The sequence below is a fragment of the Molothrus aeneus genome, chromosome 4 (genome assembly GCF_037042795.1).
Source record: "Molothrus aeneus isolate 106 chromosome 4, BPBGC_Maene_1.0, whole genome shotgun sequence".
Taxonomy (NCBI): Eukaryota; Metazoa; Chordata; class Aves; order Passeriformes; family Icteridae; genus Molothrus; species Molothrus aeneus.
Window position 1 is genome coordinate 4,645,255 of NC_089649.1, and position 227,556 is coordinate 4,872,810.

The window sequence follows — 227,556 nt, forward strand, 5'->3', positions numbered from 1 at the left end:
TTCTGAGACCAGAAAAATGCCCAATTTATTAGTCTCAGTTCACAGGGTCGTTGACTGCGGCCATCCCCACAGATGGTCACAGGGAATGGACCTCTCACACATTTGATTCTCCTGTGAGAACTGCTCCAGGCTAGCAAAAAACCCACCCGTGGCATTAGAAGGTAGGAAGCCTGCCCTGAAAGGATGCCATAAAATGCAGCCTGTCTGCAATACCGCGTTATCCCAGCACTGTGATATCCCATTATCCCCAGCCGGGTTTGTTGCGCCGCCTCCGGCTCACGGAGCGATGCCGCTCGTGGCTCCGGGCGCTGCCGCGGCGCGGGGAGCAGCCCCGGATCCGCTCGGCCCGGGGGAACCGAAGGGGTGCCCGGTGCCCGGGCCGGAGCGGGCAGCAGCGGGTGACGATCCGGGCGCTCCTGCCCGGCTCCTGAGCTCAGGCTGAGGCAGCTCCCAGCTGCCGCCGCCGGGAAGGAGCAGCTCCCCAAGGATGGCCGCGCTCCCGGGCCATGGCAGCTGCCCCGCCTCTCTCAGGGACAGCGGCAGCTTTGGCAGAGGAAGCGGAGCCCCAGCGGCCGGGGCTCGGCAGCAGCCGGCACCGAGCCCCTTGCACTGAGCGGGAGCAGAGGGACGGGCCCGAGCCCGGGACTCGCATCCCGCCCGGGGACTCGGGGACGCGGGCTCTCTGCTCGGGCTCCGCCAGGAGGAGGAGGCGGATGGGAGTGCCCGGGAGGAGCCGGCCCTGCCGGCCGACAGGGCTGCTCCTGAGGGGAGAACTCGCTCTGTGCTCCTTGGGCGGGATCAAGGCATGGCCAGAAGCTTTCATATTCATTTTACAGACTCTCGCACACCGACCGCTACCAACGTGCACTGTGCAAAGCAGCCACAATGGCTGCAGGCTCCAAAACAAAGATAAACAACGCTGTTCTCCTTTCCTTCTTTACGCAATCACACCTAGCTAAGATTCCTAACACCTGATGCCATTGTCTGTTTAAAACTCTGGCCAATACCATGCCACTGACTAGGTCTCAAAAGCAGAAAGATGACAGCCATCAATTAAAGCTGATGCCAGATCTTTGCCTATTTAGCTTTCCATGACAGAAATCCCTGGATGGATCCACGTGCTCCTCTGCTCCTATCAGCTGAGCTTTTGTCTCACTCTAATCTCATTAGGATGCCCTAAATCCAACCTGTTCTGCTTCTCAGAGCAAAGCCTGCTGCCATCTCTGCTCGTGACCTTTGCATGGCACACATTGTTAGCACACTGATAATGGCAAAACAAATTGCCTCTCCTTCTTTCTGCAGTGAACAGTTCAGCTTCTGGGGAGCTGCGGCTGTGACACTCATGAGCAGCTCTCAACGTGATCTCAGCGTGGAGCTGCTCTTTTCCAAGTCTGCCCCTGTAGAAAATCCACGTTGTTGGAAAATGTCACCAAAGCGGGAATTGCTGCTGGAGCTCTCTTAGCGCACAAGGGCAGAGCCATTCCTGGGGCTACAAGTGCCTCATTCCCACTTTTCACTGCTCTTGGATCAACCTATGTGTTCATTTCCATCTTCCTGAGAAGCCTTGATCTTTTGTAGTGGAATCAAAGCGAAGCAGAGCTGAGCAAAACCCCACCTGTTGCTATGATCCTTCCCACTGCTTTTATTTCTGTTGTTCCAGCTGGATTTATTTCATTATGAAAAGGCAAATTCAAGAGTCTTTTTATCTCCACGGTTTACGTTGTCTTTTGCTGGCTTGGACTTTTGCTTTCTGCACTTTGCCGGTCTGGGCACGTTCACCTTTCAGGATTCCCATCCTCTGCCCTGCCCGGGCTGCCTCTGGCTCAGCTCCCTTGGCAGCCGCTGCTTCCACCTGAGCTCTCGGCCTTTAGCTCGCGTCCCTTTCCATGGGCCACGCCTCCCAGCTGCTCCAGCCCGGGCATTCCCGCCTGGGAACAAGCAGGGATTCCCTGCCCTGGCCCAGGGAAGCCTCCGGCCCTGCAGGCATTGCCGAGGCTCAGGGGCCGCTCCAAACCTTTGGTGTCCCAGAGCTCCCGGATCAGTGCCAGGGCAGAGCTGGGAGCCTGTCCTAAGGAGCGGGACTGACGCACGCGGTGCCTGCAAAGTCCCCCATGGATATTGGATCCAGCTGGCAGGAGCAGGTGCGGCCAAGGCAGCCCATTCCATTTCCTGCCCACCGAGAGATCTCCAGCACTTCAGCCTGCTAAGGCTGGCACACAAATCCCTGCCCTGGGGCACGGCAGCGACTGCAGCGCACCCAGGAGAAGGCAAACGCAACGACCGGGGCTCAGTTCTGAGGCTGGGATCGAGATTCATTCTCAGCCATTTCAAACAAGGATTGCACCCCACTGCTCAGTTCTTTCTGCAGCTGGGACTCCAGGAAGAGGAGAAAGGAGGCAGTTTACTGGAGCCCCTTTCCTGCCAAACACTGAGGGTCATTCAGGTGCTGAGAGAAAGCACAGCCAGGGAGAGCTGCCCCTGCTCTGCTGGGATTGCACCCTGCACTCACGAGGGACAGGTGGCTCTGTGAAATCGGTCTCAGCATTTTTGTGCCTCATAGCTCCCACTGAAATGATTTTGACCAGAACTGAGGCTGCTGAGCATCACTGAGCAGCACAGGAGACATCCAGCAATGCCCATGAGCTGGCAGAGATGATTGCTGGCGCTGGCCTGAGCCCTGGGCTGAGAGTTCCAGTGGCAGCAGCAGTGACAGCCACCCCGGCATTGCCCAGAAACAGGAGAAACCACCCCTGCCCTGCCTTTGGGGAGAATGTCTGCTGTGCATCTCCCAGTTACAGCCCCAGCGCTCCCTGGGCTCCTGCAGACATCAATTCCTTCTGCCTTCCTCACAAGGCATCTCCACTCGTTCCATCGTCTGCCTGCTGGGCAATGCTCCCCTCCTTATTGCACAGGGGAGAGCGAGGAACTCTGCAATTGCCTGCACTGAGCTCCTCTCCCATCATCTCCCACTCCTTTCATGGCCTCACCAGCCAGGAGAAACATTCAAGGGGGAAAAAGTGTGCTGTGCTCTAGGCAAGGCCAGAAAGGGGCCTGAAGAGACAGATTTTGGATTAACTCTGGCTGGAGAAAACCAAAGTCAATCAGGATTGCCTCAAAAAGAAAACAAGAAAGGAGGGGATTGTTAAAGCCATTTATAGAGTCACATTAAGGTCTGTTCCTCAAGGTTTTGGCTTTTGGCACTTCCGTAAGCATCACGACAGACTGTGGGCAACTGCGACAGACTGCACAGAGGAGGGGGGTTTTTATAAAGAATATAAATAATATAAAAATAGATATATAATTTTTATATTGTATATTTCTTATATTTATTTATAATAAATATTTATAGATATCAGTATATATAATATATATTTGTATTTCAATTTTTATATTGTTTATATTATTTATAAAAAAACCCAGCCTATAACCAAATCAAATCCAAAAAACCCCAATTTATTTTAACTATATTTAAATATTTTTATATTTACAATCTATATTTATATATCTTTAGATATATATATAAAATAGACTATCATTTATATATATTATGGTGTGTTACAATAATATACTATATATTATAGTTTTCTATATTTATCTATTTGTTTTCTATATTTGTGTTTACCACTATCATTTTATATTTATTTTTATATTTATATTTATTTCTACTTTAATTAATCTATATATTAGACCATATCAATTAATTAACCCAACGCATCAGAACCACAAAAATCCTGCGCCTTCGTCAGCACCGGTACGCAGCCCACGCTCATCCATCACAGCATATCCAAACAAAACCTATTTCTAGGACTAACAGAACAAAGACCCCACGACATTTAACCCTAAGAAAAACTCAAATCAACCGAACTGTCAAGAAATTTGAAATGCCACTATAACTAGCCCAAAAGCTCCGTACATTCTCATCATAAACTTCCTCCTAAACCAATGGCTCAAAACCCCAAAAAACTCAGATACACATTGAAAATGATGGAACTGCTAGTAAAAACAAACACCCATGAAAAATTAAATCCAGCCAACTCACTAAACTCAAAACCCTACAACTGACCCTAAACATTACTAAAAAAAGCCCCCAAAGCTCTACCTTTATGCTAACTCACAAATAATAACCAATAATCTAGAAAGGTTAGCTTAAAAATTCTAAAAAAACTCATTAAAAGCATGAAAATAAAAAAATCGAAACCATTAAAATACTAAAAAATATCACTAGCCAAATTGAAAGACATATTGCCTATAAAAACCCACCGTACAAATGCCCCTGTCCCCCAAAAGAAAACCAGAAACAAAACAGCAAAGCAGAAAGAAATCGGAACTTAGGAACGCTAAAACCAGAACGTTCAAGAAGTTCCACCATATCCCTGATCATACACCAACTACAAACAACGTGAAACAATACAAACAATTTTTAAAAACCGCCTTAAAACCACTACATTAAAAACCCTTTAACAATTAAAAACCGCATTGAACAAAAGCCATCTAATAAATTAACACCCAAAACTCCAGCAGCCCGGCTGGCCCTACCAAATCTCTCTGTTGATACATGCAGTAAACAAAGCCAAGCTCCGAGCCCTCCCGCCGCACACCGGCGCTCCCCGGGCAGCGGGTGCTTCGCGAGTCCCTGCGCACGGGCAGCCGCTCCTCCCGCCGCCCGGCCTTGCCCGGGACACAGCACCGGCCCCGTGCCCACGGCAGTGCCCGCTGCGGAGCCCCTGGCAGGGCCCTCCCCTGCCCGCCCTCAGCTCTCCCGAGGCTCGGAGCCGCACCGAAAAACCCCAAGGCTGCCGCAAGGATCGACTGCCCGCCCAAAAACGTCTCGGACCGGCACTTGGGCAGGTGCTGTTTAGCCGAAGTCATAATGTTATGAATAAGAAGCTTGACTAGTATCAGGAAGCCAAGCTGTGTCCAATTAATACATGCATTTAGCACAGTCACAGAATCAGGTAAATAAACCAAGCTTTTCAGTTCACCTTTAGAGAGGAAGGAGGGCGAGCAGGTGCAAAATCTCAGCGGATCAAAGTCTAATGGTGCACTGGTACCTCTCCCTTGATAAGAGCATTATGCTGCAGCCATTGTACCTTGCTCCACACATGGGCCTTTCCATTCAGGCACACACACCTGTTGCCTTTTTAGGTCTTCAGCAATCCATAAGAAAACAAAAAAATAGTCACTGCTTAGAATACATCTCCTACAACAATAGTTTATAAAGGGAACAGGTACCTCGTTTACCAAGGTTCCTGGAACCACTTACAGCAACACAGTTCTAAATAAACCACCCATGTTTTATAGACAAATGGTTCCTCCTTCTCATACCTGATGAGCAGGTGTTTAGTGGCTTTTGCTTTGCCATGTTCTCTACCTGCTCACAAATCTACCTTTCATTCTACAGCTGTGACAAAGAAAACATGCTTTCCTGTTCTGTGCTGCAAACATGCAAAGGACAGCTCCAGAAATCAGACTGGGCTTGGGTGGCTCTCAAAAGCAGAAAGCTCTTTGCTATCTGAACTGTTATCTACTTCTTAATGTATTACTAGCATATATAATTCATTACCTTGCCTACCCTGGAGTAATCTAGACAATTTGTTTTCTAAAAATATGCTTGTATTATTAATACAGTATCTCTTCCTTCCCTTTCTCCATTTGCTTACTTAACAATTTACCTCATTTTGTACCAAACCCCCAAATCATTTTGTGTGCAGAATGAATGGTGTGGTGCAAAGCAATCCCAAATCCAACAATAGATGTGTCCAGACACAGGTGTGCTGGAGTCCTAAATCAATGCTGCCTTTATATGCCACTCTTTATACTAACAACAGTAGAACTATGTCCACTTTGGAAATTTTAGACCTCACAAATTGAATATTGCTGCTCTGGCAAGGTTAGCATGACCTTCCTGCGTTTGAATTATGATATGGATGGGTTTATATCTCTGTTTACTAATTACTTTGAATTATAAATGTTATTATTCATTAAAAATGCAGGAGACTGCTAGTAACCTGTGTCAGTATATACATGAACTAAAAATCTCAGTGTGGCTCCATGAATTGCTGTGAAGCCTTGAGCAAGACCTCATTATTCCTGTCCTATTCCATTTCTTAGGAACTTCCCCCAACCTTCTGTTTCTGTGCCATGGAAATATTTTACTGAGAAATCTTCTTTAAGCGACACTTTGGAAATGCATTTATAATTGGCAAATAAGATGCAGTGCAATCACAACACAATCCTCTTCTACTGCCTCCCCATCAGCATTCCCCTCTCCCACTTAATAAACTAAAAGCTCAGGGCACACATTTTGATGGGGGGTCAACGTAGATTTTGGCACATTTGCAGTAAAATAGAGATTAAGAACTAAAAAGAACAAATGAGCATTAAACACCCCCCAAGTAATGAATAAAATATCTTTATTGGTTGGTGTTCTATCTGTAATAAAGCTAAAACGAACATGTAAATGATGTGGTCAAGCAGGAGGGCTGCTGAAGATAAGATTAACAGAAATCTAACACACATTTCATTTTAGCTTATGTTCAGAGCAAGTAAGGGAAAAAAAAAAAGATGAGACCGTGATGTATTTCCAGAAACTAATAACAAAGTGACACAGTGTGGGGGGCAGTCCCTGGAGGCTGCCATTGACTGCATTTTGATGCTGTTTATTAAGGCAGCAGATACAGTTCCTCAGCCATGCTGAGCTGTGGTGATCATTTACTTGATGCTCACTCCATGGACCAGGTCATTAGCTTTCAATGAGGTCGTGCATTAAGTGTTCCTCAAAAAAACAAATCAGAAACCTCATGAGTGAAACTGTCATGAACTTCCACAGCACTTGGACCTACTGGCAAACAGGGTCCCTTATCTGCTTCATGCTTCCACAGTGTCTCCCTCCCAGGGCTCCCTTCATACCTCATTTCACATGCTCAAGAACTGTCTATAACTGGAGTAAGTTGTGCTGGGGCTCTGGGGCTGCCACTTGTTTCAGAGCAGTTTCACCTCCCATCAGCAGCCCTCCTGCATCTCTGCAGATGGATTATCTTTACAAAGACTCTAGAGAAGGACACCTTGCTGAATAACCTGTAACTCTTAACACCAAGCAAGTGATTCAGTGGGCTGGCTCTCCTTAGCTGCAAGAGAGAGCTCCTAAGCTGGTCCTTGTGCTTGGCAAGTGAACGTCTCTTCCTGCTCAGATGATTGCTCCACGTTTTTATACTGTTTTCACACATCCATGTGTAAGCAAGGGTAGATAAAAGAAACATTAAATAAGTATTTGACATTATCCAGGCTTCTGGCTGAGCCAAGCAGTAGATTATTTTCCATGTCCTCCATCTGCAAAGGTACAGGAGCAAAGAATAACCACCAGAAATAACAGGTAATGGCTGCTGCCATGGAAAGTTTTCTGACCAGAGAGAGATCCAGCTGCTGGATATTTGCCCTGCTGGTCACCCAAGAAATGGGACTTAAAAAAGTAAACAGGTTATGATCTTTACTTCAACCAAAATCTCTGTGAAGGTAAGACCTGAAGGCAAATACTGAATACAAGAGGAAGGTGGATTTTTTTTAAGCTACTGCATGGTATTTTTTACTGTCTTAATATAATTTATGAACTGACTGCACATGATCATACAGAAGCATCTTGCATGATTCAAGTGCTAACATTTGTACAAAATCAAAGATGCTTGCTGTCTTGCAATTTACAAAAAGCTGTGAAAAAAAACAGTCAAAAAAGCATGCTATAATATTTTTAAATCATTAATTGGTTACAGATTTTACTTTAAAATACAGATTTCAAGTGAAGAAAACATCAAATAAGCAAAAATAAGTGTAAGACTAAAGCTTGCATCTTTTAAACTCACATTTCAGAAGGGCTTAATTTAAACCAAGACCTTAAAATCTGTCAAGCTTACCTCAACAAATCTAATTATGTCACAGAGAAGTGTTGTGCAATGTTCTGTCAACACCAGATATTCTCCACATCAGTCCTGGAGACTGGAAGCAAAAAGAACTGATAAAACAGTAATCCTGTACTGTGTGTATGTATTCTTACAGTAAATCACAATAGAAAGTGGAACAAATTCCAAAAATTATAGTAAAAGTTACTTTGGTTCTTAACATTCCACACAAAATGTAATTTCTGTTTAAGCATAAATATAATGAAAAATATTCATATTGGTATGAAGCTATTTAATCTCTTAAAAGATCCCATGGAAAGTAAAACCCTTGAATCAGCAGCACAGTTTAATTTTGGTATTAAAAATCAACAAAAGTCTCATCAGCTGGAAATTTCCCTGTGTTATTTGTTGACACCCACACTTTAGGGATGCACCTGCTGGACTTGCTAAAATGTCAGTAGCTCACACTTTAATGAACTCCTCAGTGAAATCCTCGTGTCAGGACCTGGCCACCCCGACATTTCTTCACATGGCTGCAGTTCTTCTGCCTTCCAACACCCAAGGGATGCCCTTCAGCTGCTGGTGTAGCCAGGGCTCCTCTGACAAGGTGGGGTCAGCCCAGCTCTGTTTGAACATCACAGCAGCTGCCCAGCTGTCCCCAGATGGCAGGGACAGCACAATCTTTTCCTCCCTGAGTGTTTGCTCAGAATTGTTCATCTACAAACTAGGTGGGAAAAACTATAGTTTACACCCAGGTCCTGCCATACAGACAAATTTCTTTCCTCTGGTTTCTGTTACCAGTTCTTAGGCACTGGATCTTTAATTTTTTAATTATATGTTTCCTGGGGTTTGGCTACCTTGGAACAACTTATACAGAGGTATAAGTTTTTTTTTTATACTTTTAAACAGAGATAAATACTTTCCAGCTTATTTTCACACAATGCCCCAATGCTTTGAAAGTCAGATTGCATTACAACTAAGCAGTTACATTGCCTCTGAACATGCAACAGGCACCAGCTCTCCTCACAGTTTTGAAGTGTAGGGATAAGACATGCAAACAATTGAAGTTCACATGTCAGTGGCTTCCCCACATGAAACCTTGCACCCCTGTGAGTGCAGAACCCAGAGAGAGGATGCCAAACAAGCTGGTCTGTGCTCTGAAATCCTCTGTGGGACATAGGCCATCAGACCCGCTGTGTGGCTTTTGATTTAGTGTAAAAGTAAGTTCAATTTCCACAGATCAAAAAATGTATCAGAATGCAGTCAAGCAAGTCTGCCAGCTTCCTTACAACACTCCAAATTTTGCATACAATTCAGTGTTCAACCCATGTTTACTGAAACAATAAATTGTAATACAATGGCAGTAGTGACTGAAACTAAATGGAACACTCAGGCTGAACCTTCATTCAGCAAAGGCAAGGCAAGATCCACGGTAACACACTCCTTGAAGTCCTCTAGCCCAACTGTTGCAAGATGTGGAATATGTAAAAATTTTCTTAAGAAAGAATATCCTTTGGTGTTTTGATCTTTATCTACTTTCAAGACTAACCAGCAAGAGGGGAGATTTAAGTCATGAAACAGGGAGCATCCAACAAGCTCTAGGTGATGTCCACGTGTTCTACCAAAAATTATTCGTGGGTGGAATTGTCTTGTTACGGTTTAGGGCTGGACAGGCTTCAATGTTCTCCGAGCCAGGGGAGGTTAACAAAGCTTGGGAAGGAGGAGGCACCGCTGTGGACAAAGTGGGTGCCCCATAGTGCCCACAAGAAATGCAGAATTTAGGGGCCACAGGGACATCTGGCAGAGCTCCCAAGGTAAGGAAGAAACAAATGAAGGTAACTCAGTAATTGTGCTGAAATCGGCTCGCACTGGGTAACAGGGAATTGCGGCAGGGGCAGATCCCGACCGACTCTCAGAGCACCGGCCACACAGGAGAGAGACGGAGCCCGGCGTTAATGAGCACAGAGGTGAAAGGACCATTAACCAGCAGAAGACAGAATACCCATTAGTATTACAAGAACTGTGTAACTTGCAGCCAACGAACAGCAATCCCTTTGTTTGCTAAAATGTATAAGTAGGAAAAAGTTCTGATAGTGGGAGCGCTTGATCTGTGGATTATCTGTGGATGAAGCACCCAGGGTTGTGCAACTCTGAAACGGGCACTCGATGTCTCTCTCACTGTCGGCTCGCTGCGCGCCGGGCGCCCAGCCCGGATCTGCGGGCAGCGGTGACAGCGCTGCCCGGCGCGGCGGGCAGGAGGCGGGCGGGCAGCGGGCGAGGGAGCAGCCGCGCCCGGAGCCGCTGAGGGCCGCGGCGAAAGGGAAGCCTCTTCCCAAGGGAAGCCTCTTCCCAGGCGCCACTTCCGCCGCCCGCCGTGCCCGCGATCGCTTCCAGGTCGGGATCCGGCTTCCGGCGGGACGCGGGCCGCGGCCGGGCCCCGCTCGCTGCCCGCCGCGCTCTGAGGGGCCGCGGCGGCCCGGCCGCGAGGGGGCAGCGCGCGGGGGCCGCGGCCGGGGCCGGGCCGCGCTCGGGCCCCGCCGGCCCCGCGGAAGATGTGGGCGCACGTCTGGGGGTTCCTGTACAGCAGCTACTTTCGGTTCTGGCTCAAGTGGGTCCTGCGGCTGCTGACGGGCAAGTGCGAGCTGCAGCGCCTCCTGGGCGGCGCGGAGGCGGGCGCGCGAAGGACGCTGAGCGTAGGTAATGGAGGGGCCGGGGCCGGGGCCGCGGGAGCGCCTCGGAAGCGGCGGGTGCGGCAGCAATGACGGCATCGTTTAGCCTGGGAAAGACCTCCGTGATCATCGATTCCGGCCATTAACCCGGCACTGCCGAACGAACCCAGCGTTAAACCGTGTCTCCCAGTGCCGCATGCACCCGTGCTTTAAATCTCTCCGGGAGTGGTGGTGACTGAACCACTGCCCCGGGCAGCCTGTTCAGTGCTCGACAACCCTGTCGGTGCTGGCATTTGCCCTCATATCCAACCTGAAGCTCCCCTGGCACCACCCGAGGACGTTCCCTGTCCTCCTGTCAGCCGGGAGAAGGGATCGGCCCCCTCCTGCCCACAGGCTCCTTGGCAGGGGTTGTGGGGAGCGATCCAGCCCCCTGAGCCGCCTGCTTGCGCACCGGTGCCTGGCGTGCAGCCCCAGAACTGTATTGTCACCCTTCCTGCCAGCCCAGCCGGCCTGTGAGAACTCTAAATCAGTGCCAGCACCGGCTTCCTTGTCTCCTTGCTGAGGGAATTCCAGTGCCATCAAAAAGCGAATCAGAAATCATACTTCACTAGAGTCCTCCCATCACTTTGGGTATATGTTTTTACCTTCCTTTACTAAAAAAATTGACATTGTATAGACATAAATGGATTTTCTTGGAGGTGAGGAAGAGTGATTTAACTTACAGTTCTGCTTGATGCAGAATTTTGATCAAAAATAGCAATTGAAGAAACTGCTGAACATTTTTGTGGTTTTACAGTAAACTGCGGAAGTGACCGTGCTTCCTTACTCTTCAGTAATAAACACGAAACAGGAAGATATCAATTGACATATTTCTCTCCTGACACCTCTTCAAATTTGTCTTTGTTTTGTACATGTAATTGATGCTTTAAAAAATCCAAATCTACTTTCAGCATTGTACTGAAGAGTTAGAAAAAAAAAATCTGTGTAAATTAAGACATTCTGTTACCTGATAAACTGTTCATTTTAAGGTTGATTAATTTTTTATAACATGTATAAAAGGGATGCAGAATTTCATAATGGTTACATACTGCAAGAACACTTACTGACAATTATTTAAACCAGTTCAATTTAACAGTGACATCTACTTTTTTCCATATTGCAGAACATTCACTGGAATCATCAAAAAATAAGGTAAGAGATAGCAGAGATGAAAGTGTAATAAAACCTTTTTTCAGAGACAGATCCCAGAAAAATAACACATGCATTCACTTTTTGAGAGGGGCAAACTGAAGATGAGTAAAGGACAGAGAGAAGAGAACTTGGAATTTTGTGTTCTGTGTGCTGGGTTTATTTAAGGTTTCTCAACAATAATCCCATGGCCCTTCCAACATTTGTTTCAGTGAAATCTCAGCTTTGTTAGCTACCTGTCTTCTAATTCAGAAACATTTTCTTGGCTGCACTTGTTTCAGTTGGATTAAGAAAACATAATTCAGCAGTGAAAGCAAACAAGAACCTAGAGCAAGCAACTCTCCAGCTTTGTATTTATTCTTTGTGCAACTCCTATGTAACATTGTTGTTTACAGCCTGACAAAGTACAAATCACACTCTCATGTAATTATTGCAGATCTTTTAGATGCAGTTTGAGGCAGTGCATTGTAAGCAATTGCCTTGAACTGACCCTTCTCCTCTTGGAGCAAATAATACACACAACAGATACAGAGAGGCTGAGCAGTAATAATAAAGTAGTAATTTATTAGACTTGATTATTATAATGAAGTCTTCATTCCTCATGAAGTCCTCTGCTGTGCCAACTGCCCAGGTTTTAAGGAATGCCGTGCACGTTGAAGAAGCTGAGGTGGAGAAGTGTGTCAGAGATGTAATGAAAGAAAAGAAGATTGGACAGAAGGACACAAGGTGTGTTTGGAGACCTTTCTCTGTTCTCACTTGTTTCCATGTTCTTCAGCTGCTTAACCTGGTGCCATGTTTATATTCAACACAAGTATTCAGAATGAAATCTGCAAGTGAAGTGTGATTATGTTCTCATCAGTTCTAGAAAACAAATTGCCAAGTTTAATTCACGTGGGTTTGGCATTACTGTCTGTCTGCTTTGCAAGTCCCTTCTGTTACTCCGTGTTTCTAACTAGGATGATCACTGCATAAGTTGAGTACAAGAACTGTATAATTCCTTAGATATATTTGAGAGAATATAGTGGTGCCTGATTAATGTTTGCATTCATCTGCATAAGTAATTAGTGAGTGACAGGGAATGATCAAAATTTCTTATTTTTCTCGTTTTTTTTGACTTACAAAAAGTTTGGGGGTGAAGGTACAGTGGTCAGGATGATCTATGGAGTTGATTTTAGCTCTTTTCTTTTGCCTTTTTTTTTCTTTTGTTTTCTTCCCCATAATTGAAGGCAATAGTGTCTGACTGCAGCACTGGAATAAGCTAGAGATGTTTAAAGTATGTAAGTGCACTTAACTACAGTATGCTGTAGCGTGTAAAGATGCACATAAAGGCTGTAGTTTGTAAAGGTACACACAAAGCACTTCCTAATTCTGGTGTTTACATAAGAAAGGTCTTATTTTGTAATTCAAGCTAGAATTTATGGCTGAGTAGGCCTATTTAAATCTCTTCTATGGTGTTTTGTCATTGTTTCAGGTTTAAGACAAACTTGCAAATATCCTTGCTACAGATATCAGGTTATAAAAAATTGTATTTGGATGTGGAGAACCTAAGGAAGGTCCCATATGATTCAGAGAATGAAGAACACGAGGAACAGTTAATTGAGGTGAAATCATTTTTAAAATACATGTCCTGTTTGTTTGGTTTTTTCCCCCCTCTAAGTCCAACACCTTGAAAGAACTTATTGGTAGCATTCTTACCAGCTGGCCTGTTTAAAGCTCTTTTCTACTCACAAACTGCAAAGCAGAACTGCAAACTGCAGAAATGACACATTGAAATAAAACCTCAGAGAAAAAAACTAGAGTTACATGCAGTGGAGTTATTTTGTGTGAAATCAGACACAACAATGTATATGTAGAAAAATGAGTTTGTGATGCATCACTGAAGAATCACTACTAAAAAGATTTATAACCTTATGCACACGTCTAACTTTGTAAACCACTAATTACTAAATAAAAAAGACACTAATTTTTTCTTATTACTGCATCCCAGTCAATATCAAGGAATGTAGTTTGGTGCTGGAAGATAAAACTTCATAATTATCTCAGCTTGCTATGGAAGCCCCAGCACTGACATGTTAAATGAGTATTCATTGAGAATTTATATTTCAGTTTATAGCTGTCCTATTACAAAATAATGCATGAGGTCATTTCTGTAGTGAAGCAAGCCTTGTTTCTTTGGTATTCACACAGCATCTTTGTGAAGGGAAAATACCCCACTTAATCTTAAATGCAATAACTTCCATGACTGCTGAAGTGAGCCATTGTAGCAGAGCCCAGATTGCAGCAAGGGAACAAAGCAGCTTGCAGACTGTGCCCTGCTCAGTGCCTGGAGAATGGTTTCAGGCTGCAGCAGCACAGCAAGGGCTCTGCATTCTTCCCTGGGAACACTTGGGCAGCCTGACATGGCAGTGTGTTTGTGCAGCTCTGGAACTTGCTGATGCCCCACGAGAACCTGAGGGCCAGAATCAGCAAACAGTGGTGCGACATCGGCTTCCAGGGCGAGGATCCTAAAACAGACTTCAGAGGAATGGGGCTGCTGGGCTTGGTCAATCTGCTGTAAGTCAAAGAAGGATTTCTTTCTCTTGGTAACTCATTTTCAGCGTCTGTCTTTTCTCTCGTTAATGCTATTTCCAGTAAAAACTGAGCAGAGGCAAATAGAAAGCATCATGTTCAACATCTCTAGGGGCTGCACACTGTAAACATGTGATGGGCTTGGGTAAGGTAAGAAACGAGGGAAGGGACAGAAATCTGCCCAAGACACCTCGTTTTGTTGTTGCCTTATGATAGAGTCGGTAGGTTGTATCTAACTTGTCAAAAGCTTTAAAAATTCCTGCTGTAATGAACAATAGACAAGTTTACAAATCTTTGCTAAGCTGTAATGAAAAATAGACAAGTTTACAAATCTTTGCTAAGCTAACTTTGTGCATGTACTAGGTTGAACTTCATATTTGATGTTCAGATCACAATGATTTTTTTTTTTACAGTATTAGTTCACGCTGAATATAGTTTATTTTGCTGCCTTTTCCGTGGTTTTCATTTTGTGCCATTTTCCAATTCAAAGCTGATTTTCACCTTTAGTTTAAAGGTACAGATTTTAATGTTGACATGAGCACAGTATATTTTTTTTCAAAGAATTTAAAATAGTATTTTACACCTCCAGGTATTTCAGTAAGCATTACACCAATGAAGCTCGTCAGATCCTTTCTCGGTCAAACCACCCAAAGCTGGGGTAAGTCAGTCCAGAATTTTTTCTGGCTGCTTCTATGTAAGAACTTAAGTGAACACTGTTAAACATGTGTCCAGAAGGTAAAGAGGAAAATACATGTGGGCTTTTTCCATTAAAGAATGAAAAAAAGGGTCAAAATAGAAAGGTGTGAGAAACCAAACACAGAAAGCAATTTCTAGCTGGGAACTAAGTACAGCTTTCTTTTTTTCCCCAGAACAGATTTGTTGGGGCAAAAATGTTGCAAAATATCATCTTTATTTAACATAGTAAATGCCTTTAACGTTGTAGTTAGTTTTATTTATAGTGGACTTCGATTAGATTTAGAAATTCATACTTGTTTTTCACCTTCTTACTGATCCTGTGTTGGGATAGTTTAGATTACCTCTTAAGGTCCTTTTTTTCCCTCTAGGCTTCTGCTGTGTAATAAGTGTTTACAAACAGGTGGCTTGTTTGTTTAAATTTGTTTTCAAAAACTTGGCATATTTAAGCATTTAGCTGTTTTTACAGAGAAATATGCTCTCAAACCAGTCAGATATAATAATCTGATCTGTCTAGCTCCTTGTTAACTTGATGACCCACCAAAAAACAGGAGCCCTTCATGACTTTGGTTGTAAATAACATTACCCTGTGCAACTCTGTCATGAACAGCTTATGTGAGACTTTTTGCTCAATTACCTAAGTATATAATTGGTAGAAATGAATTAATTTTTACTTTTTCTTCCTCTACCAACACTTGTTGTTTAAGAATTTCTATTATAATACTTTTTATACCATGCAACAGAAAACCAGATTCTTTCAGCTTGATGAGCAGCAGGTTGAAATAGACATTCCATTTACACTGCAGCAATTTTTCACATCCAATTTTTAATACTCCAGCAGATCTAAGGATTTCAAATGAATAAGTTGAAGTCTGTTGATTAGCTTTGCCATCTCTATCTTGCAGTGACTTTTACAAGTATTACAGGAAAATTGTGGACTGTCAGAGCTATGCTAGAGCAGAGTGTGCCAGGGAACCTTTTAAGTCTCCCAGTCCATAACGCAAACCCACGATTCGTGTTGCAGATACTCCTATGCCATAGTTGGGATCAATCTGACAGAGATGGCATACAGCTTGCTCAAGAATGGTGCTCTGAAGGGTCATCTCTACAACATGGTCTCTGGGCTGCCACAGATGGAGCACTTCCATCAGTTTTACTGTAAGTACCTGTAGCTGCTCTGGCACTCAGGGCTGGCCACAACACGGAGTTTGGGCTCCTTGGAGTGCATTTCCACTCTTTGCTCATTAGCCAGAGCAAGCTGTTTGTCCTCTGTGCTGGAAATGCACCTGTTGCCTAAGCATTGTGCTGCAGCAATGTACATTTAAGGATAATTTCTGTGGCTTCCTATATTTTAGATATTCCAGTCTGAAAACTCAAGTGTTTGCAGATTTATTTTTTTATTTATTATTAAAGCATCCAAAAGCTTGGTGTAGATCAGGATGGGACAGTCCTTGTTTTCAGGGGTTGAAGAGAGTCTAAAGGAGCACGCTAGGACTGGCTGTGTTTTATTTCCTTCACAGGTTATCTAGTTTATGAGTTTGACAAGTTCTGGTTTGAAGAGGAACCAGAAAGCATTATGCACTTCAACCAGTACAGAGAGAAATTCCATGAAAAAATTAAGGGACTTCTACTGGATTACAATGTGGTACTGACCTTACAAGATACAAAGAAACCTTAAATCCTCTGCAGTATATGAGGTTCTGTATTAAAAATTGAGTGATGCATTTGGATGGAAATTTTCTGTGTTTCACCAAAAACTGTCTAACAACAGAACTTTTTTTTTTTACATTAAGAAAAAGAAAATTAGCAAAATTCAGTTAGGGAAGCTTGGACAATCAACCTCTGTTTACAGGTATTTTTATGCTATTCTCCAAAGGGCAGCTTTTTGAAAAGGAAACAAAACCCAACCAACAAACCAACACAAAAAAACAAACCACAAATCTCAAGAACCTCTGGATTGCTTAATTTTACATTTTCTTTTATACTTCTTGGTGCAGAAACTTGAAGCAGATATTTATGCTGCATCCTGTTTTCTATGAATGGGTTTGACTGTTAATGGTCTTTTAAAAGACAGTTTAAGTTGTGCTTTTCAAATTTGAATTTAAATTCCAACCTTCTCATGTAATGGTTGAGGTTCAGCTTTTAGTTGAAATTATTGTGGTTTTACATTTTTTGTGTTCTTGTTCCTTTATATGTCATTGATCATTCCACTCAACAATGTTAAATTGCTTTGTAATTAAGAGGTCCTCAAAGGAGATGTATTATTTGTTTATAATTTTGGAAAAGAGGCTTCATCCATCAGCATATTGTACTTACTTGTATTCTAGTACTTACTAGAAATTACTTCTGGAAAAGGAAATTTATCTATGGATTTGTATCAGCCAATTCCTATGCTTGAGAGAAGTTTAGTTTCCAAACAAAGAAAGAGAACCACGTGTCATCAGCATGAGGATAAGATCCTCAGGCTAAAGCTACTCTTTTAAAAGTATTCCTATTGCAAAAACTTTTGATTCTTTCTAATCTGACTTCAAATGATGACAATGATTGACTCAGAACCTGTTGTCAGCCCTTTCTTTTAGCAGCTAAGGGGGCATTCTTAGTGGGAGGTACAGCAGGTTTACTTTAGCCCTTTGATAATTTAAAAAAAAAACCCTTTATTGCAGCTGCAATCCTTATTTTGTAAAAATAACTTCATATCTGAGTACAAGTCTAAAAAAGATGTATTTTCCATGGAAGGGATGCAACTTAGATGTGCTCCTTAATCTTGCCATCCTCAGACAATCTAATAGATAGAACTTCATGTCTGTATTGTGACTAATTATTGCTCAGAGCAACTTGAAATGGATTTGGTATGACCATCACTTTGTTTTCTAAGACCTTCTATTAAATAAGTGCCTTCTGCTGTTTTCAATCAGCTTTTTATTTTGAGTCTTCTAACTAGATCACAGCCTTAGAAACTTGAGTAATTTGAGAAAGATTTTTTCACCTTATACCTAAATGGTTCACAATGCACAAAATTTGTATGTTATACAAGCTTTCATGTATTTTTTTTCATCATCTCAGGTAAACTAGTTAATTTCTAGTCAATGACTACTCTAGAAGAGACTCCTGAAGAATATAAGCATTGAACACAATGAAAGGAAGCATGAGGAAAAAAAAAACAAAAAAGAAAAGGCAACCTCCTGTTTGTAATGAGTGTTATTACACTAGATAAGTATGAAATATAATATGTAATACTGCATTTCTTGGAGATCATCAAATCCCACCTGGACATAGCCCTAAGCAGCCTCCTTTGAGGGGCCCTGCTTTAGGCAAGGGGTTGGACTTGGTGATCCCCAGAGGTGCCCTCCCACCCCAGTAATCCTGTGAGTCTGTGTTGTGTAAGTAGTGACTCGTTGCACTGCATCCACCCTTGTGCTCCCAGTCCCTTAAATGCAGGCAGCTCTTGCTTGTGGGGAAGCTCCTGACCAGGGTACACAGGACACGTGTATGGGGGACCACAGTTCTCTTGTCTTTTTGTGGTACCTGAGGTACAGACCAGAGTCAGACAAGCTGGGTGTGCTCAGGGTGGGGAAGGGTTCAGTCTCACCTCTGCTGGGTTGATGCTGCTCTACCAATAGAAAAAAACCCCAAAACCAACAACACCAGCACTGTGAAGACGTACACAGGGAGAGTATTTATGGCTTGCCCTGGCTTGTAAACTGAACAGCTGAACTGACCAGATTAGATCCAAACTGACAGTGGGAGACCCAGTTATTTGTTGCTGTTCTATTTCTAGAGGTTCCATACTGCTGTTATCAGATTTTTAAAGTCCCATACCTCCATGGTGTGTTCTCACAGCTGCAGATCTTCACAGCACAGACTCCAGCTTCAGCACGGCGCTCTCTGCCAGTTCAGAGCCCACTCAAGGCTCTCCCTGCCTGGCCAACCCACCCCCTTTTATCCCAGTTATCTTCATTAGCCACAGCTGCAGCCCAATTAAGGACCTCTGGGGCCAAGCCTATACACAGATATTCAGGTACAATACATGCATTTTGCTAGGACTCAAAGGCCATCTCTGCTATAGTTATTTGCTGCTCCCCTGGATGTGGATCTTGGAATATTCACCAATGAAGAGCTGAGCTCCTGTGGAGAGCATTCTGGGATTCAGGTCCTGGGGTGCAGCTCTGTTTCTCTGAGCTTTGCAGACCCTGGACATGCCAAAAATCCAAGGAAGGAAGTGGAAAGTGGCCCAGGTGGTTACTTTCTAGCCCCATCTTCTGTTGAGTTCGTCTGCATTAGTAACTTTCTCTACTGCTTGTAGATCTCCTTTGCAAGCAAAACACAACTGACTTTTTGAATTCCAGAAGTGATCCCAATTGTTTGGCAGCAGCAGCCAAGGAGATGCTATTTGTTATCATCTTCTGCCTGCCAGCTAGTTACAAAATCGTTTGAGCCATCTCTAAAGGCTCCCCTGAGCTACATCTGCAAGCTTTTTTTTTCCTGTTTTCTCCTACAGTTGCAAAATTCATCTACACCCTTGTCTTACCAGCACTGTAACTTTCACTGGGCTCCTGTTCTCTGGGAGACTGACATTTAATTATTGCTGAGGCTTCTAAAGCCCAACCATAGAGTCTCAGGGTTCCTATCACACACCTGAGATGTAGTAGTAGTTCAAGCTTTTAATAAAATGCATCTTTGCTAGTTTTTTTTTTTTTGTTAAATCAATGGGTGATCTGGGAAGTAAACTGTGGCAGTAAACCCAACCATCATCAGGTGAGTGAGACATAAGGGAATGATTAGTTTGCATATAGTAATTAAGGTGAATGTTTAGCTTAGGCTCCAGTGCACCTTCCCAGGAAACAGTTAGAATTTATTTGCATGTGGTTTTGTATGATCAGCTAGCCCAGTAATTCTGTCTAGGAGTCACTCACTGTATGTAGACTAGTACTGGCTGTCCCTGTTTGCACCCCTGGTAGGTTATTAACTGTGTTATGGTGGTAGCTAGAAAATGTATTGAAATTGGTCAAATTGTGTTTAGAGAAGGCAAGGACAAGGCTTTACTAGTCAGTGGTATTTTATGCTAACTCTGTTGTAACGTGACAATCCTAAGGTTATGGAAGACTGGAAATGGAGGTAGGCCACTTTTCTGCAAGTTGGTATAATCTTGAACATCAGAATTTGTTGCTCACAGGTTATTCTAAGAGTCTTAAAAACTCGGTAAATTATTTTTTATTAACCATCATGTTTTAAATACATCTTATTAGAACTTGCAAGTGCTGTTAGTTTTCTAACTTGCTGCCTCTTTAAAACATTCACTATGTGAAAGCTTTTATGCAATAGTAGTAAAAAAAAATTAAAACTGGAGAAAAGGTGGTTTTCTAAATTTGTTGTTGTTCCTGTAGCAAATGTTTTAACAAACTACCTTCACTTTTGTTGTTCAGTGTATGCTTGAAACATGGTGCCACTCTATGAACAAATTAATCTGGAGATAAGCAGAAGTTTACTACAAGCAAATGTAAAACTGAGTCTTTCACTAAGTAAACATACTGTTCCAGAGGTAAGGAACTTGATTGGAAAGCCATGTGAAGACAGTGTTACATAGGAAGAAAGAAAGAATCTTTTTAAACTGGCTGTGCTTCAGTCAGCTGATACAGCCGTGTAAAGAATAGGGCATTTTGTCCTAAAGGGCAATAGTACAAGGGGCCAATTTAAACGCCCCAGGTAAATAGTTTCAGACTTTCAGTCTTTGAAAAACAAAACAAAAATGCAACATTAAACAAAACAATCTTTGCAAAATGCAACAAAAATTAAACACACACGTAGCTCCATTGGTTTTCCAGATTTTCCGTCCTAGTTTAAATAAAATTTCACAGGAGAAATAACAGCCTTTTTTTAGGAATTATGCTGAAAAAGTTTGTGTTTAGTTAGGTGGGAGCTGAGCAATCAGCATCCTTGACAAGACTGCTAGTGATGTGTGGTGAGGGCATAGCCTGTGGTTTCCCCCTGTGGTTCTAGTTTGTGTTGCTGTAGTACCATGGTGACCCATCTTTGGACTGATGTTTCTTGTGCCATTCTAGATACTGTCTTTAGGGAACTGAGAACAACCCAGCCCAAGACAACCTGGGGGCATTTTCTTCTTTTGACACTGTGCTTAGACAGCTGCATACTAATAGGAATTCCTGTTTACCACAATACAAAAGCAATAATGTATACTGTGATGTCTGTGTAATAGAGATGTTTACAATGGTAGCAAATAAAGAATGGGTTAGTCCAAAATATTGTCAGCAGTCGTGTCTTTGGCCTGCTAGAAAATGGAACAATTTTCAGTTTCATGCACCTGCACTGGGAGATGAGTGAAAGCTTTATCCTAGTTTGTTCTTGCCCCCATCCTCCTAACTTGCCTCCAGCTTGCTAAGAGGTTCTTGGTTCTCAATCCTGTTTTGCAGATGGCTGCTCTACTCTGCTGCAAGTGGTAGAGGGTCATTACTGCTTCGTTCCAGTTGCTTTTAAAATCTTCACTTGAAAAGAAGCCCTGTCTCAAGCTTAAAAAAAAATAAATTTAAAACAAATCCACACACAAAGAAAGCCCCTACCAAACACAAACTCCCCCAAAACCCCAAACAAAGACTTTATTTGAAGGACCTGGAAGTTAACTCTCAGAGGCAACTCAAAATCTGAGCATTTTTGCTCAGGAGGAACACAATTTAAAAGCTGGAGAACAGCTCTGGAGATAGAAACCCTCAACTGTTGCTGGTTGGTTGTTTTTTTTTTTCAGACTCCGTATCTTCTGGCATGCCTTCATACAAGCTATGTTAAATAATTTGCTCGGGTTTTTTTTAGTTTATTTGTATCTCTCAGGCAGCCTTTATTTCTCCTCCTGAATTCTGAAGAGCAAATGCTTCTATTAATGTCCTGAAGTTCCATTCCATGAGAGCTACAGGATCTCATCTGTAGTGGTTTTTTATTTCTGCAGAAGCACCGAACAGGCCTTGCCACTACAGCAACATCCCAAGCTCCGAATGTCAGATTGATCAGTTATGCAAATGTGTTCTTTTAGAAAATAGGACAAGCAGGCAGCTATTCAGGAAATGTAAACTGAGATAGTGAGTACCACAGGAAAGAGAAGAACCAAATATTAATTGTCTTCTGAAGTGACGTACTTCTGAGCTATCTGCCACCATTTATGAGGAACATCTTGCACTGCTGCTAAGACATGACTAAGCTGTATTTCACAGCTTGTATTCCCAGCTCTAAGCCACTCTTGCACAGCAATGCTGCTGCTATCAGCACATGTTGCCATGTTCTATTATTAACCATTTTCCAGTGTAATGTTCACTGCCATATTTTTGTTATTATTTTATGTCAGGCCAGTTTCTGGCTTTGTCATTGAATAAATCAACAGTAGAGATACTAACATTTGTCTGTGTAATAAAGCACAACCACCTCATTTTCCCTCTAGCATGACTTTAATAGTTAAAAATCAAATCTGTGCAGAGTGTACTTTATTTGTTCACATTACCTATTCGTGGTTAAAAACCACTTAATCTGACAGTTTAAAAGCATTCTTTTAAAACAAAATAATTGAACATAGCTTGTGCTAAAAAAATCTGCAAGTTACGTGGATGCAGTATTTTACAGGAGTATAAAAATCAACAGTATTCTACAGAAAATATTCTCAAAACAGCAAATGAAGATTAGGCATGTAGGCATGATCCTGAAACAAACAAATATGAATTAAAAAACAGCTAACAAAATCTAAAAAAAAATCCCAAATACCTGTATAAAAAAGCAAGGATTCAAAGTGCAGGTGCTCCAGTTTTCATTTCAACACATTTTTCAGTAAGTCAATACAGGATACTATTCATTTCATATAAAGTGACAGTGTTCTCAGTAAGATTTAAACATTCAGTTACATTATCTTGCAGATTTCGTTTCATTACTGCTGCTTTACACTGTAGTAAATAAAGACTTATGCAATACAGGCTTTTATTTTCTTAATCTAACAAGGATATGATAGGTTGGTGGTAAAGGTTAGTTTTAAGAACTAAGCTATATGTGCTGTAGATCCAGCCTTAGAAGCAGATATATATATATACTTTTTTTTTTTTTCCTAAGCTTTTAAAAACAGACTTCAAATTTTGAAAAGAGACTCTACCAATCTGTTCTGGGACCTGCATACACTGTCTTTGGAGAACACCAGCAAAGCTTCCCAGTGCACTGGTGAGGAATACAGCCCTGGGCAGGCTCATGCTGGAGATCTTCCTTTGGTGGCCCCAGCTGGGAAAGGGCTTTCTCTCTGCTGAACCCAGGGAAAGGCAAATGGCCAGAAACCATCACATTTATCCACATTTGCCTGATTTGGCTGCTAGGTTGGGATGGACTTCTCACTTTCACCTGAGCATACCAGTCTCAGGCACAGGAAGTTAGGAGCCAGGCAGGTGTCACTGAAGTGGTCTTTCATATATTCAGAAAAGTAAAATCAAAGCATTCCTCTTTGGAAAAAACAAAACAAAAAAATACTAAATAAAATTATGATTCAAGAATGTTGCCTGGAACTTATTTTCACCTGAGGTCCTTTTCAGGTTGACAGCGTCCCTTTAAATTTTAGGTTATTCCCATTTTGTTGGGTTTTTTTTCCCCCATCTCTATATATGCCTATTTTAAAAATGCTTATAAATATTGGCATTAAGTTTACATTTAGAAATTAAGAACTAATCTTTACCATTATACACAGACAGCAATATTAATAATACACACACTTCACTGACAAGCATTTTTTTTTCTGTATTTTGAATAAAATTTCCATGTGTAACATTTTCCACAGAAAGAGTGATTATACTTGAAGATAATTATGTCTGCACCCCAACATTTTCACATTAGTGAAAACAATTACGTTTTGAAAATACCAGGGCCTCCGCCAGGTACCAATAAATAGAGAATAAAAAGAAAAAATGAAATAAAAAACCCGACTGCCTTTTATCCCGACATAGTAGAGATTTCATAGTCACTGGCCGAGGTTATTGGCTTACCCCTCATCCTGATGTTTTTAGCATTAGTGATCCTGGCCATCATGGACACAGGCTTGTCAAAGTACCTGACCAGCGCTGGCTCAGTCAAGAGGGAGGCCAGAAACTGTTCGAAGGTGATGGCCCAGTCCCTGTCGATGCTGGTGCTCCTGCGGAGGGCAGGGCTGTGGTGGCTGCGCACCAGCACCGTGTCCTCCCCGATGTCCTCGCAGTGCAGCTTCTCCTCCTCGTGCGAGCCCGCGCTCAGCACCGAGTACGAGGACATGGAACTGTCGTCCTTGGTGTCGTCGTCGGAAATGAGCATGGAAGAGCAGGCCCCGTTGTCCCTGGGAGAAGAGTCTTCCAGCTTAATGTCTTCCATCTGCATGCCCAGGGCGCTGTCGGTGCCAGCGGCCTCCTCCTCGCCGGCCACCAGGCTGCCCCGGAAGGCCTTGTGCTGTTCCAGGGGATACTGCTGGTGCTCCTTCTTCTGGAACAGCTCGCCCTGAACGGCTTTGCTGCAGTTGCTGCTGTCTGTGTCGCTGGGGGGCTGCATGCTGAAGAGCTTGCCAACCTCCCCGATCTCCAGGAGCAAGCTGGTCACGGCAGCTGTAGCGTGGTACAGGTCCTGCTCGTTGGGGTCTTCACTGAACATGTTGTACATGGTCTTGCACAGCTCAATGAACTGCCCCTAAACGCAGGGGGAAGGAGCATTAACAAGAGCAGGAAAAAAATCCTGCTGACATCTTCCAAACCAGTTTTAAAACACTGGGAGTGAGGCAGGACACAAGAGTTTATGTGACTCAAGTGAAATTTTACATAATGCAGGCGCAGTCTAGGAAGCATATTCTATGACTGGGCAGTCACATATGTTGCATATCTAAAAGGTATTTAGAATAAATTATTGGATGTTTTGTCCAACATACCACAAATACACTTCTCTGCAGCCACAGGAGGGCAACAGAGGGTGAGCAGTGAGACATTTTGCATTGATTTTGGTGGATTTTCTTGTAGGAACTATGCTAAGTATAACTAAGGGTTTGCTAAAACTGATGAGAAGTAATGAAAAATGAAGTCCTGCAGCACTTAGCTGACAGGAGTAACTTAGTTGGATACAAGTCTTTGAAATTCAAAACTGATAAATTAGATGGGAAGATTTGCTCAGGGCTACCTTAAGTAAGAATCACTGTTGTACAGGAAATAAACCTTCCCTACATGCTCTGGAGGAAAGAGCTATCTATCCCAATGGGTCTCCTCCTCCTCAGCAGCTGTGGATCTGAGGGGAATGAGACTGGCAGTACAAATTACATAACATAAAATACTACTTTCAGGTTATGCTTATTAGACATTAAGAGCTGGCTGGTGATATTCAGCATCACATCCTTTGTCTAAAGATCAAAATAATATGTTTTACCATTCCTATATGTGTGTATCTCATTTTTGGGATGTTTTGGGAGCTGAATGCCACTTAAAAGTATTTTGTAAACAATAAACTTCTGCAATCAGCTGATGGCTACTCTGGTAAAAAAGCATCTGTTCAAAATAAAACCTCTGTTCAGTGTTAATACATTGAATATTTATAGATACGTGAAGAAAGTTTAAATTTAATGAAAAGTGGCAGTGGAAGTACCTGATTCAGCTTGGGTAAGTCCTTTGTGTTTTTTGCTTTGGATTTATTCTCTTGGCTCCACATTCTCAGGTAATTTCGATTCTCTTGTGAGCTCTTCTTGCCTATTGCCAACAAATTACCCAGAGATGGAGGAAAAAGTCCATCAAGAAACCTCAAATTATTACCTTTATTCCCCATTTTCAAAAGGAGCATCTTTACATGAAATGAAAAGATGTAACTCACAAGGAGAGACCAAGCATACCTTTGTCTGTTTTCAGACTCACTGTAACAAACCCATCATCTACTCCATGTTTGCTCCTGCTGTCTAGGCCAACAACTAGGAAGTGGAGGGGCAGGGGGAGAGAGAGATCAGTGTGGGTTTAGATACACACATTGTTTTCACGTGTACAGTGCAAAATAACAAAATGTTTACAAATATTTACAAGCTCTGCAAAAAAAAAGCAGAGTAAAAATTACAGGTATAAATTATGGCTTTGTTTACCCTTAAACCTGCCCATAAATTCTATTTAATTTATACTATCACTACTTAGGCTGGGACAACCTTAGGTTTTGTCCACATAGTACAATGATTAACCCATGCTAACACAACACACCTCCTAGCATGATACATGTTTGGTGATTATACTGGTGCATCCTCTTTTGCCTCTCAGGACTTGAAATTGCCATTTCTAGACTATTAACTCTTATCTGTACTTTCAAACAACTTTCCTCCCACTTATAACCTGAAGGATGGGTTATCTTTTTCTTGAATCAAAAAGAAACTTCACATCAAGTATAACAAGAAAGTCAATAAAGCAGAAGGGATGAGACCCTGGCTCTCGTTAGGGCACATGAGATTTCCAACTGCTGAACTACATTTTGATCTATCTTTTGCTCTTGGTGTTTTAGAACGTTTTAAGTTCTGATCCAAATACACCTTGAAAGCTAATCTATTTATTCTTGTTCTTCACAAAATTACCTCTACTACAACACACAGAGTTATTCTACAAGAACTTCTGCAATGCACAATTCAGGGGGGCTCTGAGTGTACACATACCTGCACCTCTCAAGATGGCAACACATATACAAATGCTCCATAATACTTTTCACAGAGAATACTTTGCTAACAAAGTTTAATCCCATTAAAAAGTAGCTCCCTAAAAAGACATGCTGATTGAAATGCATCACCTCATCTTCTCATGCCCGAGACAAAAGATGCCTACCATGTGTACAGTCTGGTGTGATGTCCTCAAAAAAGTACTGAGTAGCTTCAAAAGCGGAGTCTGGCTCTTCTTGCTCAGGGGATGGATCTAAGCAACATAGCAAGATTCTTTCATTAAAAATTTCACTCTTTAATCAAAAACTGAAAGATATTTCCATTAATACATTTCGAATGTAGATTTCTAGAAGTACGAGGGTGTGATGTGCTAGGAATCATCTCTTTTCAGCTCATAGGAGATGAACAACTGCACCTGAATTGTCTCCTTCCCAACATCCAATACTGTAGCACAAGGAGCTGTTTGCTTCTAGAGGCTGGCTTACCCATCTTCCCATGCCAACTTCCATTACTTACTGCAGGGTTTGCCCTCTTTCCTACCTTGAAACAACCTGTCATCATTTGGAATGAGCTTGCCAGTCCCCAGATATGAGAAACTGCATTCTTAACACCAGGTATTTTTGGTAATAGTTCAATGTCTTTTTTAATTTTAAGTATTTTTAGAAAGTATTTGAAGTATTTTTTCCCATTTAAATTACTGAATCACTCAGGCCTACCTCCAAGCAAAACCAGCTGGGAGCAATCAGCCATGTTCAAAGTAGACAAATGGGAATGTCCTCTCAAAGTTTTTAGATATGTTTACCACAGCATGTAGATGTGCACATTTATATGTTTGTGGAGGGAGCAATTGAGGGCTGTGAGGGTGCTTTCAGACTTTCCAAATCTGTCTGGTTAGAGTAGAAGCTCCCTTATTTTAGTGCTGCATAAACAGATACAGTAATTCCCACAAATTAATTTTTAATTGGGAAAGCCAGTCATAAACAACTCTGCTCCAAATTCCTGTTCTCAGCTAAACAAGAGCTATTTTAATATGATTTACTTACCAGGCAAAACATGCATTTTATACAGTAGCTTCAGCTTCTCTGTAAGATCTCCATGGCATGCTGCACCTGAAAACATTAGATGCAGTGTGTTACTAGTCAGCATTCCGTGCCATTTTATTTGTTATTGCCACAATAACAGCTGCTACATTCACTCTGGGAAGTACTGTACCCCTTTCAAGCTCCAGATCATAAGGCAGTCACTCGATTTCATACAGTAAAAACAGTAAGAGAACACAGACCAATCTACCCTGAATTTCATACTTGAATCTTGGGTCCTTTTTTAAATGCCTATTTCATAAAACTCTGTCTATGGTTATGGCATTATCACTCAGAAAGGCCTCTAGCTGGAACTTAACAAGACCTTTTTTGTGTTGAATTCAAACTTTCTGATCTGAGGATCTAATAACAACATCACATGTCTCAGAGCAGTAAGATATTTACCAAAAAAAAGAAAAGAGAGAAATTCAAATAAACAGCATTGATCATAGCTTAGCCATGGGCTACATTGATGTTCAGGCAATGCTTTCTAGTGATTTTTCCACATCAACCCCTTACTTGTTTCTGGTCTACACTAGAATTAGCTGTATGAAATCCAAGAGGTCTATTGAAGCCCCTCCTTCCAATTAATTAAATGGACAGTAGTTAATTTTCAAGTAACTAAATAACAGATAATCAGACTTTTCATACATCTTACTTGTTGTGACATGCCATCCATAAATAAATGAACTAACTTCTACTAATTAGATTGTGCAGAGATTTATTTGACCTTATAGGTGACTGTGTCAATGTACCCCTGCTATGCAAACTACAGAGTGTGGTGTGGCAAGTACCAACAATCACAGTCTCTTGTAAAGCTTAACACTCCAATAAATACAGATGTTAGGCCAAAACAAAGTTGAGCACAACTACATTAGCCATTTTGCTTTCAACATGGTCCTTTTTAAGCACAGAACCTCATGATGTTCCCATCTGGTGTATCACACCATGCAGATAATGCATTCTCTTCTGGTAAAGGCAACGTGACATAACCAAAGGACAGAACGGGCTGCACTTCTGCCTCCTCCATCAACAGGGAACTGCAAAATAGGATTCAGGGCACAGGGTGACACGTGTAGGCTTCTTGCTGTCTCTGTCCCCAGATTTGAAGAGAACTGAAAATCTCCACAGCTACAGTTGGAGAAAAATCTGTATGTGCTTCCTGATGCACACTCTTCCTTCCTCCTACATTCATCCCTTTTCCTTTTTGCTCAAAATTAGGAAGAGTATTGCCAGCAGGTCAAGGGAGGTGATCCTGCCTCTGAAAGGCACGGAGGAGTGGTGAGGTTACCACTCTGCTTTTTGAATATCCTCCTGCATTCTGTGGTTGAAAAAATCCTGCTTGCAATAAAGAAAAAAAAATATACACTCAAGTACTCCTTGCAGGACACAGCTTTCAGGGTGCTGACTTGGACAGGAGGCTGTGCCAAGTACTGCAGTCAGCAGCAGCCACTGGGAAATGGGGAGCTGTGTGCTCTGAGAAGGGAGTACTGCAAAAACATGATGGGAGGCAGGAGGCCACTTGGAATCCATGCAGAGATTGCTGTAGCTTACTTGGATGTGCAGTCAACAGCTGTCATGCTGTAATCCAGTGTGTTACAGAAGTGCAGGGGAGCTTTGTCAAGAGTGAATAACTTAAAGAGCTCCTAACCAAGGCTGAAAACCTCTTCTGAGCAGCACAACTCATTGGGCAAACCACTCCTATATTTGGACTATATTATTTTAACAGGGCACGCAGTAAACATAAACAATGCACAAAGTTATTCCATCTTTGCTCAGCTGAGGCCCTAGAGGCACCTGAAGTAGGAGGTTCTTGAGCTATGTTTTGTAGGGACTATGAAAAAGAAATTGAATGATTACAAGTCCTGGGGCATGGTGAAATATGCTCAAACAGGTCCCATTGTTCTTTTGTTGACTGTGTTGTCCTTCTTACCACTCATGTGCTTCTCAACTGAAAAAGGTGTCAGCAGGGTTGATTTACTTTTTAGGGGGAAAAAACCAGAAGGTTTTTAAATTACACCACAGTGGGCTTAGTTTCTGAAAATATAGGAGATTTCAGAATGAGCATATTTGATTGTTTTGCCCATTGAAGATTTTAGTTCAGTCATGTTGGCTTATAGCCACATCTGTGCATTTTACATACATTTCTGTTCACAGTGCTCAATACTGGCCCTTGCTCTTAGTACTCATTATTGGTTCCAAAATTTGCTGTCTCAATCAATAGCTGGTTGACTGCTCCTGACAGCATCCTGTGAACTGGAAGAGTAGTTAATTTCTGGGTCCTCAAAAGGCCCCAGTGTGCTACATGGAACAGCGCCTCAAATACAAATCACTGCATCACAGGAAACACTGGGATTTTTGGGGTAGTGTGAAAGGGAGGTGTGCAGCCAGTTTTATTGTCAGAGCTGTTTTGCACTTACAAGAGAACAAGTGCTACTACTTCTGTGCAGAGGTTTTAATGCAAGGCTGCATTTGGAGCCCTAATGCTTAAATTAACAAAGAGTTGCTGAAAGCCAGACAAGGAAACCTTTTCACCCTCAAAAAGAATCAAAATATAGAGCTGGCAGAAATTCCACATTGCCCTGAAATGACACATGGTAGGTGGTGAGATGTTGGTCACCTACAGCAAACAACTCCTGCTATATTTAAAAAAGGAGGGGCCAGCTCCTGCCTCATCTTGGCTTCCTCACGCTAATCCTGGGGCTCGCAATGTCGGTTTTCATGCCCTGAAATCTTCCTTCTTCAAGACTAAAAACATTCAGCCTCCCTCTCTGACCCGCACCTCCATTTTCTCCTTTTCAGGGGACTTCCAAACTGCTCTCTGCAGTTTCGGTTACTGATTTCAGAAGCAAGAGAGGCAGTGCCTCACACTCTAACTAATGCCTAGGGGAAATACACCTACGTTAAGCACCTGTGTTGCAGTTAGATTTTGTGTTGAGAGTTAGCAGTCGGTGGAATCCTCAGATCCTAATGGATCTGTTCATGTATTGTCCTTTTCCCAGTGTGATATACCACTGCCTAAGGCAGCTTCACCTGCTAAGGTCTGAAGGAACCACTGGCACAGGCACGATAAAAATGAGCTGAACAGAAACAAACTGGTCTGTCACGTTAGTCTGGAAGCGCCGCGGATCCTCCTTACTCAGTCCAGAGACGAATTCACGGAAGTTGATGAGCAGATCTCCATTTTCATCCAGAAGCCTGAACAAGCGGGCAGCCAGCGTGTCTGAGTGAGTGCCACAGGCCCAGGGGAAGAGGAGGGCAAACATGCCCTTGAACTGCTCGAAGTCAATGCGGTACTGCTCCAGGTAAGGCAGGCTGGGGTCGTGCCGCTCCGTGGCATTGCTGTTCCCTCCCCAGTAGCAGCTCGTCAGGTGCTCTGCCTGAACACAAGGTAAACACCACGACACGGTCAGCACCTCTAGACACAACGCATCCCTCTCCATGATAAAAACAATGCCAAACAACTCTTCCACATGCATTCTTAAAACAATGCGAGATAACAGATGCATTTCAGTTTATCCAGCCCTTCTGCTTTTGGAAGGGGTTTCTCCTCTAAACAGCATAAAAAAACATCCCTCTATTTAAAAAAAAAAAAAAGAAAAAAAGAAGATAAAGCAAAACTTTTTCTGCCTTCAGGTAGATGAAACATGAAATACCAGAACTGTTACTTCCCAGGCTTGTTGCGCTTGGTCACCCTCATCATGCGGCTAAGTCAGAAGGCTCATGAAATCTTTATTTAATCTCTACTCATATTAGAATAGCTGTTTATTTGAAATATTTTTTTGTAGATTCTCAAAAACAGTGAATAATGTACTGTTCTTTCAGTCTTAACTGAAGTCAGTGGAGGTTCTGGGGCTGATTTTGCCAGAATCTAATTCAAAACAATTCAGAAGCTTAGAGAAAAAGATGCCAGCACTGCACAGTCATTAACCAGGGAAGACTGTCGGACTTGGTCTCACTGATTTCATGAAGACTGAAAGAAGGCACTGCAGGATTTGGACAATTTGGACTTCTTGTTACAGATGGGAAATTACAGGATATAAATTCTTGATGATATTAAAAAAAAATCTCTAGTTAAAACAGAGGAAGAAAGTAATTTAAGACGTGCATGAAGGTGAAGCTAACACATTTAAATGCTCACCTTTAAATCTGTGGATCTAATGGCACTGCTGTACAACCAACTTAGAAAAACACATCACTTTGTGGCATTAAATTCCCATTTAATGCATTAAAGCATTAACAATGGCAAAAATCAGCTACTGCTATACAAAAGTATGAACTATCTGAGATAACAGAATAATTGTGATAAATTCCAAAACTTGGGTCAGGTAGAGAGACACATATGTTTAGTTTCTAATGACTGATTAAAAGCCTCTATCCAATTTTTCATTTTATTTTTTTACCAGTATATGTTTTTTTCCATGGACAAATCAATTAGTGAACTAAACCTTTCTCAATGTTTTAAAAACTGCTTGAGTTTAGGATTTCTTTGTATATCAGTAATACAGCAGCTAATTCAAATTCGTATCAAGATACCAAATAATAACTGACAGACTTGACTTGGTGCTTAGAAAAGACAGAGTCCCACAGCAAAAATGAACATTTACACTTCCTAGAGGCACATGATCTTATCTTCACTCAGCTTTACCTTGAAAAGCGCATAGAGTTCCTCCAGTTCATCGATAGTAAAAGAAGTCTCTGTCACAATAGTCCGTACCTTTTGAAACACAACATTAACAGTTACAGATATGAAATTCATGTTGCACTGAAAAGCCAAGTTAAGTTCAGAAACTGACTCAACTTATTACGTGCAGAGAACATTATTTCAGTACTGACCACATTGCGCTTTGTCGTATCTTCGAGGGTTTGGATGACTTTCAGTCTTTGTTTGAATCTCATTTGTTCAATTAAATCTGCCCGGATACTTCCAAATTTCTTGAAAGAGAAAAAGTAGTACATGATTGTCTGTGTATTAATATTCAGAATATTCAGCTTGCCTTTAATTTATTAGAAAAATTAATTTAATTATATGATGCACCACAAATGAAACTGCTGTTAATGCATTTTTCAAACACATTACAAAATTACAAAGACTTTAGGAGTATATCACTAGATTTTATTTTTCCCAATAACTTATTTTAATTTGAGAGGTCTTTATTCAATTTCAGACTCTCTCATTTCAAACTGTAATCTCAGTACGTAGAAACTTCTTGCTTGGCAAATCTCTGTGAATAGATTGTTTCATAAGTCCTCCTGCAGAGTTATATTTCAGCTTGTCCTGGAATGTCTCATAATCCCAACAGAAAGAGAATATTAAACTATCTGGGGATCTCTAATGGCTGAGACAGTACAGCAGTCCTTACCCTCTGAGTATCTGAAACAAAGTTGCAAGAATGCAATTTCCACTAGGAAAATATGCTCTTTAATACCCAAGTCTTATTTTCAGAAGTTTTTTCCATAATGCACATAACAGCGTCAGGGAGCTCCTGCACATACTACAAAAGCATCATAGGGGGAAAACCTATTAGGAATAATATTCCATGTTTTCATATGCAGAGGAATGTCTAATCCCTAAGATTCATTTTTGTAGAAGTATTATAAGTAGAAGTTTCTTGCCATCCAAAATCCACACACCTAGGAATGCACAGGTGATCAGCAGGAACAACAATGCCAAACATCAACTACACCACATCTAAAGCATAAAGGGGTGGCAGGACACACTTTCATACAAGATGGATTTATATTTCCAGTCATACAAGATGGATTTATATTTCCAGTGCAAGTGCATCTACATAAGCAGGTCATAATATGCTGGCATATCCTTGTAAAATGAAATTAATGCTAAAGCTGCATTTCTCTATAAAGGTGTTCATCTTTATCATGTACCTAGGGAGTAAAAAAATGCTTTATGTACTTGTGAGCATGTTGCAGATAAAGAAGTCTTCTGACAAAAATAGATTGTAGATAAAGATGTAGAATGTAGATATTCATGAATATCAGGCATCAAAGAGGTATTTCAGGTATTGACAAAACCTTAGAAGGACAGATCTTCTGAGGCCACACCTATTCCAGTAATCAGTTTATTTACTGGACTGGAAGGCCAAATAAGATGGTCTGTCCACATCCATAAAACTAAAACTCACGTAGCCTTCAAAAGAGGAAGGTTGCAGATGATTACCTTCTGGGAATGGTCCTTTGTCCATGCTAAATTTCAAATTGTACAAGGAGTTGTTGGAAAGATGTCACCTGTTCAAGGTCAAAACTGAATCAAACCTTCCCACAGCACAGACCTTCCAGGGTCAGTTCTTTAGTTAGTATGGCCAGATACCACTCTACACACAGCTGAAATGTCGAAGGCCAATTTTTTTTCCTAACTAGCTAACACCCAAATTAAATGAGTTAAACATGTAACTCTGATTATGAGTCTACACTCCACAGACAGCTAGTGAGTTGTGCACAGGCTTTTAAAACTGCAGTTATTATGCATTATTTCAGCCACTTCTACTATAATTGTTATGAAACCAGGATCTATGGCTTCTGAATTACATGCAAATTGAATGAAAGGATAAGAGATTTCTTACTGAAAACTATTTTCAGTAAATTAAGAAATTACTGGGAGTATAAAATGCGCTTGTTATGTATATTCTCTTCTTTAAAGACAATTTCTGCTTTGAAAGTAGAAAGTCTGCTCAATATCATCACAGAGAGGGGGGCTAATCACTTATTACCAAGCAATTCCTCTGCATCCTTTCAACTTTCACTGGAGACCTCTCATAGATGCATCTGACACGATTACCTAAGAGCTGGACAGTGTCAGAGCATGATGTTAATAAAACAACTCATGTATTGTGACTTGGCCAGAGCCATCAAGTTCTCAGACTCATCACATTTCCATGACAAGTATCACACAGGACCATCTGGAAGAGACAAGGTTTTCCCCTCTCCTTGGGGATGGTGTGTGTATGCTTGAGGGAAGGCAAAGGTCTCAAAAAACCCCACGTTTTCTTCAGCTGTAGGTCTTCCTATTATTTTTAAATGATAAATGTCTACAATATTAAGAATAGATGGTCACACCAGCAATAACTCTTAGCAATTTAATTTCTAAAAATTACCAAAAATATGCTCATTTAGTTCATATTATAGAAATCAACTCCATGTCAATGGAAGGGAATAATGGAAATTAAAGAGAAAAAATCGTTACAGTTTTTCCTTGATTTTTATAAAATGTCAGTGTAACCAGACATATATTAACTGATGGCTTTTTTTTTTTTTTAATTTAAGGACAATTAAACCAGTCTGCAGATTTTAGCTGGTTTTGCAGGCTTTGTCCTGCCCTTTAATAGATATTAGTTATTAGCAGCTCCTTTCACTTGGATTTTCTTTCAGCTTTGGTGATAGTAGAGAATATAGTGGCCCATGGTCACAATCAGCACTTTTAAGTAAATGAAAGGCAAAAGAAACAAAGTTTCACTGATAAAAGAAAGGTCTTCTGAAATCATACAGATTTCACTATTATTTCAGTTTGGAAAAGCACAAAAAAGCTTAAATGAGAATGAACTCCTTTCAAATTAAAAGTTGAGCCTTTCGTTTGTAAATCACTTTTTGGTTGTGGGCTGCTCTCCTTTGAGGCCTCGCACTTCTCTGAAAACAGCTCCAATTAAAAGTCTTGGTTAAAAGAAGAAGAAAGTCTAACTCCTCTTCCTTGCTCAATTTCAGGCTTCTCAGATGAGTCTGCATTTCTTTTATGTTCTTTCTGTTTCAAGCAAAGCCAAACTGGAGTATCAAATTCCTCTGTGAAGCAGAAGTTGTGTTAGTTGGTAAGTTCCTGTTAAGAAGTCTTATCCTACCTCATAGGAAGACCTGATTAGCCTGAAGATATCCACCTCAGGATAAGGCTCTACATCATCACTGAGCAGGGAGTGAAGATGAGGAATGGGAGGAAGAGTACTGTCCTTATTAGTTACACTGTCCAAGTATCTGGTGGGGAAAAAAAAAAAAAAAAAGAGAAATGAGAAATTCAAGATAAATTTGTATGCCCTCCCTCCTGAGGGTTAACAGCATACAGGTTACATATTGATTATTACATGTAGAAGTGATAAAGCCATTCTCTAGGAAGAGAATGGCTTTAAGGTTATACTACTGAAATTTATTATGAAAAAATTCCAAAGCTCCAGAAGCATATGGAAAACTAAACACCACTACCAAGCCCAAGAAAATCAGAGGTTACACTCAGCAGCACTAGCTCTGATGAAATGACTCAAGCCACTGAAATCTATTTTTTCAAGATCCTACCTAATTCTTCTGAGTCCAAGTTAGTCTATTCCCAAAACAACTTTCCTTAACACCAAGGCTTTTTCTTAATACTTAAAAGGTAGCAGGCTGAAGTAACAAAACCCATGTAATCCACTAAAATAATGAATCAAGTTGAATTTCTATAACTAGGTTTGGGAAGTTTATTCGAATGTCTTGAAAGAAGAATTTGTATCTTGTTGGTCAGTTAGCATTATTTTAAAATAATATAAGGAGTACCTTACATGGATGAAAGGAGACTACAAGTAGGTAAAAGATTTACATATATGATACTGGTTTAAATTTAGTATTTCAACATAGAATACAAATCAGAAAAGCAGGCAAAAAAACCAAACAAAACCACAAACACGAAGATACTTAATTTTCTGTAATAAATACCTTCCCAAGACTGTCATGGCTTCTCCATCATCTTTACAGTTAAGCAACTTGTCTACATTAGCTTCGAGGACAGCGAGTGCTAACTGAAATATCACCTTTATTCCTTCACAGAAGAAACAATCCACAACTACCACTGCACTTTCAAATGGCATTACACTGAGGAAAAGAGTGAGGAACCAGGACAGGGAGATGGTGGAGATGACACCCAGATCCTGCATGCAGTCATAAAGCTGTGGAATGTAGTCACGAGCCAACTCTTCAAAGACACCCTGATCCACCAATGCTCCTGTTGAAGATAAATAAGGGTGAATTAATTCAGGAGCAACTGATACATGGCCATTGAGGGGAGGAAAAAGACTCCTATATATTTTATGTACATAAATAAAAAAAATCTAAGAATATTTTCCACAGTGCTTATGCACATTTTCTCACTTTCAAATGAGTAACAGACTCCATTACATTACTATACATATAAATTCAACTGTAATAAGTTTTTTTCTGTTTTAATGGTACACTTCATAATAAGTAAGAACAGAGTAATTTGGTCTAGCACTAGCAGAAGTTAAATAGTGGCTTTATATTACCATTCCTAATTGGAGCAAGACCTCAGCATCACCTGTTCAATGAGGCCAGGGTGACTATGAGGGCTCAGATTAACTTCAAGAGAACCCTGTATTATACATTCCCATGCCACAACATCAGTGTTTCAAACAGGCCAGGAAGAAGAATTTCTAAGGCTGAGTATCTCAAGTATTTGTGAGATATGGTAAAAACAGATTCCATGATAAATTGAAGTCACTGTCTTTGACATACACAAGGAAGCTCATCTGACAACAACAGCTTTCTGATACTTGTGCCCTTTCACATCAGAGGTACAGCCACCAAGACTTCTACTGCAAACTCCTGAAGCTCCTGTTTCCACCTTACCTTAATCAGCTACTTGCATCATTTCAAACTCAAATTTTAGCCTCCCATCTTTTCTTAACAATCTACTTTACTTAACCCCAATTCAGAATGTCACCTGATCCTAAGTAGGTGAAAACTATTAACAATAACATTACCTCTTTAGGAAATTGCCTTTATTCTTCTGAGCAAGCTGGCTCCTCACTAGCATGCACAGGTGCAACTACCCATCTATTTGTTTCAGTACAAATAACACCAGTTAATTTGGTTAGGTTTTATACTGTCATTTCAAAAATGTCCCCAAAGCATACCAACAACTCTTGTGTTGTAGTAGTCAGGCAGCATACGCTCACACAGAGCCACCAGCAGCCAGAAAGCTTCCTCCTCTTTTGCATAAAGGAGGAGCACTGAAGTGACAATATTCATAGCCTAAAAGAAAGGGAAATGCAATTATTTAATATCTAGCACTGTACCTGGGCAGAAAAGTGGTTAGGAAATGAGCTACATCTCTCCCTGCAGATCCCAAACTGTTCAAGTACTTCCCTGTAAAAACAGGAGTGTTTCCCCAGTGCTCTTCAGAAAGCTTCAAATCACAGAAAATTGTAAGGCTTTTCTTTCATTTTGTTGTTGTTTCACTGGGGCTTTTTGGTGGGTTTTTTTGGGTTGTTTGTTTTGTGTTGCAGATTTTTTTTTTTTAAGAAGGCTGACCCAGGTCTGCAAGCATCTGTTACACTGCTACTGATATTCTGCCATAGGTGCTCTTGGGGAATCTGGGTCTGGTGCAGACAAAACACCTCCCACAGCACTAGTGAGGTGCCTGAACTCTCACTGTAGCTGAACCAAATCTCAAGGTTATTAATTACTGTGACAGTTTTAGGGACCACAACTGAAATGTCTTTCTACTGCTTCTCTGTTAAATAACCTTTAAAAATGTTGTAGCTATTACTTAGTACCTCATGTGCTATTAAATAATTTATGATGGTATCTTGTTACAACTGCTTGCACTTACTCAAGTTGCATCTGGAAGTCTTAAAAGTTAGATATTAATAAGGCTTCTTAATACTAATAAATCTAAGTTTCTTCTTTGCAAAAGTATGTAGGAATGCAAAAAAAGGCCCCAGTGATAAACCAAAATTATATAGTATGAAAGAATTATTTAGGACCAGAAACTAAAGTGACTTGAATAATGGGCATAAGAACCTCAAAACCATGCACTGGGGTCAGCATTAACTCCACAGATATATGGTTAGGACTCCCAGTGATATGTCCTAGGATACTTTATTTTTTGCAAAGTTTGGGGGTTTTTTCCTTGGTTTTTCAGCTGTTTTCTGGTTTTCTTTCTTTTCATTGTTTTGAACGATGACATGGCATCATTGAAAGAGGAAAGGAGGTTCTGGAGGGTTATAACTAATACATTCAATAACATTTCATTACAAGATGGACAGATAAAAATAGATAAAAATTTAAGGCTGAACACAATGTGTTTTGGTTTTGATGGGATTTTTTGTTAATATGAAAATAACCTTTCTTCAGTTTACATTGTAATTTTCTGTAGACAGCTCTGTTATCATCTTCCCAGTTTCTAGATTTATGAGCAGAAATTATGCTTACAGAAAGTCTCTCAATGTGTGCTGCTAATACTGCTGTTAGAGCAGGTCCTTGTGTGACATCCCTCTGGCCTCAGCATTCCTGCAGCACTGAGCTGTGAGCTCACAGCACCATCCACACCTCAGTGTGCTTCACACAGCCAAACCCTCACGTGCATGACTGAAGGAACAGGACTGCAAAGCAAGATCTGGAATTCCAGAAACTGAAGGAGTGCAGGGTATTTCAATTACCTGACAATAGCCTATGTTTGGATTTCTGAAAGCATAAGCTGTCAAGACTCTCCTTAGAGCAGCAATACCCATCTCATTCTGGAATGCAGGGTGTTCTGGAAGGGAGCGGTGCAGATCCCTCTCTATCTCTTCTGTAGCAAGATTGTATTTTCCCATAGATTTCTCCACTAGGTCCTCATAATAGCCAGGATGAGTGGTCATTTCATTAATGGCTCCTAGGAGTAGGAGAACAGTATTAAAACCAGGGAAAATGGAAGGTTTAGCAGGTACAGTACTTGAACGTGATAATCTGCTCCCCTTCCATTCCGAGTGTCACCAAGAACTTTGAAAGCAAATATGAAAATATTATTTCTTTAAAGGTGATTTAAAAATTTAGAAGTATGTGCTTTGGTGATTATCAGCCCTTCCTGTCTTCTCTACAGGCATTTTTATAAGGAGGTTAAAATCCCTCTCAGCCAGAACAAAACAGGAGGTGTGAAGAACAAACCAACTGTGCAGTCACATGGTATCATGAGCTCCCTCTGCAGCTGCCTGTGGATTTGGTTATCCTAAATAACTCAAAACTTGTCTCTGAGAAAGCTACTTGCCCTGGGAACAGAGTAGATTAATGTCTGGTTGCAGAGGGTATGACATGTCAGCCAGAAGCAAGAGACCAAAACTCAGGAGTTCTATTCCTACTTCTGAAAATGACGCTGTTATCTTGGGCAGGGCACTCAGCCTTAGGGATACCACTACATGCTCACAGAGTTGCTATGAGATTTCCCTACTGACTTGACAACTTCTCTGGAAACAAAATCAAGTGTCAGTAGCACAAAGTAATCCACACAGAAAATATGAGTTATAGATACACAGTGAGCATTAGTCCAAACTAGCTGTTAATAGGACACAAAACAGAGCTCTGCATTGCTGTGTCTATCTTCCAAAAACATTCCTCTAGTGCCCAGCAGCAAAGAGAAAATGCACATGAATGCCTGAAGTAGGATGGATTTCCATATAACTAGTAATAAAATTCTTCAACTTCAAAAAAACCCCAACTTTAAGTGGACACATATGTAGAGAATCCTTTATGGCACAGAATCCCAGACAAATATTTTCATACCATTTTTTCACATAATGGAAGCACCTAATAAAATGTTAGAGTAGCTTTTTTTTTAATATCAACAACAACAACAAAAAAAGATTGTGGTTCCATGCAACAAGCCTAAACTTTAGAACTCCTTGCTAAAATTGCTGTGAAGGCTAAAAGCTTAACTGGATCCAGAAATTATTAAATAAATGGGAATTAGGCTTGCTGGTGGTTGCTGAACATCTAGAAGGTCTCTAAACTACTGGCTTCTGGTTACCAAGCATGTGTTCTGCTTTTCATGTATTCTTCCTTAATTATGTGAGCCTGTTTGAGAAAGGGCATTTGCTAAGAGAAATCTTGTCTAAACTTGTCTGGTACCCTCTAACAATCACAGCCTAACTGAATCCAAATATTTTCACTTATTATGTGCACCTTTAATCACCTTTGAATTCCCTTCTTCCCTCGTGCTTTTGCTTATATCCCACAGACACATTCAAAGGGAAACCTACCTGAAAAGAGCAGCCAAAGTTCCCCTCTCATGCTTTCTGGAATGCCCTTTAGCACAAGGTCTCTTGTTTTCTCTGTACGATACATACAGACCCCTTGGCCATATTCAGCAAAGTGAATCTTCCAGGCCTGCTCCTTCAGGAACTCCTTGGCCTAAAAGCAAAGGAAGGCAGGCAGAAAGATGCAGCTTCTCTTTCTAACACTCTGACCCACTAAAATCTTGAGTGCTAAAAAGCCTGCAATATCCTAGCCTTCCAAGTGAGCAAGAAATAACTTGGCTGCAGTCCAGTTAGCTTCTTAATGGGCTGCCCCCTCCCATTCCTGAGTTTCTATGCCAGTAGACCTTGCTGCTAAGAGAAGCAGTTATACTTAAGAGCAGGAATACAACATCCCCTTGAATTACATCCAAGTTTGCTTTTATGAAGTCAAGTTATTTGTACTGGTAAAACAACAGTATGTTCAAACCTTTAATTCTGTGAAAAATACTGCCCCTTCTTAACTGTCTGGCAGAATGAAACTCTTCTGGGTCAGCAACATGGGTTTTAAGGCAAACACCATTAGACAGCCTTTTCAGTCAGGTGGAGCACTCAGAAGTGTACTTTACCAGCTTAGGGTTGAACTCCTCAGGTGACCTGCGCCGATACATGGTCATTAAAGCTTGAGTTGCTGTTGGAATACCGTTATCATTGAGGTTGAATTGTCGCTCTCCCTCCGACTCAGAGCTCAGGCTTTTGTGAGGGCTGGCAGAAATTAAACTACTTGACCTCGTAAACACCTGTAGAAAGCAGTCACAAGCAGTACAGGCACAAAGATGAGCCAGTATCTGGACTTCTTACTTCACTCTACTTCGAAACGTATACATGCTAACGGTTAACAAAAACATAAGCCAGCAGAAATTAGACCAGTAGAGAGAGAAAAAGGAAATAGCTTCCAGTTTCTCAACAGCTCTCCTGAAGCACAAACAAATTCTAGAACTAGAATGGCTAGGGTAATGTTACCCCTAAGTAGCCCTGGGCAATTGAACCAGCTCCCTTGATCTGTCAACATCATAGCATACTAGATTGTGATTTGGAAGAAAAGTATTTTGAAGAAAAAGGATTTTCTGACTTCTCAAACAGCTTTGAAACTGTATCATAGTAAAATCTCATGGAGCAGTTCACACCAAATGCCTGAAATTGCAAGTCAGTCATGCATATCCAGATATGTAGTCATATTACAAATTGTAGTAAATGCTTACACTTAATTTGTGTTTATAATTCAGTAGGTAGAACACTTAGATCCATTTACAGCAAAAGTTCCAGCACTATACATGCCTACATGCTCTGGTATACAACAACACAGTAATTATACCTCACCCTCAACAAAGCAAGTAGAAAAATTCTTTTCAGACACACATTGCAAACAGGGTAGGGCTCCACAGGACAGTACTAAGGTACGGCTTAGGACAGACTTGGAATGTGAGATACACCAACATAATACCAAAATGATACACCACAAAAGCCTCTTTTACTCTGAGATCTGAATTATTATACTTTGCTGGCTTTAACAGAACTGATGAGGTTGTTATATGATCTGAATTTCATACATAAAAGCTGGAATTCAGCAGAAGGCTTGACATTCAAAGCACCTAAAAAAGTGTATCTAATCATAACTTTTAAGAACTATTTACATGGCAGACACTAAGGAAGTGGTTCAGAATAGGGTCATTTGATGCTCAGGACAGAGCTGGTTTTCTCCTGTTAGGTCAAATGTTCCAAAGTTCACTAGCAGTGCACATACAAACCAGCTCAGCTCAGGCATTGTTTTCAGAACAATCAAAAGATGGGATTTAGCAGCTAAAGTCTTGAATAAAAGGACTTCCATGCCAACTGATAATTTCTTCAAATTATTATAATTCCAGAATTACATTTCAGTTGGATAAGTAAATAGATATTAAAGGTACTATTCAATTAACCAGTTAATTAACTGTGACACTTCTCTTAGGTTAACATGAAAAAGATAGATATCCTAACTGACAAATTTTAACACTTGAGCTCAAAGGCATTAACAAAAAAGAGGTCACATTTCTGTGCCTAAAGGTTTAGCTTTACAAAAAGATAAAGGTGTTTCCTCTCCCCACACCAGTTAAAATCCTCTTCTAGTAAATTATTCATGTTCTTTCACATACCTCATCATCCGAGCTGATATAGCTTCCAGAAATATTTTTATCCAGGTATATTTTTGAAGTGGTTTGTTGCAGAAAGTCTGAGATCCTCTGTACAAGGAAGTCCCTGTCTTTCAAGTTGGCAAAGAGGAACGTCATTCTGTTTTTTGTGCTGATTGACAGTGGGCTGGGCAGCACACTGGAGCTGTCTGCCTTTTCCACTATTGTCACCTAGGAACAAACAGTTGCTACAGTTTTTAAGATCTTTAGTTAAGCAAGCTGCTTGGTTTAAGAAACCACCTTAATACAATAAACCCATGCTCCTTCCACCCTTATATCAAATCCCAATGGACACCCCTTTGCCAGAAAACATGGTTTGCATACAAGGGCTTACAAGCCTGAAAGATAAAGGCTGTAATCCCTCAAACAACTGGTTTCAGTACATTTTCCATCAAAACTCCCCTGCACTACATTTAGCTGATTTTCCTCAGACCGCATTTTAAAAGAATCAGTAAAACAAAATTTCATCTGTGGGATACAAACCTATCAGCTTTTTTTGCAGGACTTCCAAATCCCTCTCCTGCTTCCTAACATCGTCAGCACAGGTCACAGAAACCTTGGCCTACTTTTACTGCCAATACATGTGAATAAACCATTTTTGAGATGATGCTCCTGTACAACTGTGCTATAGCTGCATTCTGTGAAAACAGTTGCATAGTGGTACTTTAAATGCATTTTCACAGTACACAGGAACTTGCAACAAAGGGAAATTAGCCCTATGTCTTCCCTTACAAAGGAAAATATCCAACCCTGTGAGGTGGAGGCTTCTGAATGGCCTTCAGCTGTTAGAGAAACAGTCACTCATCTAACTGAACTCCAACCTGTAAACAGTACTCATACCACAATCTACTGAATACAGGGAATGAGTTCCCTGAGGTTTTGGTAAAGCACATTAACACAAAGAAATCTCAGGGATAAGTCATACATAGACCCTTGATGAATTATGTAACAGTTGTGTGTCCTAAACATTACCAACTATTACCTTATAAACATATCAGTCCATCAAGTTTGTCTAGTTCATACATTGAACAAAACACAAATCACAATTACAAATATTTTTAACTACTGCTTTTATTACTTTAGATGATTTCTTAATGAAAACTGACTTACTGCCTTCAGAATAGAAAGCAGGACATTTACTCTTGCTAGGACTTTGACTCTTGCTCCTTTAACCTTTTTAGAAACAGAAATCAATGGTAAGACATGAGTACTACAATATTAATAGCTCTAGCTAAATGGATAGGGTAACCATTTTTCATGCATTCTCTTTGAAGACTTAAAGACTGCAGTGCACTGCTCAGGGGCTAAACCACTTCTCTGTTCTCCCCACCTCCTTTTATTTTTCTGTTAACTACAAATCTACTAGTTACTTGTTAACTTAAAGGACTTCACTAATAGCATATTGAAGTTAGGTAAAAAGTGTTCCCTATGTTTCCTGTTCCACTTAAAAGCTGTTTGAGTGCAATTAGCACACAATACAGACAAGTTCTAAAGGCACAGGACGGACATTATTAAAGCAAGCCTAATTATAGCTCTGCTATAATGAGAGCTGATATCCACTTATTTCCTATTCAATAGAGACACGCACATATCTGAAGTGCTTTGTCTTGGAGAGGGCACCTGCTGAAGGCGCAGTGAGCAGTGCAATCAAGCAATGAAAAACATCTTTCCCCTTCATAATTTCTGAATCAATGCTTTGCTATTGTCTCGTCTGTCAAAACACCTCCAGGGTATTACAGAACACTGGAATTAACTTACAGTTTAACCCAAAGCTTTCATTAGATAGAAAGGTTTCCTTTAATTACTACGGTACTGATCAGATGTTCTGAGGACTGGCACTACCCCCCTGGTTTACTGCTCTCCTTGCTGGTGCTGAGACTTGAAGCTGTTCAAACAGAAGCATTTATTCCTTCACCTACTTCTGTCTCTCAAAGCTTTAGAGCTGCTCTGAATCCTGTGCTGCTGTGACTGTGGCTATCAAAAGCAGCTGCTGAATCTGCATTCAGGAAAAGAGGACCTGTTAAATGAAGACCTTGACTCCTCCTCCACCACTTTATCTGTAGGACTGCCATTCCCTTCGATTTTCAGACAAACAGTGAAACCATAATTGCATGTCTCATCCCAAACAACCAAAGTTGTTGCAACAAGCTGCTGAGAAGCCATACTTCAAAGTTTCTGAAGATGTACTCGTTTTACTCTGTATGATTTGCAGGGGAAAACAGTGCCTTGAAATATTCCGTGGTTCTTCAGTCAAGCCAAACTGTCCTTGGTTACATCAGCTTTGCTACTACTTCCAAAACTTACTTACCGCAATTTTCCATTAACCCACAAATCGAGTCAACCATAAAAAATTCCCCAACATAATTGTTTTATTGCATCAAACAAACTCTTCTTACTGATGATCTGCTTTAAGTAACCAGCTTTGAAAAGGGAAGCACACCAATTTGAAAAACACAGACAAAATATTTTCCACATACAAGAATAAAAAATTGCCAGTCTGTGTGAAGAGGCAACTCAAAACTTTAGGATTTTATGAATCTTTTTACATCTGACAAAAGTAAATCTTATCTGACAGATTCTTTAACAGAATTTCCACTTATCCACTCTAGGAAGTTTCACCCTCCACTCCTCCCCATGAGGCACAAAAAATGTAAAATTGGGCTGCAAATCAGAATACAAGTTATGAGAGAGGAAGAATTCACAAGGGTTATGAAAACTGATAGAAAAAATTCCATGTGAGCTTCAGTAGCAGGAACCATGAACTAAGATAGACAGTCATTAAATATTACTTAGAACACATCAGTATGGCATGCTCACAAGAGAGAAAAAGGATGAAAAGAGGCTTTTCTCTAAAAAGAATAAAAAAAAATGTAAAAAACCCCCACCAAAATAAAAAAAAATCAAAGCTAGGGTGAAATATCTAATAAGACATTGCTTATTTATATTGCCAAATAAATTAAAAAATACAAGTATTTACCTCTCGAAGAGGGATAATAAGGCTGCACAAGTTCTCTTCTTTACTAGTAAAGCAAATGTAGTTTGTAGAAACAAACATCTGACCCAAAATATGCATTTTGTTGAAAGGAGTCCAAAGAGTACAGTCTGTGTGTCCATCTAATTTCTCATCCTTGGGGAGTCGGAACAATGCACGGTATCTCTCACTCTTTGCTCTGGCATCAAGATCTCTAAAAAAACCCACAGAAAGATTTCCTTGGTTTAGGGAATGTATTCATATATTTTAAGATGTATTCTATGCAAATCATTGCAAGTTACCTGCAACACATAACTCAGCTAAGCAAGGAGTGTACAGCAAAAAGCTGGAAATAATTTGCCTATAGTGGAGATACAGTCTTCACTTTTGGGAGGTTCTAAAACTACTTGAAAAAAAGTCTGCCATGAATGACTCAGACATTCATTCTCACTTCTCAGAGAGGAAAGTCTGAGTGAGCTTTCCATATTCAGCCGCACTTTCTGAGAATATATACAGTGAATCCATTTTTTGCTAATAGTAAGAAAAAATGCTTCTTTGAGGCTTTTTTATGAACATTGTGGAATCCTTAAGGTTCGAGTTCGGTAACAATTTCAAGACTTAGTCTTGAAAATGCATTCGGTGCAAAACACTCAACAGTAAGGACAAACAAAAGCGATATAATGAGTGTCAGACGTCACTGAATAATGAGAAATATAAACAAGCACTGGCTATAATTCTGTATGGTACACTAACATGAATGACATATAAAGAAAAAATAAGAAAGAAACTAACAAGCTGAAGTGTGATATAAAAGAAGAAGAAATGTTTTCCAGATAACTTTTCATCCCTTAGAATTTTATGTCAATTTTTGTATTGCTGTTACCTAAACTGTATTCCAGACAGAATTAATAATCTAGACTCCAATTTCTCAATTCCAGTGATAAGACCAAGTATGAATGCTAGGCATAGTTCTTAATAGCACATTAATCACCTTATTACCTTCCCATACAGACATAAAATGGCCTTACAACAGATACCAAAATGTGGCCAGTATCAGGAGATACACTTAAGAGCTGAACAAATGAGCATTTGGCTCAAGAAAGCTTATTTCTGCAACATGCTCGTATTCCTATTTCAACAAGATACCAAGTAATTATATTTAAATAATTATTCACATTTTGCCACTGTTGGAATCAATCATTCCTTTTGGAGTAGCAGTAAATGGCCACAACATGAGAAAACTTTTGGACAAAATCCTGCAAGTAAAAGGACTGAGGAGGAAGAAGTGAGTAAGAGCCAATGCTACCTACCGTTTTAGAGCAGACACTTTTTTGGGGGATTTCTTTTTCAGTTTGGGTAGTGACCTGTCTTGCTCAAATCCTTCATTGTCCAAAAGCTGTCGCATAGCTATGTTGGCAAGCTGTTCCATTAGTTTAAATGTCTCACTGATATTAAGGAATACTGAGAAGAAATGTTCACTTGACCTTGTGCTCACTTTGATCATATCAGGGAAGAGCAGCGTAGCATTCTTCTCAAGCTGGGTGATATCAACCCAACGGATAACTAACTTTGCTGAACAGGAGCAAACAAAAAACCAAAATTCAGTACAAAAATGAGCATATTCAGGAGCTTTTAGCTTCCTCTTCCTATAAAATGCATTCAACTGACTTTTTCTAGCGTCCTGAAAAGTTGGGAGTACAGCATAAACAGATCAAGTTTGTACAGACAAACCACTGAAACCTGACAAACAGGAGATAAAAGAGTTTAAATATCATTTACTTCATTTACAGAACACCACACAAGCATTACAAAGCCAGGTAAGCTAACATGACTTATCATTGTCACTGCACTAGCTCAGACTCTGCTGTCCTCTTTTCCTATGGAAGCAAAGAAACACAGTCCAAACACATCAGACAGGCTTGTCTTATTTTTATACAACAAAAAGTTTCAAATATTACAGCCACAACAGAACCTAAGCTTTTCTCCCAAGACCAACACAGGTGGTGTCCTTAAAGCAGGGGCTAAATCCCAAGACTGATCCATTGCCCATAACCAAATAGTGCTGAATTGCTCAACTCCACTGTGCCTTGAATGAACTCCCTGTGGAGCAGACTGGCTGCATCCACACTATGCAGTTCTCTATTCTGGGTCTCCTCTGAAACTTTTTTGATGTTCTGGTGTTGAACAAATGTAGATGTGTCATTTAAGGTTGCAAAGTCTGCCAGAGTAGTACTTGAGGATTGTGTAAGAGCAGGAGAGAAAGTCAGAACTGGTGTGATCTTGTCCCTGTTTCCTTTTGGGCATAGCTCCTGAGGTGAGCCATGTCCCTAGACAATGCCAAGTACTGTTTTACAGAGAACTACTTGGAAAAGACCAAACAAACAAGGGAACAAGCACACAGTTCAGCAGTGTGACAAATCAGGGAATTGCTCCCTGCTTCTCTTTTCCTCAGTAGTGTCTTTGTACCCTCAGTGATCAGTACGTGAAAAGAAACAAGCTACAGGAGATTTCCTAACCCTTCTGAGATGCACAAATTACCATTCCACCGAAAACATACCTTCCCTCCCCATGAGAAAAGAGTAAAAGCAAAGGTGATTAATGCTGAGATACACCCAGCCCTGACGGGGAACCTTTCCCTTCCAGTAACTGCAGGAGTAGTAATTCACTAATTTCTCTTCCTCTGGCATCCCAAACAGCTTGTGAAATTTCACTATGGCTTCCTTGAATTTTTCAGTGTCGTCATCCTCTTTGATGCCATTGATCTTGTTGTACTCAGCAATGATGCCCTGGCAGGGAATAAAAACAGAACACATCCTGTTAGTGGCCATGGGCTATTGGATATCCTAATTCCCATTGCTATCCAGGCCACAGGGCACAATGGTTATTGCAACGCCAAGGAGGTTGTTCAGTGAGCTCTTACTCTTCTGCTCACTCTTTGGCTTATGTAGTTGTTTACTTTATTCAAGGCTTTCTTTCTGATGACCTTACTCCCTGCTGTGCCCATGTCAAAAGCAGCCAAACACCAACCCCTTGCCAGTACCTTGTTTTAAATTAACCAACCTAACTCAAACACTCCTAACAGCCCCTATGAGGCACCTATGGCCTGCAGTATTTTCCTCTTCCTTCCTGGGGAGACACACATAGGATTTCACATCAAATTTTTCTGAAGGGAAGAAAAAAAAGGAACTGTTGTTCTTTACAGAAAATTTTATATTACTTCTATGACCCCTCTTATTGGACCTTGAGCATAAAAGAGCAAAAAGGGTCGGGGGGGAAGGGGGAGAAAGAAGAAAAAAAAAATCTTCAATTAGATTTACTAAAAGAATGGAAAAAAAATTCCCACTTTCAGGTGCAGGTGACCCTCATGAAATTGGAAGAGGCAACAGGTCAAAAGATGTTTTTTGATATTTTTAAAGACTACGGTTCCTTCTGTTCTATACTGAAGCTCTGTTTTATTTGCTTGTTTTCTCAATCTCTATTGTCTTTCATACAAAAGTTGTAAAATTTTTGCCTTTTTTGTGACTTTTTGCCTTCAACTTGCTCCAAATTTAGGTGAAGAGCAGAGTATAAGAGAGAAACATCATTCACATTTAGTATTCATCCCAATCTAAGGAGCAACAATTTCCTTAAGGATTATATTTCAAAACACACATATAAGGTATTTCCATGACCATCTACGGCACTCATACCTGATTCACTTGGGAAACACAAGCAACGGTGGGATTTGTAAGAGAGCTGACTTAGGATACAAAATGTTAAAAGAGGAATGAGACAGAGCCAATACTTTGAACACACACCAATAAATACAGCAATTTTTCTTACAATCTTTGAGGAAAGTATGTATTTTTAGATAATTCTTAGTACAAAAAAAGTACTTTTTGCCAGTATAGTTATTATCTGACCTATAAAGAGAAAAAAGAAATTCTGAGAAAACCAACACTCCTACTTGCCACCAAGGAAACAAATCAATGAACCAGCAACCCTAACACCTATATCAAGTGCAAATGCCAATACTACAGGACTTAACTACACAGAAGGGGGGGAGGAGACATTATGAGTGCATGAATAAAATTAAAATTAAACCTTGCAATGGAAAAACAGTAGCACAGACAACTGTCAAAGTTTAAGACAGTGCAATTAATTTTAGAACTTAAAATGCCTTAAGACCTGCCTATATATTTATATGTTTTTTTTTAAAAATCACACTGTTCTAAGCTACATGCACTATTCACAGTTTCCCTGATTGTTACACACATGTTGCTGCTTAGCATCTGGTAGTCCTTCAAAAAGGCAGAGCAGCCTGGGAACTACCAGCTCCAATTTATTTCAAATTCACATCACTTTTCTTTCCCCAGTCATATTTATCACTAACAACATTTGCAGTAATTAACACACTACCTGTATTTTTCCTCTGACAAATGTATTTATGTCATTCTCATTTTCAAAGATGGAAAGAGTTTGCAACAAATTCTGTTCCAGCCATTCCCAGTGTTCAGTGATTTCCTTCCTTGAGCAACCTATACAAAAAACAAACAAACAAACCAAAAGTCACAAAATAAATAATTCACTAGTGTCAATGTCCCTTTAATCACAAACAAAAAACTCTAAGAAAACTTGCCAGTAAGTGGAGATGCAATATTTCATTAGATGCTGTACTTCTGGAAATTCCAACATTTTCTCCCATTTGTATTTAACTTAACAGCTCCAATGAAGGCAAGAGAACACAACATTCTCTGCAACCTCCAGGGGAATGTCACAATTCTGGTTCTAGTATAGATACATAAATCATGCTGCAGAACAGCCTAGGTATGTTATCAATATTTTAGAATCACAAATGATCACCACTGCTGCTTCTCCTTAAAACTACTGGATGCAACCAGACCTTTCTAGAACTCAGGAGGTGGTCTGAATACTATTTTATCTCCTGTTGGCTACAACACTGCTGTAAAAAGCAATGATTAAATGCATGAGCTATGTATACAAAACTCAACTGTCATCAGAAAAATTGCTTAGCTTGTAAGAGCCCTGACAAGCAGTGCAGACACACTATCATGATGAACTGTTTCTTAAAGCTGTCTCTTTCTGGTTTGTGGTTCCTCAATTATTTTTCCTCACTTCTTCTGAAACTGCTTTGGCTGATAACTCTCAACCTGTAACAATACATCTCTTTTTTTCCCCACTGCTTTTTGTCTCCATTATCTCACTATTTACTCTCCCAGTCTCCCCTGCAGCAGATCACACAATCAGCCCAAAACCTGCACCCCAGTTCTCAACAATTCATCATGACAGGCTAGGTCTTTCTCTTGGCTTTGTTCAGGGCTAAAATACATACTTGCTGCAATGTTTTAAATTACAGGTTATTTTATCACTATTACTGGAAAGTTTTTACCTATCATAGGATATTAAAAGTATTCATCATTTTACCAACATTGGCCTTTTAGGTAAATTAATCAATAACTCTGACTCTCAGGAAAGGGGAAGAAACCAAATTTAACAGTTAAAACACTGCACTTCAAAATACAGAGCCCTCAAGACTGGTAGGAAATAAAAATTAAAATAGCTACAACATAGCAACTTGCATGAAAATGCATATAGTTACCATTATCACAAAAAACCTATAACAGTTCTATAACTGAAAAACACACAAAGCCACTGTTAGAAGAATTGACTTTATAGGTGGAGAAGAATTTTAAAAAGTTGTTCACTTCCAAACAGAATTTAGATATAACACCATTTTCACCTTAAACTGAGCACAGCACACTGGGAGGGACACTGGCATGAGACACCAAAGTGCTACTACAATATCAAAGGCTGACTGTGTACAGCATTTTGCACTCCTAGACTATCAATTGTTCTTGAAAAGTAAATAAAAATTGTCCTGTATAATTCAATAAACAGAACTCTAAGCTGTGACACCTTTAACTTAACCCTGCACTGGAGAAAGGGCTGTTTCACAAGGCTTCTCTCCAGAGCCATAAGGCTTCAGATTCACCAGCCAGAATCCTCACAGGGCCTAGATCAGTAGTGTTAATATCCAAGACATTTCACATCCAAATCTGTCCAAACAGTCATTTTAGAGCAGACAAACCCCCCTGGATTACTTTCATCCTCAGAATACTCTTGCACTGAGCAAGACCAAATGTCACAAACAGATCACAAAACAATTGCATTTCTTCAAGTCACTCTTACAGCTACTTACTGAAGATGGAGATTATTTCTTTACTGAAGGCAGGAGAAAAAGACAAATTTCTGTAAAAACCAGCAGTCTACCCTTAGAGAACAGCGCAGAACAAATTAGAGCTGCATAGCTAAGAGCAGCCAAAGCCCTTAGTAACCTGTATAACTTTAACAACCCTTGATCAGCTCAGAAAGAATTGCTTTAGTTGCAAATTCATAAAATAACCACAGCACAGAGCCTTAGGAAACACTGGGCTGCTCAGCTTCAAGGTTGAATAGATAAATTATTTGCTCTCTGTAAAATTTTATCTCTCTGCAAGATCCACACTATTCCCCTCAAGTCAAGTGACAAGACTACACTAATGCAGTCTTTTAATTTGATCAAAACAACTAAACTATCAACCAGGTATTAGGGGACTAAACATTTAAGAAATACTCCACAAACGGAAATCACAGATATATAAATTAACTACACTAGCAATTTCAATTGGGGCTAAGATTCATAATTGAAGAGCATGTTTATTAATACTAGCTTAAATGAAGACAGAGTACTTCTGCATAAAATCCACAATATCTTTCTCAAAAGAAAAACAAAATTCTCACAGTTCAGCAGCACCATACATTTCTACATGTATGGTGCATTTATTTATTATGGGACCATAACTCATAACTATTCCTTCCATTTTATGCCCCTGCTTATCTTGAGGACACAGTCATAAGGTATAAAATTACAGTCATTATCTATAGGTGCAAAAAAACCTGAAGAGAAGTCACATGGCCTATTTCCAAAGACTTAAAAATAATTTCTGAATACATGCACAGTATAAGGGTCTTTGAAGAAACACTACTTTGTGATATGCTATTTACTTTGGAAGGGAGTCTGCAAATAGCAAGAAAACCTGTGTCCTCAGCTGCCCCCTTTCAAGTTTATGGGGTGGAGATGGTTACTAATTGCTGCGTGTAATGTTGACTTTGGGGGGGAGAGTGAGCTGGAGACCAAGAGACCACTCACCCAGATCTTCATGTGGCAACAGACAGAGCTTATTCTCAAGCCCTTCCCTTATAAAGGGCATTTGAAAAATCTGGTCTGGATATTTTCATTAGTCTGACCCCTACAATCCTTCAGGCTCTGGCCAGTGAAATACCTGCAGCCTTAGGAGAGATGTGATGGGGCAAGGCCCCTGTCAGCCAACCCAGGGGCTGGTTAATTCACAGAGTACTGTGATAAGTGGCAACAGCTGTGCACTGACATCTGGGTGAAAATAAATAAACATACAGGCAAGTATGTACCTGTATGTACTTGTACCATTCTTTCTCTTCTGGGATCCATGGAAAGCTGACATGCATTACTTATGGTCACAACAGAGTAGATGACAGTAAAAAGCTGTTAAATGCAGATTTGGGAACAAGCTTCATAACATTGACAACTTTTTTAATATCTGGTTTTAGTATTAGCTGCCAGCAAAGGTAAATTATGTTATATGAATTTCAAAATCTTCAGGGAGTCAGTACCAAAGGGTGTAGAGGGGAAAAAGGTTGTTTGAACTGATGCTTTCTTTCAGGTCTGGTACTATCAAAAATAGTAAGAAATACTTGTGCTAATAAGAGCTATTAGCAAAACTTCCTTTTGGATTCAGAAGGTGACACAGCTTTGATATCACCTTTGCCAGACACAGAAATCATATACTCCTAAAAACAGAGCCTGGTTTGAACTAAAATTATTAGACCTATAGCAAACCTTCATCTGTTCTTCCTTCTCTTTCCTGCCCAAGAGGGTATTTGTCTGGAAGAAAAGTCATCCAAATAATCTAAATGTCAAAATTCAGTGGGAGAATGGGCACTAATGAAGTGGCACAGTTAGTTGAGAAGAAGCCTACAGCATCATTAACCAGTATTTTTGAATGTCAGGCAGCAGTGGGGGTGCTGGAGGTTACCAGGCCATTAAAAAGATGATAGGCATGTAGGCACTTCTCCTCTGTGCTCTCTTCTCAATTCTCTTCCAAATTAATGGAGTTTTGGCTGGTGCAAAAAACTTTGTTGCCAGTGAAACTTTTGAGCTGGAGGAGCTGCACTGAAAAGTTTTCATTTGCTAAGACTGAAATCAAAGCTAAATGACCTGCATCTTCTGCATTTAACTCCAGACACTATTTTCAGGGACAGCAGACAAAACCAGAGACTAACTCCATTCTGTTTTATGTTACTTGCAATAGGTACCTGACCAAAGAAATAAGCATTTAGTAGAGGATCTGATACATGCAAAAATCCTATTTAATGCACAAAAAATATCAACTCAATTGTTTTCACTACTATAATGACAAAAGGAACAGTCTTACTGCTAGATCTGTCCAAGTTGGAGCATTAAAGACCAAAACTCCTAAAAGTTGTTGCATCTGTGTAAGAACATACAGTTCTATAGTTAACTTTAACCTAGCTACCATCTTGCTGAGTTCTAAGTACATCATACATAGAAAGACCACACAGTGTCTGAAATAAACATCCAGGAGGCAGGGCATCCCTGGGATGTAGATGGTATTTATCCTGGAGGAGACAGGAAATGTGTCACTGTTTGCTATTCAGTATTTATGTGAGTGCTGCTGCTGCATTTTCTTCCTGGTTACCATTGCAAGGGAAGCCAGGTGCCCTGTCTGGGTAACTGGGGTGCTATAACCCAGGTACTCCTCCCACCACATCACCCAGGAATGGTGCACTTTAGAAGCGCTCTAGGAGTGAGCCCTGGGCATGGAGAAGGGCATGCAAGGAGGAGGAATGGTTACTGCTGGGATCACCTTTGGGAGAAGAAAAGTGGGGGAAAAAATAGATGTTTCATCCCTGCTCCATTTCTGTTTCCATTCAGTCATTGTGCTTAACACGCCCCTCCATGCTGGCATTCCAAGTCTGACTAGCAGAAACTCCAGTGCCACCGAATTTTACCACTACAGCAAGTTTTCCTTCTGACCCATTTATTTGTCCTGACATGACTGTGCTCAGCAGGAAGGATGCTCTCTTACTAAGTTATGTGACACAGTGTCCAGGAAGAATAAAAATCCACATCAGTGCATTTGTCCTTACCACAGGCAATGGTCCAGTAGACCAAGGAGTCGGGTGCTTGGTAGAGGATTCGATATGGCGCCACTCTGGCACTGGAGTCCAACACAACATCAAGAGTACCCACAAGGAGACCTGTAGGAGAGGAAATCCTGATGAAATCACAGGAGAGGGCTCTGCAGCCCCTGCCCATTCCATTTCACCCTCCTCAGCAAAACGCAGACCTGCATATTCATCCTCACGCTTGATGTCTCAGGCTGTAAAGAGGAAGAATGATTTAACAGGGAAACATCTTCAGCTTAAACAAGACTTCAACTCTTTAATGTACATCAATGCTAGCATAAAGACAGGCAAATTGAAGAAAAGCAGAGGGTAGTTGTGTTATAAATTCATGTTTAAACGTTCTTTAGCTCTCTCCTGTGTTTCATACACTGCTGGAACCCTGAGCAGTAAAAAACCTACCAACTACAAAGCCTCCTCCAACACCAACAAGGAATCCCAGACAATACATCCTCTAAGGGTTCAAAACTTGAATGTCAGCTTGGTAAAACTTCCAGCAAAAATAACTGTGCTACTTAACAGTCTGATTATTTAGGGTAGGAAGGATTAAAATGCCTTAAGAGTCAAGCCGGTTTTCAGATGAAAGGATACTGAGCAAAGACAAAGCCATACTGTTTTCCAGACATAGCTTTGAAAATTCTTTGCTACCGAGAGAGCCACCAACAATCGCATACCAACAGCTACCAATAATGCCTAACTCTATTTCCAAAATTTCTAGATCCTATTTTTATAATAAACTACACATAAAACAAAACTCTACCCTCCCAAACTCTCTTCAAGAAGAGAAGTTTTTTTTACATAGTTTATTTTTAAACTATGGAAAAGTTTTCCCATTTTTCATCTCCAAAACGAATTTTCATCTCCCCTGCAGCAATGTCAGATTTAAATTTTCATGCTGAAGTTCTCAGAAAATTGTTTGGGAAAAAAAGTTTGAAATATATAAACAACAAATGGATGAACTTTCAGAGATTTTTTTGTGAAAATATTTATTAGGGCAGAAATTAGAGGTTTTCTTCAAACAGCTGAAATAAACTGCATGCACCAAAAGCATTTTAAAACTCTCATGTTACAAGTTCTCTTCTCCTTTCAAGTCTCATGTGTTCATCTTCTACTGTCATAGTTTTATTAGTTCCTCCTTTTTCTCTGCTGAAACTGGTATATGCAATACTGCTTCCCTTGCTGTTCCTTCAGATTTGTGCTGTGCATCATAAAGATATAAAAGCAGTACCCTTTTTCCATCTCAGTAGATCCCCCAAAAGTGATCTGAAACTGATACTAAGAAATACCCCACCTAGCAGTGATTTTGTATTTCTCCCATTCTATCTCCTTTCTTTGTATTTTGTTTTACACAGATCTCATGTTGGATCAAGTGTAATCTCTTTCTGCTCAATGAGTTAACATGCACCACTTCTTAATCCAAGAATTACGCGAGACGTGAGAAACAAGTCTGGGCACATCAGGCCATTAGTAGTAAGTGTGCTACAAAGCTATCTGACAATTACAGGATACAAACACAAAACGTGAATGTAAAATATCCCGATGTACATTAGTCTCTCTAGCTTCCCTCATCTCTCACGCATTTTGCTTACGGGCTGTACAAGCTTCCTCTGAACAATTCTCCACCAGCCCTTCTAGATACACCCTGGCTCCGGTCAAACTCAGGAGAATGAAGCAGGTTAAAATGTACCTTGAATTATTTTTTTTCCTCTCCATCTGAGCTTCACAAATGCAGTATGGCCCTGGCCCAGAAAGCACATGTCACTTCAACCAAGGTACAGCATAAAGCTGCCAGTACTGCTCAACTGAAGTGGGGACCAAGCCAGACAGCACACACTCTTCATTATCTGGGTTTGCCGCAAATACAGCAGGAATATTTTCTTTTTGCTTTTCAGCTTCACATGACTACTGACAGTAATAAATATGCAACAGGCATGATGTAATATCTAAATAAAGTTGTATGCTGGCCAAATGCAATCTTCTCTGAGATACAGAAACACTGCTCATTCCCTGTATTCTTTAAAAACATGCTTGTTTCTTTCCTCCTGCTGTATTTCCAAATTCATTAGCATGTGGGTGGTCCTGCCAAACAATTCTGCCCCTAGTTCTTGGAGTGCTGTAAAAACTGGGATAGGCAGGTAAGACTAGAAAATCAGAATAAACTAACTGACTTCTAGAGCAACATCAGTTTCAAAGGAACTTCCCATCCTACTTTCTTCTCCCCTGGATATGGTAGACAGGAGAGGAACATCCCCCTGTGCCACCAAACACTGTAAGAAAGAGCAATGTATTTAAGAAATATGAAGAGCACTATGAAAAAAAACAAAAACCACCAACAAAAGAGAGAAGCCAGCAGTGACTGAAACAGCAGATGGCAGGTAGGAAAAGAAAAGAAAACAAAGACTACTTTCCAATGGTGCAGTAAGTAGGAGCTGTTCAGGGGTTTTTCAGTAAACAAATTGAAAAAAATAACCATGTAGTGAGGTCAAAAGAAGAGATCTGACAGAATTCCAGAACGTCGCAGGGAAATTCAAATCCGAGCTTAGCAAGTTAACTGCGACTGACAGTTTATCAGTAACATTTACTTGTATCATGCAATAGCTGTTTGGACAGATGATTAAAAAAAAGCATGTGTTTTTATCACATGGAAACTCGTGCAATCATGCAGCTGGGCCTGCTTGCTCTCCTTCATGAACTGTTCCTTTTCGTGTTGTTAGGTCAGTGTTGGTTGTTTTGGGTTTGGGTATTTGTTGTCTGGTTGGGTTTTTTTGCAATGCAGACATGTGATGCAACCAGAATGAAATCAGAACCGTTCATACAGATAATCTGTTTGAGGATTTTCTACATGAAGTAGAAATGAAAATCAAAAAAAAAAAAAAATTAAGAGAAAGAGAATTTTAATACTGTTCATTAGCTTATGAATTCTTCACGGAGCAAGTACCTTTTCAGACATGATTAAGTAACTGAGTTTCTATAGAAACAGAACAGGCAACCAAGAATCATATTCCTTATATTAGACTGGCCCTTGGGCAAGAGCCAGTCAATTACCCAGGCATCAAATCACATGACTATACTGACTGCAAATTCTTTCCCATTATTTCATCAGGTTTCTGACTGCATAATGAAATAAGGGGAGAAATTTCCAAAGTAAGAATACTATATCCACAAGCCCTTGTTGAAGCAAGAGGTTTTCATGAGACAAGTTTTATTTAAAGCACATGGTGTAATTTGTAAGATTAGCATCTGGCTAACTGATGGGAGACCCAATCCTGAAGGCACTCAAGCATGAGTAACCACGAGGGGACAAACAGTCCCCTCACACACACGTGCCAAATTTCTACAGCAACCATACCTATCCATGGGGCAGAGGGGAAAAGGGAGGCGTAATGCCTTCACTTGGCTTGATACAACTTTTTAATAAAGTCAGGTTCCTCTTTTGAAAACTTGAATTCTAAAGCAAAGGTCCAGAAGATTGATCAGTACTCTCATTCTTTTCCGTAAAACACAGGCATTAGCAGAGGAAAAATAATGATATGTAGTATTTGGAACCAGGGAATACAAAGCCACAATTGGCTGAGGGCCTGGGCAATTGCTCTTGCATCATGTTACTGGAAGGACATACAATGCACTAGAGGGAATTACTGGAAAAGAGGTTCAGTTACCCAATGCACTTTGTGCTGAAGGAAGAAATCACACTACATTTTACTTACCTGACCACATTCAGTGGTGGCTCACATTTAGTCATAAGCTGGAGGGGGAGCCTGTAACCCTTGCAGAAAGCACAGATTAGTAGTTTATATTCATTAATTAATGTATGATGTGCTCTACTCGCGTCCTTACAACAGCAACCAATTTTCAACCTGCTGTTTTTGCTAGAAGGGATTATGACCACATGAAGCCTGACCTCCTCCATAACACAGACCCCCTTCACAAATTATTCCTATCTCACCAAAGGGTATTTTTCAGAAAGACAGGTCATCTTGGTTTGAAAACTAAGCCAACAGCTTCAGCCAGTTGAGATTCTTCCAAGCACCACTGCAGTCCTTGCACCTTAGAGACCAGGATTTCAGATGACTTACAGTCCAGACTGATTACAAACTACCCACAAACAGCAATGAAATCAAGTGATGCCCTGGAGAATCAAGCTGGTACATTTTAAGCATGCACACCTCAGAGTACACGACTCGAACACCTGCCCTAAGTCACAATATCTGTGACTATTTGGATATTCATGGCACACATCTTTGCTGCAGGAATACTTCTCTCTCTTTCTTTTCTTTCTTTTATCTTGCATAATAACTTGCAAGTGTCTTTGTAAGACATCAGTTACCCGGGTTTTTAAAGGAAAAGCAAGTTTATGCACTGTACACATGAACAAACTCTTTATTAGCAAAGGATTTTCTTATGACAAACAGTAACCCTTTTCTACAGAAAGCCACATTTTCATTTAAAACCACAAAGACTGAGTAGTCTTTATCACCCTTCTACAGTCCCCCTCACAGCAGTATTATAATTGAGAGCTTTTGTGTTTTACCTGCTCAAATGAAATTGGATTACATATTCAGAAGTGAGGCTCTGGATTATACATTACCTCTAGTGTGCCTTATCAAAACACTGAAGCCAATGAATTATAATAAATAATGACACTTCAAAGCTCAAGAACCACCAGCAGCCACGGCTTTGTTGCACAGCAAGCACCAAAAAGCCTGGGATAGTTACAGACAGTGGTGCTTCCTAGTAATCTCCAACCTCAGAGTAGAAGTGCTTTCAGCACACGCCGGGGACCTGTGACACATCCATTCTTCAGTGACACAGGCAACTTGTGTCACACTGTGCCTCGAGCTGAAGGACATCGCCCTGCAGCTGGTGCCACCGACTGCTGTGCCCTCCCTTCCCCCAGTGTGCCAACATATGCCATTCACATGGCTCTTCACAGGGAGAGGAGCCCTGCCCTGTCTCATCCTCCCGCCAGGTCGACACGAATCCGTACCTCAAAACACCTTTTGTTTGGAGTAAATACAGAATAATACCCTGCAAAAGAGCTGAGGTATAATACAGGTCAGACTGTGGCTCTCAGAGTCAGGCTCATGAGCTATCACTCAAGGAGTTTCATGGATGTCAGCAGCCTGTTTGTGTAGGAGCCCAACACCACAACCAGGAAAACTTGCAATGTCACATGTGTCACAAGCAAGAACTTCTCAAAACGGGCACTGTGACATTCCAACACTGAATCAAAAACATACTGCTTAAAAGGCCCTCAGTATTTAAAGCATGCTGATGACTCCTCTTTGCAGTAAAGTAAGATGCACACATAATGAGCTCTGGTCATAAACCTGAAACACCCACGGCACCTCTTTAGATTGTAGATATCAGCTGATCATTAAGAAAGCTTCAATCAATAGGGCTGATTTAAATCATATTTACACCCTGAGCGTTCAGTTTTATATTGATTTAATGGACAATGAATAAACTCTTCCTAAAATTCGAGTGTTGCTTCCTGAGCTATAAAAACAACAACTCCTAACAACACCTAGCTGAAGCATACAGCACTAGGTATTGTTTTTCACAGTAAGGATAATGAGTCCTCACTCTTCCACTCTTTCTCAAGGCAATTTATGTCATTAGCTCTCTCATTTGTTATTACAGGATGAGATCATCCCATTACTTGTCTGTCAAAACTCAACCTAGAGCAACAACCTGAACTCCATGGGCAATACCATGGACAAATCCTTTTTAAAGGGAGGGTCAATGCTACTTGATTTAATTTCACAGGAATGCCTATGTAAATTGAAAATATTATAGACCACACAAAAATAATTGAGGCTTAAACTTCCAATACTGGCAATAATACCCACAAAAGTAAGAATATAACCTCTTCATTGTGAACACTGCCCTTAAAACTTCATGAAGGGCTACACTTTTTTTAATAGGTGTTCATTCATATAAATGAAGGTTAAATGACCCCTAAAGACTTATTTTCTAACTGTCTTCCCATGTGGCTTATATGGGCATCTAATGTAGCATCAAGAAAGCAAAATTCTTCCTCTGGACTTACAACAATTAATATCCTTTAATTAAATAATAAATTAATAATTATATATATTTCTTAAATATATATATCTCTTAAATAATTAAGAATGGAATTAATAGGATTGGTAAAGTTTTCTCCAATGTCTGCCTTTGCTGCTCTCTCTTCCTACTAAGACAGTTCTACAGACCACAGATTTGTCCAGCCACCCTCTTATTTGCACAGGAGTTTTCAAACATGTTCAGCGAGACTGCTTCTGAGCAAGAATTGTCACTCTACTGACATTTAGTAAGAAAAGCAGCAAAACCAGTAGTTACTTTCTCTGTCTTCAAGCTGATGGACACAAATGAGAGAAGACTGAAAAACCAACCACTAATATTTAAAGAAAAAGCTTGGGAGGGGCCAATGTGATATCTGGCCTGATTACCAAGGGATAAAGCAGCAAGAAACAATAAAGCTTTCATCCACCCTTCAGGTTTAACAATTGTGATTGAATCAGCTTATCTCCAAATATGCTAATTTGAAAGAAAGGTATCAGCTGTGCTTGTTAAGGTGTCCAAACAACTCATGACCAACCCTGTAAAAAATCTGTACCTTAACTTGAACCTAAATCTGGTTGGGTTTAGACTTTCAGCTTTTTCAACTTTATGTAACTTCTGCTAAGCTGAAGCTCACAGAAAGAGACAAGCACTGACAGGACATGCCACAGTTACAAGTATGTGAAGGCTCACATCACAGAGAAAACTGATGTTTTGACAAAACCCCAAACAACTTATCTCACACTACTGAAAAAGAATTTATACTACATATCAATCACACCAGACTGCATGAAATTATGGGAAAACGGTGAGAAAAATCTAGATGAAGTTATCAAATGCCTTCTAGGTGTGATATAAACAATTACTCATAAGTTTGTAAAAAACACTTAGGAAAAGCATAATCAAGTACCACAGGCCAAAACAGCAGAGAAGTCACTGAACTTCACTCTCAACTAATTATTTTAAAGTATCCCATTCTGTCAGAGTAGCATAAGCAAATTTAATAAATTTCATCCAACAGGAAAATTTAAATCTGAATCTGCACCAACATAAGATTCAGATAAACTGTGTAAGATGAAAGAACAAATCAAGTAAGTATGAGCAAATTAAGAAAAAAAACCAACAAAACAGAAAAAACCTCCAAACATCACTCCTAACCTAAGAAAAATTACTGTAAACTGAATCTAGTTTGAGGACTGAAGGGGGCACAGTAAACTCAGCTTGAACTCAGAAGGAGCAGTCCTGAAGCATGTTGAAATACAAGCTAAATCTGAAAAGAAGCAATAGCTTCAGAAAAAGAGAATTTTAAATGTTCATAGTTCTGATTGGACACCTGCAAATAGATTTCAATAGCTTTCAGAGGAGGCACTTCATCAGGGAAATGAACAATGCTGAACAGAAGATCCCAATAACTCTGGCTGATAAAATACTGGAAAAAACAGAGGGGAAGAACAAGACAGATTATGAGGAAAGAACAGTAAAATCCAAAACATTCAACATGTACTGGCTGAATCCAAGATTACTGCTGGGATAGAAATTCAAACACCCCTATCTGGAAACTTGAGGAAAAAAAAATCACAAATCCAGCATAGAAAATACAACCTTTCTTTTGGAAAGAAAACAAATGGGAGGATTTGGAAGAGTCCTCTAGAAGCTAAGATCACCTAAGCACCAGATTTAAAGTCAAAATGCAAATGTAATTTCTGAATATCAACATTGATCAGACAACAGAAGTATGATTAGTGGTCAATGTTAAAAAGAAAAGTAAGATTTCAGTCAAATGCTCACAGCTCTTGATACACATGGTATCATCATACTTTAGCAAAATCAATGGCAGAGACAACTCCTGTCTCTGGAAAAGCCATAGGAAGTGTGATACTGTGAAGGATAAAAACAAGGAGATTCTGCCTGGATCAAATACAAGAGGAGATACTGTATGAAAACACACGTTCAAATTGAGTTGCAAAGCCATCTGAGTATATGGCAGCACGCTTCGTGGAACCCTTCTCAGGTGTGCAGGAATCTAATGGAAATTATCAAGGGCCCAAACCTTTGTGAAATATGACACATTCTTACAAGGATGCAGGACTGGACGGTGGAGTGATGGAAATATGGAAACTGATGTGGAGAAGTGCTACATCTACACCTTTCAGGACCAAAGAACAATAACAAAAACCCTGTAAGCAATACAAACTCTGGTATAATGCAGAAAATCAGTAAGTGGCCTAGACTGACTGACTGCTTACTATCTTGTGATCCCGTGCAACATTCCCAACAGAGTTTCCTACAGAGATCTCAGGAAAAAGAGCAGGCCACCCCGGAATTCCAGGTGTCAAACGGTAACATTATTTCAAGGGCAAAAATGGCAAAAGGCAGCTCAGCTCAGCAGCCTGGATAGGCCACACTACTCACAGTGTCAGCAGAGGTAAATTATCATGCAAGGAAGGTCTTGGACCAGGAAATATTAGAGGGAGAAGCAAAGCTACGAGCAACATCTCAGGCACTAGAGATCTTGTCTCTAGAGCCAACAGAAGAGCTGGAGATGCAGAGAAGTATCAGGCAGGAAGTGAGGAACTAGGAAAAGCATCTGGGAATTCAACAGAAAGACTGTGAGTCAGTCTGGGGAATCAAACACCGATTCAGCCCTAGACATGTGCGGGTTCCTTGAAGTGGAAGTGGACTGGTGTGGAGAAGCAAACACACCCACAGCAGATCCTAAGGAGCAGCTCATGGAACCAGAGTAGATTTGAGGTACTGACAAATGAAAGCAGAGCAGGAGAGACCAGCTTCCACTCTGTGTGCCAAAACACTCATGGAAAGCTGATGGACAGGCAGACCACCCCCATCCATTATGCTAATTGCATCCATTTTGATAAACACTGAATTTCAAGTATCAGAAAGCACGTGCTTTGTACTCAAGTCTGACATGCAAAATCCCAACTGCTTGAGTCAACAAAGGCAGAAAGTGTCAGGTTTGTTAAAACATGGACCATACTTTGTTCAGGCAGATGATCAACTGGCCAAAAGCTTTTCTAAGTCTTAAGCATAAACAAGTTCTCAAGTAATCTCTTCCTCAACTCTCTGAACAGAGAGGCTGTGAGCAAGACAGAGTCTTAGCTCCAAATGAGAAATACTAATTGTGTTGTCCAGCAAGGCTGCAGAAAAGCTTTTCAATTTAGAACACCGTCACAGCATTAAAAATTATATTAGATCTGACATTGATATGTCATATCAGCCAGCCAAGCTCAGAACCTCTCCTTTTTGCCTTTCCAGTGTGGAAATTAAATGACAACTCCTTTTGCAAAAATATCTGGGGAGAAGTAGTATTTCATCAGATCCTTTTATCACCAGAAGTCAGCACATTTCCATCTGCTCTCTTCTGCTTAAACATTTGAATCATTCTTGGCCACATGGCACGGACTTAGAACTCCTACTGCATCTCTCACACAGGCACTGTCCCAGCTGTAAGTACATATACCCTACTTGCAAAATAATTCACTTCTGAAAGCAGATCTTGCTAAGAACCACTTACTTCCCTTGGGATTCAGAGATCTCACAATAACATTTTCAACAAAGTCACTTAGGGTTTAATCTCTACTTCACACACACAAATGTACACAGGCAAAAGGAGCACAGCAGCCACCAGCTCACTGTACCACACCTCAGTCTCTCCTCCTGTAAGCTCCAAGTGAATTCACTGCTCTGCCATCCATTACCAGGTAGAATAATTCCTTACTATAATGTCTTGAAGTAGAAGAGTTTGGCAAACATTATCACAGTAGAGCAGAGAGCAGTTAAGAGGCATTTTTAAACCTATTTGTTGCATCTGATGCAAGATACACTTAATAACATGACCTTTTAGTTGTTTGAAAAGTTTATGACACGTTCAAGATCTTTACATCCATAAAGTAATAGTGTCCTAGAGGGCACAGTGCCCAAATGATGGCAGAGATCTGGGTTCATGCTCTGTCCAAATGCCTCTGCTACAGATTGCATACAACAACAGATGATGCAGGCTGCTGTGGAAATAAATACACCACATTCCTCTGAAGAAGGAATTATGTCATCCAGGCCAAACGACCCGGCTGCCCAGAGAAGCAAGAAGAATATGAGGAAATAAAATACTTTTTTTCCCTGTTGGTGAACAAAAGGAAGATGAAACTCCTGACCAAGGGTCACACAGAAGCAAAATATGGGCATGGCATTATGTGCAAGGCATGAAACAATTTAATTACAGAGAAAGCTCATCAACCATCAAATACCTTTAAAGCAGAAAAGTACATTTTTTGGTCTTGTCCTGGAAGATTAATGCAGTGATGCAAGATAATGTGAGTTTGCAGAACAGCTATGAAAATCCAATTTAAAATCCAATTTAAAATCTTTTCTATTTTCTTCTTGTTAAAAAGGAAAATAAAATCCAAGCAGCCCTTCAATTAAGGCACGCTTAGGAAGAAAAGCCACACTGATGTGACTGGCAATGACAGTGACACAATAACTTAAATGAGTCCAGATTTTATTCAGTACAAAAATGGATCCACAGTGCTTACTAGAAAAGCTCCATCTCTGAAGCAAACCATTGATCTAACACACCTTGTTAGCAGAAATGACTTCTATGGACTCGCTAATCAGCACTGCCCTAATGCACTAAAAGATCACTATCATCATTCTCCTAACTTGTTACAATACAACATAGTGGAGAAAATGTCTCCAATGTCCAAACAAGTATTTAAATAAGAGTTTCTCTGTTCAACTGCTACATAAACCAAGGCCAAGAGGAGAAAAGCAGATTTTTCACCCCTTCCCCCAAAGTGGCTGATACTCCTTTTCCTGCAAAGCATTGGGGCACTCAGAGTGGATCCAGGAGAACAGATAACTCCAGTACTGTTCTTCTGCTCCAACATAAAGCCAACAAGAAGTACTTGCACCCACCCCCAAGGCTACATAAAATACTTGGCTTTAGACTGACGTGCCAAAAGAAGTTTGCCCTGTTCACAGATGGAGAGAAGGGCATTGCACTTAACCCTGATCAGTTTGGTGATGACAGTTTGATGGCAAACCTAGATTTGAGGGCAGTGCCAGAGAATCAATGCTTCTCATTGTCTAGCCACTGCTTAAGTTACACGGTGAAGCCATCTAATGTCATCTTACCCACAGTCCCATCAATTTGAAAGTCAATTCTCACTCCACAATTCAAGACAAATGACTTCAAGAGTCAATAATGAGGGAGTATAAGTCAGCAAAAGTTAGATCACAAAAAAAAAAAAAAGGACAGCTGTATTTACATCCTCTCTTGCAAATAGGAATTGAGATCATCCCTAGCACAGTTAAAAATCTTGTATACAATATTTCTAGTCAACTTCAAGGACATGTAAGTTAGTTTCCCACAGAGCAACTAAGCCAAATTTTATACCATATTCATGGGTGGCTAACTTATTAGATTATATCTGAGCAAATTTCAGTGTTATGTCGCTAATAAAGGAGAAAAAAAATCCAACCTACCCCACCAAAAGTTCTTTTTTTCCCTGTTTACTTTTGACCAGGTAAGCTCCACCCTTGTCACAAGGTCAGTATCATCTAGGGAGTTTCCAAAGGGTCATCCTAAATGCTATGACTACTACAAATTATGTGTCCTGTTTACTATGTCAGCAGCTTCATTCTTTGTCTCAGGATCAGCTAGGTCCCTCAATACCTTGCTTTTAATCAGTCTTTCCTACCAAGAACAACTCACTGGCTTTCTCCACCTTCCTTGCCCATTAACTGGCAGAACAGCTGTTAACAGAACCAGCAGAAAATTCCAGCATTTCCACGAAAAAAAAAAAAAACAAACCAAAAAAACCTAAGTTCCACTTATTACTGTGCCTGTCACGTTGGGAGTGGCTTGGAGACTACACCCATCCCTCCCTCCCCTCCTCTCCCACCTTTTGTTGGCCACTGTGTCACAAACCCTTGCCATTTCAGCACAAGGTCTGGTAAGTTTCCCATAGGTTCCTTTGAACACTGCTGGCTCTAACAAATTAGTCACTTACAGGGGTTTGATTGGTTATGGTTTTGGCAACATACTGAAAAAAGCTACAACTTTTTACCAGCCCTTTTCTGTACAAACAAACAAACAAAACCCCTGGAAATGGACTTGTTGCTACTACCTCAATGCCACAGCAGCTGCAATTCCAGGCAAAGCACAGGCACTAGGTAAGAGCTAAGAGCATTGACAGCAGATTTCAAAATATATGGAGAATTTCGCCTTCTAAATAATACTCATATACAGAATATACAGACTTCATTCACATACTAAAATAATGGATACAGCACACAAATATTTAAATTCCAAGAGCCAGGGGGTTAAGGCAGAAACAAATAACTATTTCCCCATTCTCAACTTCTAACAAATGCTACAGGCTTATTCTGGCCTCCACAGAAAAAATTTTAAAAAAGAGTGCATATTTATGAATCCTACTTCCACACAAGGACAAGATCTTCCAGAAGTCTTTTCTCCATCTGTAAAGTGGTATCACCAATCAGGCTATTACACATACAGCTGCAAGAAGACTTAGGTATGCACGCACTGGGCAAGCAGGTTGAAGAACAGAAGCCCAAACTCTCAACCTGTTTCCACAATAACTGAGAAATGCCTGGAAAACGGATGGCTATCTAAAACCATCTCTAATTCAAGGATAACGAAGTCAGAAGGTAGAAGAACGTCTTTTCAGACCTTGAGAGGCCAGGGGGCAATCCGTGAAAGGAGAGCCTGCAAAAATTTTTTTCAGTAAGCAGAGCAAGGGTGAACTTCTGAGGCAAAACACGTTTTTTACGGGTTTGTCAATCCTGTCCACACTTCAAAAGATTGTCAAAAAAATTTAGAAATCTAGGGCCAATGCGGAGTGGCTGCTGGTCATTTCCCACACAGGAACCAGGCAATATATCAACACACAACACTGACCGGAGACCTCAGCAGTCTGAAATGAAAACACACCTCACAGCAGTGCCTTAGTTTACATTATGAACTGTTTACAAGTCCATAGAGCACTGAAGGTCTGAAGAAACACTTAATCTCACAGTAAACATGTACAGGACCTTGAAGCAAACACAGATGCAGTCCGTATGTTTATTTTGCTTAGCCTGAAGTACTAATCATCATGGAAGTGCGCAAAGAAGAGAGCACAGGTTTCAGGAGAAGTAGCTTGATTATTCTGTACCAATTCAAGAAGTACCAGCGGAAACAACATTGGGTTCTGTATCTCCAATCTCATATAAATACATATGCATTGCTTAAGAAAGGGTGGAAGACCTCGCTGAACATACATGCACAGTATTATTAAGACCTAGATGAGCATGACCCAAACCTCTACTAAAGCGTCTCCAGCTGCCAGCAATCGGAAACAAAGCATTTGGGCAACATACTTCACAAGGACATCTGAAAAAGACGGACAAGCCGAAGCAAATCTGTTTTCTTCGTAAATTTCTCAATTACAACACTGTCTTATTTTACGGAACGTGCGCTAAAGGTTCGGCAAGGAAATTCTCCCAGAACGTGGGGCGAGTCCCACCCTGATGTCCGGAGCCACGGGTCACCGGTGGGCTCCCGCACCGAATCCGCTCCGTGGGAGCCTTGGCGCATTCCCGAGCTCGGGCTTAGGCCGGCGGGATCGGGGAGCGCCGCGCCCCGGCCCCGGGGGGACCCCGCGCCCCGGGAGCCGCCGAGGGCCCCGCCCGGCCCCGCCGCCGCCGCCGCCGCCCTTACCCGCCAGTCCCCCGCCGCCGCCATCGCCGCCGTGCCCCTTCCTCCTCTGCAGGATGAAGTAGGGGTTGGCCCGCTCCGTCACCCACAGCGCGTTCGCCAACAGCACCTCCTCGGGGTTCACCCACATGCTCCCGGCGCGGACAAAAGCAGGCCCGGCGGGCTGGGGGCTGCCTCACGCACGCACCGCCCGCATCAGGCGCCACCATGCCCGGCCGCCGCGGCGGACGGCGCAGCCCCGCGGGCACCGGTGGGCACCGGGCGGAGGCAGCAGCCGCATGGCCCCCGCCGCCTACCCGCGCTCCACCGGGCGCGGAGGGGCGGCTGCTGCGGCCGGGGGCGGCGGCAGCTCCCGCCGCAGCGGTGACATCAACGCCGGCCCGGCCCCTCCGCGCTGCCTCTCGCACAAAACCCGCGGGACCGGCGCGCGCCCGCGCCGTGCGCGCCGCCGATCGCTCCTCCCGCCCCGTGGGGAGCGCGCTCCGCGCACCTGGGCACGGGCACGCCCGCGGCGGGGCCGCGCCCGGCATCGCTCCGCAGGGACGCTGCGGGCGGGAGCCGCGCACCGAGAGCCGCCCTGCCCGCAGAGCGCAAGGTGAAGCCGAGCCGGCAAGGCGAGCTCGCCGCCCAGAAAGCCCAACGCGTCCTGGGCGCATCCAAAGCACGGTGGGCGGCAGGTGAGGAAGGGGATGCTGCCCCTCCGCTCTGGCGAGACCCCTCCTGAAGTGCTGCATTCAGCGCCGGGGTCCCAGCCTCCTCTGCAGACAGTCTGAGAGAGTTCCGGTTGCTCATCCTGGAGAAGAAAAGACTCGTGGAGACCTTATAGCACCTTTCAGTACCTGAACGGGCTACCAGAGAGGTGGAGAGGGACTTTTTGACTGGACAAGGAGTGATGGCTTCAGACTGCAGGAGGACAGGTGTATATTAGGTACCAGGAAGAAATCCTTCGGTAGGAGGGTGGAGGAGCAATGGAGAGTGGGCACACGTTGCCCAGAGAAGCTGTGGATACCTCATCCCTCAAAGCGTTCAAGGCCAGGCTGGGACGGTGCTGCTCCAGTGGGAGGTGTTCCTGCCCATGGCAGGGGGTTGAAATGAGAAGATCTTTAAGCTGCTGTCCGACCCAAACCGTTCTAAGATTCCCCTTTTCACTGCCTGCTTTCAAAGATTTGCCCTGGTCATCGCGTGGCTCGGAGAATTCTGTGAAACTGATGGAAAAAGGAGGAGCAGGCTCTGGTCTCAACCAGAAGGAAGCCATTCACCAGAGGAGGTGACACTGCCCTCCTGCCACAGCCCCTTTCCTGCACCTGTTCTCTGCCATGCCCCACACTCTCTGAAGTTCACCTCTGCTGCTGAAGACCACCGTGTGCCTGCTGCTAAAGTTGGGGGTAATTTCTGAGAACATGAAGAGCCCTAGAACAAAGCATACTCAAAGGGAGCACTAGTGTGTATAGATAACAACATTTTCTACCCTTGTAGCTCTGAATGCCATTTGGTTTCCAAGTTGTCAGGAAAGGACTGTACACACTGACCTCCCCTGAGGTATCAAATTGTTACTTTCCAATCAGATATGTATTATTGTTTTATTAAAGATGTTGATAAGGCTAAATTAAGCGCCAAACACAACATAAAGCCACGTTCTGGGCACAAACTGTTCATGCAGGCTGTACTTTATAGGGGAGCCCAGCCTTTGATCAGCTGGTGCTGGCATGGAGCTGCCAGGCAGTGTCCATCATGTGAGGACAGAAGCACGGTCCTGGGAGCAGTGACTCTTGGTCTGATGTAGCAGTCATGGGGTTGTTGCTGGGTAGGTAAAGAGTCCCTGATGTGCAATTAAAAATGGCCAGCTCTGCTCTCCGTTCCACTGCACCCTGGAGAACGTTCATCATGGAAGAGGGCAGCTGCACCTTGAATGGAAATGCACAAGAGCCTCCTCACTCTTTGCCAGAGCAGTGGAAGAGCAGCTCCACTGATGAACTGACCAAAACCCCCGCCTCCCTGTCCCCTGTGCTGTTGGTGGGAAGGAGGGAGGGGTTGGAGAAAAAAGGTGTTTTTTAAGGGCTTATTTTACTTCTCATTATCCACCTCTCACTCTGTTAGTAACAAATTCACTTTGTACCTCTAAGCTGAGCCTGTTTTGCCCTTGGAGTATTTTCTCCCTTACCTCAGCTCATGACCCCATCGTTAATTTGGTTTTTCTCTCCTCTGTCCAGCTGTGGCAGGGGAGGGTGAATGAGTGGCTTTCATGGGTGCCTGGCATTTGGCCAGTGTCAAACCATGACAGGACAAAAGAATGAACTTCTGGTCAGTCCCCTGAATTATGATCGGGATTTAGAAAAATCTGAAATGCAAATAAAAGAATATTTTCGCCTGCATGTTTTATAATATTTTGTTGAAAAAAATGTACAAAGTTGGAACATCAGTGTGCTTTTAACACTGAATGGGGCTGTTTAAAGTTCTCTGTACCACTACATGTGAAACTATAATGTATGTCATTCATTTTTGAAAAATAAAGAAATCAGGAGCAGATATCAATACAAACTGAGGAATTATTTCATATTATAAACCTCCCAGGGAAGAAAATAAACATGCTTCTAGAAGAACAACCATTCTGTCTAATATCATCATACTAACAAATATTAACATTACTTAAGCGGGAAAAAGATGAAATAAAGCAGACATTTTATAATTTATTCCCCAGAAGACCTTCTTACCATAGATCTCTTCATTAGTCACAGCCAAGTAGCATTTGCTAGTGGTTCAAGACAGCCATTCAGTTGACTAGGAGCAAAGTTAAAATATCAGGATTTTCAAAGATTATCTTTGAGAAATGCACAGCTTACTTAGGTGGGAAAAACAGGTGTATATATTCAGGAGAAACAGACTGGCTGCAAGCTTTCAGTCTAGATGAGGAATCTACCTTTCCAAGGAAGCTTAAATAAAACAGTTTCATCTTCTGCAATGCACTTTTTAAAAAATTCTCTATGACTGTTCTACAGTATGCCACTTACCACTTTTTCTCTTACTGTGAATGGCAGCTTTCTTAGGCTTTTTTTTTTGGTGTGAAGTTCTGCCGTTCTTTCACGAGAAATGGACAATTTATTAGTGGTTGGTAAAAAGCGTTTCCCTGTATTTAACTCCAGTAGAGTGACCTGATATAGCAGTGACCTTACATCACTATTTATCTTGTCAATCCCTATGTCATTCAGAAAAATTGTCATAAAGTTTCTTTAGCACAGAATTGATCATGTGGAATATTAAAATTATACAGGAACTCCTACCAGCATTCCTGCAAACTATTATCCCCTTATTCTCCAATATCTCCGTGGGTTGGTTTTACACCCAAACCTTATGACCAAGTTAATTTTTTGTACAATCTGTTGTTACAAATAAAATTTCTTTGGCAGAATTCAGACATATGATATCAACCCTATATTTCTATTGACCAAAATTTTCACCCTGCCAAAACAGAAGCAAGCTTTGTTTGACAGGACCTACTTCCACAAGACTGTGCAAGAACAGTCTTATTCTCACCCTGGAAGTACTTGTTAACACTGTGGCAGATGAATTATTCTGTTATTGTAACAAAGTTCAGTGATAGACTAACCAGTCCATAGTTAAGTCTAACTAGCTAATTAATAGAGCTGCTTGCTTTTACATGTGCAAACTGCATCACTACAGAAATAAATGTATGAATTCCAACATCTGCTATATTCCAGAGGAATGAAAACAGAAAAGGTTTAAGAATGAAAACTCCAAAGAAGCTAATAAATTTCCTCTGATAACAAAGCTGACAATGATAAAGCTGAGAAGAAAAACAGCTCTTTGAACATGCCTTAGGAGACTACATGCAGCTGAGCCAGTCACTAACATAAATGGAAAGCCAATAAACATTTGATGGCAGCTGATATTTTCATGTAGAAGTGCCCTAAAAAAGGCACAACTGCCATGCTTCGGTGTGATGCTAGGAAAAAAAAAAAAAAGAAAAGAAAAAAGGAGGTATACATCTTGGTACCAGCAGAATTGGCCCTTTTTTCTGAAATTCAGTGATCCAAATCCATCTTGCAGCTTCCTCTTGGCACCTTCTGGGGCCACCAGCAACCAGGCAGATGAGAAGTCACCAAACCAGTTCAGCCAACAGCTTCCTTGGCACTGTTTTTAGCACGACATGAGTGAGAATGTTTGAAAACAAATACTGGCAAGGAATGAAGTTGCTTTCAAAGATTTTGATGGTTCCATTACATGCTCCTGTTGGGGATGACAGATTTCTTGAGGAACAACCTAAGTTATGTTGGACAACCAAGAAAAGCCGGACTTAATTTGGCTTTAAGAGTATTAATACTCAGTAACTACTTACCCCAGAATCCCTTCATTAATTACTTATGCCAAGTACCTGAATTTAAATACTTTGATATGTGTCATAAGACTTAATTAACATTGCCCACTCATAATGTAGTTGGGTTTGTTTATCCTTAAATTCAGAATAAATTTTGTTTACCCTCTGCTTATGCTCCTTGCTTTTCTGGTTTTGTCTGTGAAAAATGAGGAATAAACCTACCTGCTGAAACAAGTAAAAGCCAAGATACTGGTCTGTCCACTTAAACATTTGTGTATTAAAGGATTGACAGAACTCAGTCAATTTGCAGTTATTTATAGGGACAAATGGGGTATAGTTGAATAATCATTACCTTAAGTATTTCACAAGTTATTCTGCTGTTTGGTTGTTTTTTTTTTTCATTTTACCCAGTTTATTTTAAGTGTCTGAGATGTCAGAGCCGCAGCCCCTGGCGGGGAATGAGGGTGTTCACAGGTGCCAGCACAGCAAGCACGGGCTCTGGGCTTCCCAACAGCAGAGCCCTGGAGAAAACAGCAGGCAAGCCCCATCACAGTGCCAAAGCCACCACCCTGGGCAAAAAAAAACCAAAACAAACCCCTCCAAAATGATAGGGGATAATGCACCATCCCCAAGACATAGCTGTCTTTTTGTTCTGCTTATAATCAGCACAGTTTTAGTCCTTCCTACCTTGTTCTCCCTCCCCAGGAGAAAACCGCTCCCACTACTGTTTCTGATGATGGAGAAGTCCTGCTGATGCAACCCAGTGGTTACACGACCATAGCTACAGGGAACTTGTCTTCATTTGGGTTTCATTGTTAATTAAGCCACAGTAAATCACGCAATTTTAACAAGCAAACAAAACCATCTCTTTGGCAGGCTGTGAGCTGCTGCTCTCTCTCCATCCCCCTCCTCCTGGCTGCCCACCAAGCAGCTGCTGAGAATCTGGGATCAGTCTTTCTGTCTCCACACAAAATGCCTACTTTTACTGGCAACAGTGGCAGTCTGGACGCTCAGACAGCTTCTCCACCAATCTCCTTACCATCACACAGCCAGCCTCTCTGATAGAAGGTTTTTTGGAGCTGGAGCTAGACCTAGCATAGCCTAAATGGCTGTAAGCTGCACAGCTCCAGGTTAATTCAGTTCAGTAGCTGCCTGCTTTCCAGACATCCAAAAAGGTCCTAGTGTCTTCCCACAGTTCTGCTCTCAGGCAAAACGAGGCTTTCCTCTATTTATGGCACTGGACCACAACAGATTAGTATAAAGCTCCAGGGTACCTACTCATACACATATGTAGAAATAGCAAAAGCACTCCAAAAAAATGTTCCTGATGGAGGCTCATATCCTGTCTAGATACAAATATGCCAAGTATTTGCTATTACTGGTGGAAAGCCATCACTTGTTAGCATTAGAAGTCAGAGAAAACCCGCGCCTTGGAGCCGTTCTGTAACCTTTGCCAGGACTAAAAGAGGAAGATGAATCATTTCTTCAACCCATTCTTGGCTACTGTGAAATGAAAGTGAAAGAAAGGCATGAGAGACATGAAAGAAGAACACAGAAAGAAATTGTTAAGGTTGAAGGGAAAGAAGATAAAAGTATGTGTAAATATAGAAACAGAAAAAAAGGCAACTAATAAAAATATGTGGAAGAAGGGATGGAGAAGAACAAAAGGGAAGAAATTAAAAGACTGAGGCAGCACATCAAATTATCACAGTGTTTTAATGTTGGCAGATTCTTTCAGTGCCTTGCTATCTGCTTTTTTGCATCACATGAGAATTCAGTCAACAAAAACAGGCTGGCAATTGATACCAAGGTGTAGCAATCAACTCTGCCAGATCCTGGCAAGTGCAGGTGATGAGCAGAAAGCAAGGCAAGAGCACACGGCCACATCTGTCTCCTTTTTTAGCTCCTCTGAGGAACTTGGTTTTGTTAGGGGTGGTTTTTTTTCTGGCTGTCTCCTTCAACTTCCATTGGAGGCAAATCTCAGTACTTGGGCTAGGATTACATAGGCCCATAGCATCAAAGGAGTGCCACTGTCCTCTCTACCTTATTTTCCTTCATCTGCATCACAATGGGATGTGAGCAGGGTCAGGCTTGCTCCACCACAGCCGAATGAAGTTGTCTACTTTCATTGCACAATTTCAAGGTAGGAAAAAAATTCAAAAATGCAAACCACCAAAAAACCACGGATAGCTTCAGAAGAGAGATCACTTCACACAGAAAGCCTTCTTTCCATTAATCATGCTGTTTAGTATCAGCCCAATTTGAGTGGCATAATCATCTGCCCATTACAGAGAAAAGGATAAGAGACATGCTATTCACTGAGGGAAAAACAAAGCAACCCACCAAAAGCAGCAAAACCAATGTGACCTGGAGAGCATAAATAATGTAGGAGTTGAAGGAGTCATTCAATAATAGTGGGAAAATGTCTTGATTTAGAGATGAGTTTAGGAGAGAAACCACTCTGGAATGAATGTTTGTTCTAAAAACAAAAAACTGCCCTTAAGATACACACAATATTCATCTCTCAATTGTGAAACCAATCATCACATTACCTATTTATAACAGGTTTTCAGGGGAGAAAAACGAACCATAAAACCCCTGAGTAGATTCCAGCAGCAGTTTGGACAAACGGATGTCAACCCGGTGGATCTCTGGCATCAGTCCCTCTTGCAGACATCTTTGATGAAAAATCCTTTCCTTAGGGTTTTTCCTCCTGAGAAGCTGAGAGGCCTCAGGAACAAAATGTAAACACTGATTATCTGCCTGCTGTGGAATGCAACAGGTGCATCTGGGATTGGCCCATGTTGGATGTTTCTAATTAATGGCCAATCCCAGCCCAGCTGGCTCGGACAGAGAGTCTGAGCCACAGGCCTTTGTTATCATTCCTTATTATTCTATTCTTAGCCAGCCTTCTGATGAAATCCTTTCTTCTATTCTTTTAGTATAGTTTTAATGTAATATATATCATAAAATAATAAATCAAGCCTTCTGAAACATGGAGTCAGATCCTCGTCTCTTCCCTCATCCTCAGACCCCTGTGAACACTGTCACAAGTCCCCTCTTCACAGCAGATGAAGCAGGTGGGCTTTCTCTTGCCAGGTCAGCATTTTCTGAGATGTGGGACTGAAATGGAGCAACCCCTCACCTTTCCTGCCGGTCTCTGGTGTTGGACCAAAACCAAACTGTCCATCCAGTTCACTTGGAAAATCCGCCAAAGGATTGCTACTGCAGCCGCTCCAAGGCCAGGGAAAAGAAAAAATACCCACAAACCTTCTTGCCTAAGGTAACAAAAAACCAAGCTAGCCAAGCAAAAAAAAAAAAAAAAATCCAGACTGTGCACCACGCTGGATGCCTGGGCAAGTGAGGCTTTGGAAAAACCCACTGAAGAACTACTCCAAGGCTTCCCCCTCCCCCCAGACCCACCTAAAAGCTACAACAATCATTTTTGGGCATAAGGCATATGATCAGGGAATAAACTAATCGTCATAGAACCACCCCAAGACAGAAAGGAAAATAGCTGAGGGTTTAAGTATGACTGACCATGGTGATGAGACACTAGAACAACAAAGAGTTAAAGGAACCATTCCAGAAAGAGTTTCATATCAGAAGGGTCAAAACTACCTTTGGAAAGAAAAAACAGTTAACACACCAGCGATGACAGAAACAAAGAAAGATGACAGCAATGATAAATCAGAAAGGGAATAAAATATGCCTGTACCTACGATTTAAAGTGGAAGAATTTACTTAATAGATTCATGGAGAAAAGTCATTATCTCACAGCTAGTAAGTATATCAGTGTGGCACACCATGACTGCCTTACTGAAATTAATTATTATTGAAATCTCTATTTTGTCCTAAAAGGAAAAGAGTAGGATGTATTGAATGAGTCTTCCAAAATAATTTGTCAGGAAATACACATTTCAAGTAGTATTATATGCTACACTAAAATACAAAAAAGCTGCTTTGTAGGTTGGTTTTTTTTTTCTGTGCAGCATCCCAAAGCAGAGTTGTTAGCAGCATATAACCACAACAGGAAACCACTTTCAGCACTTTCATTAGTTTTTCTAGGTATGACTAACTATGAAATTGTTTCACAACAGGCAGGGCACCAGAGGCATTACTTCATCTTTAGCTGTGCTGGGTAGTTAAGCATACTTTTGAATCAAAACACAACATCATTCCATAAATTATCAGCTACGAATTATGCAGAGCAGTTTGTAAACATAGCAATGTACAAAAAAAACCCAAACTGCTTTCTAAGTAACTTGTAGGGTATCTTAAACTGATTTGAGGGTTGAAACAAGTTTAGGTACAAAACACTGAAATTTTCTGTTAACAACAGCCAGTCCTTCAACAAGTGAATATTTTTACCAGTTGGAAACTCTGAAATTCTCAGTACTGCTCTAGAGGTTCTCCAGGGATGAACTTAATTAGTTTCTCTGTAGAATTAATTTATGATGTATTATTATATTGTATGTACATGCATTATGAACAGTTTTGTAATCTCATACTAATGACTTTGGTTTGTCCCCTTCTAGTAGCTTTCAAATGCCAAAGAAAAACCTGATGACCTGTGGGTTTTTTCTTCCCCATTCAGAAGCATTCATGGGCAGCAACTATCTCAAAAGTCCACAGCACATAGCTCTTCATAACTCAGCAACTGCAGACAAAAATAAGATTGAAAATAATGACCATAAGAGATTGTACTTTGGGGTTTTTTCCTGTAGGAGCACAGATGGCTCTCACATAAAGACCAAAGTGTCTGTCATTGCATATTTTGTGGTGTGGGATGGAGGCTTAAGCATTCAATCCCTAACATTTTACAAGTAATTTAGGGGAAATAGCTATTTTATATCTCAGAATTCAGCTTTTCTGGCAGCCTATGCATGGAAGTGATATTTCTGTAGCCATGAAAATGAGTTGTGGAAATGCAAGGCAGTTAATCAAGAAAGTTGAGGTGGAAAAGTTTCTAAGGTAATCTGGCACAACAGCTTCAGAAAAGATTGATTCCATTTTCAATTTTACATAATAGAATCACTAGCCCTAATATATTTCAAAATGCATGTGTATGTATATATATATATATATACACACAATTTTATATATATATATATATACACACACACAATGGAAAAATCTCAGAAATCAATTGGTTGACATCTGAGAGAAAAGCAGCCAGAAATACTTTTTTATTCTCTGCACAGCTTCCTGACTTATTTCATCTGTGGCTTGCTCTGAAAAGATGAATTACTCTCAAGGCGAGAAGAGACACAGAGCTTTTCAGAGATTGGAAAGTCATGTGTGTCTGGATCAGACTGATTTTTTTTTTTCTTTCCTAAAAAAGCAAGGAGGGGGAAGGAAGCAAGCTCTTGATACAGAAAGAAATTGCTGTAGAGATGAAGGCAATCTCACACTAACACAAACCCAGACATTAGAAGTAGGTGATCCTTAAGGTCTGATTCAACACAAACCATTCCACAATTCTATTATTTTGGGTAAGAGAAGGCCCAGCTGTTGCTTGCATGTTTTAGCAAAGCAGTCACAGGTCTTCCTGCCTATCTACATTTTTATAGTGTTTTTTTCTCCTCCTAACTGATTTCTGGTGTATATAAATATCTCAAAGGCGGGTGCCAAGTGGATGGTGCTAGACTCTTCAGTGGTGCCCAGTGAGAGGACCAGAAGCAACGGCCATAAACAAAACCACAGCAAGTTCCACCTCAAAATGAGGGTGGCAGAACAGTGAAACAGGCTAGCCAGGGAGGTGGTGCAATCTCCCTCTCTGGAGAGCTTCCAAGCCCACCTGGCCACATTTGTGTGTAACCTGCTGTGGGTGACCCTGCCTTGGCAGAGGGGCTGGACTAGGTGATGTACAGAGGTCCCTACCAACCCTAATGTCTTAGGTTACAATGTAAGACGTCGCCAAAATGATGTATTCTATCTACATAAACTGTTGAGATAGAGGGACAGTGTTCTTTATCTTCTCCATGTGTCAGCCGTGACATTTCCCTCCAGTTGCTATCGTAGCTATGGGACCATCAAGGCCTCCCAGCATGACTCAGAATTACATCATCCCAGTGTGAAAAGCTCCACCCGAGGGGAGGAACCAAACGTTCCTTCCTGGATATAATCTGAGATTTGGAACATTACAGGCAGCACTACCCACTGGATTCCCACTGGAGAGGACAAGAGCTCAATACCCACCACTGGACCTCCAGAGAAAGACCAGAGTTTTCTACAGGATCACTGCTTTGACAGAATCACATCCATCACTGCAACAGCACTGTAGCCCTCATTTAATTGGATTGCTACCACCACCCTGACCAGCAGCGAGGGTGTCAGGTCGTATTCTGACGCTGTCAGTTAAGGCCAGTGTTTATGTACTATTGCATTTATTTTAATTTTCCTATTAAATTGTAGTTCTGACTTGGAATCTCCCACTGATTTGCTTTGAAACTAGTACACCCATCAATTCTGTGGTTCTTTGATTGTTTCTGCAAAAAAAGATTGTGTAGTTGAAAATGCCTCTTGGAATCAAATCTTCAGGTTTCAACAGCTGGCTCTAAGCTTTAGACCCCAACCTCTGATTATGCCTGCAAAAGTATCTAACACCCTCTGTTCAAATCTGTGAGATTCCTCAGTGTCCCCAGAAATATGAATGAAACTTCTGACACCTTCAGGTATCAAACACAGCCTGGGGTGAGAACAACGCTGAAGGGATCTCTGAATCAGAGCCACCCTCGTTAATCCGCTGTAATAGAGGACCATCAACAAAGTAAAATCCATTTAAACTTAGAGTGTGCCTTGCTTGGATCAAAATGAGGAAATAGTGTCTTTCTAATGCAGAAGGACCTCTAGAGAGCATTTCTCTGCAGACCATCATCAGGATACTGAGATGGTGGTGTAGTCAGCCCATGACATTTAACCCATACAAGAAACAGGAGGCCCAGTCACAGGTGGATAATGTGCAAAAGAGCTACGCACCTGCTTCTGCCACATTTCCTGTTAAAAACCAACCAAATAAAACCCCAACCCTGACAATTTGTAGAGAGGCATTTACCTTCTGATCATCTTGATAATGAAGTGCCAGTTCTAGTTCCAGAAAGCAGAAAGAGACAGCGCTAAGGAAACATTGTTCTGAGCTGGTGAGGTTTCCATAGGCTGGCTGCCAGCTCTAGGTCAATCTCTCAGCATTTCCTGCCTGCTTTTAGCAGCAGAGTATCAAAGTCATTAGAGAAGAAGGAGAAAACAGGCAGGAAAAATAAATTGGTGGAATCTGGTAATCTGTTCAAAGAATGAAACGCCAGTGTAATGGATAACCTGTGTAATCATCCCAAAATAAACTCCTCAGACACATTTAAGAACAAATTCAACTTCTTCAAGCTTAGGTCTGAAAGTGAATTACATTGATCTGGATTAAGTGACTACATTTTTCCTCTCAGAATAAGATTTTTCTCCAAGGAATCCTTCAGTTACAAATATAGTAGTACAAAACCACACCTCCCATGACCTAAGTTGGTTTTCATGTGTAGACCTGTGTTTTGAAGAAGGACAAAATTAAAAATTATTGCTATTAAAACTACTTCCAAATGTTACTTTAGCAGCTGCATCTTAGCTCACAAACATGGGAGCAGAAATAATTTCAAGGTTTGAGGATTTTCCTTTGATTACCAATCAGTAGACCTCAGACCAGAGTGAAAACAGTGACCCCACGGGAAGAAGCCGCTGGCTTCTACCTGGTCCAAATCAGATTTATACTGGGGTATTTCAGATGTGTCTCTGGACTGCCATGATCTGTATTTGAAATGTGGTATTTTGTGTCCACATGTGCCATCTCCCTTTTACCAATGGCCTTTGTAACTAGGGGTGCCCACGTTTTTGTTTCCAGGTGTTTACCCACATGTTCACATGGAAGGTGGTGGTCTGGTAATGGCCAGAAGAGTATAAAATATCTGTAGGATATTTTCATGGAGGAGATTTTCATTCATGCCTCACTCTACTCTATTGTCTGTGGCCCTGAAATATTTATTCAACAAAACTGCACTGCCTGCTTAGCAAGGCGCATCTTTCAAACTTATTTATGAGGGATGACAGATGGGGCTACTGTGCAGGGGAACACTGATGGATGGTGGGAGCATATTACAACACCACCTCAGCATGAAAAATTACTCTTTGATTATTGAGAAGGAAGAGGCTTCTCCTAGCACAGATAAACTGCTGCACTCCCCATTATCTGCTGCACCTCCATTGTCCTTATTGCAAGAGGAAGGACTGACAAATCAGGGAAACATTATTGCTAATTTGCATTTAACCAGCTTATAAAAATGCATGTACTAAAGCTCAGAGGTTGTGAAAAAATACTTATTTACATATCACTTGGCAGAAATATTTTCTTTCTCACAACATATATTTCAGTGGTAAGCAGCACCAGAGAAAAATTGAAACACTTGATCCCTTTGAATGTTTAAACCTCTTTTTAACAATTTCATTAGTTCAAACAGCCAGGTCACTTCCATGGGCTTTGCTGTGCTGCTTGATCCACAGCCTTGCCCCTGACCCTTTGAATCTGGATTTCAGAGTGCATTAAGCAATCTACTCACACCTACCTGTGCATCCTCTTTATGAAGCACATCGCTGTTGTCTCACCTCTCTTCAATCTCCAGTAGCACCTAGGCCTGGGTAGAAGCTGGAAAAAGGGGGCTACTCCACTTAGCATGAAAATACAGCTTTCTATGGCACTGTGAACCAGGGATACCCAAAGCCAGGGCCAATCAAGCTGTGCCCTCTTCTCTCACTGAGGCACACAAAGCTTTTTTCACTGCAAAATGAGAGAGGTGCATCCTTCCTCTGCAAGAAATGGGAACCTTTGCCTGGCAAAAGAGGGATCCAGGAGAGCATGTTGCACATCCTGACTGTTCTGCATGCTGTCTTAGGTTGCAAACGCAAGATGTGGCTGGGGGTGTGTATTCTATGACCACCCAATAAAACCCAGTGGGGCAGTTTGCTTTATCTTTTCCACGACCCATCCTCCCTCTGGGAAATATCTTCTGTTATGGGCCCCTGAGTGTCACTGCATGGCTGATAAAATTCCATCATCCATTGTGAGATCCTCTGCCCAGGGGGAGGAGCCCAGCATTCCTACCTGGGTATAATCTGAGATTTGGAACACCACAGGCATCCTTTTCCCAATGGATTCCCAGAGGAGCAGCTTTCTTTTCCACTGGATTCCCAGAGGAAGACCAGTACCATCTACACCACCACTGGACCTTCAGAGGAAAACTCCACCCTTGTACAGGATCCCAACAGAGCCACAGCTGTCACTGCAGGAGGGCTGCAGCCACCATTCCATGGGACTGCTGCCAGCACCCTGACCCACAGGGTGTCAGGTTGTACTCTGACTCTGTCAGTGTTCTTTTGTATTACTGCATTTTTATTTTTATTTTTCCTAATAAAGAACTGTTATTCCCACTCCCACATCTTTGCCTGAGAGCCCCTTCATTTCAAAACTACAATAATTTGCAGGGAGGGGGTTTGCATTTTCCATTTCAAGAGAGGCTCCTGCCTGCCTTAGCACACACCTGTCTTCCCAAACCAAGACACATGCCCAGGAGCCGAGTGTCAGCCTTGGAGGCAGTGTTTGCTCACCCGTGAGGCTCAGCAAGCTGGAAAGAAGGCAGCTCCTCCATGTGTCAATGACCTTAAATTTCAAACAAGTGAGGCAGTGAGCTCAGTAGGAAAACAGGAACCTGTGTGGGGGCAGAGAACCTGTTCCTACAGAGACATCAGCCATCAGTCCGGACACCCTGCAGTGCCACCGTGTGCCAACGTGACCCCTTTTCTGATGGGTGCCCCCCAGCCCTCCCACCCACTGACTCAGGCAATACCATGGGTGAGTCTCTAAAGGATGGTCACAGGGAATGATGCCAGGGATGTCACAGCATCCCCATCAGCTGGATGCAGAGGCACATCCATGCCATGGAGGCATCAGGACCTCTGACAGGGGAACCCTGGCTGGTTTTTTTGTGTGATTTTACCTTCATGTGCCCACAAGAGCTGTGATGTGCAGGGAGAAGGCGATTACTTTTGAGGTGGAAAAGCTATTTGGAGGATGTACCTGCAGAGAGCATCCTGCTGTGCTGCATCAAGCATGATGAGGTCTGTCAAAGAGTCACATTTCCTTCCTCTTTTAAAGGAAAGCACCTCAGAAATATCAGGCTAAAAGCTTTCCCCCTCCCTTCCTTGTCATTAATGGCAATTTTGATTAGCTACTAGCCCTAGCAAAACATCTTTTCATGTAGCTTAACACACACACTACCTGAGAACATGCATAGAAAAGCATATTTACCTGAATGGATGACTTAAGGACTATGTGCAGGGGCAGTGTGCTCATCCCTAGTTCTGTTGTTTTGGTCCTGACTCCCAGCATTCAGGGCACTGGTGAGGAGCTCACGAGGGGATGTCAAGGGACTGCCAAAGCTGCAGCAAAGCAATGCTCCCTGCCTGGCACACAAGGCAGACCAATTTACAGGGCAGGGTGCTGGCATGCCTACCCTTGTCCTTGATGTTTGTAACAGCTTGGACACAGCTGAGTATGCCTTCTCTTCTCCCCTTGCCCATATGGGTAGCAGCCTTTGGCTGAGTCCCATGTAAGAACTCAGAAGCAAGGAGCAAAGACTTTTCCAGAATTAATTAATGGGAACGGGTGGCTCTGCCAGCAAAGCATTATCTGGCAGTAGCTGTCAGGCACCCATCTGCTCACTGTCAATTCATTCCCTTGTTTCTCCAGATGAGGTATTTCAGATCTGCCTCTACTGCCTTTGGACCACAAACCATTTGGTGTGCCTGGCCCATGAGGCCACCACAAGCTGCTGCTGCAGAGGTTCTACCTGCTCTGGCACCACATTGGCTTTTAGGGATATAAGATTCATTTTATTTATTTTCCAATGTTCTGGGTAGCGCTGTTGCCAGATGCTCCTTCGGGTACAGCCTCAGCACCTGCAGCAGACACATGTTTCTGGCTCTGGGGTGTTCTCCCCTGCCTTCATCAGCACTTGTGTCCCAGCTCCCCTGCCTAACCACAGCTCAGGGATCAGCTGCTCGTCGCTGGCATTGGCAGACACCGCACAGCTGGTGCTGGAGGGAGATTTGAACTGCATCCATCAGTCCTGGTAAAGCATCTGTCCCTTTGGGCAAGTGAAACTCCTCCTGCAAGGGGCTTTCCACACTCCTCTGCCTGACAAGCTCCCACAGCTGGGCACAGGCACCGTGGCAGATCCTCCACCATGTGCCTGGCTTATGGCTGTGCCCAGACCATTCCCACTTCCACACAGACCAGAGTCACAGTACCACATTGCCCTCAAGGCCAAAAGATTTGTCCAGATACAACTGTCCAGTTTTAATTTCTGTCCAGAATAATTTCTCATTCTTCTTCTCTTCTAGAAGAAGAGAATTCTGTCCAGAAATTATTCTGGACAGAAATAATGAGAAATAATTCTGGACACTGCATTTCCAGCCAGACAGTCCCTCTAGCCCTTGGCTAATTATATACTTTCCTGGGGAGGATAAAGAAATCTGTTTCTGCATTACCTCCAACAGTTCGGGGGTTTTTTTAACTCGCTACCCATACAATTCATTATATATTTATTTTTAAAAAGCCTAGCTCCGTAGTTAAGATCTGGAGCATATCTGGACATACCTAGAATTGTGAAACCTCCTTGTTAATCAGCCAGTGACTTTGGCTGGGCTGACATTTTCCTGGCTATTTTTAGAGCATGACTCAGATGCTGCGCTACGGAGCCGGCAGAAATCCCTGTGGGCTGATACCAGAGCCTCATTCAAAGCTATGCTGAAGCATCACTTGGGAGGGAAAGGCACTCAAATGGGCAAAGAGTTTTGTTCACCTGCCTTTAGGCTTTCTTTAGAAAAACAAGTAAACATGGAAAACAAGATATTACGGCAACATAAGGGGATATTAGGAACAGAAAGGGAAATTGTCTTACCTGGCTCTGATAGGAATATTTTCAACACATTTTTGGGCTGGTGGATAAAAACAGAGAGCCTTGCAAGTGCCTGCTCCTAGATGTGCAGCTGAAAATCCAGAAGACACATTTTAAGGCTTTTTTCCACAGCCAGTCCTGTGAGTATTTAACTGAAGCCAGTTTCCCTGCCTGTGTGAACGTCTGTAGCACAAGTCTCAGCTCCCACCTGGCCTCCTGACCATTTGTTACTGTGAAGAGAAGACCCACAGATCTGATTAATGACTGTTTGGTAAGATCCAAGGGTACAGATGGATATTGGGGTTGGGGGAAGAAAATGAGGATGCAGGAAGAAAGGCATCAGTCTTTTGTGTTCTGCCTTGTTGTCATTAGTAACTGTTATGTGTCACTTCACAGAGGGCTGATGGAGTAACTTTGGGGGCTTGGTTTTACATCCCTGTGAGGCCTCCAAGACCTGCCCTTTGAAGCAGCATATCACTAGAGAAGAAGCTATTCCTGTGAGCCAGGTTTCTCTTATGAAGGATGATGCAACCTGAGTCCTCATCCATCAGCTTTAATGCAAGTTAAAGTAGTAAAACCTTCCCATGAAAAAAATTCTCTGGTTCCTCCAGTCACTGGATTTTATTTTTAATTTTTTTTCTTTCTAATAGCAGAAAATATATTTGGTTTGAAGTGTAGTGGACACTTTTTTGCTGCATCCTGAAAAGAAATGATCTGAATTGTCACATGTTAGTTCAAACAAGCAGCAAGGCATCTCAGTGCTCAGCCTGGATGCGGGTACCTTGGGAGCTCTGTGAGGGGGTTGAGGCCAGGAGCCCACCCCCCAACTTCTGAAGAACCTGACCCTCTCTTTACCCTGAAGAAGGAAGAAATAAAAGCTATTTTAGCAGAATCTTCTAAGTAGGCTGTTCTAGTGCACACAGCAATGGTGCTTAGGCAAGGTCGAGCTGTGTCCTATCCCTCAGCTCTCACACGGATTCTGTGTCACCTGGGTTTGCTGGGCTACTGATTACAGCCATGTATTAACTAGGGCTTGGAATTACAAAAAATGCTTCCCACTACAGCCCTGTAACACACCAAACTTATTGTCATGGTGCCACTGATCCCACCACGCCTTCCCTGCTACCGTGTGCTATCCAAGCCTCAGTGCCTTGGTCCCTGGCTTGCTTTGGGATGCCAGGCCCTTTGTGCCCCTAGCAGAAGCAGGGTTTTCCTTCATTTCTCTCCCTCTTAGTCAGATATGTTCTGATTTTATTTCATGTGTGAGCTCCCTGCTGGCACTGGGGTGGCAGGGGCTGTCCAGAGCCAGCAGCGCTCCATCGACTCCAAGGACCTGGCACTCAGCCTGGCCAGGGAAATGGTACCCGTGGCTCCAGAGGGGGACAGAAGACACTCATGGCACATATAACTGGCCATTGCAGTAATGGCAGAAACCCCTGGACCCCATCAGCCAACAAGTGAGAAGCAGAAAGCTTGAAGCCCTAAGGAGTTTTTGCCATGGTTTGTTTCCATCCTATAATTATTTTAATTCTAGTCAGTACAACTACAAACATTACTTGTGGCGCCATCATCTTAAGCAGTAGAAAATCCCACAGATCAATAGGATATTGCATTATGTTACTTCCTTCCATTGCTTTTAGGTCTCACATCTTACCATGCCTTTACCTCAGGCAGAAGTAAATAACTACATGACTGTTTTCTGCAATGGCATTTTACACGTCCCTTAAGCTTTCTCTACAAAACAAACACCCATTTTCATATCCATCTTTAATGGGGGTAGAAAGTGCTTAGTATCCTGCAGTATTTATGACTCTCTAGGTGCTTCTTATAGGAGATATTGGATATTGGACTAACTAGAAGTGCTCAAAGCAGATACAGAACACTAGCTACCATAAAGCCCAATGTGATTTCCATCTCCATCCCAGGAGCTGGCTCTGAAGGCAGCCATGGCTCCTCTGCCCAAGGCAGCTCCCCAAGATGAATTGCAAAAAAAATCTTCAACCAAAAAGCCTCACCACACTTCAAATTAATTCATATACATCCTAGAGAACCATCTTTTTCTCCACCTCTTTTTTTTGGTGATAATCAAATACCAGGCCAGAGTTGCCTGAGCACAGCCAGCACAGAAGGTTGTTGCTGCAGAAAATAGCTCCTCCTGTGTGATCAGAATACGAACAGCTGAGAACTTGCATTAAAAGCAGAGAAGAAAAAAATGCTCTGCAAAATACAGCAAAGCAGCAAGGCTGCCTTTGACCAGAAATGTGCTGCCAGCTCGTGGCCAGGGCACCTCACGGGGACCCTGCCCTTCTGCTTCATGCACTAATTAAAATGCTTTCAAGAGACTGCTTTCCTGCAAAAGAAACAGGGATTGGAAAAGGCACTGGGAGGTCCATAGGGTACCTGACATTCCTGTTGGCTTGGTTTACATGATGCTTATATTTACCTGGTTTCTCAGATGTGTGCATCAGCAGCAGTAGGCCTGACCGGTGGAGGGGGGCGATTTTCTCTTGTGCCAGGACAGCAAAAGGAAGATGAACCTTTCCACATGGCCTCAGGATCTGCATGGAGGAGTTGGTGCTTCTCTTCCAGCTTCAGCAGTTGCATCAGCAGCTCTGGGCCCAGTGGCACCACAGCTCTGCAGCACAAGGAACCAGCTGGGCAACGTCCTGGCATTGCTGGCACTGGCACAGTCAAGCCACAGCCATCCATGGACATTTCCCAAGCTCCTTTCCCAGTGTTCCTTCCACGCCTGTTCCATGAACACACGCACCCAGAGCCCCCCTGGAGTTCCTTGCATACACAAAGCCAAACACTGGCTGAGATGAGCACATGAGATGTGCTGCTCCAGGCTGAGCCATCATTGCCAGGCCTTCCTGCACTTTCCCCTCTCCAAGCCACTGCTCCTGCCATGTAACTCAGCAGCCTCTTCTCCCTCCCCTGCCAGCTCTCCTGCAACAGCCTCATCTCCCTGCCTCATGCACATCCTGCCCCTCCTTGCCTCCTCCTTGCTTCTGCTTTGCAAGCTGAACTACATCGTGTCAGGTATACACATATCAGGCTTCTCTAAATATCCTGCATCACTGGAGCTGCCTAAAGGGGCAGTTCTTTAAAGCACATCTTGTTTGCAGCTGTTTGCATGTGATGTTTTGCCACAGGACAAGCCAAAGTCAGGTAAACACAAGGAAACACAGCAGTAATGGAGAAAAGGCAGGGAAGGAGGGAAAATACTCCTGAGCATACACATCAAGGCTTCTGCAGAAGTGAGCAATAAAGGAAATATAGGCATTACCCAAGGAATAGATGACCTGATTGCAACCTCTCTGAATGGGAGTCAGGAATAATTCCTGTGGGGTTGGAACAGCAAACTGGGACTGACCAAGAGGCTGGGGGCTGAAAACTCATAGAAAGGATTAGAAATTTAGAGGTACCCAGCAGGCCTGCAGGCAGCTCACAGATCTGGCTCCTGCTCCTCATCCTTGACTGACCTTGAAATAACCTGTGCTGGGGGTTCTGTCCTGCTGAGATGCTGGCCCAGCCTGAGCTGGTGCTCTTCTTTGGCCACCAGCATCCCTCCAGCAAGAGAGTCCCAGGCAGCACCTCCCACACAGCCCAGCTTGTGGCTCTAGTCCAGGACAATCAATTCACAGTTCCAATGGTTTTCATTAAAAAGCCCCCAAAACCCACTCAAACACCTCTTTAACACACCCACCCACCATGCTCAGCACTGAATATCCTCCCTTCAGCCAGCTTACCTGAAATCTTCATTAAAAAAATAACTATTTTAACATGCTGCTTTCAAAAAGTTTTCCTCTTTTTTGTTTTTAAAGAGGTCAGCAGTGTCACCTCATTCTGAACAGTAAAAATGGAAGGAAGCATGGACTCTGAGCTTCAAACACTAAGACAAGCTCTCCATCAGGTCCTGCAGCTCACTACCTGCAGCTTCTGTACCCCCTGTTCAGTGTCAGAGGGTCCTAAGTTCTCTAAAAAGGAGTAACAAATGTAGTGAGAAAGGAGCAACAGGGGTGGCAACATTTACAGTAAAGTATTAAAAGTAAAGATTAAAAAAAAAGAAAGAAAGGAAAAGCTTTTGGCTCTCTGGCTATCAGCAAGCACTGCAAACAAAAAGGCAGAAGCAACCTCTGTTTCCATCCAAGTTTGAAGAAAAACAAGACAGATAATGTAACTCCAGAGAATCCCCCACCCCAAGTTATTTTGTGTAGAAAAAATACGGCCTGTTATTAAATAATAAGGAATGCAAAACAAACCCCAGGAAAGGGAAGGGTCCTGTGTAGCAATGCTCAGGTGCACTCAGGGAGCATTTTAGAGCTCCCTCTCATTAATTGTAATTAATGAGAGCTGGTGGCAGGGTTTAGCCCCACCTGCCAATTAAACATCACACAACTCTGCTCACTCCCTGTCATTCCCAGGGGGTGAGGGGACAGAATCTGGAAAACAAAAAGTTAAAAAAAGTAAGAACCCCTTCCCCCAAACCTCTCTGGGTCGAGATAAGAACAGTTCATTACTGAAACGAATTAAAATAATAATAATGAAAATACATTAAAAAAATTAAGAAAACAGCTGATGCATGATACAATTGCTCACGACCCACTGACCAACATCCAATCCCCAAAGAGTGGTTGGGCCATTCCTGGGTAACTCCTCACAGCTTCTATCCTGGGATGATTTTCTACAGTAAGGAACATCCTTTTGACCAGTTTGGCTCCACTATCCTGGCCATACTCCCTGCAGACTGTGTACCTCCTCACTGGCAGAGCATGGGGTACTGCAAAGTCTTTTATTTAGGGTAAGCACAACTGAGCAACAGCCATCACATCAGTGTGTTACCAATGTTATTCTCATATTAAACCCAGAACACAGCATTGACCAGGTACTTAGAATAAAACTGACTCTATCCCAGGTGAAACAAGGGCAGCTGGGCAGACTACTCCAGTAAGGGACAACCAGCTTCAGGGAAGAAATAGATTTTTCCTACCAGTCAAAGCACGGGCAAGTCCTTAACACCCTGAAGAGCAGGGCCCCAGCATTGCTCTGAGTCCTTTTCTTCTATCAAAAAGAAGGTGAGCAAAGCTGAAGCACAGCAAGCCAAAGGTAAACAAGCAAGCAGTGCTCCCCTTTCAGAGGCTCAGTGGGTCCATACCACCAGCCCCCATGGGACCTGCAGATGGCAGGACCTTCCAGCCTGCAGAGCATCTCCCTCCCACACACTGGGCTTAAGCAGGAAAAGCAGGAAAGGCCCCAGCTGGTCATTGCCAACATGCACCTGGGCAATTTGGGCAGCTGCTCGTATTGAAGACTTTGCTAAAACAAAGAGAGAAGTGGTTTGGGTCTTGTTTTTTGTTTTTGTTTTTGTTTTTTTTTTTTCCTTAACACTAATGATCCTTTTTAAAGCAGCTGAAAGTCAGTTGGGGTCAATTTCCCATAGGAAAATCCCATGCTCTATTGTCCTTTAAGACAAATAATTTTAAGCCACCACCCTCATCAAAGCAGCACTGTAGCCAGCCCACCTCTGTGCAGTTCTCCTCACCTGCTCTTTGGTATTCTTCTCTGACTCTCACACAGGCCAGGCTGAAACCCAAACTCCCCTCCTGCCTGCCTGGGTGTGAATAACTGTGATGGTGTTCACAGGGGTCCCAGGATGAGGGAAGAGATGAGGATCTGACTCCATGTTTCAGAAGGCTGATTCATTATTTTATTGTATATATTACATTAAAACTATACTAAAAGAATAGAAGAAAGGATTTTCTCAGAAGGCTGGCTAAGAATAGAATAGAAAAGAATGATAAGAAAGGCTTGTGGCTCAACTCTCTGTCCAAGCCAGCTGACTGTGCTTGGCCATTTATTACAAACAACCACATGAGACCAATCCCAGATGCACCTGTTGCATTCCACAGCAGCAGATAACCACTGCTTACATTTTGTTCCTGAGGCCTCTCAGCTTCTCTCAGGAGGAAAAACCCTAAGGAAAGGATTTCCCATCAAAGATGCCTGTGACAAATAACCTGCCCTGCTCCCAGGCAGCGCTGCTGGCAGCAGGGAGCTGGTGGTGCCAAGCACCTCCCTGCTGGTGAATGGATGCACCCCAGGGCTGGGGGAGGAACTATTTCACATCCTGAAGCTGTTCCCCAGCCTCTCTTGTACCTCAGGGACATGAACCAGCCTGGAGAGGAGGGCTGATGGCTGAGCTGATGAATGGCACTGAATTACAGCTGGTGGAATTGTGTCCAGTGAATGTGTCCGTGTACAGACAGAGGCCTCCCATGGCTGGGCTGACATAGGATGTGGGATCCAGTGTGCTACAATGGGCATCATGCTCTAATTTGGGGTTTCACCTGCCTCAAAATTCCACTCCCATCTGAGTGCAATTCCCAATGCAGGGTGACTCTGGCAATTAATGTCTGGACCTATTCCTGCAGTTTGATCCATAGCCCAAGCCATGCAAAAATAACCTGCTTTTAAATGGTTTAAGTGCATGCACAAACAGAAGTTTAATCAATTTACTTTAACAATATCTTTTAGTCAAAGTGCAGATGAAACTGCATGGGATCAGGCTGTGGTGGGTGCTGTAGTGCTGGTCCCTTTTGTCCCTTTCCTGCTGAAACCACTGTCACCAGGTATCCTGGCTGGGTTTTGCCTCGTTTCCCCTGGCTATGACCGGGGTAGCCGTTCTGCTCCCCTCCAGCAAATCTGCTGGGCAAGGCACAGCTTTCCTGGGCTGCCCTTCAAGTACACCCTGGGCGACCCAGGGAACCTCAGCGAGCGGCTGACAGGGGCTGATTGCATCTTTTTAATGGGGTGACCTGCAGCCCATACCGCGGGTGCTGTGCTGCTGTGGAACATGCGGCCGCTCACGGCCGAACCTGGCGGGGATGGTTTGGTGGCTTCCTGCGCTTCCCCTCCGGTGCGATGGACACGGAGGGAGCTGGCTGGGCTGCGCGCCAGGGGGAACGCTCCGGGGAGAGCAGGGAAACGCTCCGCAGCACGACTTTCCGCTTGCTTAACGCGGCAAATGGTCACTGATTCGGCTCAATGAATAAAGCCGGGCGCGGGCAGGGCGAGGATTCGCGAGGCGGGAGAGCCTCCTGCTGGAGAGACACGGCGCGGGATGCGGGATGCGGGATGCGGGATGCGGGATGCGGGATGCGGGATGCGGGATGCAGGATACGGGATGCAGGATATGGGATGTGGGATGCGGGATGCGGGATGTGGGATGCGGGATGTGGGATGCGGGATGTGGGATGCGGGATATGGGATGCGGGATGTGGGATGTGGGATGTGGGATGCAGGATATGGGATGCAGGATATGGGATGTGGGATGCGGGATGCGGGATGCGGGATGTGGGATGTGGGATGTGGGATGCGGGATGTGGGATGTGGGATGTGGGATGCGGGATGCGGGATGTGGGATATGGGATGCAGGATGCGGGATGCGGGATGCGGGATATGGGATGCGGGATGTGGGATGCGGGATGTGGGATGCGGGATGTGGGATGTGTCCCCACGGAGCGACAAACACAGCTTACCGCTCATTTTTGGAACCACTTCCTTAATCATTGAGGCTGCGCCTCTGCCTCCCTTCCATCTCCTGCAGCCGTTATTCCTTTGCCTCCAGGAGCTGAGGCTTGGCACCTCTGGAGCAGCCCCGGGATATCCAGGTGGGGGCACTGCTGGTGCTCAGGGCTGGGGCATGCAAGGAGCATCCCAAAGCCATGGGAGTGGGGAGTGTCTCTGCTGTGATGCTGGCAATAGCTTGGCTGTGTTACTGCCACGGCGTTCGCCTCCCTCCTGCTTTCCTGACATTGTGCTCTGCCTGGGACTCCATGCCATGCAGTTAAGGAAAGGGCAGTGGGCTCTGGAGAAAGGCAGCAAGGGCATAGAATCATAGAGCTATGTTAAGGCTGGAAAATATCTCTAAGATCATTAAGTCCAACCATTAATCAGCACTGCAAAGCCCACTGCCAAACCGTGTCGCTGAGTGCCACATCTACATCCTTTTGAACCCTTCCAGGGATGATAGATAATTCCACTGCTTCTCTGGGCAGCCCATTCCAATGCCTGACCACACCTTCAGAAAGAATTTTCTCCTAACATCCAATCCAAATCCCTGCTACAACTGGAGGTCATTCCCTCTGTCCTGTCACTCATTGCCTGGGATCAAAGACTAAATTCCACCAGGCCACAGCTTCCTTTCAGGGAGCTGTAGTGTGGGATAAGGTCTTCCCTGGGCCTCCTTTTGTCCGGGATAAAACCCCCCAGTGGCTTCTCGTAGGACTTGTGGACTTGTGTTCCAGACCCTTCCCCAGCTTTGTTGCCCTTCTCTGGTCACACCCTAACACCCTCTATGTCTTTCCTGTAGTGAGGAGCCCAAAAATGAAGGAAGGCATGGAGCAGCCCACAAAGTCAGACTCTGAGCTCAGCCCCTGCAGCCAGGCACCACTTACACCTGTTTCAGCAGTTCAACTTGATGATCTTGTAGGTTTTTGAACCTGAAGAATTCTATGATTCTGTATTATAGTAGACCTTTTTAAACCCAGGGGCAGCATGAAAGGACACCTCCTTTCATGCTGTGTCTGGTTTTTGAAAGGTTTGCTACATTATGGAATCCTTGTCCTGGTGTTACTCCTTTGCAGGGGTCTGCTCCCAGCCCTGGCTGAGTCAAAGTGGGCTGCTGCTTGGAGCCAGCCTGGCTGCCCCAAGCAGGGACAGAGGAACGACTTCATCCGAGCTCTGGGTTCCAAGAGATGAAAGCTGTGGCTCTGCCAAGGCATCGGAGGCATCACCACTCCCAGATGGCTGCTCTGTCCCTCTGCCAGGACGGACATGCTCCTAGCTGGAGCAGGAGGAGGGACAACTGCCTGGGTTTCAGCCACCAGGAGCTGCTGCTGGCCTCGCTGTGCCAGCTTGCCTTTGCTCCCAGGTGGGGACTGCAAGCCCAAACTGCGGGTGCAGATGTCCAGGAGGATGTCCAGAGGAGCCGTGCAGCAGCCTGCAGCAGGGAGTGGCCCAGGCATGTGAGGGTGGTGACTTTGCCCAGTGACTTCCACTGCTGCCAGGACTTGCCAGCAACTTGTTTGCGCAGAGATTGAAGCTGAGGAACGGGTGTTTTGCAAAATTATAGCCTCACCTATTACGCACTGATTTCTTATAGCTGAATTCTGATAGATGCATTGGCTCATTAGATTTATTTTGGGCCATGAAGTCCTGTTCCCTCAGGGATGCCCCCAAACCTGATCTCCCTGTGTTACAGAATTGCCTTCTCAGTGTTTTTTTCCAGAGTGGCTTCCTGAGACCCAGCACAGGTGAATGCATCTCCTTTATGGGCACCCTAAAAGTGCATTTTCTTTTTTAGCATGGTTTGGACATCACGGGACCCTGCATTGTACATACTGCTGTGCACTGCAAACCTGGACAAATTCCCTTTGAATCTCACATCCTCTCCATTGACTGTAATGAGTCTGAGTGTCACCTCCTTGAATCAGAGGAGAGAATACAATTTGCCTTATTCCTTCTGGAAAAAAAAAAACCTGCAAAGCAACAGCGCGCCGAGCAGCACAGCTTCATTTCCATATTTTGACCAGAAATTAATTCCACATAGAGCTGAGAGCGATGTAACGCGAGCCCCAGGTAGGTGCTCACACCCAGGCATGGATTTCCTGATGCCTCCGTTATGGACAGCCCTGGTGGCGCTGCCTCTGCCGCGCCCCTCCCGCGCTGCAGCTGCTGCCCCAGATGTGCGGGGCGCGCAGCTCGCCCAACATCTGGCACAGCTGCAGGCCGGGGAAACGCGGCCCCGCTGCCCCCCGGGCCAGCCGGGAAGGGCAGACAGGGAAGGAGGCAGCTGGTTGGCAGGGAGATGCGCGGGGAAGAGCGAGACAGGACTTCTTGGCTAGCGAGACATAAATCCTCTCTCCAGAGCATGAGAAAAGCCAGGGTTTGTTCTGGTGGGGAGGGCTTCTGCCCGTGGAGCAGGGCTGGTGGGACGGGAGCTTCAGGCCGTGCTGCTGACAGGAGCTGAGAGGAGAACAGCATTTCCCGGCGTTGCTGCTAAAGCCGGGTTAAATCGCAGGCGGTTCTCCTGCTCCGAGCCAGCTGCTGCCCCTGTGTCGCGGGCAGGACGGAGATGAACGGGGCGGGTGCACAGGAGGCGGCAGGGTCTGGGCAGCTGAGAGTGAAGGGGCCCACAGCTGCTGCCTTCCCGGCTCCTGGGGGGAGCACAATCCAGGGCTCCAGCCCATCTGGCACGCTGTCAGCTCGAAAGCGGCGCTGCGGCTGGAAAAGGGCTGCGTGTGCTGGCGGCAGCCGGCAGAAAGCAAAAAGGATGGGGCAGGATGGGGCAGGCTGGGACCCGCGGCAGGGCTGTAGCTTGGGCCAGGAGTTGGCTCCTTCACGGAGGTCTCTCTGCCTTCTTTTGCATCTACTGGAAAACTTTTCCGTAAGTCTCTTAAATTACACTTAGGCAGGATTTTTACTGTGCCTCAAACCACCAGGAAGCAGCATACCTGTGCGGGATGACACAACAATCCCTGGGCTCTCCTCCTCCCCCTGCTCCCAGGGATGCACAGTGATGTCTGATAAGGCAAGGCAAGAGCAGCTGGATGACGCCTCTCAACAGTGGTGCAGCTCCCACTGAGGCATGGCTCCTTTTAAAGCAGGCATCTTTTCAAGCTGTGTTAACACATCTGGGCTCAGGCTGCAGCTCTCCCTTGAGGCAGCAGAAGCATTTACCTCTCACACAGCTGCTGCTTTCTGTTCAGAAGCAGCTGAAGGGCAGAGGGACCTGAGCAGTAACGAGCGGGAGATGTGTCAGGAAGACCAGGACGTCACTCGGGTCCCTTCCCTCTGCCTCCCACGAATGCCAAAGTGTGCAGTGGCTGAGTTCAGGGAGAAACAACCCACAAGTTTCACACATCAGGAAACTCCAGGTTTACACAGGCTGTTAGAAAGTACATACAACACAATAATCAGATTTGTTTTATTAAAAAACCTGCAATAAAATTCCTTGGAATTCACCATCTCAACTTTGAGAGTTGCAATATTTTACTAGTACATAATAACACAGTCTCACATATTTACATTATAATCCTCTATATAACAAAAATAGCCATGTTGGACTACTGATTAACACTTCCAAGTATTAGCCTCAACATTTCGGTATTTCCCCCAGCTGAGTCACTGTCTATGCTCTTTAGCATTTACAGTATTTAACAAAGCAAAAAAGGACACAAAATAATAAAAAGTATGTGTCTCACGATTTCAGGCGAATCCCTTTAAGATGGTAGTTCTCTGACTCCCACATTTTTCAAGAGAGATAAAGTGCATTGGAGAGGAAGATGTATACGTTACAAAATGTCAGCAAGGAGTTAAAAGTTTATTTGCAAGACTGTACAGAAGGGAAAAAAAAAAGGCAAAAAAAAAAATCTTCACAAACTGCTACTGCACAGCTTTGGCAGCACGTCACAGGTAGCAGGGAAAGGGAGGGAATGAAAAAGCCAACCACAAGAAAAAGGATGGCCCATGCAAATGCCACAGTATGATTTTGCCATGACCTTTTGCCAGGTGTTTCTCAAACCAGAGCTGCAGCACAGTGAGCCACAGTGCAGGAGTGTGACAGCCCTGCCTCCCCCAGCTTGCTGAGGTTGCTGGCTCTGCCAGGCAGGGACAGAGAGCTGAAGCCTCCTGCTAAATCTGCCCCTGCTCTCCAGAGCAGGAATGATCGCTTTGGAGAATTTCACTGGGACAGACCATTGTCTCTGAACTTAACCAAGTTATTCTGTTAAGCTGTGCACTGATCCATGTGGTATTTATTTCATTTGGGATTTTAACTCCCTTTATAACACTGGCATTTGCTGGTATGGCTCTGCTGCATGTGAGAAGAGACATGGCTGGAAAAAGCTTTGTAGCCATCACTGAAAACCAGGATACTGCTGCTTTGTTCAGGAACTGCATATAAGTGGGATGCTACTCTTTTTTTTTTTTTTTTTTTGGTTTGCTTATAAACTACTCTAAATAGAAATAATTCTCTTCTGGAAATGGATGGAATGTATATTTTGACAAGTACAAAACTGTTTTAAATGTTCACTAAATACAAGGAACATCTTGGTATAAAAATAACAGACCCTCCCACCCACTGTCCCCTCTTTACATATCTAATTATAAAATGGTACAGTCATTTCAGGTTTCTAACATGAAACAAGTACCGTGGATGGCATTACATACATACACAAAACATTTAGTTATTTGACATCTGAAATAACTGTATACATTCAGAGCAAACAAGCATCTTGATCTGGCTATTGTGTTTAATGCTACTCAGAACCAAGAACCAAGAAAAACACAAAAAGGGAAAACACTATTACTCCTTTTTTTTCCCCTCTCATTTCTTTTTCCATTCACTACAGAAAGAAGTAACTTCCACCAATTCACAATTAAAATGTTGGAGAGAGACAAGATTCATTTCAGATGGAAAAATCATCCGTTGGCTTTTCATTCAAAATCCACATCTTTCATTTCTTTATTTCTCCCTTTGAAATACAGCTCCTGCTTAGAAGGGTGTTTCCTTGACAAAGAAAAGGGCAGGTGAAGGGGCCAAGTGGGTGTCCAGCGCAGCGGGGTAAGTGGCACAGCAGAGGGGCAGCCCTCACCCTTGCCCTCACTCTCTGTCCCCACCCGCAGCTGCCATCTGCTTCACAAACAAATCCTCCCTCAGCAGCCCATCTGGCATTCCTCACCCTCTGAAGCCATCAATTAGTTCAGCTAACAGCTTGGTAAAATGAAAGCAGTGCTTCTTTTGGACCAATTTCCCCTATTGAAGAAGCCCGTGAAAGCAACACCTCCAGCCTTGTTTTCCCTCAGCCTAAACCTCTCCCCACGGTGTTTCCTGCTCAGGCTCACAAAGGTGATCCACTGCCATCGTGCTGCCTGCCCCAAATCACTCACACAAAACAAATGAGCCCACGTGGGGCTCGGTGCTCACCAGCAGAGCTCCAGTCCCAGGCTTAGCAGAGCCACCAGGAAAGCTTGGCCTTGCCCAGCCTGCTGGAACCCATGGCCTGCTCTTCACCAGGCCCTGGAGCTGAACTTGGGCGAGCTCCCTGCCCCTCTCCAACCTGCCCCAAGAGATACTGGCAGCACTAAGCACAGCCCAGGAAGCAGCACTGAGCACGTTTGATCCCGTGATCTCCTTCCCCTGCAACCAAGGCTCACCTCACCCTTGGACAAACGCTTGTGAGACGGGCTGGGAAGGAACAGGTTGGATTTCTCTGCCATTTTAGTCTGGTGAAATGGATGCACCCCAACATCAATGCCCTTCTTGCAATGACTTCCTTGGGATTTGATTCAGAGGTCATTAGTGAAATCCAAGAGACAGCTTATCATATGTGATTTCAATAATTTCTTTTTCCAAATTGCATCTATAAAGCCTTTTTTCTTTGTGCCACAATCTCCCTCAAATAAAAGGCCTTAAAATGACAACTGCTTCTGATTTCACAACAGTACTGTTTCCATACTCACATCAATGCACTTTTTAAGCATACATGCCAATTTAATTCTGTAGAGTGCTTAAAGAATGAACTGCAGTGCTATGAGAGTCCTGATCCTGGTTTTGGGGCTCTAAAGCAGTCGGAAAATAAAAAACCCCAAACCCTCAGTAAGTGCCAGATCTGTATCCCCACCAGAATAGGTGAGCTGTGGGGAGGGGATGTACACCTGATGCCTTGCACATCAGCATGCACACATCAGGTCGTTTGTGAGTGCAAAATTCTGCCTACGCATCCTACCTATGGAACAGACCTTTGGGAAGGCAGCTTAGTGTAACCCAAGAAAATCCAAGTACACTCTGAGTGCAGTTTCTGCCTCACCAGGTTTTGTCCTGCAACCCAGCCTGAGGGATAATGGGCCTTGCTAAGGCAAAGGTTTCTCCCACCTATCACTTGCTCATGGAAAAGAAAAGTGCTTCAAGATGACAAGACAGGAACTGCTGGGAGAAGCACAGGACCAATTAATGACAAGAGTACCTTTTCCTGGGAGCCCCACAATCTCCTGGCCACTGCCCCTGTGCAGGAGATGCCCCCCACCCAGTCATGGTGCCAGCCTGCAGAATCGTGTCCATGAACACTGGCTTGTCAGAGGGCCCTGGAGGATTTTGTTCTTTCCTGGCTGCATGCTGAAGGCTGCTCTCCCTTCTGAACAGCCAGTGCTGCATCCCCAGCAGCTGAGCCCCACCTACTTAATGGCCAGGCTCAGCAGTACCAAGGTGTGCATGGGCACGCAGATGTACAGAATTAAGGCTTTCATACATGTTACAAACACACAGCAGGGAGTCTGAACATCTACAAAGCACCTCAAATTCCCAAGGCAGCTCACAGGTCATATGTGCAAAGGATATTGTCAGTCAGGTCAAGCTTCAGGAAAACATTTCTTTTTGACACAGGGGCTTATGTATGCTCATAGAAGACCTGTTGAAAATAATTGAATTTTAGTGCAAGCCCAAAATTAATTGTGTTTTTTTTTGTAAGAAGGATGGAATAAAACATTTACTTAAGTGCTTTCCTAAGTTCAGGGTTCAGTGATGTGTAACTCACCTTTGCCCTTATCATCACTTAAGAGTGCTCAGAGCTGCAGAACACCTGAGGACAGGGATGGAACAACACCTCCCCTAAGTGAAGCTGCAGGTAGGACTGGGAAAACAAAAGCAGAAAGACTCCTCCTGACCCAGATTTGCTAGGATACCTCTTCTAAAAGGCATATCACTAATTGGTGATATGTCAGAACCTCTCACCCAGCCTGGCACCCTGCCTCTGCTCGTGGCACCTGTGGACCCCAAGGGACCAGATCAAACACGGGGTATTTAGGAAAAGTGTGTGCACAGTGCAACACTCTACAAAGTTCCTCATTAACTCTCAGAAATACATGCAGGGTCTGAATTACCTAATCTGTGATACCTTTTTGAGCACAGCTCTCTTTAATGATTTTCCTGGGCAGAGGACCCAGGTCAGTATCAGCTGGGAGTTTCCCCTCCTGCCTTGCTTTTCCACAGGCTTTGCTTGTTCTGCTGTGCCGTGGGTGGTTCTGCTATGGCAACAGCTCATTGGTCAATCTATCCATTGAGATCAACTTAATTCAGTTCATGAAATAAAATGAAGACTTTGTGACAGCTCCTCTGAAACCCAAGCAGTTTGGCCAGGAGTTCTGTGCCTGTGTGCTGAGCTGCAGTGTGCATATGTGACAGGATCACTGACAGCTCGGACATGTTGTTTGTGATGCTCCTGTGACATGCAGCACCCAGGCTCCAGTGCTGCAGAACAAATTGTACCAGTGTGTGGCCTTTCTATAAGGAGCCCTGACTGTATATAACCAGCCTCACTCCTTCCCCTGCAGTCCTTTGAAATTAATTTCATTCCTGGGTCAAAAGTTGATGTAAGCACCACTTAAATCTGATTTCAGCATTATTTACAGAGCTTAAGTGGAGCTGATGCAGTACCTTGTGCAAACTCTTGTGTGTAGGGATCAATTTCAACATTGATGTGTCAGGCCTTTCCTACAGCAGCAAGGAATAGAGAAGACATAAAAGAATAAGGAAAACAAGATTACAGAACCACAAATATTGTCAAGACTAACCTAGTGTACCCTCTGGAAAAGTCTGTAACTTTCTTTTTTAATCAAGATTTCCAGCTGCCTCTATCTCTTTAATTGAAAAAAAGATTTTCATTCCAATGGCTTCTAAAGATGTAACAGCACACTTAGGGGTCATTTTCATAGAATCACAGAATGGCTTGGGTTGGAAAGGACCTTAAAGACCATCTAGTTCCAAACCCTCTGCCATGGCCAGGGATATCTTTGCCTAGACCAAGCGGCTCAGAGCTCCATCCAACCTGGCCTTGAACACTTTCAGGGTTGGGGCATCCACAGCTTCTCTGGGCAACTCCTTCCAGTGCCTCACCACCCTCACAGTAATAATTTATTTCTAATAGCTAATCTAAATCTGCCCTCTTTCAGTTTAAAACCTTTACCTCAAGATTACCCTGAAATTTAGGGACTAAGAACTTAACGCAGAATTAAACTAAATGCTTAATTAGTTCTAAATGGACAGAAGAGCATGGAGAATATTTTTTCCTTCTTTCTGTACTGAAGAAGTCAGCCAAAATTTTAGGGATTAACACATTTGTTCCTGAATAACATCTGACAAACATAAATTTTGGCTGGAAGCTGGTTTTCACACTTAACAAGTAAATCCACAAGGAGGTTAAATGCAGTGAGCCCCAACAGTTGCATTTTGAGATGCCATCATGACACTGCCAAGTCAAAATGTTTGACCTCTGCACGAAATTTCAATGTAAGATGAATTGTTGATTCTGCGGACTGACTCAGGAGGCAGTAATGTGATTCAAATCATCTGACTCTCAGCAGAAATTATGTATTCTTGTGTAACAGTAAGCTTCTTCACAGTCCAGTATTTAGACTGAAAAACCAAATCACACACTGAACAATTAACAGTGAGCTCTTACCTGGAAAGCAGAGCTCAGGAAGAAATAAATTTTTATGTCAGGTCGTTATTATTTAGGTGTTTTGATTTATATTAGTTCTTTTATTTTCAAATTCCCTCCCCAATATATTTTGGTGTGTGTATATCTGTATACAAATTGCAAATATTCCATTATGCTTCTGAAAACATTGACAGGGACTCTGGAGGGCAACAAACCACCTGAATTCTTGTTAGGTAAGAAGCAGACAAAAACTGCTGTCAAAAAGTAAGAAATGAAACACACTAAGTAAAAAGACCCCAAGCAAACCAGGAATTAAACATTTCAAATGGCTGCCTCTTGCTCCCTTAGCAATTTCTGACACTGACAGCAGCATCTTTGTAAGAACACTGTCACCTGCTTAATGCAGAACTGTTAATAAGCAGCCTCTGGAAACCTCTCAGATGCTCCTTTAGCGCAGTGATCTGGTTTTGGTCTGTAAAATTAAGAAGGGATGTTATGCTAGATCTTTTTTTCCAGCTACTGAATTGTCACTTGGAGGAAGGACACAAATGTACTGACAGCCATGAACAGCATAAAATACAGGACAGAACTATGTGGATGGAGTGATGCTTCAAGCTCTTCTTTCTCTCCCTCACACTGTACAATACCTGTCTAGAACAGAACTTTAAGAGACAAACTAACGCCATTTTAACCCAAATTTCTGCTAATTCAGAGCTCTCCTACAAATAAAAGCCCTCAGAATACACCATTTCCAAGCCTGCCACTTAATGAAGGCAGGTGTTACATAATGCAGGGCGCTAGTGCATGATCCTTCTGAAGCCAGCCACAGGTAATGCATGCAGAAACAACAGGGCAATGATAAATCCTGGTCAGATCATGAAGTGACCAATGAACGGGAATCCAGGTTTCTGGACTGAACTCTTGAAAAAGCTGGGGTCAGTCAATAGAAACAGATTGTCCATCCATAACAAACTATAAACAAACAAACAAAATAAACATATGCCTTTTCAAAAAAACACAACAAAAATCTGATTGAACAAGTGTAAAAAAACACTCAAGCTGTCATTTCAGTTGCATGTTCATGAGCCCCTGGAGAGTTCCATGACTGCTCTCAAGCACGTGGGTGAACTGGAAGTGTCCATCTCCCATGTGAGCCAAACAGAGGCGCGCAGATGATGAAACCGCATCCAGGCAGACACAACGGTTGCTATTGCTTTTCACGACCATCTCAGCATGGAGTGCGCAGCAGTGACAGTGCTCTGGAGGCATATGCATGACTGGTCCAAGTCCTGGAAAGCTGACTCGGTCCCTACCTGTGAGCCTGCCCTGTGGTTTAGTGCTGGAGCTCTGCTTCTCAAGATTTCACCTCTTCGCAGTCTTGATCAGTGGAAAGCTCCACGTCGGAGAGTCCAACCTCCATTGCCATAATCAGTGAAATATCCGAATCACTGCTGACTGCTGGCTCCTGGTCATCTGTGAGGGTAGAAAAGACAGGAAAAGGTCATGTCTTTCTGTTAATGTATTGCTACGTTTTAGTTCTGCAGGTGGAATCCAGAGGTCTCTCCGCCACTGAGATTGTGATTAGATTACAAACTTTGCTCTTATTTATTATCTGTCTACAACACTTCGAAAATATCCCAAAATTCAAGACATCCATAGTGAAAAGCATGATGAAAAGGAGGCTGGATGGGTAACATTTTCTTCTCCTAATCCTCTCAGGGCTTTTTATCCAGGTCCTTCATGAACTTCCTCCCACCATGTGAGAATTTCCCTCCCTGTCCCCTTTCACTTTCTCAACCTGGCATCACCCTACTCTCCCCCAAAGACAGCAAGCTAATGACAAAGCCACAGGCACCTGGTGGAGCAACTGAATCATCAGGAAAAGATTTCCAAGAGGAAAAAATCTGCCCAAACCCCCAATAAGCGATAGAATCTCAGAGGACATTTTTAAGAGGGCACTAGTCTAATGTAGGAACAGTGGCATTGGACAAGGACAAAACAAATCCAGGACTTTGGACCAGGCTACCTGCTCTCTCAAGTGGCTTCTTTCATCCTTTTCTAGTCTCTTTATGTTCACTCTTTGCTCTGATTTGAAGATACCTTGCAGGTTCTTGATCCAGGCCAAAGGGATCTACCTTAACGACCCCAAATACTCTAACAGTTGTATTGTTGACTTCTGCCAAACTGCAAATCACATTGCTGGAAGAGCAACTTGTTTTTGTTTTGATCCCACAGCACTTACCATGTGTATATTTAGCAGCAGATAAAGCCAACAGATTTTAAACTACTAAAAGCTAATTTTCTTCCAAGAACAAGCAGGAGAAGCAAAGCACACTAGGGAGATTTTCAAAGGCACAAAACCCTCATAGGTGGCTGAGCCCCTAAGACAAAAATTTGATGGTTTATATTTTCAAGTGGTTTAATTACAGAGATGGTATTTATACTGTAACAATACCATGTACTTAAATCTCTGGCAGTTTTCCCTGTACATATTTTATTTTTTAGACAATAGAAGCAGAGCCTGATTGATGCTAAAAAATCTAGAAACTGAATATCTAAGAATTAATAAGTAAGAAACATGACAAAGGAGCCAGGAAAATAATAACTCCTCACAGCTTAATTATTCACTTGAAGCTAAGTGAGCACAGTTAATCACCTCTCAAGAGCAGCATGATTTTTAAAAATTTTAGATTTTAAACCCCCCACATGTGTTTGCTTGTGCTGGGATTAGACCTCATGTTCTGCAGAGAAAGCTTGAATGGGGTCTGCATTATTCCAACTGAGAGTCAGCATTCTCCTTCGCAACTCTGCCCAGTTTTCACCCTGGATTGCTTTTATGCTTTCTTGATTGCAAGATAAATAATTAACGCACACAACATGTTTATATCTCTATCTTTTCTTTTTGCTCTTTCAATATGACATTAGTAAACATTTCAAGGCATTGCTTCTGACTATAAATGTTTCCACCAGAGGTGGAGGAAGTATGTACAAGCTGAATGATACATCCTGCAGATTTAGTGGTCTTAAATGACATTGAACCTTCAGGTGAGCTGCTAGGTCCTAGAGTACATCACAGCATCTCATACACCTCCAACAGCAAAAGCACCATCTCAAGTGGTAGCAGCTCCCTGAGTCACAAGAGTGTGGTTTCAGACCACTGGATTATTTATCATTCCTCTATAATAATTAGGATTCTCAAAAACAATGAAAATTATGCTTAAGAGCAAGTTTATATTTTCAAGACAGAGCTCCTGAGGTTTAGCCATGTTGAACAGCCACTTGGAGCACTCTTGAGAGATAAGGTGTTTTCCATCTGAACTAGCTGTGCAGAAGAAGAGGACTGGCTCAATAGTGACAGCCAGATGCATGCTGAAGAGGCAGGCAGAGCTGCCAACACCAAATGTCAGAGCATCCAACAAGCAGTGTTTAATAATGCTGAAATGTTGTTTCAAGAATTGCTGTTTCTTCCAGGGTTGCACAGCAAAAAAAAAAAAAAAATCTCAAGTTCAAGAGTTCAAGACAGGCAAATAGAACAGGACTAGATTTGCAGCTCACATACCTCCTATCTGATGGAGGTACAGCAGCACACACTCTCCAAGCCAGTAAACTCAAGTTTTACTTCACAAATTCTATACAATTATTCAAATTCTTGGATCTTAGTCTTTGCAGTGTGGGCTTTTGTAGTCTCCTTTGGAACTGAAGTGCAGGTTGGCAGGAACAAGGAATGATCCTAAAAATGCCTAAGCCTATGCTCTGGCATTGATTTTCCAGCACTGTGATAGTGCCTAGAAACAGAAGCACTGCACCTTCCTTGCTTGCTACCAGTGTGGCAGTTCAAAATCCTAAAGCTACAGCTTTGGCAGAGTGGGGAGAACGCCTTGGCTATCACCATTCTTACACATTCTTCCCTTTCAGGGGAGCACTGCCATTTCTTTGGAAGCTGCAGTGCACCACATGAGGAAATCAATGCATGCCTCAGCATTACCTGCTGTCTGTGTAAACAGGAGTCCTGCTACGACCCCAGCACACACAGGATGAAACCCTGGGAGGCTGCACAAGTTACACAGACACGGATCAGCTGTGGGTAACGCCGGCTGCAAGGTCTGCATTGCCAACTGCCTCACCGTGGCTCCCCCACACGACACAGGCTTGCCAGACTGTGCCGCTTTGTTTGGTTGGTTTTTGTTGGCTGGCTGCTCAGTAACACAAGCCAGCACAGTCACTGTTATTTGTTAAAGGTAAGCAAACCTCAACTACATTGCAAGTGCCAGGAGCTTAGCCTGCGTTTTGCATCCCTGCCTTTCAGATCCTATTTACAATGACAAAGCTTACACAATCACACAGCTTCTACAGGAGATGCCCGGCTCACTGTTAACAACCTTTATGGCCCTTGAGCAAGTTTTTTTTGTAATTTGCTGTTTTTCTTAAAGCCCTGAAATCAGATGAGGATCTCAACTTTCGGTGAAGATCTCAGCTTTCACTTAAAAATAAATGAAGCTTAAGAGGCAAGAAGGAAACTAAGTGTTTTAAAAATTAAATCTCCATTTTCTCGACCGATTTTATATGCTGGAATATCTGACTCGTAATTTGAGATACTTGAAATTGGCAACCCTGTCTAACCGCACACACTATAATGCTTCCACTGTGCTTTACAGCACTTCTTGCCACGGGCAGAAAGCCTTTTGCTTAATGAAGCAAAAGGCACATCTCAAGCTGCTTTCCAGCCAGAGTGTTAGTGCCTACAGCAGGGAACTGTAGACCTCCCTGCCACATTCCTCTCATGTCAGAGAAACATAATACACCACAGCATGCTGCCTGTCCAGACTTTTTTCCACTCACTTGTATTTCCTGACACACATTTGTTTGAGAAGTGAAATGAACCAAACTCCTTCTCTAGCCAATATTATTTTAGATCAATTACAGCAGCATGGGAAGAAGATCACCACGTAGATTTGGAAGTGGCCTACACAAAGGTGGTATAGCTCTTGCTTCTTGAGAAGTGCATCAAGAGATGCTTACATATGAATATTAGTGCAATCAAACAAAGATGAAAATAGCTAATTACTCTGCTGTGTTGAAAACAATAAGATTGCACACTAGTAACATTTATCTACTGCTGCTGCTATTCATAACCATTGTCTAAGTCTGGAGCTGTTGTACACTAATAAATATTCCAAAAGAACGAGGTCAGACAATGGGTTTCTAAGAATTTGATACTGCTTCAAGAGGCTTGGGAGGGAGCTAAGCATTGAACAGTGAGTGAAAAGTGCATTTACAAACCCCTTCCTCTGCCAAGCGCACAGGCATGGGCACCAGCTGAGATGGGCAATGACCCACTCAAGGGTGAGAAACAAGCTGAGGAAACTCTGCTGGACTTTGCACTCATGGAGGCCTCACTCCTGCTCACCACCGTGCTCCTCCCGAGGAGACCACATCCCATACTGTCCTTTGATGTCCCTGGGACACAGACACTGCCATGGGGCTCTCCTAAAACTGTTCCAGATCGCCCCAAAAGCTGAGTTTTCCCCCAGGCTCACTGAGATGTAAAAGCTGTAAAAGCCCATAACTGGGCTCAAATGCCAATAAGCAATTTGCATCCAGGAAATCAGCAGAAAAATGAGACCACACTAAAATGTTAACAACAAAAGGTTCTTGGCATTAAATATCTATAAGGTTTGTCTAAGGTGGCACTTCTTTCCTTCTCCAGACTTTTGGGTAGCTCTCAGCTATAACACCTCTTGACAGTAAGCAGAGAAGTACTACTACTCATTTCACATCCTCATTGTAGCGAAATACACCTTATTTCAGAACTCTTCAGTTTGTGAAGACAGATTTAAACATAACCATGAAATCCCTGGTGTCAGTTATGCTCCCAGATCTAGACAAGCATCTAAAACGCATGGAATACCATGAACCTTATTTCAGTCTAGGGCTCACTCCTGAAGAAAACATTCAGATCTGTCTAGAAGGATTTTGCTTCATAAGAAACCAGCAATGTGGCCATCTCCTAGAGCTTTGAGGACCTCATCAGAAAATATATCCAGAGTATTAGAGGCATTGATATGGGATCTTTATCAAAACACATTCTGCTCAGCTTGAAGCCACCGAAGAATGCCAATGCAGGCAGTACTATTCAGATTTTGTTTCCAGTATAAGAACAACCAGGATACAATTAATCATTACATTTGATTTATGAGAGAGACATATCTAGAGTCCTCTATTTTTCTTTGTCTGTCTAAGAAAGTACTCTACCATTACACAGTTTATTGTTACCTCCTACTGTGGCCTTGCCATTGCATCACTTGGCTGTTTCTAGTCTAAGAGGAAGAGCATCTTATGAAATCATTACCTCAAATGGCAACTATTTCACAACAATACCAATTCAATTCATCACTAAGATCCCTTCTTTTAAAATTACTACCGATTGTTAAAATTATTCTCAAGTTAATCATCTCACAGTTCTCCTTGGATCATTTTGTAAGTCTCAAATTCCTACCGCATCATCTTGAGAATTGTAACACTTTAGAATGGGCCATAACTGCACTAATATAACATTAAATAAAACACATGTTTAAAAATGCCTATAAAATCCCTAATGCAAGAGAAACAGTGGGGATATGTTTGAGGAGAAAGGGTTATAAAACCCCTTGCTACTAATGCAGTCCTTCTGTACACAGAGGCTAATAAAACGGATGAAGAAGTTTGGCTGGCTACGACTGAGAACAGAGCACTGGGGAAATATTTTATTGCTCTTCCCTAGAATCAGAGGGAGATTTATCTGAGCAGCAAGGGGAACAAGGACTTGTGTGCTAACTGCTTTTGGAAGGAAAGGTTAGAGTCGTTTTTGTAAATAACAAGCCAGAGCTCTGTGAATGTACCAATGGCAACAGAGCATCCTCCAGGAGGTAAAGCAGATGATGTTTGAAACATTTTGCAAGGAGTACCCAGACACCAGCACACAGGGAAAGAACCACATGCCATGACCTGGCAAGATTAATTCAAGAGGACACTTCAAAAATATGTTTACCTGCACCAAACCCCTAAGTGATTGAGAGATGTGACAGATGGGTCTAGATATGACATAAAACACTGGAGGCTTTCCCAAAGTCAACTTGTTTTTTTGTGTTGTTTTTTTTTTTTTTCCCTAAGTACTGAATAAAAGAGCAACAAAATTTCTTCCCTTAATCTTTTTCTAGGGTATGGGGTTTGGGAGAATATACAGCATCTCTTAATGAAAAACAGCCAAACACAAGGTTCCTTGTCTTTAAACATTCTGCAGTATGAAGGGCTACCATCATCATCATCATCTGGAAATCACACACCACTATCTCAAGCCAAGCATCAAAATTGAAAATTTATTAGTGATATAACTAATTTTCTGAAACCTAAGTTTGGAGCATGTTGTACTTAAGCAATAAACTTTAACACCAGTTACCTGAGAAGACATTTTGGGCTTTGGCAAGACCAATAAACTCATTTTCAGAGAGAGTGCAGAAAGTATCAGCACCCAAATGCTTTCTCCAACAGAGAGTAAGAAAAAATTGTCCAAATAAAGCTGAATAACACAGAGAGCAGACAGTAAGCACATATGCAAAAGACTGAGCAAAGAAAGGGGCAGAACACATACCAGATGTTATTGTATGGAAGTAGTTGGGCCCAACTGGCTAGAAAAGTAAAACTTAGTTTTTTCCCATTGTATTATATGTATATCTATCTTTAATGAGCATATACTAAATCTTTGGGATTTTACCCAGGAATCCAAACACTCAGCCTTTGAAATTCACAGCACATATTAACATTATTTTAGTAGTCAACACTTTGGAAATCAGTCTCCTCTCTGTGAGAGACTAGTTGACATTTTGGGAACTTTTGATCAGCTGCCAATCCTCTCTGTGATCCAGCAAACATGCCTCTGCCTGGTATGACCCAAGAAAATAGAATATTTTTGCTTTCAGTTTAATTTCCTTTTTGTTCTTACTCTTAATGGGTCATGCTCATCATGTTCCTGGGACCAGCAGGGAGACTCCTTCTGCGGCCCACATACTGCAACATCATTTTCTTTTTCCATGACTAGACTTTTTCCCACTGGAAACTCAGACAAAATTTGGTCACAAAGACTGCCAGAACAGTCAATGGGGCCATGATACTGTCTCTTGCACTTGATGCTCTTGGATGAGCTCATCCCCACATTCAAGGTCCTTCACAGTTTACCTGCACATCTGGTCTTCAGGCAATCATAAAGAGACCTGGGTTGGAAGGAACCCTAAAGATCATCTAGCTCCAACTCCACGTCACAGACAGAGATACCACCTATTAGATTTTATTCACTACAAAGTGTTTTGTTCCATCTGTGACCCCACACCTCAGTCCCACGCTCTCGTCTTGTTTCACCGACAGACAAGAGCCACTCTACCTCCTTGACAACAGGACATCCAGCCTCTAAAACCTTGGCAAAGCTGCTTTTCCTTTCTCCTTCCAGGCCTTCCTACTGCCTCGAAGGAGAGAGGGACCGTGGGATGCTGCTGCACACCCTCCTTCAGTGCTCACTAGTGGCCATCCTCAGTGCCCAAACGCTGCCCCAGGTGCACCTCTGTTCTTCTGATTCCCCAGAAAGTTCCATAAGTAAATGTGCAGTTATTTCATTCAAAGTACCAACTGATACAAATTATTATCATTTAGAACATGCAAGATCATGCATGTCCTTGATTGAAAATCAGAAAATGACATCTCCCATAACAGGGGAAAAGATTAAAAACCCACTGAAGCACGGGGCTGCAAGTACACAGCAGTTGTGATTTTCAGGTAGCTGAGCTGCCTTTGGTAATGTATTGCTGCATTCAACACCTGCAAGCTGTCCCTGCAGTGGCCATGCTGTTATACATCTAAAACATCAGATGTGGTAAGGGGACTATTCACTTGGTTTTCTCAGCTGCTGAATGACCAGCACTCCTTGGTGTTACTGCAGAACAATGAGCACAAAGGGACAAAGTTACAGAAAAAACACACTGTGTCATGTTAATGGTGTGTAAGGGGTCTTGTGAGCATTATCCGAGCAGCCAGGGTGAAACATGTGGAGAGACAAACACCCTGTGAGCAGCGAGCAAACACCTTTACTCACACTGCCAGCCATTCACAACTCTGAAGGGACAGCAGGGTGAGGCAAAAGCAAACCCTAAATGCTGCATGTGCTAGTGTGTGTTGTACAACACATAGCTTATGGGCAGGCTGGCAGAATAAAGAGACTTTTACATCCAAGCAGTATAATCCCATAGTTTCATCCTGTGGATCTTAGCTTCCATGGGCTCCCACCAGCTCACACACATGGACTTGGAGAAATGGAACATTTCCAGCCTCCTGCCACACGTTCACAGGACTGTCAGGTACCTGTCCCCAAAAACCTGGAAGACACTGGGCCAAAGGACACTGCTTAGGCTAAAGATTAATTCTTGCAAGTCCATAAAAACAGAGAATACTTGAGAGAAACAGCACAACTCAGAGAAAACATAATTTTTAACTTTACAAGACTGTCGAACCCGATTTCATTTGGACATCTAAGTTATATATTTTGTCACAGGACATAGCTCACCTACTTACTGTAGCTCAAGAGACAAAGATTGAGTTTAGTGCAAGTCAGCTGTAGACAAATTTGTAACAACAGAAAAAAAATCCCAAAATCATGGACCCCCATCAATTTCTCAATGAGTCTGTAAAAAAAATCCCAGTTTAAAAGCAAAGAACATGCTTTTCAGTCTCTCAAACTCCCTCAGGTTGTAGATGTAATGTCTTTGACGGTGTGGCACCAGCAATAGTACCACATTCTACAGACAAGGCTGATGCATATATTGAAACAAAGTAAGAACCTGAACAGATCACTACAGATAGACCCTGCAGCTTCACTATTTCTTCTCTTCCAGGATGGGCACATAGGCAAACAGATTACAGAATGATCAATTACATAAGAACATCCATTTTTCCATACAGAAGAAGCAATTTCTGCTGTTTAGATGTCTGTTAGCAGTGAAGGAAAACAACGTGACAAGCTGAAGTGTCACCTCTTAATTTTATGAGAATTGCAGTAGTTTTTAAAAATAAATTCTAGGTGCTTTCAGAGCATTCTACCATTTAAATCTTCTCCCTGTGGGTTTCCACAGTACCCATACTCTTCCTCTTTCAAAGTTCCTAATTAAAAATTCTGCAAGGAACCTTTCTTTAACATCCACTTTCACAGAACCCTTACAGAAGGAAGTTTTAATTCTAATTGAAAACAGTGCACACTTAATTTATAGGGCCCCCTTTTCAGACACCCCCCTGGTAGGTTCTTGTATCTGGTCCTCCCTCATACACACACAGAGAAAGGACAGCTCTGGCCTTTACTGACCACTGACAACACTTATGATGGGGTACTACCGACTTCTGGAGCTTTCAGAAACGTTTCATTCAAACTAATTGACCTCAAACACTTCACTATTCTCAGACTTTTTTCCTCTGGAGCCTTATGTGATGATGCTTTGAACAACAGCAGGAAAAAGGGCAGACAAGCGTAGGAAGCAGTTCAGTGTAACAGTACCTGGAACACAGGGAGCATTACTGTAAGAGACCTGCTCTGGAAGGGATGTCTTGGGTAGCTGAGTCTGCTCTCCACAATTGTAATGGCAGCATGACACAACCCCTTTCAGATTTGCTAGCAATTAACATAATTCACTGCACCAGCTCCCCAGCCACTTCATTCATCTTTGTGCCAGTGCAGAACTGCAGATGGGTGGCAGCTAAAAGCCATAATACCCAGTTTTCAAAAGAGCCCTTCATGCAACACCAAACCACAGAGATTTAAATTTTTTTTCAACATCCTGCAGTGACAGATGAGTTCAGCTGCTAACTCTCCTTTCCTTAAAAGCCTATCACAAGCCCAGCAAACCCTGCAACACATTTTATATTCCAGTGTAATCATGCAGCTTTTGAACAGCTTTATCCCAGATCTGATCTTCCCTGCAGCCTAGTCAATAGTTCCACTATCAGTAATCTATCTACAGCTATGGCCAGTTCTCTGACTGAGAAGGAACTCTGATCAAGACCCCCAACAGCAAAATGTGAATGTTTTAAAGTTCTAAAGTTCTAAAGTTCTAAAGTTCTAAAGTTCTAAAGTTCTAAAGTTCTAAAGTTCTAAAGTTCTAAAGTTCTAAAGTTCTAAAGTTCTAAAGTTCTAAAGTTCTAAAAGTTCTAAAAGTTCTAAAAGTTCTAAAAGTTCTAAAAGTTCTAAAAGTTCTAAAAGTTCTAAAAGTTCTAAAAGTTCTAACTTCTCGCTATTTGGATAGTCTGTGCACTGGGAAGGTCTTTGTGTGCTGCCAGGTCTGTGGGTCAGCCTTTTGCAGAGGATGCACATTACTGAGACTGCTGCTGGTATTTATGGATTGGCAGGTAGGAGATGACATGGTCAGCTGATAGGATCTATAAGCCTCATGTTAATGGTACTAGCAGGAAAAGTAAAGCATATTTCTGCAGTCTGAAACAGCCCATAGTTTCCATCAGGAACACATCTACCACGACTTCCTGAAAAGTTAAGCAAAACTGCCCAATTTAATTGGCCCATATATAGTTGTTCTTATGAGAAACACGTCTCTTTTCATTAGTTTAGAAATAATAAAAAAAACTAAACTAAGAAATTATAGCAAAACTTGTCCTTTTGGAAAAGTAAACATTTTTAATGTCCTTTGCATCTTCTTTAGGTTGCTTTCACTCTTTACTTAGAGGATTAAGCAATATTTTTTATCTAATCAAAAGCATTCCACAGGAAAGAAAAATGAGCACATATAAACCCCATCATGAGCACATGAGATGAGGATTAAAGTATGACTAGGAGGTTTGTTTGGAACAGAGATGTCCAAAATGTTACTGGTGTCTTGTGGTAGGGCTAGTGCACCAAATAAAATCCTAACAAGCTTGTCTGAGTACATTAATGCACGTTCAGTGCACTCACAGAGAAGACATAAGTACAGAACAACAATCAAGAAAAGCTCTCATAAAGGAAGAGGTCAGCTGTTCATCCTGTATGTTAACTTTGGAAAATTTAAATCAGTTGATGCCAATCTCCTTTTAACTGGAACATTCCTCTGACAATCATGCAAGAGCTCAACATTTTTTTTTCCCATTAAAAATAAATCTGAAGTGCCAGGCCTGGCCCGTTACACACAAATATGGTCTGAAAAAATTTATGAAAATAGCTTCGTGTAAAGAAGAAAAAAAAAAAAAAATCAGCCTTTACAACAAGTGAAACCAAATTCACAATTTCGATTTAAAGAGTTCCAATTAATTTAATGGCAGTCTCCTCCTGATCCTGTGTCTCCTTCCTGCCTTCCTTTCTGTCCCAAATGAGCCCATATTAGAAAGAACATAGCACAGTTTTTCTTGACCTGAGGTCTGAAAGCAAGACTTGGGTCTCTCCAGCCTATACCAAGAGTGCACCCATGCTCCCTCCTCTTTTACCTGCTCCTTTTGCTTCCTTGCTCGTGGATCACACAAGTAACGTGACAAAAAAGTGAGCTCCATTTGCTGGGTTGCAAAATGCTGGGTGTGACAAAACCCAGAGAGGGGCAACCAGGACAATAAGGAGTGAAACCAGCATGGAAGAGGGAACTCCATCTCACCTAGAGGACACTAAAGCTGGCTAAAGGGCATCTGAGGATGATTTCTCATTTGCAAAGTGCCCTTGGAGCTTTGGGTCTGTTGGTATGCAATCCTGCAGGGACATCCACAGAAGCAGTTTTAGGGTATATAAATCTAGGGATGTTTAGCATTTCCCTTCAAATAAGTTTCCAGCCACAGTGTAATTTCAACTGAACAACTTCTGGCATGGGAAAATCCCCTCCCAAGCCCAGCTTTTATCAGGGATGCTTGCTGAAATGCTCATGGGAACACAGCAAGGCCAAACCCAAGACATCCATTTTCTGAATTTCTTCTTAGAGCAGTGGATGGGAAAGGTCAATTTAAGTTTCAACAAATTGCAGCTGGAATTTTACTAGAAAATATGTTCATTAGGTCACTTGGCTACCACCACTAGCATCAAGACGTCCCTAACATTCTACATGTGAAACTCAAATTGAAACAGAGTGACTTAAAACCACTATTTGTCTGCATGAAAAACCTTTGTCTCTGTTTCAATTTTTAAAGTTATTATATAGTCCTGTTCCTCCTTTTGTGTTCTGAGCATTAACACTCCTTGGGGAGGCAGAAGAAGGAGTTTTTACCCGATATAATGATACCTCCCCAGAAAACTAAAAGTAACAACACCACTCTAGAAACCAACCAACCACGTAACTTCAAAAAACATAAATGCCTTTGCACTGTTCATTATTATTTCCCTTTGTTACACAACTGTAAAGTTAGAGTCAAAACTCTGTGGCATTAAGTTGGGTTTTAACCCCTTTTGCCATTCCTTTTTTATTCAAGTTTCTTCACTTTCCACTCCTCTCATTGAAAAGTGGTCATGTCCAAGAGGTTCCCAAGCAGTTCCAGAACAACTTAGACCCCAGGAGCCTTTAGAAAACACAAGATTAAAAGATTGCTATATTTTTATCTAGTCTGGAAAAAGGGCTTTTAGAAGCTGAGTACCACTTGATAGTACTTTTTAAATTTTTACAAGGGAAGTGGTCTTGCATCTGTCAGTCACAGTCAACCAAAAACTGAAGGATTAATTTAGGAATAAAAGAGAGACAAAGGGAACTACTGCAATCACACGTAATTGTTTCTGCCCTGTGGAATATACATTTAAAGCAGTTTAACTTTTGAGGGTGAACAACTAAAACCACAACCTTTCCTCCAAAACTGTTGCCTTGGAAGTGCACTCTTAGGCTGCAGCCTTCTCCACAGCTGGAAACATGTTCCATCTCCCAGAACAGGTTGGTAGAGGATCATTTTTCTAAAATTTCCTTCTTTAAGGCTATTTTGGTCTTACAGATTGACAGGTATTCATGTGCAGAAAGACAATTCGCTGGTGCCTTTTCAAAAGGCACTTACAGGGAAGTAATGAAGTTCAGCAACACCTTGGCTGAATTCAATATCCTGAGCACTTGGGGGCAAAATCTGAAGTCAGCTTTCTCATGCATATGTGACACCCCACGATTGGTGGCTGTCTCCCAAAGAAACCTTAGCAGCTGAAAACACTTTGATAATAACGCTGGGTTATTTAATTACTGTGCAAGGAACTGGCAGATTTTAAACTCCTTTTGTGTGATTTCTTCCCCCCTGACTGAGAAGAGACAAATTAATAAATTTAGTAAAGCTATTTCAGCTAAGTGCTTTTCACACTCTGACTTGGCCTCTGGCACCCTTATTCTACACGTTTTCTATTCATTGTCCTTTAGGAGCATTTTTTCATTGATTTATAGCACTATGAGAGTGGAAAATAGAGCAAACATTCACAGAGGTCTCCAGGTAAGTTGTTTTGCACATTGTGTATATTAATTCATGGCTTAACTATTGCCACCCAACAGAGCCTATGTTCTTGCCTACTCCCTGAATGCCTCAGAAATGTTAACATGAGTTACAATGAAAAGAACAGTCAAATGTATTGGCAGTCACAATAAAAAGCCAGTTTGGGTGCATGTTCATTAATGCAACTCTGATGCTAGTGTGCACTGTGCTGAGTACAGCCTGACTGTACTCCCCAGGATATATTTATTCATCCTCAGGATATATTTTCTCCAGCCTTGCCATTGGAGTGGCAAAGATGGCATTTAGCTGGGCAAGAATATATCCACATGGGTCCTATGTTCAGCATCCCTAAATGGAAGGGCTTATACACCCCTCCCACTCCCAGGCAGGAGAAAATCCCCTAACATGCATGCCAGAAGTTGGATATTTCATCTTGGATATTGGGCTTGACCTATTACCTTCTCTTGCAATCACTGCCATTTTCTATAAACACTCACAAGCCAGTTTCTCCATCTGGCCTATCTCAAAGCATCAACTTCAGGCAGTACCTTCACTTAGAATTGCCCACACCTAGAACAACAGAACGTCCAGGTATTAAGAATTTAATGAGAACTCTCACTTCTAGGTGAAGTGGCCTGGTTGCTGTTGCAACCCTGGAGGACCCCTAATTTCTGCAGGGGTTGGAGCAAAGTGAGAAGGACTGATTTTTTTTTTTTTATTTTTTTTTTTTTGTTAAGCTGAAATCCTGGAGTGTTAGAGACAGTATGTGAAAGTTTGAGCTGTTGCCCCTACAGGAGACTGGAGAAAATTTAGACCATAGCAGTTCTGGATGCTTCTTGCAGGCCAAACATCTCCTCCAAGACTGTTTTTCTGCCATACAAAAAACTATCACATAGTTACATGCTCACTTCCCCCTCCCTTTCACTTGATCTCATCTAAATGTAACTCTCATGGTTTTTGAGAAATCAGAATTGCTGGTTACAAGACAAGAACTTAAGATGTAAGCATGCACATAGTCCTTTAAATTCTTATGAGAAACCAGTCAGCTTCCTTGAGCAAATGATTCTGCTGCACGTTCACAGGCTCACAGCCTGGATGAATAAGGTGAAAAACATTGTGTACCAATGACTGGAAACATTTTTATCAGCAGAGCTCTTGCCTGACTTCTTTCATTTCAGTTACCTTCACTAGGGAGCACTAAGGTGAACAGACAGACACTCATGAAGCAATGCAGCCAGAACAAAACACATGCAAGCAGAACCGAGAGTGACTGCTGCAGGAATGACTTCTTGAGTACCTTCTGCACCTCAGCCTCTTGTTTTTACCTTCCAAGAGGCACAGCTGCCTTTTCATTGCCCTTTTCCCCTCACCAAACTTACAAGAGCTGTTTGCTTGCTGTGATCTGCTCTTACCTGTGAGGTTTCTGCAAGTGGGCCCATATCTGTGCATGCACTGGCTGATTCAGCACAGCCTGGCCCCAGCTGGGCTCTCTGAGCTCTGCACAGCACAGGTGAGCACTGCTTTTGCCTTGCCTGTCTGAAATGACAGCAGCAACAAGAGGCACCCTGGGCTTCTCCCCTTCCTCTGCCTGCCTTACTGCAGAACCACTGCTCTGCCATACTTCTTACTGTTTAGTTTCAGGTGCTGTCCCAAGCTGGATCCTTGTGTCTCCCATTTGGTTTTGTTTCTGAATTGATAAGGAAAAAATTCAGAATCAGAGTAGCACATTGTACCTTAAACAGCACTTCCTGATGCTTTCAGTGGAGGCTTTTCCATAAAAACAGATGAGAATAAAAACTCAACAGACACTTACAAGTGTAAATAATCAAGTCAATTGTATGCAAGATACTGAACATCTCTTACAAGGCAAGGCTTTTTTGTCAAGCATAAATCAAAGAGATCAGCTAGTATTGAAGTCATCTGGTCTCTCTGCAGTTCAGACTTGTATTTCACTCTACATTGTCAATTTTGCTTTGAAAGCTTTCTTGTTCAGTGTTTCATCCAGACACCTGCTAAAGAGAGTGGAACACAGAGCAAGACACAAGCTGTGTCATCACTGGCCCAGTCCACAGGTCCCCTTTTCCCCTGCACACACAGAGCACCCATTCAGAGCAACTGGGGATGGAACACCTAAGGACACACTTCTGCACCAGCACAGGGGGGTGCCTGGACCCTGACTGCTCACCAAGAGCCCACCAAAGCCACTCCATCTCTCTCCTCCTCATCTGGGCAGGGCAGAGAAAACACAACAAAGGGCAAGTGGGTTGAGCTGAGGACAGGGAGAGATCACTCACCAATTACCATCAGGCGCAAAAGGGACTTGACTTGGGGGAAAAATAATTAATCTGACTTATCACCAAACAAATCAGAGTAAGGTAAGGAGAAATAAATCTTAAAACACCTTTCCTCAAAAACACCTTCCTCCCTTCTTTCTGGGCTGAACTTGACTCCCAGACTCTCTGCCTGTTTTCCCCTGAGCAGCATAGGGGAGTGGGGGTTGCAGTCAGTTCATCACATTTCCTCTGCTGCTCCTTCCTTGTCAGGGGCAGGACTCCTCATACTCTTCCCCTGCTCCAACATGGGGACACTCCCATAGGAGGCAGGCTTCCAAACTTGTCCAATCTAAGTCCTTTCCACAGGCACAGCTCTTCACTAACTGCACCAGCATGGGTCCCTGCCACGGGGTGCAGTCCTGAAAATACAGGATGCTCCAGAGTCCTGGAGCTAGCTGGTATTGGCTCCACTAGACAACTAGCAGCTTCTGACAGAAGCCACCCATGTAGCCACCCTGCTACCAAAACAAGCAAACCAAACACCTACAGTCTTTACAGAAGCACTGCTCCTTCCTTAGTTTCATTGTCATAGACAATAAATCCCTTATGTCTCTTGCATTCACTGAACATTAATAAAATGCTCAGTATATACTCAGATATGAGCATTCAAATGAGATTTGAAGCTTCATCCTTTGTTTGCCTAGTTGTTCATGATGATTTTTGAGCAAAATAGACAGCTGTGTAGGGTCCAGTTGTGATGGAGATAGTGTGCTTGCTTTTGGGAACACTGTTGTGAAAGCTGGCTTCTATGTTCCTCTCTTGTGCTCCACATTTCTTTCTTCCTACTGTACTGGCACAACAACTTCTGGACCAGAAAACTGATCCAAATGAAAGAAAAACACCAGGGAGAAATTGGCTGCCTTCTGGACCGGGCTTCCAAGGCAGCTACACAACATAAAAGCAACATGGAGGCAGGGAACGTAATTAGGGACAGACAGAAGAAAGCCAGGGACTGTCACAGACTTCAAATGTACAGGCAGACTTAAAAAATCGAGCTTTGATGACTGGAAGTGACCACTGTCTTCTGTATCTCTTCCTAGACTCAAATATTAAGCAATCTTCATGGCATCTGCAGCCTTTTTGGGACCCTAGGTTAGTCCAGACTGCTGTGAGTGCTTTTACCATGCCCTCTCACTGAGCCATATCACAGCTCCGTGGGGAAAAGGGACCTTACTGATCTGATGTCTTCATCCTTACTCTGTACACAGTGCCAATGGACACAGAAGATGTGAAACAGAAAACGAAAAAAATAAATTAGAATTTAAATTTCCTCCTTGATTCGCAGCAGTTTCGTACAGCCCTTTTTGCAATTTTCTGTGCAGAAACACTTCGTATTTCACTCCTCAACATATGGAAAGAAGGAGCAGTTTTATAACACAAAAACTTATGTGATAATCCAGAGCCCATTTTCAGTGCCAGCTGTGTTTCACTTGGTGACTCTCAAACCACCGGTGCTATGTTGGCATCAGTGCTGGTCCCAAAACAATCAAGGAACTCAGATCATTGGAAGTTTTGATCCATAACAATTACTTAGTGCAATATCCCCACAAGATTTTAGCAGAGCCACCAGGACTTAGGTCACACGCCAGGCACATGGGACCCAATTGGCTCAGTCTTGAACTAGGTCCCAACAGTATTCTCTCTCTGGGACAGTATCAGAACTTGCTAATTCAAGTGTTCATAACTTGCTGCATTAACTAGTATCTAGGGAATTTTTCCACCTTTTCCTCCCCCCTTTACATTCCACCTATAAAAACCCCACTATTCATAGCAAGGAGGAACAGTCAAGTGGTTACAAGACAAGAGTGGATCAGATTCTTATCATGCACTTTCATCCACTTCCAAAGGCTGACTATTCTTCACAAAGATATTTTAGACATACATACAGATCAAAATAATTACCTAAAAGTTATATTAATAGATTTAATGGAGAGCTATCAGAGAGATTTGAAAGGGTCCTAACAGTCATGATGAGCTGTACGTTGGCAGGGTTTTATGGAAAGAACAAAATGAGAGGCAGAAAAGGAACTCCTGATACTGTCTAGACTGCCCACACTGTTGTACAGTGTGCCACACTCTGTGGACTTGGCAGGTGATATGACACCTTGGAGGAAAGTTTGTGGCTTTTCCCACTAAAAATCCTGCTCATGTGTGCAGTAGAATTATTTAGCGATCTCCCTCCAACTACAGAGATAGTACCAGTGGGATTTCTGAGGCCCTGTGCAGTGGGATGAGATACCCTGCTGAATGGACTATAAAAGCCTGTATAAACTGAAAAATGCGAAGTATTTATGAAGAGATAAACTTTACTGGCAAAGACAGTGCACATTATTTACTGCAGAAGTTAGTAAGCGCTTGAGGGAGATAAATGACCATGGATGCCATAAAAGAATAAAACCTAATAACTACTTTTCACCTGCCAGTGTCAGCATACCTTTAGAATATCTAGATGCTACTTTATCAAAACACTACCTTTTTTAACCATAGCATTCAATCCCAGCTAAGCCTGACCCAAAGAATATTACAATGGTCTCCTCAAACCTTAGATCCACCCTCTGAAGCTGGTGTAGCTCACAGCTCCTTCAAGTTCAGATCTTTGCCAAGCCCAGCTCACACTCATATCATATGTAGAGCAGGAAATCCCACATGCACTCAGATTTACAAAAATGTTAGCATTTTGCATAAGTCACTACTAAAAATTAGGCACCACACATTGCTATGATGCATGATTGTAGAAAAAGATGCTTAGGTTGTCACCTGTCATATGCTCTGGAGAGCTGAAAAAGTCAGAGCAGTAAACTCAGCTGAGATGAACTATTATGTATTTCACACTATTTCCCCCATCTACTCTCCCCCTTCTTGTTTTTCCCAAAAGTCCAGGTTTTCATTTTTTCCATCAATACCTTTTCAGCAACCTTTAACAGAAATGACAACATGCTATCCCAGGATCCTACACAATATCCCACCACAGAGGGCAAACAGTCACTAAGACTAAATACTGAAGAGACTTTGGCTGTGGATATGCCCAAGAGACTTGATGAAGGCTTGGATCTTGCTAAAAGGCAGCTGAGAGAACCTGCTGGTCCATTTTTAAGTGCTCAGTGCTACTGAACAGGCGATTCTTGGTTTAGCAAGGAACCCTAGGGCTTAGTCCTGTCCAGATGTTCACAGTACAGCACATTTCCAAGGGTCCCACAGGTACCAAGAGCATGGGGAGCAAAAGGGAGAGAGAGAAGGCAGGATGTCTTGTTGAGCTCATGCACAGAAGTAGGAAGGAAAGCACTGGCTGAGTTCCAGAAATTATAAATCTGGCCCCACTGAAGTAGGCAGGAGCTTTGCCACCATAGAGACAGAGTTTTACCCAATGTGAACAGTGTTCTGGGAATACCCTCCCTCCAGACACACTGTGGGAGGTCTTCTGGTTCTGAATAATCACTGGAAACACAGGAAGGGAAATTAAACCCAAACCAAGACAACAATACCAGAATGATTAATCAACAGGCAAAAAAAGAACGTAACAACAATGAAGGGAAAAGTGTTGCAGAAGCTGGTGGAAAGAAAATGGCAAGTCCTTTACCTCCTGGACCACTGAACTTTTGTGAGGAACAAGGGATGATGCAAGGACTTGTGGTGCTGGGTGCAGGAGGCCACATCAAGGCTGCACTGGAGTCCTGGAGTCTGCCCAGATTCAATAACAAGGGGGGGAAAAAACTTGAAGTGCAGATTCAGCCTTGGAGTAGGCTGGCATCAGTAATGCTATATAGAGAGGCCAGGATCTAGCAACTTCAGCAAAGATTCCTGGGAGCAATCAGTGTCATCACTTACAAATAGCCAGGCAGGCTAGTTCACACAAAGGGCACGCTCAGCAAGCTCTGTGGTGTGCAGCTGAGCATTCTGAATATAAAGAACACAATAAAAAAGACATAATGCCTATAAAGTTCCATCTACTCTGACAGCTATGACCCAGTTATTTAGCCTACCCTTACCCTCTGATTTAGTTAGCATTGGGATTCATACCACAACTATATATAAGGCCCTGGATGTTTCCCTTTCACTGCCTTAAGAGTTCAGGCTGCCTACAAGGCCAAGTTCTACCTTTTAAACTGCCTGAACCCTCCAAATCCACATGAGGCAACTAGAGAGCCAAATTCCCATAACTGCTGGAATTCAGCCCCCCCAACCCAAGACCTCTTCTTTGCTGCAGCTCTGCTGCAAAAAGGGACTAAGTGACTTTTCTGGGAACTAACTGCAAAATGCACCAGGCTGGATGTGGTGATGACGGCAGGGAAACTTGCACACCCATCACTGACAAATATCCAAGTACTGCATTGCCCTTGAGATGAAAAATCCAGGTGAAGATTCACGTCTACACGTCAATGATGAATGAATGACGGCAGCCAACTAAGCATTAAACCAGATCCCCCTGAGTGACTCTGTGACAAGCACAGGATATGCAGGCATAGATTGGCTTTTGGAAGGTCCCAAGGTGCTTGGAGCTTTCCTCAGGCCTGCTTTCCCCAAGCACACCTCCGACAGTGTGAGGTCTACAACCCTTACAGAGCTTGGGCCACTTCGCAGTTTTCCCTCCCTGTTCTATTCTCTTGCTCTCTGTCATGTAACCAGCAAAAAACCTCATTTCACAGTCCTTCCCTGGGCCTGGCCAGTCTCTCCAGATGATGATGATCTCCTGATGCTCTGTAGTTTGCTGTCTGTGTGCCTGGTCTTGGTGCAAGGTCCTTGTCCATGGGTTCTGCTGCCAGCTCTAGGGATTGTCCAGTCTTCAGGTCTATTGTCCAATATTGTCAAGGTAAGGGGAAAAACAGAGAGTAACGTGGAAAACAAAGGGCACCAAGACAAAATCAGGCATTTCTGTAGCCTTGCAGTATTCTGCTGGCTCTGAGAAAGCTTTTCACCCAGTTACTTAACTGAGCTAGCAATTTGGAAAATGAATTAGAAACGTGTTTGGTCCTTCTGCAATCACTTGAAAGAAATCTGGAGGCAAGAGAGTGCCTGGAGAGTTACTGAGCTCTTGTGCTCACTGGCAGCCTCACCAGCATTGTTACGCCTGCTGAGAGACCAGAAGAGCTGCTTCTCAGCCTGACAAGATCCTGGGATGAAAAGCACAGACTGCTCCTCATGCTGGGCTTGGAGCCAGGCTGCTGGCTTTTCCCAGCATGTGTCACGCAGCTGTGTGTTTAAGGGGCACCCCACAGCCCTCCTTCCCAGCCCCAACAGTGTGAATCTTTCAGAGAACTGTGGGGCAAGGACCATTATCCTTAAGAGGACCTACTTGCTTCTGGAGTGCTAAAGGGCAGAGCAGAGACCAGCATTTAGCCCAGTCTTTATTACAATGTGATGCCATCTTTCCTTTGTTTTTACAATCAGCCTTAAATGCATTTCAAAACAATTATTGGAAGGAACAAAATGCCATCTTGTTCTGAACAGCTCTTGCTAGGAGACTTGAGACTTCTCAAGGAGACTTGAGAAAACTGAATGCCCCCAGACAGCAGCTGGCCATGGAAGATGGCTGGGATTAAAACCTTGCTGCTCACTCCTTGCTGAATCCAGAACTTAGACCATAAAAGGACCACATCTGAAACCTGAAATCCACAAAACAGAACATAAAAATCTGGGTCACCAGTATCTAAGGTCACAAGTCCAGTCTTTCTAGAAGTTATTTTCACTTCCATGACACTGGCATGACAACATGAAAGAAAATGGGATTATCAAGTCTCCCCACAGAGTAAGAAGAGTAATGTAAAATCATTTCAGCCTAGTACCATCTTGTGTCTCCTACCTTTTCACATAATATTATTACTTACCTTTTTTTTCATGCCCAGGCCCAGAGCAGTACCTAGACACCATTGAAAATGTCTATTTTTTCCAGAACTTACACCAACTCTATACACAAAATTTTACCACATTCCTCTACCTCCCTTCAAGTATATCTGATTTTCTATAATAGTCTTGTCAATATACCCACCGGTATTAAACAGATAGGTATTTTCTACTCATGTACTATTTTGCCTAAAAATGAGCATTTTGGACTAGCAGAGTCCTTATTCAAAATAGCTGACAAAATTTCTTTTAAACTGTCAGAAGGAGATTTTCAAGAGAGAACAATATTTTTAGGAACAGAGAGACATGCAAACATTTTGAGAATTACTTGTTCAAATGGCACCACTTACACATGTGAAAACTAAAGACACCGAAAACACGTAAAACTCTCCTTTCGTTTTTGTACAAATCATCAGTGTTGTTTAACTGCACTCAGGCTTTCAAGCACAGCAACTCTGACCATCAGTCCAGTACCAGCAGAACACAAGATAATTAAATTTACTTACCCTCTAGATTCCTGCCGGGCTTAAAACAAGGCCATAGCTGCAATGACGAGCCCTCAAAGGCTGCTCCCTAGATAGGGGCTTTGTGGTTGGGGTTCCCAGACATTTATCTCAGTGCAAACCCTGCCAGAATTGGGAACTTACTGCTTGTTGTGAAGTTGCCCTCGCCAGGCTGGGGGAAGGAGTCCACGTCCTGGATGACTTGGAGCACTCCCGCGCCGCGGGCCGGGGCGTCCAGGGCCACGGAGCTCTCGTTCACGGTAATGTCGCTGGCCCCCGTGATCTGGTTGGTCGGTGGGCCTCCTATGGATGCTTCCAGGTCTGGAGGTATATCATCCAGGCAATCTGCATTCGGCTAATTGGGGAAGAAAAAAGGAGAAAAATCGAGCTCCCACCTGATAAAAAGATTCGATTTACTTCTTACCTCTTCTTCAGATTTTTTTGGCTCTACTGCAGTATTGAAAATGACAACATACAACGAATAAACACACAGAGTTTGTCCTCATGTACTTAAAACGTAATACAATCTGTTGGAAGAGAGACCCAAAGTATGCCATGGAAATATTGAGTATTAAACTGTGTCACCTACAATTGCTAAACATTCTTATTTATACTTTTAAAAGGGTTTGGGAATGCGCACATTAAAAAAGTAACTCACTTACTGGTATGATCTGCTCAACATGGGCAAATAGCTGAATTAAACCACAAATGTAAACAGATGCAGGAGCTGAAAGGGAACTATTCTCTTTCTAATGATTATTATTTTTCTTAATATACATTTTACAGAGCCAGTATCAGAGCTTACAGGAATAAGAATTCAATAAGAACAGCGTATGTGTGCACCTATGTGTGTGGTGCAAAACTAGAAGCTAAAACTGCTTGTAAGACAAGTTTCTAAGCATCAAAATATCATCTTCGTTAATACTATATTTCCTACAAAACACAATTATGAGAAAAGAAACAAGCAGACAAGAATGGGAAACTGAAGAGCATTTTTTGATTCACAGTCTTTCTTGCTATGTGAAGCAAGACCAGTGACAGAGGGACAGAGCAAGACTGAGCTGCAACATGCAGATGCCTTGTTAAGTTTGGAAAAGTTAATTGAAGTTGTTCCCATTTATCTTTATTCTCCAGGAACCAGACAGCTAGCCTGGATCAGTCACTTAGGTTTCCTCTAACTTCAGGGGTTTGAGGCATTTTTGCTGTGTGTTTCATGCCCTAACCCTAGGTATGAATTGCTCCCTCTGCTCAGCACTAAGCAGAGACAGGGCCTAAGCTGCTAGACTGGAAAGCCAACATGCAAATGGCCAATGTGAGAGGAGGTGCACTCTGTTTGGTGGATCTGATGTTTTTCCTATGCTTAGTTGTCTCACATGCCAAGGCACTTTGGAAAATCTCACTATCGGCTTATCTCCAACAGCAGGCACCAAGAAACCAAGCAAAATATGATACAGCAAAGGCTTAAAGAGAGATTTAACTTGAAGCACAAGAGAAACCCCCTTGAATTCAAGTAGAGTAGGTTACCATACATTTACTTTTTTTTCCCAGAACCAGGAAATTAGCATGTTTTCCTCTTTTTCTACATATTCCCTGTTTGATTCTTGTCACCTCTTAAGTATTTTTTTCACAAGTGTTCCTAATGAAAAAGACAGGCAACTTAAGCAGTCTTGTATCCACAAACTGAAGTTCAGAATGAAAACTAGAATTGTTGTTGTCTGGCTCCAGTGTTATCCACAAGCTGCAAGAATGCCTCAGATTTGGGATAAAAAAGGCACATTCAACTATACCAGGTGATAAAGAAACTCAGTGAATCTGTACTTTTGCAAGTCAAGTACAATCACTTACATGTAGGACAGGGACCCAAAACTCTCCCTTAGATCTATTACGCTTTCCCTCTCCCTTGGCTAACATAAAACAATGTTTTCAGAATTTAATTTTTAATTTAATTTAACTTTGATGGCAGTGTATATTAAAAACAAAAGGCCTATTTTCCTTTCTCCTATAGGAAAAATTATTTCAATTTTTCAGGGGACCAGTTATCTGTCCTTTGCTCTGATTTCATTTACTCCTAGAATGGGGTTTTATCACAAACTTTTATACCTTTTAAAGAGGGGATTATAACTAAAAGTCAAACCAAACATTAAAGATACAAAAATAATATTGCTTGAGATAATTTAATCTCTTTACTCCTGAATCATTTTAATTGAATAAATGCCCAAAACTAAGCAGCATGCTATAAAACCATTTATATTAAATTCTGATCAGAAAAAAAACCCACACCATTTTGGCTTTGGCTGCCAGGGTGACCCAGATACGGTTGCCAAGTTTAATTACATTGGTTCCACTTGAGCCCTGCATATAAGTGCTTTGAGAGCACAATTCCACTAAAGTCAAGGGAAAGCTTTGTATTGGCTTCAGAGGGTTTGGCTAAGGCTCTTAGTGAATAGCTTAAAGCCACACAATCTGCTGCCAAAAATGCAGCTGACTGCATATCCAGCAGATGTTTGCAGGACAGAGGGAGAAGCAGAGGGAAACTATTTAATATGGTATGATTGTCCCAAGAGCAAGACAGACCTTTGAAAGACACTTTCACTGGTAATCCTTTTCAAATACTGTAGGTGTAGTCTGAGCTGGGATTGCCAGCCAAGAATGGAAAAGGTCAGGCCAACCATTTGCTGGTAGATAGTTAATAGCCTTCTGGAGGTGCAGAGCACTGCAGAGAAAAGTGGAGGTGTTGGGGTGCTCAGCTGTTGTTGTTCTATTTCTAGAGTCCCACAGTGTTTTTATCAGATTTATAAAGTCCATACCTCCTTGGTGCGTTCTTACGGCTGCAGAGCTTCTCAGCACAGACTCCTTCCTCAGCATGCTGTTCACTCTACCAGTTCAGAGCTCCTCCAAGGCTCTCCCTGGCTGGCCAACCCACCCCCTTTTATCCCAGTTATCTTCATTAGCCACAGCTGCAGCCCAGTTAAGGACATGGCAGCTGCAGCCCATCAAGGACAACTGGGACCTCCCAGAGCAAAGCCTCTATACAGATATTCAAGTACAATACATTTCCTCTACTACATTTCCCCCTTTTCTTTTACTTACAGAACCAGGTTGTACATAGAGATACTTAAATGATATTCAAGTACAATACATACATTTCCCCATGACTCCAAGGCCATGTACAACACACATAGCTCCTTGCTCAAAGGCCACACTCTTTCACAGCTCTCTGACCCAAAGGCTATGATCTCTTGCAGCTCTTGGCTGTCTTATCTTCTACCAACTATCACATCAGGGTCACCAATTGTTGTTGGTCCTTTTCTAGAGTCCCACACTGTTGTTATCAAATCTCTAAGGTCCCGTATCTCCTTGGTGTGCTCTTATGGCTGCAGATCTTCACAGCACAGACTCTTCCTTCTACAAGTTGCACTTTCCTGACATCACACATGCAGAGCTCCATCACGACACCCCCTAACTGGCCAGCCCACCCCCTTTTATCCCAGTTATCTTCATTGGTCACAGCTGCAGCCCAATTAAGGGCATGGCAGCTGCAGCCCATCAAGGACAAACGGGATCTCCAGGAGTAAAGCCTCTATACAGATATTCAGGTACAATACATTTCTTCTACTATACTCAGCTACTGTGAAAATGAGTGCAGGAGTTTTGGTGCCCCACAGTTGCCTGGGGAATCTGAGCTTAGGGCAGATCATATTTGAAGTCTCTATTACAAAGTAAATGCAGAGTTTAGTTGTGAATTGAATTGAAACATTTAGATATTTGGGATCTAACCAATCTTTTCCTGGAAAATCCAAAGTCTTTCTGCTAAATGAAGCACAATATATCCACAGACATGCAAGCCAGGTCTTTAATAACAACCATAAGAGAAACATGCAGCTGGCAGGAAAAAAACCCCACAGCCTGTCTAGGGTAAGATTTTCTCATTCATCCCATTGTAAAAGCCTGCAAAAAGGCTTTGGCAAATTTGCACCCAAGTCTCCCATCAGAGGCTGATGCCTGTCTAAGGCTTTTTTCTTCTTTTGTGTGTGGAAATTTCAGCTAAGAGGGCTCAGCAAGACTCAAGAATGTGGTTAGGGAATGACATTTTCCTTTATCCACTCTACAGAAATGTTTGCCACCTTTCACTGAGATGCCCTAGAACTTTACAGGTTCTTTGAGGGCATCATCTTTTCCCAAAGCAGCCTATGGACACCTGGCTAAGTGATGAGTCTCTAAAAACACCAGTTCATGTGTGCTGGTGGCTTTTTTGTCTCATGGGAGCACCAGAAAGCAAACCTCAGGAATGACATCCACCCTGGGCTGTCCTCAGCTGGTGCTGGGCAGTGAGAAGGGGGAGGACAACACGAAATCTGTGCAGGTGGAAAACAGGTCCTGGGAGCTGAGCAGGAGCTCAAAAGGACACAGGTTGGGCAGGAGTGGTTATGCAGAGGAGAAGCAGGAGAGAGCAAAAGGTGGGAAAGGAACAAACAAGAGTTGAGGGGTATTTCAGAAAGAGAAGGTAGAAAAAAGAGAGGAAGAGGAGGAGCAACTGATAGCAGTATAGGAATTTTTAAGCCTCAAGCTACCAGATGCTCTTATACCTCCACTTGCTTTGCTGTGGAAAGGAAGGAGGAAATCTGACACAAAGGCTACCATCCACTCCAATTTCCCATGGACAGCAGCTCCTACTCTAAGTCACTTGGAAGGATAAGACTCTCCATCCCTTCATGTACATATCCAATGATCCATGTACACCAACATGCTTCCTCCAAGAGATGAAGAGGGCTGTTTTCAGCTTGTTGTCTTAGAACACCTACAGGAAATTTTTACAGAATAAAATCCCCTAAAAAATAGAATAAAATCCCCTAAAAAAAAAAAAAAAACTTTGCTAGTGGAACATTAACATCCAAGTGCTTTATTTTTAGTGTTAAGACAGACCGACACTAAAGCTGATTTGGAAATCTTAATTTGAACCAGTCGTTCATGTAAGTTACAGCAGCATCTTTAATTATATGCTCAGTACAATTATTTCCAAAGAAGCTCCATGCAGAAAGCTCTCAGTGAGGAGGCAGGATAGATCCCTGTTCTGCTGTACTGTACAACAGAAGAAAGGGAGCTATGAGAAAGGAAACAGTGGCTGAGGAAATGTAATGGTGTTCCAATTATTCCTGGCAATTAGGTACTTCTACACCTGCCACTACAGAGCTGTCCATAGGCAGTGAAATCCAGCCATGTAAACCAAAACTTCTACACATGGCCTCTGGGCATGTTTTTTGTTCCACTAGCTGTGCCCAGCCTCAAACAGCCTGTGGACATGCTTAGCCTTCAGCAGCAGCCAGTGAGGCCAGTGTCAGCCGTGTTCCGGGTGTAAATTCTAACAGCATGAAACTTTCTGGGAAGCCTTTAACATCTCACTGCAGGCCTCCAGAAAGCATTGCTCTGGTTTGCCTATATGCCCTGATTATGGAGCTGGACAAAGGGCACATTAATGAAGTGTTTGGACAGAAATGCGAAGGGGCCAGTGTGAGAGCAGCAGCGGTATGTGCTGTGGGATGCACAGGGAAGCCAAGGAACAATACACTGGGGAGGGAGAAGAGGTGTCAGAACCCGGGGTAACTGCTCGTGGCAGGCCTGTGAGCTGAGATAGAACCTAAGGAAATATTTCTGTATTTAAGCCTAGGTCAGAGATGTATTTGAGCCATCAGCAGAGATGCTGAATGGCAGAGCTAGCCTTCATTTGTGTATTGAAGCCTTCATTTGTGTATTTAAGCCTTCATTTCTGTATTTAAGCCATCAGTGGAGATGGTGAATGGCAGAGCTAGCCTTCATCTGGGCTTTTCATCCTAGACCCTGATTTAACAGCTACATCACCACTAAATATATTAAAGACAATATACACAATTAGCAGAAAAAGCAGCCAAACTGTTTTGATGCATTACCATAGCTACAATGCCCTCCTTCTTTTCTCCCACTTGCATGTTTTCAGTTTGGATTATATTAGGTTTATTAACATATCTGCCTGCAACCTGCTTCCATGAAACTGATTTCTCTGAGAATGGCTATAGCAGCTCCCCAGTATGTTCACATGAACTATTTTACTTTATAGAGCTCCTTCCAATGCGAACTGGTGCATCACTGACTGAAACTTGGGGGGCTATTTACAGCACCTGGTAATGCATCAGCTGAAGGGGTTTCAGTACTGAACTCCAGGAGCCTTGCACAGTGGGGGAGAGTGACTCACTCCTTCCCTGAGCTCTGTGATGGCTCCAGTTGGGAACGTGGATGGCAGACAGGACATACACCATCTGAATGCAAACACGCCACTGACAAAGATCCATTACTTTGCCGGTCTCTAACCACATTTGAATGTTCCAAATAACAAAGAGCTTAACAATTTCTTGTATGTCATGTGCTCCACCACATGCTTACTAACTGGGAGAAATGGCCCTTAACTGGAATTAGGAGTACAGACCTTACTCCAGATAGACTTTAAGAGAAATCTGACAGAAAAAGGACTCGCTTCCCCAGAATGAGCACTTAGTTGTCCTTGGTGAGTATAGCAGACAAAACTTTATTTGCAGACTTTCTACTTTCAGATTTGAACCGAGGGCATGATTAAAAAAATAAATAAAGCCAGTCCTGAAAGCTATGTGAAAGATTCTATAAATCCACCAAAACACCAGTGAACAATCTTCTGCTTCACCAAGCAGGCAGCCGCAGACACACAAATCCCAACACCCAACCAATGCCCATACACATGCTCTTCCTTGCTAATACTGGTGGGGTGCAGGACAGAGGGAGAGTCAGACATTTCCAATTGTGCTTCCCTTAATAAATCAATTAATTATTCAATAATATGGCGAAAAGAGGAAGAAGGGAACAGACAGGCAAAGGCTAGGGATATGCTCAGGTGGCTGGTGTTCCCCTTCTGCCCTGATGGGCTGCTCTGCAGAGTGCTTACCGGAATCCCTAGAGCTTTTAGAATATTCATTTTACACATCGGGCAGGTACGATGGTCTAGCAGCCAGGGGTCTACACAGGACTTGTGGAAAAGATGCCTGCAATGAAAACCAGGATATCTTAATTCAAATGCACCACAGCACAATTTACCACTTAGTACCAGATGATTGTGAATTCTTTTAAGCGAGAATGTTTCAGCTGGTGCAGTTTGTGACCTCTTCAAGGACTGCAGAACTAGGTCCTATGCACATAAGGCTAAAATGATTCCTGCAGCAACTCAAGCACATGTGCACATTTCAATGTGTTGGGAATAGAAGATGTACATACTTAGAGACTTAGGGAAAATACACAAAATGCATTAGCAAACCCGATAAATGTTAAAGGCTGCCAGTAAACAAAAGCTGCTTGCTGGAAAAGGTGAAAATCATGTTAGTTTTTCTTAATAGTTCTACAGACAAACCTGATTATACATAATTTAAATGTGAAGCCATTGAGAGTCTAGTATTTTTCAGGATAGAGGCATAAAGAAATAAACTGAATTAGAAAAAAACCAACTTTGCATTTAAACAGAAAAACCAGTACAATGCATTCATAAATATTCTCCCTGACTTCCCTGCTCTTTAGAAGCTGCCCATCAGAGAGAGCTCCTACACAATCCCCTGAAGGAATTGTTGTTAATCCTGTTCTGAGTCTGAAGCAGCTACCTGAGCCCTGTAGCTGCTGGGCACCACTTTTCCTAGACATTAATCAGGTGGAGCACCTGAAAGTTTCTTATTTAGCTTTGCCTTTAACAAACTGATAATGACTGTAGGGATCTTTAGTGCCTGTACCTGGCAGACTGTATTCCCTCTTGAGAGCATATTCTGTTACCAGGAATACAAGAAAACATTTCTTCACCCAAAGGGTGGTCAGGCACTGGAAAAGGCCACCCAAGGAAGTGGTATCTGGTTTGCTTGAGTTTTTTAGTTCAATGTTAATTCATTATGTCTTACCTTTCAGCTACATGAGATAATAATGAAATTGTTGTTAGTGATAGGTTTCTTTAATTATATAATCAAATTCATAAATACTCTTATTGGCAAACATTTGAAGCACGTTTGTGCAAAAATAATCAGTCCATTTACAAAACCTGAGATATTTATTAATCTCTCAGAAAACAAAACAGATTTCCAAAATCTGTTTAGAATAAAAAATACATAGTTTCCACCAAGACATTTTACCATGGACCAAAAAATTCCCTTTTGTTTTCAATTTCCAGCTTTGAAAGCCTCAGTCAAACTGGAGTTCATATTAGAGAATTTCATGATGTTTGTTCATCATCAAAAGCTTGGAACATTTTCATGCCTTAAAGACTTTAAAATCTGAAGTTCAGTGTTCCTAAAGTTGGCTTCAAAAACAATATTCTAAAATAAATCCTACCAATGCCAAGTAATTTAAAAACATGACAGATCTTGTCACTTTGCACATCTCAATACTAATTTAGCACAGTGTATTATGGCTCCATTAATTTCAGATTTAATATGTACTACAGAGGGAACTTGATTATTTGACAGAAATCCACAGAATAATGGAATGCTACTGAAAATCAGATGAAGATTTGCCTTTTAAAAATTTTTTACTGCATTATACGATTAGTGCTCTTATAATATCTGTTTTGAACATGTAACCATTTGTGCAGAAAAGCAAGGTGGCAGGCTTTGCAGATTTGGATTTGAAAGTTTATTAGGTATAGCACTCTGTACATGCTTATGGCATTCAACTAATTGTCAATTGTTTTATGTTCCAAATTCAAGCAAAAGAAACATACTCAGCATAAAGTATGGTGAGAGCAACTGCAGCATTTCACTGTCCCCCGGTAAGACAAAGATGTAAAAAGATCAACTGCAACAAAAATCCCTCCCTTTGCAGTTCTGACTGATGCAAGTTTTAAATGGAAAGAGACGATGGAGTCATCATGGGGGATTTCAGAAGTAATGACCCAAACAGGAAAACAGTAAGAGATGTTTCAAGCTCAGGCTCAGGACATGGCTTTGACAATCAAAGTCAAATCTAGAAAAAAATACAGATTTTTTTCCCTATTGTGTGCAACCACATTCATTACAAAATGATGTTGATTTGAAAAGTTTCTCAAAAGAACTGCAATTGATGAGTTGACAGAGAGGAAGGCGAGATGCTGTCACAGCCTCAAAAGGATTTTTATAAGGGAAAGGAAACAACTATTCCCCACCTCTCCCAGGGATGAGAAGCACAAAGATGTTGTTTAAACTGCAGCAAGTGAGATCCAGGTTACACAATAAGAAAGGCTTCACCACAGTCAAGGGAATGAAGCAGCACAATAAATTCCCAGGGGGTTTGCAGCCCTCATCCCGGGAGACTGCAGAGTGTGTTGGAAAAAGCTGCCAAGAACGACGTGTGCGTGCCAGGGCCCCTGTGCTGCTCCAGAGGTGCTGCCTCCCTGGGATCCCTCCTGCACTCCCCTGTGGCTGCACGGGGCTCAGCTCACAGAGCACAAAGCAAAAGAACCTCAAAGTCCCAGAGCATTCCATTTACTGCTATCTAAATAGCACTTCACAGTTTTTTAACTGGACGTTGCTTTTGCTCGAAATGTATGTGTGGTTTTTTTTAAAGATGCAATTTTAATCATACAAGGAAAAAAAGATCATGTTGCACTCAGTCCAAAATAATGATAATAATAATAATAATAATAATAATAATAATGCCGATGATGATTATTTTAGTACAACTATTGTAAAGTGTTCAGCTTGCCAACAATTTTGAGAGGCTTTTTTCCAGATTAAGGGAAACTATTCTCCTCCCAGCTTCCACTCCTAGTCTCACCTATGCAGAAAGAGAGGTACATCCCTGATAACCCCAAGAGAAACAGTTGCCTGGATTAGACCTAGGGCTGAAGTAAAGGATTTAGAATTTTTGTGAGACTGACTAGCACTGTAGTATCCAACAAGAAGGTTTGAGATTTTGGGGGGTGCATGTACAGTATTATTTGCTTCTGAGAAGGACAAAAGAAGATGATGAGGGTGAGAGGAAGGAATCAAAAGGAAGAATGTGTGTGATGAAATAATTTTCACAGGAAGCTAATAAAAAGAGAAAGCAGGAGTGAAAACTGAAATCACAGTTGTTCATGGAGTGAAGGTTCAGGGAAAAAGAATGAGTTGGAACAAGGTCAGAGAATGTGTTTGTTTGTGAAAGAAATGAAACGGCAAAAACAAGAACCTATGAGGCACTCAGCAGAGTTAAGGCTGAAAGAAATGCCTTCCTCTCTACAGAAGTTCAGTTAAGTTAGTAAAAGTTCAGTAAAAGGCACACACTGGGAGCAGCAGGACCAGTACCTTCTCCAAAGCTAGAGCTGAAAAGGCAATGGTGTTTTGAAACTGGAGATGGAAGATAAACAGAATGAAGTAAGGCTGTGACAAAGATGCCACTCCAGGAACAATGAACTCGGCTACATATGATCTTGTGTCAGTGCCCTTAAAGACAACTTCAGACATGTTTGCTTCCATTAAACTTAAAACCAGCTGCAAGTCAACACTTTTTACTTTTATCAAGTGTCATTCCTTATTTATTTAATACACTCTGCAGAGTGAAGTTTATTACTTCAGTCAGCTGTGGGAGCTACCTGATGAAGACACAGGGGAAGAAGCACGAGTTCACTTGTAATTCTCCTCCGAGCTTTCCAGAGTGGGGTACATAAAAACAGCTATCCAGAGCCAGCAGAAAAGAGAGGACATTTGGGAAAACAGCCCAAGTCCTAGTAAACATGTATATTTTTTTACTTCAGAGCTCATCCACTGCTATACTGGAGGTTTAATGAGGTTCCCATGTTAGAAAATGCACACGGCTTAACTGAGGATACTGGAGCAGGAAAACTACAGAATCTGAAGGTCTTTATCAAGATGTAACACTCTCCTACTCACTTCAAAGGAACAGAAATGAATCCACTTTTTGTTTTGGATGAGGAGATGAGATTGAAAACAGCAGAAAGAATCATGAGTTCCATTTCATAAGTTCAAACCTGTGCAAGTATGTAAAACACTGCCCTTGCAGTTTGTGTAGCAGGAAAGCCAGGGTTTGGTGAAATAGCTGCTTGAGAAACATCTTTGAGTTTTTATAACTCCAGACTGCTAAGGCTCAAACTGTGGGTATTTTACAAGACAGTTCTGCTACTGCTACCCTTTTAGCATGAGTCATTTTCTGAGTGACCTTTTAAGTCAGCCAAGAACTAAACACCACCTGTTAACTCTGTGTTTCCTGTTCACTCTGCTTGACACAACGCTCGTCGATGACAAAGGCTCATTGAATTATGAGGTGGGACACAAGTGAAAGCTAAAGCTTAGACATATATTTAAGCTGTTGTAGATCTACCTCAAAACATTGCCTGTCTCTATCATGCAAAATTTCCAAGCTTTATTCTGTTTCTGTACAAACAGGCTTGATGCCAAACCAAGGTCCACATTTTCTGGTAGTTTCTCATTTTTCTGTATTTCTGCTTCATGAAGTGATGTGTTTGTGTCTGCTTATAGAAAAAAAAAAGAGTTCACATGCAATTTGTCATTGTGGGGAATCTACAGTAGGTCAAATTTGTGATTAATCTGTTGCTTTGTGTTACCCACTTAGTGATGGCAGTAAACAGATTTAATGAATCACATGAACTAACAGAAATGGACAGCTTGTAACATTCAAATATCTACTAGGGTACAAAACAGCAGGAAAATAAACAAGTATTTTGGTTTCTCAAGCCAGTGAACATGACTCAGGAGAAGAAAGAAGTTCTATTGAAAAAATAGAATCTCTGCTCTATATGTGCAGCACTTTATATGTGTATTTCTATGGAAATCAAGCACTTGCTCTTGCTCTCCTAGGGGCAACTGATCCTAGGAAATTTTCTGAGAAATTGATTTCCTTAGAGAAATTTTCCATTAGGTAGCACTTCACAAATGACAGTACCATGGCACAAAGATGAATACAGCTGTTAGGGGTGGCTAGAGGCTGCACTCCTGTGCCACATCCCTGGGGGTGGATGTGCTGCACAGGGCATCTTCACACCAGGCATGTTTTAGTCCCTACATCTCTTTCTATGGCTGCGGATTTTTTCTGACAAAAGTCATCTTTTTCTCAGGCCCAGGACAGCAGAAGAAGCAGCTCAATGGGGAGCAGGAGGCTGCTCTATCCTTGGCTGCTGTGGCCAGGGCTCACCCTCAAGTCAGAGGCTAATCCTCCTAAGGCATTCATTTTAATTAAAAAAACAGTGAGGAAATTAGATAAATCAAAACTTTAGTTTAAAAATCCTACTGAAGACTTTATGATAGGCTCAGGTCAGACAAAATTTCTGACTACCATACGAAACCCTCAGGGTCTCACCACCATCACTAGTTTCACTTCATGTTGAATAAAGAGGCATTTCAGATATCTTTACCAACAGATTCGGAATAGGCCAAACTAATAAATTCACCCTTCCCTCCCCGAGTTCTCAGGTAATCTCATCAGTGTGAAACTGAGAGCAGAGACTGTCTTGAAGTAGAGATTATTACAACTAAAAGCACATTCAATTTACCTGCAAGGCAATATCCTGACAACATCATTGGGCTTGTAGCCTTCGATACAAACAGCACAGTTATCAAAGTCTGGCTCAGTCTCCTACAGGAAAGAGAATATTCATCGTATTTATTTTTTATTTTGTTAGCTAATCGCTTCATACAAGAGCCTATGTGACAAAGTAAAACAGTCACTGAAGCACATTGCAAATCCAGTAATGCATTTCACAAGCAGCAAGTCAGATTTTCTGACATGTTTCCAGCTGGAAACTTGCACTGGGAAGCATGCAGATTTAGTTTGTATGTTTTAACTTTCAGAATTTTTTGCATCTTTAACCAAATCACCCCCTCTCCACACTCAGTTTCATCCGTAACTTGCTTACAAGCACTCCTAGCTAAATAAGCAATTGGCATTTCTCTTCTGGCTCATTGCTCCAGAGGTCTGAAGGAATCCTCAGCACAGAGTTTAATTTAAGTAACAAGCATTTTGAAAAATTACCTTGTCACCTTTCCTGATGGTCCTGACTTGCAGCTTGCTGATTGCTTTCTTCGCAGCATCTCCAAGCCGGCGCTGCAATACAAAATTTACCCTTAAGCAAAGAGCATCTCTTCATGCACAAATCAAAACTTTTTCTCCCTAGGCATCTTAATAATTTTAAGAATGGAACATGGAACAGGATAGTGTATAAATAGAAACATAATAATTCATAAAAAGGGCACAATAGGTGTTTGACACTGCAGCAGTGTGTACCAAGGTAGGTAACAAGTCCATTATTTGGTTATCCTACTTCTTTCCTCTCTTTTTTTAATGACACTTGTTAAAAAAAAAAATACTGGGCAGTTAGCAGAGTGAAGGCTGAACTTTATTCTTACATGGTTCCATAAGTAGTTCATGATCTTAAGCAGGATACAACTTCGGAAAGTGAGCTGTTAAATTTTTTAACTACAAAAACTCTGAATAATCTCTCCATCTCTCCTGTCTCTTTTCCTGCAAGACAGAGCTGCCTATTTTATAAAAATGAGGTGGAAGCATCTGCAGTTTCTTACAGGTAAAGCACTATATATTCCTGCAGTAACATCCTGTCCATACATAAGCATTTACTCATTCTTTGCCTTTCTATCATTTCCTCCAGTGGACCATAAAGTGATTGCCACGTGATGTTTCTGACCGTTCTCCCGTATTTCCAAAACACTGTTACTGTGCTGGCAGGGTCACAGCCACCAGGATTAAAGTATGTAATAACAGCCTGACACAAAACACCCTGTCCTCAGACACTGCAAATGGACATGTCTGCTCCTTGCAAGAGGCTGGGAACACTGCAGGGCAGTGCACACAGTCACTGGTCAGCACCCTATGCTATGCAGCTCCTTCCTGTGTCAGTGCTCCAAGGACCTGGCTGCTCACTTGTGCTAATCCAGCAACAAGGCAGTCTGGAGGCAGACTCACAGGCTGGAAAAGTCTTTGGGAGGTCATGTATTCCCACCCCCTGCTCAAGGCTGGATCAACTTCAAAGCCAGAGCTGTGTTAGTCAAGTTTTGACTATCTCCAAGAAAGGAGATTTCACAACCTCTGTGGATAATTTGTTCCAGTGCTTAACCAATCTCAGCCTTTTTTCTTCTCTAAACATACTAATGGAATTTCCCTTTCTGGTAATTTGTGACCATTACCCTGTGCACTTCCAGGAAGAGGTTGATTCTGACTCCTCTCTGACCACCCTTTCTGCAGCTGGAAGCAGAGCCCTTCCTCCTCCTTGGCTCCCCACCCAGCTTAGTATGCTCCCTTCACCCCTCCTCAGATGCCACGTGCTTCTGCCCCCAGACCCTGCTTTGGGCACTCCTCATTTTTTCTATGCCTCTCTCACATGGTTTCATGCAGCAATGCCCACTCCAATGTTTTCTTTACAACAGTTCATGATACAGCACGTTCCAATTTGCCACCAATAAATGACTTGAACTCTTCCCTTCGCCTCCTTTCCCCAAACACATTTCCAGCCATGTGTTGCTAGGGAGAAGAGAGACTTAGGGCCTTTGGTGATCCAGAAGACATTCAACTTTCTGAGCTGGGAAACTCCAGTGCCAGAGTTCAGAGGGGCCTGTCAGAAGGAAGGGTTTCCAGCTGGAGGGGGTGAGAGCGTGCGGCCAAAAACAGAAGAAAGTTTGAGGTAATTTATAAGTTGAGACCTAATCACACAGATATGACCACTAAACCGCCACTTTGGTCTTCAGATTCAATTAAAATCACTAGATTAAATTTAGAGGTTAAGTTTCTTGGATTGGAAAGGCTGACAAAACACATGCAATATTGAAAGCAGAGTACAATTTTAGATCTGGCTAAAGAGGTGAAGACAATCTTGGCTATCAGGAGATTTACATATGAGCTTTCCAGCAACTTAATTATAGCATGTGAAGGAGTATCTTGTTAGACAGCATCTCTTTCTGTGGTCCATCTTTCTCAGAGTCTCCCTTAAATAAAAGAATCAAGGAGAGTTGGAAACATTTCTTGTCAGCTATTTGGTTCTTTAATGTAAATCAAAGACAGACTGATAACATACAGCCAGACAAGAGCCATTATGTCATGCTTCAGAAAGTGCTTGTGATCCCTTTTTATCATTATCATTACTTTAATGAATGAAATGTCTCAGTTCTTTTTTGCACATTCTTGAAGGGGAAAGGACAAGATTAAAAACTCCTGTACATCTTTGATTTGATTGCTTTCATGTTTGCTTTTTCTTATCTATCGTAAATAGATAAGTTCATAACTTACACGTAAATGAGAATAATTTAGTTTTTGAAAGAACAGGAATTTCTTGGTCTAAAGTAATAATTTCAAAGGATTCTCCCATCTGAATGCAAGGCATGCTATCAATAACCAATTATTTTTCCCAAAAGATAAGAGGCATTACAGCAGTTTAAGTGTTTAAAGTGAGGCTTAGAGATTTACAGTCATAAATATCATAATCTCATTAGCAATGCTGCAACATTCAGTAGTGGACTGGAAGGAGTTAAGCATGTCAGATGCAGTGGTCTTGAGGAGATGGCAATGCTCATTAAAAAGGAAGGACAGTCCCATGGAAAGGACCACTTATGTGTTCCTGAGAAAGTAAATGACCGTGGAAGCTGTGGAGGAGAAGTTACAGTAAGTGCTTCTCCCTTAATGGCCTTGCTGAACTATCATCTCTGCAAGGAGATCACCTTGTGCCTTGTGCAGAATGAGCTGCACCACCAGCATGAGGTAATGGACACATCTACGCACAGACAAAGGCTGCAGACTCCATCATGGGAAGCATCTTCCCAAATTGCTTCCAAGATTGACATCCCTATTCAGGGGCCCAAAACTCTCATTCCAAGCCACAGCCACCAGTATTCCTTCTCAGATAAATGCTCTACATGCTGACAGTCACATACTAAAGATTAACCTGGGACACACAAGATCCTCCTCAAGCCCAGTGCAATCACTACCTGCTTTGGCTTCCACTATCCTGCAAAACTTAAGGACTCCAACCAGTTTCAAAACGACTGTGTAGAAAGCTTCCTCTGAACAAGAAGCCAATGGAAAGAAGGGACATGGAAAAATGTGGTAAAGAAGTCTGGCACTGAAACATCATCCTCTCTTCATTTTCACATCTCCCAAACAATAAAAAGAGAGCTCTACTATTACTGGTGAAATATGAAAAACTCTGACAGACTGACAGGGTGGGTTTGTTGTTGTTGTAGCTGTTTTTAAGTCTGTGCCCTGGCTGTTACAGGGCTGTAACATCAGGTCATATTTTGCTGAATTATTTCTGGAACTTAACTTGTCATGTAATTCTAATTCTGCTTCTAATTTGCTCTACAATGTGATATTTCTTGATTTAAACAATTTCCACAGCCTTTTACAAAGTCTCTCAATTCTCTCATCTTCAGGAGCCCTCCAGGAACAAGCTGCTGAGGAAACAGATTTTCTTACACAAATTTATTCTCTTCATGTCGAAAAGATTCATCATCAAGGCAACCACAAACCTCCTGCACATCTCGTTAGGTGGGAAAAAAGGTTCAATCAACGTGAATATTATTAACTATCTTCTACTTCCATATGTAATGTACAGTTGTCTGTGCTAGAGGTACTCTTAAAAATTAAATGTATTAAAATAAAAAATGATATCTCACCACGTTTGTAGCTGACACCCTGGCTGTAGGTGCACAAGCCCATAGTGGAAGACAATTCTGTGCTCCACTGCATTGATCCTCAGCCAAGTGGGGATGAATAGACCCTGGCATTCAGCAAGAATCTTTGAATTCCTGATTCTCCACTCATCAAAATCAGGCACCTAATTGGAGTAAGCTGTGTCTTCCTTCTGGCCTGTGAACTTAGATTTTGCACACATGATGAGTAAGAGTGGTGGCTGAAGATGTAGATGGACTCTGTCCAGGTTTCATCTCACTGTGGAGTCACAGGAAATGATTCCAGGAGATTTTTCAGTCTTTCTAGCTGCCTCTCTCAATAGCTGGACTCATTGCTTTCTTGATGGTAACTAAATCACTTTGTTTTGGATTTACTGCTTGCTCAGAAACTTACACCTAGTGAAAGAAGGGAAGCGGACCTGGAGAGTCACCAGATAGAGAAGGACTAGACAAAAGTGTTTATGAGGCCTGACAAAAGGACAGTATGATTTTAATCAGAAATTTGTGATCCCATCCTTGAACCACAAGAGAATGTGCCAAAGAAAAAGAAAACCCAGAACCTGATGGAAAACAAAGAGGAACACTCACGGGAAGGGCAAGAGCAAGCTGAGCTCTTCTGAACAACCTACATCATTATATTCCGTAGCCAGGACTAAAAGAAACAAAACTAAAAAGCCACAGCAACCCATCAACACAAATAATAGAGTTTTGTTTGTATTTGTTACTGTTTTCATATGGAAAGAGCTAATAAAGAGACTAGATGTCAGACAAAACTGTATGAAGAAAACTGCATGAAGACTTTTTAGGTTGCCCCTTATAATTGCCCAGTTTTTCCCTTCAAAATAATAATATTAATAATTAATAAGATGTAATTACTTAGGAGGCATCCTTTCTAATTCTTCTGAAGAACAGAACTAGTATAATAACCAAGTTGTTAAAACCTCTCCATAGGACAACTACTTGTGCACACGTAGGTCTCATTCAAACTTTGGAAAGAAAATACTGAAAAGGAAATATGTTTGAACGTACAAACACATCTGTTTCAAACTATAACATATTACCTGAAGGAACTTCCTATTTTGCTGAGTTTCATGTTTATGTATGTCTATTTACACTGCTAAGCTGCCTGTATAATTACTTGACTGAAAGCACACTTACTCACACACACAAATTAGGCACGCATGTGGCTTCTGCAGACAAAGCATCTAAAAATTATCACAGACGTTGCAGTCACAGTGAATCTGCTGCCAATGATGTTCAAATTCCAGCTGGGATAGTCTCGTTCTTGCTATCCAAAATTCCAGACTGTATATTTAAATGGAAAATACATTCTTTCTGTCTGTAAATACAGAGCAGCTGCTCTCTATCTCAGAGAATGCCTGAATTTCATTGGGGGAAGGCGAGGGGTTCCTACACGTCAAGTATTTGTTACAGAGGGTGTAGCAGGGCTTTTCTCTACCAAGTGATAATTCATACTCTGAGTTTTACCTTTCCTGCAGAATAAGCCAGGTAACCCTCCTGGTCCTGACAGTAATTTATTGAGAGTTCAGAAACCTCTCTGAATTACAGTGCATTTTCTACAGTGCAGTAAAATGGTTATCTCTTCAAATTTCATATGTTGATAACATTTTCTACTGTACCATTAGAGTGAAATGTACAAGCCTCAGCTTCCCAGTTCTGCTGAGACAGTTGCATCTGGCCAAGAAAATATTAAATTTATTATTATTGTTGCTATTATTATTCACTGCTGAACTACATAAAGTTGGGCAGTGCTTTACAAAACCACTGCTACTGACTTGTCTTGAGCTCTATAGGCTTTTTATCTCTGTCAAGGGCTTTGGACAAGATGCCAAAACCAGTAACAATGCTTTAATACCATTAGTGGCTATCACTACAGTCCTGTTCAGTGATCATTGTCAAATTAAGAGTGACATATTTGTCTTTCTAGCCCAAGATCCTTCTAAGGAAGCATTAAAATGAGAATAGGTTTTTTTTTTCCCCTTTCCTCACTCATCAAGAACATTGCTTGACACACACATACCTCACAATGTTTTAGTCAGCATTTTGATCCCAAGGGTCTTTAGTTATATACATTGCTATGACATTTGACTATATGTACCACAACAATATTTTCACAAATAAACATCACCTTTCTGTCTATTGTTTTGTGCTTTGCATAAGGAAAACAACCTATAATACACATACATTATTAATTTCTGTTTTTTCTTGAATCCCATCTATACTGACATAAGTTTTGGATTTTCCCAGTCACAGTCATTTTAATATTCCTATTCTTTTCACTTTCTTGGGCTTTCTTTTGGTTTTCTGTTTTTACTACACATAGACAATTTCTTTCACTTTTACTTCTACAATAAATCCCGTGGTGATCTTTTGGAAACACAAACAGTTACTCCAGCCCTGCTCACCTGATTTCTGTCTCTGGCATTTGCGTAGCGGAATCTCTGGATGTAGTAGAAGACCAGCCACGCCAAGGAGATGATCATCAGCACAATGAAGGAGATGGAGACGAACACCACCGAGGTCCGGCTGACGTACTTCTGCAGGTTGCGTGTCCCGATGGTTATGTACATCATCACAGTAATGTTCCTCTCCAGGAGGCTCACTATCTCTTTCCCTTTGGGCTCAGGAATCATTATTGCTACAACATCTTCTAAGCCTATCACACAGAGAGAGAAAAGGAACCTTAAGTAAATCAAGTGATCACCAAAAGGCAATCATAGAATCACACATTATCCTGAGTTGGAAGGGACTCACAAAGATCACTGAAGTCCAAATCCTGGCCCTGCATTGGACATCCCAAGAATTCCACCATGTGCCTGAGAACTTTGTCCAAATGCTTCTTGAACTCTGTCAGGCTTGCTTCTGTGACCACTTCCCTCGGGAGGTTGTTCCAGTGCCCAACTATCCTTTGGGTGAAAAGTCTTTTCTTAGTATCCAACCTAAATCTCCCCTGACACAACTTCATGCCATTTCTTCGGGTGCCATAACTGCTCACTTGAGAGAAGAGATCAGTGCCTGCCCTGCTGCTTCCCCTCCTGATGAAGTTTTAACCGCAGTGAGGTCTCCCCTCAGTCTCCTCCTCTCCGGGCTGAACGGGCCAAGTGACCTCGGGCACCCCTCACACAACTTCCCCTCAAGGCCCTTCCCCATCCTCGTGGCCTCCTTTGGGCACTCTCTAGTGGCTCCATGCCTTGTTTCCATTGGGGCACCCCACAGTGCCCCCAGCACTCGGGGTGAGGCCGCCCCGGCGCAGAGCAGAGCAGGACAATCCCCTCCCTTGCCCAGCTGGCCGTGCTGTGCCTGATGCCCCCAGGACACAGCTGCCCTCCTGGCTGCCAGGGCACTGCTGACTCACACCCAGCTTCCCATGGAGCAGCACCCCCAGGGCCCTTGGCACAGCGCTGCTCTCCAGCCTCTCATTGCCCGCTCTGTCCCTGCAGCCAGGGCTGCCCCATCCCAGATGCAGCATCTGGCACCTGCCCTTGTTGAACTCCCTATGGTTGGTGATTGCCCAGCCCTCTGATTCATTCAGCTTTGGCAAAAAAAAGAACAAGAAATCTGTGCTTCCTTCTGCTCTTCCCTCCTGTTTACCAAGAGGGAAGTCAGATGCATCTGGTGAAGGTTTCAACTGAAACCAGATACACAATGTGTTTCTACGTACTAATCTTGGTGACATACGTAAAATGTGTTCCATGGGTTGACATAAGCACAGATTTCTAGCACTACTGAGGCTTATCTGGATGACAGTGCTGTAAACACTGCAAAAAGAGAGGTACACTGCATCCAACACTCCATATCCATTTATGACAGTCTGTTTTGCGGGGTCATGAGTCTGTCAGAGAAGCCCCTCCAAACTCTGCATTCAGATCAGAAACACTTTCAATCATAGATTCCCACACGGTTTCACAACCAGAATACACCAAAGCATCACTGCTCTTGCACCAGGCTGGCAACCAAAGAGCAGCTCAACATGTTCCCAGTGGCTCCCCACAGCCCAAGGCCATACAGCAATTTGTGACTCTTTGCCGTGAGCTTGACTCTCCAAGTGATAAAATTTACAGTCAAGGTCACTGTTTAATTCCACAAAAAATTGCCTCTGCAGCCCAGATCAGCCCCTGACATAGCATGCAGCATGGCTCCACAAGGATGCACGTCAGCACTGCTGAGGCAGCAAATTCCCACTAATGGGATGAAGCAGGGACTTCCTACAATCCTGCCAAGCCTTCTGTCATGACCCTGTGAACTGGGCCCTCCACTGATCTAGCTGTCCTCAACTTTACACTGGTTTTCCCCTCTGTACAGCACTTTTTGATGTTACTTGCATCAGAAATTGCTGAAAGTATTTTCTTTTTAATTTTAAATCCCCTGTGTGCATGAAATATATGTGGTCTGAAATTATCTGGGAATCACCAGGTTGTTAAATGCCTTTAATGGCCTCACAAATAAATGATCACTGCTTTACAGTTTAATATTAGGGATATTCTGTTCTTTCACTTCATGGAACAAGCATGTAGACAATTTTTACACCTAAACTATGTTTTGCAATAGTCAATTGTTCTAAGTAGCTAAGGACAGACAGGGTGTATTGTAATGTAAAAATGTGCTAGCAACAACAGCAAATGAAATGATCACAAGCTGGCATTTAGAAAGGTAAAACTGGGAGTGTCTGAACTCAAAGAGCTGTGCTGGGGTGGGGCCTCAGAATTTGCCATGAAATCCAGGAAATCGGCTGATGTTGTTAATCCCATGGCTGTCTGTAATTTTACTCTGGCAGGAGGAGAAAGCACTGCAGTCACGGGGCATTCATGGAGATGGGAAGGGATCACTCGGCCACAAATGGAGGTGTGGGAGGGTGACTTGCATTTTCAACAGCATCCCTCTCCCTCCAAGCTGGTACCCAATGTTCAGCACTGTATCCTGGTCTTCAAAGTCCAGCTCAGATGTTTCTTCACTAAGAAATCCTGGGAGGTATGGACCAGGTTTTCAAATGGATTTTGATGCTGAAGGCCATGAGGCGTTTGGCAAGACTTTGGATATACACATGGGGGTGGTGTTCAGCAGAAAACCTTAATTGTGGTGGAAACTTCATAAAATTCTGCTGGGTGCCTGCATCAGCTGGAGGCACTGAAATAGCTGTGGCAGACTGCTGCTACTCAGAGAAATCTGCCATGAAGCTGGGAACTGAGCCCTCGTCTCTCAAGGCTCCGAGCACAAGTGCAAACACCACCCCTCTTTCTCTCAAGAGGCTTCCCATCATAATACTTCCCTGATTATGAACAGGTCACTCAATGAATAGAGAGGATCAAACGTTTGGCTGAGTCAGGAGTTTTAGATATTCATGACTGGAAACTTAACCTTCCTGCTGATACTATAAAGCATTACTGTTTTTCAGCTATTCCCCTTTATTTTTTTTCTAGCAAGAGTCTACCATCAGCAGTCAAGATAAATCTAGCCTTGCAACTCTTCTGATACCTATTTATTACAAAAGGCTAATGCAAACATTACCCTAATGGCCTAGGGAAAATTTGCCAAGTCTCAAAGTGGCTGAGAAGGGCACTGGTGCCATGCCAGTAATTTTCCTGCAGTCAAAAAGAAAAATTGTCTGGAGCAGGGCTTAGCTGTCCACATGACTTCCTTTGTTCTTTTCTCCATCTTAAAAAAAAAATAAAAATCATTCTTCAGGAAAACTAAAACACCAATCTCATGCATAGCCAAAAAAAAAACCCCACAGTGAAAAATTCCACAGCCAATATTACTGAATTTAATCAACTGCTCTCAAAAGCCACCACTCTGTCCAAATGGCTTATCCAGTACTGACCTTGAACATCATGGTCAGTACAACCTAGGACGCTGCATGGATATCACCTGAAAGCCCATGAAAACGGAGATAGAGACAAACCCAGCAGAAAACACAGGTAGGATCTTAACAATTTAATCATCTTGAATCTTGCACATCTTAAAAAACTTTAACAATGTGTAATGTGTTTAACTATGTTCAATTATATTATAGTTTAATATAGATTTAATATATTTCTGGGCACAGGACACTAAGCAAATTGCCATGGATATACACTAAATAAAACTTTTTCAAAATGCAATGTAGAAGACTATTATTCCAAGAGGAAAACAGCTGCTTTTACTTATTCAAACCCTTAATATATTAAAATTTCAGGCTATCTGGTTATTTTCTTGGAAAATATTATCACTTGTAATGAAGAATTGTTGGAAAAAATAACCAGAGCGGTGACAAATAACAATCAGATTTTTTTTTTGTTTTACTGATTTTATGATAATTTCTCCAAGACATTATAGAGAATGCTATTTATCAATCATGCTATTAAGCCATGTTTTAAATCTCAAATATGTTCACATTAGGAAGAAAATAAAAGAAAAATAAAGTAATTTATAATTTATTTTTCTTTTATCCCTTTTTAAACAAAATATTTGTAATATCTCAGTTTCACATAAACTGCAACATATGTAAAAAGTATGCAAATTAAAGAAAGGAAATAACATAACGAGACATCAGTGTAAGAGGGGCATTTTTATGCCCCAGTACACATTTTCTCAACAGATTTAAAAAAGAGAAAGGATCTAGTAACATGTACTGATGCTTCCCTGGCAAGTTAAATGCTACCCCTGCCTTTCATTAAACACACCCACAGTGGGAACTGCATTTTGTGGCACTCTTGTTCCCTAACACATTTCTTTTCTTTTTCTGGCCAACATTAATGCAGAATTTGACATGAATTTTTAAGCAGCTGTCAGGATGAATCAGAGATCCATAAATCAAATGTATTTAGGCTGCAGTGAATGGATTTTATTCTTCTTTTTTTTGGCTAGGAAACATTTAACATATCAGTGCTCTCTCCTAACGAAACAAGTAAGGCAGAAATTACAGGCATTTGGGATGATTGAAGTCCTTTTACCTTGCTGAAGCCTACCTGCCTAATCGAATATTTCTGGGTGGAGAAAATGCGTGCTTTGGAAAAAGATCCAGAAGACCCTCTCCAAACCCACCCTCCCCATGTAGTACTCGGCCATGGAAATACATTTCAGCAGGTAAGACTTCATGCCAAACCTGCAAACTTCAAGGGTAACCATCTATTCACTAGTGACAGAGGAAATGAAAGACTTGAGTGCAGTAACAGTGGCTTTTGTAGCAGAAAGGAACAAGTTTTACACCCAGAAGATGTACATAAATGCTACACCTTAGCTGCAGGCTGTGCTTACAAACCTGTGATATTCCTTGATTTTGCTCTGGGAGCTTTCAGAGGTGACACTAAACACAGTCCTCTCTTCTCATTAGCAGTCAGGCCCAGCAGTGGCGGGGCTGCTCTTTTAATGCTTTGTCAGTTTTTGATGGAGACTCTAAAACGTGGTCTTTCTGACACATTTTAGAATAGGCAGTTTAATTCTTCATGCTTGGCAACAGCTAGAAGTCAGTCAGAGAAGTTAACTGAACTATTTGAATAGAATTTCAATTGGGGAGGCATATAGAGTCTTCTCTCCAAGATATCCTACCAAGATATAAATAAAGATTTGTCGGATATTGTAGAACAAACTCAAGAAGTAAAGATTTTTTAAATGAAAATCCAAATACTATTCTGAATTCAGAAATTGCCCTGACATTGCCCTGAAATTGCCCAGTGTTCAATCTGACTCCAAGCCCAGGAACAGAAGCTTTACAGGAAGGTGCAAGAGCCTAAGAAACTCTTCCCTACTTCTTGAAGAAATGATTTTGTTTTTAGGAATCCATGTCAGTAACCAGCAGCCATTGTAAGGATGAAACAGACCCAAATCTGACAAACTCCACATCCCACCCAGGCTCAGCCTGCAGTCCGTGGCAGCCCCAGGCAGTGTCAGGGAACTCAGTGATGGTGGTGGTGCTTTCTGGGAGCTCAGCAGTGCTCCCTCTGCATAAGGACTCACTGTGCTGCCAGCCACTGAGCTCTCCTGCCACAGCTTGTGCTGCTGCCTCCTCCCCTGGCAATGGATTTTGCGCTATGGTCTGGATGATGGGTAATATTTTAAAGCAAAATTTGGAGCAAAGAACAGACATTTGTTGAAAAAAATACTATTTTTTTTCCTCTCCAGAACAGCAACTCAGCTGAAAAATTACTGCTGAAGAGAACGAAGAGGACTCCACGGTGATGGTGCTGCGGTGATTGTCTAAGCTACAGCCAAGAACAGTCTGTTTGGCCATCAGAAGATACTACCTTGTGATGCAGATCTTGCTCTCTTTGAAAAGAGTATTGCTTTATATTTGTGTTTGGCATCTTTCCAATGAAGTTACATGAGAAATGGTATATAGCTTAATGAGAATGCCCATATGAATTGCCCTAATATCACGGAATCATAGAAAAGTTTAGGACCCGACCTTCCCGCCGTGGGTAGGGATGCCATTCATTAGATCAGGTTGCTCAGGACCCCACCCAAGCTGGCCTTGAACTACTATCTCAGTTGCAAAATGTGCCCTTGAAGTACTATCTTCATAATTGCAACAAGGGTTCCAAGTCTTTATGACCATCCACTGAGAGCTCAAGTTCAGTTCTTCTATTCTGCACGGCGCAATTATAAATTGATCAGAATAACAGCTGATACCTGTTTTTCTTAGAAAAACCCAACAACTTAGCCTTACATTATGTTTTTGCGAACTCAAAAAGTACATTTGAAAATCAAAGCAATATTTTTAAAAATTTGATCTCTGAGCTTCACCCAATTTGGAGAAGAAGAAGAAGCATAATATTGTTTAAACAATGCCTAGACACTTATGTAGGCAAACAGGGAAATATTACATTACAGGTAAGAAATCAAAGTGGGTTTTTACCCACAGGACTGCTCCCTGCAGGAACCTTTCCCTACTGGGCATTCAAGGCATTGGCCTCAAATTGAAGTATTAATAAATGATACTACAGGAAAAACATTGGCAGGAGAAGAGCAATATACAGTAAGTGGCAGTAATACACAGTCAACACATCATGTGTCACAGGTGAATGACTACAGGCTGTCATCTATAATCTCTTACATAAACTGTCTCAGTGCCAGAGGACTGGAAAGGACACTAATTTCTAATGAGGTTTCATAACAGATGTGGGCAGCTTGTCCAAAGTTATTCAGTGAGATTCCTCACCTAAGACTCTTAAGCCAAAAAGGCGGTTCTGCATAAAAGAGGAAGGGCCTCACATGAGAACATGAGGGGTTAAAACACAGGATCTAGGTGTTCAAAACATCCAAGAGCAGCTAGGTACAAAAAACATGTAGGGATCACAAACTGCTGAAGGCTGGGAGAAGCATTCTGGATAGGCAGGATTCAATGTTTACCCCGTGCTTATTCTCCTCCCTATGCAGCTGCTGTTCACTATTATGAGAAACATCATCTGAGACACACAGACCTTGGGTCTCAAACCATAGATTTGCTTTCACACTAACTGGGAACTGAAAGTTTTAACTCCTGGAGAGAGAAGAAAGATTAATTCAAATCACGACACCAAACCAACAGGGCCAAAGTCAGAGGTCTGATTATACCAAGAAGTCTCTGTCTAAGCTGAAATAGGGAAACCATACCAGTTTCTGAGACCAGTGATGAACGAGGAAGGGCAGGGGCTGAGGCACTTGGTACCTCTTGCTTTTCAAAGCCCCAGTGAGGGAGTGAGCCAAGGCAGAGGGGTGCATTTCTGATGTGGAGGCAGGAGGGTGGGCCGATGGCTCTGAGCTCTGCACCACATGCCCAATGTCCAGCTTCCCCCACAGGAGTACGAACACAGCATAAAGCAGAGGTGACTGCATCCTCCATCAACCCTCATGCTGAACATCACACTTGGGTCCTGCAGATGGGCCCAGCCACCTCTTCTCTCAGTGCCATCCCAGAAGGGTGTTACAGTCACCAAGGGCAAGGGGCTGGCGAGGTTTTAGGCAGGATTTCAGCCTGCAGTGTGGGAAAGCTGCAGAGCAGGATGCAGATGCCTTTGTCCACCCACTTCTGTGATCCACAGGCACTGCCATCCCCCAGGTACCCCCATGCAGCAGCCTCTGTGCCCTCACGCCCTGTTGGGTGGAAGAGGAGAGATGCCAGCAGAACAGCAAAGCAGGAATGCTGCTGTTCTCTGTTCCCACTGCTAAAACTGAGACACCTCCAGGGTGTCCAGCCTGAGAAGAAACAAATGCAGGGGAAGGCCAGAAGCAAATACAGCCTAGCAGCTCATAGCGCTGTTTATGTGGATATCAAGGTATTGAAGCTATCAGAACACAAGATTTCACCATATAAGAGCTTTTCTTTTTTTACTCTAGAGCCCTTGCTTTGCAATGATGTAGGAGCTTTCATCTCCTCCCACCAACATTTCCAATTTGTTTCCCTTGTATGTTATAAAGCAGAGGGAAATTTCCTTCAGCTTACCGTCTCACTCATTTCCCACTTCACCTTGGCACTGCTAGCCCTCGCCTTGGTCCTTTACCCATCTCCCAAAACATTTAACTATAAATCAGGTTTCCTTTAAAAGGCAAATGCAGCAACCATGGAGAGAGCAGTGACACCTTTTCCCTACAGCACTGCAAAACGAAATTCTTTTACACAAACCATTTTTTTTCCTTCGACAATCTTATTGCTATGAAACACTTGTTATTGCAGAAGCACAAGTATCTATTAAGATAATTAAGTAACACATAGGGAAAAAAGATGTACTGATGTAAATGACTGACTACAGTATTTAAGTAAGGAATATAAAAGTTTGTTATTCTCCTCAATTGGACAACAGCAACCTCCAGCAGAGCTGCTCTTGGTTAACTTCTTTTTGATGCTAAATCAAGGAGAGGCAAGATGCTTCTGACTGTGATCTTTCCTGTGGAAAGCAGCTTCAGACACTTTATTGCTGTTTAGGGACAAAGAAATTTCTGTTCATGTTTTTGCAATCGGTGCTGATCTTGCCAAGGCTGTAAGAGCTCAGAATATATTGACTTTCTCTAAATGTTAGGCAGCAACTGCAGCAAAGGAAAAAGAAGTAAACAGCTACAAAGCTCACAGAATCAAATTCAGCATAATAGCTGCATTTTTCCTGGGCCTCTTTCCTACAGTATCAGCTTGTCAGCCTGCTGAACTAACCAGTGCTAATGAACCAATGTAGTGATACATATTCATACTTAATTACAGCAAACAGGTTGTTCTTCAAGAGGCTTTCTTAGGTCCCAGCCCAACCTAAAGCACAAATTGTCGAGACTCTGTTATCTTAACCAGGATAGTACTTCATTATAATTGCTAAGCCTTTGTACTGAAGACCTCCCCAGAATTTTTCCTCCGTTTCCAAACCATATATTATACTGCTAATGGTATATGCCACTGGTTTTCTGTATTGGAATCTGCTCTGGGATACTAACAGGTTTTTTATATGTACCTGGGGCCAGAAAGGCTCCTTCATGCAGGCTTTACAGCTCAGCTATGCTCCAACTCAGACCAAAATATGCTACAGGGATAATTTATTAGTAAAATACAACCTTTTCAGAGTTCTGGCAAAACACACCCACTGTCTAAAGCAGAAGCTGCTTTGTTATTTTCAGTGGAATTGTGCCAAAAGAAAATATGCCTTAAATAGCATCTTTTTTAGGGTAGAGTCAGGGTAGAGTAAAATGCAAACACAAACCAGTTAACATGCCTGGTGCTCTTAGAAGGGTGTAAATATATATTCTCTACACAGAAAAAAAATGCTGCCATTATTATAGAGATTAATCATTTTTACTATATGCATTATTATGAAGCTTCTAATCTAAAGACACTGAACAGTGGTTTTTTTCATGTACTGACCAATCCTGCCCACTAACTCATAACATGAAGAAAATATTAGTGGCATATGCTACATAAACAACATTTTCCCCCGGAGAGCAGAGAATCAGGAAATTTCCAAGCCATTAAAACAGGAAAAAAAGAGAAGAAGGCGTGTATGCAAAAATATAATTTCAACAAAAATGCCTGGGTTCCAGTCACTGGTTCCCATCACTGATCCAAAGCCTGGCACTCTATCAGTTCCCAGTGCAAGTCCATCCAGTTTCAAAGGTGCTGTGGCACCTGCAAGCTCCAAGTGAGGCCTCTCCCAGCACCTCCTAGGCACAGCAGGTCATCCCACCAGTGAGCAGAGCCACCTCAGCACCCCAATTCTTGTGCAGGACAGCTCAAGCCTACCCCAGCTTCCCCGTGATCCCCATTTCCACAGTGACCCAGGAATGGGACACCGTGGGCTGCAGACTGGAGATAAGGGAATAAGGGATGCTGTTCTCCTGTTCAGAGAGGCAGGACTATGCACTTCTTCCTCCTACACCATCAAACCTGCCAGTCAGAGCAGCCTTGCAGGGCATGTGTCCTTCTGTTCCAGGGAAGATGAATGAAAATCCCCAGACCAAGAGATTCACACAACTCTGGCTGAAGCCACACACAGCTCACATGGCTCTGTATAGGCTGGAGTGGTTTGTGGTTCAAAAAGCACAGGCTGAAAGAGTAAAGAGCTAGAAAAGAGCATGGCACGTCTGCTGTGGCTTCAGGCAACATTGCTGGGCATACTCCAGTTCAAGTGACCCTGAATTAGCTGGACAAGAAACAGACTCAGAGCAACAATCCGGAAATTTCATAAAATTACTTCAGAGAATTTCCTCTTTCCTCACTCAGGGAAATAACCGTGTCCCCAGAGGTGCAAACACTGTTTTGATCAGTCTGAGATAAGAACAATGAATTAAAATGAAGCAAAAAGAGAGGAAAAGAGGGAAAATAAATGGTAAAAAGCAAAACAAAAGGATAAATAAGTAACATCTCAGGCAGAAGGTGAGGAACATCAGCAGAGTGAAATAAGCCAAAGCTGAGGCAGCATATCACCAGCACATGTTCAAACCCTCCAACACTGCTGATCATCCCTCAGTGCTATTAGATTTGTAGGAGAGTTTTCTATACCTCTACAATATGTGCCATAAGCTCTCTCTTTCCTAAGTTGAGTGACCCCTGTCTTACTCAGCCATTCCTCATATGGAAGCCATTCCATACCTTTGAACACACTTTTCCATATAGGGGTTGGATAGGTTTGATTAATAGTGGCTCACTTGCCAACATTTTTGTAGTTGCTGCCACCTGAAAGACTTCCCCAGGAAGAAAAAAGGGTTCCATTTTTCATGCTCAGTTTAAGTTCTTGCCACAAGCCCGATCCATTTTCTTTGTCATCTCCTGTTGGTGTCACAGGGGAGACTGATGCCAGGAATTTTTGCACCTTCTGAAAAAGCAGCAGTTGAGTTTTCATGTGGTAGCTAGACCTCATTTGCTTTAATCTGTGATAACAAAATCATTCCAAAAAGTAGAAAGAAATACTGAAATTATTTTTAGTTCAAGGAACTCCTTTCTTTATATCTTCCCAGCTCCTGGAAAAACACATATTCCTGTGGGTCCAGCAACAGGGGCCCTGTCTGAATTAATTTTTCCTCAGACATAAACACAAATAACAAAGTCTCTCTTGGTTTTTGTTGCAGAAATCTTGTTTGCTCAGGAACCTTGTTAGGGAAACATTCCATTTTCAGGATGAGGCAGAGCTGCTCAATCTTTGGCCTTCATTTTCAGGCATTATGGTAAAAAAGCTCATTAAAACCAGGAACTTATTCCATACACTGAAATAAAGAAGTAAAATCAGTATGAATCAGACAAAAATCAGGGCAAAATTCTATTGTGTGGGTAATAAAATTCATCTCCTTTGTCAAGAAATCAAGTTTCACTTTATTAGTCTCTGTCCCTTTCATTTTGCAATTTTCCATCTGTCCCTACGATCCCTTAGAGTAAGCAATACTTAAAATGTCTAATGAAAAAGAAAGAAAACCAAGCAGAAGATAAATACTAGGTCTTTCCTATATGATGAACACATTGACATAGTTAATTATCTACACCAATGCAAAGAGATCAGAAAAACTTTTTGGGCTCAATTAAAGCATAGGAGAGAATAATCCAACTCTCTGAGGACTCAACAAGAGTTGAGGAATATAAGGAATATTCTCTGATCCTTTAGTTCTTACATGTGTTTTCTGTAACTCCCAACACATACCTATTAATGTTCCTGAGGAAAACCCAGCCCAGCCATTTCCCACAACAGAGTCTCCTTCTTACAAAAATAGCTCAATAAAGCAGAACAAGTGGCAGGGGAAGATGCCAGGGATCATCTGTGGCCCTGCACATTTCTTAATGCACTTCTTCAAGCACGGTGGGATTTCTAAGAACAAGGAAGTCAAAATGGGATAACAAAAGACAAGACCAAAAAAAAAAAAACCCAAAAAAACCCCAAACCAAACCAAACAAAAAAAACCCAAAATCAAAACAAAAAACCCAAACCCAACAAAACAAAAGCGGGGGAAAAAGGCAACTGAAAACTGGAAAGTCTGGAAAAATAGCAACCAAAATAAAATCTGCCATATCAGGGTAGAGTTCAGAGGTAACCCAGTGGCAAAGAAAAGTACAATCCTGGGATTTATAAACAGAAAACGATGAGCAGAAGCAAAGAAGAGCTGAGAGAAACAGAATAATGGAAATGCTTGTGGCTGTAGAGAGGGTTTTTTGTAGAGACCTTGTCTTGGTTTGAAAACCATAACAGACCTGAAGAATTTGAGCAGCTTCATTGAAAACAGAACCAGGAGATGACTTGATAATATGCGTACACATAAAATGTGTATACAGATACATATCTGTATCTACATATATGTATATGCACATTTGGTCTGAATAATAGGGTCTTTGTCCACATTTGGAAAATGTATAGCTCAAGTATTAAGATAGTCTTTTCAAATCAGAATTAAATCACAAATAAATTATGGAGTTTTAAACTGTGAGAGTGAATAGACAGGGAAAGATTATTTTTTGGGAGGAGCAAGCTGGCTGAAACTTATCCTTAGTAAACAGATCAGATTAGCAAAATGCAAGAACCCCTCTGTGCTATTTTAGATGTGCACCCCGGCTCCTCAGAAGCTTTGAAACAGAGATGGTAAACTTCCCTAGTCTTAGGTCAAGCACATTCAGCTGAGAAGAAAATGTAACAAAACACTAACTTTTCTGTGTCTCTTTCCACATGGACACAAGTCCAAACAAGGGTCCAGCAAGGATGCATACGAGTATGAGAGTGTGTGTGCGCTTGTGTGTGTATTTGTTTGAGCCACCACTACTTGTCTTGGCAACTCTAACTGCCACTAGCATTTGGGCTTAAAGGAACACAAGTGATAAAATGAGATTATTTGATGGGAAGTTCAAGATCACCAGAGGCTGCTGTTCACACATGACTCTCACTAATGAATTCCTTCATGTTTATTATGGAGCTGGTCATCCTTGGCTCCAGGAGTGTGACTGGAGAGGCACCACAAGTTGCACGTTACCAAACGCATATGATCCAACTTGAGCTCAAGAGCAGAAAGCCTTTAATTCAAAACAAGAAGCAGAAAAAACAAAGACATACTGGAAAAAAATTTTAAAAAAAGGAAAACTCCACAAATGAAACACAAGAGAAGTGTTTTTTCAGGCTTCAACGAGACGACTGAACTGTGTGAACCCAGAAATAGCTGGCAGTGCTCACCAAACCTCAAGCTCTGTGAGATACACCCACCCTAAGCTAAAACTACACATCCAGCCTGAAAATGTTTTGAATATGCAGGCCCTCTTACAGATGGAAAAAAAATAAAAAAGAAAGAAAAACAATTTCCAACAGCATGTGAAAGTCTAAATGTCTTGGAGAAAAATATTTATATTTCTATAGAAGCACACTGTTTATCTTTGCTGACTTCAGAAGGAGAAAGTCACTGGAATGCTTTCTAATGCAATACAGAGAAACAACTATGCTCTGGAACCTTATAGTTCTGCAATCCATGTGGAGCTTGGATATATAGCTTCTCTTACAAATCTTTTTAATGCACACCTTGCTATGACAGTAATATAAACATCTCAAAGGTGCATTTATATTAGATGATAAGTAAATGCCATATAAACCTTATTTTCTCACCTAAATCAGGAAGGAAAGGTCTGTACTTCCAGTCAGAAGTCACCTTTTCTCCTTAAAGCTGATTCTCCCAACAATGAAATGCAAGTGAAATCCCCCCACTGGCTGTTGCAGAACCGGTCACTTTGGATGTAAAGTCAGCTGTGGAAGGGTTACTGAAGGGATGGGAACACAGCTAGCACCACTGAAAAAGCTGTCAGTTCTTATTTATACACTGCTCTTTAGACAATAGGTTTTAATAGACTGGCTCACAGGCCTTATTTTCCCAGCATAGGATATGAGCAATTCTTACTGATTCTGTATGGAAGTTACAGACATCCTAAATAAAGGAAATAGGGCCCCAAATATCCTGGCAGGTGTAAGAGCTAAATGCTTTCTTAAAATCCTGAAGTATGTCCAGCATTGTACAGGTTGTCATTTTCAGCAAAACAGAAGTGCAGACTTCACGAAGCACCACTTTACACAGCTTCTGAATGAATCAATGCCAGGTATATGCTTTAGCTAAAACAAGTCCACAACTTTATTTCAGAGATGCAGTTTCCAAATAATTAATTAAAACAAGTTATAATTATTGAAGAAGATTCCCCTGGAGATCAACAAATCCCTCTTTATCTGCTCAGCATATTATTCTTTTCCCACTGTCAAAAGCATGTGGGCATGATAAGGGTTGTAGCTCTGATGTGACTTTCAGATGTAAGGTCTGTATTTCTTTCAGGATGCCATTATTTTTACAGCACTATTATCAAATTTGATAGAGCTATATACTTCATATTTGAATGATACAGGGAAATGAATCTTCTTTATTCTTCCATTTACTGCTTCTTAGCCTTTCAGGTATTCACATGGGAAATGACTTAAGAAAAGACACAATTCAAATCTAGCTGAGATATCTCCGACCACATTAGGGAATGCAGGATATGCAGGATATACACACCACTCCATGTTTCTGTGGATATATGCTACATTGGGCAAAGAACATCTTGTGTTTCATAAAACCACTCTTTGGAACACCAGACCGATCTCCTTCAGTGAAAATATCAGCTAAAAATTTTATTTCAGGTGTTTTTCTTTGCAAATACTTCCAGTCCGTTTCTCCTGGAATTACCTTTATTCACAGGGTCTTGAGACATTTACTAAGCAAAGGCTGGAATGAAATCAAGAACTAAGACCGTGTTAGCCGCCCTGTGGGAGGCTCTCTGCTCAAATGAGCAATTACTGCATCACTCCTATCTATTACCCAGAGATCAGCCTGGTTTCATGGGAACAGTCACTCTGACACAGAGTCCTGCAGAACTTGAAGAGATACCAGATCCTCCAAGAGTACAGCTGTTTCACCTATACTTCAGCCGGAAATGTAAAACAAAGTTTGCAATAGTGCACTGCAAAAAAACCTGATATTGTTCAGGCAGTTAATGCAGAAGGCTCAAAAATATGGTTCTGTGGCTCTTCTGGCATCATTCTGCACCCACAGAAGGCATGGGAGCACAGCTCTGCTAAGAGGCTGGACTTAGCAGGTACCTGAGCAGTGGCTCAAGGCAAGGGCAGCAGCAACCCTGGAGCGTGTGGTCACTTTCCATCAAAGCTGTGCCTGTGCAAAGAATCAAAACTCACAGACATTCCCAAAAGATGACAAATTTGACAATACAGGGATTGTTGGAGGTTAGGATTTTTTCTTTTTTTATCTTTTCTCTCCGGGAATTTTCTTCCATTCGTTGCCCAAGAGATGTAATGAGGACAGGGGGCAAATCAGAAAGAAAAAAAGAAAGGACCTAAAACTGATTGAAATTCTTCTCTTAACCAGAATTTTGGTGGTGATTTTTTAATCCTCTTCCTACAAAGATGCAGACAAAATATATATTGAGAATGATTTCAAGTTTGTTAGTGCATTCTTTTAGATATTTTTTCCTCCTGCAGAGGACAAGCACTTTGGTCTACAAAGCACTGTCTGGTTATTAACAATGCAAGATTCAGTACCACGCAAATGGCGCGCATATTTCAGACAGCATTTATCCCATCTACGAACAAAATGCACCTAGCTTAATAAAAGGTGGGCCTTTTAAAGAATCCTGGAGCACTGTGGAAAACATTTAAGTCAGTACAGAAAGAGCAGAGTGAGTAAGAGCACTCAGGTTAATAAAGATACAAACCAAAACTTTGTGCTCCGTAGCAACAGTTGTTTTTACCGTGAAGAGCAGAACACTGGCCTAAATGACTTTTAAAGGTCCCTTCTAATGCTATTTTGACATGATTGTCTCAGTTACAAGTTTGTAGCACTTACATGCTACGTCATGGTGGTTCCTAAAAATGTTTGGTAGAAATCTACATGCAAGAAAAAAGAAAAAAAAGGAGGTTAAGAAAGCCCCATTGGAACAACGTTTGAGACTTTGTGGTGGATCAGTTGTTTGTGAGCTTCACCTCAAAATATGGCAATCAAATGTTATAAGAAAGAGAAGAAAAAGACCCCAGACATATTAAACCTAATACTTTGAACATGGGATGCCTAAGGCTCTTTGTACAGTCAAAAAAGATGAGATATTCATCCTCTGCAGATGCCTTGCTCGTTAAAACAATAAATGGACCTTACCTGCGTCATTCAGACTAGTGCTGCCACTTTAGGATAACTCTGGGTAAAAAAAATCCAGGATGAATGCCTTCCAAAGCAATCCACAAACTGCCATTGGACAACATCTGCCGGAGACCAAAGTACTCTATTCCACACTCTGAAGGCTGCCCCAAACCACAAATCTGTTCATCTCAGTTTAATCTCAGTTGAAAAGTGGCTGGAGAAAGCCCACAGGGAATAATGGACAATAAGAAAACCAACACCTATTTCTTTATGAGAAGCGAGAGAAAAGTCAAGGAATCCTTTTTTAATATCCATAATCAGGGGTCATAGCAGAAGCACAAGTTGTTAAAAAGACAGGCTTTGCCAAGGATCCAAAAGGGAGGTCACTAGGCAATTAGTGCAGTGGGCTGCACGGACTTCAAATTGTGAAATCTGTCACTTCATGATATTCTCATTCCCCATGAGGGAATGAGCCATCCAGAAATACATGAAAAAAAAATAGCACACAAAAATAAAAGGTTCTCTTCAGTCTGATTTCTTCAGATTTCATTTTAGTAGGAAATACTGTTTGCAGCTTTCAAATCAGTTCTCACGTGCCAGGCTGATTAGACAGCAGCAAACAGAGCACACAAAGGCAAACAAAAGCTGACTTCCCTCTAGCCTCAGAGAAACTGCAGTCATTCCAAGGCAGGGATCCTGCTGCTGACGGGAACACGCAGCCCACGCAAGCTGGTGCTAGTTTGATCAAAAGTGCTGCCCAAAATGCTAAAGGGCAGCAGGACCCTTCAAGGAAAGGGAATCCCATTCAAGATAGACCTCAGTGGCTTTTGCTGGGATGGCAATTCCCGTTTCAGATTTAGCTGTAAAAAACCAAAAGTAGCATCTGGGCTAAATGATGCAAAGTGACTTTAATGGATCAGTGGCAACACTCTTACCAACTCTGAGAAAAGGCTGGTTCACCTGAGCTTTCATCACAACGTCAAGTTTTTAGCAATCACCATAGCGTCAAGTTTTCATGAAAAAGGTAACCATGGAAGGAACTGACGCTCTCATATCACTGAGTTATCTAAAACACTGCTTGAAAATGAGGCAAATGCTGTCATGTTGTATATTGGTAATGGCTTCGGTAGTTACCAAGCCATTACACTGCTAGAGTGTAGCGAGCACAGATGTTCAGTTTAGAAATTCCTGTGTCACTACCCCTGACTGGAAAAATGAATCTCCAACCGTTTCAAAGGTTTGATAAAATTTTCTTGCATTTTAAGAGAAGAAAACAGCTGTATTGCTCTAATCTGCTTAACCACAGTGACATTATCAATTCCTCTCAACCTCAATGTTAAAACCCATGTTGTTTTTTACTTGGCTACAAATACCTGTGTGCATTAAATAGATGTCTGGATTACAGCAAACGCTGCCCTTTTTGGTTTCCTTGTTTATTAAACTGCTCAGCAGTTCATGGGCATTACGTGAACTCTTCCTGGGGGACTTAAGTTGTGAATTATACATGACACTTCACCTTTCTAGTCAGTAATGCAATGCTTTTTGCCTTTCAGTAGTTGTTTCATTCATTAACTACCTACAAATTACCTAATTACCTACAAAAGTATACCTTTTTTATATTAAAAAGAAATTAAAAAGTATAATTTCTGCTCTTGCTATCCTATATTTCCACAAAATCCATTTTTGCTCTTGCTAGTCTATATTTTCATAGAATCACAGAATTATTAAGGTTGGAAAAAACCTCTAAGATCATCAAATACAATTGTCTCCTCATTTTTAGAAAGAAAGAGTTGGTAAAATTAAACTGTAGCTGTCAAACGTCACCAAATAAACAAACCTACTACATAAGCAAATAGTACATACAGATGACAGGCACAGAGTTAATCCTCAAAATGTTTTTGTTTGGCATACAATATTAGTCAACTGCTCTGATGGTAAAACCTTGCTGGTTTTATTGGAGTTTTACAAGTCTACTTAGAAGGTACTGGAGAAACAGACCCAAAAGAGGCGGAAACCTGGAACTGTAAAGAAAGACTTCTGTAATGTGTCTTGGGCCAAGGCAGATTGACCCTGGGCTATAAAATTAAATAAAAATGGTGCCTGAACTACATGGGGCCAAAGGGGTGCTTTGTTTTGGTGGTGTTTCAGGGCTGCCTGCTGAATGGGAAGGCTGGAACTGAACATCCTTTGGCACTGGACAAAGTGTCTCTTCCTACCAAATCCCCCAGAATGGGATGAAGGAGGAATGGGATGCAGCCTTAGAAACAGACTGATTGACCATGATAATCAAAGAAGAGTGTAAAGGTTACACTCACAACAGGACTAAGGGGCAGGAGTCTAGAGTCCTACATAGGGCAGACCCAAAAAATAACGTGGGGAAAGACCAAACTCAGAGCAAACACACAAACAGATGCTCCAGACATGGTTGCTTTCTAACCTTTGGAAATGGAATGGAGAGGACCACTCTTGAGGTTTATCCACAGCCCTTCTAGCTACTTGTCTAGAAGCTAAAAATCCACCTGTATTGATCCAGCAGCCCAAGGAGATTTTCTTCTGACTATGGCATCTTCCAGATTACACGCAGCCCTGCCGTGACATTTATACACTCTGCATGAACAGAAATATCCAGGTAGCAATAACAGGGGTATATAATGAGACAGGATGCTTCCCTGCAGTTGTTAGTTCAAGTTTAGCAAGTCCAGCTAAGCAAACATTCCCAAACAACATTCCCAAAAGATACACACAGACTGTGACCCTGTGACTCCACACTGAGCTTTCCTGCTTTCATAGAAATGTTTAGGTTGGAAAAGGGTTTTGAGTCCAGCCATTTAACCAGCACTGCCAAGTCCAAGACTAAAACATGGCTTTAAGTGCCACATCTACACATCTTCTAAATACCTCCAGGGAAAATACAGACTTTTAAAATCTCTCATCCCTGCCCTCATTGCATGACAGCTAGACATACACCAGAGATACCCACATCTGAGCTTACAGAAACAGGTAAAAAACACATATTGCATTAAGACACAGAATTGAAAAGTGAGTGTCCCTACATCATTCAACCTGTCTGGAAGCAAGCTGTGGAGGAGGAGGCTTTGAGCTGAAGGCACAGAATTGTCCAGTTTTTGTCTTGTCCCCATGGCTATTATTAGCTCAGCCCTGTCTGTACTGGTTGAAATCTCATCTCTGTGATGTCAAAACATGGTCTTACATCATTTTCACAGAGTAAAGCAAAATGCAGTCCTGAAAAGGCAAGGCTGTCTGTAGTTTCAGTGCCTATTACCAGGCTTTGACTGTTTCTCAACATCCTCACTGCACTCACTGCAACCTGTGAGAACTGCGCCTTTCCTTGATTGCATTAAGCTTTCACCTCCCAACAAATGCTGTGCTCTGGCCAGCCTAATTTGTCTTCCCCTGCGAAGAGGCTTTGTGAAGGCTGGAGCTGCAGAGTCCAGACTCACCCTGCACGAGCACACTGCAGTGATCTGTACAGACAAAGCACTCGGGGTCTGTCTGCACCAGGGTGCCCTTGGGGCGCCGCTCTGGCTGCGGCAGTAACGTGGGCAAGAGACAGCAAAGCCTCTGAGCAGCACGTACAAGACACAGATTAATTCACCCTCATTAGACTCATGTCCTCCCTGCCCCCCTGTAATGCCAGGAAAAGTGAGGAAGATGAACACAAGAGGCTTCACCACTCAGACCCACAGACTAGCAAGCGCTCTATAAACTGGAACTCAGCAGCTACAGCAAGATCTACTGGACTTAATCAAAACAAGCAAAAGACAGTGCAATGAACGTATCCCAATCCCCATCTGTCCTCTAGGTGAAAAGGAAATAGTCTTGCTACATATGGATAGTTCCCACACATATGCTGAGAAATAATAATAGTCTGTCTATAAAGGAAGGAGGCTAACATTAGCATAGATCGATTTCAGAAAAAAGATTATGGGATTGTGAATTTAACCACCCAGGGTCTGGTCAGTATTAAAAAGTGATGAAAAATGTAATCACAGCCTTAGAAGCTGGTCAAGGGAGACTGATGGTGAAACTATGGCTCTATTTTTTTTTTCCCATAAGGGAAGCTGAAGAGAAAAGCCAATGTGATGAATGTGCTGGCTGTTAATGCCAGGTTCCATAGGCAACAGCCTGAAATTTAATCCTATGAATCACTAAAAGGAAAATGTTTGGTTGAAACAGCTTGCTCTCAGAAGAGCTCCCCCCTCCTGCCCTGAGTCTGCTCCTGAATGAGCTGCTGTTGTTCAGAACATCAACAAAACAGATTAACTGTTAGATAATCTGATTTGAGGGGGGAAGCTCCCCACCAGCCATACCACACTCTGCTAAAAGCACAGGGCATAAAGAGTCACAAATATCAAGCAGCACAGTCTGGTCTTGCTCTTGTCTTTGCACAGTTTGGAAGCATTTCTTCCCCAGTCAAAAATGGCAAAAGGATTTAATGAGGAGACAGCCTACTCTTTGCTTAAAATGCCCCCATAGAACATGAAAGCTGCTGTCTGAGTTATTATTCTAGAACTATAAGCAATGCATCTTATGAAAACCTGCCTTTTAAATGACAAATAAACCTCATCTAACAACAATTTACTTCTAAATGCATAAAACTGCATGCATGTTTTGTATGTTCCTAGGTAGGGAGCTAAACCCCAGTAGTAAGTCTTCTTTTTCTTTTGCTTCCAGCAGCTTTTTATTAGTCAGGCCTATTCTACTCTATCCTTGCAGTGATCCTTTTCAAATGGTTTTATTTCTTGCTGTCAAGTCAATGTAAATGGCTGCTGCTGAATTAGAGAGATGTGCTTTTCTCCACCCAAAGAAGTGATTTAAATCATAAAGCACCTACCAGGAAAGAAGCAGGCAGTGAGACACAGCAGCTGCTGCTTTTTTTGAGCAGCTGGACAACAACAAGCTGACAAAATCAGAGGAACACTTGGGGATTTTTCAAAATTAGGACCTGTGTATTCTCTGCTTAATTTTTTCACATTTACACAGATTCTAAGAATTTATTTTGTCCAGGCTTCAAAATCCATTATTCTGTGTAACATTAAGTATTTTGCAAGTATTATACACTACAGTAAGATAAGTACATTGCTCAAAGAGGAAAGAGATGTGCACATAGATACTTCTGAGGTACCTCAAAGTCATAGCCCAGCCTTAATACTTGCTGGAACTTTCCCAAACATCTAGGACAGCCTTGGACTAACCTGGTCCTTAGGGACTGTGTAGACAGGGGATTTTCACTCTGTAAGCCTGTTTAGTACCTTGAGGGCAAAGACATGGCTTAGCACAGTACCTCAGAAATCACTGCACTGTGGGAGATTAGAGCAAGATCTGCTATGCCTGGGCTGGGAAGGTGTACCTGAGGCCTATCTTCTGCAAATTTCTTTGCCAGACATGGGCTGTGACCTGTAGAGCACCTCCTCCTTGAGCTCACTTCCCTGCAGAGGCTTTAAATCCACCCAAAGATAAAAAAAGTAGCAATCCTGACACCACATTGCCAGCGTAAACTCTGCTACCTTTGTTTAGTCTGCAAGGTTTTATGCTGGAGGGCATGGAAGGCATCTCAGAATTGCTGAAATTCTGAAGGACTGACAAATACTGACAAAAGAGTTGGCTATGTTGTTTAACACAGAGTAATTAAGTGCAAGAAGAATTTTCAGTGCAGCCTAAGGGACTGATTTAGTGCATAGGTGTGAGGCCACTGGATCACAGGTGAGTAAGAGCTGTGTGCATGATGTGCCCAGATGTGTGAAATAAAACAGAGCTGCAGGAAGGGTGATCTTCGAGTTACAGCACAAAGAAGCAGCCAGCACAAGGTCTAAAAAGTTACAGCACAAACAAGGGGCCAGCACAACACACAAAAAGTTACAGCACAAACAAGGGGAGAGCACAACATCCTCCATGCAACACATCTGTGGAGAGGGGAGAACAGGTGCACATCTGGCACTCATTAAGAGTTAGTGCCTGCACTGAGATTCCTTGACCATTATTCCCAGAAATTTCCACTTTCCAAAGATGTTCAGTCATTTGGCCAGATCTTTCTTGCACAGCCTTTAAAAGAAACTGCCCTGTATCTGCATCATAAATATTTGACTGTCTCAGTCTCTTAAAAATGGAAATTTATTTAGCCAACAGCTTATTAATAAAAAGGTAAACAAACATACAACTTCCTCTGGATGTTTTAGTTCTTTGCCACACACAAACTCCAGGCAACATACAATGAAAGAGTATAGCAAATTACCTTAGATCAGCTTAAATTAGATTAGAATCACATTCTGTAGTAATGTAAAATATAGGTATATTTTAGTAAAACCAACATTTTTTTTCTCCTAAGCAGATTTCAAGTATTAGTATATTTACTTCCCTTTGATGTCTACTCATTTAGATATGAGTAACTGTTACAGCTCATCTCATATCATTGTTTAGAAATTTTATCATCATCAACATTGCAGTGTTTTTGCTCAGAACAGTATTCTTCTTTCTTCTCTAACTAAAAAGTGGTTAAAATATAGGAGCAGAAACAACTGGTGTGAGGATTCATGGACCTGATAACAGATCAGACAACTAAACACTTACTCCCTGTAGAATGAGTCATCCATGTGAGTATAAAATGAAAACAAAAATCAACATTTCATTTCTATTAAAATATTAATAAAGCATTGGTAGAGAATGTAAAATTAAACTTTCTGCAAAAAAATTTTATTAAATGTCTTGCAATTTCCATGCATCTTCCTATCCAAATTCAATGTATACTATTTTTTTTAATGTAAAAAAGTCAGAAATCCAAATTTTTTGATGTTCTAGATTAAAAGAACATTCATTCACGTCTTCTAAATCTTTCAGCCTTCAATATAAGATGCAGCAGAACATGGCCTTTTAACACCAGCTTAGATGGGGCTTTTCAGAGGGCAGGACACACAAACATGGAGTGCATCCAAAGAAAACCATTCTGGTAACTGTACTATGATTCTAATGACAAAGATCACTAATCACAATGGACACATATTATGAACACTATTAAAATATACAAAGTAATATCTGAATGCTTCATCACATTGTGCTCTAATGACAGAAAATCTCTCCTGAATCTTGAGTGTACTCACTGAAAGACTCAGAAAAGATGCAGAATTCATGATGGGTGAATACTCAGAAAAGACAGAGAATACTCAGAAAAAATGGAGAATACTCATTTGCAGTGGGATTAAAAAGCAACAGGACTCCACCTCAGACACTAGAAATTTTCTTCATGATCATCTTGAACAATAGTTAAGGGACATAGAACTGAAAAGGCCAAATATATAATTTATGAGCTGAGAGGATTTCACAGGTTTTGTGTGTTAGAAATAAATTTCTCCATGCCTTTATTTTAATTTCTGAAGCACATTAAAGAAAAAAATAAAAAGAAATCGAGGTGGTTCAAGTGCTGACAATTGCCAAAACAACACATCTGAATCTTGCATGAAGACAAAAACTTAATGATTTCTTTTATTTTTATTTAGGACTTTGCTGCCACAATAGCTCTATAGACTTGGAGAAGACATGCTACCATCAGACATTTTAAAACAAGAGGAGAAAATCTTTACATTATTTTAATTTTTTTCCTCCAGATTTCCTAGTTTTCCTGTTTTAACAAGGTCTTAGAACCATTAGAATAATCTGTGACACAACCAAGCATGAAGTCTGTAAAAGACTTCTCCATCATTAAGCAAGCTCTTCTGAAATTGATGCTGTATGAGAAATGTTGGTACCAGCAGGATCATAAGAGATTTAAGGATGGCAGAGCTGTTGTCTTTCCCTCTATTACTCTCTGTCCATTACATCATGACCTATTACAGCTTTCTACAAGCAAGCACCACAAAGCAAGGAATAATGGAAAAAAAAAAAAGAGAAGGGAATAAATCAAGGGAAAAGAAAACTATAAGCTGGCAAAGGTGAAGAACCCAGCTTCTTCTCATAGAATTGTCTCTTTTGCATTCACAAAATGAGGATTCAGCTGGAATGGTTATTACGAGTAGCTGTCAAAGTGGTTTTAAGTCAGAGGCTCCTGCACTTAAACACATCTGGATCTTCCCAGGATCATATATTATATATTCCACAGTGCCTTTCACAGACTTGGCTGTAGGTACTTCAGCACTTTTTTCCTGAAAAGCAGCACAAAATGAAAATCTCAGGGAATTCAGGTACTCTTTCATGCTTTATCTTTTGAGACCTTTTTATGAATAATTCATGAAGGGGCGAGTGAAAAAAACTAGAAGGGAAAAGGTATAAGAACTTTCTCCTGTAACATACAAAGTGTTGAAAAGTGAGTTTTCAGAACAAAACCAGCTCCTCTTTCTAAGTACATGCATATTCCTAACAGAACAGAGGGAAAAGCCAAGAAACAGTACAGTTGGTATCTTACATTTCTGTGGGGATTCTGTAACAAGCAGAGTTAATCTTAAAACCTGAAACCATGTTGTGGAAATGTAATGAAAATCTTAAATGTACCCAGAAATTAATGTATTTGGCTCGATCAACTTCTAACATAACTGGAAAACTTGACTGAGATGGGAGCTGTGATTTGGGCTGGAAAATTCATGAAAGCACTAAGAAAGGTGGTGGCTGTGCTTACTCCCTAGTGACTTTGCTATGTCCCTCCCACCTGCAAATGTCACTACAAAGCAGACTGGAGAACACACACCTCTCCAAGCATTTCCTGAAATAAACCCCCAGATATAGTAGAGGAAATGTATTGTATTTGAATATTTGTATAGAGGCATTGCCCCAGAGGTCCTGGTTGGCCTTGATGGGCTGCAGCTGCGATGCCCTTAATTGGGCTGCAGCTGTGACCAATGAAGATAACTGGGATAAAAGGGGGCGGGTTGGCCAGGCAAGGAGAGCCTGAGGGGTGTCCTGACCTGAGATGGAGCAGCATGCAGATGAGAGTGTCAGTGAAGATCCGCAGCCGTGAGAATACACCAAAGAGGTATGGACTTGAGAAATCTAATAACAACGACAACAATTGGTGATCCCGATGTGATAGTTAGCAGAAGATAAGACAGCCGAGAGCTGTGGCGGCAAAGAGCTGCGACAGATCATAGCCTTTGGGTCAGGGAGCTGTGAAAGAGTATGGCCTTTGAGCAAGGACCTATGTGGGTTGTACGTGGCCTGTGAGTCATGGGGGAATGTATGTATTGTACTTGAACATCTGTACAACTGTTGACTTATGTAAAAGAAAAGGGGGAAATATAGTAGAGGAAATGTATTGTATTTGAATATCTGTGTAGAGGCTTTGCCCCAGAGTTCCCGGTTGCCCCTGATGGGCTGCAGCTGCGATGTCCTTAATTGGGCTGCAGCTGTGACCAATGAAGATAACTGGGATAAAAGGGGGTGGGTTGGCCAGTCAGGGAGAGCCTTGGAGGAGTCCTGACCTGAGAGAGAGCAGCATGCAGAAGAAGGAGTCAGTGAAGATCCAAGGTAGCCATGAGAATACACCGAAGAGGTATGGACTTTAGAAATCTAATAACAACACCCACCTGTTTAGGATCCTGCTGTAGAAGCTGCACATCCTCATACCTTGCTGAAGCTCTGAGTAGCCACAAAGCCCTCAGCACGTATAGGATGTTCGCAGTGTGCGATGTCCCAGCAACCTCTAAAAGAGTGGGGATGCTGGGCTTGTCCAAAGACACTGATGAGGTTGAGGGGAAGATATCTCTCTTTTTTCCAGAAAGAAGTCCTCAGATAAAAATGATCAGAATGTGAAGCAGAAGTACTAAGGAAATGAGAGGAGAAAGGAAAAAGTAAGTAGTTCTGCATGAACTTCCCCTTTTCTTGTTTCTGGACCTCATAGATTTTTGCAGAATAACAAGAAAAGAAAAACCTTAATGAAAAAGAAACTGGAAACTTCCAATGACTATTCTTTCAAGTCCCACACAGGAAAGAAGACAAAGAAGAAATATACACCAATTTGTAGTCTCATTTTGAAAAACTGACAGGTTGGAAAAACAGGTTAGGAAGAGGAATATAACTGGTGAAAATTTGGACAATGAGGGCTGGAGGGCTGCAATGAAATATGCGATGATGAATGACATCATTGGAGGTAAAAAAAGTACCTTGAAATACCATAAAATTCCTAGTGGGGGACTGCAATATTCATGGTGGGCAAGAAAGGGAGAGGAACTTTAAGAATAGAATTTTCAGCTTTTCTACTTTTATTTTCTGACACACTTGCAGTCATTCTCCAGGTATAAACAATGCTACATAAAAATAATGATTAAGAATAAAAATCCTACTCATATTGAATTAATATTGTATCTCTTATTTTTTTCTTTATTTAAAGAAATTTAACTACACAAGAATCAGAGCTCTTAATATGTTATAAGGAGGATTAGTTAGCATCACTACTTCTATTTTGGGAGATTACTCAACACTGAAAAATTCAGAGGACGATTTTGGCCTCTCTAACATTGATAGTAGTCTCTTAAAAAGTCCCCTTATTCCAGCTTCCCTTAGCAGTGCTGATGGTGAAAAAGGGCTTCTGTAAAGCACTGAAATGGAAAGTTCAAGACAATAAGAAAATAGATTTTTTTAGGAAACTGAACAAAAACCCCAACACATTAACTATGGGGGAAAAAAATGACAACAAAACCTAAACGTATGCCGCTGCCAGTGGAAGTGCGGAGCTCAACATGTAAATAACCCACTTTCATACCTGCCTACCATTTATATTTCATTGTTTGGTTTGGACTTATCTTTGCTACATTTAACTACAACATGAACCAGGCATGTCTTTTCTTCTGGCAGGTGGATCTCTTCCCTCTTCCTTCTGGCTCAGAACAATGTTGGTAAAGATTCAGGTGAAAAAACTCTTGGTATAAATGATGTGTTGGTAAGTGAAAGAATAACATTATAACAAATTTAAGGAAATCATGTTCTTTTTCAAAAGTTATTACCTTAAGCAGATCTAGATTTTATATCACATATGCCACTGATGCACAAATATTAGACACCATCTAATATACCTTTTGGTGAAGAAATAACAGCACTTAAGAATATCAGAGCTATCCTTGAAAGGAAGATATAAAATTCACTCATAGCACCTTTATATTCCCAGGCATATATTATTTAATAATATTTTTTTCTTGTGATCTTGTTAAGTTTTGTGATATAGCTATTTATGGACCATGACTGGATGTATATTTAATGTGTTAAGCAATACATTTTATTAACTGTAGAAGTTTTAGTCCATCTTTCTTATGGCAAAATCTTAATTATCCTTCAGCCATGGTACTTTGCTAATACCAGCCTTTGTCACACCTGTTCCAGCAATGTAATTGTGTCCCATCTAGTTAGCCATTCAGAGCTAGGAAAAGCAAGAAAACTACCTCAGGACCTTGTACAGGCATGTACTGCACTGTCAGCTAAAATGTCTGATAATTTTGACTTGAAGACATGATTTTCTAGTTGATACTGCAACTAAAAACTATGAAAGAGGTAAAGGAGATGCTAAGGGATATGGCAGTGCTAACAAGGAAATTGCTGTTTAGAAGAAACACAGCTTAAACAATAAAAAATCAACTGTTTTCTTTCTTGACAGAGTTAAAAATAACACTCCAAATGTACCGACCACATGTTGCTGGCTAAGATCTGAGCTCTTGATAACTCATTAAGAATAACAGTGAGCACTTCACTGGGTAACTTGGAGCCAGCTCCAGGCTCAGGCAGATCAGGCAGAGGCCCGAGACAGCCTTAGGTCAGCACAGGGCAGAGCCTGTGCCAGGACTGGGAGCATGTGGCTCCACAGCAACTCTCTCCAGGCTCCCTCCTCCCTTTGGGGGCCCCGTGCCCAGGCTGGGCTGTCACAGAGGGCAGGTTTGCCCAGCAGTGCTGGCTTGGCTCAGCTCCAGCCTGAGCAGCGCTCCCAGCCAGCTCCTGGCCACCAGGCTGACTCAGCCCCAAGGCAGTCTGTCTACAGCCTGAGTTTTAAATGCGTGTAGTTTTTGTCTGAATTCATAAAACTGGCACTCCTCGGTGGCTTATTCAGATACTGCTTCCCACTGCATAATCCACATGTCTTCCCATTTACATTTTAAGTCTGGCCTAGTTAGTGATAGCATTGCTAATGACTCTCTAGTCATGGTTCTGCTGCATATATTTTCTTTAGCCCTATTTTTGGGCTTCCTACTTCCTTGGAAACATCTCCTCACACCAAGACCAATCTACTTCAAAACAATTGTGAACCATCATTTTGGTTCATATTAGTCACCTACAGTATTGACAAATAGGTGAATTTGCATTATGTGAACCCTTTAGACTTGACAAAATTCCTCTCCAACCTACAGAACATTGATGCATTTTATACACTAAAAGATCTATGGAAAGATAAATCCAGCCTGAACTACTTTTCTGCTACAGCAGGAGGTAGTTACTAATGTCATTTTCTGTCAAGAAGCACATGCCAGTGTATAAAAACCAGGCTCTTATATTTTAAGTTTCTTAAATTATCTGGCTGCTACAAAGAACCTACACTTTTTAGGGGCCTCATTCCCATCTTCCTTATCATGTGCTCTAGCTACTCTTCCCTTGCTGTCCAATGCTCCTGGCATTATTTCCAGTAGTCTCCCCAGACACTTCCTCCTGCCAGCAAATTCCATGGCCTTAAAAGAGGTGTGCTGTGCCACTTTCTGCTCCTTAGGGTAAGTGAGGAAGCTGCCCAGGGATGGCAGGTACAATGCAGGACCCCTGGGAGCTCTAGCTACAATACCTACCAGGCTATTAGAAATCTCTGTTTAAGTGAATAAATCCTGCTTCCCAAAGGCAGTTTTGTTGTTCTGGACAGCAGACGCATATGATACTCTGGTGACATGGTTCCCATTTGAGGCTGTGTGCATAAATCCCATGTTTTCTGGCACTACCATGTCCTTTACATGGTTGTCACTTGTTTTTTCAAGATCTGTGCCTTTTCTAAGATGAGGAATCATAAAAGGTAAAGGTTTAAATGCCAACTTGGATGCACAAATAGCAAAGCCAAGCTAGGCAGAGCAGAAGAGCAGGTCCTCTTGGTTCAGTGAACAGATGCTGTCCCATCTCACTGGGATCTCTTTTCTGGGTACATATTGCGCAGTCACATGTGACTGTGATGTACATCTGGAACTTCTGGACCATATCTTTACTCTCCACGCTTTTATCGGGAGCGCACCAATAGCAAAACACTTTTAATTATTCTAAACTTACTTATTAAAATGCAGTGTTTCCAGATTTGAAGCCTCCTCGTTTTCACTGGAGAACATACAAATATACAGGGACTGACTCTTCAGAATGCTAGGAAACAGGAGCATGTTGGAGTCTTGCTATTAATTATTACTCTCTTAAGAAGTACGGAGAAAAACTCATCAAAATGTGCCCATCTGCATTAAGCCCTGGGACTGTGGTGGAGCCACATGGAACAGGGGTCAGAGACAGTTACTTATCAGCAGGCTCCTGCAACACCAATGTCTTCAGCAAAAGTAGCAACTACAAGAGAAGAAATATTGGTCTGTGGAATTCTTTTTAGGGGACAAGAAATGGGAAGATGGAAAGAGAGGCAAAGGAGGAGACAGAAAGCCTGAGGATCTCTCTCTCATCTTTTTGCCCTTCTGAAAGAAAACAATGGAGCTCTGAAACTTATTTCTCAACATGCATGTGCATGCATGAGGAGGGAGCAAAGCTACAAGGACAGCTCAAAGAAATGAGAATTCAGACAGAAAACTAAAAAAGAGCAAGGAAAAAAAAAGTCTATTTTAGATTGTGCATCACAATCTAATCTTCAAATGAAACAAAAGAGTAAAATAAATTTACAGCCAGAATCATCATCTCCCTGGTCCCAGGTAATGCAATATTCAACTTAGACTCAGTTATTTTTCAAAACACCAGTACTTCGGTGTGAAACAACAGCAAGACAACCTGATTCTTCCAGTCACACATCCATCAACCTCATCCTTTTTCCTGACCTTCACAGAATTCATCAGCACATTAATCTGCCCACAAGATCAGTTTCTGCTTAAGCACAAGAGTATGATTAATTAGCAAAGGAAGGGTCAAGGAGAACTCAGTCACAAAAGCAATCAGGAAGATACCTCTAAATAAACATGACTGCTATGGGAAAGGAGAGGTGAATTGCTGTGTGTGCTACTGTTATTATTCGAATTTTCTGTTTGTTCCAACTCCCAGCACCATCTTCCCTTAGATGGGAAGTGGCAACAAGTGTGACCCAGAAACCAGTCAGATGCAAGGAGTGTTACCTAGGAGGACTGTGTTTAATTTCCAAAAGGCTGCAGGCATATTTCTCATCCAGCTGTATATGTGAAGAACATTACACAAGGAACAGAGACCAAATTTTGGGTAGCTCCACTACCTCATTAGTGGAGCTATATATCAAAGCACAGAAAAAGCAGTTTCATAGACAAGCACATCAATTATATAATTATCCTGCTGGCAGCAGTTCAGCCTCTTATGCTTCCACTGTATTTATATTCAGTTTATGTAAAAACTTTCTGTACACATATGCATATTTTCCTATGCATTTCTTATTCATAATTGCTGTTTACTTTATCCTGTTAGCTTTTGCACTCACTTGCCTGTGACCCTTTTGCTATTTAAAAAAAACAAGCAACTAACCCCACAAAAAGAAACTCTTGCCAAGTGTTGAAAGGAGAAATATCTATTCAAAGAAGAGAGAAAACTACCACGTATGCAGAGCAGTGTGGTGACAAACACATGAAATTATTAGGTATTCATATTCTTTCTTATAGCTCCCTTTGCGTTTAGCTTGTGAAGAAGGGAAGAAAAATAGAAAGGTGATCATTCTAAAGATCACTCCCAGCAAGGAATAAAAATGAAACTAACCCAGCTTTTGCAGACAGATTTTTCTCATCAAATCTTCTTCTTCCACTAGCTTTGACACATCCCTCCCAAATGCACCCATCTCGAAGGCTCCAGGCAGGCGACATGGAGCCTCTCCCCGGTGTGCAGATTTAGGGAACGGTGACAAACTGGCACCTCTCTTCTCTGGCCCTTCATTCCCACTACACTGCATCTGAGCAGATCATTCTTTCAGAGGCTGTTTTTCAGGCAATCTTTCCCCACAATGCTTTTTTCTGGCAGAGGCAGCAGTCGGTTCATCCAAGCGCCAGGAAAACAAACCAGCAGTTAGCAAAAACGTGAGTGCAGCTGGCAGAGCAGCAGAAGAAGCAGACTCATAGCATGCTGTTTGGAAGACAGTCCTCACAGCTTATGCTACTGTCATGTTTAGATTAATGATGCATTTTATTTTCTAAACAAGCTAAAATCCATCCCTTTTTCCCCTCTTGCTCATACACATACAGATGCTCCCATCACACAAATCTCTCTATGTACAATTCAGCTACAGCTCGTTACAAGCTGATCAAGTTATCTTTGACACTGAAATAGGAATTCAATCTGAAACAGGCTTTCAGAGAAAGAGTATTGTTATACCCGTCTAATCAATCTTTGTGTGTTAAGCAGTACCAAGAAATCTCTATTTAATTCCATCAATTTAGATTAACCCGTCACCCAACGTGAATGCCTTTCCAAGGAATATGCAACATCTTTTTTGAGCAAAATCATCTTAATGAGAATTTAGAATACAGACTTGGTTAGAAGTACTTTTTCTACTTTCAAAAGTTGTTAAAGGATACCTAATAAAACATTCCAGTAACCCTGCTTTTGAACTGCTGAATAGGCAATGAAATTCAAACTTTTCCCAACAGCACAAACACAGAGACAAACCACAGCCAGCATCCAAGTCTATTGTCACAGTTCCGTGTCACAATTTGTCAGGAAAGCCCCCTGATTGCACCAGGAGCTCTATGGAAATCTGTGACATGAAAAGAGAGGTCCAGGATGAGAGACACCACATTATCCATGTCTTGGTTTGAAAAGATGGGTGTCTGCTAAGGGAGGCAGAGGCCTTCCTTGAAATGGAAAATGTAAAGCCCTTCCCTCTGAATTATTATAATTTTGAAATTAAGGCAAAGATATGGGAGTAGGAATAACAGTTCTTTACTAGGAAAATTAAAATACAAATGCAATAGTACGAGAAAGCCACTGTCAGAGTCAGAGTACAACCTGACACCCTGTGGGTCAGGGTGCTGGCAGCAGTCCCATGGAATGGTGGCTGCAGCCCTCCTGCAGTGACAGCTGTGGCTCTGTTGGGATCCTGTACAAGGGTGGAGCTTTCCTCTGAAGGTCGAGTGGTGGTGTAGATGGTACTGGTCTTCCTCTGGGAATCCACTGGGAAAAGGATGCCTGTGGTGTTCCAAATCTCAGATTGTACCCAGGTAGGAATGCTGGGCTCCTCCCCCTGGGCAGAGGATCTCACAATGGATGATGGAATTTTATCAGCCATGCAGTGACACTCAGGGGCCCATAACAGAAGATATTTCCCAGAGGGAGGATGGGTTGTGGGAGAGATAAAGCAAACTGCCCCACTGGGTTATAACGGGTGGCCCAATTAACAGAAGGTAACTGCCCCACCTCTAACAGATGGCAACAGAATACACACCCCCAGCCACATCTTGCATTTGCAACCTAAAATGGTCAACATCATCTAAATTGAATTTTTGGACTGAAAATCTGTGTAGCCACCAGAACTACAGCCTGAAATGTCTTATTCTCTGTTCACCCTCCTGAAGGTACTTAGTTGCCACGAGCTATGCAGCACTCAGAACTTCCAACTGATCCATATGCAGTACACTTCCCAATAATAGAGATAATAGAGTTACTTTTTTTTTTTTTGAGTGTTAATAGATAAAAGTTTATATCTGATTTTCCACCCAGTCACCACAACTGGCACCTGGGGAGTGTGTGGAGTACTGCTCCAAGTGGGGAACACTGGCTATCCTGAAAACATATCTCCTTGATTTTTGCTGCTCCGTGAGCTGCTTGGTACAGGTTGCTGCTGCACTGCAAAAACTCGACAGAAATTACTGAACTGCAAAATTAACCCACTGAGCATATTGAGGATCCACAAATTAACCACCAGTTAAAACCTGACAGCACATCTTCCATGTTTACACAGGAGCAGGCTAGATCATTTACTTCTATATATCCAGTTTAATAATGTTTAAAGGGTGTCACAAAACCAGATTATCTGGCTCCCAAATAGATTTCTTTATCAATAAAATGCTATTTGTCATTAAGTAAACATAATGAAAAAACAGCTTCTCTGCCCCAAGCCCCATTTTAAATGCTTGAAAGGAACATTTATCAGAGACAGAAGTCACCATGCACTCCAAATTCTGCCTGTACTAATCTGAAGCACTTATTTTTGTATCTCACTCCATCAGTGAGCATTTTCTCTACGTTCTAGCAATCAACCGAGGTGAAGATACAGACAGGATCTTTTTATGGCAAGGGAGTGAGTACACTGGCATTCAGACAGCAAAGCTTAATCTGGAATTAAACTCTGTGAGTAGGCCTTAAATGCCACTTCCACTGCTCATTCACTTTATTTTCTCTGAAGCTTTTTCCTCTGAAGCAAATACAATATGATTTTAAATCATCTACCAGCACGTCAGAGCTAGAGTTAAGTACACTTGTTTTGCATCAGTTTTTTTGCTGCTGCTAAGATGTGTTCCGATCATTCCAGAGCTAACTAGTGAAACCATCCCAAAATAGCACTGCCAAGAGCTTACAAGGGCAGACGGTCATCTCGGACTTGTTGAGGAGCATTTTGTGTTGAAACAGAATTCTCCATTTGTGCTACAAAAAGCACTTAGTTTGTTTTGGAGCCACAGGTGCTTAGAACCTGAAAAAATTGTTGCAGTGTAACATATGGGGGAGGGAGATAGCGCGTCTTTCATTACCAGATTAAATGGCACACAGGAAAAGATCAACAGGGCTGTCAGACAGCTGAATTTCATTTTAGTTCATGATCAAAATATATCCGCCTGTTATTTTTATCACAGAGCCCAGATATGGATTATTTTTTCAGGTCTGGATTTGACAAAATGTCTGATAAATAATACTCTTACATACTTTAATCTGTTAGAGCTATGTATTATTTTGTAGCCATTACATCTCATGTATTTTTTTTAAAGATAGTAAATCAAAAGATGCAGATACATGGACTAAGCTGTGTTGATTTAATCTATTATTTTGATTTAATATATACTATTTTATAATTATCTATTATATTGATTTAATCTACATATTTTAAAATGTTTTAAATTAGAAAATCCGCAGCAAACCATATACTTTCATGAACACAACAAGGCTGCAAGGCCATAGAAATGTATATGCCACAGTAGGCAGACGAGATTTCAAAACAAATTGTTTTTTCTGGCTATTACAGTTGAAATATATCCTAAAGCTAATACTAACATTTCCAGCTGCAGTGACAGATTTTTTTTTGCTGACTTTTTTATTCTGCAAGGAATTTCAGAGAAGAGAAACAGATGAAGCTTTAACTAGTTCTTTTCAATAACTTGCACATCAAATAAAATTCTGTGATGTCACATTTAACAAACAAGCAAACGAATGAGGCAAGCCCTGTTCTAGCTGTTAAGTCTTGGTGTACCTTCAGTATTCTCTCATCTTCACACAAGGCTTCAAAGGACAACTGTTCACTGCCACAATAATAGACATGGGCTTAAGCACACAGGCAGCCACAAGTGAACTTAATACTCAGGACTATGATTAAATTGAGATAGAAACTTAGTATATTTAAATGCACAGCTTTCAAGATAAGAACTTTATATCTTAAAAATGTATAGATTTGAGTGTAACAAATTATCCCATCTGGCTGAAAAAGCAAAGTTTTTTGCACGAGTAATACAGGAAGTTGCATGAGGTCATAAATATAAAAAGATAATGAAACTCAATTGTGATTCCCAGCTATTACAACAGGGAATTAAATGGAAACACTTTCTTTTTAGAAACTATGTTGTTTAAAATATAGTTTTATATTGTTTAAAATATAGTTTTAGCTGTGTTTATATCTCAATATTAAAACAGATTCATAAGACATGGCAGGGTTTTTTTTAACTTCAATGCATGAACATTCTCTTGTGAGGACCTATTTGCAAAGCAGATTTTTTCAGGGTCACATATAATACGTAGAAAAGTTTATTGACTTTGCCACCAGTCACGTGATTTTTTTCAGCAAAAGAATTGCTTTCAGAAATACAAGAAAAATGCCAACTAAAATTTTATTCCTACAATTAGGGCTACCACAATTCCTCCACGATACTCAGTACTCTGATCTCATATATTTCAGAAATGTTGATAGATGGAACAAGACTGTTTTCTTTAGCTAATCAGAAACCATCATTTCTTAAGAGCCCTAGAGCTCTCAATTGGCCAGGTGGGACTTTCACCCATTATCAAGAGAAATTAAGTCCTCGACTAACAGTAAGTGACAACTTGAAGCTTGAAAGACTCAATTTAAAAAGTTACAAAACCCAAATAGAGGGGGATTAAGGGAAGTTCCTTTTCCACCCTATTGTACAGATAGCAGAGTGTTGCAACTAGCACTGTAGTTCCAGGCAATATGCAAAGGATTTTTGTGCCACAGGCTGAACTGATGTTAAACACATTCACAGAGTACAGAAATTGGAATTGTAAGAGGTTCTAATTGGAGTTCTTGTTCATCTAAAATGAAAACCTATTTCACCCTATTGAATTCTGACAGTATGACATCTGCATATACAGGGAGGCTGACAGTTGTAATGTCAGAACACGTTCAGAGCCCTCCACCTCTGCACTATTGTGTCATTGCCATCTTTTCATATTTCACAGGGAAATTCAATCTCATTTTCCTCTTACTAACGTGTATGATGTTAGATTTACAATCACTGTAGAAAGTGAGGCATCTGAGATTACCCTACTCTGATATTTTACAGAGAGGAGCTGCTATTTAGGATTCTGCTTTCACTTCATGGAAATGCAACTTGCAGCATTTTCTTCCTTGCCTGCCTCCAAAGGTTTCTTTGTGAGGACCTGACTGCACCACAGTCCTCAGTGAAGAATTCAGTTGGAGCTAGACAAGATTCTCCTGAGGCATGAGTTGCATTACTTGTGTTACACCTCTGTTTTCTAGGTGGTATTCCTTAAGCTGGCTTGTGAGAGGAAGCTCGGCACTGATTTGCCACTGGGTATTGATCATACCAAAGTTAACATCTGCACACACAGAGCAGAACTTCATTCCACAGGTCTAGGGAATGAATAGGTGAATGAATGAATATTCTTTTCAAAATATTGATTAAAATACCACTTAAAATACTTGTAGCAAATACTTAGCACAAATTTTATTTCGGCTACTCTAGACCATCAGCTTTCCTTTTCTACTGAGCATTATCAAACATTATCAAACATTACAATGAGATAGTCCTATATAAGGCCATAAACCTATGAGATTTCTGCTAGATCACAAGCATTCAGCTGGGAAAATGAGAATGATCAGAAGTAAAGTCACCCTATCTAATAAAATCAAATCATCAAACTGTGGTGAAACAGAAAAGACCTTAGGAAATACCATACTCTACTCCTGGTGTGGTGACGATTCTTGTCTTGACAAACATTTCAAGTTTTTCCCTTCATAAGGTTTCCTACCGCATCTCACGTTCCTGTATTTCTCATCCACTTCTTTGTCCTGTTATGTGTTCTTTCTTTGGCAGCTCCTGCACCAGTCTTCTGGCTCTCCAAACATCAGTAGGTTTTTGTCATTTCTATTTCTATTTCCTCTTGTGCAGCACTCATCCTGTTTGGAGCTCTGAATAGCTCCAGAACATGCACGCCTGCCTTTCCACAAGACTGTTCTCCCGGCATTGACAGATGAAGCACAATGTTGGCAACTAGCCTCTGATGAGTCAACTGAACTGTGTGAAACGATGGCACAGGACATGTAATTCTGAGACAATGTGCTACACAATGAGGAAACCTGGAAACTTGTTATTAGACTCCTTCAGAAGACCTCTTGTCAAAGGCCCTCATAGAGCAGAGCACTTCCATCAGTGACCAGCTTGACTTGCCTTATGCCCAGCCTCAGAAACAAGTTGTCTTTGACTTGAGGTGGGACCATTTCAATCCTGTGCCAGAGAAAGACATCCCAAGCCAAGGTATGTGTACTGGACAGTCAACTGCACTCCTCATTATGTTTAAACAAACAAAATAAACAACTGGCTTGAGCCATAAACTGCTCTCTGACAAGTGGATACCAGAGCTGTAAATGATAACTTTGATACATACGGCACTCAGAAAACTCAGCAGAATAAGAACGCAGAAAGCCATTTAATTATGCTTGTCTCTTTGATATTAATGTGGTAACTAATTGTTTTTCTTCTAGAGACACAAAGAATGCATTTTTCTTGCATTAAGATAAAATAATTGCAGACTGACTATGTGCTTCCTAACAAGGTTCTGTGACAATAAGTTTTTTTACTAACATTGCTTTCCAGCTGGTGATGGAGAGCCTCACAATAAGCCTGTACTGATACTAGACTCTAGTGCCAGCTTTTTTACTCCTCATCCATCTTCACTGACCTAAGAGGCATCTGATCCCACTCTGTAACATGTATTGTATTAAAAGCAATGTATTAAAAGCAATATTTAATGAAGGTTGCTGCTATTCTCCGTTGTCCATCACAGATCTTTGTGTAAGTTTTCCTAATATAAAAGACCCCTTCTTAAATGCAACGCGAGTACTTATTTTAAATGTGAAGTATGTACTGTACTCTGGGAGACCCAAACAGCCAAAGAAATAACAATCCATGTGGATCTAGTACTATGACCAAATACTACTCTGATGCCACACAGATCAGCTTTGCTTGATGACTATTCAAATGAGATGTGGAAGCATATTAAGTTCCATTTGTAGCATATTCCATCTCCAAAATCTCCATCTACAAAACAGAATAAAAACCTTTTCATGTGCTGGGAAAAATGTTTTCCCATTCTTGGGGATCAATACCTTCACATTTTATCTCTCAAATGCTACAATCTCTACCTTTGCCAGTTTGCTACAGATAATTAACTATTAATGAATTAAAATACATCTGTGATAAGGAGACAACACAGGATTAAAAAAAGTCCAGAATTCTATTCACAGACAGGTTTATTCACCAAGTCTTATTCAAAGAAGTCATATTCAAAGTTGCATAACTACTTTAGGTTTGAGATCCTATTTGTTTGCAAGGATTTAATTTCAGTTCTGCCAAGTCACAAGAAAACACAGAGATGTGAAAAATAATGAGAAGATGCTGTCCACAGCCTAGAGAGTGTAATACAGATAAAAAATTAATTAACTAATTCATTGTCATTGAGAGATGTGCAGCTGGGTATTCATGAACTAGACTGATCAGATACAACACCATAAAACAAGATCTACCTTGATTTTAAAGACTGAACTATACCTGTTTGGGTCTTTGCAGAAGAGAAAGCCAACAACTCCAGGTTACAACTAAACTGGACTTTGAGTTTCAGGCTGCTCACAATCTTGGCATGATTTGCATTGTTCAGTTTCTGCTACTAGGTCTGAAGAGCATCTGATGATCTGAGAGGCTTGTGACTATAGGAGGGTAGAGCAGGAAAGCATAATGGTTCTTTGAAGCTACCATGGCCAAGTAGGTCAATATGTACACAAAAGAAATGTAGAAAAAGCCTGTCTCTAATTTTTCATTGAAGTCATAAAGGACAGAAGGGAGATGCATAGAGAGAAAGATGCTGCTCTAAGCCTTGATGAGAAAAACTTCCTTGAGAAGAGATGCACTTCTAGCTCCTTCACATTTGACATGAGATGACCAGTCATTCAGCAGTCACATGAAGAATGAGCATGAACTCTGTATGTGCTCTTGGGAATTATGAACATCCTCACCACCACCACCAGGAAGCCACAGGCAGAGTTATCCAACATGCATTCACAGATTTCCCAGCGTAAGTAATTGCTCTTCCCTGACCTCAGCTGTCTTTCTTTGAGAATCTTTCCCTGCCCCTTGCAATATTTTCGATAGGAAGATGGACATTCTACATTTAGTTACACTACATGACAGAATATTAAAGCAGTTTCAAGATGCAGTTACTGAAACTGTGCAAGAAGACCAGAGATCACCCTTAGGAAAACCACTAATTAAACATGATCAGGCAAGCACATGGCTAAGAAGGGCAAAAATGCATGCCCTGGAACAGTGTGGCTGGGATATGACTTGAAATCACAGTCCAAAGAGAGAGGAAAGAGGCAAAGTGAGGGTGAACTGCTAAGGGGATAGGAGTCATCAAAGATATGGTAGCTATTCTAGAGGAAGAGATGGCTCTGCAGGAACAGGGAGTATCATCGAGCCAGCCAACCCAACAGGGCATTCCAAGACCTGGAGAGTGGGAAGCTGCAGCTGATGTGACAGAAATGCTGTCAAATAACAGTATGAACTGGCAGGAAAGGACTGTGTCAACAGTCTGAGGCTGGAAAGCTGGGGCACACACATTACACTGACAGTCCATTCCCACATGTAAGTTATTTACACCAATTCCAGACCCTTGGTCCTCTAACAAAGGCATCGGATGCTTTTCTGCAGCCCAAACCATTTCAAACGACATTTCAGTGCACAAAGGATTTAGGTACAGGGCCTTCCCCTAAACTGGAAGTTGAATCCAGGAATGAGAATCCTTTCTCAACTGATCTCAGATTAGGAAGCTGCTAAGGGGCTTTTGAGCTTTGCCTGCACACTACCTGCTCTGTTTTGCAGATAGTGTAATGAAAACAGCTGCACTTGATGCTCAACACGAGACTTAATCCATATGCTCTGCTGTTTTGGGGAACAAGGCCATTGCACAGAGTTATGGTCGTCTTCACCAGGGGCTGCCATTCCTAACACATCACTGCCATGCACCAAGCCTTCAGCGAGGCCAGCATGGAACTACGGGACTGCAGGGGGAATCAGGTCTGATAGGGCCCAGGAACAGCGTCCACTAGTTTCTTCTTTAACCTTAAAAAAGTCTTCCTGAAGCCCAACTCATTTTGGAAGAGCACTATGGGAGTGGGAACCATGCAGCTTGAAGGAAGTTCAAGGAAGGAAGAGAACAAGAGAGAATGGGGAACTGCTCCCATGTTCACTGCTTTTCTCTTTTTTTTTCTGTAGAGCCTCCAAAGCTAGAAACATTAGCTTAAAATTGACAATCAGTACCTCACAGAACCTGGCTCTTCACAGAGGGAACTTTTATGGAGTACACAAGAGGCTGTTTTAGAACTTGAGGTGGTTTCATTCATTTTACAGAAATATATTAATCTCCCCTCCTTAAACTCAACGTGCTGAGTAGTTCTGATCAGGAAGCAGATTTGTAATGCTAATAATCCTGCAGTTCCTTTGATGTGATCCCAATCTAGTAATTAAACCTGTTAAAAGTCACAGAAAATACTTGGCAATCATTGAGCTCAATTAAATCATTGCATTTGTATTTTCAAATGCTTTTAAAGTAACAAACAGAACAAGGGAAGCCAGTTTCCTGACACATGCTACAGAGAAAAACAAAACAAAACCAAACAAAAAACCTCTCGTACTTTTAACCTGGACCCACAGAGCTTTCATTTACAGCCTTCCCAAAGAGAGCTGCAGGCATCACCACACCCAGTCAGCATCTCTGTCCCAGCAAGCCTTAAAATTGGCCATCCTAGCTGAGTTTTTATGTACCAGATACATTGTACAAGTATCAGGGCATCAGCAGATGAAAGACCTTTCAGGGGATAGGGATTAAAAAAAAAAAAAAAAACAACTAAAAATATGTTTTATTCAAATATTGTATTAAACATGAAATTTATTATTTCAGTAGGAGGGGAGAAACATGGGGAAAGAGATTTGGTCCAACTGGTCCAACTACAGCTTGATGTAAGCATGTTTAATGTCATTGCCTGAATTTTTTTCCCCCTTTACAGGCATGTTTTTCTTTGTTTTTTTTTTTTTCAATTTACAAAACCACAAATTGGTAGATTAAAGCAGAATTTCAGAACGTATATGAAAATGATAACATTTTAAAAATGAAATAATTTAATTACAAGAATACCTTCTGAAAGAAGCGAATACAAATAGATTTCAGTTGAAAATGGAGGAAAATTTCAGTCTTACTAGAAAAGAAAGCAAACCAGTCTCAGTGGGAGCTGGGAGCTCAAGCATATGAAAAGAGTGAACATATGGGACCCCAACTATCAAATAGGAAGCTTGGAGAAGCAAGGTGCTGTAGGGATAGGAATAATCTAGTAGTACAGAGTGAAGAAGATGCTGGAAAGTTGGAATCCACTCCTGGCACACTGTAAGGTTTGCCTACTCCACCCTTTATGCATATTTCTCCATTCTCAAAATTGAGTGCTATTTATTTATCCTCAGAAAGGAAATTATCCAAAACAAAAACAAGATAGTAATTACTAGCAATTTTGAAAGTTACAAATCCATCTTGCAGAGAGACACCATAAAAAGGTCATAAGTATTGTATCAATTAATTGTGAATGTCTACTTAATTAAGTATATTTGTTAGCTACCTGGACTCTTGTCCTGCACTGTGATCTTGAGTGTGAACTGCTGCTCATACACACAGTCCGGGGCAACTTAAGGAGCACCATCTGGGTACAAACATACACTGAGTAAAGCTATAAATAGATAAGCAGGTTCATTACATCCATGGTACATGCCTGCATGAGTATTTTCAGCATGAGGGCCTACACTGTAAAACGAATCCCTCATTTTCCTACAAGGAACTTTGTCTTTTTAGCTAAGGCTTCTACCTAAGGATCTAAACACTTCTCACAGGATTTTTAATTCATATCTGAGCTTACCAGGGAGTACACGTATCCAGACGGAGGAGAACACAGAGATCACTCTCTGACTCATTTCTAATCAAGCAGTTGGAACAATATAGGAACAACATTAATCTCGGTTTTGTTCTCAGAAACTTAGAAACTCTTCTCCAGATGGAATCTCTTGCTTTTAGTATTCTGAAAAGCTGACAAATAGAAGGCAAATTCCCGTCCCCACTCTTGTTACACCTGTGCGTGTACAAGTTGCAGGATTGCATTATGAGTTGTCTGTATCAAACATTCTATTTACATTTCAAAACAACACATTTTACTTACATTTCAGAACAACAAATTTTATTTGCATTATAATACCTGAAAGGTTAAGGACTCAGGTTAGCTGAGACAATTTGTTTTCCCTACCTCTCTCCTGAATCCCCCCAAATTAGAGAAGCATACTGAAGGGGTTTCTTAGAACTTGCTAAACTTTTTTAAAAGCTCTATTTTTTTCTTTTTTCCCCACGTCCTGCAGAACTGCAGTTGAAATGAATCACAAAGCAAACCAGCAAAAGTACTACCACCATGCCATGTGCAGATCCAACATAGGGCTGGTTTTGTCTCCGTAGATCATTCTGGGCCAAATAATGATATGGGATCTCTACATCCTTGCCTCTTTGTGACTTTGATACCAGGTGCGGGTTACCTGCTGTAGCTGGTCTCCCTGGAAGAGGTTACCATTTTTTGAGACACATGTATGTGAATAAGAACACACAGACACATCTGTACCCACAGGCAAAAGATTCATGCTACCTACCCCTAAATTAAGATATTTACGCCTACATGGGAGTGATATGCACAAATGGGCCCAAATCTGCTTTAAACAGGCAGAGTCCTTCCTCTGTACTTTGACGAGAACATGGCAATGCAGAAATAAATTCAGAACTAAATTCCTCTTCAGTCAGAAATACATGCCTCTAAGCACATGCTTCGCAGGCAAATTCATAATGCTCTGCTGATGCTTAGTGTGTGTTCCACGTGTTCACATTTATACAACAAAGCTTTTGTCAGTTACCTGTCAATATTTTCAGGCTTCACCAAAAGGTACACTTTTGCCCACACGACATTTTGTACAGCTGTGACTGATTTTGTATGGTTGATTATGTGGTTTCCCTCATTTCACTCTGAGATTTAGGCATGCTTTGAGGATGATGACAACAAAAGCACTTAACATAATGCTGACACCACAGTACATTCCTAATTAGATTCTTTCTTTTAAAGTCACAAATGAATACCCATGCAGATCTTTTTACACTACCTGCTGATTATAAGAGTTTTCCACGCTGGATCTATCTGCAATAGATAAGGCAAAGGCTCTGTTTCCCTACTAAAATCTCATTATCTGAACATGTACTGCAGCCAGAAGGTTCAGAGTTTGAATGTGAATTTCGTCACTATTTAAATGACTTGAAACAAGAATTTCGTATGAAACATTTCAGATTTAAGATGTTCAGAAACTAAATCTTGCCCCAAATGTAGCAAGTTTTAGTACACAAGAAAGAGCTGAAGATGTCAAGGGATGTACTTAAATTGCACAGTTGATTCCAAAGCAAGGTTTGCTCTAAGCCGATCTTCAATAGTAGCTTCTAGTTATTCCCTGAACATTGAACTCAGATCTTGTATCATGCAGTTTCACATACTTACATGCTATTTCACATGCCTGTTTCCTCTCCCCTTAAAAAAACCAAACCAAACCAAGAAAAAACCCAAAACCAACAAACCAAACCAAACCAAACCAACAAAAAAAAAAAAAACAAAAAACCCAAACCAAAACAAACAAAAAAACCCCAAGAAAACCTAACAAAACCCAACAACAAACATAACACACAGTGGCTCCCAGGAATGCCAGTCATAACTATTGAAAATTTTCCTCTGCTGGTAATATTAGTGTTGCTCATATATTTCTGTGTTTGGATTGCCTCAGAGACAAATTCAGCCCATAGAGAGAGGACATGAAAGGCAGGTAATTTTTTTTACCTTGGTTCTTGTATGACAGCTTATGTTCTCTCTCCTCCTTTACTTTTCTGCCTCTGATGACTCAGTGTCTACGTGCGAGCAGATCAGAACTACAAGCTGAAATCATGAACTTCAGCTACCCTGTTATTTCCATGCTCAATCACCTATCTGAATCCCTCCTTTGATTTCTCCTACTTGTATGTAATTGTAACATTTCTGTTAAGCACTGCTGAGCATTTGATATTTCTGTCTGAATTTAGCCTCCTACAATTAATCTGGATCAAGGAGATCAAAAGGCAAGATGTCTTCAGGATACAGCAGTGCCTCTGCTGAATGAGAGACAGTGATTCTCTCATTAGCAACAACCTTGATTAGCAGAGAATTTCACTGTAATATGGCACGCTGAAGGCTTACAGAGAGGTTAAACAGTTAAAGATTTCCAAAATGATGGTGTAGTGAAAATCTGAAAACAGCCCATTTGCACAACAAAACATCATTCAGTGTCTTGTAATCAGACTCTGAAAAAGAGAGAGTGATCTGAAGTATGTTAGAGAACCCAAATGAGATTAACATAGCAGTGGTTTTGAAAATCCCACAAGCTCTCAAAACAGAATGGCATCACTCAAAACACAATATGCATGTCAGATGAAGGCACTGAAATCACCATGTGGTATTGCCTACACTGTGGTCTCTTCAGCTGAATGGTATTTCTAGAAAACTTACGGAAAAAAAAGAAAAAAAAAAAAAGATCACCAACCAGCCATGCATTTCAAGATCTAATAACTAATAAACCTCCATCTGGAACAAATTCAGCCCATATGAAATGCCATCTTAACTTGGTCAGGCAGGGAGCAGTTTAGGAATGACCTCTGCTAGGCCTTATGTGGATAGATGCTGTCTCTGTAACTATTTCTATGACAACTGTCCACATTCATTTGGTATCTAGATGGATGGCATACAACACAGATTCCACTCCTTCACTGGAGACAGTGAATGCTAATTTTGAGCATTCTCTTAACAACCACCATGGAAGCGCTCCCCTCGTGATGAGGCTGTCATCATTGCCATTCCTTCTTAGTACACCAGCAAGTGAAGAAAGGTGTGAAAGCCATATTGCTCTCTCTCTCTCTCTCTCTCTCTCTCCAAATTTAGAGCAGGTGTTTTTGCAGTGCATCCAGCCAGTACCTGCTCGAGATTCCGGAGGTTTTATCTCAACTATGACTTTTGTCAGGCAGCATCCTCTCTCCCTGCCCTTGGAGACAAGCTAGCAGGGATGTGCATCCTGCACACCAAGCTGCTCAGCCCCTTCCTGACACAGCTCTGACAGTACCACAGCACCCAATTCCTGTCACTTCACACAAAGCCATAACCAAATTTTAGCTGTCAGGAGATTTCAGAAAAAAAAATGTTTTGAAGCCCACTGTCAGAAATACACGTAAGACAGGACCTATTGTTCTCAAGCTCTTCAAAAGGCAAGAAAATTAACTTCTTCCTATATCATAAATGTAACAATGACTACACACATTTTGTACATTCACTTGAGGCCAGATGGACCCTTTGTTGAATGTGCTGGAGAACTCAATGCCAGTTAATATTTACAGGCCCAAGGCACTCACAGGCTGACCCATCATTTTATGCAATTACAGAATTATCTTAATGAAGCTCTGGTGTTGTCTGATGTTTTGCTCGAATCCAACAGATGTGTACAATTCATATGAAATGCTGACTGCTGATACTTCATTGCCAATGCTGGTGAAAGCCTGGTATTATGTTTCTTGGTGGCTCTTCTGTACTTGACAAAGTGTTAAATACTATGAGGGCAGCAGAAAATAAAATTACTTCAGGTATTCATTTTCCTGATTTGGCAATCAAATCCTTAGGAAGGTTTGCCATTGACTTCAGCATGGTTAGGATTTCAGAAGTAAGATTACAAATCAGTGGCATAGCTAAGCGCATTTGTGGAAATCAGCAATCTCAGAATGCTTTTCAAAAGGAAAGATTTGGGAGCTGGAATTTACAGGGCAGTTATTGGAATTCTTTTCATAACGTGCAAAATGTAATTAAATTAAATGGGAACTTTGGAGACCCTTAAATAGTGACTAAGCTGAAAGTTCAGAAATCAGCACCTGAGCTGGCCTGAAAGCAGTGTGCATATGGCAAGTATGGCCTGTGAAAAGCCAGCTTAGAGCCCAGTCTACTCCCAATACTCCACGTATGAACAACTGAGATCAGAATACTGCTGCTGGGGAAGTTTTTCTTTCCTATGAACTTCTTGTGACTTTTCCAGTCATTTGTGTGCTTCTTCAAAGTAGCTATAAAAGTGGACCTAAAATTTCCCCACCTATTTAAAATTTCATACATTCTTTCAGTTTTCATGCTACCAAGTCTGCACAGAGCAGCACCCTTTCCAAAAAAAAAGGTCCAGTCTCTTCACTGCTAGAGCCTGGAGGTGCTTACATGCTGTAAATGTTATCCATTTCAGTGATAGGGACATTGCCATTATTAAAGATGGAAACCAAAATGAAATTGTAATTACTTTTTTTTAAGTTGACTTAATATCATGCACTTTATGAATAAAGACTTAATGCATTCTCAGATCCTGAAACTCTGGCCGACCAATGGAAATAACTGTTGGATAACATCATGAACATCAGGTTTCTTTATAAATTAATCAAACCTGCAACGATTCACTGATGGATGGATTCCAATTCTGTTTTATTAAACAAGGAGCTGCAGGAGAAGGCAAAGCAGGGCCCAGGCCTGTGAAGAGCACAGCACTCACAAACAGATATTAATCACCTCCACTCGCAGGGCAGGCCATTCACATCATGGATTATGGAACATCTTTGAGGCTTGTGGTGATTGTACAGATTTGCAAAGCACTCAAGACACTAAGGAGTCACCTCAGGTATTCATTAGCACTTGTGGATCTTACATTAACATTTGCCTGGTCTAGCAAGTCCTTCTGTGAAGTTAGCACAGTTGTTGTGGGGCACCCACGTGTACTTAGAGGTTATTAGAAGTAATGACTGGATTATTTCCAGGAAGAGCCCTTTAACTATATATGTGGCAGTTAGCTTTTTAGGAATGTCTAAAGGAGGAACATCTGTTAATTTTACACTTCCCTCCTCCTTGGTTACAGTTTCCCATCATCTCAACATAACCCAAACAACTGTCTAAATGGCTAAAAGTTCTATCCAAAACTGATATGTACCACTAGGAGCATTAAAGAAATTTGTCCTGAATTTCTCAAAGCAAAATGAAGTTGACAGACTGGTAAGACCACAAGGAAGGATGCAAAATTCTATCTACTGGAACCACAACTGCAAAACATTACAATAATTGTGCCCAAACTGGAATGAGTGTAAAGTAAGGAGCTGCTGCTGTGTGATTGGCCTAATATATACTTGTATTTCCAATTTAGGCAACTCCCTGATTAGCAAAGAAATGCTGTGTGGCTATTCTAAATGACATTAACTCCTCTAGCTCACCTAGCAAGTACAAATGACTGGTTGATACACATCTTTAAGCCATCTGCAAATAACTAAACAGCTGTCCATGCTTCCCACAGCTGTGACTGCTCCTCTGCGTGCATTGGTGACAAACATCAAAAGAAACACAGTGGAGAACAGACAGCAGCTGGGTTTGAAAGGGTTTGGGTGGCCAGCTTTTCCACAGATGGAAGGGGCACAGTGCTCAGTGGAAGCTGAGAGGCACCTTTGCTTTGGATTGGGATGCAGACATAGCTGATAACCCGGAAGGCAGAAGCCAAACTGGGTGGAGAAAGGAAAAATAATTAAATAATCTCTTTTAAATGGTATTTATTAAGAACTGCTTTAATGACATATATAAAGCATTATATCTTATTTTTACAATTTCAAATAAAGTGCTTATTGTAAGGATCTCAAATACTCACAGTGCTATAGGAGGTCATAAGCTTCACCTGAGATGACCAGACTAATATTCTTAGTAATTAGCCTCTGGGCTATGTCAGACACTTCCACATCTTTCATAGATGACATTTCCTCACAGAAGCACTTTCAGGGACATTTAGTCAAGGTGCTCAACTTCTAGTCCATTCTCAGCAAGAACTAAATGTGAGCTTAACTATAACTATTTGTGCAAACATTTTCCTCAACTGGGCCATGAAATGTTCTCCAAATTAATTTAATGTCATGTGGACATTAGAAATAATTTAAAAATATCTGTTACTGAGTTTTTTTATGATAGCCAAATCACTAGCTTATACTAATGTGAGAAGTGGTTTTTAAGTATTGGTCTCATTTGCAAGGAAGAGATTTTAGGAGTTGCTGTATTAGTCCAGGTAAGATCACATTAAAATTGCCTCCCTGCTGTCATTCCTACCAAGGAGACTATTGCTGTACATATGCACAGTAGCTCCTGTTTTGTGGGCTAATCCACAGCACATTTGGCTCCTGAGAGCCAAAGATAACAGCTTTGTGATAGAATTTGCAGAGTTGTCTTTGCATTGGCAAAAAATATGCCTGGTTAGTGTCCAGAATATGGAAAGACAACAGTAATGATTGTGCTAATTCAACACAGCATTGGTTAAGAACTAAGAACAGATGCTACAGTTCAAATGTACAAGGTACTCAACAGGAGATATTTTCCACTAAAAATTCAGTGCTTGCTTTGTTATTTTCTGTAAGTCTAATAGCAGAAAGATTGTTACATAAATTAGTTAATGGGAATGAAGCTCTTAATTATTGCAGAAATAAGTGATGTCATGCATATTTAGAAACCAGATAACACCAATTCTCTGGCATCAAAAATTTCCTTGCACTAACAACCATTAGAAGCCATAATTTTGGAAGTAAATAGTTATGCAGTCATATTTTTGTTTTTAAAATTGTCTGTGGGCTCTCATACCTTGCATCTCAGTAAGTTCTGGTCATTAGACCACGATAGGAAAAAAAAAAAAAAGGAGGGGGGAAAAGGGAGCAAAAAAGACTGTCTGGGTATACAGTAAAGAAAAGAGAATGTTTCTAGATGGAAAAAAAATACACAAACGCCCACTAATATTGAAAAAAGAAATTCTCCTGTGTATCTTTTTAAGCAGGGGCCAGTAAGTCAGGGGAGTGAAGATGACAGATGAGCTCCCTGAAGAATCCCTATGCCCTAGAGGATCCCAGCTGCCTTAGACAGAGCTCATGGCTTTCACGGGCAGTTAAGCTGCTTGGTGCCTTTCCCTGGCTAATTCACCTGTGGATCCAGCTGGGCAGCACTCTGGGAGCCATGCAGCCTGCCATTCCCAAACATGCCAAACTGCTAAATGCAAAGAGAGAAAAACATACGAGCTCAAACTGGAGCCAAGCAAGAACCTCATCGTCTCAAGGAATGATTCCACCACCTGTAAAGGCAGCAAGGAAGGACTGGGACAAACAGCAGTGAGGCAGCAAACAAGAAAATACCAAAGATCATGACAGTGAGAAATGGGAGTCAGTGCAGAACTGAAATGAGGTTTAAGATATATGGATTAGTCAAAGACATTTCACAGTCTCTGAGAGGAAGACCTCCCACATGATGGGGAGACCACAGGCGTCACCACCTACTTTGATGGCTTTTATTTTCTCATCAACATGAATTCACCTCTCCAGGATTCAGGTTCATCCATGTGACTTTTGTCTAATGGCTATTTCAGCTGTTTCTCTGACAAAGTGTATGATGGTACCATCATGTTTTGAACTATGTTTTGAACATTTTCATCCTCACCTGTGACAGCTTTGCTGCTCTAGGTTGCATTCCATCACAATATCTCCTTGTGCTGGCATTCAACAGTTAAATAAAAGTTTTAGAAGAAAAAGGCTTTCACATCTCTCATGCTGCAAGACAAAATTCATCAAATCATCTTCAGAGACAAAAAATGGAAGTGGCTCAGGCAGTTTTTATTGCAAGTGCCTTTTCTTGCCGTTTCCTCCCTATAAGCAACAGTCACAAAGAAATACCAAGCTGACATTGGTTCATCACTGTCACCCAGTTAAGAGCTTTGCAGAGATTCTGTTGTGGAAAGCTGATGCTTCACTCCATTGGGTTTATCTCTGCCCATCAAACAGCGCTTCTGTGAGAGCGGTTTTGCATCTCCAAGGGTAGAAAAGAGCTGGGTAGTAATTCCAGAGAAGTACCCTAAAACCAAAAGAACTACTATGAGCACCTTCTCTAACCTTCCTGGTACAAATACCACCATCATTTCCCCAGAGAATGGGGAATTTTTGCCAGGATTTGGGACTCTCAAGTCCCATGCAAATAACATTAAGGTATGGGCAGCCATTTAGGAAATTGCATCATACTACAAGCCTGAATTTATTGCACTTGCACTGACAGCTACTGATCCCTGTTACGCCCTTGTCTGTGAGAGCAATCTTTACCTCACACTGAGTATCATTGCCACGTGTATCTAGAGACAGTGCTGAAATCTGCCAGTAAAGACAAAAAGCAAGGGCTAAAGACCCTGCACAGCTTAGGGACTGCACTGTGGCAAGACAGAAAGCTGCTGTCACACTGTCACAGGGAAAACAAATTCAGCACTGCAAACCTCAGGCCAGTACCTTTAAATAATACTGATGATGATGAGATGCAGAGATGCATGCATGGATTCCCAGAGAAAAGAGAGTGGGGAAAAAGTCAGGTCTGTGCTCTGGAAGGGAGATAGTATCTAAAGCTGGTAGAAGCTGACTAAAATGAAATATATCATCAAAAAAAGGAAAAGAGAAATTAAACTGCTTCTGAAACTGAAATTCAGCCACATAAAATATTTACTAAAAGAAGATTTTTATTCAAACCAGACCTGTAAGACTTTTCCAAAGAGCGAAAACTTTCCAAAACAGTTTTCTGTTGAAAATCCATTTCACCACCTAAGAAAAACAGTTCTGATAAGAAATATTTCCCATCAGTTTTTCCAGCATCCAGTGTGCAGGGAAACTTAATCTTCTTCCATAAAAGCATGAAAGAGAGGAGATCTATGCACAGGAAATGTGCTATGCCTGTCACTCTTCTGAGGACTTCCCAAATGCTGGTGTCCCACTCCTCTGAGCCCACCCTGACAGCAGACAGCAGATGATCTTTAAAGCCAGAGTCAGCTGCAAAGGAAAAGCCACCAAAAGAGCATAATCCTGCTCTGCTTCCTCTTACAGTCAATGCTTATGCAAAGCAAATAGCCTTTGGCTCCTTCTGTCAACCTGGTAAGGAGTAGGCAGAAAGGAAAAAAAACTCAAAATAGTAGAGATGAAAAACAGGTGCAGAATGCATAAAGGAAGGCAAGGAAGAAAAAAGGGTGAGAAGTCCAAGGAAAAGATTTACTGGAAGCAGGGATAATAACGTAAAAAACCCCAACAAACCAAAGGAGAGAAAAAATTAGGTAGAAAATAAAGGGGTATAGGATTGAAGGAAATATAAGGCAAAGACAGCATTATAAAAAGACATAATGCATTTTACTCAGCTCCTCATTTTCCAGCATAAGAAATTTTGATAAAGTGTTTAGTAAAGGTATGGATTTGATGCACAGGCAGATGGTATACTTCAAACACATGGACACATGAAGAGCAGTGAGAGACCAGGCACAGAGATTATAGAATCTCACAAAAGCTGCCTCTATCAAGGAACATGATAATGTCAGGTAAAACTAGGAGACAATGAGCTCATAATAAAAGCTTAAAAAGGCACAAGAGGGGAAAGCAATCTCTGTGCAAGTATAAGAAGCAATCATGTGTGTGTCTACAGCATCAGACCATCCTGTTTTAAAGACTGATTTATTTTTGAGTACAAACACAGACATGTACTAGAAATATAGCTGAAGATTTAACATTCTCTGACACGGGTTTTTGAAAGGGCAAAGAAAAAGCAGAAATAATTTCTGTCTTCTAATAGAAGCTACTGAAATGGAAAAGGAAGAAGAATAGGAAAATTTTAGCTAGCATCACAGGATGTAAACCCAACAGATCTTTATCAGATACTGATAGAGAACCCTTGCATAATTGGAAAATGCAAGAAATCTTTTATAGTGAAACTTGTTAGACACACAGAGATTTGATCCTGAGGATCTGGAAATGCTCTGCCACCATGAGAACAACAATTAGCTGCATAAGCTTCTCAAGTGCTGCACAAATCAATTTAACCAAAACAACAAAAGCATAGAGGTTATTGTGCTGGGTCTGAACCCAGGTAACCCACAACACATATTCAACTAATGCTGACACATTTTACAGCAATCTTAAGACTAGGCATATATGTTAATTAAAGATGAAACTACCTGCTAGGGTCTCGAATCCATTCTGAACACTCTGGCTGTGTGATGTCAGGCACATTCAATGAAAAATAACAGTGACCATGCTACAAAAAAAATATTGTTTTTGGACAAGGACTGCAAAATGAAACAGCAAATAGAGGAGCACAATTTAGTGATGTGTGATTTATAAAGCTGGAAGCCAGAGATGAATGTGATGTATAATTCCTTTAATAATATAATAACATGTATGTGGTGAGATATTCTTACAATGACTTGCAAAAAAGAGATGGCTTGTAAGGAGAGACTTGAACAGTAAGAAGCAAACCAAAGAGCATATAAGAAGGGAGGAAGGCTAAGGTTTGAAACAAATTATGAGGAAGAATAAAATCCTATATCATTAAACCCATTTCAGTGACAAATGATGATGGTTCATAGACAAATATGTCAGTGGTACAGTGCAGTCTTGGAAGAAAACCATACAAAAAAACCTGCTTTGTTAGGGAGCACCCCACTGCTGGGGTCCTCTCTCATGATAAAGGCTCACAACACCATGGGATACAAATTATTTTTAAAAAGCTAGGTCTCATTAAGTGTGTAGCACAAGGGAGCATTTGCCAGCCCACCCTATTCCATGTATCCCTGGAGGAACTGCATTCCTGTGCAGATGTAATGTTTCTATCTACATTTAAGAAGTATACAAGACATACTCAAGCCAGAACTCCATGGAGTTACATGGCAGCAATTTCTGTTTCTGGGGTTTGAGAACTAAAAATATAAACTTTTTTTTTCCTTCTAATTTTGCCTCAAACTGAAAATACCTTTCCAGTTTACAGCAGGACTATCCTGTATATAAACACAGTTAAACACATCAAATTCAAGACCAAGACTCTGACAGACTCTCAGGTCTAGCAGCATAATTGAATATCACTATGATTATACTGTCAGAGGCAAATAAACAAGCACTTCAGTTTATTGACATTATTTATTGGCCATTCTTGAGAGGGAAAAGAAATGAGCAATTACTTTTAAAAGCTATTATCTTTAAGTAGCACAGAATAGAGTATGCTAGCTTTTCATATTTCAGTGTGGAATAGCAATAAAGCAGTTTAATTTTTTCATCGTCTCCTTCATTTCTCCTCAGTTCAGTTTTCTAAGGTTTATTTCAAATAATTTATTGAAGAGGAGACAGAAAGTAAGGAATGCCCTTGATAGGCCTCTCCTGTAAAACACAGCTGCATAGTATTGATGTTTACAACCTTTCTATTAGAATTGGTGAACGAAGAGGTGCTTTCCCCACCCATTTTTGAACTAAAAAACATTGTTTCCAGCAGTTGCCAAGAACCCAACTCAGTAATTTTCATCTGGCTGAAGAATTGCCTCTACTAATGTGGCCAGTGCATCAGAGAGCAGATATGCAGCTGGTAGATTTAATACAGTGTATTTTTAAAGCTAAGGTTGCATCTAAGAGGTTTGGGTTTTCTTCTCCAGGAAAGAGAAACTGTAGTTCTCAAGAGAATTACGTTATGAGATGGTACATCCAAATGCAGTCATGAAAGGTAGGATACTCTGAGGGATCCTTGACCCCTGCTTATCCACATTCAGGATCCAGTCAAACTGTGCAGTGCCTGACCTGAGGCTGGACCATCCAGATTTCCTTTCCAGAGAAAGGAAAACACTAAGGAGTGAAATGAGGAGAGCACTGGCCATGAACAAAGTCCAGGATCACATCCCACTGCAGAATAAAGACAAAGCACAGCAAAACCTGTCTGCACACAACCAGTTGTGAAATATTTTGCCACTTCTCCCTTCTCACAATTGCCATATAACCCCCTGTGACATACAATGGATACAGTTGGCTTTTAACCTTATCCTTTAGTTCCTGTGCCTCTGTGGAAGTTATGTGAATTTAATATTACTGCAAGGTATAGTATTCCTAATTAACATCTTCGTACATTTTGTATCATCTCTTGCCTCAGAACCCTTCTCCATACACAGACAGCATTTGTTTCTGAAGCACTACAAAATTCTCTCCTTTGCAAGATGCTAAGCAAAAAGCCCTGTGATGGCAGTGGATGGTAGCACTGTGAGAAGCAGCCCTGCATTAGTAAGGTGGCAGATTTCATGGACTACTCAGTCTTTTCCATATCTGATTTCTATGAGTCAATGATTGTATTGTTCACTCCCTTCTGCACCAGAGGAGTCATCAAGTGACTGTTACTCAAATGTAGCTGAAAGGGCAGAAGTGGGGCTTGCCTTGAAAGGATTGCTGTTTCTGTGCAGGTTAGCTATGCAGAAATTATCGGGAAGTGGAGAAGCTGCTGGGCTATCCCTTCATAAAGACTTAACCCTTCATAAAGACTTAACCCTTCATCAGCCTGGCTCGTGGTGTACAGAGGCAGCCATCACTTGAAACCCAGTCATCTCACGTGACAAAGCACCATGAGCTCCATCAGACAAATGCTGCACAATAAATGGGCTCTTTTAGGGCCTTGCTTACATGAGAAAAGTACAAAGTGTCCTCTTCTCTCACCAGGAAAAGACTCTTAAGAGTGCCAACACTGAACTAGTTACTTTTCTCTCCCTTTTTGCTGAAAATGTTCCCATCCTCTGTGATGTGAAAGGAGGCAGCACAGAAATATATCTGCATCAATTAGTGAGCTACACTAAGCCATAAACTGCCACAATATTCTAATAACCCAAGCTAAGATATACCATTTAAAAGACAAAATATCGATGGGACTAGGACAAACAACTGCTTTCTTAAAAGCAAGCCATTCTCCTATGGACTAAATACCAAAAGGAGTTGCTCCAGATTACCAGCCAGCAGTTAGTGTGGATGTGGATGCAGTTTTGTTCCTGAGGAAGATTTTCTTCTCGCTGTGTCACTTCCTACTGCAGAGATCTGAAGACAGCACTTGTATGAATGTCACTGTATATAAATGTTGCAGCTAACCAAAGCAGAAATCCAACTGCTTTTGAAGTCAATAACCTTGGAGGATCAATGAAATCTTCAATGAATCAATACTTCACCACTTTGTAGGGAAAGCTATACCTTATTACTTGATGCAAAGCTGAGTGGACTCAGTGTCCTTCCACTGTCTGACTTCCCACTGTCTGCAGTGGGCTCTGAAGGAGACACAGGACCCAGCTGTGAGGCTGAGAGATGCAGGACTCAGCAAGGCAAAAAGTGTCTCATCTAATGACAAAACTGATTGAAATCTCCAGCCCTCCATTAATTCACGCTTCTCCATAGGTAAATTCAGTGTTAATGCTCTCAGCACATTTTCCTCATTAGAATTCTACAGAAGTTTAGGAAAATAATTGTTTTAATAATGAAACAAATGCACCTACAGTACTGAATTAAGTCTGTAAAGAGAGAAATCTTCAACTTTGGTTTTTAATTTGCACATCAGTACAAATCTACAGGGCAGGCCAAAGCCCAGCCTATTACCAACACATCTTAAAACATGTAAAAGGTAAGACTAGTCATTGATCAAGGAACAAAAATCTGAATGCAAAGGAAGAGACTGTTATTGAATGCTCCCAGGCTGAGTCTGGCCCCCTTTGCAGCACGTGTGGAGGGACACATTTGAATCTGCAGTGGGATGGTCATACCCTCCTCACTGCACCTGAGGGCCACAGAGGGAGGGGAGAAGTCAGAACCATTTAGACCACTTATAAGACCCTTGTGTGTACAAGCCACTACAAAAAAAAAAAAAAAAATGAGGCACCTGCCCAGTATTGCAAAGGGTATGTCATAGGAGAAACGTGTGACTTAAAATTTGTGATGGAATGCACTGGAAAGCAGAATGTGGAGAATGCAGCACTGCCTGACTAACATATGTTCCTGGTGCAAAATACGTAGGATGCAATTTACCTCACATGTTAACAATATCCGTTCTGTGAGATAATCAGATGCACCCCAGAGTTCCAACTGAATCTTAGAAACTATATAGAATATTATAGCTTTGGTTTTCACCCACATATGGATCGTGTACAATCACAGTTAACCTCCCTTGCTCCAAGCTCCTGACAGGTTCCCAAGTCAGAAATGGTCCATGTAGGTTCCCTCAAATAACAACTGTAGAGCAGGAAGTTCTCACATTGAATTACCTTCTGGAAGGCTCTCACTGTCTCTATTCAGAGCTCAGAGGAAATGTTAGGATATAAGCTACAACAGGTAGTAAGACTACTGCAAATTAATACGAAATTATTAAATGTAGACACAGTGGCTGGGGCCTTTCCAAAACTAGATAATGGCTAATTTGGTCTGAGTAAGAAAAAACTTCAATGAGAAACTCCAGCCACCACCATGGATTTCTTCTGGAGAAAAAAGAACATCCTATGTATTATTAGAGTACTTTTCTGCTAGCAAAGTTGATCTAGAAGAAACGCAAAGCATCTGAAACAGAAATTCAGAAATTCTGGATGCTTTTTTTTCCCTTCTCTGGTTGGAGCCTACTTAGTCAAAATGCAAACAAAGTCATACTCACAGCTCCTATGCCATCCTTTAAGCCAATAAAAACAAAGAAGCCAGTTTGCACGGGCTGTAGCAGATGATATACAAGCTAAGGACATCCTAGCAGGAGAATCCCAGAGCTCCACATTCCCTGTGAATGTAGATGCCATAGCTCCACCTCATCCTTCTGGGTGTGCTAGCAGTGACACCAGTACAAGCTCCCTGAAAGCAAAGTCTTTGGATGGGGTGAGGGAACTGGTTCAAATTGCACACTTTGTGCTGTATGCTCTATAAATAAATCCTGAAGAGTCGCATTTTAAGATTTCCACAACAAGCTTTGATATAATACTACCTTGGTTTTGATTTGGGGGTGGTGGGAGGGAGGTCTATGAAGCCTCCTTCAGCTTCACACCCAGTACCTTGCTACAGTTGCCTATAGATTTCAAAATCAGGAGGCACTAGATGAGCAATGGGACATTGGCAGGCACTGTAGCAGAAAACAGGAAATATAATTAAACGTAGAGCCATGAGGTAAGTTCTTTGGCAAGAGAAAGAGTGCCCTGGGAAGAAAGTGGCAAGGGCAAAGTAACATGGTTAAGGCAGGGAAGGAAGCATGGGGGTAGAGATGAAGAAATGAGGGTGAGAGGAGCAGAAAAAGAAGCACAAAGAGGGAAAGTGACAATAAGAGAAAAAAGGCAAAGCATACTGGAGAGAAGAACATACATGGGGGGAAAAAACTCTTAGGAGTAGTATTACTCTTAAAAGTTATTTAGTAAGGGCAGAAGCTACTTTGTTATGCAACAGGATAACACTTTTCTGTATAGGAACAGATTGTAAGCTTCTATGAAACCTCAAAAAAAATATCTGTGAGAGAGAAATACAAAATAAAAAGGAAGTAACATCATATTTCTTTTGACTTTCAAATTGCTTTTTAGGTCATATTTCACCCTTCCCTCTCAACCTCCAAGTATTTTCCAGGATGGAATTTTCTTCTTCTCACTCCAGGATTTTGCGTGGGCAGAGCACTGCAGATGCTGCTGAACTCAGAAACCAAGAAACTGATTCATTTTTCCCCTGAATCTTGTGCTATCATTTAGACTGGGAACAAACAAATGTCAAAAGCTCCAAGTTAGAAACTTGCAGCCACAATTTTACACAGCCTGACCATTCACTTTGTCCCAGAGTGACAGCGGTACCAGAGGGAGAGTAAAGTTCTGAATCCCTGCTAGATTGCTAAATACCTAAGGATAATTGTTTTTTCTTCTGTTCCATCAGACTTGTGGTCTAAAACTCCTTTTAGTTTTGACCGTGTGCAGAGGATAGGCTTTCTCTAAGGTAAGCCCAACAACCATTATTCAACCTCGCTGAACAAAAATCCTTAGAATGAAGACAAATTCATCAAATCTATGAGCAAAGTCCTTCAGTCTCACTGATCATATTCCACAAGTCTCGATTAATTTCTGAACGTTTATTTTTACTTCAGCCCCTGGTGCTGTACAAACGCACTGCTGAGTATCAATTTAGCACTCAAAAAGAATCCTCAGAACAAATCCTGTGGAATCATATGACATAGAAGAAGCTGCTCCCAGGATAATTGATACTATGTTCATATTTTTTAAATCTGAGGCCACTTGCAGTAAGAAAGTTTCCTTTCCTACTTCATCTTAGACTTTAAAACAAACCAAAGCTCTACCATTTTAAAAGGTTAGACACATTTTTTACTCCCACCATTTCTTAATAAAACACCATTTGTGTGGGAAAACAGCTTAGTGCACACTTTAAAAACAGGCAAACCATTAATTAATCCAGCATGTTGGCAGTTTTAGAGAAACTTACTAGAGAATAATAAACTATGCTGCATCTTAAGTTTTAAAACAGCTTGAGCTTTACTTTGAGGGTGCATAAGTATGCCAAGCTCCTACTACTTTATACTTCTTAGTATATAATCTGTGATACTTAAAGTAGCAAAAAGTATAATCTGAACAGCTGCTAAACCGTGGGCAGGTTACAAAACATAGTTTTAGGAAGCTCAAGAGGTTATGAGTCGCTTGTCTCACAAAATCAAAGGAAAACACTAAAAAAAGCCCCATCTTCCACCAACCCTACCAAAGAAACACTAATTTGCCCAATACAAGTGGTTAATCTCCAACACAGGCTGGACACAAAAGGTTCCAAAATCACTGCTTTTGCATCAGCAATATTTTAGCACTATGGTTAGGCAACAAATTGCTTTTCAGCACATCCAAGCTAGCTAGTTTACTGTGGAAATGTAACATGTCATTAGAATAACATCCTGTTTTGCAGCATTTCTGTATTTCAATTTACTCCAACTCTGCTAAGATTCAACTGGCATGAAACAGCTGGGCATGATTAGTTACTGGATGGAAACCAAACTGAGATTTCGCAATAGGTGGCATCTTATCTCCATGGCATTAGGCAGCTGGTGTAAAAGACAACTGATCCCTGGCAGAAAACATTGTCCCTAAATATAAATCTGGTGAACTGTTTCTAAGACATTATTTCAGATCAAGCACTGGTACGGAAACAGTGGGGTTTTTTTTTGTGGGCATAACCCAGGGTTTAGGTTATTTTGAATGACTGGATTTTGGCTGAGTTTTAGTTGACAAGCACATGTTGGGACCTGACCACCCTTGTGCTGACACTTGCAAGCACAAACTCCACCAGAACGTTCACCTGGGAGAGTGAAACACTCCCCCCATCCCAGTCCTGGACAACACATCTCACGTTCTCACCAAATCAGATACTCGACATTCCTACTCGATCTCACGGCTTTCACACCATTGCAGCCAAGACTGTGGACACCGTGTTCTCTACTTTATTGCACCTCTTGATAAGCCTGCACCACAACACTGCAGCTTCTCCTCTTCCGAAGATCTCAATCACACTCGATCCCACACGGCACCTGCCGGAGGACTCTCAGGACACAACGAAACACCGGTGCCCCACAGTGGGATCAGCGTCCCATTCCTCTGACTAGACCCAAACTTTGCACGTCCCAAACTTTTCATCCCTCCTGGACGCACCGGCGTGCATCGCTATGGATACGTTAGCAGCGCATCCATCCTTTGCCATGGCAGCATGGAGAGGAGCTCCGGGGACCCCACGATGGGCACCCACCACCCAGCGACGCCCACAGCCCATCCTGCTCCCTGTCAGGAGGTGCGAGGACACCTTTCCGCAGTAGCTCCCACCCCAAGGATGCGGGAGGGCAGAGAGGGCTGGAAAAGGGGGGGTCCGTCCGTCTGTCCCCTCAGCACACCCCCGGGATGGCGTGGCTCACCTGCGTGGGGCATGGTGATGGTCTCGTTGGCGTTGCTGGAGCCCACGTTATAGATGACGACGGCGGAGGCGTTCTGGGCGGCGGCGTGGCGGATCTTGTCCTTGTAGGTGCAGTTTCCCCGCGGGATCAGGGCCACCCAGCTCTTGCCCGGCGCCGGGGCGTTGAAGCGGGTGCCGGGGTCGCAGGCGTAGCGGTCGGCGGGCGAGGCGGAGAGGGCCACCTGCCCGCGGGCGTCCTGCTTGGGCGACTGCTCGCCGTAGCGCCCGCACTCGCTCTTCTCGCTGCGGAGCTCGGCGCTGCCGGCCGCCGGGTCGGCGTAGGTGATGTTGACGAAGGCCGTGTACCACTCCTCCTTCTCGGCCACGGTGAAGTCCAGGCACAGCAGATGCACGAAACAAAAGGACAGCAGCCATGTTGAGAGCGCCAGGCTGCGGCACGCTTGGATCACAGACATTGCCATCTTCATCTGCCGGCCCCCCCGCCCTCCCTCCCGCCCGCCCGGCCGCCGCCGCCGCCGCTCCGTGTGTGCGTGCGCGCCCCGAGCCGCGCTCCGAGCGGGGCGGCGCTGCTCCCGCCGGCGCCGTGCGGGACCAGCCAGCCAGCGGGGGAGCGAGCGGGCCCTCCCCTCCGCTGCCGCTGCCTAATTCATGTCGGGGCCGTCTGATTTCCTCGGGCTGGCCTCGTCTCTGCCTTGCCCTCTTCCTCCTCCCCTCCCTCGCCCTGCCCGCACAGCTGCCTCCCCCGCTGCTGGCAGCGCGGCCGCGGAAGAGCGCGGCGGGGGCGGCGCGGCGCGGGGGGAGTTCCAGACGCGCACACAGCGGCGCAGCTCCCAGTGCCTCCCCGGCCCCGGCCCGGCCCTGCGGCCGTGCTGCCGGCGGAGGGGGTTCCTGAGGGAGGGACTGCCGGCGGTGGGGGCTCCCGGCAGAGGGGCAGCGCTGCCCGGCCCCGCGGAGGAGTTCCAGGCGGAGAGGTTCCCGGCGGAGGGGCTCCCGGCTGAGGGGGCTCCTGCTAGAGGGGGCTTCTGGCAAAGGGTTTCCCGGCGGAGGGGGCTCCTGGCAAAAGGGTTTCCCGGCGGAGGGGGCTCCTGGCAAAAGGGGTTCCCGGCGGAGGGGGCTCCTGGCAAAAGGGGTTCCCGGCGGAGGGGGCTCCTCCAGAGGGGCTCCGGGAGGAGGGGGCTCTTCCAGAGGGTTTCCCGGCGGAGGGGGCTCCTGGCAAGAAGGGTGTCCCGGCGGAGGGGGCTCCTCCAGAAGGGCTCCGGGCGGAGAGGGCTCCTGGCAAGGGGGCTCCTCCAGAGGGTTTCCCGGCGGAGGGGGAAGCGGCGGCGGGAGCGGCGCGGCGGCGCCACCTGGCGGCCGCGTGGGAGCGGTGCCGGTGCCGCCTGTGCCGGGATCCGGGCATCGCCCGGGAGCGCAGCCCGGCACCTCCGGGCGCCCGCTCCAACTTCAGCTTTGCTCTGGGTTCCCCGCCTTTCCTGACTGCTGCGGGAGACGCTAAGAAGTTTGCGTGTGCCAGTGTTACAGTGTAACACTGACGCGCAGCTCAGAGGGGTGGTCGCTTGTACAGACGTTTTTAAGTACACACCGAATACGTTTCCGGCTGTACTTTCCGGAATGGGAAGGACAGGCGAGTTTACTAAAATCAGATGTGGCTGACAGGAGCACAGAAAGCCTCAAAGAATGATGGAGCTGCTCTCTGGTGATGTGCTTCATTTTGGTTCGGTGAAAGCCCAGACTTGGGGATTTTCAGTGTATGAAACACCCCGAAAGAATTTTGGCCATGACCGACACCTTTCAAAAGGATCAAAACACAGCTGGACTCTATGTCTGTCTATACTAGTGCAAATGATGGCCAAAATTTCACTTTTCCATCACTCTATTCGGTAACAAAAGAATGTCTTACATGATTCATAGGCAGTGCCTTTTGTAGCTCCTGTTAGTAAAACTTGCTGCTGGAACTGTCATTCACTTTCATTCAACGAGTGCCTGAGTATCTCACTCGTGTCAATATTTGCCTCTTTCCAGATTATGTTCATAGCTGCCCACGATCCAAACAAACATCCCTTAACCATGTTATATACACACACATGCTGCTTCAAAAAAGTCAATTCCCTAAGGCTGAAAAAAAAGTGCATTTGGGAGGAAAAGGTGACTAGGGGAATAAAACAGAGAAGTTTACAGGGAAATATGGTAATTTACCAAGAAGTCTACCACTAAGCAATAGGAAGATTTCCGTTGAAAGCTCACTCTTGAATAAGCAAAGTCAGCAAATGAGAAGAAAAAAAAAATTACTGTGTAGAACTAACATTGAAATGCAAAAGTAGATGGCAATCAACACTAATTAGAAAGTGTTGAGATTTCGTTAGGGAAGCAAAAGCCCTAAGGAGAAAATCCATGCCTGGAGGGGCTATGGGCAACAAAGCATTTGTATATTTAGAAGTGTAAGGAGTATTATTAGAAGAGAAGGCTAAAAACATATATATATACATTTTAAAATAAATACTTCAGGGTTGTATTTGGAAAGAATGGTAGGACATATTTGCTAGATTATGGACTCACAAAAGAAGAAGTATCATCTAAGAACCTATGAAAAACAGCAGACCCGGAAAAATGGCACATATGTACCAATAAAATACCAAAAGAATGGACAGAACTGAGAGAGTAACTATCTTTCTAGCACTTCAAGTAAATCTTGGCATAACAGGAAAATCTTGAAAGGTATAGTGTTCAGTTTCCTGATTAAGGTCCAGTAAAACTAATTACGGTGACCAGTTAGTGACAGGCCGATTAGGCTGACATTAACCAGCCTGAAGGAAAACAAGAGAGAAAAAAATCCAATGTACGGACAGAGTGTTTTTATGGGACGTGGCCTGCCAAGCAAATAGGATTCATGTTTTTGTGAGGAAGTTATCAGTGTGGTTAGTCAAGTTACACAGCCACGTCCATACCAGGTTTTTGACAAGTGTGCTATTTCATGATGCACGACATTCTCATTACACTGTAACCTGTTAGGGGCTAGATAAGATGAATTTAGTTGAAACAGAATGTGCTTTAATGGAGCTTCATGTAAAAACACATCTCCAGGTGACAAAGTGCCAACCACTCTGGAGCTGTGTGTGGTTTACTCTGCACACAGGGAAGGGTGTGGGGGTCAGAGTAGGAAAGAATTGTCCCATATCCCTACGGAAAAGAGGCCTAAAGAGGATATAGCTATCCCTGGATGTTTCAGAGGAGCAACAAGTAGTAGGAAATAGCAGATTTTTGCTCTGCTTCAAACACCAGTGAGACAACTGTTGAAAACTGTCCAGTTTTGGTATCTGTATTTTAAAAATAGATATTGAGAAGTTAAGAAAGGAACCCTAAAAATAATTTGAAGTAGTTCCTCTCCAGGGAGAGTCTTCAGGTGCCCAATCTATTCAGCTTTTCAAGAAAAGAGGTGATGTGATTACATTGTGTAAGTACCATCACAGAGATATAACAGCAGGTACTAATAGGCTCTTTAAGCTAGAGGATAAAACGTATCAGGAACCAAAGTTTAAACTGGACAGTGCAGCTCAGAGCAAAAGGAGCTGATTAAACAGTACCTGTCTACTGGAGAAAATTCACAAGTGAGACAGTCCTGCGAAGTAAAAGACAATCTGCTCTTATATTCAAATTAAACAAACAAACATCCATCAAAAGCATACTTCAAGTGTAAGAAGTGACATTCTTCACAATTAATTTATAATCCAGTGGTCACTTCTCACCCTGAAAATACTCTTGAATAAAGAAAACAGAATACTTCATTACTTTTGTTGCTGAAAGCTGAACTACAATTAACTAGTTGATTGCTTTGACTTAAAATCACCCAGTGTGGCGTCATAGTTGATGGTGGTTCTTCCCAGTTGTTTCTGTTCACAGAAATATCTTCCCCAGAGCTCTGTTCTAGTCCTGGCACGAGAAGAGCATGCTTTCAAGTGCAGCTGTAAATGTTTCTTCTCAGGCCAGCAAGACATTTGCCACCACCCTACCCTACCCTATGTTCTCTCCCTCAAAAAAACCCAAACCCATAGGAGCATACTAGGCATTGTCACAAATCTCATTGCCCAAATTACAGTGAGAAGCACAATCTCTGCTTTCATATGCTACTGAAAATAATTTTATAGTATCGGTAGCATAGGGATGAGGGGTGGTATCTCTGGGTTTTGAATGTTATGTATGAATTTAACAACATATTACAAATTCTGCTCCTCCTTTTCCATGTTTCTCAAGTGACAATAATTCCATCTGAACTATACCTTGCAGAAAGCTAGAAGACCATCGTATTCAAACTTGAGAGTGTGAAATAGGGTTAATAAGTAGAAGAGAAGTGGCATGTGGGGAACTCCAGCTCCAGATTCTTGATCTATAGAAACTCAGAAGCTGGATTTAGGCAATAGCTGATAACGAGTAAAGGACACACTGAAATTCACTGCATGACTATCTCTGGCATATGCCACAACACTTGGTCCTTTCATGAGGTAAAATTCATTAGTTTATACCCTTTTTTGTTTAAAAGGTAATTGCTATGCTTGCACTGTGCTGGATTGTGTGTCTGTACCAAAACCCAAATGATCTCAAAGGAAATAGCAGAAATTTCTTTAGTTAAAGGTGAAGAATCTCACCGGGTTACTTAAGCCTTCTGTTATGGAATCCCATAGTGTTTTGTGGACCTTGCCAAGAGGTAAAATGGCAAAAAAGTTTCAAAATTAGACTTAAAAATACTAGGCTGCATAAATTCTGTCGAAGGGGGGATTTACCTGGAATTTAGGAATCTTTATCCAGAAGAATACTGAAGGTGGCATTGCAGGATATTGAAAAAGCCTATACCAGGTGCACTGGCTCCCTTTATCACCAGAGGGAAGATCATGCAGGGAGCAATGCAGAGTGTGCAAACTCGATGCCTTATTGTGTATTGTCCCAAGGGTCAGTCATTCCGTGCTGGACTGTGCACAGGCACAAACTTAGGGCAAATACACAGCACAGGGTAGGTGAGAAGTCCTTCCTCTCTTTCCTCTCAGGAGGTTCTGGTCAGTTCCCTGTGCCCGGGGTGTGACGGTCCCCACGGGACTGGCAGAGACCTGGGGTTAGTGCTAACCTCAGTGTGAAGGTTTCTTGCTGCTGATGGGCCGCAGGAAAGCTGACTGAAATATGATCTCTGCCAGTGCTCAGGAGAAGTTCTTTTGCCTTCCCTGGCTATTAGACTGAAATTGATTCTTTTCTACAGCTGGAGAAGAGCAGAAGAGATGTTAACACTGGGAGACCATGCAAACAATAAAACAATACCATCCCCTCACCTATTTGCTGCCAATACTGTGCTTTAAGTCACCAACCTCACTGTGCCAGTTCATTTAGAGAGTTAATTGAGCCATACATCTTTTTTTTGTCCTAACTGACATTGATAATACTCCATCCATCTTCCTATTCATGTGCTAATAGCTGTATTACCTGTCACTTTATTCCAGAATCCTGCCTTAGATTGGGATACTGCTTAATTCTACTTCTCTGTAACATTCTCTGTATCACCACAGTTGCCACTGTAGTTCTGGTTTCATTTACTTAGGTAAATTTGAAATGATCTTGAGAATACTTCGACACTTTGAAGAAAGTTTCTGAGTCAAGTCCCAGACAAAAAGGGATCTGTGTTACAGCCAAAATAAATTGCTCACTGGAGCTAAAGGACAAGTTCAATAGAATTTATAGGGAAAGTGATATTTTAATTTAAAAATTATTAAAATAGTTCAAAGGAGCCTTACCTTCTTTGATCTCTATTAAGTTTTCATAGTGAGATAGTGCTCCCTGTGTTCCAAAGGCAAAACCTGCCATGTTTTATCATATTTTTTTAGTGTCTCTCATTAGAGATTTTTTTTGGTAAAGTACACCCCAGGAGATGGCTACTGATCAACCCCTTTCTGCCTGTTCCTTATTCTATTATAGCTTCCTAAAAATATTTTGAAATAAAGAGTCACCTTTCTGTAATGTCTTTATCTTTGTAATAGCTCATTCAGCTCCCTTAAACTTTCAGCATTTTCCACATTTCTCAATAATCTCATCTAGAGATTTACTCAGCCCTTAGTCAGAATATTGGCTTTTCCTTTGCAATGTAAAAATATCAAAATGTTAATTTTCTCCCGTTATTAGGTTATTTCCCTTGCTCTCCTATAAAGGGAGGTATTTAGATGTCTCACAGAAAAAGAGAACAGGCAAAACCCAGTCCCAGGTCTGCAGGGCAGCCAAGGGGGCACTTCCTGCCATCCTGGCCAAGTGGCTTCTCCTGCAGGACACCAGGAACTTGATGATAAGTTCTCACCTTATGTATTGCTCCTTTCCTACTTGTCTCCCTCTAAGGCAGAGCATGTGTAATTAAAAATATCAAAGATTGACCAGGACCCCCTCCAAGCTTCTCTTATTAAGCTTAACATCTTCCACAGTCCACAGCATGAGGGGAAATGAGAGAACTTGTGTGATGGGCATCTCCCTTAAACAGTGACCCTGACCAACTGGAGACAGCACTTAGCTGAACTGTGCAGTGGTGCTCAGGTTTGTATTTCTGCATCTGTGCTCACTGCTCTGGTGCTGACAGACACACAGACAGTGAAGCAAAGTCCTGCTGAGGCAGAACATCTTAACACACAGCTCCAAAATGGTGTCAGTTTTTAGTGTTTTAATCATCTTCCAGGGAAAATGTTGTGAAGAACCTAAACCAAACCGTAACCAATAAAAGAGATTCTTTCTTAAAAACAGAGAAATTGGAAATGCATTAATCAAGACTGTGAAATGAGTAGAACCTGCTGCAGAAGCTGCAGAGAAATGATTAGAGGTGATCATGGTGGAAGTTCATGTGTCCTGGAGCAAAGAGACTCATGCTAAGCGCTTGTTAGGTGGCTCATAACTTCTGTGGTACAATGATAAATCTTGGAAGCAGAGGTTGCCAGCTTCATGCCATTCTCTAATGCCTAAAAGAAACACAGAGTTGAATCTCTGTGCAGAAAAAAAAAAACAACCCTGTATATTGTGGACAATATATAAAAAGCATTACTGCAGTTTTCAAATTAGTGGCAGAATTCTGCTTTGCAATATTTTAGTTGAAATATATCAGTGAATATGCTGTAGAACAGACAGTAGTCACACAAACTTACTTGCTCAACAGACATCCTGCATCTTGCTCCTTAAGCAATCACCAACAAGCCTCTGAATGCAATAATGAAAAATAGATGTATCCAGGATAATGATGAGAGGGATTTTTTTTTGGGCAATTCAAACATATGCAGAGATTCCTGGTCTTGCTTGAGAGATGGGAAGCACATACCTGAATTAATTAATTGGGCATTCTGTACTAGTACACCTTGCTAATGACCTTAAACAGAGGATTTAAACAGTGTCACAGATGCTTGGCCAAATGGAAGAGAGTAATACGTTCTGCTGAAAACAGATGGGTGAGGTTACTAAAAGAAATTTCCCAAGAGAGTTCCCTGGGATTGATCACTGTTAACAGGATCATAAATGACCACTGTGCATACAAACAAAATGGGAAATTAATTGACAACATAAAATAAGGTGCCACTGGCAATTGAGAGAAAGGCATGTGTGGAATGCAGCAACATCTTATTGATCCAGCCAAGAGAGATGTGATGAAATTCAACAGTGCACAATGCCAGGTTATGAATTTACAGACTGAAACACATATTTCTGCTCTTAACTGGAAGCTTCTTGGTTGGGAGAGTGGTTCATGAAGATGACAGTGTCACAAAGATCCCATTAACATCCCCTCCCCCTTCAAATATGGCCTTAAAATGCATTAGCAGACAGGATCAGCACTGATGGGGAGCATACAAATCTTTTCATGTGACGCCTCAAGAAAACCCACCTGGAGCTGCCCTTGTAGAAGATGCAGAAAAGGGCATCTAGGAGACTGAGGGAGTAAAGAATTATTTATGAGAAAGTTAAAAGCTTGGCACCAAGGGGAAAACCAAACAGGATTTGATGGTCTCTGTAGGTATATCAGGAAAGCTGAATGCAGTGGAAGGAAAACAGCAATTTAGGATTTGGACCTTAAGAAAAAGAGTGCAAGTTGATCATACATAAACGAATATAAAAGAAAATAAAAAGAGAAAAGCTTCTCATTAACAGAACTGTGTAATTTTCTCATTGCCTAACTGGAATTAAAGAAGACATGATAAACTGATGTGAAGGACTTATTAAATGATGGCATGCAATAGCAAGGTTTGGACTAGCTGATCCAGGAAATCCCCTTTGTCCATGTCCAAAATTAGCTTTAAAGGTTGCCAGGATATTTCTTTCCTTTCCTTCTCCTAAAAATAGCATAAATAGCATTAGTAGAAGACACCAGACGGTGCTGTCACGGAGAGATTTACAAGCTCTGTACTTCCAGACTTTCATATCTGTAGGTTATAGCCAAAATGCTGTGGCACATTAAGCATAGTTTAGGATGCTCCCACATATGCTTCTTCAGATTGTTTGCTGCTGAAAACTGTGACTGAACAGGTTCTTAGAAGAGGTGCTATTGCTCAAGGGAAGCACTTTCATAAGTAGATATTAAAATTCCACTTCAGCTGGTATTTTTACCACCAGTTTGAATGAAAATTGCACTGAGTCCTACGAATGCCAAGCCCATGAAAAAAAATGAGAGCCTAGGATTTTGCTGTCTCATTTTCTTATTTCCTTCCTTGGATCAAATGGAAGGGTATTTGTTACCTGGACTGCAGCACAGGCTACAGCCTATTGAGACTTTGAACTGAATTAAAGGAAAAATTATGCAAAGGGTTTACTTCAAAAATTGATAGAGCTCAGATTTTAAATTTTTGGGTATTACCTCTTCTCATCCCCTTTGTGCTTTAGATTTCTGTTCTCCTGTAAGGTTAGTTTTCAAATATAAGTGTTCTGAACTCATCCCTCAAATACTTCAGACATTGCATTAGGGTTTAGATAATAGCCCTATCCTTTGCATTGCTGTTACCTCATACCTTTATAAACTGTTTGTCACTACAATTACAGTGACAAGGAAATGGCCATGCTGGAGTGACAGAGAAATGGCCCATGCGGGGGAAGAACTGATGAGATTTATAAGTACACTTTCAGCAAAAAAAATATTCAGGAAAGTTTGTTCATCAAGTTCTAGTTCTAATCTCTTATGCAGACCTTTTTTTTTAAAATAAAGGATTTAGCACAGCAGTTTGCAATAACATTGCTGTTTGTCTGACAGAGTTAAATTGCTGCAATCCCTTTATTACATTACACCTTTATCTGGCATATGCCTTAGTCAATATGTTGTCTAAAAGCTGCTTTTTGTGCAGAGACTAAAAGTTTTGTTGTCATACGAGTCAATGTAATGGTTCATTATAACATCATCTTGGGAGAAGAAAAGGCTTTTCTGGAGTCAGTGAGGCTTTGTTTGTTTTTGCTACAGATAGCAAAGACTAATTAGGCTTCCTGTAAGACAGTCCATTATGATCACCTACTCTGATTTCCTACAACGCTAATGACAGTATTAGCATTTAAATTGTTAACATTGTTTTTAGTATCAGGTTTCATTCCTAGCTCCATGTTGATAGGAAATGAGAAAAAAAAATCCAATTTATAGGAAATTTTAAAAAAAAGGTAAATTTTCAACTTGTTTGTATTTCAATAATGTATATAGAGATTTATATTTCATTATGCTTCTCAAACTTTAGAAACTAATTTTTGATCTTCAAAGAAGGTTTGTAGAAATTGATTAGTTGACTTCTAAGCTACCCATGAATATAGAAAAACTTACTTCCACTATAAATCACTTTCTTCCTTCTATCCATAACATCAATAAAAACTAGCAAAATATTTCAGTAGGTAGCAACGGTGCCCTGCCTGTATTGTGATGACAAAAAGTCATCACAATATGCATGCAAAGCACGCATGCACAGCATGCATTTAGTAAAAAACTAATGTTGTTTCCTCTAGGCACAGCATAGCCTTGTTCTGGTTCCTTTACCTTGAATACTTCAATTCTAAACAGAGTGCTTGGTTTAGTAGTAGTGGCAGCTGCCTGTCCTGCCACATGTAAGCCATCAAGAAGTTGCTTTCTTGCTTCCAAATAATCCAGAGAGGCCTAGGAGAAATATTTTACTACATTTATCAAATGTCAAGCGCTTTGGCTTTTAGAAACTCAGCCTTTAGGCATGTTTTTGAAGACAAAATGCTGAAATTATTTTTCATGAGGCTCTCATCCCTTCAGCTTGTTAGGACATCCAGAGAAATCAAAGAAAGCACAGGGACTTTCTCTCCACCTTGAGACAGGAGAAGCCTCCAGCCTCCTGTCTCACCATGTGGGGGAAAGTCAGGGCTCTGCACTACAGAAGGGAAGGAAGGCTGTGTCTGAGAAACATTACTTACCACTCTTGAGAGTGGTGGAAGATCCTGTGATTGGAAATATGTGCATGCAATTTTTACAGAGATAGATAGATAGATAGATAGATAGATAGATAGATAGATAGATAGATAGATAGATAGATAGATAGATATACTTGTGGTTTTCTGCTAATGTTCTGCTTTTAATAATTATAATAGCTAATTTTTTTTTATCATCATCATAATCATCTTTGAAGAATGGGAGATTAATTGGGCACCTTTCATGTTGCTGAAAGGTCTTCTAGAAAAGTGGCATCTCTTGGAGCAGGTATCACCTGTGCCTTCCATCTCTTTTTTTTAAAGCAGAAGGGAAGGCACACCAAAAAGAAAATGCTCTACCCTCCTCTGTAAGCATATGAAAAACATTATTTATTTAGTTGGCTATTTACATCATTATTTATATTTAAAACTTTTAGGACAGCCGGTGGTACCTGGTAGGGAGCTGTAATGGTTTTCCACATCCCGTCTTTTGGTAGCAGGGGAGGCCACAGAGGTGGCTTCTGTGAGAAGCTGCTGGAAGCTTCCACCATGTCCAGCAGAGCCAATCCCTGATGACTCTGAAGGTGGACATGCTGCTGGCCAAGGCTGGGCCAAGGAGAGAGGCTGGCAATGCCTCTGTGATGACATATTTAAGAAGAAAATCAAAACAAAGTGCACAAAGTTTTTTTTTCTCCTAGCCAGAGAAGAAGAGGAGGTGAGAAGATGTGAGGGAAACAACATGGAGACACCAAGGTCAGGGGAGAAGGAAGGGCAGGAGGTGAGAACATGGAGACACCAAGGTCAGGGGAGAAAGAAGGGCAGGAGGTGAGAACATGGAGACACCAAGGTCAGGGGAGAAAGAAGGGCAGGAGGTGCTCCAGGCCCCAGAGCCGAGATTCCCCTGCAGCCCATGGTGAGCCCATGGTGGAGCAGCTGTGACCCTGCAGCCCCTGGGGATCCACGGGGAATGCAGAGATCCACCCACAGGGAATGGGGATCCACGGGGAATGCAGAGATCCAGCCACAGGGAATGGGGATCCATGGGGAATGCAGAGATCCACCCACAGGGAATGGGGATCCACGGGGAATGCAGAGATCCACCCACAGCCCCTGGGGATCCACGGGGAATGCAGAGATCCACCCACAGGGAATGGGGATCCACGGGGAATGCAGAGATCCACCCACAGCCCCTGGGGATCCACGGGGAATGCAGAGATCCACCCACAGGGAATGGGGATCCAGAGGGGATGCAGAGATCCACCCACAGGGAATGGGGATCCATGGGGAATGCAGAGATCCACCCACAGGGAATGGGGATCCAGAGGGGATGCAGAGATCCACCCACAGGGAATGGGGATCCATGGGGAATGCAGAGATCCACCCACAGGGAATGGGGATCCACGGGGAATGCAGAGATCCACCCACAGGGAATGGGGATCCACGGGGAATGCAGAGATCCACCCACAGGGAATGGGGATCCACGGGGAATGCAGAGATCCACCCACAGCCCCTGGGGATCCACGGGGAATGCAGAGATCCACCCACAGCCCCTGGGGATCCATGGGGGATGCAGAGATCCACCCACAGCCCCTGGGGAGGTGCCCTCAGCAGAGTGGGACAGCCTGGAGGAGGCTCTGCTCCAGTGGGAGACCTGGTGGAGAGAGAGGGCCCAGCTTCCCGGCTGGAGCAGCCAGTCCTTGGAGCACTGCACCTCGTGGAAGAGTGACCCATGCTGATGCAGTTTTGGGAGGACTGTGTGCCCATGGGAAGGACTCACGTTGCAGTAGGTGTGGTGTGGCTGCTGCTTGTGAGATTTGGAGCCATGCTGGAGAAGTTTGTGCGGAACTGTCTCCCATGGAAGGGGCCTCAGGGTGCAGCAGGGGAACAACTTCTCTCCCTGAGCAGCGGAAGAAAACCTCAGGTGATGAAATGACCAAACCCCCATATCCCCCACACCTTGTCTCCCTGCACTGTCTGTGGGAAGGAGGGAGGGATTTGGGGAAGAAGTATTTTTTTAAGGGCTTATTTTACTTCTCATTATTCTCCTCTGTTAGTAATAAATTCACCTTGTACCTCTAAGCTGAGCCTGTTTTGCCCTTGGAGTGTATTTTCCAGTCCTCACCTCAACTCATGAACCCACTGTTAATTTTTTTTCTCTCTTCTGCCCAGCTGTGGCAGGGGAGAGTGAGCCAATGGCTTTTTTGGGTGCATTGAATTTGGCCAGTGTCAAACCATGAAGTAGCCAAGCCCTCAGCACAAGGAAGCACTTGATTTGTCCTCCCATCACTGCCTCCAGCTCGTACTACACTGCCTGCCAGAAATGACTGGCTTGGATACCAAAGCACGAGATCTCTGTTTTGTGGTAACATGAACCATCAGTAAACCACAGCCTGAAATGCCTCACACTGCAGTCCCTGAGTTTTCCAAGACTCTCAGGTACAGTGACATCTCATGGTAATGAGGTCTCTCTGTTTCTAATCAAGCCTTTCTTCCCAAGGTTATTGAGAAGTTTAGATGTGCTCCTTCACTGATATACTGATATTAGACTTTTTTTTTTTGTGTTGACTTCCCAATCTTCAAGATACAGATTTTACAGTAACGTTGGCAATGCATACCCAAAGAGAACAACGTTACAAACCTTAGGTCTGTCCACAGGCACTGAGGGCTTCTTGCATATCACATTTCACAGCATTCTGCACCACCTAGCAGAGGCACAAAGGAGGTCTAGCAAAGATTTTGATGTTCTACAAAAGACAAATTGTTTCCTCTCTCAAATACACAAGCAGGTCAGTCAATAGATTTTTAACTTCCAGGCCATGGTTAAACACAAACAATGCAATCTTAAACAGTACAAGCTTTTACATGACTGGAGGTCATGTAACTTAAAAAGAACATTGTCAGCACAAAGTATTAAAACCACCAGCCAGTGTGAAAGAAAATTAGATTACTTTTAAGCAAGACATATTAGAAATAAAATTTTCTCCAGCTGATGAAGAATATTTAGTCTCTACCTCGGTCAGCATAAACAATGAAAATATGTATATATATGTATTATATATATGTATATATATATGTATTTATTATATTATATATATATTATATATATGTATATTATATATATATATGTATATTATATATATATATATATATATATATATATATATGTGTGTGTGTGTGTGTGTGTATTTCCTGTATATCAGCACAGTGCCACAACTTCTGCATTGTACCCATTCAGACTGATAGGAACATTTACCTGGAAGGCTTTAATTACACAACGTTTATTTGCTTTTTTGTTTCACTTTTATGGATTATTAAAAAAAAAAAAAAGCCATTTCAGCTTGGAACATTAACCTCAACATGAGTGAAGTTCCAGCAAGGAGGCAAAATGTTCATGCTCCCCATGCTCCCCACTTAAATAAAGGATTGCTATAGGAATAGTTAGTGTATGTTGTGACTCTCCCTCATTTAATAAATATCCATACTCTTTTAGACACGGGCCAAGCCTGAATCTCTACTAGAGAACCAACCACAAGAGGTCATCCTTGGTCCACGAAAAGCCTTTCTCTGCAGTCTAGGAGGAAAACTGTCTTCACAAGTGTACGGATTTACTCAGTATTTTCAGGAGTTACAGAACTGAACATAAAACTGACACAACTGAGATTGTTCTGCTTTCTTCATTAAAAAAAAAAAAAGTTTCTCTAGTGAATTCAAAGTGGTTTTTAAAAATATGTACCTTTAATACATTTTTATCACTTTCCTTAAATTTCTTTCTTGAACCTTTCCACATGCTCATAGTTCAACTTTAACACAAGGACCAAGGAAGGGGATATTATTTGGGACATTTTTCTTCCTAGGAGAAACAGCTACTTATCAATCCAAAAGAAGAGATAATAAAAATCACAGCTCACATCCTTCCTTAAGAGATCCTTTGACCTTCAACAATCAATCTTGCCCCTTGTCCTGTTCTCAAAAACAAAGTTGAAATATTACAAAAATGCTTCCTTTCTATTGTTATCTGATCCAAGACTGTCTCACTGGAAACTGTTTAATACTCCAAAGATTCTCTTACCCTGATTACTTCTAAAACTTGCTATTTCTTTTCACAAAATCTCTTGAAAATGATTTGGGTTAAGACTTTCTTAACCACACTGGTACATTAGAAGTCTTATCTAGGAACCCATCTCATGTCATAACTGGAACTTCACCCATCTTATACAGCTTCCTTTGCCCATCTCATCAGCTACCTTAGGTCTTGTCTGGGCACTTGGCATTTTTAGGGCAATTCAGAGTACTGTTAAAATGAGATCATCATCTTATCTTGGCCCTTTTCCTTCCTTTTTTTATATTCATCCACTAGCTTTTCCTTATTGTTCATGCCATACTTTTGCCTCCAACTATCCCTTAAAATGGGCACTGCAATCCCTCTCAAGTTTGCCATTGCTGCATCCTTGCCCACAGTGATACCCTCTGCCCACCCAACTCCCAAAAAGCACACACTTTCTTCCACCTGCTTCACACAGAAGAGCATCCTTTTGTCTTCCTTCAAAAGCCTCTTTAAAACGAGGGTCAATTATTCAGCTGGTAATGTATCAATCTCAGTGTAACCAGGCAAATGATTTGCTTTGATCATTGCCAATTCTCCTTTCCTTCTTCTTTCCCAGCCTTTCTCAGAAGCCCATCCATATCCATATGCAAGCTCTTTGAAAGAGAACCATCTTCTGTACTTTCACCATCTCTTATGCCAAAACATCCCGCTCCATTCTAAGGGCTTCCACTCAAGGGAATCAAGTTATCTCAGGAGGCTTGAGTTGTGAGGGAAATGGCTTGCATAACTTATTCAGTGTGGAGGCATGGTCAGTCTGGGAGTGGGTTTGAATGCTAGCAAATTCCACAGTGAACAATTTAAACCAGAAGTATTACCTTGACTACAGAATGCCCTCACTTGGGACCTGCATGATTCCAGAGCAGTTTCCAGTCACAACAAAGACAGCACCAAATTCACTGAACTCAACAGCAAACTCCTGCTAATTTTCAGCTGAGCTGGGATGTCATCCTCAGCTAGAAAGGCACTTGAGAGCCACATCAGCACAAAGAAATTGTTGTAGTGTCCATAGTATCATGTGTGGATATTACCATGGAAACCTCATCACAGACCAAACCTAACAATCCAGGAACATTCAATTAGCACCAGTGACAGACTATCCTCATAAGTAGCTACAATTTATTGAAATACTAAAAGTTTGCAGGGCAAATACTGCAAAAGGAAAGAAATCCAATTCAGTGATTTCATGGATATATTACATGCCAATTTTCAAGCAATAGAGAATATTTGTCACTGTACTTTAATTTTTAAACAAAGAATCCCACAATTAATATTTACTTCACATTTTATCCATGACTGTCCTAATCTCACTTTTTCTTACCAGCATTGCTGTTAATTAACATTGGTGAAACAGTCAAACTGGAAAAATAATTACGTTGGGGGAATAAAGACAAAATACCTTCACTATTCTTAATAATTGCATACACACAATGTATAAGGAAATCACTGTACTGTGGCTTACACTTGGACACTGCAATATACTGAGTAGCCCTACCAAATAGTTCTGCTCATGTAGAAAGTTATTTTTTTATATTACATGAATTATAGTTGAATGTTTAACTATTCTGAATATTCGAGCTATATTACTAGGCCTGACAAAATCCATTTTTATGCTGTATCTAGAGGAAAGTGGTAAAAATATACCATCTAAAATTTTCAAACTTATTATGGCTATTTTCTGTAGAGTAAAAAAAACCAACTCTGATTGTTTTACATCCCTATTGTATTTCCCGTGAAAATTGCAGCATACTTTATGCAGGCAAAATTATTTTCATTCTTATACCAAATTTGAGCCTTAATGTAAAATTTCGTATCTTCCATCAAATGAACTTTGTCTGCCAAATAATATGCATGTGCCCAGATGTTATATTAATCCCTACAGGCTACACCAGTGTGCCAGATTTCATCAGTCTGCTGAATCAGTTATTTTATAGCCAGACAGATGAACCCAGCACAACTGGGCAATCAGTGGCAAATCCAGGCCCTTTTAGAAACTCAAAATTCAACATTCCCTGCAACTTTCATGAAATGAGGAAAAATTGATGAAAGAATTTTCACTTCTTTTTATTCACAAACTTCATACAAAACCTAGATTCCCTCTGCGTTCATGGGAATCTTTCTCCAAATCTCTCTGCTCATGGTTTCAACCCAGCATTTCAGCCCTAACTTATCCTTCCCAAAGCCACTGACTGCCTTTCTTGTAGCTGTATGTGGTAATTCTTTGTGATATCTTCTCTCAGCTTATCTGTTCTGACTGCTGGTTCCCTGCAGATGGGTTCTCTCTTTAAGCTATACAAGCTTGCCCTGCACTATACAGTTTTACAGGAATAACTACACCAGGGAATGTGTTACAGCTGTACTGCACTAAAACACCTAGAATATTCCTGGGTCCTCCTTCTCTTCTTTCCTGCTCCCCCTCCTCTCACAGTTCCATTTTGCTCATTTTTGTTGAAAGAGATTGTATTTTAAAGCAAAATAATACTGACATATGTAGCAATTTGAATTTTGGGCATAGTAAGGATTGCAATTTTACTTTTTCTCCAGTTTACAAGCTGGAAGCAGCTCTGAAATCAGCATGAAAGATATGAAAAACTGCAACAGGAAAGGCAAGTGTCAAAAACATAGAAAAATTATTAGGTGTACAGGCCAACAAGTCTGACCAACAAGGGACCAGGGACTCCAACCCTGTGATATGTGGGCTGAGAGGGGATTGAAATGCTGACCCTAAACTGTGCAACCAACCTTGGCTCATCTCAAGGTCCTTGTCCACTTGTTAGGGCCAAGGGCTGGAGCAAGGCCATATCTCTGAGGACCAGAAACAAGGTAATAGCCAGCTCCCACAAGCTCAGGACAGAAACCAGGGCCAAGAGACATGCCACAGCCAGCAGCAGCTCCAGCATCCAGCCAGGACACCCCTACAGCCTGCCCTGCAAAAGCCAGCCACGGGCAGCACTCCAGGATTACCCAGAACTGGCCATAGGCTTTGTTTATCCATCAAGTGCCAGCAAGCCTCCACCAGGGAAAACCTTGTAGCCTTGCCTGTCGGTGATCAAGCAGGCAGCAAGGATGTTGTCTTTCAGTTCATAATGAACAAATGCTTTTGAGGGTTACTAATGTCTATGACACTATGGGAGGTGCCATCTTCTATCACAGGATGAAAGTGGAAAGTCTGTGTCAGCAAAATTCCCCAAAGGAAAGGCAATGAGAACTGTGTAGCAGCCCTTTTCCAAGCTGGATAATTGTATTTCATGTTTGCCTGCATGTATCTCTGCATCCTTCTTTCCCAAGGATTCCTGCAGTAATCCCACTTCCTATTTATGAGCTGCAACTGCTCCACTAGAGATGTAGCTGCACAATAGAGATAGGGAAACAAACTCTCTGAGGATAATATTTGACTAGTTTTCAATAACTGTTTTTATTTTAGCACCTCAGCTCCAGCTCTGTTCTTAGATGGGCTGTGTCATATTGCATTTGTTGTATGCCTCTGGCAGGCATTGCTACATTGCAAGGATAAAATATCAGCAAGTAAAAAATCACTCCAAATGTTACATCCACTTCACCTCAGATGGAAACAAGGCTATTTGCTACATACTCACCCATTTGGATGAGTTCACCACCAGGCTGAAGAGCAACTGTTGAAGCTGAATCCAAGGAAGTCTGATGTAACTGCAGATTGGGTTAATCAGAGGGAAGAAAGTGTGATTTGTATAGCTTTCTTTCAGAACACCTTTCCAGTGCTTCCACTGCTCTTTAAGAGATGCAGGACACAGATATTCCCTGAGACTCCTTATGCTTGTGAGTGTCCAACTGTGAAATGAAGAAATTGCACCCCTCCCTAACAAGGACCATTACCCCATTCTTTTCAAAACCCTCTCAAGGTCAAATTAGACTCACTCACTGTCATGGACAGAATTTATGGAAAATCCTTTCCTTAGGATTTTTCCTCCTGAGAAGCTGAGATGCCTCAGGAACAAAATGTAAACATTGATTATCTGCTGCTGTGGAATACAACAGGTGGATCTGTGATTGGCCCATATTGGATGTTTGTAATTAATGGCCAATCACAGTCAGCTGGCTTGGACAGAGAGTCTGAGCCACAAGCCTTTGTTATCATTCTTTATTATTCTATTCTTAGCTAACCTTCTGATGAAATCCTTTCTTCTATTCTTTTAGTATAATTTTAATGTAATATATATCATAAAATAATAAATCAAGCCTTCTGAAACATGGAGTCAGATCCTCATCTCTTCCCCAATCCAAAAACCCCCTGTTAACATGGTCACAACTCACCAACTTTGTGGTGAAAAAAACCAGTCTTTTAGAAAAGCTCTGGTAACTCCATAGCATTCCTGGAATGTCTTTATATTCATCCACAGAATGGCCCACTCACCTCATTCACCTTCATTTGTTCCTCACTGTGCTGGTGGGGCCATGGCAGCACCTGAAACACTGAGTGGAAAGGACAGACCTGCAAGTGGGAGAGGCTGTGACACAAATGTTCCCCTGGGTGCCAGCACAGGGCAAAGGTAGGGTGAGGCCAAGGTAACAGTGGGGGCGGTGGGACACAGGGTCAGGCCAGGTGAGGGTCTTGCTCTAAGTGCCAGACTCAGCAGGTCCATGTGAAAACAGGAAACTGTACCTTATGCTCAGCAAGGGAGCTCTGAAATTCTCTCCCTTCAGCAACCATTTTCAGGCTGTCTTTCCCATTTTACATGCAATCTCCTCATTGCCAAGTACCTTCAATCCCCAACTCACCAGTGGATGAATGCTGCAGTCAACACCCAATGCTGTGCAAAATTCGACAGATCCACCAGTGACTGCAGAGGCACTTGTTGAGCTGGAAAGCATCCCACAAGAGGGGACATGTGCCTCTGAACACATCATTTCCACCTTTCACACAAGTGATCCCATTTGGGCTTCAGATTTTCAAAGATCTTAATTAGAAGCCTGCCTTTGATCTTTCTGGGAACTTTAAATGACCCAGGAGAAACTGCTGGGATGCTGAATTTACTTTAGCCCCTGAAACCTCATGAATAAATTCAGCAAGGAATGTTTTTTGACAATCCAGTTACTTGATAGCCTTGATTAAACCTTTTTGGAATGCCTGGAGGCTCTGAATGTTATTCATTCATATTTGAGCAGAGAAACAGTCACTCATGCATGGAAATCTGCAGTGACTCATGGAATGATGTGCTTCCTTGTGCACAGCAATCCTCAGTCAGTCAGTCACACAGTGACACACTCCTGCCCAGATATACTTGGCAACGTGCACAGTGACAGCCTGGCCCAGAGCACTGATTTTAGCAATCCTTGCAGGCTCCCACAGGAGCCTCCTCTCCCTTGAAGCTGAAAACAAAACTCCCCTGTGACTGCAGCCCACGGTGCCAAAAGGGGCTTATCCACCTCCTCCTCGGAGCTGAGCCTTTTCGCACCACTGTGGCATTTCCCTGGTGAGGGTCTCCCTAAGGTCACTAATGCAGTTATGAAAGGAAATCTCATTTTCACTGCCTTTGCATTTTAATATCTGAACGGCTAAGAGCTGCTGTTCTGCATTTTGGGTTTTATTTTGTTTGGCTTATATGGAAATTTTATATTAAACAAACATTACATGACAGTAAAGGGGATGAGATGGCTCAGGGGATCAGTAATGGGCTATGAAGCTTTTCCTTTCTAGGCCAGTGCTCCAGTTCACTCTAGGCTGTTTTAGCTGGATTTAACATAGGAAAACAGTGAGCTCATTTAAAAGGTCTGAGCTCTCTGAAATGAATTAGATTTAAAATTAACTGACCAGTGACAAAAACACCACTATGCAAATAAACTCCAACAAGCAGCCACTTGCAAAAAAAGACCAAAAAAAATGCAAGCAACATTTTACTTCAGCTGGGTAATGACACAAATGAAAATGCTCAGAAAACATACTGGCTGCCAGGGGCATCCCATCCATCTTCCAGCCCAAATCTGTTACACAACTAGCTTTTGTAGGATGCCTGGAAGGTCTTCAAGCTCAGAGTGGGTCAGACCAAGAGAAGCAGGCAGTGACCAAAAGTTATTCCTTTCTAACTTCACTCATCATAATGCAAATTGCAAATTCATAGCCTCAAAGCCCTTGCAGACAAATACTTAACTTCATATAAAATAACATAGCCACGTCCTAGCTGCAGATGGCAAGTCTGCCCAGAGTCATGACACCAACAAGAAACATAGGAAAACAAACAACTCTTCAAACACCTTGATACTTCCAGGACCCATCAGACCCACACTCAATGCAGAGATTGCAGAACTCTATCTGGTCAAAAAGAGATATAATGTAGTAAAAATGAGCAAAGAAACCAGCTCACAGCCCAGAATGCTGTTTTCAGAAACTGCTTGCTTTTGTCCTGCTCTGTGTCTTGTCAACAGTGTTGCAGTTTTTGTTAGTGTTTTAAATAATATTTAAATACAATTAACTGATTGGAGCAAACTGTTCCATTCCCCCTCATAATCCATCAAAAAGGCTTTTGCTCAGCTTTTTAACAGCACTATGCTTCAAACACCTATTATAAAAATGGAAATGTATTTCACAATATATCACCAGTGGATGAGCTCTAGCTCAGAGTAGGACTAGAGATTCATTACTCCACAATAAATATAAATAAGGAGTTTAGTGAATGTGACTATTCACATAGTGAGCACATGACTATTTAGAATGCCATTTCAAGAAGTCTAAACGTACAGGTACTTGAGAAGCAATAGAACTGTTATTACAACTTTGGACTATAAATGAAATCTAATAAAACACAAATGAGAATGAATAGAAACTATTTTCAGAATACCAACTAACAGTAGTGGAACATAAACAAATGGGTTTTCTAAATCAATCAGAATACTGAGGACTGATACCCATGCCTAGAAATGGTTCCAAGTGTAATTTTTCATAGTGCCATAAGCATCTGATTTGACACTTGATTACCTGCATTCAAACATCTTATTTATAATACAGCTATTACATGGCCTACACTGTGAAATTCAATATATGATGGATTGCTGTATGATGCTATGCTACAGTGGGTGCAATACTCTTCTTCATCCATAGTGCTTTTCAAAAACATGGTGAGGGCAAGTAAGATGGGAGCTTGTTAATTTTGTGAAAGAGATGATAAGAGAGAGCTCCTTACAATGTCAGGGAAGTGAACACTTGATGCAAAAATTCTCTTTCAGTCCTCTGAATCAACAGCTAAGCCACCCATGTTGTATGTCATAAAACAAATGATCTGTCCTTCAGCTTTCATTAGCTGAATAAATTCACTATTTAATTCAGCCAGTGCTCAGTGCCACTGATATTAATGTCATCTAAATGGAGCTGTAATTAGACAGGAAAACCATTCACTTCACATTTGCATAAGATTTCTACAAAAGAATTCTACTAAACAAGTAAAAGCCATAATTAAAGGAGAAAAATTACTCTCCAGATAAGAAGTGACACCAAAGAGGAACATGTCACACAGCTCAATAATAGAAGAAAAACATGGAACAGCTGAAACGTTGAATTTGTTAGAACAGATATTTCAGAAAAATATGGCAAACAAATATTCTACCTCATCTAGGACACAGTCCAACTGCTTTTGAAATCAGTAGGATCCTCCTATTGAGGCTCTTTGCAGGAAAGGTTGTTAATCCTGGGAAAAGGGCAGAGCAGTTGTGCAATCCCCATCCATGGTGACTTTAAAGTTTCAGCTAGACTAGGCCTTGACCAGACTTACTTGATGTAGAAACTTTCATCAGGAGTCTTGGATAGGTGACCTCCAGAGGTCCCCTCCTATCTAATTCATTGTGTTATTTGAATAATATCCGTTCTAAATACAAGAGAGTTTCTTGACCTCAGGGCTTGGGGCTCCATCACAGATCTTCCATTCCTTAACCACTCTCACTTCAAAGCATTTCTTTCTGTATACCAGCTGTAATTCCTCTTGCTGCAGCTTGTGACTGTTGCCTGTCACATCATCACGGGGTACCCTTGAGAAGAGCCTAGCTCTGTCTTCTCTATAGATTTCCTTTAGGTCCTCAAGGACAGCAACTAGACCTTCTCAGCCTTCCCTTCTCTAGATTAAACTGAGTCAGCTCTCTTCATACATCACAAAACTACATCCCCTGAACCTTGACACTTTCTCACTGTCCTCTCTCTCTCTCTCCCCCTGTGGCCCCAGGCTGTAAAGTTTCTTACCCGTTTGCTCTTGTGCCAGAACAGGCATTTTGCTCACCCCTCTAACTCAGCACAGACACAGTGGGGATACAAACTCCACCCTCCCATTCCCACCTTTCATTGTACCAGATACAGCACCTTCTTTTGGCCTCCTCCTATGGGACTGGCTTCTCAGTTTCCTGATCACCTTGGCATCTCCTGATCACATCACTTATGTGAATTACTCTGATCACATCAATTGATTACCTGATCACATCACTTATGTGAATTACTCTCATATTCTGTGACCAATTAAAACATTCACATTTTTCATTCTCCTCTGCCACATCCACCTGAAAAGCCTCCAGCACTGAGAGAGAAATTCTTGTCATCAGTCATCCTCTGTCTGACCTTGATTTTTTTTCTTTTTACCTTTTTCATTTCTGTCACACAGGTGCTGCCATTTATCAAACATCTCCCTCTTCTTCTTCCCAAACAAAACCTCCTAGTGTCACCCATGCAGCAAATATATCATTATGTGCCAGCCTTTTGATGGGATCAGAGAGAAGAGAAACAAGGTAATTTATGATACTGCAATCTCATAATGGGAAAACAATACTAATAACTTGCCAGCAGACAGCAACTTATTTCTCCATAACAAAAAGTTACAGCTTCCCCCTTATGTTACAAAATGAGCAACTGATTAGTCTTGCACTATCCCCTCACCTCAGCAATCTTAATTAATATATGGTAATTAACATATGATGGCACAGTAATTGTGCACATAAATTGCAATATTAGCTTCACTGCATATCTTTCATCTCAAAAATCAAAATAAAAAGCCCCAGTAAGATACCATGGTAAAAATGCTGTTCAGTATTTTGTTGAAGTCATGGAAGAAATGGGAAAAATGCAACTTGAATATCATAGGAAAGATTAATAGATTTTAATAAAGAAGTTGACAACTGAG

At 41.8% G+C, this 227,556-nt stretch overlaps 3 protein-coding genes across 3 annotated transcripts; 1 reads left to right on the forward strand and 2 right to left on the reverse strand.

Moving 5' to 3' along the window:
- The first annotated feature begins 10,408 nt into the window (after window positions 1-10,408).
- Window positions 10,409-21,268, forward strand: LOC136556322 (ELMO domain-containing protein 2-like). The gene is made up of 8 exons (XM_066549464.1): window positions 10,409-10,589; window positions 11,724-11,752; window positions 12,381-12,475; window positions 13,221-13,350; window positions 14,169-14,302; window positions 14,907-14,975; window positions 16,035-16,168; window positions 16,531-21,268. Exons 1-8 carry the CDS (start codon window positions 10,445-10,447, stop codon window positions 16,686-16,688), a joined length of 894 nt encoding a protein of 297 aa, XP_066405561.1. The 5' UTR covers window positions 10,409-10,444; the 3' UTR covers window positions 16,689-21,268.
- A 1,171-nt stretch (window positions 21,269-22,439) lies between these two features.
- TBC1D9 (TBC1 domain family member 9) lies at window positions 22,440-69,233 on the reverse strand. Its single transcript, XM_066549463.1, has 21 exons — window positions 69,002-69,233; window positions 55,165-55,275; window positions 50,317-50,435; window positions 48,476-48,704; window positions 47,229-47,490; window positions 45,925-46,132; window positions 42,912-43,118; window positions 41,349-41,519; window positions 40,747-40,897; window positions 39,172-39,386; window positions 37,645-37,762; window positions 36,431-36,716; window positions 35,590-35,719; window positions 32,579-32,677; window positions 32,391-32,459; window positions 30,882-31,122; window positions 27,707-27,772; window positions 26,830-26,916; window positions 25,869-25,943; window positions 25,628-25,728; window positions 22,440-24,688 (listed from the first exon to the last, which is right to left on the reverse strand). The coding sequence occupies exons 1-21, from the start codon at window positions 69,126-69,128 to the stop codon at window positions 23,969-23,971; spliced, it is 3,792 nt and encodes a 1,263-aa protein (XP_066405560.1). The 5' UTR covers window positions 69,129-69,233; the 3' UTR covers window positions 22,440-23,968.
- Window positions 69,234-96,290: 27,057 nt separating this feature from the next.
- RNF150 (ring finger protein 150) lies at window positions 96,291-204,398 on the reverse strand. Its single transcript, XM_066549465.1, has 7 exons — window positions 203,933-204,398; window positions 144,006-144,256; window positions 137,918-137,989; window positions 137,439-137,521; window positions 131,871-131,967; window positions 125,069-125,279; window positions 96,291-103,296 (listed from the first exon to the last, which is right to left on the reverse strand). The coding sequence occupies exons 1-7, from the start codon at window positions 204,396-204,398 to the stop codon at window positions 103,178-103,180; spliced, it is 1,299 nt and encodes a 432-aa protein (XP_066405562.1). The 3' UTR covers window positions 96,291-103,177.
- Between the last annotated feature and the right edge of the window lie 23,158 nt (window positions 204,399-227,556).

What these genes read in the sequence shown, in the direction of transcription:
- TBC1D9 (XM_066549463.1), bottom strand. Translation starts at nt 69,128, where the DNA reads ATGTGGGTGAACCCCGAGGAGGTGCTGTTGGCGAACGCGCTGTGGGTG. An exon ending in ACTTTGGCTGCTCTTTTCAG is followed by an intron (nt 39,387 to 40,746) that starts GTAGGTTTCCCT and finishes TCCTACTCCTAG; the next exon opens with GAGCCATTAATGAAATGACC. An exon ending in TGAATTCGTCTCTGGACTGA is followed by an intron (nt 27,773 to 30,881) that starts GTAAGGAGGATC and finishes TAATGTTTTCAG; the next exon opens with GTGCAGCATGCCATGGAGAT.
- RNF150 (XM_066549465.1), bottom strand. Translation starts at nt 204,398, where the DNA reads ATGAAGATGGCAATGTCTGTGATCCAAGCGTGCCGCAGCCTGGCGCTC. An exon ending in CATCACCATGCCCCACGCAG is followed by an intron (nt 144,257 to 203,932) that starts GTGAGCCACGCC and finishes TCTGTGTGATAG; the next exon opens with GCTTAGAAGATGTTGTAGCA. An exon ending in GTCAGGATATTGCCTTGCAG is followed by an intron (nt 131,968 to 137,438) that starts GTAAATTGAATG and finishes TTTTCATTGCAG; the next exon opens with GCATCTTTTCCACAAGTCCT.
- LOC136556322 (XM_066549464.1), top strand. Translation starts at nt 10,445, where the DNA reads ATGTGGGCGCACGTCTGGGGGTTCCTGTACAGCAGCTACTTTCGGTTC. An exon ending in TGGAATCATCAAAAAATAAG is followed by an intron (nt 11,753 to 12,380) that starts GTAAGAGATAGC and finishes CCAACTGCCCAG; the next exon opens with GTTTTAAGGAATGCCGTGCA. An exon ending in ATTGGACAGAAGGACACAAG is followed by an intron (nt 12,476 to 13,220) that starts GTGTGTTTGGAG and finishes TCATTGTTTCAG; the next exon opens with GTTTAAGACAAACTTGCAAA.